Genomic DNA, 248,943 nt, shown 5'->3' on the forward strand with positions numbered 1-248,943 from the left:
TCTTAATATGGCTTCGGTCCAAATTACAGACGTCTACAAGCTTCACGTCTTATTGTTCTATTAATATAAATGCAAGTGAGGGAAGGACAGCCAACCAGGATGTGACCCAGTTCATAGTCAAATCAGCCTGAGACCTGACCGTCACCTTCCCTACCTGCTGCATATTTCATGAGTCTTACATGCACTGTTGTATATTTTATGGCAGGATACAGGGTTTGCTCTATTAGGAGCTTGAAATGGCATGGTAATAGGCTATTGTGTATTTTCTCATGGCATTATGAACAGAATTGCTCATTCCCTTCAATCCCAGGAAGGTTACAATCAGGTCCCAAGTAATCAGGGCTACAAGATGTGTGATGGCCATCCACTCTTTACAAGTGCTAAAAACACCAGAATGGTCAAGCCCAGTATTCTGCCAAACAAGAAACTCTAACATTAAACCGGCAGCAATGAAATGCATTTACATAACAGCTCGAGTTCTCCTCTCCTTGTTGAAGATGGTGATTTAGTGACTTGTTCAAATGCCCTTTTGTTAGATACTGCTGATGGTGTACGCTGCCCAGTGACAGCTAGAGATCTGAAGAGTGGAGATAACACTGAGCCATACTTCATGATGTTTCAGATACCAGGAACAATGCCTTCGCTGTCTGTTAAATGAGCCAAACTAATCACATACCTTCCTAAAGACTAGGGACATATGTAAATAAACAGAATGGCCACTTTTGTACCTTGCCTGCACAATCTCCTATTCAAGATAGCTCACTAGAATATGGATGAGCCTGCAGTTACAGATCAGAAGCTATATACAAGGAAAGAATTCTACACAGTAATCTTAACATTTATGGCCTTCTCCAATTTAAAAGAAAAATTTCACCATCACCCCGAAGATGCTGTCAGTCACCATTTTGGTGGTGCGGAGATGTAGAAATCAGAAGACAACTATTTAACCATATGCACACCAAATAACTCAATTAGTGGGCTGAAATCCAGGCATATTAACTGGACTTCCAACCTAAAGAAATCAAACAACAGCTTCACGCTGACTCCAGAACCTGGTTTACATGACCACTTAAATAATCAGTTAAATGCAGGAATGTGAAGATCGATTATTACTGTGCTTGTAAAAGCCCTCACTGTTGGTATACACTTAAAATGTATCCGTCTCTCTTAAGAGTTCTTTGGTTAGTTCCTATGGGGAAACCTTTTAAGGTTCTATGTGGATCCTTACAACAAGGGGTTTCCCTTCCTTTCAGAAGGAGTTCTAAGCAAAGAACTCACAAGCATTGATCAAACAACCCTTGAACAATTTTGGGGTAATGCTCTTCCCCAGAGAGTTGAACCTGGCACAAACTTTCTTACACCATTCAGGAACAAATTTTTTTTTTGCATCAAACAGTTCCTTGTTGAGACAGTGCAATATAATGGAAGATGTAGGCATGTCCCCTGGAAAAAAATAAATAACATGTAGCTAAGACGATATTTAGGGAAGCACAGTAAATATTAAAAACAGTGTTGCCATCTTAGGTCTCCAGAGTCCCCGGGTTCAATCCTGAGCACATGTTCTCTCCATGTCTGTGTAGGCTTGCTTCGAGATCTCTGGTTTCCTCTTTTCCTTGCCTACGCTGAAGTATGCCTAGGTGTGATTAAGTGTGAGGTGGTGCCCTGCCTGAATGGTGCCCTGTGATAGGCTGGCATGCCATCCTGCCTCATGCCCAGTGTTCCCTGACCAGGATATCATGGTAATTGGAGATGAATGAATTCTTTAAACTGATTAGGAGAAACCACTCTTAAAGGTTTTCCTTGAATGAAGAACTTGAAGGAAACAGATACAGCTAAAATACAGCTAAAAATGCCTTTCCTTTGTTGACTTCCAGAAAGCTACATGGCAATCAAGTTGTTTCTTTGCTTGCTGTAGACAGCTGTGTTCTTTATTTCTCTCTACTGAACTGTAGCAATACATTTCCCAGAGGACAAACAGCAGCTTGTACCCATGAGTTATATTCCGTGTGACTTTCCAGAAGTGCCTAATAAAAGTGAAATGATAATATGGCACAGGCATAAACACAATATTCTCATGCGGAGGTCTCTTCAGAGAGAACGTCAACCCGCTGTCAGTCACCTATTTGTTTAGCACCATAGGGCATATATACAGAGGTGAGATTTTACACGTTGTAAGTATCTTTTCAGAAGTGTCAAACATTGTGAGGAGAATAAACCTCTCACTTTGCTGCCACAACTGATCCGCGACTGGCAGAAAGACAAGGGAACTGGTAGACTGCCCATTCCAAGAGAAAAATGGCATTTTGTCATTTGTCAGTTGTAGTATCTCTGCTCAATCCTGCATATTCTCTTGTAAAAAATTTCAGGCTCACAGGAGTGGCTTGATCAGGATGGTCCCACTTAATGCACTGCTCAAGGTTTTTTTTTTTTTTTTTTTTGCAAAGCTGCAAAATAGCTGCTGTGGAAATCTGAACATGGGGTGGACGGCTTAACCAGATCTACACTGGCTCCTTTTGCTGCACATCAAAACCTTACTGCATTTCATCATCATCTTCTAGTATCTTCTAATCTTTTAGGCACCCTATAGCAATAGCAAAGAATAGTAGGACTACCCAAAGCCCCAATTTAGGAAGGGTGCCCAAACAGCCAGCAATATAATATGTGTGTTCTGATCTGAGGTTTAGGTTTCTAGGTAATTAGAGTTATAAAGTAACGGTTACTGCCAGAATAATTGGCATGTTGACAAATGGAACATTTCACCGATAAAAAAATACTGAAGACCCACTAGGGGCTTATCTCTTCTCGCAGGGAAGAAATGGATCAGTCTGATTTGGACAGACAGCCATTATTTAAATGTATGGATACAAACTGAGAAAGAAGCACCACGCATTATCAACCAAGTACTACAAACAAAGTCACAAAACAAAAAATATATATTTTAAAAAGGAAAGCTGAGCTTGACTACCTAACCTTTTTTAATGGTTCAAGCATTGTATTTCACTAAGCAGTCCAAACAGCTTAGCTTCAATGGTTTGCTATCACAAGACCTCTTTGACAGAAGGAAGAAAAACTAAAAAACAATAGGGAAAGATAAAAAGATGGTAAAATAGAGGAAAGAAAAAGTCAGACAAGGTTCTACCAAAAAAACCTGCATAGATTTTAGTTTGCCCTGTGGTGGAATCCTTAAAGGTTATTCATAGAAATTGTACAACTTTTTCAGAAAATGTTCCAAACAGAAAACCTTTTAGAGAACTAGAACAGTTAACCACTCAGAAAGCCTTTTTCCCCTAAAAGTACACAGTACAAAAAAGTTTTTACTTGAAAACGTGACTGAAAAGTAACTCTCTGTTAGAGGTTTTACAGATAACCTTAAGGTAATGGTGAGCAATGTGGCCTAAATATATAAATGGTATCAATGATACATATCAATCACTACAGATGATGCATATCATGAAATTTAGGTCTGCTAACGAAGTTCCAGCATAACAGTAGTGCCTAAAAAAGGACAAAAAATATGGTTATGACAAACCTCAAAACCTTTTAGTGTGCTAGATGGAACCTTTTTTTCTGACTGTGTTCTTGTACCACAACTAATGCTAATGTTGAATTTTAGTATCATTTCTGCATTCTTTCTTTCAATATATGCAAGTAAATCTGCTCTGATTGCACAGTACAGATGTTGAGCTCCTGGCTAGCATAAACATAAAGCCTGCACAGCGAGACCAGCTGTTCCCTGGACACAGCCACAGAGTCGTGTGTGTTTATTAAAAGATTCAACTCATCATTGAGTTTACATTAAAACCTGCAGCATCCTGTTCAAACATCCTGTCCACCCCACTGATCCACAGCGAGCCGAACCGAGGCCACCTCAGCATCGAGCTGAACGCATAATTCCACTCAGGCGAAGAACACTCAATCCTCAGTACTGTAGCAGCAACGGAGGCAAACAAATGAAATTGAAATATCATTCAATTGGGCCGTCTAGACAAAGGCAGGCACCTCAGCTGGCAGACGAGCAGCTTAATAAGAATGTTTGCCATGAGTGAGACGAAGCGGAGAAGGGCTCGCAGGGCCCAGAGGAAGAGGAGCAGCAGGGAGGCCACAAACATAAGCATTTCTGCATGACAAGAACAGGTTGAGTTGGGGCCATTACCATGGAAACCACGGAAATAAAACGAACATTTGTGGAAAGAACAAGTGTGAATTTGAATTGCAAGCATATTAAGGTCAGAGTTGCAATTGACATGCAAGAATCAATAAAACGAAAGAGAGATGAGTGTTCGCTCTGCTTAGTTGCACACCATTCACTTTCCAAAGTAATGCATTAATGGTAGAGGTGGTATGGAAAAGAGATTTCATTGTTCAACTGCTGTTTTCCCCATAACTGGAAGTATTCAAAAATTGTAAGAGGTGGTGGATCAGCTATTCTATCTATTAAAGCCCGACAGCATGGTTTTAAATGTTAAAATTGAAGCATCACAGGTAGATTTAATGTATGTGTGCTTAACCACAATTCAGTTAAACTTCAATGGTTAAAAAAAATAAATAAAAAAATTCCAATGTTTCACCAGATCAAACTGTGTGGTTGTGTCATGAGAGGGTAAGACGGCGGTTTGTATACACCAAATGACCAAATGCTAGTTAAAAAAAAAAATTAAAAAAAATACTATCTAGATGTGGTTTTGAACAAAGGGTGTAGCTCAAATAGATAATACTCCTAATTCAGATTCGCTCGTGCAATTACTTATCACCTACTACATCATAGTTTCACCCAAACCAAATGGAACAAAAACCAAAGAAAAATGGTGGAAAGGTTCAGAAATGTCTCAACTAAGAAGACCAACATCCATATTTCGTTTGCAGTCAATAATGAGTTCATCAGAGAAGCTATAGATAATAATAAGAATTGGTTGGGGTTTAAAGACATATACACCTTCACATACACATATCTTCACAAAACATCTAAACATTTACAAACAGCAAATATGCTTCCAAGTGCACTGTGCTGCACTGTAGCCACTGACATCTAATATTTATGTGGATAAACATTCAGGCGCTAAACAGAGTTGAGTTTAACAGATTCATGTGCACTTCATCTCTATCACTGGTCCTAAAAACGTGTGTATATGCTTATGTCCCTGAGTGCATCATTCTGTACATTGGGGTGAATGTTGTTTCATTAAAGCCAATCAAGTTAGAGCTTAGACGGTGCTGACTGCACTATCCCAGCACTATATGCCCATTTACATTGTCATCCAGCTGAGGTCATAGTCATGGGATAATACACTGCCACAGAGAGCGGCCGATCTTTCTGCCCAAAGCAGATCAAGGTTTCCCCAAAAGGGGCAAACCAAAGAACATTTCGGGGTGCATACTGGACCCTTATGAATAGTTCCCTCATTTCTTTCTGTACCTCTACTCCACTGTTTCCATCATTGCCTGAAAGTTCAGGCAGTTCTCAACACCCTAATCAAGCTAACTGAGAACAGAAAGGATGTTGGTAGTATGGATATTGGAGAAAAGATAGAGAAGGTCAAATGGAATCACTCTACACCACAAGTCAGAGAGGCATACTCAGATGAAATGTGAAGTCACTGTGAAGATGGAGTACACAAATCCTGGAATGCTCAAACCTCAAACTGATGAGAGGGAGAACTTTCACAGGAGGCCATGTCCTCTACAAAAAACCATATTCCTGCACAAGCATAACTGAACCATACAAGCATGCACGCAAGCCCTATACTCCCTCAATTCCACACACACACACCCTGTACTCTGTCCAGCTGGCAACAGCTATGCATCACTGTCACCATAGCTGACTTGTCCACATCTGGAGGAGGGCGAATTTGAGCTGTAACCCAAGCAAGGGTCTTTGTGGCTCTAAATTGTGCCTCATTCTGCATCTGCTCTATGTTTGGACTACTCCTGGAATGTGGATGTTGGAAAGGGGATCAAAGAGTAACGAATTGCCAAGGGATACAGATTTCACAAGAAATGCCCCAACTCTCTTCACCAGAATTTCCCAAATGAACATATCATGTACTTTGTTGTCAGATCATGAGATCATTTCTGACCCTTCCATAGTACTTCTCACCCAACACATAATCGAATGACAAACATGGCTAGAGATTTTAGCTTCAACAAATTGGTTGAAGAACATGTGAAGATGAGGAACACTCTCGATAGAATGGCCATCCCTGAGAAGTTAGTTGGAGGACCAAATTCAAGGCTGAGAGGGGAGACAAAAGGCAGCAATGGGCCTCCCAGCTGACTGGTGGAGTAAAAAGAAGGGAAGGCCAAGGAGACACAAGGTACAGCCAGGGGTGATAGACATGTCAGAGTAACAGATGGCAACAGCGAAGCAGCTGAGCCGCCAGCTAGCCTTTCTCTTTCGCTTATAATGTGAATAATAATGTTCTTTAGACAGGACACCTGCAAGAGCGCCAAGTGTGAAACAAGTGCGAAAGCCAAACCCTGTGCGAAAGCTGCTACCCCCTTCTCCCTCAGGGCTAGCTGATCTCGAAAGACTTTTGTGTTCCATTAACAAAGCTATTCGTGCAGCGTGTATCATGTATAACCACAGCAATTTCATTCTCATCTGAAACTTTTCCTGAAGTGAATTCCATGCTGTTTTCATGAAAAAAACTTAACCATAAAAAACAGCTCCATGTTAGGTAGAGGCTTTTACCTTATGTCAGCCGCTTAGTGCATGGCGTTGTTTTTACAGTTTTGGTCCTAAGATCCCTCTGACTCAGGGGTCTGAAATATGGTCTGCTACTGCTACTATCACATCTCAGAAGTTTGACCAGATTCCCTAGTGTGAGGTGTGAAATGCTACAGTACCCATAGAGATCACAGAACAGCTCCATTTTGAAAATAATCAACAGCCTGGGTGTCATCTTGCATCTACGGTCCTGGCCCTGATCGCTATCCATTCGCCTGTGGAGCTAACACTTTTGTGAAGAGCTTCAATGACTGCTCCAAGTGAAGATGGGAATGCCTCCAGCCTCCCCAGGGCCCTGGCACAGAGAGTTCAGGCCAGTTCAGCGAAGCAGGGAAACTACTTCGGCTCAGAGCCTTAGCGTAGCCCCTTAAAACCCTCTCATTCTGTTCATTTAGTGCCTTGCAGTGCTCATTCTGGCCAGGACATGCTGGAGAACTCTACAACATGATTTGTTTCATATGGAGAAATAAAAACGGACGTCTGGTTTATTTCTGCCAACTGGCCATCCCCTGTTGCTCTAGAGAGAAAGACAAAAATCCTGTAACGTGGCAACAAAGACTGTCTTGCTATCTTTTATTAGTTTTGACTGACACACAGTCTGGGTCCCAGATTGAGGCTTTCTTTGCAACAATGCAGCAATACAATCGTAAAAAGAGCCTCTTTGCTAAACACTAACAAATGGAACAAACAAGTCCAACTTGAATCCTTTTGACTCACATGACGGCAGAGATGAATCAATAAAGTACAAGCAAAAAAAAAAAAATTGGGTAGCTGAGAAGATACTAGTATGAACCAGATACTGTAATATTAGAGGGGTTGAAAAGCTAACAAGTTCAGTGGAAAAGAGGGTGGGAAAGAGAATAGAAGTCACACCCAGTCACATGCTGCACGGCTATTTGATGCTGCCAGGAAGAACAATGGTCCCGCCTCTTACCTCTGTCCTCTTTTGTGAGAGGTGAAAGCTCAGTCAGGGCAGACTTCAGAATCCAGGCCAACACACCCCCCAAACAGACCAAAACAATATCCGCTAAAGTTTGGAGCATGTCGAAACAAGGTTAAAAGAACACAGACTCTTTCATATGACCTTGACCAGACAAAGGCACGAAGCGAAGGACGTTGTTCTTCTGAAGTGTGGCTCATGTTTCAGCTCTTGCCTTCCGCTCTAATGACATGTGATAAGTCTTTCTTTAGCCTGTAATTTACATGTCATGGCTGTCACCAGACCTGAGCTAAACACATACAGTATTTCATGTGATTAAACTGCTGGCGCTGTACCAGGAGTCATGCACGGATTCTTTGTCCTGAACCTTCTCCTACACCACAACAGATGAGGACTGCTGACAATGTTGTTAGAAACAGAACCATGCGGAACAACCTTTTAACTACCTATTACTACAGTCCATAATTCTTATATGCAAAAAGCAAATCAAAAGTACACGGTCTAAAACGGCATCTAGAATCCATAATTCTCGACGTTGTCTTTAGACTAAATAAGGCTGGATTAGGTTACTTCCTACTCTATAGCAGCCACTATATCCTTCAGCATTCACTCAGTCAATGACAAGCTCGGGGAACTTAGTTAATCTACGATTTCATAATAATACCAATGGAGATCTCTGAATTTTCCTGGCTGTTGAAAGAAAAAAAAAAAAAAAAGATAGCCTTTTTAATTGTCTGTTGCTCGACTGAAATTTGGAATGGCAAATCCTCTCACTCTTAGCTGTGCCTACTTAGCAAACCTTAGCATTTCACCCAACAAGGCAGAAAAACCTCTACCAAGGACTAAGCGGAAGTTTGTTAGCTGCCTATGTAGTTACATTACATAAGAACATCTGGCAATTCCTATTCATGTAGCCTACGTACTTTCTTTGCAATCTGAAAAATGCTTGAAATGCATTCATTTTTGAAAAAAAAATTAAAGAAAATTTCAGAGCCCAGCTGACATCCTTGGAGTCACTTCTGTCATCTCAATTAAAGATTGCTTTGAAGGACATATTTCCCTAGAGAGGAAAGTTAGAGTGTACCTCACAAGTCCAAGATTTCTAAATGAGAGTCTGGCAGTCTGACGATGCATCGCCATGGAAAATAAAAGAGGAAGAAGGTCCTGTTCTTGTGGGAGAGAAACAATATAAATAGCACAGACACGTCCTCTTTGTTATGCAGATCTCTTGCTCCATAAACCCGTACACATGCAAATGCTGGTCGCAGGACGCTGAATCCTGTGAGAGTTAAGTCAAGCTCCGTGCCCGTCAACATAGCAGTCACATCAAGAGGCAAATGGAAAAACTGCTCAGGTAATGTGTGTGTGTGTGTGTGTGTGTGTGTGTGTGTGTGTGTGTGTGTGTCAATAAAATGATTGACTGAAATATTTCCTGAAAACCATCACTCAGCATCCTCAGCCAGAATTTCCAAAGCCTTAGAATAAAAAAAAACTTCCTGCCTCAAGTGGTTCGAAACCATAGAACACAGTACAAAGGTTCTCAATCATGTAATTAATGTGTCTCATTTAATCATTAGCGCAATATTCAGTTGGAAGGGATACAACTGATCATTCAAATGTCGTCTGGGTACAAAATATGTACTCAATAAAACTCAGTAAAACAGTCTCTGCTGTAATTACTCATAGATATATAGGTCACTTTATCACTGTAACATTTTTAATAGCAGTGCCATTGCTAAAGAGAAATCCTGGAACCTTCACAACATTTCCATTTAATGGCTACTGCAACATTAATATTTGCATAAGATACTCATTTGACACATAAGTAAGAAATAAAACACTTATGGACATGTTGTTATGGGAAAATCATCAGCGACAGGGTGCTGTGATGCAGCCTGATGCAAAGAGGGTTACTATTACCACCCTGAATCTGATTTTCCTCTCACAGCATGTTTTATTTCTCTTATACCACAGCAATTTGGCATTTTTTTTCATTAATTAAAGAACAATATTTATATTTTGTACTTTTTAATCACTTTTTTAGTTATGCTTAATGTTGTGGAACGTCTTCGAAACTAGTTAGCTCCCGCTACCACTTACATTATGGTAGCTATAAACAGTTGTTCCTTCACCAGTCTGTCTTCTCTTCTCTATTTTCTCTCTTAAAGGTAATAAAAGAAAAAAATACAGCACTGAGAAACTAGAAAGAGCAAACTTCTCTGTCCTGAAGACTTTCCTATGGTGGAAAACTGACTGTTACAAAGTACTGACACTGGAGACTCCTTCTATAAATGTTAAATAAACGTTTCCTTACAGAAACATCATATTAATAAGTATTATTAAGATATATAACATATTATATAACATATTAATAAGTATATGGTTTTCTTTGTTAAATAATGTTTTTTAACGATTTTGTTGAGAATCTGAAAAAAGTAAACGAGTTCTTACCAATAATGCATTACAACAAGCGCCTTAAATATAAACCTGTGATTTGCCTTGAAGCCAGAACTACTGTTCAAGCTGCTGTTCTAGAAAACCTTCGAGAATTCAAGAGAGCTGTGGTATAATCTTATTCAACGAACTCATAATAAATTGTTCTCATAAAATGTCAAACCAAGCGCATGTTTTAATTCAGCTTTGAATCATTTGAAAGGTTTTCCACACAGAAAAGGGAAGAGAACACAGCAAGAGAACCCAGTGGTTGGCGATGCCTATTTTTGGCCTATGTTCCAAATATTGAATTCTTTTTTCTTTGCCCTAGAAAACAACTATTCACAACTTTATCCTGATCCACATAGTCATTGTCTGCTTTTTAATCTATTAACATGAAGCAGTCACAAATATCAATTTACAAAACATTCTAATCCCAAAGTGCCAAATGCAGGAGAAGTAAAAACCTGTTGCCCCTAGATTAAGATGTTTGAGCTGTTTAAACATCTTACCTTTTTTAAACAGTAGCCATCTACCATGCTTACATTGTCTCTGCAGTAAGAACAGCTATCAAATTTGACAGTGTAGAAGCTACAAATAAAGCTACAAAACCTACAGTTTTGAAGCCAAAGCCACACAATGTACTGAGCATCTCTTCTAGCTCTTTCCAGGACTGAAACAATAAAACTGAGAAAAAAATGCTGCATTTGCTGCATCAAATACATGCAAAGAAAACTGTACTAAGAAATTTATAACATACTGAAACTGGGAAATGTGCTTAGGCTTGCTAATACAAATGGTGCATTTATACTTTTATACGAGAGAAAGCTGGTTTTCCATCACATAATGCTGTCCAAGTGTAGTGCGTGCATCAATCTGTCAAGCCAAAGTATAACAGAAACCCTGCTTTACCCAAACAGCAGGCCTCTGGTTTCTATTCTAAACATTACTGATCTGAGCACGAGATCAAGAGTTTGAGGTTTCACTTATAACGTGCACTCATGACACAAGGCCAAACACGACTCTGTTTATGCATACTGAAGCAGAAACACAGAGAGGCTACGAACTCCAAATTCCCCCAGCAAGCCACACAGCTGAAATGTACAGCACAGGCAGTGGAGCACGTCCAAAGAAAGCCTCAAAATGCTCGCAATCACCGGCCGCTCCAGTCTCGCTGAGGTCAGTGGAATCCTTTATTGGCCGTAATTGACGAACAAGAAAACGCTGTTTTCTGCTCTCGTCCATGGTCTGTGCATTTATAGGGCTGTCTTGTAGACTGTTTGGGTCCTTATGTACTGGTTCAACATATCGTACTGTTTTTTTCTTAAAGCTTTTAGACTGAATGTCTGCATTGTAATGTGTGTGGTGGTCTGGGAAAACCCATCGGAAGTGGCTGAATTCTGGCAAACAGCCAAAAATGATGAAAACTCAGGTCTGTCCATAATATACCTTGACACATTAAGAAACCATATATATAATTTCACCAAAAACAGCATTCAAATGTTTATTTAATCATTTAAGCATTTGTCTAATCTTAACTAGTAACTTTCCTGCAGATATCATATTAGTTATGGAGCCAATTTTAAACAAATGCGGTGGAAGAAAAAAAAAAAAGTCTGTCTTAAGATGTCTAAAACCTTGCTAGCTAAGTGTGATTTCCTCATTTACTGAATATGTCAGGCTTTGATACTGGTTGTTAACGTGTCTGTGATGGTCTTGCACTATAGTCTCCCAGATTTGAGAGCGCTATAACTTTACGACCCAGAATTTCATTGGTTAAGTAGATCATGTGATCTGCATTAAGATGCTGTATTCATGCGGAAAATAATAAAACATTTACAGAGAACTGATTCAGATCTTTGCTGTCTTAAATTGGACAAAAGATGTGTCTCAAGCTAAAGCTCTCCATCAGGCTGAACATCTCATCATAAAGTTAGAACAACAAAGTATATCAAATCTCAGAGTATATTAAAGTATATCAATTGCAGTGTTAAACCTTTGGCAATCTTGTACAAACCTCTGATACAACACTGTAGCTTAAATTGCTTGCTACACTAGAACAATCACAATTTTTTTTTTTTTTCAAATGGCCTGCAAAGAAATCTGACAGCCTTTGGGAATGGCGGTGTTTGAAATTCATAGCGGTTCATGTTGTGTTTGCACTGGACTCTCTGAGTTCAGCTACCGTGGCCGTGTAAAACAGGGGAGGATAAAGAGCTAGCATGTGTGGAAAGCTGCAGTGTGAAATGAAACACTGAGTGATTGACAGAAACGCAGGCAGATTGGGGAACAGCTATGGTCCCTACCCAAGCAAAGGTCATATGCAAGAGAGGGAACTGGAAAAAGGAAAGACTGGGATAAAAATCTGTCACATGTAAATAGTTTTGGTCGGGTGCGTGCAGGGCGAGAGGGTAGTACCATGTACCGCCCCAGGACAGTTTCTACAATATACAACAATAGACTGGTTTATTCTTCCTCCCAAAAGGTTTCTAAATCCTTCAAAAGTTCAGAAAAGTACATTGGAAGTTTGGCAGAAGAGGCAGCCAGGTAGCAAAAGTCACTCTCCAAAACAGAAACATCAGAACGGGCCGCCAACCTTCACAATTAACCAGAAGAGACATACTACATGGCCAACAGTTTATGGACACCTGACCATCACATTCAAATGTGGTTCTTCCCCAAACTGTTGCCACAAAGTTGGAAGCACACAACTGTATAGAATGTCTCTGTATGCTGTAGCTTTAAGATTTCCCTTCACTGGAAGCAAGAGGCCCAAACCTGTTCCAGCATGACAACGCCCCTGTGCACAAAGCTCTATGGCACCAAAATATCAACGGTCCATGCAGTTATAGCAAAATACATCAATGACAGGTTGGAATGTTGCTCCCCTAAATGAAGCGAGTTAGTCTTACCACCCTGATTATTTTCCAATAACAGCACACCCCAAATTTTTTTATTCCCCTTATATCACATCAATTGGCCAACATTTACAATTCTATTAGTTAAAAAAAAACACACCACACAATAATTTGTATCCATTTATAGTTACATTTAATGTAGTGGAACATTAGAGCATCTATAAAAGGTCAATCACTTATTCTTTAAGCTAGTAAGACAAAAATTATGCTGTATGTTACCAAGAAAATGTAAAAAGTGCTCTGTCTTGAAGACTGTTCCATGGCAGAAAACCTACTGACTGTTACAAAGTACTGACACTGAAGACTCCTTCCATAAAAGTAAAAAAAACTGACATACATTTTTCTTCATTATATAATGCTTTTTAACAAGTTTTTTATTATTAGGCTTAGATCATGTAAAGGGTCCGGAATACAAGTTCCTGCATAAGCTGTTACTAGAGAAATGGTAACATTTGAACGAGAGCATTAATATAAAACCTGTGATTTTTATATACTTGCAGCCGGACTTACACTCAGAGAGCTGCTGTTATAGAAATGAAACACCTTCTGACCAAATGATATTGAGAATTAAACAGTGCTGAGGTATAAAACGTACTGACAGCGTGGTGGCATTGATAAATGCTGTTCTTAACATAGCCTCAGTATATATATTTAATCTAAGTTAGGTATACATTTTTGGCTGCTTGGAGCCACTTTTCTCTTTCAAGTTAACTTAAAAACGTATTGTTTATTAAGGGGTTGGCCGTTAAGGATTATTTTTTTCAAATAGCTTCGCTAACTAACTTTGTTTTCGTATTTGTAAATTCGTATATGTATAAACTTCCCCCAGAAACATGCTTCTCTGACTAAATGTGCCACCACATTGTTTGAACAACGAAAAAAAAACCCTGCGTTTTCATCTAATGCTACTTCCTGTTTACTACGCCGTCCGCTACTCTGATAAACAGCCAGCGAAAAGCTAAACACTCCCATTTTGAAACAGCAGGAACATCCCAGGCTAGCACAAGTTTGTTTCTGGCAGCTCGCAAACCCTCTACTAAAGCATCATCTAGGTTTAGGATCATTGGATTTTGTCTCCGATGATGTCGCAGTACTTTTTTCCACAGCTATTCAGCTTGACAATACATCATTGTAAAAAGACACATGACCTTTACACCGTTACTGTGGAGACAGAAAGCGAGAAAGAACAGCTCATAAACTGTGGCACTTGTAATTGCATCTGCGGCCCATTCCGTGCACGAGGACCACAACTGGATTTCCTGTGTTTTAATAAACCTGTGTTTGAAAATGGCCCCCAAAGTATTTCATATATCGTGTGTATTGGACCATAAATATAAGAGGTAAAACAATAGTTCTTTGGTTCCCCAGACTACATATGAAGGGAAAACTATGCCTGAGTCCGCTGACCACAAAAGGGTGACTGCGCTCAAGCTCATCCACGCAGACGTGACCTGCTGAATACGCGCCCTACACCACGCAGAGCAGAGGACACAAATGAAATCATTCGTTTCAGGTGTGTTCTTTTTAGCATTGCGCTCGCAGCCAGCTCTCATTCCCTACACCTTGATCTCTGCGCTATCATCTCGCTCAGATGCTTGGCGAATACAAATAGTCCCTCTTGGCTGAGGATGGGGCTTAATCTATCTCTGAACAGATATGTGCAGAAAGAAGGCTTCAAGTTTCATTATATACACACACACACACACACACACACCACCACTCCTCTTTTTGAAGGATAGGAAGCACTTTATTTTATTTGCAACATATATAAAGTTACATGTTTATGGACTTTTAAGGCGATCGCTGATATAGGGAGAGAAAAGGAAGTAAAAACAAGAAAAAAACAAGCAAATATAAATAATAAAATATTTCATTAATATAAACATTTCTAATCATTTTTATTTGAATTAAATAAAAAAATGAGGAAAGAGAAAAAATATGCATTGACATTACATGCACATTATGTGATTACATTTTTATGGGCTAAAAAAAACGTTTAATGATAATGATAATAGTAATGAAAATAAAATGTTTTAAAACTAAATAAGTAGAGAAGTAAAGAAAAAATTATGCATGTGTACATGTACACAGCAAAACCAGAATAAATAAAAACTGAAAAGAAAAAAAATATATAAAATTTATATAAATATAAATACAAAGCCATGAAAGATACTGAGAAGAAAATTTACAAGAGAGAGATGAGTAGTGGATCTGGAATAGATGTACAGATTCAAAAGTAGTAACTTTTGAGGCAATGATGTGTGCGACATGCTGTGTGGATTCATATAAACTATTACATACATGGCACTGTCTGTGTGTGTGTGTGTGTGTGTGTGTGTATGTGCTACTACACTCATGATAATCCCTCACCTGAACACAGATCATCGCTTCCACTATCAGCAGCACTAACAGTAAGAAGACAACGGCTTGGCCCTTCAGGAACAGGATGTATTAAACTGCACTGCGCATGTCCGAGCTGACAAAGCACTTGATGAATAAATAGCATAAACTCGCTTTGGAAGTCATGATGACAAGCTGTGAAGCGAACTAAATTAAATTTGTATACAACCCACTTTCCTGAGCAAGACTTTGTATGCCTCGGGGTTCTTTATCTCCCATAACACACACAGACACAAAGATGCGTATACACACATACACTCATGCCTAGAAATATACCACCTAGAAAAATCTAGTGAGTATGACGATAGTGATGCAGTGTCAGGCTTGCTTTCAGCCCTGAGTCACCACAGGTCACCTCATTTCCTCTAATCATAAGTAGGGTGAGTCCAGGAACCCAAAGGGTCGCTCGCACATGAGCGCGCACACACGCACACGCGCGCACACACACACACACACACACACACACACATTTGATGGCATGTGCATCAAAGAAAGATCATTGAAAAGAAAATCACAATGCATCAAAGAAATGATTCTTTTTCACAGCCCTAGCGCACCACAGTTCACAAGGTCTATTTTCCAATATTGCACATGTTTATTTCTAATATTACAAGCGCAAGATTGCTGTTGAATCTATATGCAACTCTGGCACATTGTTCACAGAACCCGGGCAGTTGAAGATTGGAAAAACTACTATGACACAGTTCCCTCCAAAAGTATAGGAACGTCTAGGCCAATTCTTTTGTTTTTGCTATACAATGAAGACATTTGTGTCTGAGATCAAAAGATGAATATAGATGAAAATTTCAGCTTTCATTTTCTAATCTAACAGGGCACACCTGGGCAACAAGAAACACCTGTCATTCACATGTTCCAATATTTCTGATCTCTTGTGTGGGTTCAAACAAAAGGTGTCATGTTGTAAGTTGTGTTTTTTTTTTTTTTTAAAACACATCTAGATGTAAATATCAGGAAATGAAATTCTAATCTATCATCTCATATATCATCTCATATTTGATATTTTGATATCAAACCCAAATGTCTTTAGTGTATAATTAAAAACAAAAGACTTGGCCTTTACCGTTAAAAAATTGAAAAATCACATCCTTATATTTTGACTATACTGCTCATGCGTACTTTCTAGTACACTTCACAGGATGCATCAATGAAAGGGCCAACTCAAATATTATACAAGACTTTCTACCAAGTTTGCAGAATGTTTGTATTTCTTCACACTCAACGCTGATCAACTGCAAGAAGCGTATTATGGCGCAACTTCTAGAACCCGTCATTTGCCCCAGGCTTTTCTGGAGCAAGAACTCCAGAGGCCTTGAGCGAAGGGTTGCAGAGGAGGTGGCAGTGCGTCTGCCTGGCCTGCTAAGAATGTGGAAGGGCTTTTGGTGGAACACAAATTGAATTTCAGGCTAAGACCCAAGTCAAACACCTCATAATCCCTGCTGCCTGGCTCTCAGAAACCAAACAAGGTCACTTTTATCCCGCCTCGATGGCCATAATAAAGGCAGCACTGCAGGGCCGAATAAACCCCCTCTGACAACATTTACAATGGAGCTACATGAGAGAGGACACGCCGTCGTGCCTTATTGAACTGCAACCTACGCTGAACAATGATGGCATTGATAAGCTGGGGAAGAACGAAAGCAAATAAATTGACTTTTTTTTTTTTCTTCTCCAAGAGTTTGGACTAAATCCTAATGCAAATGCTCACTTGATTGTCACAGTGATGAGGCTGACACACAAAACCACTTGTCAATACAAGCAACAGAATGACGACAACCCTTAAATCGAATCAATAAAATCTTAATTCAACATGCCTTTTGAGATTTACAGAGCATCTCCTTACCTGCTACGTTGAGTCTGGCGGTGCGGCTACTGATCGTGCCCAGGTTCTCGATGGTAGCCACGCACTGGTAGACGCCCTCGTCGGGTTTGTTGTGTTTGGAGTGCATGATGGAACTGATGAGCAGCGAGCCGTCGGGCAGGACCTGCCTGCGATCGTCTGGGTTGAGCAAAACACCATCTTTCTTCCAGTGCACCCTGGCAGGGAGCTCACTGTAGACGGAGCAGTTGAGTAACGCAGGGGATCCCCTCACCGCCAACGTATCCGAAGGTTCCACAGAGAACCAGAAAGGACTGAAGTGCCTCTTGACAGAGCCTGTAAAAGAGGGGCAGACATATTAAGATCTCCATACTTAGAACAAGTTCTGCAGAATACTTTATTGTTTGTTGATTTGTATTTCGGGAATCAGATCATTTTCTGGTCAGTGTGAATTTTAGGTCTTGCTGAGAAAAGAAAAAAATATATATTATGCATGTGTATATGAACAAATCACAAAATTCTACAGCAGAATAGGAAAGAATATGTGGTAGAAAGGAGATGCAACGAAAAGCAAAAAGAAAAAAATTAAAAGCAATATGCATGTGTGTATGTGAGCATTTAAAAAAACAAAACAAATCCGGCAGCAAAGCGAATACGTGGCAGAAATAAAAAGAAGTAAAAAACACAGAGGGAGAAAATTCTATTGTGAAAGATACAGAGTATGCAAATTACAAAGTAAGAGAAAGAGTATTCATTTGTAAGCCGTTTCATAAAACCTAAATTAGACATCAATCCTCATTTGAATATTTCTGTTTTTTTGTTGAAATGAAAGTTATTTGCAGCATTAATGCAGAAGTCAAAGGACAAGCAATTACTTTGTCCTCATAAATTATTCAAATCTCAGCCCCCAGAGCCATCAAGAAATTGTTTAAATAAATAACTGGAATTATCTGCACTACCAGAACGGGACTGAAGACTGAAATAATGAGCTTCTTAAGGTCGTTTTTACTAACGTGCCAAATAATAAGCTGAATCCTAAATAGAACTGCTAAGCATCTCAGCCACTTGTTTCATTCAGAGGCAAAGCCATGAAGCGACTTCATGACCATGGCTGGCTCTGGAGTTGGTACTTCTGCCATTTAAACTTGGAAAGGATCCTGAAACTCGAGTAACCTTCTGCACCCTCAGATAATGAGGCTTCCCCGATTCCTCTCCACTCACATCGGGCCTCATTTATCAAGCTGGATGTGAATTTATTCATAAATCATTCACACAAGAAATTCATGAAATTCATGGTATTCATGAAAATCCAGTTAGTTCGTGTACTTTAAAAGCTCCTCCTTTTTTATACAGATTATGTTGTCGAGTTTAAATCGCTAATTTTATCAATTCATTTCAGTCCCACACACAAATTTAATGGAAATTTTGTGAGACGCTTTTGAAAGAAAGCACTCCAAAACAAATCCATAATAAAAACTAGCCATTCAATTAGGACAAAAGAAATAGCATCCTATAAAAGGAGAAAGAGTTAGTGTGTGTGTTTGTGGTAGCCGATGTGCTACATTGGCTGAGCTGCATTACTGGAAGATTTAGCACACACTGCATTTAAGAGGCTTTGTTGCACCAGTTAGTCATTATTTTGTTGTTTTCAGCTCTCTCTGAGCTTTGCCTTTTATGGTGTTTTGTTGGAGTCACTACATCAGTAATCAGTTGTGTCACGAACATGCTTGGCAATTTACTAGTGATTGTCATTTATCAACATATGCATACCAGTACAAAGAAAATAAGCATTACCGAAAATCTGGCAGGAATTTTTAGTTTGGTTTTACAATCTATGGAAACATTTACACACAACTTTACTAAAAGATAAATAAGGCCGTTTTTATCCTCATATCCAGCACCACACAGTAGTAACCAAATAAAGGGTATTACAGTGGTGGACGGTAAAAGAGGGCAGTTATTGTCATGGGCAGGCCAATTTCTCCTCCCTCATACTTCCAAACTGGCCCATAATGGACTGTGTGGGATGTTTCGCGAAGGTGGAGGCAGTAATTGTGGTCTGTGCAGTGAGCAGGAGCTATACGCGCTTCTATCTGTGCTGTCTGCTGACGCTTACACTTCTGATTACTTCTGCGACAGCACTGCAGAGCTCTAAAACAGCTGCTTTTGTTGGCCGGACCACTCTGGTGCTTGAGAAGATAATGGTACTCTGTGGTGAACGTTAACCTAAAATATTGCCATGAAGGAGAAGCAGTTCCAGCATAAACACATCTGGATCAGATTATGGCTGGTAAGATGGATGCCGTTATGTGCTGACACAAAGCATCAACAGCCAGTTGACATGAAATGTTTGGCACGTAGTCTTCTCGGAGGGCTTCCACATAAAAGGTATTGTGCTCAAAGAATTGTTTGCAGACTCCAAGCGTTAAAGATAAATAGGTCACTGTGAGGACATGGTGGAAAATTGGTTTAAAACAATGCCACATATGAGCCACAGGAACAGAAGTGGCAGGATAGCAAGAAGGAAGGCAGACAGATGGTAAAGCCTGGCCCGTGGAGGGGAGAGGGAAATTCCACCCTCCTGCAGGCCACCAGTAGAACTGCACGGTTAATCATTAGCATCTTTAGCAGCTCTGGAGCTCCCGGGGAGGCTGGCGGCGTGGCACGCAAAACTCCCTACTAGCCACCAGCCAAAGTGGAGGACCATCTGCCTGCTGTAGACTCAACATCCCTCAGCCCCATGGCATAACCGCATAGATACCGAGCTGTTGTCTCCAGTCACTTACGCCTATCGGCAGCAAAAAAGTGGCCCAAATATTACCAACCAGCAACTGAGCTGATATTGGACCAAATTTGAAATTCTCTCAGCCTTACCTCCACTGCAGATCTAATCAATATTCCTACAGTATGCATCCCTCTGGGTTAAAGTCATTGGCAGAGTCAAATGATGCAGGTGTTTGCACAGAATGAAAGCTGGTTTATTCTTCTACATTAACTGCACTAAGTTGTAAAAGGCTCCTGAAAGCCCAAAGGAATTCCTCCTAAACAAATGCAAATATTTATTCATGGCACAAGATATGAGCAGTAAGCACTTTCTCTCCTCAGAGTCCATAAACGGTTCAGAAAATAGGCAAACTTTCAATGCATGCACCATCATTACTATTTAATGGGCTGAAAGCTGTAAAGGGGAAAAAAGTGCAAATAAGCTATAACTGTTTAAAATCCAGGAAAAACCTGGAGTTAGATTTTAAGTGAGGAAGATATCATTCCTATTAAAAAAAACAAAAAAAAAAACAGGTGGACAAACAATGAATTTATTAGTAAAAGCTCCAGTTTGCTGGCTACACCCATGTCTTGGTTGCCTGGAACCCTAATGGGCTACTTGCAGAAACACTTCCGCATTATAACCAAGACGGCTTTCTGCTTCCGGCTCGTCCACTATAACGGCAATGGTGCTATTTTACACCCGTTGTCTGCACGAGACCCCAAAAATAAACGTCACCGACGTTCATGATATATGTAAGAACACTTGCAAAGCTCCTTTTAGTAAGCTGGAGAAAGGCATGCTTTGTCATACATAAATTCCTATGAAGGTAAGAAAATACCTATTAATAGAAATGATCACCCAAGCTAATATTAGCCCAACACTATCACTTTATTCTAAGACTGGGAAAAAAACAAACAAACAAACAAACAAAAAAAAAAAAGCAGACGTCAGACATTGCTGTCTCGGAGACGTGATATTTTCAAAACGCAAATATGTCGTATCCCTGAGTGCAAGTAGCTCATTGGCTAGGCTAAAAAATGGTAGCTAGCATAATGTAATAAAGTATGGTGAGGTAGTTAGTGAGTTCAGCGCATTAATATGACTAAGTGACACCCATAGTCCTTATCCTATTCTGATGTTGGTTAGCCAAACAGGTCAGAATTCACATATCTCTAATACCTTTTCGGCTCATTTACCACACAAGCAGAAAAAAATTAATAAGTCAGATAGAAGGAGCCTCATACCAACAGCGATGTAACACAATAACGCAGCCGGATGTAATTAGTTTTCATCGAGGGACGGCAATTTCTGGTGACAGCAGGCAAGGACACCATTAGTGATGTGAAGTGGGCGGGGTGTGTTGTGACACAGATGAGCAAAGTTTAACTTTATGCAAATGAGACATTAAACAGTTTGGCGACTACCGAGGGGAGTGAGGGATGGTGATATGTTATGTTTTCTCTCCCCGACAGTGAAACATCTGTTTTTTGGTTCCATACATTTGCTCCTATTCACAGTTCCTAAGCCTGATACTTACTCTGCTGCAACAGGAGTGAAGTGTGTGTGTGATTTATCTGAAAGAAAACACTGCCACTATTTTGCAGTTCTAGTTCAATATATTCAACTGTTTAACCCCATCAAACAGCCAGCAGAAATCCTGAGGACATTGTTTTAGCCACTTTCTGATGCTATAGGCAGTGACGCGCTGTACGGCTGCATTTTATACACAAGCATTACCTTCCAGAGTTTTTATTTTCAATGGGAACATGTCTGATTTGTAGCCAGTTGGGTCATTTTTAACATGTTCTGTAGCTAGCTTGAATGGATATCATTGCTAGCGCACCAGCCTAGTGCCATGGCAGTAAAACCATGGCAGTCAGCAGTAAGCTAAAGCTAGGCAAGCTCACTAGAAACCAACACGGAGCAAACTGAGTGACAAGGTGGGAAAAAAAAAATATAAAATCGCTTACAGTATGAATGTGCAGTTAATGTTAGAAAGCATGTTACAGGTAAAAAAAATGTAAATTTTTCTTCCTTTCATTCCACGCTCCATCTCACCAATCGTGCCTCTGCCTCAGTGAGGCCGGATACAGGGCTGAGAAAATGAGTTTGCCTGCGTTCACCTTTCTTGCCAGTGCCAGTGAAATCCGTTGTATTCCACGGCTGAGATCTTTTTGGAAGCACGGCTCAAGGCAGCACTTGTAGGCATCCAGAGCTAAGCAGACGAAGAGAAAAAACGTGTTTCGGCTGTGTCTCATTCAGCCCTTTCCTAAAGCGTTCGCTTTCTCCTGGGGGAAGTAAAACTTTTCATATGAATAAAGTGTTCAGTTGCTCTGGAGGACACTAGTACTGCTCAGAGGAATGTGCTTTCATGCACTGATGATTAAGTCACACAAGGATAACATGCCCTTGAGATGTGGATCTAATTTATGAAGCTAGGAAGAGATGCCAGCTTTATTCAGACTCTCTCACTCATGCAAGATGCCGTAAGTAACCGATGGCACAACTCCGATGCATTTAGCAACACCTCATATAATTATGTTTTTATTGAGAAAGAGCTAACGTTATCTCAGAAAACATAAAATGGCAAGCATAACACTAGTGAGTGCTTCCTCAACAAGATTAAGTTTACATGCAATGAGTCGAATGAGTCGTGTTCACCCAGCACAGAGACCCCCTGGTCACTTCTCAGCAGGAAGCCACATATTTGAGTGATGTTTGGCTGCTTTGACTCCAGCCCAAAGAGCAACCTGTCCTCAGGACCTCAAGACCACATTTCTTATGACCAAACACCAACTCATAATGAGCAAAGTTGACAGATTGACATCACCGGATCCCTGTCAGGATTTTAAAACCCTTCCTAAGTCATGTGCCTTCGTCAGTGGATGTTCGTGGACGTCCACTACACGGTTGGTCCGCGACACTCCCAGTCTTTTTGAATTTGTTAATAAGTATGGCAAGAGTGCCATGTGTGATGTTCCTCTTAAAGTCCATCGCAGCTCCCCGATCCAGCCATGAGAATGATTTCAATACGTTCTCCTTTTGTCAAACGCAAACGGGGCATCATATCATATCAATATTCAGGTTTGCTTACCAAAAAACGAGGTTAAAAAAGTTACAGTTAAAGTGAATTACAATGAAGTTGGTCAGTGCAGATGTACCAATTATACTTAATATACTCTTAAAAAAATCATATTGTGATGTAATTTATCACGGTTTATACAACAGCACTGCTGAATTCTCAATTCTGATTCGTCAGAAGATGTTCAGCTATAGTGACAGTAGTTCAGCAACACAATCGACAAGTTTATATTAAAGCACTCGTTAGTCTAACACGTTATTGTTTATATGGCAAAAAACAGATTTTTTTAAAAACGTGTCTAACTCCTGATATGGTAACATTTGAAATTCTGTGAGATGACATTTATTTAGCATTTTTGGTAGGAGTCTCCAGTGTCAGCACTTAGTTACAGCTTTACCTCTGACTGTTACAAAGTCTTCAGAAGCAAGGGCTTTGCACTTTACTGCATTTTTTAAAAATCTGTTTCATTAACTTCAACAGAAAGAAAAAAGTGAGGCTGTTGAGGGAGCGACTGTCTACAGCTGCTATAATGTAAGTGATAACAAGAAACAACTTGTTTTGCGGATGTTCCAAAACATTAAGTGTAACTATAAATGGATAAAAAGGATGACGTGTCATTCTTTAATTTATAGAAAAAATGCTAGCGTTGACAAATGCTGCAGTATAAGAGGAAAGAACCACTTCGGCTTCACAATACAACACACCACCACAATGTTGATTATTTCTCTATAACAGCAAAATTCAGTCATATTCCTTTCTTATCATTTGATGAATATCGTATTGTCCTGCCCTAATTGAGTATTTCATAAGAGCATGTGATTAATCAAATAACATTAAAAAAATCAATGCAAAAAACCTAGTGTGAGTTCTGAAATAAAACAGTTTAACTGAAATGTCGAACAAAAGGTGTTATAATCTAACATACCAATTCCACAATATATCACAGTCAGTGCATTATAAATTCCACGCTCGTCCACGTCCCATTATATATTAACTCCCTTTTTTTTGCACAAGAGAAAATGCCCTGTGGCTTTGCTTTATTGAGCAGCAGAAGCATTCCAGCTGTTTGACCTTCAGTTTAATAAAATATGCTGGAAACAATAAGAGTGTAAGGAAAAAAAAAAAAAAAAAAAAACATTTCACCACTTCGGACAATGGCAAATAAATGTGCAATGGGGCTGTCACGAGTAAAGTCTTTATTGATAAGATGGGGATAAATACTTTTCTCTTCCACCACTCTCTCTGGTCTTTGTCACTCCACCCCCGAGCATCAGGACCTCGTTAGGCAGACTGGAAATGCATCTCTCTTTCATGTCTGCCCTCCTCCAGCATGTCTGCTTCTTGCCTTCATCTTCCAGCATCATTCCCCTCCCTCCATCTGTCACCACCAAGCACAATGAGAAATACACCCCATGTCTTCTCACGAAATGGGAGCCTGTCGGCATCTTTGAGAGAATAACCCACAAAGACTGGTCTGTTTTCTGACTTTCCTGTGAAGATGTCACACAGTAAATGAATCTAATAATGCACCTTTTAAAGCTTTGGACTGGGAAATATCTAAGGAATAAAACATGACAGAAAATAATCAACAATGCTGTGGTGAGATTATTTTCCAATAATAACACTGCCCAATGTGTTTTATACCACAACAACTCACTTCCATGTGTGTTATTAAAGAATGCCATACTTTTTTAAAAATCAGTTTATAGTTACATTTAATGTGGTGGAACGTCAACCAAAAACAAGTTATTTTCTGTTACCACTTAAATGATAATAGCTAACAAAAAAAAAAAAAAAAAAAAAAAACAGCTGTTCCCTCACACCTCTCTTGTTTCTCTTCTCTTGAAGGTAATGAGACAAAAAAATGCAGCTTGTCATGTTTTCAAAAAAACCACAAAGTCGTCCATCCCGAAGACTTTCCAATGTCAGAAAACTTAAAGATAGAGCTGCCTCTGACTGTTGGAAACCTGTCCTGACACTGGAGACTCCTTCCACAAATGCTAAATAATCATCTCCTTACAGAAAACAATTACACAGTTCATCATTACATAGACAGAAAAATAGACAAATAGACAATCAGACAGACTTTATTAGCTTTATTAATCCTAGAGGGAAATTCACACAATGTGAATTTATTTGGAGTACTGCCATACAAGTCCCTGTGTAAGGTCTTGCTACGGAAACTATTACGTTTAGATTACACTACATTAGAACAAACACATTAATATAAACCTGTGATTCGTCTTGCTGTAGAAAATTCAACAACACCTAACCAATTAAAATCTGAGGTATACAGAATCATGAAAAACATACTACCATATGGTCTTAGAAAGAAAATCTCACATCTAAGTACTGCATTTCGTAGTGACCTCACTGTTACACAAGTGACTACTGCCATGAACATACCACGTGCCAAGAAATAAAACATTTCGTAGTGACCTCACTGTTATACAAGTGACTATTGCCATGAACATACCATGTGCCATGAAATAAAACATGGGACTTAATGAATGCTTGGTAAATTGACTGACATCATTAAGCCTGACTAAAACACGATAAGGCCTTTGAAGCCTTTCAGAGTTGAGTATTTAAATGTTGACCCTTCTCTCAAGCGCGAGAGAGCTGAAGCGTGGACATAATGCAGGGGCGGAACCAATAACCATTTTTAAAGGTCATTGTCGCCACTGAAGAAAGGAAAGGGGCATGGAGCAGAAGATGCCTTTTGTCATTTGAGCATTTTGCTTCCCTTTCTTTTGTGCTCCACAGCTCCGCCTTGCCCAGTCTAGCTTCCCTTAAGTTGCCAGAGTCGACTTCATGGCTCGCCTCCCCGGTGATCTGGATACTCCGATAGCTCCTTTGCCCTCACAGCGAGGGTCCAAGGTGCAAAGTCTGTACAAAATGATTGGTAGGCCACCGTGCCAGGTTTATTGGCTTGGCACATATACAGCTGGCAAATTAAAGAGGAAAGGATCCAAGTTTTTCAGCTCCAAGCACCTCAAGCTACCCTGTGTTCCTTTGGCAGGGTTTTCCTAGCTGCTTCCAGGGCTAACCCAAGTACACCACCTTCAAGCCAACTCTGACCTCCTGCAACTGTACTCAGCTGAATTATCGAATGTTAAGTGGAACTGGCAATAGTTATCAAAGTAAATATGTGCCAAAATCTGAGTGCCTTAAAGTCAATGAATGAAAATAAAAGCTTGCATAATAAAATGGATACCATTTTCAACAATTAAACTATCCTTTCAATTTCCTGTTAAACATAACATCTGCTGAGAGTTAGTGTTCAATGCGGTTTGGCATCCACAATGAATAAATTCAAAATGTGCAATGGCTTCATTTACAGAGACCAGGGACCTACTTTGGTTAGTCAATTTTCGTGGCACTATCACCCATGAGAAACAAGGGGCATGCCTCAGGTGAAATAAGAAATAGAAGAGCTGCTTCTCTTTTACTGTCAGACAAAACTGAATTCCACACCTCCCGATTAGTAAAATTAGGTTTTCCAGAAAATGCCGCACAGACGGAATTGATCATTCTCCACTACGACATTCAAGCAGGCTACTCTCATTACATTAAATATATTTTAAAAAACGACAATTTATTCCGTGTAAATTATAACTGTGGTTCAGATGTGAATCCCAGTACACCACAAGGGATGATGTGAAACTTTGTAAGAACAGGGGTACATAAGAGAAAGAGTGGTAGCAAAGCAGTAAATGAAAATATTCTGTATCTCTGATGTTGGGCCAACCTGCCAGCTCTAGCAGATACCAAATCCCAGGAGCACTCAGGTAATTTCCCCATCGCTTCACTTGCTGCTGCCCCTCTCACCTCTTCTGGACACAGTAATTAACCACACTGATTGGAACTCCATCTCCTTCAGTCATCAAAGCAAGACTGGCTAGCTTAGGGACTTGTCTATACAGCCACCCATGAAAGCATAGCCACCAAAAAAAGGAATATCCTTTCCAGGGCTCCACCTTTTATTCCTGTTTCCATTGGATGCCATATGGAAGGAAGCGGATTGAAAGAATAAATGCAATTTTGCTTTTGCTACAAATTCTTTACTAGATGTGATTTTGCAGAATGACAAGGTTGTTAACAATGAAACGCGGGGGATATGGTAAAAACGTACTCTAGAATACAGAAATTGGTTGATTACCAAACACCTGCCATGGTTTGTGAACGAAACAAAAACAAGCTTTTTTTTTTTACCCTTGGGACACGTGTTAAGTAGTGGCCTACACCAGTCAGACGAATGAACAACTGCAGACCATTATTTCCCATCAAGGTGGCAAGGCATGATAGAAAAACTCTATTAATAAATAAATAGATTGCTCAAGGCCATGAGAGTCAGACACAGAATCTGGGGGAGGGGGATGAGGGGGTGTGCAGGCTCTGATGGTGAGCAGTGACCCTGGATTCACTTCCTCACCATGGCCACTCTTGGATGTGCTCCTAGCAGATGCTCGGGATTTAAGCCCCATCACTCCCTCACCACGTGGGGTTGCCTCATATTGCTGGATTGCGCTGCGGGATCCCATCCCTGGTCCTTTGTGGAACAGCGGACATATGTGGCCCCCAGTGTTCAGTATATGCCTGAAAGTTCAAAATTGCTGACTGGTATCTCAATAATGCAGGAACAAGAATAATTAAGAACATTTCCACTGGAGAATAAAATGTTTACCAGCTAATGGTCATTTCTTCTAAGAATGTAGAAAAGTACCTTTAGGAAGTGAACACAGTACGGCTGATGAATGATTTAACTACACGTATTAGTTACCTACCCATGAGACGTCCTTCACATTTAATGCCTGAGGTAGACTAGGAAATAATGCAAGCACAGAAGCAACATTTATCTTACTTCTCCAGGAGTGAGGAAAATGAAGTGAACGTAATTATATATACTATAAATTTTTTTAATGAAACACGGTATAGGATTTTCCTTGCTATCTCGCTCACATGCACAAACCAAAATCAATAAACTCCAGCAGAGCTCCGCAAAGTCAGCCACTAAGCAAATTGTCAGCATTGGATTTCAAACGCCAGTTTTCCAGCAATATCGCTTTCTGAGATTCTCTTCTTTCACTGTATTCCATACGTATTTATTCAGTTGTCCATGCTTCCTGTTCTACGTGGCAGTATATCCACCTTCACACACCCCCACCCACATAGCCGTATACCCACCAGCAAGTGCAGTGCGGGTTAATTTCATATTTGGCACCACACACACTTCTTCATTAGCAGGTTGACTTCAACAACAGATCCTGCTCAAGCAATTTTAATTAGCGCATTATTCTAAAACTAACAGCTCGACTCTCTGGAGCACAGTACCTGATCTAATCTGCTATAGCACAGCTATTCAGAAAGTCAATTCCAGAACTAAAGCTGAAAAACGTGCAAGGGGAAACACTATCCTATCTACAGAATCACCGGCTGTTCCGTTCAACCAAAGAAAGAAAGCAGAAAGTCAATCCCATGTTGAAGGAGAAAAATGAATGTGCTGTGGACACTTGGGTCTATAATAGGCTTCAAAGCTTGTGTGAAGAAGGTGTGCTTTGAAGAAAACACACACTGCTAGTTACTGCATGTTCTGTAAGATTTAGAAGGAACCGTTTAACACCATGGCAGAGGGGTGATCAAAAGTTCTTTATATCATGCTACAGAATCCCAAAGTGGATTTCTTTACATGAGTTAGAAAACATTTGCAGTTAAATGCTGCTTTGTAGTTCTGCAAAGATGCACATAAATGTGGGTAAATTATGTGTGGGTGGGTAAGTAAGTGTAGCATGCAGATGCTTACACAGGAGCACCCTCCAGAAGCACACCTCCAGAATCTCAATGAAAGATCGTGATATCTGCAGTGCTGTGCATCAAGAAAACACTGGTTAGATGAGCGGGGAAGAATCTGGATATGTTAGGAGTGTACGAGAACAACACTTCCTCCAAAGAAAAACTAGCACAGGCAAAGTTTGCAGATCACTTTGCAAAAGAGTTGCGATGTTATAAACACTTTTACCACAGCACTTTTGAATTTGTGAATCTGATTAGTCAGAAGGTGTTGATTAATTTTCTATAACAGCAGCTCTGACAATAGTTCTGGCTGCAAGACAAATCCCAGGTTTATATTAATGCACTTGCTCTAATACATCATTTCTACAGAAACAACATACACAGGAGCTTGAACATGCAACATAAACTAAGATTATTCATCAACAGATTAAAATGTTTATTTAAGATTTATGGAAGGAGTACCACCCCATCACTGATTAATTTCCTATGACAGCATGCCTCATCAGGTATTATTCATTCTTATACAGCCCATTTCCAAAACATTACAAGAATAGTGAGGATGAAAACCCATGTGCAAACATCTTGAACAAGAGAATGAAGAATCTCTTGTAAATTTTTTTAATAACCTCCAGGACTTTACTTCTACAGTTTCTTCTTTGTTTTTCCCGTATATTCTTGGTTGGCCCATGCGACGCTGCCCCCTGGGGCACATGTTCACATTAAGTATACTGACAGACACTTGTCTGCAGACAGTGTTCACAGATTTGCAGAAGTTTAAATCAATCCTTAGGCAATCCTTATAGCATTCAAGAAATATAACAAGGTTGGATAATAAGAGCCGTATACTGTACACTGCTCATGAGAAGTGAACTAAATTCTAAAGAACACCTTGTTCCTCAGTTCTAAATCATATACATGACACACAGCAATTAAAAATATATTAACCATCATAAACTTTGGGAACTGCAGCTCTGAAGTAACCTGCTAAGCCAAAAGGCATGTGTGTGTGAAGATCCTAGACTAATCATTTCCAAAACTCAGTTTGAGGTTTGGCAGATTCCTTTCTTCCTGTAAGGGCTAAATGACCAAACATCAAGTAGAGATAAGGCAAGCTGAATCCAAGAGTTGTCATTAGTGGGAGTTATTTGCACTGATGCTATCTCCTCCTCTCCACGGTTCCAATGGCTAAAAGCCTAGCCTGCCGTTCCACTGTGGTGCCCTGGAATGCCGTTCTCTCCTTTCTTCTGTTCCCCATTACTGGTTTTTGTTGCCTTTGTTGTGCCAGAATCCTGGTTAGGGGAGGGAGCTGTTGCTCACTCTAAACTCAGTGCCTGTGTACCTTCCCATGGGGGGAGAAGAGATTAGGAAAGGAAGCCAGTGCATTAACAGGACTGTTGGTTTAGGGACAAGAAGGAGACCCCACACAGACTGGCAGTACTCTCAGAACAAGTAAACCGAACCAAAACCTGAGAATGTGACCTGTTCTTACTAGCCACTACACCACCTGATTGTTTTTTAATTGAGGCTAGATTCGCATTACTGCAGGTGCTTATCTATCTGCTGGCACAAATCCCCCTCCAGCCCTCATTCCGATGCAGCTGCTAATATACTGTAGGTTAATTTTGGTCAGTAGGAGGGGCTCCTTTGGCATAACTTTAAGGAATGGACCACATGGAAGTGCTAACCAAACGGGCTTGCAACCTGGGACGGCCTTTGTGTGGGAGGAGTAGGTTTCAAAGAGCTAACAGTGTTTTCTTTGTTGACATGGAGAATTACCCCACTGTGGTGGTTATCAGTCTTTCACAGATAAGAAGCCAATAACACAAACAACAAAACCACGCAGACACAAACACAGCCTGCTTGTGCGCACGTGTTGGCAGGGGATTTATACAAAGGAATGAGAGATCTGGACCATGGATTCTATTTATCTTCCCTTTCTATCTACGCCCTGACATTCCAGCACCTCTCTCATAAACACAGAGAGGGGTGCGCCAAAGCACTTGACACAAATGTGCACCCCGGCTGATTTCCATCAAACCTGACAAAACACACCTTGTCTTATCTTCAGACCTCTGCACACACAACCCTCAGCTCTGGAGAACATGTCCTTGCCCATATCTGGGTCAACCACACAGAACTTTGCCATATATTATTCTTTTAGACCAAAAAATTAAAAACAACTAAACGACTAAATTACTTCATCCCTTGGTTGTCTCAGCTGACCCTGGAAGTAAAAGCAGTGGAACCAAAGAAGTAAAATCAATACGGAAACAAACAGCACCACTGCCTACATCCTATATTCTAAGTGCTGAATAATTAATAATGCACAGTGGGTCATCATCTGTTCTTTCCACTTCCTTGAGCAACTTTTAATCAAACGTGCTAACAGAAAGACATGAACTGCTCCCTATATGCTGCTCTTAAATATGCTGGTTAAGCATATTAGACATCCAGGAAGGACCCAGGTCCAGTTTACATGGAAATTTACTGGTAAAAGACAGAACTGTTATCCTGAGATGGTTCATGTGAACAAGACTACCAGAAAGAGACCTAGGACAGTTCCTGGGAAGTTATTTGAACAGAAGGAAGGAACATTACATTACAAGGAAAGATATAGTAACTTTAACGATTAAGGAATAGTAGAGCTGTCAAATTGTTGTTTTTTTTTTTTTATTTTAGTTTAGATTTTTGCCCAATTTGCTCCTCATCTTTTTGAACCATAGTAGCTGGGCACACAGAGGAAAGCACTATCTGCCCTCTTCCACATACATAAGCTCAGAGATTTCAAACATTAGCTAGTGTCATTCTGACAGACGGGGAGAGAGTAATGCCATCCCTCCCACCAAAGAGCATGACCAATTTCTGCTCCCTTGGACTCTCACCCACTGATGGATGTGGATGTCAGGAGAACTATCAAGCTTTTTTGCGTTGTCCCATTTTTGACCACTCGTGTCAAGAACGAATTCTTTGTCAAATGAATGGCAGAGTCAGTCTTGGATGTACCATTTATGAGCAAATCACCACCAGACTATGAGAATGCAGGGTTAGCAGAGAGAAAAGTGAAGTGATAAAAGCTAAATTCCTTTGATTAATGTCACATCTTGCATGGCATTCTTTCATGGCAAGTGTAAACAAGCTCATTCCGGTAAAATATCAACTTTCAATCATAGTCTGCATCTGCGACTGATGTTAAGCTTGAACGTTACTGGAAAGAGTATGCTATGTTGATTGTGAAAAGGGCTCAAAGGCTGAAGATTGTCCATCAGCGAACATGAACATGCAGCCTCACTCAATAAACCCATTTGCCACTGAGATCTAAAGCCTTCCTTATCAAAGTGAGCAAGGCTGCTTCATCTCACCTTGAAAAACATCAACAACTAATGGAACTGGGTGTATCAGAGCTGCAAAAAGCTTTTTTGACCATCTATTGCAACCCTTCATCCACTTTCAGAAATGGCCAGTGCAACATACGGACCTTAGCCATTACAAAATACAACCTGCTTTTCTGTATTTCAGGAGAAAAAGACAACCACATTCGCCTCCTTGTGTTTGGGAGCATTTAGCTAGTTTGATGATTTGGCCTTGCAAAAAGCCCTTTCCTGAAGAGCGACCCGGGCTGCAGCGAGCTCCAAACAGGAGGGTACTCTGGCCATGAACCTTTAATCCCCTGTACAAGCCTATTTTTATGCTCCCTGTATCTGCTTTCATGAAGCTCCACTCGTCTCGTGAATGCATAAAAATACGCAAGTAGCTGCCTTCCCTGATTTGTAACTGGAGGAGCTATTTAACACCACTGCTACTAAAAGGCTTTTAACACAAAGCGAGCGCAACTCCTTTATTACAGATGCATTTGTCTGACACAGATTAGTCTTTATATTCCAACAAACCCAAGAGTGGAGGCCATTTTTGTTCGGGTGAAAAAAGGAATTTGGGTTAAGGTGGCGACGTGCTTTAATTCCAAAAAAAAAAAAAAAAAAAATGAAAAGGAAACAAATAGCATGCTGACAGCAGTGTATATTCAAACAAAAACAGGCAGCTAAATGGAATGTCCATTTCAATTCAGGAATTGAAAAAAAAATTATTAACAGCAACAAACAATTTTTATATTTAATGACCAAGGCCCCTCTTCACGGCTGGAGTGCCGTTCCCTAAGCACCGACACACTCTCCATCACAGTGAAAGAGCATGTTTAATTATTCATACAGTTCTGCCAGTTGCAGGTTAGGCACGGCTGTGGAAGTCTACGCTTGTCCTTTGCTTGTTTACATGCGCAGGTCTTGTGATGAAGTGAGGCAGCATGCCTACTTAATGTAATGGCACATAAACACAGAGACACTAAGGCATCACATGCATTAATCCTGTGATCCGTCATGTCAACAAGGGCTGGGGCGTAGTGTCCCAGTAACCATGGCATTGCATGATGATTTAATGTTGTCTCAAGGTATGGTGCCTTCTGGGATTGTTTTCATTTGCATTGTTGTCTCATCTCTCAAATGCACAGCGATCAGTATATGTGCTGTACAAACAGCATCACAGGTTCAACTGGTGTCAGGACCATGAAATGAGTGAATGTTAAGAACATAATCCAAGCCAGGTGAATAATGTTAATCAGTCATGATCAGCATCCAACAGATCGATGAAATCCTGAGGAACATAGTGGCCTTGGGTAATAAAAATACTCTCTCACTTAAAAGAAAAAAAAAAACTCCACCATGAAACACATTATGTTTATATGTTTATACTGAAGTATGTGTGATGTGTTTAGTGCTAATTTGATGGTTGGTGCTGTATTTTTGTTATTCCTGTGACATGCTATCAGTTGTGTGCCATGATGGCGTTACAACATGGCATAAAATGACATTTAATATGAGGGGGGGGAAAAATCAACAATCTCAACCATAAGGGACAACAGTCAAGTTTTCACTGTTAGCTCCTAAAAAAACAAAAGAGAAGAAGCTACTTTTCCCGAACCAATATCCAATGATGTTCAAAGTCATATTTATAAGAAATCCAAAGGAGAACTTGTAGAGACAGTAAATATTAGACTCAGAGCTCCAGAATGCAATGCAGCTAAAGGACGCATTTGCGCTGAGTTACGGCAAAGACTCGGGCCAGCTAGTTAGTGATCTATGGTATGACGAGTGCATTTGCGTTGATGGCGGTACTAGCATTAAAGCTTTGGAAGCTTTGTTTCAGAAGGTGAGAGATGGACTGACTAAGGCACTGCTGCATTGTTCTCTTTAGTTAGAGATTAAGCAAGAGCTAAATCCTACCGGCACCATTGGGGGAATTTTTCCCTTAAGGCAAGTAATTGGAAATAAAACCTTTACAATTTAGAGACAGTTCAGGGTTGAATGTAGTATAATACAAGTCCACAGGGGTTCAAAACCAGCTGTGATATCAGGAGAAGGTCCTGCCTGAAAGTGGCTAGCTCACAAAGACCTCTGTTGGAGCAAGCAAGCAAACAAAAGGCTGCCACACCGATGGCTGAATACAAATCAGAATTCAGGGGAAAAGGGCAAAGGGTGGTGGGGGGGGGCATGTTAAAGGTCTGACAGAGGTAAGTATTCAACTTAAGCTCATCAGTGCATATACAACACATGCTCATTACATTACAGGAATGGTTCTAACCTGTTGACTGCACTGTCATTCATCCTCTGGGGAAATTTGATAACTCACGCTTCCTTTTTCCTTGTATCTCAAAGCTGACCGCAGACCATGATATAACCATACCCTGCCTGACTTCACTCTGGTTTGTGTAACTACAGTGATAAAGGTCGGGGTGCTAATTGGTTTGGATCCTTTGATCTGCAATCAAAAGCTATAAGACACCTTAATCATATTAACAAAACCCATCTCACCCAGACATGGCTGCCATCCATATGCAAATACAAAAATTTTCAACTCTTAGACAGTTTTATAATATATAACATCAAGAGCCACAAATAATCAACACTAGTGCTGTTATTCATGTGATTCTTTCTTTTATACCAACTTCCTGTCATCCAGTGTGACAGAATATGACAGGTCTGCCTTCTGGAGGACAGCTTCTCTTGTTTCTGAAAATCTCTGGAGAGCGTGGCGAGACCGGTCTGTAGGCAGGTGGCAACTCATCAGGTAGTAGTCACCAGCACTGCAAGACCAGGAAGCCAATATGGCACTTCCTGTATATGCCACACCAGCAATATGGCAGATCGGGAACATATGGCCTTTTTACATCGCTGCATCCTCAGCAGTTCTGTCTATTTGACAATCCTCCAGTCACAGAGAACATTTCCACCAGCTGGTTGGAATGATTACACTTCTTTTTCAATGCACTCCATAGTTGGCTACACTTTGTACTATAAAATATTAATGTTTAATTTAAAGTTAAATTAGTGTGTGGATTCTCAACATTTGCCTTTATTAGCTCCGCTGAGTAATTACAGTATTATATGATCATTACTGCCACTGGGACATGTAATAGTAATGTACATAATGATGTGCATAATGCAACTGAATAAAAGATATGACGTGATCCCCATTAGAACATGTCTAGCAAGACCTAGGAAGATTGGCGGGTGTGCTCAGTAGGTCTCACTAATTGCCAGTCAGTTCAGCCAGAAGACCCCCAACCCCCTTGTTCCTGCACCAGAGTAACCAGTGCTAATACTGTTGCTGTCCCAGAATTCAGCCTGTGCCTCATTTACCCACAAGCACATGCACAGAACATGGGCTTCCTCAAACAAATATAAACACACTTTCATTAGCCTGTCTTTATTCTAAGAGGCGTGGCTCAGGTTTAGAATTGGTGCGTCCATCATCGCACAATTGCACTGGAACAATCTAGCTGTCACGATTACTGCTGCCTGCAAAAGCATGTGCAGCATTTACACACACACATGCATACAAATGCATTCAGTCACACCACCACAAGGTAAAGCTTAAAAAGAGTCACTCTATGTATGCCCTGGCCTAGCCACCATTATAGAGCATCCAGAGAAAGAGAGAGTTTCATGTGCTGATTAGGGGAAATGGTAGGGAAGGTAGGGGGAAGGTTCAGCATTGTTGTGGGAATCACATACCACCCGTTACCATGGTGACCCTCTGGCAATGACGGCCTCCTGGCTGTAATGAGCGTGTTGAGTCCCGGTGGGACCCCGTCTCTCTAACCCTGAACCTCCCCCCTCCTTCATCTGTGGCAGACCCATGGCTCTACTACAAACCACTCATCTACCTAGAGTCCATGTTTGCGCTGGTCTAAAGAAACCATCATCCCTGAGCCAACTTGTGGGATAAAATCCTCTCAAAATACATGTGAGCATTCCACCCTGGGCTAGATTTGTCCCGTCCTACATCGGTATTGCATAAGTATTACACAACACTTTGTATTCCAAACTGTACAGAGGGGAAAGCAAGCTGGTAATATGCAAGCCAAGACAGGACACTTTGAAAGCCTGAAGAGAAAAGAGCGTGGCGAGATGCAACAAAGGGTTTCATACACAAAGGATTTCACACACTCACTTCAGATACGTAACCTGAGAGGGATTTCCAGTCAGAGCTGGCTGCTGCAGTGTGCCTGGACACATTCGTCAGCCAGTAAACATCAAATCAGATACTGCTAAGCAGCTCGGTGCTAATCAATATCAGGCATTGGGTGAAAAGGACAAAAAAAAGGACAATCTGGTTTAAGAGTAGCGAAACTATTCATTTGTCTAGGGAACTTGTATCACACGGTAAGGGCGTGCACTGATTTCTACCAACTTCATATTCATTTCCCCTTCCACTGTGATAAATGAATGTAATATGAATTTCATTAGGTATTGATTCAACCTTCAAGTCTGAGCAGAGTCGAAGAGGGAGCATAAAAAATAAAACCAAGATATTCCACAGCATCACTCATTCAGCTGGACTGCTACTATAGAGAGAAATCATTTCACCAGACCAGACTGGTAGTACAATCCATTACGAGTTCTAAGCGAATTATTACGCAGTGCCATAAATAAAAGTAATGCACTTATTCCCCCAGAACGAATTCGAGATTAGGTGATGTAAAAATCAAAGTGAGCAGGCACGGTTAAGAGGTGTATTGTGTCAGACATGTTCTAAATGAACTACAGTGCGAGTGCAGCACACTGGCGTTCCTCCCTCACAAAGACAGATTGCACCTGAAAAACACCTCTAATGGCTGTATTACACTCCAGTGAGCTCTGACTATTTGTGCGTGCTTTTGCCTATTGTGCGTCTCCGGGAGCTGGCCTCCTGCTGATTTGTGTCACGTAAATTGGGGGAATGAATGAGAGCGGGATGTTGTTCAGGCAGGTGCATGTAGCCGAGGCTTTATCTGCTCACTAGAAGACTGTTCAGCGCATGTTTCCTGAGACATACAGTGGGGGAAAAAATAGATCTGCTCAAAGCCTCGCTCCCCCACTAAAAAGCTTTCCGGGGAGAGTCGCATTTCAATTTAATTACAGGTCTCGCATCGGACAGATCCTTCGCCAAAAGCTCTAAATTCGAGTGAGGAGGGTTTTAAATAGGAGAATGCTAGTGTGTGCAAGTCTCTTTACAAAAAAATAAACAATATTTGCTTCTTGGATCATTGAAAATATGTACAACTGTGCATTATTATAGACAGTCTTTCTAAACTGTTTAATCATTTCCAGGAAAAAAAGCAGTGAATGAGACACAACACAAGCCTCTACTGTCCTTGTTTTCTCTAGCGTAATGGATCCTCTTGAAGGAAAACCAACGGTTGTTGGACAACGTGAGCTTGTCTCAAGGAGTGGGCAGAGCGCCCTGTATTTCAAACAAAGGCGATGGTGACGGATGACAGCCCAGTCCCATCTCTCTGCTGGGACTCTCAGCGCCTTTCCGCAAAACATAGATGAATGCACTGCAGGAGCGCTGTCTGATCACAGCCCGCCTCCACCAGACGTCTTCATTTCAGTCAGTTGCCGCCACCAGGCCTGTCCTACTTCATGAGCTGGCCGTTTCCCCAGAGAGGCGACCAAGAAATCAGCAGGCAAGAAGATGCCCCCAGTATTACAGATGCTCTGGGTCAGGCATCAGACCCCAGGGCTCCATACTGCCAGCCTCATTCTACTGATGCTCGTTGACAGTTCTGCTCCAAGACGCCAGGATAATGCATCAAGCAATGGATGCGCTTCACCAATCATACACTCTGGCCTACTTGAAGATGCATGTGTACAAGTAAAACCCTTGCACGCTGACATCATGTTGATATAATGTCATATGCAACTTACCAATTTTCAATCAGTAGGTGGGTTTTCTTTGGTCTTCTTTTTCGCTGTCGGAGGTCAGAAATTCTGAGTTACGAGATACCAGAATAATGTATTAAACTGTGGTTACTCTACACCCATCATACCCTACATGCCCCACTTGTAGACACTTTTCTATATATACACAGGTATATATACAGGCATAAATATATATATCTTCTACTAATCAACCTCAAACAGCACCATTTTATTTTCGTGAAAGTTCTGGTTTGGGGAGTGACGTTTGGGTCTTGTTATATAACCCCAACACTGACACATATTTTCCTGCTTATCCATGTACGTAGTTGCATAGTTGAGATTTTTGAATAGTTGAGATTTTCTCAGCGAAGGTTTGGAAATTTTAGGGAAAGTTGTTATATTATTGCTAATATACCTTGCACAAAGCAAAAACTTTTTTCCTTTTATTTTTACACAGTGTAGTAGTCCCATCTTCTTGCATAAAAGCTATCAATTTGGGAAAGCGAGGAAAGACAAGCTTCCTGCGACCCACATGAAGCCAAACTATCAATTATTTCCAAACTGCCATGCATGAAGCATTGTGGCACGGCTGGATGTGCTTGGAGAAAAGCGCCAGTTGGCATATTTTGTTTATGCTGGCTGTGGTTTTGTTGGGATTCCTACTAGCAAAAATATAAAGAAAAAAAAACATTAGACACCGTATCACTTTTCCCTTATAAAATATGTCAAATCAGTAACCATTTACAATCTAAACTAACGATATGACTGCTAATAATGCTGCACTCGACTGGTAAATACGAAGTCGTCAACCTTCACTTGCTCAAGCTACGAAATGGGGTTTGTGGGGATGTGTTCATCATGCATTATGCACACACATCATGTATTATCTTCTCAAAACAGCATACCATGTGGTCAATTACAGCTTTAACAAATGACTTGATCTAAATATGACTATAATATACAGCACCCTTTTCAAACTACAATTATACATATCTAACAGATCAAATGGTTTTAGAAAAATGAATTTAGACTTTCATCTGAAAATTCAGACTCATTCTTTGACACATTTTGATCATACCACAAGAGCCTGTGAACAAACAGCTAGCCTTGAGCTACAGCACTGCAAATGAAACATGAGATTATAGAAGCAAGCTGGACTGGCTTAAAAATCATCCACTAAATACTGAACATCTAAATCCGAACAAGCCCAACATGGCAAGATGGCAGAAGCGGCAACGATGGAAATTGAATAGAACTGGCCTTTTTCCCTAACGCTGCCTGTTGCTCCCTGCTGAGAGAAATCTATATGTCGGCTGCCTCTTGCCACTCGCAGTCCAGTATTCCCATTGCGCATTCATTTGCATCTTGTTTCCAGATGGGGAGGCAGCGGGGGTTAAAACTCCTGGCATGGAACTGATTACTTCCCGTTGAGTTATTGGAAGTGGAGGGCAATCAGAGATGGCGATGGGCCTCAGCTCAATCCCACAGAGAACCCAATCAGACACAGCCATGACTCATTTAAGACGGGCGCTTGTTACCAACAACAGAAAAACACTAATGTTGCCTAATGTAGAAGGTCCTAAGGAAATAAGATATCGCAAATACCTTGATCATAAACACAGATGTGTGTTAGTAGTGCTATGGGGAATAATGGATTGGGAAAAAGAGGTTAAATGGAGACATTAAGCCTTGGTAGAAAGAGGTTAACCACCAGGAAGAGCAGCGTGTGAAAGACTGAGCAAACACATACACGCCCACACATCTTATCCAAACACTAAGACAAGATACACATATGCCCAACTTTCACATAAAAATCAACTAACCAATATTTACACCCACTCTATTACATTCTTAAAGACTGAGGAGGAAAAAACACCAAAGCAAACTCATTCTTTATGATGAGATTCCATTCTTCATGATTTAAAGTTACAGTGAGTAGGATTTTTGTTTTGTTAAAAAGAAAATGCGTTATTGAGTCAGGGAAGACAGGAATACTTTTAAAACATGATGTTTCAGATCCTGTACTAGCAACTCACAGCAACTGAGTCAGAGCTGTCGGGTTTGAATTGCTGAGAAAAATCTAAAGCGCAAGTCACGAGCAAGCTCAGGTATGACCAACATCACACCTGAAAGTAGTACAGCCACAGACTTGCCCCAAATTTTCAGTACGACTTAACACAGACCCACAGGCAGAGACCTTTTACCCCTTCAACTGTCTCTGAGCCAGATTGCGTGCAGTAATCAGCCTCAGACACACAGAGCCCGGCGGACAGCTTGCAGACGCGCTCCGGAGACCTGCACAGGCAGACTGCTGACGAACTCAGAGAAGCCTTTCTCCTTCAACAAGCCCTTGTGTTTAGCTACTATCACTTTTTGTGTTGTGTTCTGATATCACAAAACAAACACACTTAGACGGCGCTGTGGGATCACAAAAGAGCTGTGGTGGTGAACTAACTAAACAACATTAGCAGTAGCTTGGGTTTGCTCTTTCATCTAGCACTCAGTATCTGCAAGAGTCAAATGCATGTGCCCATAATAGTTTTTATTCTGATAACACTTGGGAGACCATGAAAATGGCGGAAGATATAAATACATGTTCCGGTTTTGAAAGTGTCCCATACCATCTGCTGTGTAAAAAAAATTATAATAAAAAATAATAATAATAATAATAATAATAATAATAATAATAATAAAAGAACAAACCTACATGCAGGTAGTCATCCTGTATAGGTTAAAGGTAAGGAGACCATTTTCTATCTGAGCTCAGCATAAGCCATCACACATCCCTGTAGAGGTGGCAGAATGCAATATTGGACGAAGCACCTATTACTGAGAAAGAGAGCACACTGAAAGGAAAGACCAGGGGTCGTAACAGCACAGGCACTAATTCTCCCAACACTCCTTCCCATTCTCCTTTAGAAATAGAGGCCCTTGCTGCAGCGTCCAAACATAACCAAACAGGAAACAAACAAAAAAAAAACCTGTGGATCTGTGAAAGTCAACATGGGAAAACATCCAGACTAATAAAGTTTTAATGAAATACACACATCCAGAAAGTAAGACTGCATTCCCTTACCTTCTATTACATTAAAATTACTTTAGATTTTTAGAGGCTGTATAGTAAAGCAGAAAATTGGGTGCTTCCTACCTCAGGAGTGTAAAAGTAACGTTTGTATCCACAATAAGTTTTGAATAAGAAAAGGAAATTGTACCTCTACTTTTATTAAACATAGAAATGTTACTTTCTGATCAATGTGTCCTGCACCACAATAATAATCCAAAATAGAAGGATTCAAAAAAAAAAAAGGAAAAAAAAAGAAAAAAAAGGAGAAAAATGAGCAGATAAAATTCCTATGAAGTATTTTGCATTCGTAAAATAAAAGAAGACAGTGTACAAGTTTTACCAAATAAGCAGGGTTGACAAATTAAAGGAAACCCCAGCATAAAGTTTGTTAGTAAGGTGCTGAGCAATGCCAACCTGCCAGAACAGCTTCAATGCGCCTTGGCATCGATTCTACAAGTCTCTGAAGGTATACTGGAAAGATGAACACTGCTCTTCCAAAAGATATTCCCTTAGCTGGTGTTTTGACTGTGATGGTGGACTGTGAAGGTTATAGTATATGATTTTCACACTCATTAAACCTTTCAGCGAGCCCTCAAGCCCTGTAGATGGGAGCAGCAACATCATATTTTATCATAACATAATACAGATCAGTCCTAAGAACTTTGTATTGACGCTTCTTTCAAAGGGGACGAACCCCAACCCATGCCAACACGTCCTTAACGGTTCCATTTTGTCCTAAGGGGATGCAAACCTTTGCACATAGCAGCACTGCTTTCTATTCTTCCTCATTTATTGACACATCCTTTTGTGTTGAGATTGCCTTGTCTCAGCTTGCATTTTCCTACATGATTTGTGGATCTGCAGGTAGTTAATTAAAGTCACCACAATCAGTATCAGTTACTCACTGGCAGGTTCAGACACGAAGAATACTGAACATCAAAAAACAATATTCAAAGCACATCTAAATTTTTTGTGACAGTAATGCCCCTGGTATGAGCTTATAGTAATTCTGTATTCGGTATTTTGTATTTATTTCATTAGTCCACAGTCTGGCTGAGGCATACGAGAGACTTTGTTCTTTGTCTTGACGGTGTAGTTTGATCTCCTCTGGATACTGTAGATTGGTATGAATTTACAGCGAATGGAGATTTTGGATAAGACTTGGGTCTCATGTACTTTGTATTCAAGTGCAACCTTAAGCAGTCAATCCACACATATGAATCCTTGGTGTTTCTTCATGTTTGCTATTCTTAAACCTTTGACATAACAGTTTTTGATGGACCTTCACTGCACTGGTATGCTAATGTAAACCTTTCCGAATGGTTTTTCCATGGAGATATTTTAGAAAGTGCTTTTCATGCAGATGGGATTTTTTATTTATTTATCTTTTTTTGGAAAAATGCAAGGCGTAAAAATCACATTGTTAAAAATGTCTATCATGGTTTAATACTGTTTGGCTTTATAGTATATAGTTTCAGAAGAGCAATGATTTATAATCGCACTATCCGGTGTCACTCAGAAGAAGATGTCTTCCTTTTTGATTGTGGTTCCTTCTCAAGACAGAAGAATAAAATACTTTTATTTTAGTATTTTAATTATTGTACATTTATTCTATTTTTAATACATTCATCATCATCATCTTCATCATTATTGCTATTATTAACATTTTTAATGTAACATTATTATTTTATTGTTTCACTGCTATTATTTAATTCATTATTATAATTTGCGTATTTTACTATTTTATTTGAGATAGCTTTAGCTTTTTTTTTTATTTCTGTTTTTACTTCTTGCCACTGTCGCCTCGGGCTTGTTCATTAGGAATCTACATCTATATTCGAATCTCTGTAAAGCTGCTTTGTGACATTGCCCACTGTTAAAAGCGCTACACAGATAAAATGGAACTGACCCGAACTGTTCAGGTCACTAACAGTGAGAGACAAAAATCAGCCAGCACTCCCTGCTGAATCACTCAAGCGACACTTCATACTCAGCCGTGATGCATTACGCTGGCCGTCTCTCTTTTGTCACGATGCAGAGGGTATAAATAAAACCTCAGCAGCCATCTCTGGGCCTGGGTGGGATCCTCATGGCTGAAGAGGGGAGGAGGCAAACAGACGCCCTCCATTTTTTACAGCTCCCTCTCCGACTATAGGACGGAGGGGTGGGGGGACCCAGCTTGCACGCAGCTGCCTCGTCCTCTGCCAGGGGGAAATCACTTACAGGGTGTAAAATACATGTTGCAGCTATAATAACACCGGCTGCAGCCTAATTGTTTATAGCAGCCTTGGACAGTTCGCAGCCATAATAGGGCAAAGGGTGCAGAAAACAATCAATAAAAGTGGAGTGACATTAATGTCGAAGACACGAGGTTCCTGAGGCAGCATCTGTACGCCGCTCAGCCACAACAGCTTGATGGCTTCCTCAAACAGTCAATTAGGCATATTAATTAACTGTCCAATACATATCATTTAAAATCAATTTGGCCCTCTTTAGCGCCTTTCTCAGGCACAATTTCAAGGCAAATAAACCCATAACAAATGCTGGCATAAATCAAATACTTAAGGAGGAGACTGACGAAACACAACCCTGACTAGGAAAGAAATAAAATAAAGTAAAATAATGAAATGAAATCAATTTTTTTTTTTTTTAAAAAAAAAAGTACAATATAATGAATGAGTAATATTGTGAGTTTGTGAAACAAAAACACACAAAAAATTCAAAATTCACTAAAATTCAATATTTATAATAAACAGTTGAACATGAAACGTATTTGATTTCCTTAAAACAATTAGCGAAAATTGTATCAGCCGATTTGTTATTCAAGCGCATTAAAAAATTCATGAGCCTTAGGTGGGCGATATGAAAACATTATCACATCATGACACTTCAAGACATCTCTATGATACACAATATTTCTCTGAATATGTAGTTTTGCTCACAAGCTGCAAGCAAAACAGTAGTGTTGCATTAAAAAAATGTTTTAGTCAATGTCTAAAAACCAATTCCGAAATTATTATTTTAAATTTATTTAATTAATGTAAGTTATTTGTGTTACATTTATTTATTTATTTATTTAACCTGGAAAAGCAGGTGACCATGAAAATTTCTGTGATTTTAAATATCAGTGCAAAATTTTACCATCAAATCAGCTATGTAGTAAGAGGTCATTTTTTTTAATTAAACTAATTAATACTGATACCCGTGAGATCTGTAATGTATTGTGACAATTTATCTTGATAGATATCATCATATTGCCCAGTACTAATGAGCCTTTATTATTATACTAGCATAGACAAAACAATACGCAATAGCACTTCACAACGCATTGGATAAACGAAGGAAGGAACACTGCGTCGGATTCTAGATAATTCTAGAAAATTATATCATCATACCCAGGGTCTAGGTAAAATCAGTGTATTTAAGCTTCTACAAAACAATGCTGTCACTTTTTTTTTGGATTAGTCGTTCCCATCACTACTAGAAGGCAATGTGGGGAAAAAGACAAACGTAAATGCACAGCCAACATTCTCTGAAACGTTCTTGATCTAATCACATTTTGAACAAGACTTAAAAAGCGAATTCCATTCATCCCAGCCAGTAAATCTGGTATCACATTACACAAGCAGTCTGAACTTGCGTTCAGTCAAACAACATTACCGGCTTAGAAGCAAATCGCTGCCACTGCTTCTGGATTAGAACAGTAGGCCTGTGTTATAGAGCTGGCAGGAGACAGGGAAGCCAAAGTGTTTGTGCAGGGCAGCCGGCGGCACCAGAGGCCTACAACAGACCAAACGAGAGAGAGCGAGAGCGCGAGAGAAAGAGCGAGAGAGCGAGAGCGAGCTGCTTCTTGGCCAAAATAAACAGCAAAGCCTGACATCACTTTGTAAGAAAGCGTCCAGTGGATACTCAGGAGGAAGGAGTAGAGCAGCTTCGCACAAAGCCCCATGCTGCCATCGGTGATGGAAAGGTCATCCATCAGCTACTGCTCCGGTCTACTCTGTCACTCATCCAAACATGTCAGAACAGAGCTGCTAGATAAACTGACAAACCGATAGACAGATAGTAAAGATGACAAAAATATCTACGACACTTAACGTTTTTATGATAAACTAGGTGCATCGCGAGTAAGCAGAAAACAGTAGTGCCAGAAAAGGCTGTGCAATAATGACAATATAACGTCTATATTGTGATCAAATGGCTCAATACACTAATCTGCAGGCGTCTTCATTTTATACAATTATAAACTCTGATTAGAAGCAGTTGAGAAGATGTTTTGTGCTTTAATTTTGTACAGATGTTTTCCGCACATTTCCTCTCACTCCTGTAGATGGTAACATGACAAGATAAAGAAAGAAAAGAAAAGAAAAAAAGAGAGCCTGGTGAGAGAATGATTTTTTATAGCTATTATAACGAAAGTTATAACAGGGACGTAGGTGTTTTGCAGACGTTACACAACAATAAACAACTATAAATGGTTTAAAGTGTGATGTCATTGTTTAATAAATTACATATTTATTGCTGGCAAATTACTGTAGTACAAGAGGAATAACACACTTCGGGATGTGCTGTTATTGCGACGGTCTTTTTCAGGGTGATAACTATGACTCATGTGGTTAATTATTTTCCTATAACAGCACACCACATTGTGTTTTATTCCCTACATGAACAAGTCAGACTACAATTATGTACAGTGATTGTATCAAAATTCTAGCGTGGTAGCTTTGTAGTTTGGGTTCTTCACTGGAATATTAGAAATCCAAGAAAGCCAGTGAATTATATTCTGCATTACTGATCATTTCTTAGGTAAAACTGTCAGATAAATTGTTGTACATTCGATTTCTGAGAAGTGTTATACAGCCTTCACATGGCAGAGCTTTAGTTAGCTTCTGCCTTTTCCTCCGGTTCTCTAAATACTCAGCAATTCAGCATGTACAGTCTCTGCTCCACTGAGCCATGTCTTGTTCTACCCAAAGTCCCTCCTAGGGTCATTTAGCTCCTAGAAGCACTTTTCCAAGTAATGGTCACAGCAAGCTAAGTGACTCACTGACTCAGAAACCTGGTCAGAGGACCTGAATCTAATAGCACTAGCGGATTGAACTGGATTGAAATGGTTGAAAGACTTTACTGTAAGAGTGACTACAGCGCTAGGACATCCTTACAAGATTATGTTTAAACTTTTGGTACACAAATAGTAATTGAGGTCACCTTGATAATGCAGAGCACATCCCACTCTCCTGATTCAAATTCGAGATTAATAATGAATTAATGAATGTTTAAAAAAAAAAAAAAAAGGCAGAGCTTCAAATGAATTCCCCATGACTGGCTGGAAATTGAGTTCTGAGTGCATTTCGAAACGCTGCTCTTTGGAAGAATGCGCTTCGATTGAATTTCTGTACATCCGGGAAACTACAGGACACCGCTGCAAAATGACGGAGGAACCGATTTACTGAAAATAGTACTAAACTTTTCAATATGGGTACTAAATAACAAAAAAGCTGCTGTACACCTGTTCTGGTAAATACTGGCACATAATGGTGCATCACTGCAACACAGAATCTTTAGTGTAAAAATTTACACACACACTACTTCTCACTGAAAAACATTAAACCCTTTGAACTGATGATTTTGGTTCATTTTTTAAATCCACTTTTAATATCTTAACAAACAGCACTAAGCCATTGTTATGCTGTGTGATGATATAGGAAAATCTTTGAAAACTACCACACCTAAACCTACATGTCTTATATGAACTAGATGTCTGTCTTCTTCATTTTGTCCTTCATTTGGGTGTGTAAACTTTCACACTTTGGAGAATAATGCTAAGGGAGTGTAGCTGGTGACGAAAATGTGTCACCAGACATGAGGCTCATTAGCAACAATCTCATCTACTATAATTATATTCAGATCTATTAGGAATGAGTAATGTGTGCATTGGCCAAAAATTTGATATGATAAAACGTATATAGGTTCACGGGATTGGTATACATCACAGGATTGGTGACGTGAATTAAAGGACCTTATTTACTGACAGATTTTTTTTTCATATCGATATAAAGGTATAGACAAACTCCGTACCTTAAAAATGATGACAACAGGAATACTAGATCAATCATCATGCTACTGTTAGTAACCGCATTGCAGTGTAACACTAATATTGGTGTGTGAGTTGTAACTCAGCCACTTCGCTTAGCACTAACTTACACACAGCCGGTATAACCGGCCTCACACATGTAAATATGGTGGTTTTGTTCATGGCTCTGGTATGTTTGAAACCCCATTTACAGCCAACTGAAACATCAAGACTAGGTCTTTAGAAAGTGAAAAATGGGCCTACTGTCAGACAAAAACTATTACTGTTATTAATTTATTTTTTAAAAAAAATTTTATTGACCTTTTTTGACCTTGTTTATTTTCCAGAACAGTATTAAATGCATTGATGACTTAAAACAGTTACAAAAAATAATGATGATGTAATCTTTATTTGGAAATGTTTTATCAGTTAATATGCTTCATCTACATTGTCCTATGTTTTGTGCATGCATTACTTACTGACACACAATATAGATCATGATATACAAGTTTGCTAAAATATCATAAAACTGTCAGCAACATGGTAGCATTGCACCATAACCAAGTTCAGTAATACTGTGAATAGTAACATTTTACAATTTTAAAGATTCAGTGCAAAATTTGAACAGGAAATCAGCTTCCAATCAATTTTAGTTATTAAATAAAAAATATATTCAAAATACATCTTTAAAAAAAAAAATTGATATAAATAAACCTGCAATCTCAGAAAAGCACACTGTAAGATCATTTATAATAATACTGATATTGTAAAGTTAAATTCTCAGCTCTGATTGGTCAATATCGTTTCTATAGTAACAATTAACACAGGAACCTGTACGCTAGACTTCATGTAATCCAAGTTTAATAAAACAGATTTTAAATCTTTTTTTTTTTTTTTTTTTTTTTTTTTAAAGATTTTAATCATGAAGGTTTCTGTAAAGTGAAGTTTATGTAACATTTACGAAAGGAGTCTCCGGTGTCAGTGTTTTGTAACAGTTTCTTAATAACATTTCCATTTTCTTGGTAACATGACAAGCTGTGTTTTTTTGTTTTGTTTTTTTTTTTAATTTCAGGTGACAGAAGAAAAAAAAAGAGATTCTGACTGTTTATAAATGCTACAAATGTAAGTAATAACAGAAACTAACTTGTTTCATGGACATTCCACAACAGTAAACATAACTATAAATGGATAAAAAGTACAACATGTCATTCACTAATAAATGAAAACGTGCAAACATTGCTAAATCGCTGTGGTAGAAGAGGAAGCTCCAATAAGCTGTTATTGGAAAATGATTAATTAATCTTCACTCATTGAACTATTGCTTACTATTTTCTATTTACATTGGCAATTTTTAAAGGAGCAGTTAATGTAGTGCCGGTACTGAGGAATCACAGAAACACTAGTGCGGTTCTGCAAGTTTGAAATTAGCCACAAAGCTCCCCTCCTCCTCAGCAAAGCAAAGCACGCCTGCTAGCTGTGCACCGTCAGTAGAAATACTTCGCATACCTGAGACTGCCACTCGATCCCCAGACAATTACTGAGACGATCTGACACACCAAATAGAACTGATTTTTTAAAAAAAAAAAATCAAATGAAAGCAAAAAGGAAAACCCAGCACAGCTTTTGAAGTGGTTACCTATAAACACCCGCTTGATATGAAAGCACTTAGCTAGATAAATACCAGCAGGGGAACAAGGTTTCTGCAGAGAGACTAGCTGCATGACGAGGTGAGAGGAAAGTGTGCGGCAAAGATCAAGGCTTCTCTGCAGCCAAGGTGTACAGCCATGCTATAAGGAGCGCACACGCGAATACACACTGAAGATTCTCATACATGGCCCCAAGCCTGGACAGTAAAGACCACGAGGTATGAATTCCTAAACAGGGAGCTGGGACTGAGGATGAATTATTTATGGTGACCCTTTGGTTCATGTCAGCGGCTCCACTGGATGAAATGATATTTATGGAGCCCCATGGGCAGGGCGGAGGACGGTTAAAAAGAGGGGAAGGAAGAGTGAGACATGGGCGGGGCCATTCACACACGCAAGGTAGCACTACAGAAAGAGAACAAGCCACAGATTGAGGCATGTCGGAATGACAGAGGGGCCATAAACAACAAGAGGAAAACGAGAGGACCGTACGTTCACCAGTTCAGATGTGCAGCACTGAGCAAACAGGTTCTCAAAACATGTCATGTGATTTTTTTGCAGTTACAGAGATGGAAATTCCAGCCTACTATTAATAAAGTTATATTTATTAAGAAGGATCTATTTTTTTTTTCTTTTTCAAACCGAGTAGAAGTATGAGTACATTGTTTGGGCTTGAATACTGAATTGAGTACTTAGCAATGTTTATGTTGGTTGTTGCCATGCAACTCCTCATGCAAAGTTTTATAGTTTACGTTATTTCGTTTAAACAGCATTTAGTGCAGGGGACGGCCGCAAATAAAAACTGAACTGCATCTTGACTCATGAGCAGAATGAAAAGCAGAGCACGTGTCTCAGTGCTCGCATAAATGAAGTGCTCTCATGAAGTCCAGATTGTTGTCATTTCACGGCGTCTGTTCATTAGCCCAACAACACACACTAGGCTTACGTCACACAGTATCACATGGTTTCGGGGCAATACTGATGATCACAGCACGGGACCGATACCCGATATCAGTACAATTTGACACATTTTTTTTTAAATCATATGAAACTGAAAAGGAAAACCCAGTGAGGCTTTTTAAGTCATCACCTATAAACACCTGCTTTATAATAAAACATGTAGTGATGTAAATACCCGCAGGAGGACAAGTGTTCAGCAGAGAGAAAATCTGCATGAGGAAGTGAGAATGTCTGTGACAAAGATCAAGGCTGCAAAAAGTTTCAGAACCCCTGATCTAATGAGTACCGGTTTGTTTTTCTAGCACAGAAATAATGGACGGTATGTTTTACGAAAGCTGCAAGACAAGCACAAATCTGTTTTCATATTCAGAATTCATTTTCCAGCAGCAAAGACAGCAATATTGCAGGTTACATGGAAAACCTTACTTTCATGAGATGTTCATGATATTCCCATAGCTCAGCAAAAGAAAGGGAGGGAAAAAAAAGAAAGAAATTTAATTACAGCAGTACTTTCACACATCACTGCTTGTTTAGTCCGTTTATGCATTTCAAGGCTTCTTTGCACCACATATTTTGGTAATTTGGGGGAAAAAAAACAACTAGAGCTCATATCTCAACCTCATTGGTACATCCAAAAGCAGCAGATGCCAAACTGCAAAAAAAAAAAGATACATTGAGAGGTATCACATTACATATGTAAAGATATCCCCGACCACAGAGCGCTGATTTAATTAGAGAGCATAAAGCTCCGCACTCCCCAGTGACGTACCTCTTTAAAAGGCATAACATTCCACAGTGATTAAAATTCGGCTAAAAGCGTTACACCTCCTCCAAACCTCTCCCTTTCCAAGAAAAAGGATATAATCATTCCAAAAGAAAAAAATTAATGTAATTTTCATCGAACAGGTAAAGATTTTTTCAAGCCACACTTCGACCCTGTGAGACCGTGCGAAATGCCGTATTCGTAAAGCGTTTCTCGGCAGCTTTCAAGTATTTCCCTCGGGTGGAAATAAACCACACATCTGATGACTACAGCAATATCGGCTGCTTTTTCTTTCTGAGTCAATCTGTAATGATGTTATTTCTGTACACATTTGCATTCAGGAGATGCAAGATGTCATCCCTCATTTGTATGCTGCAATTATTTGTTCATCAGTCATAAATAAAATGAGTAAATGTAATATTAATGACAAAAACTAATACTGCTTTCAAAACATCCTGCTGCAATGTTTTCCACTTTCATATAGTATCCATATATCACACCGTAACTATGAGCTCCACATTAATCCTAACGGCTGACAGTGGGGCTGTTATGTCGCAGTCGGAAGTCACCATTACAACACAGTGATTAATAGCCAGAGAAATTAATCAAGATTCAGGTGGTTCAGGTTTATAGTTTCTCAACGGCTCTAAAACGATTTGATGTTGCATTCAATCTTTTAAAGGAGACTCAATGATATAAAGCCAGAAGGTGAAATTCTTGACTAAAACCTTCTATATAAGGCTGGGTGATATGACAAAAATATCATATCACAATATTTCAAGACATTTCTATAATGCATGATACGTATCACGATATAAACAGGCTTGCTAACGAACTGCTGGCAAAACAGTAGTACAAAGTATAAACAGTAGTACCTTTTTTGGAATAAATAAATAAATAAATAAATAAATAAATAAAATTTATACAACTTTACATTCATACATAATAATAGATAAAAAAAAAAAATAAACACTAAAAACCGGGGAAAAATTAAATCTTTCTGATTCAGTACAGAAATATCATATTAGTGTTTCAAAGTTTTTAACTGTTAGAAAACTATAAACACTATACAGCAAGATATATAACTATACATCAAGATATATATAGTGTGTGTATGTGTGTGTATATATATATATATATATATATATATATATATATATATATATATATATATATATATATATATATATATATATATACACATATATATACGAGATAATCTATGTAAAAAAGTTTTTTTCCCCATAACCTCATGTCACCATGACATTTGCATTCCCAGGAACATCACAATCTCTTTTTTTTTCTTAAACTCCCAAATCACATTAAAGAGAAACACAACAACAACCCAGAATCCTGAGCACATCAGTATCTAAGGTTAAGATAAGAACAGTCTAGACCATGGGTTCTGCGAAGGACCAACACTTCCTTTCTTAGCACTGATGATGAGTCGCTAGATATACAGTTAACTGCTTCATATTTACCACATTCCAGTTCATTTCCAATAACTGCATTAAAAATTCTAACATTGTAGAGGCGAAGAAGTTAGTAAAACTTAAGTTAGTATGTCAAATGTAGTCGAGAGTGAGGTGGTAATCAGAGCTAGACGTTATCAGTCAGTGAGGAGGAACAAAGAGCCACACAAACTTAAGGTTAAGCTCTGAGAGTCAGATTTTAGCATCGATTACAATGATTTTCCACTCAACTGCAGTTGCAATTTGTTAGCCCCCTAAACTCTACTTGTGCTGATATTTCAAACTGTTTCTTCAATTTTTTTCATAAAACTTCTCAAACAGTGTGTGATTCCATGTGGCTTTCTTTCACAGCACTGTTGTTGTTGTTGTAGCAGAAGTAGAGTTACCATGCAAAAGCCACTTCCTGCACCCAGAAGTGTGAAAAAGGCCTACTATAAAGTACTGACTGCATGATTTATTATAAAAAAGAAAAGATACTAAAGCCATATTCATGCATGTTTAGTTATATATTGGAAGGTGGGTTAATGTAATTATTACTGGTATCTCTGGGATTTTACTCCCATTTGCATCAGTCTAGTAAGTCATTGTTACAGACTATGGAAAGATTATATCGTTTACTAACTGTACGCATCACTAGTCCACACCCCACTACCTTCAGAGCACTCTTAACGTAATGGAAAACAGATACATAGTCTCAGCTAGGGTATGGAAATTTCTGCATTTGCATTAGTAAATGTACCAGTTGAACTGGAATAGTGGAAAAACTGCCTGTTTTCTATAGTGCCTGGAAGAAGTCCACATTAAACACCTTATTTTTCATTGATGTAGCATCCTCTGTAGTATGCTGAGACAGCATGAGGTTTTTTTTTTTTTTTTTTCCACACATTATACGGCTAGCATGGGTTGCAGTCTTCAGAGAAAATGATTACATGATACTACGCACGCCACTGCTGCCAGCCTTGATTGCACAGCCTTCAAAATGCATCCATTGAGTTTGACAAGGAGAATGGAGGGAGGAAAAAGAAGCGTGGTGCCCCCTACACAGCAAGACTATGTCCAGAGGCGTTGTTTTCACAGCCCTTAACAAAGGGTGCAGATAAATCATCTTTCTAAGACACCAAATATGACTGGCGCTTTGATACAATGACACTGATTCATTTGGTTTGGTCTAAAAAGAGATGCACGGGCATGGTCTACACACACTGATGCTGGATGAGAACCTGATGGGAACCGAGCAGAGATGTATTGGGGGAAGGGTGGAGAAGCAAACGTTTTGACAGCACGGGATGGGGTAAGAAAGCACTATCAATTATTAATGGGCGTCAACTGCGAAGAGAGACAGATCTAATGTGCTCTGATGGTAGAGCTGCAGCTTAATAGCAAACCAAGATTGGATAGTGCGTCCTTACGTATGGTGGCCTTTTCACGGCCATGCATCTCTGCACTGCACTCATTTTTCATTCTTTGCTTTTTTTTTTTTTTTTTTTTTTTTTTTGTCGCGTAATTGTTTTGAAGCAATATGAGATTTTAGAGGTACGCCATATGGAAGGTAGGCACAAAAACAGCTTGTTTTTGCTGTGAACATAAATTCATAGAACATATACTGTCACATTCTGTAATTTCATCACTCTTTATGGTAAATAGCTAGAAAATATACTAAGTCTGTTGGAGACCACAGACTTTCATAAATAAGAGGCTTCAGGTGTGTGACAAAGCCTAGATCAACGATGGCGCCGCCGTGGCCAGACCAATACAATTCAACACCCTGAGGTTTGGGCCGGTGACACCAGATGATGAAGTGATACAAAAACACAAGATGATAGATGCAAAGCAAAGCACTTAGCAAAGCAGAGAGGAGGAACAGGTAAAATATAGACCGTGCCGGATCCAGTCCGAGACTTGATTCACGATGTAACAAATTGAATGCTAGCCCAGCAGGCAGCGGGTTAAGATGTGCCCCCTGGGACGTCAAGAGCACATAAACGAACCTCAAATGATCCCCTGATTGGTCATGCTGCATATTCCATCCCCCAGTCTCCTTCAGACAAACATAACACATCATCAACAATACAACAAGCACAGATTGAAATTCTGCCCCAGAGGACACACTTTCTGTTACACCTCAGGGAACTTCCCAGGCCAGCACACGTCCCAAAATCACTTAACTGCAATTACACTTACAGCAGTTACTCTAAATTAACGCGTGGTCAGTGGCAGTGACGAAAAACGCACAGGGTTCCGGCCAAAAAAAATTAATGCACCATGATCTATTTCCATTAAATCCCAAAGAATAGAACCTTACCATTTATTCCTGGTCAAGAAAACTAGGCAAAGCTGGAAATTACATTAAGAAATGTTTATCTTGCGTAATTCAATTGCAAGAGCTGATAAACCTCAACTTGAATGGGCTCAAGCGCTCTTGAAAGGTCTGTTCAAAGCAGTTCTTATAAGGAAGAAAAATGAAATGGGTTATACAGTTTCATAGAGCGAGTTCAAATGATATGCCTTCTGTTTCCAAGAAGTTATTAAACGACACACAATGCTGAATGAAAAGAGAAATCCAGCCTAACCCCCGAAGATGGGGCCAAATCGGACGTACCTACCCGAGGCGAACCTACAACTCACTCAAAATACAGGTTAATATTTGGAAACCTTTCCCCAATGGCCAAAACAAAACCAGAGAGACTAGTCCATGTGCTTCCTTTAAATCAATGACAAAAGCCTGACACTCTTCTTTTCCAGTAATTTGATCTGTAGGAGGAAAAAAAGATTGACATCGTCTCCACTGTTCACTCAACAGGACTTTGTTATTTTAGTCCCGAGACAGTCGCCTCTTTGGTAAATGTCAGGCAAAGTCAGTGTGCGGCTTCTGGTCGGCGAGTGCTCATTTCCTGCCGTTATTATCATTACCACTAAGCCCATTCATGCTGGTTAAGAAGGAGTGGAGGGGAGTAGTATTTGCACAGCGGCGAGAGACATGGGGCCGTGGCTTACTAATGGCTTCCTGCTTTTCACACAATTGTCTACCCTTTGGGAAATCTTATCAATATGAGCCACTGCAGCGCTGACCAAAAACCACAAAGAAAAAAAGTCACCAACTTTTAATTAAATACGAGTGAAATGGGTCCTGCTTCCCTTCTCAATACCACTTCATAAAGACTGCATAGAAGATTAAAAGTAATGAACCAAAACTGTAATGGAGCATGAAACTCTTCACTTCTAGATAAACCCCACCATCTATATTTCAACAACAGGAGATATGGTGGATGCAAAATAACTAATTGCGGTGATTACACATGAGGAATAACCAAGAAAATGTCCAAAGAAAGGGCAGGTTCCTTGAAGTCCTGGAAGCTGGAGGTCAAGGCCAGCTACAGAGGACGTGCAGTCTTTGTTTCATTGGAAAGTATTACTGGAGTCAGTATGGACTCACTCACAGTCAGTGTGTCTCTTAGTCTTTCCCCAGGGAAAGCCCTTGAACCCTGACCCCTTTGACTATCCAACCTGGTTGAGAATCATTCAGGTGTGGGCTGATGTGGGCGGCCCTCCTCAACCCTACCCATCTCTACCCATCTCTACCCATCTATCATGTCCTTGGATTGGATTTAAATCCATTATGTATTCTTTTACAATTCAACATAGGAAATTTATAGCTGACACCCTGAACACCAGCTCACAAGGTGCAAGTGCCTGAACTTAAACCATTCCAGGCTTTTCCATCTGGAAGGATGGAAGTTTCTATTCTGCTGCAGCACCAAAATTGCTTTGAATTAAATACTGGAAGCATCAAGCTCTTGGGAGAAATCGCCATTTTGTCACTACATGAATGACTAATTATGTTAATGACGTAGCCATATATAAAAGGCAAATAGTGCTGAGGGTTCTGAAGATCATAGCTTAAAAAATATTGAAAAATACTAAATTTTGCCATAGTGATCCATCAGCTACAACCTAAACAGGAGCTACACTAATAATGCAAATGCTAACAACATTTTCTTTGAACAGCTACACACTGAGAACGAATAGCTAAAATTGATACAAACATGCATCTGTTATGTTGGCAACATTTTGTTTTGCCTTTTTTTAATAAAACAACACTGCATTTCGTTAGTAATAGAAAGCTGAAATATGAAACTATTTTAAAACTATTAAAGGCAACTGTAAGAGAGGAAGAGGAGAAGGAAATAAATAAGAAATAAAATGTAAAGAAAGAAAAGTAGAAGAAAAATTATTTAAAAAATTTAAAATATTTTTAAAGGCAATTTAACTTAAAAAATTTAAAATAAAAAATGTTAAAAAATTTAAAAAATTTAAAACTTTGGACTGTAAAATTTGTAGAACTGCAAAAAGGGGAAAACGGTGTGGCCGATTCTTTAAAAACACTCACCATTTCCCTGGCAGTTGTCAGTGGAAAAGTAGTACTTGTGGTAGGAGAAGAAAGGCAGAGAAAGGTGTGATGGGTATTTTTTTTTAACATATCTCAGGGTCACAACCTTCTGATCTGCCGTATGGAAGTAAAACAGTTTGCACTAAGATCCTATTTGTGCTCTTTTCAATATGGGTTAACTCAAGAAAGATGGTAGTAGATGAAAAGTGAATTTGTGTTGAGATCTTGTACAAAAGAAACTACACCGAGGAAACTGGATAGAATATTTCGCCTCAAAATTTGACACTATTACACCAATCCTTATAATCCAAATCAAGAGAGACATTAAATCACGCTTACTTATTAAATTATTCAAACTCACTCCAAATAATGTTTCACCAATCATAGGAAAATAATAAGAACTGAACATCAGGTGTCATTTCATTCAATCCATTTGTTCAGCATATTAAAAAGAATTCTGTGTAGGCTTCAGGTAGATAAATGCGTGTGCTCGAGTCTCTTTCTGGCAAACTCATTAAGCCTTTACACTCACAGCTGGCTTCCCGCCTTAATGGCATTTCTGCTCATCAAAAACACGTCTCCCTGAGGTCCTGGGACATGTGTCCATGGGTCCAGCGCTGGAATGCCAAGTCCACTCTGTAGGTGTTCGATCTGGCTTTGTCCCCTGCATCCTTACTTTCCTGTGTTTCAAATCTAATCCATCACAGGTCAGAGGTCGAGGTTGTGGGGTCAGATGCTGAGGAGTGAGAGAGAGTACGGACAGCTGCTTTCCATCACGCCTTTGCTTATGCCCTTAAACCAAAGGAAACTCTTTGGCTCTCATTGTGTATGCACAGCAGAAGTATGACCCCCAGCCCACCACAGACACTAAACCAGGCCCCCTTGACGGTCCCATAAACACCAATGAATAATGACTTGGAACACTCTGAACAACCCCCGGGGTCACATATATGCATTTACATACATTGACGAAAGTCATGCCACATAAATGAATTGTGCGACTTGAAATCACAGGGAAGAAAATAAACAATGGAGGGCTTGGCAAATTCCATTATAATTTAATTTTGCTTTGTAAACCTTTTAGTGTTTGCATTTATCCCTAAGTAAGCACTGTGAGAGAGGAGAAATTCCATTACATGACAGCTGTGCATTAAAGAGGCTGTAATGTGCAGTCCCCACACGCTCTCTGACTCCTATTAGCTCCATCAGGATCAGCACCGAGGATCTCTCAGACCTCCCAAACAGCTTTCTATCCACCGCAGCACTTTCAGACTGCAAGTTCACCTTGGACATGGCCACACAGCAAAAAAAAAATGCACACTGGTTTCAAGAGGAAGGACGTTATAGAAGCATGAGCAAACCACAGACCTGAAAATACTCTAAGAGAGGTTAATTAGCCAAGATTATACAAACAGAGACCAAAAAGAGGAATTAAAGAGCAGCTCCAGCAACCCTTTTTTCCTGTTGTTAAACTACCATCTGCCTCACCAGCCGCTGGATGCCCCCTGAGGGGGATCACCCACAGAAAAACGTCCTGGGTTTTTTTTTAATTTGCTAATAGAAGCTATATAGAGGTGTGTATTTTGGTCATTTTCACATCTCAAATGCTGGACAGACAGAATGAGCGAGTCCATTAATTCCCAGGATCTCATCACAAATTCATGAAGCCTGTCACCCCCTTGATTAACCTAAACCTGGCTGGCTTCACGTGTCCCAGAGGAAGCACATGTTAGCCTTCAGCCTCCAGGGTTCTTAGTTGCTGTATGATGGGGAGAGCCGGCTGGTGGGTGAGAATTAACAGGTGACCAAATTGTGGGAAAAATGGGGGGAAAAAACAAAAGAAAAAAATACGCTTGGAATTAAATCAGCCTTCATTTATGCCATGTTAGAGGCTGAGCTTCATCGTCAGTTGGAAAATGTAAGAAATGTGCTTTTTATCAAATTCAAAAAGTTGCGCCATTTGATATTTTAGTTCAAAGCCCAATGTGCTACTTTGCCTCCTTGGATCCCATAAGTGAATAAGAGCAAAGTGTTTGCTTTCGGAGCCAGGCAGTACAGCGGGCCCTTTCTGGACCTCTGAGATAAACCAGCTGCCAGCCTCAGCACAGCGGAGATCTTCACCACGTCTGGAGGTGCCAAGAGCCACAGGCTGAGTTCTGGCAGGCTGGCAGAGTGTTTCAACACACTCACAATTCTTCCTCTGTGATGGACCCTACACCCTACAGCACTTCAAGTGTGGTTTTTTTCCACTGATCTAGAGGGTGGGCCCCTGCAGCGCCCGTCAAAAGCTTCCCAGCACTGTGACTGAATGGGTACACTTAAGTCATTTTCAGTGATCTTAGTTCTTGGATTTGTTGAGCCTTTATACAGAACAGCTGCTCCTGCTGCATGGCTGGGAACGGTAACAGTGCTACGTTCTTCGAACATCGCTTAAGAAATCCAAGATAAAACAATATAAAGCTAGATCTACTCATCGCAATCATTACAAACAGGCTAATTTGACTCTTAGAGCGCACCTGAGAACTGGATTAGTATAGCCAGATTTAGTTGTTCAATTTAGTTGTTTAGTTGCACTGCATTATGCTCTAATCTTCCTCGAAAGGACAGACATATACATCAAGACGCAAAACCATGATCAGCAAGTCAACAACTGGCAGTAATGTAAATGCTACTTGGAGATACCATTAAAAATGTCTTTATTTCACACAGACAAGCACAGTTCTGTTTAATGTGGTAGTTAAAATGACTTAGAGTTCTCTAACTTACAAAACTGTGCCCTTGTTTTGGTTTATTATTGCTAGTCTAATGAAACTGTTTTGATCAGACCAAAAAAAAATAATTTATATGCATAAGAGCCTACAATTATACTGTGGCAGTCAATGGTGAGATCTCTCACATCCCTATGTTAACAATTTTTTAATTAATACAAGGCCTTTCAATAGCAGTTACATGACCTCAATTTAGTAATTATGCAATGCATTTAGTAATGCATCATGCAGGCGAGTTTCTGTTAATAAAACCGTTGTTGTCTTGGTAACAACTCCAACAACACCTTCAAAGAACAGACAAATCCCAGATTATGCAAAATTGTAAACATAAATCAGTAATCCATACAGGAAGAACCAGCCCCAGGACTAAACATTTCAAAGATTTCGCTATGGCCTATTTTGTTTATTTTTATGGTTTACATTTATTTCAATTGCCTCAAGCCTTTTTGGTTGGCCATGAGGCTATGATGTTTTTGGAATTAACTAGGAATGATTTCCTGTGTATGTTGTGGGACTTTAATGCTAGCACCAGTGTGTTGCCAAAGCTACTGACCCATCTAAGCCAATCTTTGAGGACCAAGCTTCGAAGCATTCAATTACTGAACTCATGTCTTGGATACAGAAAACAACCCAAACTCTGAATCCATAAAATGTAGGTTATTTCTTTCTCCTCCAATATGACAAGTACAACAAGCTGAGCACCCAAGAGTTTGTCCCAAGATTAAATACAACTCGGAAAACAGGTCAGAAACAAAATTCCAGTCCTCTTTTCATGAGTGATGATCTAGGAGAAGAGAGGAGGACGGAGAGAGAAAAAAACAATACTAATTAATCTGGTGCATGGCTGTGAGTTGCCAGGCCGCCTTTGCTTGGTGGAAAAGAGATGGGCAGCAAAGCATGCTAGCAAACTGGGTCAGTGTTAAATGGATTCAAACATTTCCCTCCTCTAAACAGGACCTCACAAATGGCTTTCATCTGAGCGAGGTTCAAGTTTACTTTTGTTCTGGTTCGTGTACAGCAAAATAATTATCACCAACTGATAGAAGGTTTTCGCCTGACTAGCCTCTTAAAACTCGGAATGCAAATTCTTGGAATGCATCCAGAGAGACAGATAAAAACAAGATGCTCTGCTGAATAGGATCTACAATGCCAGAAGGCATTGGGAAATCAAATTAGGATGATTTACAGTTTGCCAGGTCCTTATTATTCACTTTAAAAATGCATGAGATTGGGCTATCTGCCAAAAAATGAGCTCACAATATGTTTTTCTGAGAGCTGAATAAAGGTATGTGAGAAACCGGGTAGGGCAGTGTTGAAACTATAGCTTGTTCTTCGTCACATTATGTGGCGCTCCACTGCACCAGAGGGCAAGGCAACATTTAACAGGTTCACCGGGGCTTTGATGAGGTTCCATCACATTCTCTAGTCCAATTTTAACTTAAGGAAAGATTTGCTCAGCACTGTTTCCTCATCTCCAGGGAAGCAGGGAAAATGACCTAAATGTAGTCAGGGCCAGGCTTCGCTCCACCGAGCAGGACTTTTCACAGCTCACGAGCACTGTAATCCGTGCCAGCTGCTGAAAGCTGGCAGGGGACATTGCAGCAGAAGTTCACCCACAGAACAAGTCAGAGTGCTACAATTAACAGCTACAGGGAAGACCATTGATTCGTAGTTGCTGGGGATGGGGGAGGGGTAACAAGCATTTGCTTTGAATTTTAAGCGACAGATTTTCTGTCCACCAATTACGCAGCCTGAGCGTAACTCGTGCAAGTTGCTGAAAATGCAGATGACAACGCCAACATCTGATTGCTGTCTATTCATATTATAATCATTATTTACAAAGCTGCCAAAGTTGGAACCAAACTGCCATAGCTGCGACAAGTTACCTAAATTTTTTTTCATTTTTCTTTGTTTATTCCATTCATTCATTCATTCATCTTCAGTAACCACTTTATCCTGGTCAGGGTTGCGGTGGATCCAGAGCCTACCCCAGAAACACTGGACACGAGATAGGAATACACCCTGGATGGGCGCCAGTCCATCACAGGGCACCCCCCCCACACACACACACACACACACTCGAACAGGGCAATTTAGAATCTCCAATCCACCCACTTGCACATTTTTGGGAGGTGATAGAACATGCAACACAGGAAGAACATCCACATGAACAGTAACCTGAGCTTGAACCGGGGATCCTGAAGCCATGAGGCAGCAGCGCTACCTGCTGCACCAATGTGCAACCCTTGCTTGCTCCAAATGCTCTCAAATTTTACTATCCACCCAGATACTAATTCATGCAAGTATGTCACTCACCAACCATGTGACCATCTCGGCTATTTTTGCTGCACATTAAAAGAGGAAGCTAGATATTGGAATGGGTACACACTGGGTTGAGCTAAATGTAGGACCAATCAAGGAATACATCAGGGCATCCCACTCAAGCAGATCTTCTAGCTTACCATATCAAAGAAAGCATGCTGGGTATCGTTTATAAGCAACACATTCCAAACCATATGTAAGCAGAAATGCCACTGGAACAGTTACTCTGCATGATCAGAGCCTACAATGGAAAAAGAGTTGTTTTCCTTCAAATGCCAAATGCAGGGTCTTTGCAGTGAGAATACGTAGCTGACCTCTGCTTATACCACGAACCTCAGTAATCTCTGAACAATACAGCAGTGGAAGCGTGCGATGGAAGTGCTTAAGATTCTGTGCTAGCAATTGAAAGGTTGTGAGTTCAAACACCAGAGATCCACTACCAGACCCTTGAGGAATGCCCCTAATGCTGAACTGCTTAGCTGTATGCTTTAGCTAAATCAGTATGCCAAAGGAATACATGTAAAAATACCCATTTCCCATATGCAGCTTCAGACAAGTTTTTTGTTTATCCATTAAGCTTCCTTGCACAAGTAAAGAGCATGAGTCTCTTGATATTTAGGCTTACCATGTTGCGAGTCTCTGTGCCAACTCCTGCCCCCCCCCGCCTTCCTCCTAAACTCAGACTGACAGCTCTCGGGGGTAGAGAGCTGTAGATGACCAGCACGTATCTCTTTTCCCCAAGAATGAAACATGGCTTCATGCCAGCGAGTCCTATCGTCCATGGCGACAAAACTCACACACTGTCAATCATGGTTCATTTAAAATTCTTTTTGCAAGCTCTCATTTGCACATTAGGCAATTAGCCAAGAGTCTATTGTCCATCCAAATTAATAAAGCAAACCGAAGGCTGGATATCTCAGCTGGGGGTTATTGTCATGTCTTGCCTCTAGAAAGATTCACTTGCTGACGATTCTGAATTTATTACGCTGATATTGATCTTCATGGTTTTTCTGACATTTGAAAACATACAGCTGGATCAGTTATCATGACTAACGATAACAAGCGTAATAGGCTGATACTGACTCTATTCAACAAACAAGCTGAGGCAATATCAAGACGAAAGCTGAACATCTACTCAGCTGACAGAAACAAGCTCAAAGGGACATGACAGAGGCATAGCAGCCTGTAGCAAACACGGTTATCCTTCACTGTAATCAGGCCCGAACTAACATATTCAGCTGCTCTGTTTAATCACCTCACTGATTCATGACTGAATCTTTGCACACAAGTCATATTTAATTATATATTACAAAATAGACATTTACATAAAAAGGCATAAAAAGCATCCATTCCAAATATCACGCACACATTTATATACAGCATGTAGCAGATATATAAATTATATTATGTGCTACATATTACGACTATGTCTGCATTTGCAATATATTGAAACCCCATTTGAAAGAGCTCATTTGCATTTTGTAGCCTTCTGCATAATCAGTATTGCCAATGGCTAATATTACAATGCTAATAACAAATGATATATTGTGCAGTCCTAACAGGAATATCATGAAAAATAACATCACTAATGGCTGACACTGAAACGGGCCACCAGCAATGGTCTAGGCCGGGGGGCGTGAACTGCTGGACTGAGGTCCGGACGCAGATCCAGGAAAGTATTTCAACAGGCAGAACCAGGTACTTGAAAATATACTGCAGCAGAGCTAATATACATATTAAAAACAATACCTAACCGTCGTTCAGCAAATCTAGCTTTCTAAACATGAACAAGCACAGTCTCTGCAGCAGATCCTCTGCTGCGATTTACCCAATCACATGCATTTATGTAAAGTATTAGCTGAAGGAAGCTCACTGGGCCAGAGTCTAGCTACAGGGCTAGAGATATTATTTAGAAAAGCAGGAAAGCATTTTCACAGATTTTCAGAGATTTTTCATTTTATTTCTCCTCACCAGTCTCACAAATTAGCGAACTGACAACATGACTTGTTTAGTCGACGATGAAAAACAGAACGACCAGAAGTATGTGTTTATTCTCAAATTCAAAACACACGTCTGTTGAATCCGTGTCTGGAGTCAAAAGCGGGAATTTGAGTCATCACTACATAACAAAACATAACCACTTTGACTTGCCGTATCTATAACCATCAACTAATCAAATGGTTAAGCATTAAAGGGTCAATGTAGACGTCATTGTCATGTTAGTTGCTTACCTGAACCTTTGTAAGAAAGAAATTTTAATAGCACTGGACCTTTTTTAACTGAATTTTACCCGAATACGCCGGGTCTAGGCAACAGGAAAAAGATTAGATTGTTATCTTCTGTATTAAGACAAAAGGTTATTACATACTCCAGAACTAAAGATTGATGAAGTCACTGCAGACAAAGTGTTTAAACCCATTATACAATCTCAGGATTAACCCAATAAAACAGAACACAAATACACAAATTTCCATTAGCATGATGGTTGAAAAGGAAACAGTCATGAAACACCAGCAAGACCTGCAAGACCTCCAAAACCTCCAGGGCTATTGTCTCTTCCTTTTAGGTCAAAAAAAAAAAAAAGGTAACAGTGTACAACTAGGTCAACTACATGCAACCTAACCCCTTAAAAAACTACTGCTTATGGTTCACATTAGACCTCAAAGACATGTTTCAAATAAACAGATATTTGCAGACGGGCACCCAACAGTTAGTAATTTGAAACTTGCTGCTCGCACACAGATCCCTGGCCAATTCTCTGGAACCAATCACGACTCCCAAAGGGACTCCCCGTTCCCCCTTAATCTCCCGCTTTTATTACTTCCCAGACACAGTCTACCCGTTCCACCCAGCCCCCCATCCGTCTCTTTTGTACTGATCTGCTGCAAAGCCCTGGATTTCTTTTAACCACGGCACGGCGCTTCTTGTGCAGGAGAGCAGCTTTCATCAGCTCCACACACAAAACGTCCCCGGACTGGATTCGGGCCTCATCTATCAGCTTCACACAAGGCATTTCGGATTATTCATCTTCTGCCAAGCCCAGCAAACAAGCGCACATCAGACGTGCTATCAAAATGCAACAGCCAAGAAACAAACTGCAGGGTTTTTCTCCTCACGTGATTCACGTTTTAAACAAAATTAGAGGAAACAGGGTTTTCATGCTCAGCCATTAATCAGATGTTGCAGGAAAAACTCCTAGCCACAGAATTCCTCAGGCTAAACATGTGTTCTGTGTTTATCAAGGAGAGTTTTGTCATTCATAAGCAATCATCTCAAGAATTTCAACCAAATAAATAGAAATAGAGAGACATTTTATCATGCATATATCTCATGATTCATTGTTCTCTGAACAATCCACTGAAGTAACATGTTCTCGTATGCCTTATACATACACCAACCCAAGAGTGTGCTTTTATAAAGGAAGAACATTAACGTATTAGACAATGTGCCATAATATTAACAAAAGAAAAAAAACAGTTAAGCAGAAATACTTACATAGTAATTTAATAACAACATTTAATATTTTCTTTCCTCTACAAAGCAAAACTGACCTCTCTACTTCCCTACTAATGTGACAGAAAGACATGTTTAGAAAAAATATGAGTATATCCATTAGAATATCTAGGGAGAGTTTATTTCCAAGCACTTAATGCTTATTAGTGAAGCAGAATTTAGTGTGATTTAGTTATTTTTCTGATCCAAATGGATGTGAATTAGTGAATGTAATGTAACATTAGATTAGTTAGGTGTGCATATGCATTGGTGCAAAACAGCACAGCAGATAAGATGCATCTAATTGTAGTTGTTTTGTCAATGTGCAAAAGGAAAAAAATGCACAATTGCAACTTTAACACTGCACATGAAGAAGCACTAAGCACCTCTAGATGTTCAAGGCTAGCAGGAGTGACTGCAGCTCAAATGAAATCAGAGTAGTGTTCAGCTTTTAGCAAGAGAGCCACATTCCAGGACCCTGTGCACTTACACAAATATATCCACAACAAAATAATCCAAAAAAAAAAAAAAAATGTGCAAATGCACGCATTTTCCACGCACTTACCTTTCTGAGCGCGTGCAGGCGCGAGCGAGCACGCAGAGGTGAGGCAGAGGAGAGAGAGGAGCACGCGCGCTCCCCGCTCCGCCATCACTTTCAGCTCAAACAAAAATGTTTGTTTCGTTTCCAACAAACAACACACACACACACATACACACACACAAAACAGAAAAGCTGCCCGGAGTCCGTGCTGAAATCCGGCCCCGAGCCTCTCCCTCACACTTTCCCCAACACACACTTCACCCTGCGCGCCTCCGACACCATCCGCGAGCCGGTCACTTCGGAAAAGTCGCCCCGAGAAACATGGAGCTGGTGGCCGAAGCGAAAACTTGGCGAGGCGGAAAAAAAATCACATCAATCCATACCGGCGGCGGAGCGCTTCACTGCACAGAGCCGCGGGGACGAAACACGAAGCTCAGCGACACCACGAAGTACAGGATCCGAAAAGAAAGACGATCGGAAAGTGTGTGTATGTGTGTGTTTTCTTTTTTTTTCTTCCCCGAGAGCAATCTGAGCAAAATGCCCCGGCTGAGTAGAGCGCAACAGCGGCGTGGAAAGGGCAGACTTCAGCTCGGATTCCCGGAAAACATGCACTGGACTTTTACACCCGGAACATGGATTCACATAGAGAGCTACGAACTGTGGAAATAGCACCACCTAGACTACATGACCAAAAGTCTGTAGACACCTGACCATCACACCCATGTGTAGGTCTTCCCCAAACTGTTCCCACAAAGTTGGAAGCACACAATTGTATAGAATGTCTTTGTATACTGTAGCATTACAATTTTCCTTCACTGGAACCCAAACCTGATCCAGGATGACAATGCCCCTGTGCACAAAGAGAGCTCAGAGATTAATACAGAGATTAGTATAATCATTGCTATAGATTTAACTTAGTGTTGGAAGTTTGTCTCACACCACCAGGGATGGGGGTTCGATTCCCGTCTCCGCCCTCTGTGCGTGGAGCCTACATGTTCTCCCCGTGCTTTGGGGGTTTCCTCTGGGTACTCAGGTTTCCTCCCCTATTCCAAAGACATGCATTGTAGGCTGATTGGCATCTCTAAATTGTGTGCGATTGTACCCTGCAATGGCTTGGCACCCCCTCCAGGGTGTCCCCTGCCTTGTGCCCCAAGTCCCCTGGGATAGGCTCCAGGCTCCCCCGTGAGGGATGGACTGTATCTGTATATTAACTGATCCAAAGCCAATACTGCTATTGCTAATTTATACTTTAACATGGATATACATTATGGAACTGTTGTATAAAAGCGATATCACACTTGCAATCATGTGGTTATACTGAATATTGGCATGGAATATTGGAATATTAGCTACAGCACTCAGCAGGCTCGTGGCTAAGCGGAGTCACAGCCGCGCCAATATTCAGTATAACCACACTCTTGGCTATGCAATGTTGCTTATTTAAAAGTAAAGAAGGGGGACTTTACTCTTTTCACAGTGTGAGAGGCCGTGTCGATTTGACGTCACTCCATAAGCAGGGAAGGAGCTGGTAGTGAAGATTAGCCCAAGTTGAAATTTCAAGTAGAGGGGGCATTTTCCGTGGCTTTTACCAGTTGTTTGCAAAGTTGCACTTTGTGCCGAATGCAGCATAATGCTGAGTGTGTGACAACTGGTGAGTGGTAATTTGCAGGTTGTAATAATGTCATTTCCCAACTCAGGACACTTGATGTGTGAAGTGGAGAAAAAACATGGACGTCTCCATGAAAACATGTCTCTTGTTTGCTCTGTCAGAGTACGTAAAGCTCACAAAAAGCTACTTTAACTGCAATTTTACAGTTACAGGCCTGAATGGCTACTGGTTCTGTTCTACTATAGCGAACTTCAAACATTCATGTAACATTTTGGACTGAACTTTGCAGCACAGCTACAACAGCAGATAATAGCGAGTAGCTTAGCAACATGCTATCCAGGTAACATTAGTGATAACCCTAATATTAATGATTACCTTCTCAACACAGCAATTAGAATGGTCAATGTTGTAGATTTATCCAAGTACTGTGACTGATCTAAAGCCAATACTGCTATAAACTCATTTAAAAGTAGAGAAGAGGAACTTTGTTCACAGTGTGATCAGCCATGTGGATTTGATGTCACTCCACAAACAGGGAATGAACTCGTAGTGGAGAAGATTACCCCAAGCTGAAATCTGTAGTTGAGGGGGCGTTTTCTGGGGCTTTTACCAATTGTAGGCAGGGAATTACAAGTTGTAACGTCGCCTTGAATGCAGCATAAGGCACAGGTTCCCCAAATTAATCCATGCCGGGCTGGTGTGATACGAACAGACAAGAAGCACAGTCTGGAGTGTGTTATTCCACTTACAACACCAGCAATATGCCAATTATTACAATGTTTAATTCATTAATGATAGACACATCATACACTTTTACAGTTTATAGTTAGATTTAATGCCGTGCAACAAGTTAGTTCAAAAAATAAGTTCCTGTTATCACTTATGTTACCATAAACAGTCGTTCCCTCCCCCACCTCTCATTCTCTTTCTTTCTATCTATCTCTCTTTCTGTCTCTGTATCTCTGTGTTAAAAAAAAATCAGCTTGTCATAAACTCCTCTATCCTGAAGACTTTCCTGTGCTGTGAAACTTTAAAATCACATTGACTGTTACAAAGCACTTACCCCTGAGACTTCTTCCAAAAATGTTAATATCCTTACAAAAACTTCATCAATGAAACAACATCAATGTTGTTGTTCTTTCGGTTGCTCCCGTTAGGGGTCGCCACAGCAGATCATTGGTCCGCATGTTTGATTTGTCACAGTTTTGATGTCAGATGCCCTTCCTGACGCAACCCTTCCCAATTTTATCCGGGCTTGAGACTGGCACTGGGAGTGCACTGTCCTGTGCGGGTTGGTTCCCTGGCCAGGAATTGAACCCAGACTGTGCGGTGAGAGCGCCGAGGCCTAACCACTAGTTCTCCAGGGAATCAATGATACAACATCAATGATTATATGTTTTTCCTTATTAAATAACATGTTTTTTAATCCCTGTATTATTAGTCTTAGATTATGTGGACGGTCCACTGCACAAGTCCATGTGTTTGAGATATTACTATAGAAACAATATTGTATTAAAACAAGCGTGGTGATATAAACCTATCATTCATGTTACAGCCGGAGCGACTGTCTGAGCTGTGGTTATACCAAAATGAAACACACCTACTGACCAATTAGATTCAGAATTCATGAAACTGATTAGTCAGAAGGTGTTGATTCATTTTCACTAACGGCAGCTTTGAAAATAGTTCAAATGTGTTGATAGTTAACAAAGAAAAACGTATAATCATTGATATGGTGGGGAGATTTGATGAATTTATTCAACATTTATGAAAGTAGTCTTCACTGCCAGTGCTTTGTAATGGTTAGTAAGTTTTCCACCATGGTAAAATCTCTAGGACAGAGGAGTTTTCCAATTTCTCAGTTACATAACAAGCTAATTTCAGCTGTTTATAGCTGCTATAACATAAGTGATATATAACAGGAACTAACTTGTATCTAGAATATTCCACAACATTAAATCTGAAGCTTAAATTGTATGACATGTTGTTCATTAATAAATTAAAAACTGCAATTGTTGACTAATTGTTTTGGTATGAGAGGTATAAAACATGTTAAGACAACCTGTTGTGCTATTATAGGAAAATAATCAACTTCAGGGTGAATTATTTTTCTATAACAGCGCACCCTGTCATGTTTTATTCCTCACATATAGCTGCTAAGCAACTGTCCTAAGCATATAAAAAGCACTCAAAGAAAAAACATCAGCCAAAGAAATATCAGAATGTCAAACTGAGTTACCTTCAGATTTCGCAGTTCCCTGTTAATGTCCTCAGAGGTGTGATATCTGACTATTAAATTTACTGTTCATCAAATTCCATTTTCCACACTCATCCAACAGATGTGAAGCAGGAGTTTACTATGGCCTCATAGACAATGCCTGAAGCTAAATTTATGCTGCAGGATGGTACTACTGCCAAATAACTAGGGGTTAAATTGGGTGAGGGGCTGAGCTGCCCAGCCACTGATTTATGTGAATAGCAAACCATAATTCGATGGAGATGTAAATCATAGCATAATTGTGATAATAATAATGGTGTAATACAGTTTCACATTGCTGAAATGCCCTCGTTTCCAAGGCAGGATCATTCCATGACAGCTAATAAATATTCTTTTAGGATCATTCATTTTACATGGATCTGTTTTGGGATTTTAGTGTCAGTAGGAATATTTATTAACCAGTTTATATATAATATATGGCCAAACGTTTGTGGACACCTGACCATCTCACCTATTCAGTCAGGTCCATAAGTATTTGGACAGTGAGACAATTTTTACTATTTTGCCTCTGTACACCACCACAATGGATTTAAAATGAAGCAACAAGATCTGATTGAAGTGTAGTCTTTCGGCTTTAATTTAAAGGGTTTAACAAAAATATTGCATTAACCGTTTAGGAATTACAGCCATTTTTTTTTCATAGTCCCTCCATTTTCACAGGCTCAAAAGTAATTGGACAATTGACTGATAAGCAGCTTCACAGCCAGGTGTGGCCTGTTTCCTTGTTATTTCATGACAACTTAAGGAGATAAAAGGTGTGGAGTTGATTCCAGGTGTTGAATTTGCATTTGGTAGCTGGTCATGGGAACTCTCAACATGCGGTCCAAAGAGGTGTCGATGCAAATGAAGAAGGCCATCATGAGGCTGAAAAAAACAAAACAGACCTATCAGAGAGATAGCAGGAGAGATAAAGAAAAGTTTGGGAGTGGCCAAATCAACAATTTGGTACATTCCTAAAAAGAAGGAATGCACTGGGGAGCTCAGCAACGCCAAAAGGCCTCGAAGACCATGGAACACAACTAAATTGGATGATTGCATTCTTACCTTGGTGAAGAAAAACCCTTTCACAACATTTAGCCAAGTCAAGAACACTCTGGAGGAGATAGGCATATCATTGTCAAGAGACACCTTCATGAATGTAAATACAGAGGGTTTACTTCAAGATGCAAACCACTGGTAACACTAAAGAACAGAAAGGACAGATTAGACTTGCTATATAAAAAAAAAAAAAAAAAAAAAAAAAAAAAACTCCAAAAAAGCCTAACCAGTTCTGATGCGAGATTAACTTGTAGCAGAATGATGGAAAGAGAAGAGTATGGAGAAGGAAAGGAAGGGCTCGTGATCCAAAGTATACCACATCATACCGGTGTTTATTGATGATGTGACTGCTGATAAAAGTAGCTGGATGCTATACTATACTATAATATAGAATCTATACTTTCTGCTCAGATTCAGTAAAATGCTGCAAAACTGATAGGACAGTGCTTCACAGTACAGATGAATAATGGCCCAAAGAATACCATGAAAGCAACCCAAGAGCTTCTTAAGGCAAAGAAATGGAATGTTCTTAAATGGCCGAGTCAGTCACCTGACCTCAACCCAACTGAGCATGCCTTTCACTTACTGAAGACAAAACTGAAGGCAGAAAGACCCACAAACAAGCAGCAACTGAAGGCAGCCGGAGTAAAGGCCTGGCAAAGCATCTCAAGGGAGGAAACTCAGCATTTGGTGATGTCCATGGGTTCCAGATTTCAGGCAGTCATTGATTGCAAAGGATTTGCATCCAAGTGTTAAAAATAATCCTAATATTTACTATGTTAGTTTATCCAATTACTTTTGAGCCTGTGAAAATGGAGGGACTCTGTAAAAAAGAAAAATGGCTGTACTTCCTAAATGGTTAAAGCAATATTTTTGTTAAACCCCTTGAATTAAAGCTGAAAGTCTATACATCTTGATTGCTTGGTGTACAGTGGCAAAATTATGAAAATGGTGTCACTGTCCAAATACTTATGGACCTGACTGTATGTGCTTGTTGAACGTCCAATTCCAGATTTAGTTGTTCCTTTGCTGTTATAATCTGCTCATTCAGCTACAAGAGCATTAGTGAGGTCAGGCACTGGGGTTGGGTGAGGAGGCCTGGGGTGCAGTTGATGTTCCAGTTCATAACAAAGGTGTTCAGTGGGGTTGAGGTCAGGGCTCTGTGCAGGACACATGAGTTCTTGCACATCAAGTTCGGCAAACCATGTCTTCATGGACCTCATTTTGTACACAGGGCCATTGTCATGCTGGAACAGGTTTGGGCCGCTTAGTTCCAGTGAAGGGAAATCTACAGCATACAAAGGCGTTCTAGAAAATTGTGTGCTTCGAAGTTTGTGCCAGCAGTTTTGGGAAGGCCCACATATGTGTGTGATGGTTAGGTGTCCACAAACTTTTGGCTATTTAGTGTGTCAGAACTAAGGCAGCAACACTGGCATAATGTTGTATACAAAGACCAAAATAGCCACCCAAAAAAACACATTTGGGCCAGCGTCATTTTGCTACCTGGGATGGTTTTATTTTTATGTTCACCCAGAGAGAACATCTGCAGCAAAATCTACTTAGCTAAATAAATGCTGTTAGCAATTTGCTACCTTAATTCCTTAATTCAGTTCCTTCATGTTCACACAAAAAACTATGTATTCCTATACACAGTTTTAACACTACTGATGGAAGTACCTCAACCTCAAACCAAACCTAAATATATGAAGGAAAGAAGTTAGCAAGGACTACTAACTAGTCATTAACGAGCCATAATATAACAGAAGATACTATGTTATGGTACGGTGATCCCAATAATGGTCCTGGAATACACTATAAACAGCCCATTTTACAGTGTTTCTCTGCTCTAACACACTTCATTCATCTCATTAGCAAATTAAAAAGCCTTTCCAGAGGTAAAATTGGTGTACTGGGAGTAAGATAAACACTATAATGTTCAGGGGAGCGGTATGGAGTAGAAATCACTGTATTAGCACATATTGGTGCTCTTCATTAATTCGTGTCTCATTCACTGATTACAGCTATGCCGCATTAAGAATAAACAGCAGGTTGTTGATAAAATGCAGTTGTTTTTAATGTCATTAGCCTACTTACAAGTGCTGTTTGATTTGCTATGTTTTCTGTGCATTTAATTCAGTCATTTGTGAGCTTATTCTTAGCTTTCAGATTTAAGACATGGCCAGCTACCTTACAGAAACAGACAGAAAATCAATTTTTTATTTAAAATCTATATCAACATGTCCTCCAAATTTGCTCACTTTGAAAGGATGATTTGTCAGCCTTGTTGTAGAATAGTCACCATTTAAGAACGCCATCTGCTGGTAAAGTGGAGCTTTTAGTTGATCTTAGTGCCAAGCTAATTATCTACAGTATCATGGTACGCAATTTAAACATTAGTTATAGTAGTTATCAAATATTAATTCTTTTAAATCAAAGCATGTTACCAAAGACACAATTTTAGATCTTTAAATGTGGTTATATGTCATATCATTAGTCAGTTTGTGTATTTAGAGATTCATTCAGTGGCAAAGTGACCCAGTAGTCTTAGCACTTACCTAAAAGGATTAAAGGAAACCTCTACCCTCCACTAAGGAAACACATTAAATATGTTTATATTGAAATGTTTGTGATATGCTTAGCAGTTCTGGTGCTAATTTGTTGGTTGGTGTTGTATTTTCGTTATTCACATAAGAAGTTAGAGATTGCGTGCCACGCAGATGTCACAGGAGGACATTGCTATCATAGTTACAATGGTGTCTAATAGTTAATAACATCATATAACAACAAGGTATAATGATCATGTTTCACTGTTAGCTCCTAAAAACAAAAGAGCAAGAGCTTGTTTTCTGACTCACTATTTTCCAGTGATGTTCAATGTCATATTAGTGACACGTTGTGGAGGCGTCAATGCAAATGATGGACTCAAAGCTCCAGAACGCAATGCAGCTATTCAACATAGTTGCACTGAGATATGGCAGAGACTCGGCTCGGCTAGTTAGAGATCTATGAGATGGCAGGTGCGTTGGCATTGGCAGTGATATTAGCTGAAAGTTGAAGCTTTGGAAGCTTTGGAAGTGTTGGAGGAGATGAGAGAGCTGGACAGACTAAATGACTAAAGTGCTGCTGCATCGATCTCTTTAGGTAGATATGAATTGAGGGCTAAATCCCACTGGCACCACTATCAGCCAAGGTAGTCAAATAGCATTGAGGGTAATGAAGCAAAAAAATAAAGTCAACTAAGAATTTCAGTGCAAAATAAATACATGGTTGAAGATCACATCTTAATTGTAAAGATTAATATGCAAGTTGTTCAGGATGGATTTTTCCTTTAAAAGGTCTCTTTAAAGCAGAAGTGGTGTCAGTTTAGAAAAACCAAAGAAAAGTGGATGGGTGGCAATAATATTTTTGTCATCAAATATTTAGCTTGAATGCACAGTGGAGATAAAAATTATATTAACTGAGATCATATAGCAAAAATACTGAGAAAAAAGCTGTCTTTATTAAAGCTGACTTTATTGTCCTGTTATATTTGTTTTAAAAGTTATATTTGTGTTAACCATCTTAAATTGCTATCCTTCTTATCATTCAATTAATCATCATAAAGCATATTATTTCAGTGCCTACTATACATTATTCACCATGTACAGTGAAACTAATAGGAAAGGTAAAAGGGAAAGTAAGTTTTGACCTTCAGGAGGATCCTTGGGTTAATCTATGTATCTGTGTTTATGTAAAAATAACTGAATTCACATTTGTGTCCCAAAGCCCATTAAAGTGATATGATCTGTCTATTATTTTGCTGCCAGGTGATAACCAGATAATAAACACAGAAGCCCTATTAAATGCCCTACCTTTAAATACCACAGATGGAATGCAGGCATCCAAGATAGATAGCATTCCATGAGCATTCCATTCTGAGAAATATTCCTTTAGTATGATTCATTCTATATGCATCTGTTTTGAGATTTTAGTGTCAGCATGAATATTTGTTAGCCAGCATACATGTATCCAAACCAAGAAACCAAATTCTGTTAGGTAAAGAATAAAACATGATGAAGCATGGTGTTATAGAAAAATAATCAACGACAGGGTGGTGTGAGGAGGCATAGTTAGAAATTGATTATTTTCCAATAACAGAACATCCCTTAAATGTTTTATTCCTCTTATACCACAGCAATTTTGGAATGGTTACAATTTTTATTTATTAAAGAATGATATACAATTTTTTAAAAATCTATTTATAGTTATGTTTAATGTTGTGGACCATCCACGAAACAAGTTAGTTTCTGTTATCGCTTATGTTATAGCAGCAATGAACAGGCGTTCCCTCCCCAGCCTCACTTGAAGTTAGTAGGACAAAAAAATGCAGCTTCTAATGTTACAGAGAATCCACTCCTCTATCCTGATGACTTTCCCATGTCTGAAAACTTAAAGCAGCATCTTTACCTTCACCTTGAAGGTAACAGTGTTGTAGATTTGATTTTGAATGGATATAATTACAATTTTTACCCCTCAATCTGGAATTAATCACCCATAATGATGATGTGAAAACATATTTTTAGAGATATTTGAAAATTATTTAAAAATCAAAAATGTAATCTCAGACCCTTTGCTGTGGCACTCCAAATTGTGGTCAGGTGTTTCCTGTTTGCTTTAATTATCCTTGAGATATGTCTAGACCTCAATTGTCCACCTGTTGCAATTTGAATTGATTGGACATAGATTGGAAAGGTACACCCCAGGGTCTATAAGGGCCCACAATTTACAGTGCATTGTCAGGACAAAAACCAAGCGACGAAGTCCAAGGAACTGTCTGTGGATCTCCGCAATCAAATTGCAAGGCATAGATCAGGGCAAGGATATAAAACAATTTCTAAGGCTTTGAGTGCTCCAAGGACCACAGTGGCCTCAATAATTTTGAAATGGAAAAGTTCAAATTGGGCAACCAGGAAAGAAGGGCCTTGGTCAGGGAGGTAAGAAAGAACAGTCATTCTAAAAGAGCTCCAGAGTCCTGTGCAGAGATGGGAGAACCTGTTCGAGAACCTGTTGGATGGATAAGCATCTCTGCAGCACTTCATAAATCAGGCCTCCAATGGTAGAGTGGCAAGATGGAAGCTACTGTTGGGTAAAAGCCAAAATCATGTGGAAAAAGCTAGCATCATGTGGAAAAAGATTCTCTAGTCTAATGAGATGAAAATTGAACTCTTTGGGCAGAATAGCAAGGATTATTCTTCAAGCAAACGTCCTTTAAGAAAACCTCCTCCAGAGCACATGCAAACTCAGACTGGGGCAACAGTTCACCTTTCAACACGACAATGACCCTAAGCATACAGCAAAAACATCAATGGAGTAGCTTCGGGGCAAGTCTCTGAATGTCCTTGAGTGGCCCAGCCAAAGCCCAGACTTAAACCCCATCAAACATCTGTGGAGATACCTAAAGATGGCAGTTCACAGATGCTTGCCATCCAATCTGATGGAGCTTGAGAAGATCTGTCAATGAAGAATGGGATAAACTGCCCAATTCCAGGTGTAGAAAGCTTGTAGAGATGCATCAAAGAAGACTTGTAGCTGTAAAAGGGGCTGCCAAAGGGGATTCTACAAAGTATTGAATAAAGGGTCTGAATATTTTTCTGAATAAGAGATTTCAGTTTTTGATTTTTAATTCATTTTCAAAAATCTCTAAAAACTTGTTTTCACTTTGTAATTAGGGGTGATTAAGTGTAGACTGATGGGTAAAAATGGCAATTATATCCATTCAAAATCAAATCCACAAGACAATAAAGTGTGCAACAAGTAAAGGGGTCTGAATACTTTCTGAATCCACTGTACAAAGCACTGACACCGGAGGCTCCTTCAAATAGATTTTTAAAATCTGTTCATGTGGCGCATCTGCCATACAACTCCTTGTGTAAGCTGTTACTATAGAAATGATAACATATTACAATGAGTGCATTAATATAAACCTGCGATTTGGATTACAACCAGAAATCCTGTCAGAGCTGCTGTTATGAAAAATTAACTTTTGACCAACCAGAATAAAAAATTCAACAGTGATGGAGGAAAAAATTATATAAAGATCAAATTTAAGATCATATCACACAACTAGTGTAAGCACAATTCTATTGGCACCAGGCACAAGAGGACTGGCATTGCTTTAAGTATGAGACAGATGAAGGAAAAGACAAATCAGCTCCACTGAGATGAGAGGCTTTTCAGCTGAGCGGTGAAACAGGTGGTCATTATGGAGCCAGAAGCACTAGAACCATTCCAGTATGTTCACTCTCCGTAAAGCAGACACGGATCCCAGAACACGACTTGCATTCTGGACAAAGAGTCTTTCATGAACATGTGAACAAGGGGGCCTCACTCAGTGCCTGGCTTCTGCAAACTGAGACGCTGATGGAGACCCAAATACTGTGACACATACTCTACTGAGAAAGTACACAATAACCTAACAGTGTTACTTTTATTATTTTTCTCACTAGTGGTTGAAGGATTAAAGCATTTGTCTGCCAAAGCAGTGAGGATTATAGGGATCATTACTGCTTTAGAAAACACAGGCGGAATTAATCTGGTCATGGTAAGCGCCAAAACCCTATTAATTTAGGCAAGATTATCTGGTCATGGATGAGGACATCATATGTCACCTGGACAAGAATATGTGTTTAACAGCCAGTATCCTTGCTTGTAAAGTAATCTCTTTCTTTACTCATACATCATTGGCAGTTATGATTTGAAAAACTGCTTATATCTGGTGTATCTGGATTATTTCGCCTGCTTCCTTACATAGCAGAGAGATCTGTCTCCTTGGGTGCCCTTGCTTCTGTCACCATCTGTAATAAACATATGCCACTCACCCTCTTGGACACATAATGATACATAAGCACATTTTTAGTGCCACGACATCAGCAGTTTTTCTTGCTGTTGACTTTTTTTTTCTTACACCTAGGGCTTATGAGCAAAAGTCAAAAGCAGTATGCAAAATGTAATTTATTCCTTCATCTTCAGTACATCCTTTATAATGAACATTGGACAGAAGGGAGAACACAGCCTAGACTGGACACACACTCACACTCAGGGCCAAATTTGACTAGCCAGTCCAACAACCAGTAGGTTTTTAGGAGGTGGGAGGAAACAGGAGAATCCAGAGGAAACCTATGCAGGCACAGGGAGAACAGGAAAACAGTGTGAAGCTCCACACAGGGGATCCTGGAGCTGTGAAGCAGCAACACTCCCCACTCCAACACCATTCCGCCCACTTCTATCTGTCCTACAATCGAATTCAATTCAAATAGCAATGTTTTGATATTTACATTAACATTTGCAGCAATACAAAAGATCTATCAAATCTGATTCATATCCTGATAGACTACAGATTAATGTTGGTTTGTACAGGTGCTAGCACATAGCTAATAATTAAAAAGAAGCTAATGAATTAATACAAAAGAAAATCAATGCAAACATGAATGCTGAGAAAAAATATGACATGTTATCCTAAATATTGTACTTGAACCTTTTTTGATGAAAGAATTGAGCATTCTGAGTCATGGCATTGAAGCTGTGAGAGCTTACATTATGGGCATGCTTCGATCTCACTGAAGGACATGCCACTTACCCTGATTTTGAAGAATTGAGTTAGCATGTTGGCAGAGGTGGTGAAAGTCGCCATATTGTTTACTTAAGTACGTGTAATTAATCTTCTACAGCTTCACATTCCACACTCAAGCTAAAGCAGAAAAGTAGAAACACTTAGATTTACTTAAAGTATGAAACTAAAAGTACAAGAAAAATTCATAAAAGAAAAAGATGTCTGCCCCAAATTCAAAACACACATTGACTTCAGTTTGTCTGATGGCCTCTTTCACAAAGGAACCAAAGAAAACATTGGCTAAGGCTAATTAGCAACAGCTTTATTCATAATCTCTCATGTTAGCTAGCATGCTAATTATACTGATTATACAAACTAGCAGAATGATAATACAAGCTGTCACAATACAAACAAAAAAGTATGTGGACACCTGACCATCACACCCATATGTGGTTCTTCCCCGAGCTGTTGCCACAAAGATTTAAGCACACAATTGTATAGGATGGCTTTGTATGCTGTAGCATTACTATTTCCCTTCACTGGAACTAAGAGACCCAAACCAGGCATGACAATGCCCCTGGGCAGAAAGCAAGCTCCATGAAGACATGGTTTGCCAAGATTGGAGTGGAAAAACTCGAGTGTCCTGCACAGAGCCCTGACCTCAACCCCACTGATCACCTTTGGGATGAACTGGAACCCCGACTGAACCCCAGACCTCCTCACCCAACATCAGTGCCTGAACTCACTAATGCTCTTGTAGCTGAATGAACACAAATCCCCACAGCCGTGCTCCAACATCTAGTGGAGAGCCTTCCCAGGAGAGTGGAGCTTATTATAACAGTAAAAGGGGACTAAATTTGGAATGGGATGATCAATAAGCACATATGGTTGATTTTGATTTTGTTGATGGTGGAGTGGCTGGCTGCTTTATGTTCCAGGGCACCATCATGTCTGTGTTACCTTCTGGTTCTCCCTTTTAGTTATGCTGTCATAGATAGTCTTGTCGGAGTCCCTGCTTACACTCTGCATATAATGTACATTGTCCTTAACCATTGAGTGCCAGTGAGCATACCTAATAATCTATGTTTCTCTCTCTCTCCCTCTCTCTCTGTCAAGCTACACATGCTACTCCTGAGATATCAGTGATCCTGACCTCTTCTGCTCTCCGGACTTGCCTAATCCATCCTGATGCCCTACTTCTGGTTGGAGTCCTGATCACTTGGAAATCACTCGCTACTTCTGAGAAAAACCCCATATGGACAGCCTAATGATACATGAGATTACTGTGGATGGTACCACTTAGAAACCATGAAGATGGTCGTGGACTGTAATTGCTATGGTAGTTTTAGGACTGCAATTTGCCACGAACAGTTTTGCACTCAAGTCAAATCAGTGAACAGTTTAATAACTTCAGCAAAATAGACTTCATGTGAAAACTATGATGAATTTCCTGGTTACAGAATGGGACTTTTTGACTATGTAGTACACAGTTATAGAAGAGAAATTATATATAATTGCATCTGATGTCACAGATAACACGATTATAAATGTCGCTGGTTCCTCTCAACGTGCCTTCCTCATATAATCTCAGGGAGGTTTTCCTTATCACCGTCGCCTGTGGCTTGTTCATTAGAGATAAATTTATACATTAAAATTTCATATTATAGAATTTATATATTTCTGTAAAGCTGCATTGTGACAGTGATTGTTGTTAAAAGTACTATACACATAAAAATTGAATTGAATTGAATATGGGTGTGATGATCACGTGTCCACAAAACTTTGGCAGGAAAACACTACTGTTTTATAAGTTGGCTTATAAATAATGCCAAGCTGGATTTAATGTGTTCAGTTGGAACAGGAATAAAAAGCTCTATAGCACCAATAAAACATTATTGCACACATTCGATTAATGAGCCCAATATTTGAATAGCTGGATTTTGTTCATAAAATAAATCTGTGTTCAGGAGGTTCATGGAATATATTTCACATTAAACTGGTTCTGGGCTGAAAAATGCTTGAGAATCTCTATTCTTGGGGACTTCTATGGATTGTTTACGTTGGTGAGAGTTGGTTATGGCTATATGCTTCGTTATAGCTGTGATGTGTTTGGAAATTTAGAAAGTGAGAATATTAGGAGCTCTGTGAATTTTCACAAGATTTCTATTAACGCAGCACAGTTTATCAGCTTTTTTACAATCGAAATTTACTAGCTAGCAATCATAGGGTAATTACCTTCCAAGCATTAATAGTAGAGAACCAGTTCTGTCTAGTTCTTTTCTCTGATCAGTTTATGTTATTGCATCATCTCTCTCTCTCTTTTTCTCTCTCTCTAGGATAAAGTATACACTTTATGGTCAGAGGTATGTGGGTATCACACCCCTTTATACTTGCAGAACAACCTATTCCAAAACCTTTGCCTTGCTGAAGGCTTTCCACTAGATTTTGGTACATGGCTATAGGGCTTTGTGCCCAATCACCCTCAAGAGCCTTAGTGAGGTTGAGCACTGATGTAAAGCCTGCCTGAGTTTCAGTTCATCCCACATGTGTTCAGTGGGGTTGAGGTCAGAGCACTGTGCAGGCCACTCAACTTCCTCTTAACCAATTTGGAAAACCATGCTTTTATGGAGCTTACTTTATGAACACAGCATTGTCATGCTGGAGCAGGTTTGGGCTCGTCCCCTAGGTTGATTCCAGTGAAGGGGAATCTCAATGCTACAGCAAACAAAGACATTTTAGACAATTGTGTGCTTCTAAATTTATGAGTATAGTTTGGAGAAGGCCTACATACTGATGTAATGGTACTATACATGGGTGCCCTGCGCAAGTATCATCTGTGTATGGAAAACATTGCAATTGTCTAGAACAAAAAGCAACTTTGATGTATTTGGATTATGAAGCATTTTGCTAAAAAGGAATTTCAGAGATACAGAGGATAATGTTAAATCAGCTGGGTGCCATGTCCCTCCTTAGCCTATGAACACCGACTTCTTTCTTTTCACAGCAGGGAAGCCAGACTGAAACCCACTGCCCTCTTCAATATGAGCTCTCCATACTGTGTACATCTTACAAGCCAAAAGTCTGTCCTAGTTGGTCCCTCGAAATTGTTTGTAGCAAAAAGATACCATATAAACAGAGCCTACATTCTTCACCAAACTCTGTTTCACATTATCATATTGATTGCCATGAATATCATGGATTATTGAGGCTGGAGGAACAATGCCACACTTTATATGAATCCAATGACAAAATGATGTAGCTGCATTTCACTGCAATTAAACAACAGCAGATGGAGATGCCATCTGCGCTCTAAAGACTCAACACTCCTCTCGTACAGTGGTTTTCTTTATGCTGAAATGAGTGTGGCCTCCAAAAAGCACACGAGCATCCAACAGCAACAGGCAGACGCGTACAATCAGACATTTACATTCTTCATTTTTCTCATCTTGTAGTTGAGACTAGAAGAGTTAGATATAAACTTCTGAGGTTTATGACAGCTTCTGGAAAAAAAGACAATTCATGTCACAAAATCAGTGTGTAGATTGCCTTGAAACAAATCGTTTATATAAATCAGATGGCTAGCAGGGTTTTGCCTGACAAACACAGAACAGGATGGAGTTTGATAAGAAAAGCCAGTCCCATATCGTATTTATTCTTCTTTCTTCACTGAGGGGATTTTGTTCAGCAGACTGTAATGTTTTATCGATGATACATACTCATGGTGAAATGGCAGTGCAATAAAATTTCTGGTATACAATCACAGTGCTGTACTGTATTGGTTTGAGGGGGACATTGAAAAAGTAAGAGAGAGAGAGAGAGAGAGAGAGAGAGAGAGAGAGAAAGAGGGAGAGAGAGGAACACAGAGTGTTCTGACAGTACAGCCAAATGCTCTGCGCCAAAAAAGCAAAAAATAAATCAATGTACATAAATATTATGATCTCTGTCTTGATCCTGCTGTCACTGCTATTAAAACTGTGACAGCTGAAACTAACGTCACCTCATATAACACACATAAGCAAGACCAGGACTGTTAGCTGAGAAGAACTAGAGTCCAAAAATCTGTTTATCATGTTGTCAGTCTTCATCACCATACAGTTCTAACATGCGTCTTCCACAGGGTCTGAACTGCTTCCTGTTTATGCCGTTAACATGTATCCTAGATCCAGCCCTACACTCCAGTGAAAAAGCATTACGATGTGTTCAAATATATTGGTGCAAGGATAAGTGTACATCGTAGGGCTTGTAGTCTCCTTGTGATACACCCCAAATGAGAAATCTGCTTTTTTGTAATTGCACAACATTGAGGAACGCAAAAATGTCACTTCTTGTGGGGCACTTGCTATAACTCCTGAACTCAAAAATGCATTGTTTTTTGTTTTCTCACCTGTTGTGCTTCTGATTCTGTACATTCTATACAGATTTGTTTAACACAGTCTTAAAATCACAATTTTCTATAAAAAAAGATTCAATTAATAACATCACTAGAGAATTTAGCTACAGAACCTGAGTGGTAAGCTAACTAGCTAACTTATATAATGTTAGATATAAAAGAGTCTTGATTATAATCATATATTCTCATATTCTCAATTATAGGATATTATATATTATGCTATATAAGTTGGACTGCTTTTAAATAAATCACTGTTTTTCTATGTACTGTATGTAATCACATTTCCAAATAGCATATTCATGAATAAAGATGTAGAGAGGTCAGTTTTAGTTTATAAAAACATATTAATTTTATTATTTATTGTTCTAGATAAGTCATTTTAATCGTTTAAGAATAGCTTGCTGTTAAATTCTCGATTCTGATTGGTCAGAAGGTGTTAATTTTGTGGTGGGGGGAAGTGATGGTTAAGGCATTGGGCCACTGACCAGAAGGTCATGAATTCAAATCCCAAGCTGCCAAGCTGCCACTTTTGGGTCCTTGAGAAACACCATTAATCCTCTGATTATTACAACCATTAATACAACTGCTCAATTGTGTCCCGTCTCAGCTGTAAGTCACTTTGGATTCAAAAAGTATCAGCCAAATCAAAGGTTTATATTAATGCACTCGTTCTAACACTATATTGCTTCCATAGTAAGAGCTAATTTAAAAATCTGCGTAATTGTTGATATGGTGATGCGAGGAGATGTTTATTAAACATTTATGGAAGCAGTCTCCAGATTCGGCACATTGTAATATGTTATAGTTGTAAAAACACATGGGATAATATGAAATAACTTGTTTCTCCAATGTTCTACAACATTAAATATAACTATGAATTAATAAAAAGTATTTATAAAAGTTTTTTTAATTAATAAAAAAATAAATTTCTGTGGTGTAAGAGAAATAAAACACTTCAGGACATGTTATAAGAAAATAATCAACTTCAGGTTGTCTATGTGGCATCTGAAGGGAAAGACACTGTTCTTTGAGAGGTTTTACTGAAACACAGCACTAGAACATTTAAGTGCAAAATAAAAGCATTTATTAATGAAAAGCATCTAGTGTCACAGTTTCTCAATGCTCTGTGTCAGTACTCTGCACTGCACACCAACGGGGCAGGCGGGGCCTACTACACTGTACAGCCAATCACAGGCTTCAGTCAATAATTGACCAATTACAATTAAATATCACTTAAACTTACAAATCCCATAAGCTGTCATTAACCTTTCTTTTACCTTAACAGACAATATATTGTATTATAATATATCCAGGACAATTGTAACGCCCCCCCCCCCCCTCCCCCCAACCACCACCACTTTTTTTTTATTTTATTTTTATTTATTTATTTTTTTTTACAAATTCATCTTTTGTGGTGCAAACCTATTCCGAATAGGTTAGATGATGATTCTTCACAGGAACCCTTTCAGTTGTTGATGGCATTGGCATTGCTTCAGGTGCCAGCTCTGCCACTGATTCAGTCTCAACTCTGCCTGTCAAGACAATTGCATTGTCCTTTTCAATTTCATGTCAATTTCACAATAGTCCCACTTTCCTCCCTTGTAAGAAACGATACCACTCAACCATTTCTCCCCTCAACTGTAATTTCTTACCAAAACCTTTTGTCCAACCATAAACATCTTGACTTTACAGGGTTTATTCATTTTAACAGAGCTCTCACAGCTCAGGGCTTGTGAAAAGGGTGGCTTGACAAGAGACAGTTGAGTACGAACTGATCTGTTGTTATGTTCTTTGCAAGTGCTTTTTTAAGATTCTGCACTAGCCGCTCAGCCAACCCATTTGAGGCAGGATGATAAGCAGGAGATTTCGTGTGCTTTACCCCATTCATCAGTAAGAATTGTTCAAATTCTCTGGACGTAAACTGTGGTCCATTATCAGTTACTACTTCCTGTGGAAGACCATCAGAAGCAAATAAATTTCTCAGCGCTTCTATTGTCTTTGCTGAAGTGGTCGTTTTCAGAGGAATAATCTCAGGTCTGACTACCTACATTCTCAGTGTTCACATCAAGAGCAGGCCACCAGAAAAAAAAAAAAACTTCTGGCCAAGGATTTCTTTTTTACCATACCCCAAAGACTGTCATGAAGTTCTGCCTATAGTATGTCATATAATTTTTCAGGTATTACTACACGATACCCCCAAAGAAGGCAACCATTTTCAACAGAATCTTCAAACTTCTGTGAAAAGTATGGCTTAAGTGCTTCTTCTGATACAAGCTTCGGCCAACCGTATATTACACGTTCTTTGACCTTTTGTAGAACAGGGTCAGTATCTGGTTCTTGTGCAATTTCTTTTGCAGTGACAGGAAGTTCCTCAAGATACGACACTGTATACACTGGACTGGACCTGATAGAGTCGTCCTCTTTCAGAGACAACCTCAATAAGTTATCAGCATTATCATGCTGTTCTGATCTTTTGTACTGGATTTCATACTTGCAGACAAAATCAAAGACCATCTCTGCCTCCTAGCTGCAGCGAGGTTAGGTACCCCGTTTTAGGGCCTAGAATTTTCAGTAGTGGCTGATGATCTGTTACTAAGTTATATCTGTCTCCTGAACAAGTAAACATGTAATTTCATTACTCCAAATACCAGTCCTAAAGCCTCTGTTTTGATTTGTGAGTAGTTTCTCTTAGTTTTTGTCAGCATCCTAGAAGCAAAAGCAACAGGGCTTTCACTACCATCACTCATTCTGTGGGCAATTACAGCTCCATCTCCTACAGGAGATGCATCACTCGCTAAGACTAAGGGTAACTCAGCGTTAAAATGAATCAAGACTTGATCTGACATCAAATGCCTTTTTGTATTCTCAAAAGCGGCCTGACATTCCTTTGAGTTCACATCTTTATGCAACAACTCTGTCATGGGCTGTGTGATGGTGGAAAGGTTTGGAATGAATTCGCTATAGTAATTTAGCAGACCTGAGTTCAGTTACATTTGTAGGAACAGCAGCCTTTTCAATCACTTCAGTCTTTTCTTTCATGGGGTGAATACCCTCTACATCAATTACATGCCCTAAGTAAGAGACACTACTCTGAAAAAAGAACATTTATCTCATCTGACTCTGAGATTGTATGCTTGCAGCCTCTTTAGAACTCCTTCTAAAGCTTCCACATGCTTTTCAGTGTCACTTCCTGTGATCAAAATATCATCAAGATAACATATTACACCATCCATGCCTTGTAGTACTTGATGCATGATTTTCTGAAAAATTGCTCGTGCGCTAGCAACCCCATACCTGTTATATGTATATAACCCTTTTGGTGTATTAATGGTCAGGTATCATTTGGAGCTTTCCTCTAGTGGTACTTGTTGATAACAGCGTACTCAGTAACTGTAAATCCACTTTGCATCAGGCTGCATCACACCACTCCATCATTGATTAGTTTCCTATAACAGTATGCTGTATTGTGCTACAATCCTTTTATGTTTAGCAACACTTCAAACCCAAGCTTGTTACTAGATCTTGGGAATTTTTAAGCTATCGAACCGTTTCTAGCAATTTGTCCATTGTAATGTGTATAAGCGTTTAAGGTTGCTAGCTAGCTAAATAGATTCTGTGAATCTAGCAAAATGAAATGGTGTCTCAGAGAGTATGATTCCAACATGCCCAACCAAACAACCTGAAATGGTCTAGAATAGCCAATAAGCAGGATGTGTTTGGACCTGGTTGCTATGTTTCCAAGGTTGACATTATCTACATTCAGAGCCTTGGTTGATTACTGTCCCATTACCACGGAAATGTGAGTGAAATCTAATATTTCAGAGCCTTGGATTCATCATTCCAAAAAAAGCAACAGACTGCCAAAGCCTGAAATAACCGCAATGTTGTTTTAGGCTGTCCATTACAGTCAGCTATGGTGACACATTACAGGAGACAGGGTCAGCTTTCCATTAAGCGAAAATAGTTTAGGAACCATTTGTATCCACAACTCCATGTTGAAGCTATTAAGAAGCTTTTTCCCCCCCAAAGTGTATTTAGAGTTCAAGTCACAGTCTGCCACACAGTCTGTGGTCTGTTGTGTATAAAAATGATCATCTAAAGATACTTCAGCATGTTTGAAAGGCTATAGACAAATGCCACAATGACATTTTACATTAATGTTTGACTAGTTTGAGTAGTCCACTACTGGCTGGTTTATCACTAGTATAATGCAGGGAAAACTCTGAGATTCGGATCTCAGACTCCTGTGCCTGCTCCTTCTGTAAAGCACGGGATTGTAAAAGCAGCACTGCTTCTTTGAAGAACTCGTAACATGCTCATATGTTAACCACCACGCTCAATAAGGCAAAAGATACACACACCGGTTCAAACACAAGAAAGAAAACACTACGACAACACGGAAACGCTGTTGAAAGGCTGATAAATCATACAGAAATAAAGAATGAGAACTGAGAAGCTTTGTGTCCTTTGAGAAACAAGCCTCGGAAAGGTCCGTGTGCCAGATGTGAAGCTCATTTTCTAGGACTGTGGCTAGAAAAACAAAAAACAGAGGACATGGTAGACATCATACATAAAGATGAATTTGTTGTCAGGGTAAATGTATACAGTTCTGCTCTACAGCGATGCAATGGAAAGTTCCAGACAATCGCTCTTGTAGCTGGTTTACGTCAGCATGTCGGGTGATAGCGAGACTAAGCAATTCAAAACGACTAACCTAAATAAATATGCACCAAAAAGAACGTTTTAATATTTGTGTAGTGGTCTGAGAAAACATTGGATGTTGTTGTGGCTGAATTCAGGCAAACAGCCAGAAATGAGTAACTGAAAAATCCAGTTTTGACCAGAATTGAGATTTCTGCAAATAATATACATTGACATCTCTACTTTAAGCAAACATTAATATGCGATATCTACCAAAATGATGTGGAAATTCTTTTAGGAATTTAGGCCACTTTCTAACATTGCTTTGACATCTTTCTGCAAATATGGTACATGTGTGTTTGTGTCTGCCTAAAGATCTAAAAGCTTTATGTTAAGTGTAGTTTCCTCACTCAGTGAATGTCACAGTTATCAGATAGCGAAACGAACATAAGCCTAGTCGATTCAGTTTGTAATCAGATACCAAATGCCAAAATGTCCTTGATGCTCCTGTGTCATCACGTCATCATCAAGACAGAGAAGAGCTCTTACACACAGTTTTTAAATGCTTACCGAACAGAATGAGTGAAAGAATCAGTGATTATTTCCTCACAAGTGTTAACGAGAACAGAGATCATTCTAGTGAAAAGACGATGATGAGGCTTTACAAAATTAGTGTCAAACTACTCAGCAGAGTGTGAATCTCAATAATTAGCAAAAACATGTTGAGGTTTGTAAACAATATGGACGCCACATTCTAATCAATGCTGATATCAGAGTCTAATTTACTTAAACAGCTATACTGGCACAGAACATGAGAGGCGTATACAGGACACGTTCTGAGGAGTCATCAGATTAAGAAACACTCTTTTAAAATGAGTTTGATGTAGTTTTAATATAAATATTTATAACTGAATTATTTTAACAACATATATTTACATATAAATGTACCATATATTATTTAAACTGTAGATAGTACAGTTTAAAATAAAGCTGTATTTTTTTAAAAGGAAAATTAATGTTCTATTGAAAAAAGTGTGAAACATTTAATAAAACACTCTGATTTCAAATCTAGTTGCTGTAGATGATAAATAAAGGAATAATAAAAATGTCATGTAGTACAATTGGATTTACCTGCATAACTCATACAGTTAAATAATATTGATTGTCTTTTCCTTTTTTTGAAAAACAAAAAAGATACGGGAATTTACAGAAGTGATTATGTTCACAATGTAGTTACTGTAGTAGAAGTAATAATAAAATATGATATAGTGCATTCAGTTTTGCACTTAATTTCTACAGTTTAAGGACTTTCTTTTCTTTTTTTTCTTTTTTTTGCAGAAACAAATTTATATGAACAAAACACTCCTTTTCAAAATCTAGTTATTTTAGATAGTAGGAATACAAGAATGTCATGTAGTGCCCTTGGATTATGTAACTCTTACAAGTAAAAAACAATTCTATTCTTTTTTGTGAAAAAAGTTTTGTGAAAAGGATTTTTAAATTAAAATTAAGTTAAACTATTAAAATTTAACAAAACGCTGCTTTTATGCTTTTCTCTAGTTTCTGTATTTTGTAGGAATAATAGACTTAGAGCACTTATAGTAGTTAATAGTTATAATAATAGTTATAGAGCACTTTTGGTTTTGCATGCGTAACTTGTATTAGAAAAAAAATCTTTTTTTTTTTTTTTTGCTTAAAAATAAAGAAAATTGGAAAAAACTTACACAAAACAATATTTTTCAAAAATAAAGCCACAGGTGTGCTCCCAATTAACTCCTATTTTTTACAGTTGCTGAAATCTGCCAGACTATTTATTGAGACAGTCAACTTGGTTTATGTAAACGTCTGACCTCCTGGAATTCTGGTATAGTGAATTAAAGCTGGAATAAATCAGTCTTTAATCAACTGTTTAAAATTACCTCTGATGTGAACAAAGTAGATACCCTCATTTACTTGTACGGGTGATTGTTAAAAACAAAACAAAACTGAGAACTCACAGGTGTGGGTGATCCTTAAACAAAACTGAAAGCAAACAGGTACTGGTTATCTTTAAACAAAACTGAACCCACAGGTACGTGTGGTCTTTGAACACACCTGAACAAACATGTGCAGACACACAGGTACAGGTGATCGTTGGAAAAACGTGCAAACACACACAGGATAAGTAAATGTAAATAAATTCAAATATTATTATTTTGTGTAATATTAGTAAGTCGTTTAGAATTATGACCATCTAATTTTCCACTTCTGCTAATATACATGTAGATATGTAGCAATTTTAATCACTTATTATTGATAAAAATAGTAATAAAATAGTTTTGAACACTGTTTTTTCTTGTTGTTTTTTTTTTAACAAAAATGTTTTCTCAGATTGCTCTGTGAAGGTCTTCAATGTGTGTGTTTTTTTGTCTCTCTTTTGTCAGTTTGTGTGGATAGTCAAATTGCAGCATTCCCCTGTTTACAGGGAAAATAAAGTGAAAATGAAAAATTTCTAACACTAGTTATCATTTCATTTTAAAGTTGCAATCTGCTGTTTGCGGGGTAAACTGCAATCAAAACACAAACCCTTGTAGCCCTCGACATCACTTAGTTACTAGAGAAATAACTAGACAGAAAAAAAATATTATTTGATTTTGTCTAACGTCTTTATTTAGTCTTAATCTGCTTGAGGTGACATCATGTTGTGTTAACAGGAGAGTTATATGAGTTATATTTTTGTCTTATGTGTTTATTTTATAACTTCTGCATTATTGGTTCAGTAGGAACATTAGAGATTTCCAAACATTACTTTTCCAACAAAAATGAAATTTTACAGCAAAATGTTTTTAAGGCAGCATAGAAAGTAACATATTATGTGATATACCACTTTTCCAAACAAAGAAAAAAAAAAGCTAGCAGTCAGGGATTACCTGCAAAAACAGACGCAAGTTTGATGATCCGTGTCTCCAGAAAAACTGTGGAAAATTCTTCAAGATACTTCATGATAACATTACCAGTGTTATGATTACAGTGTTATGATTACTATCATAAAACTGTATGACGGGTACCTGAGACTACTGATCCATTTTTAAATAGCAAAGAATTGTCATACCAAATATTTACACTTGACACTCAGTTACTATTTAAAAAAAACAGACATGCAGCCAAAATCATTTTTCTCCTTCTGTCCCAGAGGTTTACTGTGAAGATGTGGAGACAAGGCAAGCAAACGTCCCTGCACGAGCAGCAGAATGTTATCACATCATGATTACTTAATGTACACAGAGACTGTCTCAGGCTGAGCGAGTGCTGTGATAAATTGAACTAAAGCATATTTGCAAATGTCTACTCCCTCAATCATCAAACTTCCCCTATGAACAAAATGTCATGCCTTTTTGTTGACCTCCATCCATCAAGGTGGTTCCTCACAAAGTCTGTGAGTTTTCTTACAAGATGTGCAGTATGTATTTACAACATGATAAATATACATTCAGTAGCCAATTTATTACTTTTCTGTAGGTGTACAAATACAGACTGAAGCCCATCTGTTGTAATGCACAGTGTGTAACACCCCCCCCCCCCCCCCCCCCCCCCCCAAATCTATCCATCAATGCACCAGGACCACCATTGAGCACATATTATTGGATTGTTGGACCATCAGCATGGTAGTGATAAGTTTATTAGGTATAGCAGTAATATTGGGCTTCTTAAACACTGTGTTAAACAATTACTGCATTGTATTACACACATCTTCCAGGTTGGTCACCTCTGTAGATGTACAGTGCTGTTATCAGAAAATAATCAGCAACAGGATTTTATTTTCCAATAACAGCAATGTTTTACTCCTCTACCAAGCAATTTGCTGATAATTATCATTTTGAAATTAAACAATATGCCATACTTTTTATTGTTTTATTGTTACATTTATTGTGGATTTATCATGTCATGTTACAGAGAAACAGCAAAGCCCTCCATCTTGAAGACTTAAAGTTACAGTTTTACCTCTGACGGTTACAAAGCACTGACACTGAAGACTCCTTCCAAAAATGCTAAACAATTGTTGCTTTACAGAAAACTTTGCCATGTCAAGGATAACACGGTTTTAAAAATCTGTTTGCATGAAGTGTCCACCATATACTAAGCCCCTGTTTATGGGTTGTTACTATAGAAATGATGATGTATTCGATTTGAATTACAGCTGGAACTACTGTCATACCTGCTGTTATGAAAAAATACTCAACACCTTCTGACCAATCACAATTGAGAATTCTCAGTTCTTTTGTGCTTTTGACAGGAGAAGGCTTATGGTTTGTGTGAAGGTGAAGCACTGTTCGCACTACACACATTGTCCATTTTGGAAAAATTCAGACTAAAGCAGCCTCTGATGTCTCCTGAGTGTAAAGAGTTCACCATTCCACACTTCATTTTTCAGCACCTCCAGTACATCAGCAAGGTAATACACACTACGTCTCGCTGGATTTTCCAGCCTGAACACCCAACTTAGATTAAGAATGGACAGTACAGTATGAAAGTACACAATTAGAGACATGTCTTTGATTTTCCATGATGCTGCTACTTGCTGCTACTCTTCTTAGCACCAACACGTGTAGCATGTTACTATTTTTGGTAGTAGCTGTCTGTGGATAATTCCAATCCACACCCATGGCAGAATTTGGCTTCTAGAAAAGTGTGAAAGTAACACTACATGTCATTATCACATGCTTTTTGTCACTGTCTGCGTCAGTAGTAACACCTTATTGAACAGCTTTCTAACGTTCACTTATGTTGTTCTCATGTCTTACTGCACTGCTTCATGAACAGAAAAGGAGCTTGATGTCTATAAGGGTTATTTGAATAGTCCCTCCCTCTGAGGGGAGAACCTTATTGGTTCTACGTAGAATACAACAGAGGGTCTCCCTATACAAGAGGGCTCTTCTATTCAATTCACCTTTTTCTCCCGAAAGCATAAGCTTTTTAAATAATTATAACATTGTAAATGTAACTGTCCAGTGTGGGCATGGAGAATGAGCAGGTAATGAGTGATTGTGTACACGTGTGTGTGTTTTACACATAGCCTACTTATGTGCTGCTTTTCATCCTCAGTAGGTGGCCAGACAAAAGAGAGAGAGATAGAGCTGACCACATCTGCCCTGACCTGGCTGTGCTGAAATTTAGCCAAACAAAAGGACACTGCATATGTTTTTATTTGTGTGTGTGTGTGTGTTTGATAGTGCTGAAAAGCATAGCTCTGAAAAGTGGTAATGAATAAAAACAGCCAGTTTTCTCCATCCCCTGCCTCCCATGTCCTCATTCCTATCGCCATTCCCATCGTGACTGGGGCTGTCACAGTAATACACCTGCACTACGTAAAAAAAAATATGTAAAAATGTATTAAACCTAAGCAGAAGATTTCATCAAGGTAAATCTGGGAAGATCTCTCTGTACACTTAGTATAGTAGTACCTTAGTATTGTAGTAGCTAGTAGCTATGTATTGTAGTAGCTAGTTTTCCTACATCCATTGCTATAAGTACTATAATTACTATAACCTTAAGAATTGCCTAAACACAGCTATAAATGAGACAAAATGTTTTCATAAAAATGTAACAGTATTCCAATAGAAAATACTTTCTTCATCTTAAGAGATCTCTAAAATTTGCTGTGCATGAGAGGGTGCTGTCAGGAACAGTGAGGTGTGTTGAGTTGTAGTATGATTGGCATCTGCGTGGCATATGGGACTCCTCTGGTGAAGACCTTCTCAGTTCCACTGAACAGGTGTAACAGCAATTTACTGGAGGGGACAACTTCAATAATCCGATGAGCACCAACTGGCAGAGCTCCTCGCCATCTCGCCAGGCCTAGGCACACGGTGCCAGATATGTGCCACATTGCCAGCCAAGGCACAGTGCCACAGTGCCACCAAGTATGCCAAACATCTCACAAATTCAGTCGTATACATTCACACACTCACAATTTATTATTAGAAATACAGTTTGTGTGTCTAAGTAGTAGTATAGTTATTATTAAAATACATGAAGTCTGGATTTCTAATATCTGATGGCTAAAACCATGTATTTTAATGACAGTAGGATAAATTTGGAAATCAGATTACAGTTATTTTTTGATGGATTACTTGATTACATTTTTGATGTTAATAAATCACGGCCTGGTAATTTGTAATTTACTGAGTGTACCAGTAAACTGCATCTGAGAAAATTGTAGGAGATGATGATAGGACTGCTGGCTAAACATATAAAATCACATTGACTATGTTTTTGCATTTTTTTTAAATTTATTTGTACCATTATTGTTAGATTTGCAATTGTAATTTGTGTTACTGCTCATCTTCTGCATTGTCTAAGCACTTGAAATTGGTTTGTCATCACCTAGACCATTCTAGCACTTGTACAAACTAACATTTGTCTCTTGTTTCAGGTTAGAAATCCTTGCAGATTTGCTAGACGCTTATATCGTCTATATACGTGGACTTACATTTACAATAATACTTCTGGTACACAAAGTTAAAGAAATGCGATTCCATGAACAAGTTCTGCCATGGATTTTCTGGCATTTTGAATTTTTTTTGCATATTCCCCTACAAATTTTGTCCAATCATCATGTAATGTGGATCACAGCATCGTGAGACCAACCCGAATGAAAATAGTTTTTCAGATTCATCCATAACACATGAACAAATTTAATGGTGAAGTCACCAAATAGAAAGTGAGGCCATTTGCAAATGGCTTGACATATTCCAACCAAATTTAGTCATTTTTTATTTTTAATATTTAATTTAAATTTAGTATCTGTTTGTGTTGATAGTCTCTGTGGCTTCTGGTCTACCTGCCTCAGTAAGCGGTGGGGCCACAAAGTGCTTGGCCCCTTAATCACTGCTTGCAGACATATGTCTTCTCGTTTATTTATTTATTTATTTGTTTGTTTATTTATTTATCTTTACACTTAAGTGTGTTGGGCTTTTTTGTTATCCAGCAGTCTCCTGCAGAAGCAAATGATTTCTCATTCCTTCCTCAGACAGCAGTGGAAACCGGCACTGCTGATTCACAGCTGGTTAAAATTCTATTCTCTCTGAATAAAACAACGCTCAGCTTTGTAATTGCTGTTGAATTTCTCTTCTCACAGGTATATAGAGTGATAGTTTGGAGGTCTTCTAAATAACAAGACCCTCTCCAAAGGTCTCCTCTTGCATTTTCTTTGTCCAATTTATTCTGTGTATGAAGCTTCTGCACGTGTACCACATACGGGAATGAGAAACACTATTAAAGACAGAGACGCTCATATTGCACAGGCTGGGCTGCTGAGTGTGGCTGCAGGAGAGGAGAATCACCATAATGTGTTATTCATCACCTCAGCTAGAGCTCACACACACACACACACACACACACACGCGCAGTCAGAAAAGACACACTTGTACATGTACATGCATGCAGACACATGCATACCAACCAGCAAAAGCAAAAAACCCATGTAGCAAGAATCTTTAAAACTACTGTCAACCAAATAATAAATTCAGGGTTGTTCATTTTAGCAGCCAGGATTAGGCATTCTCAGATTTATGAAGGCTTATAAAATTATTACAAAATGATGTGCGATACCTGAGCTCACTGCCTGAAAACACACTATACCCAGGACTCAAAATATTCACACTTCTCCATAATTTATTCTCCGTCTAGCAAATTCACTCTGCTTTGATACTAGTTGATAAGTCATATAACTGAGAGATGTGAGAAGAATATATAGAATATATAGAATATTTTGACTCAGTGCTTTACTCAGATTAACAGTTTGAACAACCCATAGATTTTAAAAGGAAAATGCACCACTATTTTACTTGTTTTTTTTTTGTTTTTTTTGGTAATTTGGGCTTTAAATGAGAGGTGACTGAAACAAGCAAAATCATCAGAAAAAATATTTTTGACATGATCCTGTTGAGTTCATGAAAGCAGCAAAGATATGAATGTTTATATCACATTTGTAAAGGGGGATTTATTTAATTCTGTTTTTTTAAAGACTAATATGTTAACATACACTATTTGACCATGTTTGGTCAAATATAGAAAGTAATAAAATATTTGATAAGAATAAATATTTTTAGTCATGTTGCTCTACTCAGTTCATCAGTTGATGGCAAAAGTTTGTGCCTCCCATAGTTTTTAATGAAAAAGGAAAATATACCACAGTTTTTAAATAATTCTACAACAAATAGAATTACAAAATGTTGGAAAAAAAATTGTGGGTCAACTGGAACAAACAAAATCAGCAGAATTTTTTTTTTACATGACCCTATTGATTGGAAAAAAAAAAGAAAATGTACCTCAATTTTTCTTTTTTTGGACTTGAAAATGTCAGAATATGGCTCAGTAGGAACAGGTTAAAAACCAAGAGGAAAAAATATCCTGAAATGACCCACAGGCAGCAAAGAATGCAGTGAAGAAGTTTTTATGTCACGTTTGCAAAGGGAGATACATTTTTATAATTTTAATTTTCTTCTTCTTTTTTAAATTTTATTTTTCATTAGTTACTTAACATGCACTATTTGAGATAATGAAGGAACTTTTGAAGGAATACATTTTCGTATACATTTTTAGTACACAAACTTTTGCATTCAAAGCCATTGCTTCTATGCATTTACCTGCAAACTGAAGTGGTTCATTAAACACTATATTCATCTGAGAGCAGATGTGTCCTTTGTGAATGTTTGCTGCATTTTCCACAGGTCATCCTGTCTCTTAATGTAAGTGGAAGAGCTCCAGATGCAAAACAAACCTTCCTCAGGCTCATTATATGAGTAATGAGGTGCACCGCCGCAGCCCTGACCCAGCTCACTGCTCTGTTTTCTACAACATTGCAGACGCACAATCTCACACTCTAGTCTGACACATAGTGCATTATCTGCCAAACAGTGTTCTGCTTATCCAACTGTCTCCACTGCACAGTGTTGTTTCTCAAAGCGGCTGTGACAGAGCAGCGAGTGGATTTCTCGCTGAAACATGATGCCTTGATACCTGCTCTGAGCAGGCACAGTCACTGGATAGATGCGGCTTTAGACAAGAAGACAAAGTGTGCATTTGTAGGACTAATGAGGAATCTTGTCAATGAGAGCAGCATCCTGTCTTATGGACTCTGTATAAACCTAAACACATGAGCATGTACAAAAACAGATTTGGGCAATATTTCGTTTAATGGATGTACTTAAAATTAGACACTAGTCTAGTATAAACAACAAAAAACAATGAATGCCAAAACAATAAATGTAATGTGATGAAGTTTTCTGCACCCACTAACAGCACCCTGTGTCCTGCGTACTATTCAACAACTCCCACTCCTACCCATGAGTCTTCAGGAACAGGACTGGCTAGCTAGCACAGAGCAGATGCCAACAGAACTCCAGGGCATGTTCTCAGAGTTCTCCCCCTTTTACTGTTCTGCAATCGCTCTTCATGTCATTCAGTTGATGGTGTGGTCTCCTCTCATAAACTGAGTGCTTGAGAGATAATGGGGTTGTTTAAGAGCCCAACAATGATATAAGAATAACAATGAGTTGAGATTGGTGGTCGGAAAACACATAGCAAACAACATTGCAAGAGAGCCAATGTTCTGAGAGCTGGTCAGAAAATTTTGATTAAAATCTCAGAGTGTGGGTTTACAAGTGGCACAACAGAAAAGCATTCATCCTATTGTCCAGAGAGTGCAAATTTACTTAATAATCCAGACTACACAGTATACATAGCATTGCTCAGCAACACAGTGACTCTAGCCAATCATGGCCATCTCTCAGCTCATGTATGCAGAAGAGGGTAGATAGCGCTTTCCTCTGAGTGTGCTCTGAGCAGCAGGTTGGCTTGTTTCACATGTCTCTGAGGAAGCACGTGTTAGCCTTCGCCCATCACAAATCTCAGAATGTGACCGCTGCTATGACGCTCATCTAAATGCCACCAATAGGAGGACGCCATAGGATGGCATGAAACTCACAAGACAGCTACAAATACAGTAGTGTCCATAATGAAACATAAACCAAACATGCTAATGGTCAGAAAAATATTCTTATTTCCTCAAGCACAAAAGTCCAGATCACTCTGATGACGCAAACAGAATGCTTATGCTGAAGATCTATAGTTAGAGGATCTTCAGCATGTAATCTGACGTGAAGAACATGTTATAGTATAGTCTGTTACAGAATTCAACCAAGATTTTGTTGCGATCAAGTAATCTTTTAAAAGACTGCTGAAATCGCACAGTGTAAAACTGGCTTAAGGTGGTCATTACTGGTATTTCTATGCACTGAAGTTGCTTCACAATCTTCTTTCAATCCCCTTCTTCTAGTTTCCTCTGTTTCTTGGCTGACCTTACTGAGAGCCTCTCGTTCTTCCATTCACCTGGATTGAGTTACCCAGAATGACTCATTCTAGCGTTCCATCAGCAGTGAGACCCAACAGGAAAAGAGCCTGGAGGCTAACGTTTTAACAGCTAAAATAAATCAAAGCTGCTAACCACTGATAAATGACTGTATTCTAAACTCATTAGGTCATGCATAAGATACAGTGGAGGGCAGCTGCACCAGATTGCATCACTGCAATAACATTTCTGCCTTTAATCACAAGAACCTGCTTAACCTTTTCCTGCTGACTTTGATGAACATCTTAAAACTGGACTCTTTCCGGGACTCTTTGCGTAATGTGATTCAGGTGTAGATAGTTTTCATGTGATTGAAAAAGATGCCTCACACTGTCATGGTTTTTCTAGCAGTTAATCTGCGCTCTATTCATTCAGCATGGAGCGAGAGCAATCCGCAGCAATGCAGGAAAGCTGGCATTCCTCTCTCAGCCACGGGGATTTGGCAGCCGCTTGGAGTGATGGACAGAAAATGATTAATGAGAGAACCACATGCAATTAGGCTGGGATTCCAGCGAGTGTTTTCCCTCTGCTTTCGGAAGGGTTGTCAGAATAGCACGATCCTGCATCTGCATCCCTCCGAGCTCTCGGTCTTTTTCGATCGGCAACAGGTGGCTGATTCAGAGAGATGAATGTCCATAAAGGGGAGGGAGAAAACGGTTGAGCTGAAAAGGTAAATTAATAACAGAGTTGAAAAGTAACCCCACAGTGAGGAGCCCCATGTGCTGAGTGCTGTATTCTCTCCCTTCACGACTTCATCATCCTTCACCGCTAATGACTGCTAATTGCTAATCCTGCTGCTAATTCTGCTGTCTTACCGCCCCCTCAGATGTTTGCACTTCTGCCTCGAGAAATTAGATTCGATATTTTTTTTTTTCTCACATTAGATAATATATTTGCAAATATGTTTACAAATGCAAATGCTATTCATCAGTCTACTTCTAATTAATTATAAAAACAAGAAATAAAGCTGAATTAAAAAGCCTGCCTGAGGTTTGCTTTAGCCTGATCATAATGGCTTCAAATGAGCGAGGCCTCTGTCTAAACTGAGATATCGCCTCCCGTGGCTTTAAACCACATTACCTCAGTAAGAAGCAAATGGCTGAAATCGATGGCTAAGACTAATGACAGGGCAAAATGAGACCTTGATGTCATTATCCGGCAAGCCATTTTCATCTCCTGCTCATTTTATCGTATCCCCAACACTCGATCCGTTTACATTTTAGCCCAACTTTTTCCATTATAAACTAGAGCCTCGAGGCTTTGCCCTTCCAGCAGCTTCACATTTTCAGTTAGTGCTGTACTTTCAATCACTAAGTCCTGTGGCCCTTTTAAACCTCTGGAAACTCTCCAAGCAGGTTTTATTTCAGCAGATAGTATTTCCAGTGTGGCACAAATTTGCACCAACATAGATCTCTTGTCCACTTGATGAACGGTGTATAGCTGTGGTTCTCAAAATGGCTAGTATAGCCAGGGGGTCAGTGATTTTCTCATTTTGTTATAGTGGTGGAAATCACAACCTATTATTATTAAAGTTATTAAGCATATATATAATGTCACCTGGAATCTAATGACATTTTTAATAAGAATGGGTACTATAGGTGGAAATTTCAGAAACTGAAAAAAAAACCTCTCTCACTCCAATAAATAGCCAAAATAAATAAACAGTTAATAAGGTCTCAGACTGTAAAATAAATAAATAAATAAATAAATGAGAACCCCTGGTATACAATGTTGGGTAGCAACAAACTATGTAATCTGAATTATTATAAGTATAACATAATAATTATTAAAAGTATTTATTGTAGCAGTGGGATACTTTGAAATGGGGACATGCTGTTATAGGAAAATAATCAACAACAGGGTGGGAAATGTGGCCTGACAAAAAGCAGATTTAAGGTTACCACCCTGAAGTTGATTAATTTCCCATAACAGCATGTGCCAAAAAAGTGTTTTATTTCTCTAATTTTATTCAGCAATTTTATTCATCTATAGTCACAGTTAATGTTGTGGAACATTCCCAAAAACAAATTAGTTGTTGTTATCGCTTACGTTGTAGTAGATATAAAACGTCATTCCCTCACCAGCCTTTTTTTTTTTTGATGTTATAAAGTTCTCTGACTGTTATAAAGTGCTGACAATGGAGACTCCTTTCAAAAATGTTACATCATCTTACCTCAACATATCAATGAGTGTTTTGTTGTTGTTGTTGTTGTTGTTGTTGTTGTTGTTGGTGGTGGTGGTGGTGGTGGTGTTGGTGGTGGTTTTGATGATGATTTTGCCTCATGTTTTGGATTGTTTTTGTCCCAGGATATGCACATATTTTATTTAATTTCTTTAATTTTGTGTATAAATCATAAAATGCATATAAAGAAGCATTTTATGCTCTTTCGGTATAGATAACAGTTATAATAGAGTTAGAAAGTTCCTCATTAATGGTACTTGTATTAAAATAATACAAGATTATTCTACAGACGTACCTGAAAGTCAGATCAGACGTAATCCAAAGATAGTCAGAAAATATTACACCTTTTGGGTGATCTAAAAAGGTTACCTTAATTATTCACATCTTAATAATGAACAGCCTCAACAAAATTTCTTTCACCTCCTATAGTACTCCACTTAAAAATGATTTTTTTTAAAAAACATTTAGCCACATTGTTGTTGGTGTTGTTGTCGTTGTTGTTGTTGTTGTTGTTGTTTTTAGGTCTATGTGCTTCCAGTACAGCTCAGAGCAGTAGTAACAGTAGTACTCAATGCTGATGGTATTTCCAGTAAAATTCCCAGCCTTTGCAATCACTGCTGAGAAACACTACGCAGTCTCTGTCACTTGTTACTGGTGATTCAGAGCTCCAGAGTCGAGGAAAAGTAAACAGCCCGGGGTGGGGGTGAGGAGGGTAAATAACAGAGGGCCTTCACAAATATAAGTGCATTTACACAAAACACAAATGAAAAAAGAAATACTGTGGTAAATATGTAAATTATGTTCATTTCCTAATTGAGTTAGTATTTGTACCAGTATTACAGTATTTGTACCATGACACAGTAAAACTGTGATATTTTTAGACTAGGTTACTATACTGTAACATTACATTACAAACCATAACTCCCCTAGCAACCACAGCCAGCTCAGCCAATCGATCCCCTCGACAGGTAAGGAACAGCAGTGTATGTATTTGTGTGCTCATTATTCACGTCAGAGGAAAATCAGCTCGACACACAATCAGTGTAGAGAAGGATAGTTATTGATCTTTCTGCTGTGCAATCAGCATCTGATAGCGCTTATGGCACACTGGTTTTGTTTGTCTGTTCAATGTCGTATAAAGGCCAAACCAGGAATCTACCACAGACATGAACAGTAAATTTACAACCAGTCTTTTTATGTTTGATATCAAAGTGCATTTGGGTTTATGAGATAAAAATTCAATTCCAGCTTGCTGTGTGTTTACAAGAATAAACAATCCTATTTAGTGTATTACTAATCGAACATGTGTGGCACTAGATAAGTGTGTGTGTGTGTGTGTGGAGGGGTCGGCGGGGGGTGATCACAAAGAGACCTGAGCTGGCCAGGGATGTTCATGAGCCCCTTTAATCCCACAACTGAGTGTGATTGGTGTAATTGGTCACATGACCACATCCATTTACCTTAAACACCTGAGAAAGAAGATGATTGCGTCAGTCATCTGTAGAAAGAAAGAGGAAAACATGTTAAGACACAGATTATACTTACATACAGATTACATTCTGTAAAAAGATTGTACCATCACATGTATGTTATCCATACAGGAAATAGAAACATTACATTTACATTTGTGGCATATAGCAGAAGCCCTTATGCAGATCGACTTACAGAAGTGCTTTATAGTCTCTATCAACAACATATCCTCATAGTTCACTAGGTCAGGGACTGAGAGCACCATCAGGCTAAAAAATACCTGCTGGTGAGGTTAGTACAGTACGAAAAGAAAACACAAGACAAGGATTTTTTAAATAATAAACAAAGTACTAAGTTAAGTGCTTGGTGAAGAAGTAGGTCTTTAGTCGTTGTTTATAGCACTTTTAAGAGTAGACATCATCACAAAGCAGCTTTACAGAAATCCGGATATAGATTTAGATCCCTAATAAGCACGCTTTCCCTAATGAGCATGCTTTCTGGTTTCTTGGTAACACGGCAAACAGTGGTTTTTTTTTTGTCTCGTTAACTACAAGAGAAGAAAAAGAGAGACTGGTGAGGGAATGACTGTTTATAGATGCTATAATGTAAGTGATACTAGGAATTTGTTTTGTAGGTATTCCACAAAATTAAATGTACATATAAATTGATAAAAAAAGTGCTTTTTCTCTTTTAACATTCTTTAATTAGTTTAAAAACTGTAATCATATGAAGCTTGCTTTGGTATAAGAGAAAAAAAACCTTGTGTGCATCCTATATCACACACTTTCAAAACCTGTGTGCCAAAATCAAGATGTTCCATAAATGGCAGGTAAAAAAAAGACATCTTTACACTCACTAGAAAGGTTTGGTATCTTTTTTGGGATTACCAGGTTCATAAACCACCTGAATCAGTTTGTCAAAAATACACTGCTTTTCAGCTCTTGTTGGTAAATAATCCAGGTGCTTGTGTATGAAATCATTCGTTACAAAGCAACATTTCACACTCGGTCGTGTCGTTTTCATGCATCGTATCTGATATTCGTGATTGTGACAAATACTCTGAAATGATTCCAGATGACCGTGAAGGATTTCTTCACATTCTTCAGCCCATAAATCATTTATCACACAGCCTCGAGTGAAGCGTTCACAGCGTGCTTTCTCCATGTCATCTTCTGTTCATTCCGAGTCTCCTGAGTCAGGTTCTTAATCTAACAAACACCTCAGAAAGCCAGTTTGCTTTGAGTTTATTTATCTTCCTCCCTCTTTATTCCATACGATGGCCAGTAGAGAAAAGCAGCCTTCAAGCAGGATTAAGGTTTTAAGGTCATGACACAGAGAAATGTCTGTTTCATGGTGCCATGTTCTGCTTGGAGGTTTCTTCAGAAATGCACCATATGAGTCATAACAGAGCAAAAAGGTGGCTTGTGGCTGTGTGGTTAGTATTAATCTGGAATATAATTAAATATTAATTAAAAGCCTTTTCAGTGCTACATTAGTGCTCAGGCATATAACTAGTCTCATTACAATGCCAAGTGACTTTAGCTTCAAGCACTGTAATTTTGTAAGATATTTCATTACATTTACATAGGCTGCCCCCAACCTTCATAAAAATGAAGACTACTCTACTATGGTTATGTGTTAAACTGTAATACTCATATGTTTATATGTGTGATGGTCTGAGAAACCCTTCAAATGGGAAATCTTCGACATTTTGTACTGCATACAGTATAGGTCTGAAAGCCACAGACTTTCCTGAACTGAAATATGTTTCTCTTTTGCATGTAGCACTTTTGCAAGTTCTAGCCATTTAAAGTCTGGTGAAAAGTAAAAAGGGAGAAAATTGCATTTAAAGATTCCATTCTGACTGCTGCATAAGGGCATTGCGGACATTTTGGCAGCCTCAGACTTTTTGATTAGACATGTGCACGCCGCAGAAAGGCTGACTGGCCAGCAGCAGCTGTCAATTCAGGAGCTGCATGAGATCAGGGCCAGGAAGCGAGCTGAGAAAATATCCATGGACCAAACACACCCGGGGAACTATCTTTTTCAGAAACTCCCCTCAGGTAAACAGTACTGCTCTATAAGAACCAGTACCACATGACACCTGAACAGTTTTTTTCCCAACAGTGGTTGCTCTTCTCAACAAGCCATCTCCGACAAATAAGCAGAACTGACCCTGCCACCAGGCTGTAATTGCAGTTTTTGTCTTTTATTGATTGTAATATTGTATTGTATGTGGATTGGTTTTGTATTTACTGTTTATTGTACAGTACTTGCGTCTGCACTTTGTTGGTCTGTACATCTGCATATTTACACACCTATTATACATGATTTTTCTTGCCTAGTTAAATTCCTGTGTACTTGTACATTTGGTGAATAAAGTGATTCTGATAAAGTTTTCAGACCGTCATAATATAAAGAAGTGCTTTGAGCATTAAATGTATCCTCTGTATATGTGCCCAATGAAATTTATTGCTAGAAATCCTGAGTGGAGCTTTGTAAATCATAATACGTTCTCTATCTGTATTAATAAGTCTATAAAGGCTGTAAACCAGTGGGAGAGATTAATAAACTGAACTACTGGCTCGCTCCATGTGTAAATGCAAGCCCGGGGTTGTGTGTGTGTATGTGTGTGCGTGATGTATTGGACACGATGTGTAACAGGTGTGAGGGCTTGAGAGGGAAGTGAGCAGTCCAGATGTCCCTGCAGTTTCAGGTCACGTCCTCCCCCATCTGCCATCTCCTGCACCCTCTGTGTCTCAACACCTGAAGTGTGTGTTAGCCAGGCAGTGTCCCCAGCCACGGGTCAGAGGATGTATCCCTCCTCCATCCTCCCTACATCCCTCTTCCACCTGCCCAGAGCGCCTTACTTCTGCTCGCTCCGAGGTGGAGGAAGGAGACGTGCCGCTTAGGAAATAAATCCATGTGGGACACAAATATGTTTAACTGGACAATCAGTAGAACTAAGAACAGCTAAGAAATGTTTATTCTCTGAATATTGTACTGTTTTCACCATATGATCTACACGAGTTCATGAAAAAATTACCAAAAAAATTGATGCAAGCTTTATGAAATGAGAGTACAATCCATTTTGGTGTGGCAGGATGATATTGTAATAACAACAAAGCCTCAAACAAAATAAAGATGAGGCTTGACTTAAGCTATAGGCTACTATCTAGTGAACTTTTAGAACACATTACACATCGTCTTTGTTTGTGGAAATGTATTAGATATAATTCCGATTATTTGCTATAAACAAGAAAATTAAATTTTTGGTGACTCGATCAATTTTCTAATGAAAATTTGAATCTGATTTTGAAGAACTGATTTCGAAATGGATTGAAATTGAACTTCAATTTTCTGCACCTCATTATTATAAAATTGAATTTGAAAGCTTGTACACAACTTTAAGCCATGGAATACAATTTCTATTAGACCTAACTACAGAACCCCACTAAAGGCATGCATATTCAGATTTGTGCATTTTAAATTCAGATTGTAGTGGCACATTTCTCATTCCAGAAAGCTTACATTAAAAAAAAAGATTGCAGTAATTTACTGTTTTCATTAAATTCAGGAGAAAATAGCGTTGCATTCTGAAAGAATCAGATCAAGCTGATCAAAATGTCAAATTTTACAGCAAATAGTAGCACAGGACTTTTTCCACCCTCAATGTGAAATTACAATGTATAAAAACTAAGTGAAAAACAGTCATTTTAAAACATTTTAGGGAAAAATAGGTCCAACAACCTGGTTGCATAAGTGTGCACACCCTTTTATTACTGGGGATGTGGCTATGTTCAACATGCACCAATCACATTCAATCTCATGTTCAAAGGTAATTATCATACAGCTGTCATCAATGAAATTATCCTGATTAACCCCAAATAAAGACCCGCTGTTTCAATACTATTTTCTTCATATCTTCTTGGTTTCATCTGACTGCTGAAAGAGCTGAAAAAGCCTGTACAGGTCCTCACTGTCGAAAGGAATCAATCAGGAGAGGGGTACAAAAAAATTTCCAGAACATTATATGTACCATGGAACACTGTGAAGGCCATCATCAACAAGTGGAGAAAATGGGGCAGCACAGTGACATCACCAAGAACAGGACGTCCCTTCAAAATTTACAAAAGGACAAGACAAAAAATTACCAGTGAAGCTGCAAAGAGACCTAAGTACTGATTACTCTCTGCATGTGACAACAATCTCTCGTATTCTTCACACTTCTGGGCTATGGGATAAGGTGGCTAGACAAAAGCCCTTTCTCACAAAAAACATCCAAGCCCAACTAAATCACCGTAAACCATGTGGAAGAATGTGTTATGGTCTGATGAGACCAATTACAAAAGATATAATAATTCCATAATTCCAAAAGGTATGTTTAGTGCAAAAAAAAGCACACCAACAAAAGAACACCATATTCACAGTGAAGCATGGTGGTGGCAGCATCATGCATTAGGGCTGCTTTTCTTCAGCCAGAACTGTGGATTTTATCAAGGTGGATGGAATCATGAATAGCTACAAATACCAGTCGATTTTAGTGCAAAACCTTCAGGTGTCTGCTAGTAAGCTGAAGATCAAAAGGAATTTCAGCTTTCAGTACGACAGTGACCCAAAGCATACATCCAAATCAACAAAGGAATGGCTTAACCAAAAGAAGATCAATGTTTCTGAATGGCCTAGCCAGAGCCCAGACCTGAATCCAACAAAAATCTGTGGGGTGACCTGAAGCGGGATGTGCACAAGAGATGCCCTCACAGTTTATCTACATCTGTTTGTCAAAATCTAGAATGCTTTTCTTGCCAAGAAAGAGTAGGAAAATATTGCTAAATCAAGATGTACCATGCTGATAGACTCTTACCCAAAAAGACTGAGTGGTGTAAGAAAATCTAAAGGTGCTTTAATAAAGTATTAGTTTAAGGGTGTGCACACTTATGCAACTAGGTTATTGGAAGTTTTTTATTTTTCCTTTTTTCCGTAAAAAAATTCTCTCTATTTGTATACTTTGCAATTTCACATTAAAGGTGTGAAAATTTCTGACATGATTTATCTTAGTTTCATTTCTTTAAAATTACAAAACCTGCCATTTTAAGGGGTGTGTAGACTTTTTATAACCATTGTATAAATGGATAGAAAGTATAAAACGTTTTTAAGTCATAAAATCTTGTAATCATTGATAAATTGCTATAGGATGTGCTGTTATTGGATGATGTCATGATGTTACATATTTATTGTAATTCGCATGTGCAATTTCAGGGCAAAGTGTGTTGAAACACACATTTTTTCCCCCACACATTATCATGTTACTTACATAATCACAAATGTATGCATGGGTAAAATGGGCAAATGTATGCATGGGTAAGCTTTCTTCATTATTAGCTTATTTCATTATTAGAGGTTTGCAGGTACTGTTCATTTGTGTTCTTCCAGCAGTAAAATGAGGTTGCAGTAGGTGGATCAATGCTTCTTGCTGTCTATTCAATAAGATCCAGCAGTGTGAAGACTCACAGCGAGGTGAGATATCTGAAAACAGCACTGAGGCTCAGTATATTAAAAAAGCTGTTTGTACTTGCAACCAAGAATATTCTACCATGCAGGTTTAGTCATAATCCATTACCTAAATATCACAGAAAAAACAATCACTCTGTAAACAACAATAAAGTAAAATATTCCTAATAATCCTGGGATTTTTCTGACAAGAAAATGCACAGTAAGTTTCATTAATAATCTTTTGTTCCCTGAATTACATTCATTATTGTCAGCTAGAGAAGGAGCCGGGGCAAACTGATAAATATTTCATCCGTTTTATCATGCTTCCCTCCGTGTCTGCCACTGCCACGAGCTTAATTCAAATTACACTAGTCTGAAAGAAATCGATCCGGAGAACAAACATAATTTTGGAGTTCACCATCAAGCTCCTCCTAGCAATGTAATTACGCTCTATGGGGCATTTGTTACTTGCTTGTAGATAGGCTCTCTTAAACACGGTAATTGCATTGTCTGGGTTCTGTGGCCAGGCATTTAAAACAGTGCAATGAGTGAACAGGGAGCTATTAGAGTTGGGGCTGCATGTGATGGATAGGTTCTCGCAGTGACCCTCACCACAGCTGTCTCTGTAAAGCCAGCATGCATTACACACTCACCTGCTGTATAATGTATGCCATGTCTTTCAAACTTTAACCAGTAAAGTGGAAATGGCGAGTAGAAAAACTTGCAAAAGTGCAGATTTTCTGCAGGGAAAAAGTACTGAAAAATGACACTTAAGTGGAAGTACTGGGTGAGTCAAAATCATTCATTCATCTTCAGTTAGCGCTTTATCCTGATCTGGGTCACGGTGAATCCAAAGTCTAACCCAGGACCACTGGGCGGGAGATAGGAACACACCTGGATGGAGCGCCAGTCCATTATTGAGTACCATGGACACACACACATTTATTCACACCAGGACCTGGGAGGAAACTGGAGAACCTGGAGGAAACCCACACTAACGTGAGGAGACCATGAGAAACTCCACACCGGCAGAAACCTGGGCTCAGGATCAAACCGGGGATTCTGGAGCTTTGAGGTAGCAAAGCTGCCCACTGTGACACCATGCTATCCTGTCAAAATCACACTCAAGTCACACACTCTTAGAAAATGAGTTCTTCACTTCCTAAATGATGTCTGATTTGATTTCTTTCTCATTATGTAGGGGAAAAAAATAGAACATAATAAGGTTCCCCAGACCAACAACCAAAGAACGCTTAAGGATTCTAGATTACATCTCCTTTTAAGAGTGCACTTAAACTTTATACGCAAATGTCAAAAGCATCTCCTGACCTTATTTTCCCCCTCTACCTTGTGTACCTCTATCCATTCTTCCAGTTAGGCTCCATCTCTTTCATATTCCTCACCTTTCTTTCTTTGAATAATTAAAAAATATTCAAATCCCAAAATTGTGAATTTTTTTGTAATTAATGATAGAGAAGTGATTAATAAAACAATAGGACAAGTACTTGTTAACTATATTCTATAATGTGTGATACAGTGTGGTGTCTATAAGTAAGAAATAAAACACTTCAGGATGTGCTGTTACAGGAAAATAATTCTCGACAAGGTCATGTGATGCAGAGTTACTGTAACCACTCTGAAGTTGGTTATTTTCCTGTAATAGCACATCCTGAAGTGTTTTATTCAATTTGATGATTACAATTTCTTAATAATTAAAGAATGACACGTTATAGTTTTATCCATTTGTAGTATCTTTTAATGTAGAGTAATGTCTGTGAGGTTAGTTCCTGTTATCACTTACTGTTATAGGATTTATAAACAGTCATTCTGTCACCAGCCTTTTTATTTTCTTTATCTTGGAGTTATTAAAACAAAAACGCAGCTTTTCATGTTACTGAACAACTAGAAACTTCTCAGTCCTGAAGACTTTCCCATGTTGGAAAACTTACTCACTATTACAAAGCTCTAACACTGGAGACTCCTTCCATTAATGTTAACTAAACATCTCCTTACAGAAAACCTCACCATATCAGCGATAGTATAAATAACAACATACTTTTAATTCGTTTATTAATAGTATTAGATCATATGGGGTGCCATCTAAGCCATCTAAGCCCCTGTGAATGAGCCGTTACTATAGAAAGGATAACATATTAGAAGGAGAGCATTAATATAAACCTGTGATTTGAATTATAGCCAGCACTCCTGTCAGCTTTATAGAAAATTAATTAACACCAAAATGAGAATTCAACAGCATTGTGGTTTAAAATAGTAGTTAAATGCACACTTACATGACTGAATGAACTGGTAGCTGCATGGAATAAAAAAGGATTTGAGTCATGACCACTGAGATTTGTAATGAGTACTTAGAAAGTCTTATATGCTTTTGAAAATGTAAGAGTACAGGTATTAATAATCACTTATACTCAGGTAATGTATAAATCCTTTAAATGGATTCTTACCATTATTCTTACAGTAATCATGTACAATTACTTAAGTATTTTCCACATTTGTGTATTTATATGGTGTATTTAACAACTGTATTGTTATTATTGTGAGTTTAAAAGATGGCATTGATGGCTAAAGTTGGCTAATTACCTAAAGACATGATCAAACCCACAAAAATTCAAGCAGCATGCTAGCTCAGTGGTTAAGATGTCAGACTACTGTTTGGAAGGTTGTGATTTCCAATCCCAGCACTACCACGCTGCCACTGCTAGGCCCTTGAGAAAGGTCTTTAACCCTCAACTGCTCAGTTATCTAACTGCTCTGGATAAGGGCATCTGCCAAATTCCATAAATGTAGGCATAAAACTTATAACAACAATCACTTGAGCAACAAGATGCAGAAACAGCCTCCGGCACTTTCACTTATTCTATCTTCCTCGCAGAGACCAAGGGACTTGCTTTTGTCTCTCACTATATGCATAATTAAAAACAAGAGATTCCTCCTTCGTGTCCGCTTCAGATTCAGAGCACGAAATGCAATGAAACCTGCCGCACTCCTTGCCTGCTATCCCTCGCGAAGACTAATGTTAAGCCATGCACCGGGTCTGAGTTTGCTGGAACACAGGCAAAGGCTTATTCTTATTCAGACATCGGTAGTGCACACGGGATCCAAGGGCAGCTCCATGCCACACACTTCATCAAGGACAGAAAGCTCTTTCTAAACACCTACCGTGTCTTTGGCATGCCTCGCATAGTGCTGCATTAAATCAGGAGTATAACAATCATTCAGTGAATACTTAATGCACCAGGCACCATAGAAATCTCAAGCACAGTAAGCTGTACGATATTAAAATTGAACTGTGCATGATAAGTGGCTGATTCGTTTGGTTTCAGCCTCAGCTGGGAAGCAGAAGTAACGGTGGGAAATATAGTGTGACGCAGGACATGCAGCACACTCACACATTCAATACTCACTGATAGAATGCTGTGAGACAAACAAGGACAGAGACTCAGAGAGACGGACATGCTTATCAGATTATTCTTCTTCTAGTATTCATATGTGTCTGTGTGTATGTGCTATACATTCCCACCACACTTTCGAGAAAGGGATAATGATTATTCCCTCTCTGTTGGGTTGAGATATGATTTATTCATAGCCATGACTGTTTGTCCAGGTGACACTGCTAATGGAAATGCTGTTTATCACATGAAAATATTTATGGCATCTGTACAGTTCTGTGTAGATTTGTACATACACACTCACCGTCCAAGGTCAAGAGCTTCAGTTAATGTTCACATCAAACAACAGACTGATTTGAACTGACACGAAGGATACAGTAACCACTCTTTACAACCGCGCTGAGCAGAAAAGCATGTCGATTGCACAATGTCACATTCCACAGCTATGTATCTGCTAGCAATTACAATTTATTTTTATTAAAGAATGAAAAGTCATATTTTTAAAAATCTGTTTACATTTAATGTTCTGGACCAACAAGTTAGTGCCTGTTATTGCTTACATTAATAGCTACATTTCGCTGAGACAGCAAACTAGCTGACAAGTTCTTGCGTCTATAATAAGTATTTATTAAAAACATCGCCATTAGTACTTTAGGTAATCTAATCACTAAAAACCTATACTCTAGGATCTGCATTTATTATTTTATGCTAATTTAAAGTCCAAGGATTTACTTCCTTATTAAAATGTAATCTTTATCCTAAATGACTTGTTGACTCAGAAAATGGAGTCCCATGGACATCCACCACACAGACAGGTTACCTTGACATTCACCAAATTCCCATGAGAAGTCATAATTATAAAGGGTCTGTGTTTAAATACGCTGCTAATGTTAGCTAATTTGCTAGCCTGTATATCTATTTTGGTACCTCCCAGTGTCTTTGAGTTTCTCAACGATGTGATTATAAAATGGCCATGATGGAAGGGTAAAGGTCAGGAACAAGTCTGAAGATTGAAGCTCTGATTGTACTTACCATAATTTGGTAGCACATGAATGCAGTACAGTGTCGAGACATTTATTACCTTGAAGAAGGACAAATCAATTTCTAAATACTAGTGATGTCTCATTCACAAGTGAGTCGACTTTTTGAGACAGCTCTTTTAGGTGAACTCTAACTGCTGTAATAGGATCCTCAATGTAAACATGTAACAAACCTTGCTGTTCTCCATCTATTTAAACTGATTTTTATAACAAATGCACTGCAAAATAGAATGCTATTTTGATAATCACGATGCCATTTCATTAAACATTTTAAACAAATAGTCTAAGACCATCAACTCTGACTGGTATTGGGGAAAAGATGGCAATGAGCCTCTTTGGACTCTCACTTTCGACTCTTTCGGGTGAGTTGGGTCGGTTGTTCTGACTCACTGAAAAGTGCTGATGTTCACAGAAACCTAGAAAGTAAGAACGAGAAATCACAATGCCATTTCTCTGTGGCTCACTGTGTTGTAAGCCTTTTAAGACTCCTGAGCTTGTCTTTGTGTTTGATCAGCTTTAAGGTCGCTAAATGCAGGAGGATAGATTGATAGATAATTATAAGGTTAATTAGTTTTTTTGTGCAAGACTTTATCAAATTGAACGGTTTCATGGTTTCCTTCGATGCTTACCATAGCCTATAAGTGAAGCACTAAGCATGAGATTTCTTGAGCAAAAGCTATAATGATTTGAGAGACTTTTGAAAAAAGTGTTTTTGAGTGAGCCAGACATGGTTTAGAAAAGTATGTATCGGTTAAGTAAGGAATAAAACACAACAGGGCATGCTGTTACAGGAAAATAATCAACAATGGGGTGGCATGATACAGACCAATGTAAAGCACAGTTACTGTTACCGCAACAAAGTAGATTATTTTCCTCAAACTGCAGCTCCTAAAGTGTTTTATTCTTCATTAAATTCGTTGTTGTTGGTGTAGAAAACAGTAATACAGTAATGCGCTCCTTCTATCATTTGAATTACAGCCACAGAAAACACTGTCACAGATGCTGTTATAGAAAATAAATCAACACCTTCTGACTAATTAGATTCAAGAATTTAAAAGCTCTGTGGTATATTAATACGCTACATTATTAACTGAGTAAAGCCATTATTAAATAATGACAGGAAATTTATTAAACTTCCCAAACTGTTCACTCTGAGCAGTCTTTTTTAAAAGAGGAAATTAATTTTCATGCAGCATTTTCTTCCTGCACATATTAATATAAAGAAATCCTGGTCTGGCAGTTTGATATCTTTGGGTAATTGACGTTATAGTTTCCCGAGCAGGCTGATCGTAAGTCATGTATAAAGCCTCTCTTTCTTGCTCTCATTTCATAAATAAACAAGTGAATAAATCATAAGAGGCTTGAATAGGTGGGAGACGGCTGACATGAAGACACTAATGGCTACATCTTTCATGGAGGAGGAGCTGTCAGCTTTGTGTTTCTCCCAGGTGAGCTCATGTCTGTCGCTTTGCACAGACAGATAAGATATCTGAGTTCTCAGAGAGAGTGAACATGATGCTCAGACTATAAAACCTTAATCAGCTTTTCAACATTGGCAGTGCATGCAGTAGATCATTTCAGAAATGATACACTATCATATGATGCATCATATGATACCAAATGTATGGTGGATGTGTCAAATAAACAGATGTAAAAAAAAAAAAAAAAGGTATATATTCATTGATATGGTGAAGTTTTTTGTGACGAGACATTTTTGGAAGGAGTCTGCAATGTCAGCTTGTTATAACTGGACAGTTCACATCACCTGGTCTTTCAATCTTCATCTGTCCTGTTTCAGTGAGCCTCAGATTTCTGTTCTTGGCTGACAGGAGTGGAATCCGATATGGTCTTCCACTGTTGTAGCCCATCCTCCTCACTGTTTGATGTGTTGTGTGTTCTGAGATGCTTTTCTTCTCACCATGGGTGTAAAGAGTGGTTATTTGAGTTACCGTGGCCTTCCTGTTCACTCGAACCGGCCTGGCCATTCTTCTCTCACCTTTCTCATCAACAAACCTTTACTGCTCATAGAACTGTCTCTCCCTCGATGCCCTCCCCCGACCATTTTGTGTAAATTCTAGAGACTTTTGTGTGTGAAAATCCAAGGAGATCAGCAGTTTCTGAAATACTCAAACCAGCCCGTCTGGCACTAACAACCACGCGATGGTTAAACTCATGATTTTATGCATTGCACTGCTGCCACATGATTGTGGCATGGCTGATTGGAAATTTGCACGAATGAGCAGGTGTACCTAATAAAGTGTCCAGTGAGTGTATATCAAAAACTGATACTAATCACATTTCCATGACCTCAGAGTCCAGAACATTAATTGACTGTTGCTGTTTCAACACCTCACCTCTTTAATCCAGATTAACTCCTGAACACAGCCACTGTTTGTCTTATCTTCTTGCAAAGAACCAGTGGATAAATGCACAGCCTAGACAATGTGCTTGTCTTACAGATTTTGAATTGGTTATTGTTCTGGAAGTCTGTGTATAGTATTTTAAGAGCAACAGTGCCCACTGCTGGTCAAATACATCATCTCACACTGATGTTAAACAAGGTACTACATGGTATGACAAGAAAAGCATCATAAAATATAAGCCACTTTTATTTTACACCCAATTAATGTGATAAAATATTTCACTACACAATAAACTTCATATCCACATAATCAGAAAAATGATACGATGACTTCAAATAGCTTAAATAATATCTGTACATAAAATATCCCATTCCACACTGGAAACATTAAAATAAAGCACAGACTATATGACTTTGTTCGATAATAATAATAATTTGAGAACACTGAAAAAAGACATTTGTGATCAAAATTGCGCCAAGAATAGAACATCTATAACATGACAGCACAAGGGTAAAATGTAACTAAAGTGGAAAACGAAATCCTGCATTAATGAGATCCGAATGTACATAACCAAAGCAACAGTCTCTCCAGCGTCTGCGTGTGATCTGTGTATCACGGTTTTCAGCGAACTGCATAATAACATAGTGTGTTTCCACTGAGGTGCGAGAAATAGTTTGTATTGCATAGAAGTAGTTTTACCTGCGCTTGCCCTGTTTTATCACTATTTACCTTCACCATACATACACAATGTTTCCATGCATGTATTTCATCAAGAATACCAATGTAGCAGCGACATATTTTAAAAAATTATGCACTTAAAGATTTCTGTAACAGTGCAAAGTTTTGTTCATTTCTGCCATTGCATTTACAAAACAATTTTATCCACTTGAATCATCCTAAAAAATGTATCGTAAGCCCTATTCGGACAGGATTAGTGTCCCTGGATGATGTCTGGAACATTTTTATACAAAACCATCGTTAAATAATCAGTGTGGGTTCCCTGAAGTGACGTAACAGAAAAGCATCAGGAGTGATCACGAGTTTGAATCCCAGCGATGCCACAGCCGTCCGTGGCCAAAAGCCTAGACAGCAAATTAGCCGTGCTCTCTGGGTCGAAGAGAAGGCATACTCTCCCCTGTCAATCACAGCGACACTAGCCAACTATATGCATCTGTGAGCTCATGTATGTAGAAGAGGGCGGACAGCGTTTTCCTCCAAGTGTGTTACGCTGCCATGTGACACTGTATGAGCAGCAGTGTGAAACGATGTGTTTGGCTGGCTGCATGTGTCTCGGAGGAATCACGCACTATTCTTCACCCCCCCCTGCTGGTAGCAGCTGTATGATAGAGGAGAGCTGGCCGGGGGATGGGGATTGGCAGGTGACCAAATTGGGGAGAAAACTGGGGAAAAACATTACTGAGTTTCTACTGGTCTTTTTTCTAAAAACTCGGATGTTTTCTTCACACAGGATCTGATCTAGTGAACTAGCATGAAGATGTGTTTTTGATAAAAACTACTACGTCACTCTGGATAAGGGTGTCTGCTAAATTCCATAAATGTAGATGTGCTGGGGAAAGTGGACAATTGTGTACATTTGATTTTTTTTTGCCTTTACACCACTGGTACTAGGGCTGGACAATACGACGATATAAGATCGTAATAAATTATGTCACAATATGCTTTTCTGAGATATTGTGGATATTGTTAGATCTTTTCATTCATTTCTTGTGATTACAAGTTGACTGGAAGCAGCTTATTTGATGTATCTTGTACTTAATCTTTAAAACTGTTAAAATGTTTACAGATTTTTTCAATTTTCTCATTTTTAGTGTTAAATATTTTGCTTTTTTTTAATGAAAATGAATAAGTATAATTTACTTAAGAAATTAAGTATTCTATACTATTGTTTGGCTAGCGGTTTGTTTGCAAAACTATATATCCTGATGCATATCGTGTTTCGTAGGAATGTCTTTGTGAATCGTGATACGATTTTTCATCATATTATCTACCACTAATTGGTACCACTGGCAGAGGAAAAAAGCTTTAAATCATTTCAAAGGGATAACCAAGAAAACCAAGAAAGTGTTCATGTGCAATAACTAAAAATCAGCATTAATTTAAGAAGAATGATCCGATACAGGTTTTGCTCACTACTGACCTCTACAGTGTCCCTATGGAACGTTCCTTCAATAACCATATCAGTGTGTTCCTTCAGGAACTGAAGCAGACGAGTGTCTTAAACACACAGGAGAGGTGATGTTTTGTGGGATGAGTGATGGACAGGTCAGAATGCACTGTGTTACTGAAAGGCCCCGCGAGCAGCCGAGGTGGCGGCGGTGGCCGCAGCAGTCTGGAACGTTCTGTTGCTCACTACACCCTCAGAGAACTCCTGCTGCGCCTTCTGGAAACTAGCACCTGTTCTCCTGTACTTACCGTGGACCTGTGAGGGGAAATCCAACAGAAATTACAGCTGAGATCTCTCAGTGTGTTTTATGTTTGGATTTGAGATATATATATATCTCTAATCCAAACATATATTTATATGTATATATATATATATATATAAAATATAAATAAATATATAAATATATAAATAAAGGTTTGTGGGAAATTAGTGCAAAAGTTTGTATACCTCAAGGTCAAAAGGAAGATGACCAAAAAACAATGCTCATTACAGCAACAAAACTATGTATATATATGGGTTTAACTGCTGCTCCTTTATTATTACAAGTAAAATTAACAGTTTTAGCCTTCTTTACATCTTTAAATCAGATCTGAAGACTGTGAGGGTCATTTCAAATTGGTGACTTGCTATGTTTGCTATGTTTGCAATATTTCAATCAAATTTTCTGTTGATTTTGTCCATATTTTGGATTTTCCATATTTTTATTATTATTATCCATTATTATTTTCATATTGTCCCTATTTTCTTTTTCCCAAAATGCACCTTTTGATGATAAATGGTTAAATAGAGATATATTTTCCAATTTTGTCATCCTAAAACACTGAGATATAAACTTTAGCACTCGACTGTAGTTTATTTGCCAAAATGATTGTCTTTTTGCATATCCAAATTAGTGCAGCTGAAGGTTAGTGAGTTTGACCTTGTGCTGCGCTAGCACTTACGCTAACACTCCATACCTGATGCTAATCTACAACACAATCTACACCGTGACTGAATTTCACATGACTCACCATTTTCAGTAAGATGACTGCGAGCACTGCGTTGACTGTGAAGAATCCGGCCACAACCATCATGAACACAGCGACTGTGAGATTGCTTCCGAGCATGGCGATGGAGGAGATCCAACCACTAGGATACAGGTAGTACCTCAATTATAAAACAATTATTGATTATGATCTCTCATACCACGACTCTGATTAGTTGGAAGGTGTTGATTCATTTTCTGAAAGACAAATCGCAGGTTTATATTAACACGCTCTTTTTTAATGCAGGATGGACGCTCCATGTGAAATGATTTCAAAATTGTGTAATTGTTGTTTGGATACTTTACACAAGTAAAGTGTTTGTGGGTTCTTAAAGTATTTCATTAATATTGAATTAATGCTCTGAGTTTTTAGGCTTTAGGCTGTTCTTAATCTGGAGATAATTTAATTTTTCATTAATACATTGTTTCTGTTTTGAAGGAATTTGACATCACGTTACACACTCACGTCACAAACATCTACTGACCTGCCTTTTCTAATGTTCCTAACATATCCGAGGTGACTCTGTTAGAAATTTGCAGGTGTGAGAAATTATTGGTTAAAATGTTGTGAACTAGCATACACAATGACACATCAATGAGGAAAATGTCATTTTAATCACAAATGGCTGAACAAGTTATTTTTTCTTGTTATAGAATTAGCATAAAAACGCACTTTTCTTTTTGTGTTTCTTTTCTAATTTGAAGATTTTTTGTGTTTGATATGTTACCACTGCACCAGTGGCAAAAAAACTAAACAAACCTGAGGATATGTAAAGAGACCTTGTTAATCAATACATAGAAATAAACACATACACCCTGAAACATAACGTTAAACAAATTTTTGCCAAATTTTTGCTTCTGAGAGAAGAGTAAAGATTTAAACTATTCAGAGAATTGCAGAACAAACTGACACAGGAGCCACAAGGACGTGGATTTTACAAAGACACTCACGAAATACAGGATAAAGCATTTTCCCAGTTAACAAGCACTGTCTCACACACACACACACACTCTCTCTCTCTCACACACACACACACACACACACACACACTCTCTCTCTCTCTCGCTCTCTATCACACACACACACACTCTCTCTCCCACACAAACTCTCTCTCTCTCTCTCTCACACACACACGAACACACAGACACACACTCTCTCTCACACACTCTCTCTCCCACACACACACGAACATACACGCACACACACACGCACACATGCGCACACACTCTCTCTCTCTCTCTCTCTCACACACACAGCCCAGAGCACTACTCTTATTGAAGTGTAGTCCCTCACCTGTTTCCCCACCTGGGGATGCCGACGCTCTGAATGATGTACACCACCACTTGGAAGGCGAACATGAAGAAGAAAAAGAAGAAACTGAAGGAGCTGTCGGACCTGTGAGGAACACGAGATTACACTCCTTCATTTCTGCTGCACTGGATCAAGTACCAAACACTCCATTTTAAACAGAAATACAATATATATTCGTTCGACACGAAAAACAATGGAAACCAAAACGCAATCTTTAGGTGAAACCAGTGCTGGATGATAACAACAAAAATAATACTGATTATCACAATTATTCAGCTAATTTAGGACCAATTTTATTGCTTGTTATCAAATGTAATTAATAAGAAAATAGATTTTCTTTCAAAGTGTACATAATGTAAGAAATAAGCACTTTGTGTTTTGCTTTTATAGGAAAATAATCAACGATAGGTTGGTGTGATGTGTCCCGACGCAAAGCAGCGTTACTGATACCATCCCAAAGTCGATTATTTTCCTACAACAACCTGACCTGAAGTGTTTTATTCCTCTTATACCACAGCAATTTGCCAATGACTACAGTTTTATTTTATAATGAACATCTGTTTACAGTGACATTTAATGTTGTAGACCAACCTGAAGGCTTTATAAACAGGCCGGTACCAGCATACGAAGGCGGCGGGGCTGAAGACAATAAACCAGAGGATGGACAGGCCGAAGTCAATGCCGTTCTGAGCATTTGCAATGAAGCAGGCCAAACATGCCAGCAGGTTCAAGAAGAGCGTCACACAGTGATCTACAGAGCACCGAGATTCAAGTGTGAAATTTAATTAATCTTCAACTCCAGACTCTTTAGCACCTTTCAACAGAATAGGCAAAAAATGACTGTAAAGAATAAACACAAAATTATTTTAAATTTCACCTTAAACAACTACTTTCCTTTTTTAAAATATATTTTTCACCCATTTTTTTCTCTCCAATTTGTTCTTGGCCAATTCCCATCCGCCAGCAATTTCTCCCCTATTATACAACAGATCTTAACCGGGGAGGGTCAACGCCAACATGTGCTTCCTCTGAGAGATGTAAAGCCAACTACTGGACACTTTTCGAACTGCTGCTGATGCTTCATCACAGCGTAACAAACTCAGAGGAAAATGCTATCTGCCCTCTTCCACATTCTTGATTTCACAGACACCTACAATTAGCTAGTGTCACTGTGATTGACAGGGCAGAGAGAGTATGTCCCTCCCACCCAGAGAGCACAGCCAATTTTGCTCTCTAGACTCCCAGCCATAGATGGATTTAAATTTGTTATTTGCTGACTATAAGGTGAACAAATTTCTGTTGCGCCACTTGGAAACCCACTTCCCTTTCCTTTAACATTGTCATAACTACTTTCTCTCTCTAAAAAAAAAAAAGTGCAAAATCACTGACATCTCTAAAGAATAGTTCAAATTAATGCAAGCAAATTGTTATCCTTAAAAGATATATTTTTAATTCTCTCTCAGTGTTTCTTTGTTTCTGCCTTTGACCATATATAACCTGTATAACCTTTGAGGTTACATACACGTAAAATCTCATCATCCATCATCCTGAGGAACCAAAAAGCTTTCAACACAAACCATACAGACAATTATGAACCTGCGCACGTCACTTAATGGACATTACTAAAACACAAAAAGTTTCAAATGTTATTAAAAAGAATTAGAAGTGTGGAACTGGTGAAAATTTGCATGAAGATGGCACATGAGCAGTCAGCAGGAGCAGTCAGTGTGGCAGAACCCAAAGATCACAGTTTTAGAACCGCACAGTTTCAGCAGTATGTGTAACTGCATGCGGCATTCATTTTTATGCCACATGGGGGTGCCAATAATTCTTGAGCAGACTCTATAACGTTAAACTCATATCCGAGGATATTTCTCTTAGATTATGTACGTTGTGTAACATCATAACCATGCACAGAAAACGTATAAATATGACTTTTTGTAAAGAAGCTGCCAGAATAGTAACACTAGATGAGTGATTTGTGTAGTTATGAGTAGTTATGAGATAGAAAACATGTACATACACATCCAGAGGTAGTACATCATCTTGCAGACCCTTTGGTATTCCCCTGGGATCTCCTCATTAAAATCCTGATAGAAACATGGCTTTATTGGGAAAAACCTCGGCAGTGGAGGCCAGTTGTTTTCTTTACCTGCAATCAAAAAGTTTATTCCCCCCATATATCCATTTTTTCCATAATCAAACATGACAATCGCAGTATGATTGCTATAATGATGTGTGTGTGTGTGTGTGGGTGTCTCACCTCTGCCTGCGTCTCGGTTCTGGAGTTCCTGCTCCTTGCGTTCCAGCTCGGCTGCTTTCTTCTCCAATTCCGCCTGCTGTTTGAGGAGCTCGGCCTGCGCAGCCGCCGCTCTGGCCTGCACAACACACAACCATAACAGCGAGTTATAAATTCTGGATTCTGATTGGTCGGATGGTGTTGAATATTCTTCTATAACAGCAGCTGTGACAGGTTTATATTAATGTGCTAGGTTTAATACGTCATCATTTCTAAAGTAATAACTTACACAGGAACGTGTACGGTGGATGCTCTTCATAAAGACATTACAAAACCTGCATAATTGTTGATATGGTGAAGATGATTATGTTTATTTAACATTTATAGAAGGAGTCTCCATTGTTAGTGCTTTGTAACAGTCAGAGGCAAAGCTGTAACTTTAAGTTTTCTGACATGGGAAAGTTGGAAAGAGAAGCTGGACAGGAAATATAATATAAGTGATAACAGGAACTAACTTGTTTCATGGCCTTTCCATAACATTAAATGTAACGAGAAATGGATAAAATATATGACATTGTTCTTTAATTTTTTTATGGTAATGTTGGCAATTTGCTTAGATATACGAGGAATACAACACTTTGGGACATGCTGTTATAGTAAAATAATCAACTTCAGGGTGGAAACACTAACTTTCCCATCACCTTGTTGATTATTGTCCTATAATGGTACGTTCCCAAGTGTTTTATTCCTCAGATGACATAATGAGTTTTTCAGGAACAACACACTGTGGTGGAAACACTTCAGACGTGAATGATGCAGAAAGTTTCCCAATATCCCTAAAGGTGGGTTTCAGATGAGGAAAAGAGAAATTGCAGAGGACGAACCTGAGGACTGGGCTCCAGTGTGGGCTGCAGAATAGCAGGCTGAGATCCAGCTGAGAAAGGTACGGTAGTTCCATTATCCTTGTGGGGGAGCGGGGAGAGAGAGAGAGAGAGAGAGAGAGAGAGAGAGAGTGTTTAGGGCAATATTCTCTTAGCACAAACAATGTAAGCGAAATGAATTTAACATTCGAGTGTCTCAGTTAGGAAGACAGTCAGTGGATATTGGCCTTTGTTTTAAAAGTGCTTGATCAGAATTGAACAAATCAGCGCTTGATTTTGCAGGTGAGAGCCTCTCCTAACAATTGACACCACTGGTCCATCGGTCACACTGATATATACTTGCAAAAATGTGTGTTGAAAGAGTAAAAAATGTATGGAATACTGTGACCTTACATTAGTCTGTGTGTCTGATTTGAAGAAAAAAAATTTCTGTAATAATACAGATTTCTGTAGTAGTATTAGCTGACTAAAACGTTTACAAGAAAGATTTTTAAACAAATACTTTTGGTTTTCCATATATTTAACTAACTGATGCATCAAAAAAAAAATTAAATAGCAGCCAAAAACTGTTCACCTATTACAGAAAAAAATGGTGCTGACAAACATCTTAGTGTTCGCCAGTAAAATTATTACTGGACTAATTTAAATATTCAATCATTCTATGTCTTATTAATTATGCTGTTTTATTAGTAGACTAGCTAGTAACACTCATATTTTGTACATAAGACACATAAGTCTTCTTAAACATAATAAAATTTTATGAAATGTTTTTAATTCTTTCAGGAGAATTAATTTGAGTGTGCAGATAAGAATAAAAAACTGGAAGCTGAAAAATCCAGGTCTGATTGCATCATAAGACATAAGAGCCAATCAGCTTCCAGTACGCTTTTTATCAGTTCTTTTATCTACTCTAACACACCTTCAGCCACCCACTTCTTCAGAATATGGAAAATGTACTAGGAATGTATACTAGAAACACACTTTTCTATTTTAATATGATATCCATATCAAAGATTTGTAGTAGCCAAGCTGATTCCCTGCAAGTTTTTGGATCAAAGTGATGCAAAATTTCACAGGCGTGAGGCGACATGAATGATAGGTTCATATGAATGCTGTGTGTTCATATGCATGATCTGTGTCTAGGGATGTACTGATCTGACACAGAATATTACTATAAGGACTTGGAAAGGTGGACCGGTATTAGAAAGTATCCTGCATGAATACACGGCATGAATATGCGACTTCGCCACCATCATGTCATGTCATGGATGTTTAACTAAAATTGGCAACCAAGTTTGCAGAGAATATCAGTGTCGAATGAGGCATCAATATCTGTATCAGCCGGGACACTGAGCTCTGACACCGGTACCATACTGAAATGAAAATAGCTGAAGCCCTAGCTGTGTAAGATAGAGGTTCTCAAACTTTTAACTTTAAACTAAAAAAAAAAAAAAAAAAAAAAAAAAAAACCCTCACAACAACATTTCAAATTTTAGGCTCACTATTTAAATGTGCACAATAACATTTTGACTATTTTCTCAGTTAGTAATAACAATAGCCTTTTTCATTTCTAAATTGTCCACCTATAGAACACATTTTTTATTGAAATTGTCATTGGATTCCAGTTGATCTTATTTATAACCATAAAACTTTGATAATGGTGGGCTGTGGTTTCCACCACTGTAACAAAATTACCCCTGGCTATGATTCGGGGATCCCTAGGCATGAGAAGTCATTTTTTCACAGCATAAAACAAGTCAGTACATCATAATGAAAAAAAAAAATTCACAATCCAGTATTATAGGTCAATATCCCTCATAGCGTTCTGTATCTGATCAGTATATCCCTGTACCGATTCTAGAAAATTACATATTGAGATATTCCTTTATTTAAAACTGCCATCTCAATGTCATATGGTTAACACTTTAGTTATATTAATAAACTATGTGTGAATAATAATTATACATGTTTCTTCATGTCCACATTTGGCCTGAGTAGCTGCGTTAACATGTTTCAGAAACCTGTCCAGTGTGAATTACCTGACTGAATTATTTTGAAAAGAATTGAAGTGAATATCCCAAATTATTTTTGAACTATTTGTGTTGGATGATAACGATGATCTAGAACAGATGTGATCTAAAACTGATGTGATCTAGAGCAGATGTGATCCAGAACAGATCATGATCCAGAACAGATGTGATCTAAAACCAATGTGATCCAGAACAGGTTGTGATTTAGAACAGATTTGATCCAGAACCAATGTGATCCAGAACAGATTGTGATTTAGAACAGATGTGATCCAGAACAGATGTGATCTAGAACAGATGTGATCTAGAACCGATTTGATCCAGAACAGATGTGATCCAGAACAGATTGTGATTTAGAACAGATGTGATCAAGAACAGATGTGATCTAAAACAGATTGTGATTTAGAACAGATGTGATCCAGAACCGATGTGATTGAAAACCAATGTTATCTAGAGCAGATGTGATCTAGAACCGATTTGATCCAGAACAGATGTGATCCAGAACAGATTGTGATTTAGAACAGATGTGATCTAGAACAGATGTGATCTAAAACAGATTGTGATTTAGAACAGATGTGATCTAGAAACGATTTGATCCAGAACAGATGTGATCTAGAACAGATGTGATCTAAAACAGATTGTGATCCAGAACAGATGTGATCGAAAACCAATGTGATCTAGAGCAGATGTGATCTAGAACAGATGTGATCCAGATGTGATCTAGAACAGACTGTGATCTAGAACAGATGTGATCTAAAACAGATTGTGATTTAGAACAGATGTGATCTAGAAACGATTTGATCCAGAACAGATGTGATCTAGAACAGATGTGATCTAAAACAGATGTGATCTAGAACCGATTTGACCCAGAACCGATGTGCCATCTTTGATTAATAGAGATCTAACTCTATAGTTACAAGTTGTGCATTTAGAGAGATGTTCCAGTGCTTTTTGACATTAGTGTGTGTGTGTGTGTGTGTGTGTGTGTGTGTGTGTGTGTGTAGTGTGAACCCAGTCAGTCTCACCTGGCTTCTGGCAGAGAAAGGGTTGTACTCGTCTATGCCCTCTCTCCCTGTGCGGGTCACCTGGGTCACTGAGGGATCCTGTCAGGCACAAAAAACAAACATTTTACATTAAAATGCAAAGTTTAAACACAAAAATGCCTGTGCAGGCTTTGGGTCGTTTATCACAGTGTGGTACAAACACCTGAGCTGCATCCTACATATTTCATTGTGCTGTGGAGCAGCGCCTGAATGCAGAATGAAGCAGGAACATTATCACATTCACACTCTGACGCGCTTTACAGGTTTATACAGCCGAAAATCTAAATACACAGATTACAGTTTGTGTACTTTATCACTTACTTAAAAAAAACCCAAACATTTTATATATATTTAAAACAAAAACAAACAAACAATAAACACCACTTCCTAGATACGCCCCCAGCACGCCACAGGGTTAGAGTCATCGTACTCGAAGGTGATTGGTCGAATGGCTGTCAATCACAGCAGGTCGCAAACAACCAACCAAACAGGTTCCACTCGGGAAGAGTTTCAGGTTCAGAAATAAACAGCTCTGATCAAATTACAGCCATTTTAAACACGTTGCGGCTCTTTACCTGGAAAGGATTCACCTCCACAGGATCGGCGAAAGGATTGCTGTCGAAGCCCGACATGTTTTTTTTAATTTATTTATTTTTAATTTATTTCTTCTTCAGGTACAAACAGGTGCGCGCGCCCGACGGTGTCCCACACCCGCCTTCGCGATGTCCTTGGCAACGTAGTGCGCATGCGCGCTGCAGTCTGTGGTGACGGAATCCCACGGCGACGTGACTGTCTCCTGTCCGGTCTCTCAGGTTAGACAAGGGAGGGACAAAAACCTCCTCACCTCACAGTTTACTCTCTGACACCTGCGTCATTATATTACTGTCATATTAACCAGCCACCAGAAATGCTTTTTATTAAATAATAACTGTCATTATGTGTTCTTGCCCTCAGCTATGGCAGAGGCTGTGAATAAAAACACAAGAAATAGACCAGAGATATAAATATAGGTACAATTTAAAGGTGCAATAGTCGATTTTTCTCTTTACTTATACAAATAACCTGGAAGATATGTAGAACATGATTTCCCCATCAAAAAAAAAAAAAAAAAAAAGGTATATCTGTGGTCTAAAGTTCTTTAAGTCACTGAGGTTCGAAAAACTTGTTTGTGTTTGGATGCGCGTCCTGTCAGTCATCTTATAAGCACTTATAAATACTCCTGTGAACATGGGCAGGGATGGACGTTTTATAATAATAATAATAATAATGATAATTCAAATGTCAAACCCACCTAACCATTAGAGACCTAATCTAGAAAAAAAAGACTAATCTTACCTATTGCACCTTTAAAATGTTGTTCTGTTACATTAATGTAGATTACATTCATACATAAAAAAAAAATGTATGCATAAATTCTATATATTCTTGTTTAAGTACATTGTAACTAACACTGCTACTACTATTACTAATAAATAAAATGTAAAATAATTTTTAAAGGACTGAATAATAAATTCACGGTGACTGTAAAAAAGTACACCTCTCAGATATCTTTTACAGCTTTCGTTTTAATGAGCTGGGAAAAACCACTGACATCATTTTCTGGTGTAGTAAGAAACAGTTCTTTAAATGCACTTTATATACACACACACACACACACACGAGCACGCGCACACACACACACACACAAGCACACACACACCTGCATAACAGAACCAGAACCCAGTGCTGAGGCAGGACTGTGCACTGCACTCAGTGCGACCCACAGCGAGAGATCAGAAGTTCAAACACTGTATGAGATAATACGCTTTAACACAATGGGATGTTTTTCACCTGTGTGTAAATGTGAAAAACAGACTTTCTTCAGTAAACAGCATGTGGGCCTTTTGCCTGAATACCACAATGTCATATACCAAACCGCTGGAAATGTTCAGGTAGGTGAGGAAAATAAAAAAAATAAAAAAAAAAAACCCAAAGAACAGTGAGCAGAGCTGTTTCTCTGCCAGTGGGGTTTAGCAGACAACGCCTTCGATTGCATGGACTTACTCCAATCGAGTTGTGTGTCATGTTAATAATATGATAGTTACACGGTAACAGATTGTAATCAGAATTTTACAGCTGGCATTTGATAAAGACAGCAGATTCTTCGAGGACAATACTGCAATACTGCAAATATAATCAAAATCTGTAACATTGGTGTGCATCACCTACTGGGGTGAGCATAAGTTTGTCTTCATATAGGGGACTAAACAGTGTGGGTTAATGAGAGAGAACAGTGTGTGTGTGTGTGTGAGTACTGGCCGGCTTCGGCAAACGCTGCACAGGCAACTTTAGTAACATGATCAGTGATTTGAGCAAACAGTCACATGCTGTCTGTGTACTAAATGCTTTAGTCAACAATCAGATGACGCGGATGTAAAAAGGAAAACAGAGGGACAACAGAACGGATGGATGGCTGTTAGGAGGTTACTGATACAGTAGGCTGTGAGTTTTAAACAGTCTTCATCCAGCCAGGATCCTCTGGCTTTAAAACACTAGCAGACTTGGTCCCTTCGTAGCCGAGATTCCCATCCAATCAAAAACAAAAAGCAGCGAAAAACTTCAAAAATGTCAAAGTGGTTTTCACATAATTATACACACACACACACATCCACATCCACACACACACACACACAGCCGCTGTCCCACGTTACTTTCCCAAGTGTTCATAACAGGCAGAAAGATAAATATAAGGATTTAACAACCCAGAAAATCACTGGTGTTCCAGCTTTGTACATTTTATATCACACAATATATTTATAGAGAGATTTATATATATATTTATATATACCATGTAATTAAAATTTATTAAATAGGCCGGGGAGTGAAATACATACACATAATTATAGAGCACGCTGCTTAACATGGTTATAAAGTGTAAACTTCAAAAGCAGCCAATGGTTTAGCTTGAGTTCATGGAGTCTGCACTATGAATGGCCTTGTCTCCTGGCTGAGGAAAGCCGCCTGCAGCCGAGCAAACTTTTTTTTTTTTTCCACCCATCACATTATCTTTCCCCGTCCTCCTTCTGACTGTGTTCATCTCTAATCTGTGACTCAAAAACAGAAAAGATCAGTCTGGGATCGGACTTTTTGCCAGGTGAGTTTCTCCAACACGCTTCTTCTGCCTCTTTATGTCCATGGCACTTAGGGGCTGTTCTGGTGGCGCCGAGGAGGTAGCCTGGGGAGCTGAGGAATGAGCTAATAAGGGAAGACAAGCAGCTTCTTCACACCATGAACTCATTGGTGCCGTATAACACTAGCTGCTGTGCCTGAAGGTCCGGGTCTCTGTTGTGCCCCTGGTCCTCTGGGGGTCTCTGGGGAGAGTACTTGGCATTGCGCAGCTTCTGCTTGCTTTTCTCAGGATTGAAGGTGCCTCGGCTGCTGTAGTGGAGCCTCTCATCGCCGTCCTGCTCGGCTGTGTCCTGGCTGGACGGAGGCAATTTGGATCGGAGCCGGAAGCGGCGGGACGGAGCAGAAGGCTGCGGGCAGGATGAGGAGACGGAGGACACGGTGGAGCTGGAATCCACAGAGTCGAGCGAGTCAGGTTGTCTCTGTAGTGTCCGCCTGCTTTTCCCCTGGGATTTCTTGGGCCGAGTGGCAGCTGACGTGGGGCCTTTTTCTGAAGGGAAGAGGAGCATAATGTGGTCAGGGATGAATAAATAAATAAATAAATAAATAAATACATACATACATACATACATACATACATCAGTCACACCAGGGCTGTTTGTAAACTGGAAAAGTGTTCAAGGCTCAAGCCAGTCCCACTTCCTATATATTATACATTCTCACTACATAGAATATAAGGTAATGGTATTGTAGAACTTCCATGCTGCACTATATGCCCTATAATAGAATACACTGTTAACAACTTACACACCGATTTATTTAGACACAATACAATATACTGTACTGTGCAAAAGTCTTAGGCACTCTGTTTTTTTAGTACAAACTTTGTTCTACATTTTTATTTTATGACTTCTACATTATGGAGTCAGTACAAAAACATTTTAGATTTCCAAACACTAGTTTTCCAGCACAAAATTAAATGTTAGAGAAAAATGTTTGAATGTCAGTAAAGAAAGCAGCATTTTACATAAGAGACACTTTTCAGACAAAAAAAAAAACATAATGAAGGCTGCTGAGTTTTACTGCAAACATAAGAAGCAAGTGTGACAGTCAGAGTCTCCAGAAGAACTGTGGCTGCTTCTGCAAGATGTTCAGTAAAACTTACAGCTCATTTCCTCATAAAACTGCACACATTGTACCTGAGACTGCTTTTAAAAAAAAAAAAAAAAAAGGTAGAGTCGTCACACCACATATTGACTTTGTTTCATTTATTACTGTTTACTGCTCTTTATAGTATTTTTTTTAATTTAGAAACATTTATTTTAATTATTTCTGAAGGCATCTTTGCTCTACAGCATTTCTTTGCATGTGCAAGACTTTGCACAGTACTGTATATAATTATATATAAATATATAATTAAAAATCATATGACTATAAATGATGCCATAAATGACATTTATTTAGAGCTGTTTTCATGTTTCATAGGAAGCATGATTTCTGTTCAGAAAAATACACACATTTCACACGGTTTCCACCAACCACCAACGAAATGTGAAAAGTCTTTTTAGTACAAAAATATAAGGACCAAGGGATTTAAAAAACACATACTGAAACATACCTGAGAAATCAGAGATGGCACCTTCAGAGTCTATGTTCAGGTTCTCGGAGCTGTCAGCAGTCCCTATAGACGCCTCAGACTCCAAGGTCTCGTCGTCAGATGCTCGAGGCTCCAGGGACAGTATCTCGTACGTCAGCTCCTCTCTACAGACACAGAAACATTTCACATTTTCAAATATACCATTTAAACAATTATCATATCCTCTCGACTGCACACTCACTTCTCTTTCTGCAGATTCTCGATCTGTTCGGTCAGCACTCTTTCTTCTTGCTGCATGGCGACATGCTGCTGCTCCGTCACCTCGGCGTCTCTCATGTTGTCCTCGTCTCCGCTCTCCTCCATAATCTCGGGGGCAGAGGGAGAGCGAGGACTCACCGGAGGAGATGGTGAGTGATAGTCAAGCTTACGTGGTCGCCCCTTACCCTGGTGAGCACAAAACACACTCTTGTTAGTTGTCTAGGAGGTATTCAGTCATCTGAGTCATTTCAAGTGTCTAGTAGCAGTAAGTGTAGGTCGCTGAAATTGTGGTTTCAGATTTTTTTTTTTTTTTTTACTGTACTGCACTATCTATGAGGAATATAAGTACATGATTAATGAATCCCAGAGATTAATTCGAATATATGAGTAAAAAATAACATTAACACAATTCTCCACTTATCCCGAATGTAGTTGATTGGCCAAGAGCTACAAAGCTAATGTAAGTATCAAGCAATGGAAATCTCTCTCACCCAATAATCCCAAATCTTTATATTCTAGCTTACAAATACAAATAAACCCTTCACTTTTGACATTTTCTACTATATATAGTTCTGAAAACGATATATATTCTGAAATATGTTTCTCTTTTGCACAAGTTCTAGTTTTTTAAATCCTGTATATCCCTAATAGTGAAAAGTGACAAAATTACATTTGAAGGTTTCATTCTGACTATTCTGACTGCAGTGAAGGAGCATCACGGACATTTTGAGAGCTGATACCTGATTACAGAACTGATTTGGTTCATGTCCGTTTCAGTACCCAACAACTTAATCAAATAGTGATATTCACATAGCTAGCAACGTGTTCGACGTCTTTAGGCAGACTGCCACTGCATTTGTTAAACTGGCTCCTCACCCAACATGATCTTTGCAAAAAGGCTATACAAGAAAAAAGGTCAATAAAAACCTTTTCACACTTTCTGTCTGGTGCAACGTATTTATTTATTTTTAAAGTAGAGCTATGAAAGTATGTTATAAGCAGAAAATAGTCATTTTCATAGTCCATCACAAAGTACAAGTTCAAAGATGGTTGTTCATATTTATAGGTCAGGTTAAGTCACACTATGTCCTATATCACATAACAAAAGAACACATTTTATATGAACATATTTTTAATTTTCGTTTCTCGTTAGCTATATTAGTCAACTAGCTCCAGGAAACTAAAACTAAAATGTCAGACAGGCAAAAACAGGCAAAATGTTCTGGCCAATATTTTTTTTTTTTAACTTTTTGGTAAGCGAAAATGTGTATAATTTTAGCTTTTTTTTTCCCCTACTGAGCTATTAAAGTTTTGTTTTTTTTAATGTGTCACTGAAAGCACTCGCACATTGTGACTACAGAACACAAACATGCACACATTTTAGGTTACCTTTCTTGCTGCACTGGACTGCATGTTGTCAGATTAAAAAAAGGAAAAGGAGACCAGTGTAAAACATTAGCTAATAAAATAAAGTAAATAAAGCACTCAACAGGACAGAGAACAATAAGATGAAGCAGGCCTAGGGACGAATGCCCACCCGTGAAGTGAATACATTGCCGCTACGTGACTGTGTGAAAAGTGCCAGTGGAAGTGATCTGACTGAGTGGGACACAGATGCACTGAAGTGGTGTGATGGTGACAGAGAGACCACACAGTGCTGGGACTTGACCAATGAGTTGTGCTACAGGATGGCTAGTGTGAGGCATACAGAGTGAGTACGTACCACCGCTGCACTGCGGGTTATGCTCATAAACCTAACCGCAATTACTACGGGCTTCTGGATTAGAGAGCAGAGGGGATATGAGAGAATGGGGTTAGAGGGACATGACAGAGCAAATTCAGGGTTAAAATGTAGATGTGCGTTGGAGTGTTGGGTCACATGGTGCCATCTGCTGTGTTTCTCTTTTACTCACCATAGACCTGCGAATGAGCGTCAGACGGCTCTTTGCTTTACTCTCAGCAAACTCCAGTGTGTTGATGTCCTTTAGCCGGGCTTTGTACTTGTTCATCTGCTCGCAAATGATCAGTTCTACACATCTGTAATACACACACACACGATAATTGCATTCGGAATATGTTTCAATGATAGTGACATAATTTATAAAACAAGCAATATGGCTGAAAAGTATATCGGAGTTTGCTGTACATGTAAACAGTTCACTCAGAAATATGCAGTTGGATAAAGGAGTAGTGAAACAATAGAGTTCAGCAAACAAATCTGCTAGCGCTAATGAGAGCCAGTAGAATGTCATAACATACGCTGTGGTTTTGCTGATGTCCTGAACACTCTGCAGGGGGTCAATCGTGTCGGGGCACCGCAAGATACAGGGAGCAAAGACAATAGCCAGTGCGTTGGCGGACATCCGGTTGGTCTCTTCTTGCTGAGCAATCCTGTAATATACCCATGAACTGATGTGAAGGTTCATAAACTGTACATGTGCATACGCTGGATTTTCATAAACTGTAAATGTTCATATGCTGGCTGTCCTTACACTGCACATGTGCATATGCTGGACGTTCATAAACTGCACATGTTCATGCGCTGGGCGTTTGTAAACTGTACCTGTTCATACACGGATGTTCATAAACTGCTGTGATGATGCTATGAATTTACACGAGAACAGGATTAAGGAGTCTCTCACCTGACCAAGTGGAAGATGAGCCTTTCCAGCGTGTTCAGGTGAGTTCTGCTGAGCTGATCGATAACAGAGTACACCCCTCGTACCACCTCCTTTTTGTCTTGAAGGCCTGAGCAAAGGTACAAACATTCATTCTTGTGCTGCCTACTAGAACTATGCGTGGGACGTTTTTTAATTTTTTATTTATTTATTTTTTTTTAAATTCAACTCATCTGTTCAACTCATCTGCCAGCCTAATCACTTACCCATGGCTCTTAAAAATTCCTCATACAGTTCAAAGGTCATAAGGGGATTGGGCAAATCACGCAGCCACTGCTTGAAAACGCTGGCGATGACATGGATGTTGTAGTCGTCCAAGTTTGTACTGCTCACATCTGTACAACAACAGTGAAAAGATAAAACAGACCATGTTATTCATTAGGAATGATAGTGATCACTGCTGGCTGATTCTGATGATTGCTCGGTTCTCTTGTTTAAGTACCCTACCTGTGTCTAGACCCTGTTTCAGTTCCTTGATTTTATTGGCGGAGCCAGATTTCCTGTAGATGCCTTCTGTGTAGAGGCCATGCATCTCGATATAGTTAATGAGTTTCTCTACTACCAGAGGTACCGAGCGGTCATCGTGGGTCAAACGGGAGACATCCACACCAAACTGCCTTGATGATAGCTCAGGATCATACTACCCATACACACACACACACACACACGTGTAGCATTCAACAATTAAAACATAAAAAGTACAGAAAAATCCACCCTGAACAACTTGGATATTAATCTTTTTAAATTAACAACTGTGCAAGATTTCTTTTGTAATGACATGTTGGTCTATTTTCACTTTGGCTAATGGTTTCCTACATTACCCACAATGCCATCTGACTACCTCCTGATAGTGGTCTCTACTTAAAGAAAACGATTCAGTGCGCTTTAGTCCTTTAGTCCGATCAGCTTCCTCACTTCCTCATCTGTATAGATCAGCTTCCAAAGCTTCAACTTTCAAGCTAATAGCGCCCTCAGTGGCATCATGCTCGTCATGCTGTAGATCCTTTACTAGCCAAGCAGAGTCTCTGTTATAACTCAGCGCAACTGTGTCAGGCAGCTACTGCCCTCTTTGAGTCCAAATCTTGCTGTGCCCAATAATTATATAATTCAATATAAATATATGTAATGTGTTTCAGGGTGGCGTTTTCCTTTAGGTCTTATGACAGAACAATCTCTATGACAGTCCAAGTAACAAATTAAACGTGATAATTCCTTACCTTCTTGCTACACTTGCTGATTGTCTTCAGACAGCATTTTCTGTGGCAAGCATATCGGCACACTACAGACGAAACAGACATATTAATGAGTCTCATATTTCACCTAAAATCATGTCTCATGTACATCTCAAACAAAGGTCACACAGTGTAGGAAGCAGCTCTTAAGCTGAAGCCAGCATTGCTTTACATGCACCAACACATCCTGTGTGACAAAACCAGACTATTCAGAAACTGGCCAGAAAGGCCTTACAGAAGACATGAGCTTGGCTGTAAACAATTTTATTTTATTATTAGTGATTATAGTGAACTGGGGTCATGGCAGTGTTAGTGAGGAGTCTCGAGGCAGAGGATACAAACTCACATTTGCAAACACACGCTCTGTCCATCATCCAGATGAGGGAAGAGCAATACTCGCAGTAGGTTGGGATGCTGTACTGAGTGGACTTGAAGATGTGGCCATTATGTTCCTCTACCTGTTAAAATAAAAAAAATAAATAAGAGGTGAGCAAAAAATTAAAACATAACATTTTCTGTTTAATAGTTTACTGAGAAGCCAGTAATGTACAGGCTGTGATCATACTCACAATGTCAGTGTCCTTCTTCCTCCTCTTCTTTCGATCTGGCTTGATGACCTGGAATCAATTCAAAATCTTTTCTTTATAACATTTAATTATAAATATGATTGCAATGACTAGTCAATAAAATTGATAAAATTTGACAATAATAATAGGCAACAAATATTATATTACACAAGTAGTGAAGCTATCTGAATCAATTAGCTTAAAGGAGGTTAAAGTATTTTTTGTAGATAGGCTACATCATTTTTTTAATGTGATTAGTCAGAATTGTAGTAGTGTTAGCTGATTGAAATGCTGTAAAGAAATATCTTTATATAAATATTTTTTGGTATTATTTCTAAAATAATCGATTAATTGGACTCGTGACAATGAGCAGTACCTTGTTCATGCTGCTGTCCAGCGGCTTGTACTCAGTCATGAACTCATCTAAGAACACTTTGAAGGTGTTCACCCAAACTCGAACAGGCGACTCGCTCCAGTCTCTCTGCTCCTGACGCATGGTCTTCTCCAAGATCTGCTCGAACAGTGCGTGCAGGTCTTTATAGCGGATACTCTTCCCATCATCCATCTGCACAAAACAATGAACCAAAGAGATCAGGCACAGAAACCAACACTGGCCTAAAAGATGTATACTGGTTAGGTAAGGAAACTCTAGAATTATTAGCACCCTTTGAAAGAATGGGCAAAAAATTATTTTATTGTATAAACCTTGCACATAATGATTTACATTTTCCACTCTGAAAATTGGAGAGACTACTCATCATTCCAAGTAATTTCTCTCAAAACGCAAGTCACCATGGCTAATTTACATCAGCCTGAAAAGTGTTACAAGACAACCTTATGTTAACAAAAATCTACAATTACATCCAAAGGTTTGTATACCCTTAGGACAAAACAAAATGTGTTAAAAAATCTACAACTGAGTGCAGAATTTGTGTACCATAAGGAAACAAAAAGAAATACAAGATATTTAATGTGTTGAGTTTTAAAGATGTTCCTTCATTACAAGAAAGAAAAATGGCCAAATAGTGCAAGTTATAAATAATGAGAAAATCAAAATGATGGCTGGTTGCACTTCCCCTTTTTACGGGGGATGCAAACTTTTGCACTTCAGTGTATATCACCTGACTAAGGTGTCAAGTCAACTTGACCTCAAACCTATCATTTTAAATGTTTATATAATTTTAATGTCAGTTATTAGGAAGAGTTTATGCACAATATCCTTAAGTGGTATGGACATTCTGTAACATTTTGTTAAATTGCATATGAACTGTTTATTTAATTAATCTTGGATTTATGGCAACGGACATATGCAAGTTCTTTGCACTGAAATTTGACAGCTGCATCATTGTGTAATCGAGTAAGAAGAGAAAAGTGGCACAAATGTGATAGATCTTACTTAAACACAGTATGATTCACTGCTTAACAGAGGCGTGTTAAATTACTCACGGCCAAAGCGGTGGAATAGGAGTCGAAAATGTTCATGCGGAATTCCTTCAGTGCCTTTTTAAACACAACATCCACCATTGTGTCTTTCTTACTGTCCTCAGTGTCTAGATCACCAATCTGTGAAACATTAGGTACTTAGTATTAATTCTGTATTTTCTACAATGAGTTTGAGTAACTTTAATTCAAGAAAGAGTCTGTAGACTAGTGCTAACTATAGCAGTACCTTCTTCATGAGGAACTCGTTCATACTCCTGTAGTCATTGGCGCATGTGAGGATCTGCAGTGCGTCGTTCTGCCACTGGGCGGGCTCTAGAGCCACGCTGCTGATCTTCACGCTGCGGCGCCGCTTCATTTTGGGCGAGGGCTCCTTGTTCTCCTTGAACTCTGGCAGGGAGCTGAAGTCAGGGCTGTGAGGAGGGGACAAGCACTCCCCTGCACACACACCAAAAAATTCTTTAAGACAGGAATCTATATATTAAAAACTTTTTTGAAATGTAACATTTAAATTACCATCATCTCACCTTCAGCCATGAGGAGTGCGGTATCAGGATAGTCCCCGTCTAGAGACTCACCGGTATACATCAGTCTATCTCTGGATGATTTCTTCTCTCCCTGCTTTGTCTTTCCCCAGAACCGCATCTTGCCCCGAACCCTGAGCGCAAAAAAAAAAAAAAAGAAAAACAAAAAAAAACAACGTTCATTTTGATACTTGCACAGGAAAATAGCTGTTTAAAAAAATAAGAGAAGCTCAGATTTTGACCTTCCATCTCCGTGTGAAATCTTTCTCAGGGAGTCACTCTTGCCAAGGTCCCCAGAAGACATAACTTTATACATCAACCGCTTTTGCTCTTCATTGGATGTGGACGGCTGAGAAATGACAAAGCAGTTCGTTTAAACAGATAAGAGAGTGTTGTTATTTGCAATTTTGGGCCATGCTAAAAAGTCTTGCAATAAATATCATAAATGTTATTTTATCATAAATACATTAACTCTTCTCATACAATATTGTACATGGTGGAATTCAATCCTATTTCAACAAACGTTCCTTTACCACTATAATTAACAGATCATCACTATCTTTTATTAATATACAGTACTAACACACAGACCTATCTAACAACCAAATCTCTATCTACTGCATCTGTAGTGTATGTATGATTACCACAGACAGGAATTTCAACGTGTCTAAGGACAGCTGCTAATTCAGTTAATAAATGTTTAAATACATGACCACATAATGCAAAATCAAAACTCATAGGATGAGACATAAGACAAAGTCTTATCAATGCTGTTCTTAAGTACTTTTAGCTTATAATGAAGTAAAAAGCAATTCTGGATACTGGAAATGGAGGAATGTCCATGTTAACTGTATTGATTAGATTTAGAGCTTCATATACAAATAGCTTTGAGTAAAAATTGTAGGAACGCATTCTACAAGAACAGATTTCAGTGACATCTAAAATCAGCGAAGCAAAGATGACTGCTGCCCCCTTACACAGAAATGTAGACTGGATGTAGGGATTCAAAAACGCACTGATTTTTTTTCCTTCCTGATCAGAAGTAATGTACAACCAAAGTAATGAACGAGCTAACAAAGTAATGAACTATCTAACAAACTAAATATCTAAATAACTATCTAACAAACCATCTAACAAAGTAATAATCAATTGTGCTTAGAACTGTCAGCAAGTTTGGAATAAACTGGTCTTTTCTGTCTTGTAATAAATAACCTACATACACCACAGAAGAGATTCAAACATTTACGGCATTTGGCAGATGCCCTTATCCAGAGCGACTTAAAACATTGGCGTATTCTGTTACACACAACATAAACAATGAACACACAAAGAACTTACATAAATACAATGAGAGAAACATTTGCTACAAAAAGTGCAAGAGCAATGTAAGACAAGATACAAGATAAGAGGTGAGAGGCTATGATTATATCTACAGGGTAAAGAAAGGGCAGAGGAGACACCAGAGACGTCCTGCTCCTGGCGCTTAAAGGAAACTACCGGTGAAGACAAAGAAAGAGCCGGTGCCTAAAGAGCATGCAGTGATCATTATTCTGGGTGCTGAGACAATGAGAACCTCTGGACAACGCAGATCGTAGGCAACGCAGTGCTACAATGACTGTTACTGTCTAATCTAGTGCAATAATCAGAATGCGAAGCATAGTGTGGGTTAAAACGTGGAACGTGTTTTTAAAGTCAGAAGCAGAAACACACTTGGTTTTATCCACATCTGTGTTGCTGAGATTTACAACAAAAAAAGGAGTTTCAGTGTCTGGAGAACTAATAAATGATGTGAGAAAACATTTGGTTTGACAGCCATATTAATGCAGATAATGTAAAAATAAAAATTCTGCCATCACAGATGAGGATGCTTTTCAAGACATGTTTCCCAGATTACAGTAAACACCATGAAAGCCACAGTGCTGCAGCTCTTTAAGTGGTGAGTACAGAGGTCTATGAGATTCTGCAGGTTAGCTGTAGAGAGAAACCACGCTGTCAGGTCTGGCACCGTAAGAGGGCCTGTTTTGGGAAGCGTGGACCGTTTAATTACCATTTCAGAGTCACTGTGACATGCGTCTAGTGTCCCCCCCTCTGAGTCCTGCTTGGGGAGGGGTGGGCCAAGAGACAGAGGGGTCTCCTCATACTCTTCCTCCTCTGACTCCCCCTCCCCTGGAGGATTTGAACCGCGGGTCAGGAAGTCTGAGCGTGTCCGCGCCATGCGGGCTTTTTTATGGCCTGGTCTGGCAACCTGATCAACCAAACAATAACAACACAAGTAAAAAATGCTCCTGTGACAACCCCACTGTGCAAGCAGGTGCTCCTGTGATCCAAGATGGTCTCTCCTTAACAGTTCTTACATTACATACAAAAGTACAAAGGTGAGTAATAATAATACAAATTCCTGAGGATTTGAAAGGCTATGCCAAGCTGATGGTGTCAAATGTAACATTCATTTGCTTATGATTTATTTTTTTCCCCTCACCTCACGACCTTTCAGAGGCTTCAAGGATTTGATATCTGAGGTTCTGGCCTCCTTCTGAACTCCCGCCAACTTCCCTCTACCGGTAAATTCCTTTTCAAACCTGCAACACAGTCAGTCATTAAGTTTCTGCTAAATTAGTTTCTACCATTTCGGAAGGCCAGCATGTTATTTAAGAGAGTCCAACACTTACTTTGAGAAGGAAACCTTGTCCTTGGGTGAGAAAAAAATATCTCCATGTCGCTCAGTCATGTTAATGTTGACACTTGAGGTAGGTGGTTTCTTACGGGCTTCTTTGGCAGCACCTTCTTGAGAGTCTAAGGTGAGTTTTGGGGACCATCCATCTGACACATTCTGTATGTCCTTTGGTCTTTCTCCTGTTTTGGATGGCGTACCCTGTTTGTCTTGGGTTGGTAGCGAGGAGATGAGATCGGGCTCTGGCTGTGCTATAGGAGGACTTCTGTCTGTGGCCTTTCCGCATCTTTCTTGCCTACTTTGCTCAATCCTCTGCAGGGCCTCGCCTCTCTGCTTCTCAAACATCTCTCTCTCAAACTGGGCAAAGTGCTTGCGTTGTTTCTCCAGGATCTCTGTCTGCTGCCGGATCTGCTCCATCATCTCCTTCTCATTCTGCTGCTGCTGGTGCTTCTGCCGCTCCTGTTTGGCCTCATTGAGCTTCTCGAGCCTTTCCAGCATGGACCGGGTGGTGATTTCACCCTGCGCCAGGCTGGGAGGCTCACTGGTCTGAGCAGAACTGTCTCTCACTTCTGGGGGCTTCAAATCTGTGGCATCAAGCAAGGTTTCCTTCTGCATGCTAATCACAACCACTACTGGTCTGCGGGAAGACTTTACTGGCTTTTCTGGACTCTGTGAGGTGGACAAATCTATACTGGACTTTGCAAATATAGAGCTGCTCTCTACTGGAGGAATGTAGAAAGTAGGAAGAGAGTTCTCCAGTTTGGGCAAAGCAGGAAGCTTGTCTGGTTCATCTTTGGGACTGTTAGATAGAACAGCAGGTGCATGAGGTTCAGGAGGAAATGTAAGCTTGGGGCTGCTGGGAAGAACTTCATGCTGGGGTGGTACTGAAAATGAAGAGTTAAGGTCTCCAGCCTCATCAGATGGCACTTTTTCTTTAGCATAGTCATCCATACTAACCAGCTCAAAGCTTCCTTTAGAGCTTTGGCTATCTGGAGTGCCTTGAGGCGAGAGGGCACCATCATTGGCAAACTCCACTGACCAGCGCCTGTCCTCAGAAGGAGATGTTCCTCCGGTGGCACGCACCTTAAGCAGCTCCAGGCTAAACTTGGCCTGCTCTAACTCCCGGATACGCCGGCTCTCCCTCTTGGCCCGTGTTTTCAGGTTGGGGTCGTCAAATGGGCGTGGTCTCTCTCTGATCACCACTTGAGCTTGCAGTTGTGCATCTGCCTCTTCTCCTTGCATCTGTTTATCCTTCTGATGCAGCTCCTCCTGAGGAGCCTCGACCTCACAGAGGCGCTGGAAGCTCCTCTCCCGCTCCTCGTAAGAACGGTCCTCCCACATGCTCACATCCAGACCCATGATTTTCAGTTTTCCTTCCTCTGGAGATGGGCTTGTTTGTCCATTCAGCAGCTGCATGTCCTTCAACTTCTGCTCTCTCAGTTCTCGGAACCTATATATTTGAAAGATACCAAAAAGACTGCTGACAGCTCCTGATGATGTTACACTCAAAAAATTATACTTACCCTATTGAAAAAAAACATGGATGAAATTCAGAAAATACATATTTACCCAACTGAAACAGGACAAAAACAACTTTACACTTCTCCCAACAAACTGCTCCTGCTTATTCCTGGAGTGTTTATGTAAATCAGGAGATTTCTGCTTGGCTGACTACCAGTAAGATCTGGGCATGAACAAGCTTAAACCATGGATTGGACTGATCCAGGATATTTTATCCTGTTTTTATCCTGTATTATTAAGCAACATGCCTAAACACAGCCACTCTCTCTCTGTAGTAAGGGATGTCACTTACCTCTGCCTTGCCAAATAGCCTCGACATGCTACTTGGAAGAGAATGATGATGTTGCGTTGGTGGATATACTGCTCTCTGGCCTTGTAGCATCTCCAGGCAGCCTGGATCACGACAGCAGCTTGAACGCGTCTATAGCAGCACAGTCTCCAGTTCCTTTGGATTACCAGTGCTGCTTCCTTCCATAGCAGGAATCTGCGGCGCTCTTGGAAACCTCTCCAAGCTGACTGAATGCAGATTGCCGCTCCCTGTCTGACATTATTGTCATACTTCAGCTGCTCATTTCTTTGCTTGGCCTGGCAGCTCCGCCACCAGTTCTGTACATAAGAGAAGTACAGTCTGTGAGGTCTGGTGAGTGAAACTGTGCAGCAAGTCTTAGGCTGCTTTCAAATATACAGCGCTTAGTCCATTTGAATCGAGCCCCGGTGCAGTTTGTTTAAGCAGGCGAGAATACAAATCACATTCAGCGATGGACCAAAATAACAGCTCTGCGACCGTCTGAGTGAGGTGGTCTCATTCCAGTTCCAAGTGAACTCTAGACTAATTCAATTGCAGAGGGAAGGTATTTCAACTCTGAATCAGCCTGACTGCAGGAAGTGAACCAAATATGCCATGTGTTTTGGGTTTCGGGCTGCATTTTTCTGTAGATGCGAGCTGAGATGCGCAAACTAAGCCGAAGCACTGTAGAAATGCGACATGTTCTGGATGTTTGGACAGACGAGCCAAAAGAGAAAATAAAATGGTGGATGCAAAATAATATGTCAGACTATTTCTTTACTTATCCAGTAATTTATGTAGTGCCGACCCCATGTTCTCCATGCTCAGGTGATTTTTCTGATTTCAAAGATTTGTCAATTACCGTATTTCTGACCAATGAATGAATGTTTTATGAAGATATTTCAGCCCTATACGCCCCTCTGCTAACATTTTTTTTGCTTTTTGGTTCACTTAATTTTGTGCAGTGTGAAACAAAACAAAACCAAGTAACCAAAAAAAAAAAAAGACATAAATTTACACTCAGGCTCCTCAAACAGGCTAATTGATGTGAACGCACCATTTCATTGGAGTTGCACAAACATCTGGTTATATAATTATTATTATTTATAGAAAGATATTATAGATATCATATTTGTGTTTAAATAAATCTCCTCAGGCATTCTTCCAGCAGTTTGTTAGAGACTGTAATTTTAAAAAAGAAATTGAATTAAATGCATTAGTGTCTGAATGAAATATGAGTGAAATGTTTAAAATGATTTGATTTCTCAAAGGATTGACATTATAACATCACTCTGAAAAGGTTTTCATTGCCAGTACAATATTTACATTTCCATAGATCTTTTCCCGACTTTAGATTGCTACACTGAACTTGTTTATTTTTGTTCCATCAAGCAAAGCTGCACCACATGTTCTCTTAAATGAGCTAATGAGGTACTGAGCTACTGAAAAGCTAAACAGCACAGAGTTACCAAAAATGTTTTTTCGGTATTACGCAGACACAAAGAGCCAATGAATCAGTCAGCCAAATTCCTGAATAAACACAAGAGTTGTTTTATAGAGTAGGAGAGTATAGAAAATATATAATCATGCCTACAGAGCTGGAGAAACCTTTGCTGAAGAAGTGAAGACGACAATTTTTTTCTAGAGATGTGAGCAGTACCTGTATGAGGCAGGTGGCGTGTTTCATCCTGAGAAAAGTCTTCCTCTCTCGCACGGCTCGGAAACGGCGCTGAAGATTGACGATCCTCCGCAGCACCTCCTGATGGAGCAGATCCTGCAGCCTCTGGCGTGCCACCTCACGCATGAACACCTGACCCACACACACACACACACACACACACACACACACACACACACACACACACACACACAGAGATCATGTTAGTGATTACACACCGCATACAACACATTCTCTAAGAATGTGACTAATAAAAGTGGGTAGTGTGTGTCATGCTACAAGTATGGATTGTTGTCATTTGGATGCCTGATTCACTTAAATTAAATTCCACTACAATAATGGATTCATTGCATTCATCAAATGCTGAAAGGTGGAGTCATACCATTGTGCGGCCCACTTGAAAGCCATCAGGAGCGAGGTCCACTTGGCAGAGGTAGTGTCTGATGTCCTCCTGCGTGGCCTGTAGGTCCTCGGGTAGCATCACGTGAAAGTGCCGGACAAACTCCTGATGGAAGAGAAAATGAACCTCATTAGACATTTTATCTGCTCATGAGACATTGTGTGCGACATACAGCTGTTCAAGACTCTGCAGTGAATATTAGACATATTCACAGCAGTTCAGATGATTAGAAAAACATTTATCTTATCGCTGAAGGAACACAAGCCTCCTTCTCTGTAGGCTACAGGGGGTGGGCAGCATGGAAAACAGATGCTCTGTGTATGTAATTATTGTAACCCACATTCATAACGAACAATAGAGAGGCTGTGGAGGAGGTCAAACTGCCAAGGTGAGCACACTGTCCAGACATTCGGCAATAAAGGCTGCACATCACTCCTGTGCCAGGGGACTTACTGCGGATAACAACAGTTTAATTCAGTCATTAAGGACTTGCATGGGCACACAGCTCTGGGGCTTTCTAAAAGGGAAATATATTACCCAAAAAGCAAACTATATTAGCCAAAAGTTTAAATTTAATTTGAAATAATGGCAAATTAATAGCATGTGGCAGAAAAATTAATTCAAATATACAATCTCTGCTACTTTAATAGGAACACATGTACCTCTGCTCATTCTTGCAATTATTCATACGGCAGTGGCACAATGCAGTAATCATACAGATACAGGTCAAAAGCATCATTTAATGCTCACATCAAATATCAGAATGAGAAAAAAAAAATGTGATCTCAGTGACTTTGACCTTGGCATGGTTGTTTGAGTACTTTGGAAATTGCTGAAAAATCTTTATATTAACTCAAATAACCACTCTTTACAAACGTGGTGAGCAGAAAAGCATGTCAGAATGCACAGCATGTTGAAGCTTGAAGCGGATGAGCTACAGCAGAAGCCCACACTGGGTTCCACACCCGTCGGCCAACAGGAATCTGAGGTTACAGTGGGCACAGGGTCAAAGAAACTGGACAGTTAAAAATTGGAAAAAGGCCAGGCGATTTGATGAATGACCAGCTGGACCATATGAATGAATGAATGAATTACACTATATCCCTCCACAATATCTGCAGATACTGGAACCTTATATTTCTGTAGTGTAGAAGTTATTAGTCATACGTTAGTTACAGTGCTGTTGGTTGCAGGGATCTCAGCTACACCTGCCCTGATGTTAGTTAGCAGAGGCATGAACAAAATATAAACAGCCTGCAGCTGCCACCAGGTGGGGAACTACAGACAATGTATTCAGCAATTTGGGGCAGACCTGGAATTCAATCTTCCGATCACGAGCTCACAATTCCAACCACTGAGCCACCATGGCTGTCCATGTAATGGAGAATGTATGTTTGTTTGTTTGCACAACATTTCTAAACAAACCTACTAAAAACTTAAACCTATTAAAAACATTACAGGAAAAATAAAACAAAACAAAACAGAAAATGTATTATTTTGTTGTATTTAGATTTCAATGTACTTATATCCATGTTTTATTTTAGTTCTATTGTGTTGTCTTGATGCCTTGTAGGAACATCCTGAAAATGTTCTTTAGAAAACAAAAAAAACCAAAAAAAACTCTAAATCGATTACATTTTTGACCTTCTGGTACATGGTGTGAAACAATGCCAACAATAATAACTCATGCTCACTGACCACACCTAGGCACAGAAGACGACAAACTGGAAAGAGTGATTTCAGCCTTGGATACCACGGCTATGACCAAGCACAGGAAATGATCTAAACCTTATACACCCCTCAACAGAGGAAGAAAAGTCCATTCCAACTTCCAGAGGTTGTTCTGAGAAGGTTTTATGGACTGTGTGTATGTGTGTGTGTGTATACCTGAAAGGTATATTTGATGCTGTAGCCTGATTGTCTGATGCGCACAGTCTCCAGCATGCCTGTGTAGCGAAGCTGCCTCAGCACCAGAGTGTCGTTAAATCTCAAGGGCAGCTTATAGGAAGAAAAAGAAAGAAAATGAACACCTTCCTGTTTTCACAACATCTAGTGGTACTAGTGGTACTGTGCGAATATACCTTCTCTGCATTTGATCGGATGCACTTCACAAAGTAGGGCTCGGACTGGCCAAGAGTCTCCATCAGCTTATTAAGAGATGCCTTGAGAAAGAGGGAGAGAGAGAACATAAAACAAATCATTTACGACTCTGACGTCATTCATTTTAAATCCTGTGACAGGCTTCATTTAAAGTGCGAGAGCATCTCATATGTAACATATTTCGAGCCAGTTTTTGATCTAGATTCTGTTGATGGTTTTATGACATGCGCATGTGCTTTATTTTAAAGTAACGAATGAGAGCGGTGTAAAGCAAGCTATCGGCGTGGGCTGGTGTGATTTACTTCCTCCGAGTTGAGACAGAGTTCATCTTGGAAGACAAAGGAACTGAAGCGACATCACTCACAGCCAGGCCCCACCTCAGCCCTTTGCGTGTGTGTGTATGTGTGTGTGTGCATGTGCGCAAGCGCATGTGCGCGCCAGTGTCTGAACTGATGGGAGGAAGGAAAAGCATCTATTTTGGTGGTCAGGAATTCACTTTCTCTTCTTCCAAAGAGAGAGTAATCAGACCCACAACAGGATGTGGGAAGTGAGGTCATCCACACATTTGTGCAGACCTGTTGCCAGAGGCTTTGTGACTACACACAGCAACGGGTGTTTACGGCTTTCCGATGCGTTCTCGCTGAGAATCATTAGAATGAGAAATCAGCATCCCACATATTCTCAAACACCACACCTCAGATCAGGGCTCATAGCAGATTGTGCTGTTTTTCCTGATTTTTCACTGATCATATACTAAATAAACATAAATATTGTAAAGAATAACTGAGTAAAACAGACTGTAAAAATGTTATTGAATGGGGAAAAAACCCCAGACATGATGTAATTATTTTTGTTGAGGTTCATAAATATGGGTGGGGGAGGACAACGGTGGTCAGCCAAGTGCAGTGCTGAGAATAACAAGGTGGGTGGAGCGAGAGAGAGAGGGGGAGAGAGAGAGAGATAGAGAGGACCATACTAACCTGAAACTGGGCACTAATACTTGGAGGTTTCTTCTTCTTGTGGAGGTGCAGCAGGGATTTGGTGATGCGATCATGCAGTGTCAGGTTGCTCAGGTACTTTAGGGACTTCACGTCCAGCAGGTGCTGTAGCACACACCACCAAAACCAACACCAACATCAACATGAACAGGATATTCTCACAACTATAATTAAAGAATAAGTCAGTACTTCTGTAATATTCACCTTTGGAAGACTGGGTTTCATTTTGTAGTTTTTGTTCCTCCTGCACACAGAAAGGAAAAGGTTATAATTGACTGTAGACCAGACCGTGGTCACACTGCAGAGTTACTTAAAGTACTACAGAACTAAAAATGAGTTCTGGGATTGCTGGTTTTGTTTATAAAGTTTGGTGTTGGGCTCAAATTTGTTACCACACAGCACTTTTCTTTCTTGAAAAAGGCTGTCTTGGGGAATGTGACAAATGAGGACAGAAGTTCTTACATCAGAATGCCATGGGCTCTCTCTAGGAGCTTGCTGCTGGTAGAGTTGATGAAGATCCCATCTTCATCGGCGATTGAGCCGCTGGAAGACAGTCGACTTTGTCTCCCAGAGCGTCCGTTCCTGCCATCCCTAATAGCCAAAATTAACACACGTGAACACTCAAACTGAAGCGCACACATTCTCAAAAGTATCTAACAGTTTCAAAATTGCATGCACATGGGCACATCGTTAATGAAACACATAGTACTGTTGCTGAAAATCTTGACTACAGATGTTAGTGCTTTTGCTAAGTGTTCTTTTGGCATTTGGATTTACTTTATCGCTCCCATAATTCATTCATTCAACTTCAGGAAGCACGGCTCAGGGTCACCATGGATCTAAAGCCTCCCAGCGGACACCGGGCAGGAAGTTGCCGACTACATGCTTTTGAGAGGAATAAGGAAACCGGATAACCCGGAGGAAACCCACATGGTCACACAGAGAACACGCAAACCTACACACAGACACTAACCTGAAATCTGGAGCTGTGAGGCGGCAACGCTACCTGCCATGATCCCACAACCAAAACTGTATTTTCTTTTCCTAACAATGACCAGATAAGGAACAACGCAGCCTATGGTAATAGTAATTGTGAGTTTTACTCATAGGCACAACACCATTCTGATTATATTCTAACATAGACTTAGAACACTCTTGGTATGTCTCTGAGGCCGTTCATGCTGATATGGAGCACAGGAATCCAGAGATGGAATTCCCAAGACCAACACTAGGTCATATTCTGTGATCCTGTAACATCATTTTAAAAGGTATAATCAGCAGTTTTGGAGGAAGTTAGCTGAAGCTAACAAACAATCCAGCCCCTCTTTACCAGGATGGACATTCTGAACTCATTTACAGGCAGGTAGAGACACGTCCTTGTTTTATATTTTTGGATATTGGTGGTCCATCCAGTTTCTCCTCAAATATTACAAAAAAAATGCATTGACTATATCTGTAACCATGTGTATATTGTGGTTTAGTGGATGCTCACTATAGCTGACATGCCAGTTAACAATGTATGACTGTAAAAATGGTTAATATTTTTCATTTGGGTTTGAGCTTTGAGAGACGAATGTTCTTTTGAATTACTGTCTTTCCACAGCTTTGTATATCTAAAGGAAATGACATGACACCTCTTATCAGCATGGATTGATTACTAGCACTCTAGTATGAGTCAAATCCCTGTGAGAGCTTTGGCCCTGCAAGGTAAAGCCGCTCCTGCTTCCCAGGCTGAACAAACAGAAGCTCTTGTAGCTTTTAAGCGGTCGGGACGGTTAACCCTAATCCCAGTGAAAACCATTTAACACAAACCACTTAGGCACGGACTAAGGAGGAAAAAAAAAGACAATCCGCTCCAAGTCTTTGTAGTGTCCAGGGAAAGAAAAGCTACAGCACATTCATCTCGAGGGGCAGCAGGAGGGCTGTGGCTGCCGAGAGGTTTATTTTGCAGCTGTGTGTGTGAATTAAACCTGCTCCAGTGGCTTTACCACACACAGAGACAGCACAAGGCCTGGGTCCGACATTTCAGTTTCACGCACAGTAAAAGCAAGTCGTGGGGAACAAGCAGAAAATTCCATTGAAGGTGGGGATGTTTTGGGGTTAGTGATTATTTTTGCAAAACAAAATTATGGTTGTCCGAGCATTCCACATATTTTTTGGGTAATGTATCCGACACATTTGGCTCACGTGTGAGCGGATATGAAAGATCCGAGCACTAAATCAGAGTAGGATTATGCATCATGTCATTTAACATCTACCAAACAGGATGATATATCACTAAAAAACAGACAGGAACGATTTGTTAACAGTGAAACTCAAATGTTTAAAGAGTTCACTTTGGCTTGGAAGGCTACAAAAGGGTTTTCTTAATATTCAGCAAAGCTATAGTCTAGATTCTGGAGAACACTTTGTGCTTTCCGTGGAGTTACATCCAACATGCTTAAGAAAAAAAATCAGAGCCCAAAGGTCCAGGCCCAGATGCATTATGACACCAATAATAGTCAGTCCAGTACCTCTGGTTGATTTAAACCTCTGACATGCATGGACATGCTGCACACAGGGACTGTAAATAATGCTGCTTCCATAAAATCATATGAACCAAACTTCCTTGAATAAATAAATTAGCTTGCAGTCTGGATCTATAAATACTCAAAAGACAGACCACTCCTGCTAATGGCTACAAAAAAAAATCTCCAGAAACTAACAGCATTTCTTAAGTTCAAATTTCATGCATGATAATACCACAAAAAGAAGGGTGTATGCTCATGCTTCTGAAAGCATCAAGTTTTCAGTCTAGCTGCCTGTCGAATCAATCATTCAATCCAGTGCTTAAAACTAAGACAAACATCTTTATATTGTGTGCAAAAAAAGTTAAATCATCTAAATAGTTTCAGGCTCCGTAAACCTGGACTCCTTCGCTGCTGTTTATCAGAAGCAGATGCTGCATGGGGCCCGTTCGAGAGCGAATCCTGCTGTAAAGTCAGAGTCAGTGTGAGGCTGGGAGTAATTCAGACGCTGTGGACTGTAGGTGGTGGTGGGGGATGATTCAGTGGTGAGTGTGTATCCTCTCAGCTCTGTCCTCTGAGCGAATGCAGAGCTGTGCTTTAACACTACAGGAAGCAGCTGCGTGGAGTTTAGTGCTCACTTTGTAACCTAGCCAGCGTGTGCACTTGCAAATCACATTGAGGGAAAACAAAGGAGCTGTTGTGAGCCACTGGCAGAAGACACGGGGGCTAATCCCAATACCATGGAGTCATTTAGGAGGTATGAAGCGGAGGAGGCATCCCCGTGGTCGCAGCATGCTTATCTGTCCTCCTTAAAGGCCAGAAGAGAGTTGTATGCATATAAACTGAATAATATATTGGGACATTGTATTGTTTTATTTTAACTTTCTCTATCTCCCCCTCTCTGTCAGTGCCTCTGCAGTCAAACTTGGTGTTTCAAAGTTTTTGGTACCTGTCCCTCACGGACACAAATACGATACTGTATCTACAAAAAACCTCCACAACATAATTTTGGAGATATTCTCACTTTAAATTTAAATATTTTTGATGGTTCATCCTGTACTAGTCTTGTGTTCTTTTAGTTAAATGCTCTCTAGAACATATAGGACCCACTCCAGGGGACAGGTCTTTTTCCCCAGTAATGCCTTTTTTTTTCCTGTGCAACCCAGGAACCCAGGTTACATAATTATCAACAACACTACGATTAATATATTTGGTGAAGCCTCATCTGGATAGAACACCGAGCCTCTTCCTGTAATGTCTTAGGTTTAGACATAGTTTGTAGAGAACAAGACAACAACATATATACATATTATATATACATATTATATATATATATATATATATATATATATATATATATATATATATATATATATATATATATATATATAGACATGTGAGCAAGGATTTTATATAACATTGAATGCCTGGCAGTTTTTTAACCCAACCTTCTGCTCACTTGACCAGTTCTAGATCATGTAAAAATTTTAATTTAAATTAAAAAAATGTTGGTTGTGAATAGTGCTAAAGTCAAAAGGGGAAGGACAGGGTGTGTTTCTGGGACTCTGCCCTGAGCTCTTACCGGTTAGAGCGCTCGTTGTTGCTGCCCTGCAGGTCGGAGAGTGGCGTGCGAGGAGTCCTCCTGCTCACACCTGAAACAAAAAACACAGCACAACTGTTACACGTGCCGAGTGTTTCTCTCACTGAACTGACTTTACACAAGCACACCAGGCAGATGAGTACGAGTGCTCTTGTCTGTGATTATGCATTAACAATGATTATGAATGAGTGGATTGGAAATGACGGCCCTTTGTGCTGATGAGACAATTTCACAAAACATGCCTTGAAGATGAGCGGAAGAGAAATGCACATTCACACAGATCTGGTCTGCTGTAAAAGGGCAGAAAAAAAATGAAGCAAACTCAGATCTTAAAACACAGAATAAAAACTATTTAAAAAAATTAATCCTTAATAAGCAGGCTGAATTATTCAACACTTACATTATTCAAACGGCCTTTTCTTACTGAAAAAAATGTTTATTGAAATTCTTTTCCCTCCCATTTATGGTGTTTATTTCACACAACTGTGTATACTGGGAATTACACAGAGTGTAAACATTATACAAAACATATAAGAAAGAAACCTACCAAAAAATATTTTATATAAAATCTGCTTGTCAAAAAGATTTTATAACAATTTTTACCAGTCATATCTGGAAGAAGTAAAACACTTATAGGTGGGTGTTACAGGAAAAATAATCAACAACAGGGTGGTGTGCTGCAGCCTGACATAAAGCAGGGTTACTGTTGCTACCCGGACGTTGATTATTTTTCCTTAAACAGCACGCCCTGAAGTGTTTTATTTCTCTTATACTACAGCAGTTAAAGAACAGTACTTTGTACTTTTTATCCATTTAGAGTCACAATAAATGCTGTATAACGTCCCTGAAACAAGCTATTTCCCTGTTATCAGTTACACAATCTCTCTTCCTCTAGAAGTTAATAAGACAGAAAAATGTAGCTTGTTACCGAGAAATTACAAAGATTAAAATCCTCTGTCCTGAAGACTTTACCATGTCGCAAAACTTACAGCTTTACTTCTGACTGTTACAAAGCTCTGATACTGGAGAATCCTTCCAAAATGAAAAATAAATGTCTCCTTCAAAAAAACAAAAAAAACAAAACAAAACAAATTAACCAAGCCAAATGGTTTATACATTTTTTTTCCCCAAATCTTCCCCATTTCTCTCCTTAATATGGTCTTGTCCAATTCCCACCCAGCCAGCTCTCTCCTATCACTCGACAGTTACCAACTGGGACGAGTGACTGCCAACACATGATATCTCAGACATGTGAAGCCACCCAACTGCATGTTTTTCAAACTGCTGCTTATTCTCCATCACAGGGCAGCGTAAAACACTCAGAGGTAAGTGCTATCCACTGTTTTTAGCACGCATGACCTCACAGATGCCTACGACTGGCTAGTGTCATTGTGATTGAAAGGGTAAATTTTGCTCTCTTGGACTTATCTGGATGCGAACGCACGATCTGCGGATGATAGAGTGAACTTGGGAGCCAGCAAAGATTATTCATCATCACATAAATCATTTTGTAAATACATTTATTATTAGTCTTAGATTTTGTGGAGCGTCTGCTGTACAAGTCTCTGTGAATGAGCTGTTATTTCATTTATTGTTGTCAAATCTACCTTATAACATCTGGTGAATATACATGGAACATGAAAAAAAAGCCATAATTATAATATACCAATTATAATATACAGGTTAAAAAACAATGCAAATGAATGTGCTGTTATCATGCATTAATGAAAGTGGCTGAAACTGTGCCAAGTATGAGAGCAGGCCTGCTCCGAGCCCATCGGGCATGAAGCAGGAGATGAGCTCGTACTTTGCCTTGGAGCTGCAGAGGTTAGCGAGGTGCCATTGGAGAAGTTTGCAGGCCATGCTGAACCCGTACCCACACACACACACACACACACACACACACACACACACACACACACACACAAGGACGGCTGTTAGTGAGAGAGACACATGCTGGCACGGATGCGTCATCTGACATCATGCAAGAATGTGCACTGACACAAAGACAGGTGCAGAACCAAAGGGCTTAGACACGTAGGGGAAGACCAGCCGGATGAGAAACTTAACGGACTGGCGCTTGCTGTTTCGCTCACATCAGTGCACACAGAAAATAACACCGCTGAATGCTTGACTGTGTTCAAATTAAATGCTTTTGCAAAACTTATTTATTTATTTTATAAAGGTCTAGTAATAGTAGTAGTAGTAGTAGTAGTAGGTCAGGGAAGCTGAGTGATGAAACAACATCCTTTTGCGTTGTCTTACTTCAATACTTTCAAAATGACCCTCACAATTTGACATCTTTCAGTTTGGCTTAGTTTTAGCTGGTGCCCCTTGAACGCCTTGGCCCCCGGGTGCATGGAGTGAGGAGACGGAATAGTGGAAAGGCAGCCTTACTGTACTTCTCCTCCTTGCACCTCTGCAGGATCTCTAAGCTTCTCTGATGCACAGGGTGATGCAGAAAGCTAAAACTATCCACACTTTTCAAAACTGCACATGGAGTGGCAGCATCATGCCCTTGGAAAGCACAAAAAAGAGAGAGAGGAGAGATGGAGAGATACAGAAGAGACAGATTAAACAGGGAGAAAATAGATGCGCAATTTACTAGAGACTCATCTTCAAAGCTTCAAACAGAGAGAGAGAGAGAGAGAGAGAGAGAGAGAGAGAGAGAGAGAGAGAGAGACAGGCACATAAACTGCAGATACCTAAGCATTCAGGCATTGAGTGTCTTCTCACTGGTGCACTCACCGTCCTCTTTCCTGAGTGTCCTCTTAACCTAACTGCTATTTCAGTGAGAATGATGTCACCTGTAATTATCTCTCTTTCCTCCGCCCCCGCTCTCCTCCGGGAAGATGAAATATTGTCTTTGAAAGTAGTTTCATTAAATTAAATTAAATGAAGAGCAGCTTTTTTCTGCATGAGTAATATCGGACCATTTATCTTTGGAGAAACACACAACTCATTTATAAAGCAGTGATGGTGGAGGAGTCGTGTATATATAGTCTAAGGTGAAAAGGTTGGGTCTAATTGGGGCATCTAAGAGGCAGCAGTGGGGTGAGAAGCATTACTCAGTTAAACTAAAGCCTGATGACTTCTGCAGTCAAACAAACGGCCTCTCTCACCTCTACCACTCAGCTAAGTACAAGATACATCTCAGTGAAGTAACAGGATCAAAGCTGACTGCACTATAAGCTTATACGTGCAGTATAGTAAAAGGGAAAAGATGCTAAAGAAACTCTAAAAATAGAAGAAAAACATTAAAGATGCTACGCAGGACCACTGAGCAAGTGCAGAAGCTGAGCTGGCTTGCAAAAACACACACACATACACACACACGCGACAAAGAATCACAGCATATACATAACCGAACCACAGATAACATCATAGCTAACATACTGAGGGCTCATGTGGAATTATAAATATTACAAGCTTTGTTATTATACAATAAACCCAAAGATCCAGATTAATACATTAATAATCTAAACCTAAATACAAACTATGTTGTGTTTTTAGTCAAATAAAGTTTATATATATATATATATATATATATATATATATATATATATATATATATATATATATATATATATATATATATATTCAAGCTAGGCAATATAGACAAACTTTTTATCACAATATTTTTAATACTAAGGTTTGCAAACTATTATAGTTGATGTTTTGGATACAAAAATTTCTGTAACAATTTTTATTTATTAAATAACAAGGTTCTTCCTTCGTATTTTAACAGTCCTGAAAATTTTAATGAAACAACTCAGAGAACAAAAACAAGCACAAAGCATGAGACAGCTGTGCAAAAGTAGCCAATGATACATAGATCCATATACCTCACTCCAAGACAATGATTTCCCTTCAGCTTTACTGATCTTTATGTTATTTATGTTAATCTAAGCGACTCAGCCACTTTGCTGTTAAGCCACTTTGTTTTTTGTTGGTTTGCACTTTTGCTTAGATTAAAAAAAATTGCCTTTGAACAGGGTCTCATTAATCCTACTCTTCCACACATCACTAATTCTAGAGTGAAAAGGTGTTAGGGTATCACTCACTCACTGAATACTGTGTGACTGCTATAAATCTACTGTTCGTACCTGCTCACATTGTGTCCTCTGAAACAGAAAACTCACCACTCTTCTTCTCTGTGTGTCTCCTCCCCGCCTCCCTGAAGGCCACCACGGCTCTGCAGTAAGCGCGCAGCACGGCCCAGCGGAACGTAGCCACCGGGTCAATGCCGATCAGGCCACCGATGAAGGCGTTTCTGCTGCTCTTCAGCAGAGCTACGATGTCTGGCCGCATGTGGTCCGTGTTCTTCTCCCTGAAGTCCTGAGAGTGGAGGAAGAGAGATACTTGCTGAATTAACCCTTTATTGAAGCTTAACAAAAGCGAAAGTGATTTCTTCTCCTATATGAAAATTTATGGCACAGTTTCTCTAATAAATGTAAAATGTTATGTGTTTATAAATATTCTATATACTATATTTCTGTAAATAGTAACATTTAGGGCATTCATCTCTCAATAGAACCGTGAAGACTGTGAGACTACTGAATGTGCCATCTGTGACAAAAGTAGCAAACATGTTTATGAAAAATAATAATAATAATAATACTAAAGCTAGATAACTCAGCTCTTTGAATCTAATGACATGGTTTAACGGAGATGAAACGGTACCCAAACCATTCCATTACCAAAAACTAATTCATCACGCTGTTCAGCACAAACATCTCAACAGCATGGACTCTAATCTCTCTACTGAGATCTATTCAGTTTTAATGATGTTTCTTTTTCACAATACAACAGACTAAACAAAAACAGACGAGAACGCTCTCAATGTTTAAGCGAGTCATCATTAATGACTGCACCCACTAAAGACCAGAATGTCTGCATGTGTGCATTAAGACCAAATCATGATTTTAATTAATAAGACACGTTCCAGCGGTGTGATTAAGCTCCCTGAACAGGGACGGGCCATTTATCTTCGGGTTAAAGAAAAATGACTACAGCTTTCCCAGACTAGCTATTGGCTGCCCATTTGTTTTCAAATGTGTGATTTGTGAGTAAGCATAAAAATGACTTCCCATAGGCTCCAACAACTAAGAGCATGGGACAACAAAATTGCTTACAGAAACGCTAACATACACTCTAATGCAATGACGTATTATTTTCCAGCAGTGCTTATTATTTCCACCTTATGGTAAGATCTGGGTAAAGAATAAAAACACGTGTGATCTCGTTACACGTCTGGGATTACTTTACTGCTTTGAGCTCTTTTGAATGTTATGAACGGTTGCGATATGCTGTGCATACTCTTTGAAATTCTTATAATTATTTCCTTAAGTCCATCACGAATATAAGTACATCGTTGTGCATCTTTAACACGTCCTTTCTTTCAGGTGAAGGAACAATGGTAATTAAAGTTGGTTGTCCAGAACATTATATAGCAAGCTGTTAAGGCTGGATTATATTTGCTTTTAACTATGCGTACACAAGATGGCTGCCCACGTATCCTGAGGTCGTTTGGAAAGTCGCTTGTGCACGTATTCAGAAATTAACGCAATGCACCCATGTGGTGCAATACCAACATAAATACTAGGGGCAGTTCTGACTAAACAAATTAGTGTTGTGTTTCAAATTCCATCCTTATGTAAAGTTCTGGATAGTTATTGAGTACTACCACAAACTGTTTTTCCCATTATGATTAAAGTTTGAATTTTAAAAACCTCTCACATAGTCTTCCTACTGAAAAATCTGTTTTGCGTACCAGTCCTCCGGGTTTTCTAGATTAGTAAATAGTTTTGAATGTAAGGTTAGAGTTTTCGATTTGAGATGCAGCTCATGACAACAATCACATCGACAGGGGAAAGTTTTAACAAAAGCGTCAACGTGGCTGTGCATAAAATCGCATCGAGTTCATCTTGGAAACCAGACAGAGATGTTTTGAATCCGATGTCCCATCTAGTGGATGTCACATTTAATCCTCCATATGCACATAAGAGATGCAGGCGAGCGTGTGAACAACGCCACTGCTTCTGCATGCACACGCAAATTTACGCGTCAAGTCAAATTTACGCGCCTTTAGAATCCATTCTTTGCCATATGGATGCCAGCTTTAATTTACTTTATAAGCATGATTTTAAAAAGGGTTTTATCACAGCAGTATAGCTCCTGGTGTTAATGAGTGCAGCTCTCACCTTCACACCGTACTTGACCTTTCCAGCGTAGTGTCTGATGATGAAGGCCGGCTCCATGACGGCAGGAAACTCGATGTAGCTGTTTCCCTCATGCTGCCGCTTGAACTTGTCCAGCAGCGTCTGGTTGGTGGCCTGTGGGAAGCTGTGATGGACAGAAAGAATTTTAGCTTTTAAGCCAAATAAGCAGAAATTCCAAATTTCTTTCATGTGGGCAATTTTTTCTAGAGCAGGACAACAATAGGAAAATAACACAAAGTGCAAACACAAGATGCAGCATTGAGTACTGGGATTGAAAAGTACCAGTCTGGGATTATGTGAATCAGTTGCTTGTGAATGATAACATATTAGAATGAGCACATTAATACAAACCTGCCTTACAGCTGGAACTACAGTCAGAGCTGCTGTTACAGAAAATTAATCAACACCCTTTCACTAATCATCGCTCTGGTATGAACAGAAATGAAGCAACACTGTCAGGGATATCAGGATGGCAATTAGTTACGCAATATAAAACCTATTAATCATTTGTAATGTATAAAATATTGATCCAAAAACTGGAACCCACAGGGACACTGGTGCCACGCTGCACATTTTATAATTGTATAATTTTTTTTTTCAAAGACAGGGTCCATAAAAAATCGTGGAACTTCAGAAGGAAATAAAACTAACTATGAATGTGATCAGCAGCCTGAAAGCAAAACTAAGCCTTAATTTGGTCTTTCAAATCCAAACATATTTTGACTGGACCACTATGTCATTGCTGAAACAATCAACTCCTGCAATGAACTTCACCACATCATTGCCAGAGATCCACTAGTCAACTAGTACAACTTGAGTACAGCTTCTTCTCAAACCGAGAAGATGAATCTGCCTTTTAAACTCCAAAAAAAAAAAAAAAAAAAAAAAAAAAAAAAAACACAGAGGAAAACAGAGTAATACAGCAGAAAAACAACGCTGCAAGAGATTACATTTAAAAAGCTCGGCGCCCTGAACATTATGTAAGGAATGAAATGCAAGTAGCAACATCAGCCAAAGTTTTAAAAGAATATGGCTGTGCTAAATGTTATATCATTGATTATTAGTAACTTTTTGTGTCATTTACACAATGACGCTAATCGTGAAAGGAGACTGAAGGTCAGGGAGAGAAAGACAGAAACAAGTGGAGAGAGAAAGCAAGGGAATGAGATGCAGGAATATGATTAACATGCCCAGTTCCTTTAGCCTTGAGGGGAACGAGAGCTGCTGCCAATACTTCAACAGAAAAGCAACAGCTACAGGAAGAGGAAGAATGTGCCATGAGAGTTGAACTATGAAAACCACCGCGTCAGATTTCAAGCTATTTTAAGAGCTTTCCTTGATGGTGGAACAATAAAAATAGTGGCGCAAAAATGACAGTTTCTTTTCTTAACAGTGAACAAAATGTCAGCTCAGGTTTCAAAATCTAGTTGAAGTGAACCAGGAGCATGGCAGGTCTTTTTTTTACTCAGGCCTGATGTGTGTCATGGACCACCCTTGCTCAGTGAAGAAGCTCTTTCCGTCACTCACTTGCACTCCTCGTCCAGTAGGTGGAGCAGCGCTGTGGGTTTCTTGCTGATGAGGTTGATGCAGCCCGTGTTGTCGATGTAATCTATGTTATGCCAGGTGATACCCTCTGCCCTGTACTCTTCCTGAGGGGAGAAACACAATAACATTAGCACGCCTTTTAAACACACACACATTTAATGTGAGACACTGAACTGAAGCGAGTTTGTAGAGTTTTGATTGTGAGTTCACGCTGAAAACAAAGCAATAGTGCACGATTAATATATGCACAAATCATGTTGCGCTGTCCCACTAGGTGATTTCATTCTTCACATAAACAGATTATTTCATACAAATGAACAGTTATGTTGTTTTTATTACAATGTGTTATGCTTCCACATAACTCCACCCTAGCCGAGGAATTTCTTTCATCTCTGGACAGCAGCCAGAGCAACAAAACAACAGGCCACCAAAGTGTTTTCAAGTGTTTTCATGACCACGACTGAAGAAATGTTCCCCGGGTCTGACTGTGCTCTCTGCGGTTTAATAATATGAAAGGCATGCTTAACATTTCGCAGGTTTTTTTTTTTTTTTTTTTTCGCCATTTCCGTGGATTTCAGAGAATGTAAAAGTCTACGAGGGTATCCGGGCGGGTTTCATAAAAATCAGTAGCATCTTTCAGCCTTGTTAAAGGCAAAAGCAGAAAATTAGATGAACAAACTAGAAAAATACCTGGTTATTTAACCAGCATGGCAAAATCCCTGCTCATGTAGGGTTATACCAGAACTAAGAATCAAAACAAATGGACAATAACTATAATTCTTTCCAATGAAATATGTTAAGAAAATATACTACAGAATACCATGACTAATGATACTCTTACATAAATATATCAATAACACAGTCACTAATGAACTAGTGCAACCCAAGCCAAGCAGCGCTTTTCTTTTTTCTCGCTTTTTTTTGGCTGACGAGAGGAATGAGCCCAAATGGCTTCCAAATGAAAGCAAATAAAACCCCATTTACGACATGCCCATAAATGGGGCAGTGAAAAAAGGAGGAAAAAACTGCCATTAATGGTATAATGAGAGCGTGTGCGGCGTGTCCGCCTTTCCAAGAGCCACTCCAGTGTGTTTGGATTTATGGGCGGCAGATGGCATGCATGCCAGGCGTAGTTGAGGAACAGGCAGGGTATCCCAGAGCCAAGCCCGAGGGCCCGCTAGTCAGCCAGCACACAGCAGTATGATTACTACTAATACTACTGACACGTCTATTAAACCACTGCTGCTACTACTCTTGCTACTACGTCTAATATTTCACAAACGATACAAACGGTACAAAAAAGCGCATCAGTAATCATCTAGGCATGCCACATCCTGACGTGAAAGTATGATGGCGTGTTTAAACTTCTGAAATGGAAAGTGCTCATAACCCTTTGAGTTCATCACACACTCAGACGCCAACTCATTCCCGACACTTGAATCCACTATTTTTCATGTTTTAGAGCAATTAAAGTGTGGGACTTGGCAGAGAATGTCACATGCCCAAGTGTTTGTCTAGGAACAAATGGGTGGTGCGCCATGAGGTACTTTTCCCCTTCCAAGGACATTCAAATAAACTTGTCCTAAACTGGCCATGAATGCAAGAACTCATGAATGAGATAATAATAACAACTGACACTTGTTTAATACCAAATCTATCCAAAATAATTGTAGAATAATATAGTTTATATAAAGAATGCTTAGGGATACTTATTTAGGGCGTGCTTTTGCACAGAATAATGACCATCTGAGGTTTACTTTGGTGAGCTCAAGTGTAGGCCAGACTGGGCAGCGAGTAATGTGATTGTAAGACAGTAATGTGATTGGCTGAACTTGTCACGTTACTTCCTCCTGTTTCACAATGGAGTGCAGAGGCATGTTGTGGTCTTTAGATAAAAACCAAAGACGTTCTAGATAAACAAAGGAAAGAAATCTTAAAAATCCGAGAAGACTCAGCCTCAAAAAAGGAGTGGTGGCCTGGAAAAACCCTACAAATGGTCAGTTTTTTTCTACTATGTATACACACTATATGGCCAAAGGTTTGTGGACACCAGACCATCCCACCCATATGTGCTTGTTGAACATCCCATTATAGATTTCGACCCCGTTTGCTGTGATAATAACTGCCAATAATCTTAACGCTTCAGTGTACAAAGACATTCTACGCATTCTGTGCTTCCAACTTTGTGGCAACAGTTCACATATGGGTGTGAAGGTCAGGTGTCCACATACTTTTGGTCATATAGTATATATGTGAAAATGACATGTTCGTGAAGTATGTTTCCCTTTTGCATGAATCGCAACTACAAGTAAAGTTCTAACATTTTAAATCGACTTTATTCCTAAAAGTGAAAAAGGAGAAAGATGCCCTGCCTACTTCTAGTTATAAACTAATCGACTGATTGAAAAAACCCTTGATGCCAAATTTTAAAGAATTTTTAAGTTTGCAATGGGAAAATGAGTTCTTGCTTTGATTACCAGCATCATCCACAACAGTCTGCCTCATCCCCTGAGGTAAAAATCACTCGCAGCATTTAAACACGACCCTCATTGTAGTCTCTTTACTGATATCTGTTCATGCTGACATTAGTGAGGATCACTGATTCTTTCAGTCAGTTCTATTGACTAAATTTCATGTCTTGTCTTTTTAATTAGGTCTTTCCTGATTGTACAGTGTGTGTAAGCACTCATTTTTGTTTTGATGATAATGTGAAGCAGAAGTAAGCAAGTAACAACCAAAGAATACACTAATTAGACAAACATTAATCAGAATAATAAATGGATATTATCTTTCATTTTGCAAAGATTTTTCACACAGCACACATAGTGTAAAAACTGTTTAAATCAATCTAAGAATCTGTCTGTGTGAAAACAAACAAACTTGCAATGATGACGCTCTCTCCCCAAAATTAACCCTGAGCAAATCGTGCCAAGTATGAAACCAGCCTTAGTCTCATTAGCCTACAAATAGACTAAATTTGTGCTTTTTCTGGGAAAACACACCTTTAATGTAATGTGATATGCAATTGCCAAGTCCTAAATGTGTCTTTGTATTAGAACTGTAAAAGCAGTGCATTAGTGTAATCTAATCTAATCGCAGTCAGATGCCGTCTGTGGCTTGTAATAAGATGGCACCTTGCATAAGAGAGCTGCTCTTTTGTGGACTGCCAGCGGCGATTTCTGCTGCCTGATCAAATAATGGAAGCAATCAGTGAGGCGAAGCGAATCTGATCTGGCACTTAAACGAGCACAACGCACTTCAGATGCCTAAAAGATGCACTCCACTGTCTCCAGAGCAGCAGTGCGAGACTCAACATTACTTTAGTCCAAAATGAAGGGCGCATTAGTAGTGAAGTACACTTAAAGATGAACATATTTAAACAGCTTTACTAAAAGATTATCTACACAAACACTTTTCTGTTGTGCAACTCGGGAGCCCTGAACTCTTTCTTCTTTTAAATACAACACTACTGCACTCCTTTTCTCTCTGTTTCTTAGCAAACCTAAATATCAAGTATCGAGGAAATGTTGTAATGTTTTATTTTTTTTTCACCCACCCCTTCAGGCTTTCAGGCTCATGTTTAATTAAAAGGTATAGAGTCTTTCCTGGTTAAATATCAGCTTCTGTGAGAAATGTTACGGAAACTGCATAGGGAATATTGTTCCTATAAACTGATTCATCCTTTGTTCTCGGGAGTTTCACTGGGGATTGTGTTCACCTTCCGTATTATCACTAAATACTCAATTGCATGTGTCACAGTGGCTAAATGCATACATAATAAATTACACGTTACAAATCACTAAAGTAATATCTTCATAAGCATTGTATACAGTGCATTCAGAAAGTATTCAGACCCCTTCATTTTTTTTCCACATTTGATGTTGCAGCTTTATGCTAAAAAAAGAAAAACTGGAATCTCACATTATATCACATCCCATTTCTCTGGATCATCTTTGAGATTTTTCTACACTCTGATTGGAGTCCACCAGTGGCAAATTCACTTGATTGGACATGATTTGGAAAGGCACACACCTGTCTATATAAGGTCTAACAGCTGAAACTGCATATCAGAGCAAAAACCAAGCTATGAAGTCAAAGGAACTGCCAGCAGAGCTCAGCGAAAGGATTGTGTCAAAGCACAGATCTGGGGAAGGCTACACAAATTTTTCTGCTGCATTGAAGATTCCCAAGAGCACACTGGCCTCCATAATTCATAAATGGAAGAAGATTGGTACAACCAGGACTCTTCCTATAGCTGGCCGCCTGGCCAAACTGAGCATTCGGGGGAGAAGGGCTTTGGTCAGAGAGATGACCAAGTCCCCTGATGGTCACTCTGATTGAGCTCCAGGAATTTGCAAACAATCACCTAAAGAACTCTCAGACTGTGAGAAACAAGATTCTCTGGTCTGATGAAACAAAATTTTAACTGTTTGGCCTCAATTCCAAGCGTCATGTCTGAAGGAAACCTGGCACCACTCATCACCTGCGCAATACCATCCCAACGGTGAAGCATGGTGGTGGTAGCATCTTGCTGTGGGGGTGTTTTTCAGCAGCAGGGACTGGGGCACTGCTCAGGGTAGAATGAAAGCTGTAATCACTGCCAAAGGTGCGTCAACTAAGTACCGAGTTAGGGGTCTGAATACTAATGTGATGTTTCAGTTTTTTCTTTTTAATAAATTTGCAAAGTTCTCAGAAATCTTTGTTTTGTCATTATGGGGGTATGGCGTATAGATTGATGTGAAAAAAAATTATTTAAAGCATTTTAGCATAAGGCTGCAAGATTACAAGATGTGAAGGGGTCGATTACAAAACGAAGGGGTCTGAATACTTTCTGAATGTATTGTATATAATCTTAAATGAAGAATAGATATAATATATAGAATACAAAACGAAATTTAAATATCTGTTCATTGCAGTTCAGGATATTTGTTCATAAAAATCTGTAGTGCACTAATATCTCCATTTGTGAGCAAACCTTCTCTCCACTTCTCGAGAGCAAACCAATGTGCGGAAGTGCTATCAGGTTGTGACAGTAATGTGTGTCCTCTCTGGGTCTAAATAAAAGCTTGAACCTAACACAGGCTTTAAAAGCTGAGTCACAAAGGCACCACTCTGACAGCTGGTGATTACAACGATGAGTTGTGGGGGCTGTAGTTACCTCAGGCAAACACTGAGCAAATGAATCATGATACAGGCAGCTACAATAGAGCTTTTCTTTTTTTTTTTTTTTTTAAAGTGTCTTTGTGGGAGACTTGTTTATTTAGTCATCTCACTAAAGTCCGTTTATTTACCGTAACAAGCCCTGTAATAAAGACAAACCACCATGTAAACCATTCAGCACATACGAGATGTGGTGAAAAGTAATTTGACATAGCACTTAAAGTAGTACTTCAGCGTTTTCTCACCTAATCACCATCCAGAGCATCTGAGTGATTACTGCATACAAGAAACAACATATTTATATGTTCTGAGAAAAGAACAGAAATCCTGTTTCCTTAAAACTCACCTACAATTGAGGCTTATACAGTGCTTTGCATAAGTATTCTTATTTTTTAAGAAAAATTATAGCTGCTATCCAGACTCTATTATCTTTGTGTGTGATGTGAGGACAAAACATCACAGCTCATAACCAAAAGCTGGCCAATGACTTGCTGCCTATTTGTTGAGGGTGCAAATACGAAGTGCTCTAAAAGGGGTTAAAGACTAACCCAGGATAAATAATGACAGGCTAAAGACAAACACGCTAACTAGCTCACCATACTTTATTACAGGGTGTCCCAGTAGTCTCCATAAATATGGGAAATTAACATTTTTTAGCAAAATTTTTCATACGTAGTGTATATTATATATATGTATTATTTTGAGAAGAACGTATCGAAATCATTCTCATAGCAAGGTTGCGATGGACATGCATAACACCAGATGTGGTAATACGAGTTTATCACGAGTGGGAGAGACTAAGTACTAAGACTCTGCTGCTGTTTAAGAAGAAACGGCAATCATGTAGAGGATGTTTTGTAAATAAAGTTACGTTTTTCTTAAAAAAAAAAAAAAAAAAAAAAAAAAAAAAAAGTGTTCATTTCCCCTATGCATGGAGACTATTGGGACACCCTGTATATTATGTTAGCTACCATTTTTACACTAGCGAGTTCGGATTCTAGACAACCAAAACATAGGACTGGGCAGCACACTACAGCATTCACTTGCCTGGTGGGCTAGCTAATAAATTTATCATTTGTCCGTGTCTGTAAATATCCACAATAATATGAACTTCAATTATAAGCGAGTTCTGTTCTTTTCTCGGTAGAGGAAACGTTGAAATTCTTGTACGGTGTCGTGTGAAAGTATACACACACTTGGTGTTTTTCCTGTTTTGTTGCATTACAACCTGGAATTAAAATTGATGTTTTGGGGGATTGTACCACTTGATTTACACAACATGCCTACCATTTTATTTATTTACAAAATATTTTTTATTGTGACAAACAATAATTAAGACCAAAAAAAAAGAACTCCAAACGTGTTTTCTTATATTTTTCTTTAAGCAATGACTTTTATCTGGCCACTCTTCCATAAAGCCCCACTCTCTGGAGTGTAGAGCTTAAAGTGGTCCTATGTACTGATACCATCGCTGCTGTGGATCTTTGCAGCTCCTCCAGTGTTATCTTGTAATCTCAGGTTTGTAGTGGTGCCATATTCTTTCAAATAATAATATAAATAATAATAATATACAATAATAATAATCAAATAATTAAGTTAATTGGTTGGACCAGATCTTATTTAGGGGTTTCATAGCAAAGGGGGTGAATACATACGTACTCTCAAAATTTTCAGTTTTTACATTTTTTTTTTTTTTTTTTTTAAACAAGGTATTTATTTTTTTATTCAACTCCAAAAATGAGGAGTATTTTGTTAGGTCCATTACATAAAACCCAAATAAAGAGCCATTTTAATTCTTGGTTGTAATGCAACAAAACAGGAAAAACACCAAGGGAGGGGGTGAATACTTTTGCAAGGCACTGTATATAGTATTTATTAAGTGCACGTATGCTATAACTACATTGAAAAATTGAGCATTCCTTTAAATCTGAATTTTTACTGATTTAATTATAAGTGAGAATGTGTTATAAATCCTGAATGAGAAGTTATTCCCTCTTTACAAGATGTTGTAGCAGTAAAATATTTTATTAAAATGATTTAGACTTATGCAAGCCGGAGTTTGTGCTATTAACTCGAGTAGGGCTGTAAGCCGTTATTTTCAATCTGTGTGCAGTCAAAACAACTCGAGCTGTAATTACTGGCAATAAATCTGTTATTAGTCTGTAATGTTGAGCTGTGTGCGGGTAGAGGAGATGACGAGACAGACTGCAGTTTAGATCTTAGCTTTCACCTGCTCCAGCTTAAAGATGTGCTGGTTGAAATAATGCTGAAGTCTCTCGTTGGCGAAGTTGATGCAAAACTGTTCAAAGCTGTTGTTCTCGTAGTCTTCGAAGCCAAAGATGTCGAGGACGCCAATGGATAAAATCTGAGAAGAAAGTGAGTAGGTCAGAGTGTTTAGCTTTTCCCTGAAATATCTGTGAGAGTAGATCTTATTGATGTATTGTCAACATTTTATTTGAGGTGGGGGAGGTGGGTTGGGTTAGACAACAGCCTGGGTACTCTGTGCCGGAATATATCCATTACATAATGCCTGCATCTATAATTTACAGACTGAACCAGCACTCTCCAGCAGAGAGAACCACAAAATGACACAGCAAATCTCCATCAGATGAATCCAGATCATAATCCATTAGAGCTGGAACATGCCTGACAGAGCTCCCAGTCATTCCTCTACATTCTCTCCCTCCATCATCGTAAATGAAATCTCTCACCTTGGCCGACTCCTCCAGCTCTCGGTTGTTGAGCAGAGCGTGATTGATTCTGAACACGATCCAGTCGAACAGAGCGCTGTACAGAGATTTAGCCATGGAGTCACGCACAGTTCCGGCCTGAAACACAACAGCAGACGTGAGGTTAAAAACCTGACAGCAAAAGTGTGTGTGATGATGTCTGCCTCATCCTGGGCTGGAGACACTGCAGTAAACAAAACTGTAGTAAAACATTCATACTAAGCACACATTCCCAAGGACTTTATCATTCGTCAGAAAACACACTGATGGAGGCTGCTGGTTTGCTGTAGGTCAAATTTAGATGAAATGTATTTTGGGATCTAACCTGATAGACCTGTGTTCACACTGACAGCGTCTCACTGAAAGATATCTGGTCCCACTTTACCTTAAAGGAAACCTTCTATCCTGAAGCACATTAAATATGTTTATAGTGAAATATTTGTGATGTGCTTAATGAGTCTGGTGCCAATGTCTCATTTGGTAATGTGTTTTCGTCTGTATTTCCGTGAGAAGTTAGCCACAGTGATCACAGGTGGATATTGTTATTGCTAGAGCACTTAACTTTCACCACGTGTATGTGTGCACGCACGGCAGCTACCCGAGTGGTAGTGTACGCATATTCGCTTACGTATCTATTTAATCTGGAGGATTATATGTGACGTCCAACACGATACACATCAGAGCCAAAACATCTCCGTCCATCTGGTTTCCAAGTCGAACTGAAATGTTTAGTGATTTCATGCACGGTAGCATTACACAGAACAATGAGCAGTGAGCATGATTGTTGTCATTGGTCTGTGTCTCAGATTGAAAACTTGGACCTTACATTTAAAAGTATTTAATAATTTAGAGGATCCAGAATACCAATCCTCAAAACAGACCTTTCAATAGGTTTAAGAGGTTTTTCAATTCAAAAATTCAATCACTAACTGTAACTTAGTATTCGATAACAGTCTGGAATTGTACGTAAGTATGCCATTTCAGGCATGATGTTACTTTGTTCAGTCAACTGTTGACACAGTGTCACATGGTGCCATACTGGCTCCACTATTTATGTTGGCATTGCACCACACGGACACGTTACGCTAATTTTTGAGGATGCGCATAAGCGATGTGCCAAATGATTGCAGGACACTCGCATATCTCAAACACAAGAGATAATGCTCAGGTATTGCTGTAAGTGCCAAAAAAACACCAAAAAACAGTGCAGTGACATTCACCATCATATTAATGAGAAATCCAACATTCAGTTAATGGAGACGTTGAAGCAAACACTGGACTCGAAGCTGCAGCTACACAACACAGTTGCGCTGAGTTACAGCAGAGACTTGACTCAGCAAGTTGCAATCTACAAGATGACGAGTACGATGGTGTTGACAGTGATATTAGCAGGAAAGTTGAAGCGTTGGAAGCTGATCTGTTTGCACAGTGTGTACAGAGGAGGAAGTGAAAGAGCTCTGCTGCACTGCTCTCTTTAAGTAGAGACGAAACAAAGACTAAATCTCACTGCACCACTATCAGCAGGTAGTTCAATAGCAAAAAACATTTAGAGTGACACGTCAATTAAAGAAACTTAAACTAAAAAAAGTCAACTCGCTTCAAAATAAATCTTGGGCACCATTCAAGATCACAAGTTAATTATAAAGATTAATATGTAAATTGTTCAGGGTGAAATTTTCCTTTAAGCACCTGTAATGACACTATAGTTACATAAAGTATACAGGCAGATATGCTGGAACTAGTGAGAATGTCCGGCTTGTGTATGTACAGTATCTTGACATTTTAAAGTCTAACCTTTATACAGTTCCATGTAGCATATTTTGTGGGGTAAGATGCTAAGCAAACAAAATCAGATGGATAATGACCAACCAAGAGACATTATCTACATAGTAACTAAAATCTAGTTTTAAAGTCCCACATCTCTAATTTGCTGATGTGTGAACTCAAAAGAGCATGTTGGCGCGCATGTGTGTGTGTGTGTGTGTGTGTGTGTGTGTGTGTGTGTGTGCGCATGTTGTCTGTCAATGTTCTGTTCTCAGAGTAATCAAAGGTGAGCCTTTCTGAAGAAGTGAACACAGCCTTAAAAATAAAGGCAGCCATATGACAGAGAAGGAGAAACATAATTAACACTCTTATTAATGCTGACTTTATTTTGTCTTGGAATTACTCTTAACTTTAACTAAACTGGTCATACTAATGAAGAGTGAAAAAAAGGAGATTGCACAAATATGTAGGTCACTGTGAAGAGGTTAATGTAAAGTAGGAATTGGGTGTGATCCATCATGTCTGTGCACTTCCCTGAGGCATGATTAACATCATTAGGCGCTTTAATGCTCTTCAACATGACACAGCTTCTACCAATCCAATCTGCTGTGAGCACACAGCCATGGCAGTCAGGGATCTGATTTGTGTAAACTACTTATTTCACACCGTCGACCCGTGCTCATTTCCCTGAAGATGAGTCAATGCAAAAACTGTGGCTTTAGTCAACGGTCACTACAGCAGCAACACTGAGGCCTGCTAAATCTGTCCATGTTCCAAAAAAAAAAACAAAAAAAAAAAACATAAGAACCAGATAAAACTCACAAAAGATTAACAGGGTCTATGAAAAACTGTCACTTTCAAATGAGCATTAAAAAAAATCTGTTTTGCTTATTTGCTTTAATGAATACGCAATTGGGGACGTTAGATGAAATTACATGCAAATGAATTCATTTAACACCTGCAACATGATTCACTGCAACCTAAAAGTCACTTCTGGCACAGCGATTGTGTGTGCAAATTAATACAACTGAAGGGCAGGGATTATATTTGGTTAAACCCATTCATGCTTATTATTTTACCATGGTAAACTTCAGCATATTAGATATTCACCACACATTAAAAACCTCTCATTCATTGGGTCTGACAGTGATTGAACAGTAACAAAGAAAGTAATTTTGTAAAGAATAAACATCTGTCATCTTTGTCAAATCTGAGAAGCAGACTTTGAACAGGAATTTGAAGAAGAGACCTGGAGTGTTTTCATCCATTTGGATAAAAACATTTCCTAAATATACGTCCGTTGGCACACAGGAACTTAAATTCAACTTCATTAATAGGATCTACCTTACACCAGTACAACTGCATCTATGTTTTAAATGTCACACAAGGGCATGTTTTTTCATTTTTGGAAAAAAGAGTTCATTCTATTATCCAAGAAATCTTTAACAGACAATTCGAATTTTGTCCTCAACTATATTCAGTTAATAGCCAACTGGATGATAATTTGTGATCTTCCCCTAGTTCGTATGTTTATTGTGCTACTTTTAATTTTTATCTATTTTACTTTTATGGTCATTTCCTCAGACTTCATCGATAAACCTATGGCTTTCCCAAACTGCCACCTTTTTCCCGCTTAAGAAATTAACTTACGACAGAGATAAAAAATCAGATGTATTTTAGCAAATATGGACTCCTCTTTGGGATTATATTAAGGAAATTGCTTTTGTCTCACCTCCCTTTAATCGACTTTATACTAGACAAGTAATTATCCATAAATGTGGCAAGAAACATTTAAAACCTCATTTAAGTATCGTTTGCATTTGACATCATTTACACATGCACTCTTGGTCAATCACCCACAACATGCCCACTTAGTGCATGCAAAATTTATTACAATATATTACACTGCACAAACAACTCTTATTAAATCAGGGATATTTCAGTTATTATTGCTTACTGTTAAACACAATCCCCAACCATGAGATACACTGCTATTAAGAGAAAGCTCTTATTAGAAGAGCTGGTTTAGGAGCTGAGGTAAAAAGAGGCCTGTGTCGATTACAGAGTGTTTAATAGCCCTGTCAGGTTCCTGATGGAAAGTGTGCATCAGGCGGGAAGTCAGCCATCTGTGATCCTGCGAGTGTGTGTGTGTGTGTGTGTGTGTGTGTGTGTGTGTGTGTGTGTGGGTCTACATCAGCTGGAATGTCACTAGGAGCTGTGCCTTTTGTTTATTTTTAAAAGCAGGATTATGAAAATGATTTGAATCTGTTCTAAGCTAATCTCAGTTCCGAAGCTAAAGCCAAATGCAACTTTGAGGTTATCCAAATCATTCTGCTGCAGAGTATCTTAAGAAATAAAGCACTTGGGCGTACAGTGTTGTAATAAAATAAATCAATGACAGAGTGGTGTGATGCAGCCTGATGCAAAGCACATTTACAGTTACCACTCTCAAGTTGATTATTTTCCTATAACAGCCCATCCTGAAGTGTTTTATTCCTTATATACCACAGCAATTTGCCAAAGATTATGATTCTTTTTTTAAATTTATCACATTATGCATTTATGGCAGTTTCTTGTTTCTTGCTAATCGATGGAGAGTCTCTCCATTTTTTTACCTTACAGCAAAGACTTAATCAACTGTTATTCCAAAAACCTCAGAAAAGGTAAGAAAATAAAAGAAGGCCCACAGGATAGGATTACACGGGACCAAAAAAAAAAAGCTTCTGTAAAGAACATCTCTACAACTCCATCCGTTAATTTATGTGGTTGATCACTACAATTTACAGCAAAACATCCGACTTGTGTACACAGAGATTGTATTTAAGTTTATTGCCATACTAGCTTCAATGGCTATTTCATTGCAAATACAGATATTAATCAAACATTCAATAAAATTAGCTTATATAAAAAAAAAAAAAAAAAAAAAAAAAAAAAAAAAAAAAAAAAAAAATTCTGTGCAGCAAGATAACTCTATAAAAGATTAAATTTACTTGTGATAAAAATTGTCAAAATTTTCCTGGGTCCATCTTACAAAACGGTGTGCGTACACTGAGAAGTCGACGTGGCTAAACAGTGGGAAGTTGGACCTTTTACACAATTTTACTCAATTCCATTCTTTGCTTATTATTCATTTGTATAGAAAGCTGTCCTTACATAAGCATTCCTTGATCTCTGTATACATTCGAAGCATTAGAGCTGCGTCACACCTCAAGGAGGTTATTGTTGCACATCACGCAGACATCTTCATAATTACGCACTTCTCTTTAAGTTCATACTGTCAGTCTCATCTAGTGTTTTTAACCAAGCAATGCATGGAGCTGATAAACAGGCTGTCAGATATCAGGAATAATTGCTGTTCTCTTGGAATAATAGTTTAAATAACTGTGCAGCTGTTACACTTTAAAACCATTTCAGCAGTTGTGTGTAAAAGTCACGGTCACAGAGTTTCATAATGAAATGGAGAGAAGGGAGAATTCCTAAATAAGGAATGAGATCTGTATTTGGCACACACTGCAACATCTGATTCTGATGCTAACAGACTGTGAATCTGAGCTTGGCTGTGCTACGGATGAAAAAAGAGCTGTAAAAACCGCCAAGTGTAGAATTTTCTATCACCGCTGAGGACAGATGAAGAATTCAGGAGTGTGAATAATTTTTTTTTTTTTTTTTAAAAAGTCTGCGCTTGTTTGGTCCTCACCTCGGCCAGTTTGTAGGGCACGATGAGTTTTTCTCCCACCGTCACTGTCTTCCGCGTCGTCAGGGCTTCGAATAACATCTCCTCTTTCACCTGGAATGCAGAGCATGAAGATTATCCCTGTGTAATTCAGTTAATTCACCATGAGAGTTTGTTTAGAACTCATAAATTCACTGCAGAACCTGTGAAAAAATCAAGATGCTGTATTTTTATTTGGATGTGTGGCAGAGAGTTTGCTTCCTAACAAACTAGGCAATAATTTCACTGTACACTGAGCCTGTTTATGTGACAATAAAGGTCTTCTTGTTGAAAGTAAAAATGTAAGTGACTGCTAGTGACATACAGTGCAGCTGAACAACTCAACATTCTGGTCGCTTTAAATGCTGAGCTACTGCTTTCATGAAAGAGGTCAGTATTGATCTATCAGTACACACAATAAGGGCTTGTACATCTTTTCAAAAGTAAAATCCAAGCACTTTAATAATCAGACTTTTTTCCCCAGCAGAACAACAGATCAACATTTTATCTCAATAACATTACAAGGCTTGGTGAAATGCTGCTAATGTTGCGCTGGCTAGCGGTTTGCAATTTGCATCTGAAGTCTTGTTCCTTTCTGCAGAACCGGCAGTAAACACCACGTCCTGTATCCTTCATTTTCGAGCCAATTCATGTTAAACTGGCAGCCAGCCATTAGGTAATATGAACAAGCGGGTAATTATCTTGAACCTGTAAACGCCTTTACACTCAGACACAAAGGTCAGCCTGTTGACCTCACACATGTAGTGAGACAGCGGACAAGAGAATTTCCTTCGACAATTTTACTAGCTATATTGAAATATATTCTACAGTGAGAAATAAGATGCACAAGCTGCTAGTTAGCACATTTTTGGAACTAAATTTTATGAACTCGTGTTTAATTATCACATCACCGGTCCCAAACGCACCCTTTTGTTGACTTCCAAAAGCACTATAACCTCCCTAAAGGCCCAAGAATTTGAATTTGAATGTCAGCGAGGTTATTTGAACCCAGTAGTGTTCTGAATTTCTGCTTCAACAGCTCCAAAAATGTGATCTGATTTCCATCTGTTACAAAACTACATAAAGGCAGTTTTAAAGAGTCCAGGTGTTTTCAGCCTTATCTTTACAGAGTGCATTTGTAGTGTACGGGCCAAAAAACTGACAAGAATTGACATGTTTCTGAACTGAGAAAGAACAGAAACAGTTTTACAGTGGAAGCTTAATAATAGGTGTTAAGTCAATAAATATGTGAACTGTACCATTTTCCAAGAAGTTTCAATAATTCTATAAAGAGGTTTGGATAAATTAAGCTCTAAATCCGTATTATTTTATAGTCTGCTTTGTGATTATGCGTTGCCCTGTTTTCAACTTGATGGAGGATGAAAACCACAAAACTACATGGAAAATGTAAGCAATTAATTTCTGCTTGCAGGGCCATTTCTGTCTTTGGGGGCCCTAAGTGACAACTTACCCAGGGCCCACCATCCACACCAATTATATTACTTAATATGTAAGAAAGAACAGAATTAATACATTATTTCTAACTTTGTCAGACCTAGCAGTATTGAGCTATCAATTTTTTTTTTAAAGCTAGATACTAGCTAGTAAATCAGCCACTAAGCTTTTCCACATCACTTATATCAACAAGTGTAAGCAAGACAGCAGACAAACTAAATCTGATATATTGGCATTAATTTCTTTCCGGTGTTTTAGGTCCGTTTCTTCTTTTTTGGTGTGCATTGTCTAGCACCAGATAGACATGCATATGTAATCTTCTTTAGAGTTTGTTACCAAATTTAGCTTGACAGATTTTCATCAAATGATAGTAAAGTCTGCTTTTTTTTCTGCTCATTTCGAATATCATGGGGCCCCCTGGTGGTCCGGAGGCCTTAATTTACTGCTTATGTCGCTTATAGCAAGAAACGGCCCTGTCTGTTTTCAATAATGCGCCAGGGCTTTGATTTATCATAATGAAAAACAAAGAGCTAGGTTAACATTCAGTATCTCCTCTTCAAAAAATGATCAAAGATTACTAGATTTTGATCTTATTAAGGAACTTTTCCTCCAATGGATATATCTGCAGTATTTGTGTTTAGGACAAAGATTTATACTTTCGGTAATGTTTAAAAGCTTTTCCAGACCATAATAATCTTGTTTTGGAAAAAAACAAAAAGATTCACAATATTGCCATGCAATGAATCTGGCCAGGTTCTTCAGTTAGAGTTGACCAGATCAATAATCTGATCAAGAACATAATACATTTGTGATTTATTGTGAATTCATTTACTTCCAGTTCTCATCCTTCACAGCTTTTTTCAGACACTCCTCCCATCACCATGATTCCTGAAAGCATTTCGAATAAAATTTTTTTCCACTATACTGCCAGTTCTCTTTGCAGAACAGACAATCCTCGCTGTCCACATCAACCCAGCCAACTCTCCCTTATTTCTCTGTTTTATTCCTTCCATACAAAATAGTGACAAATCACATCACATGATAACTATGTGTTTCTTTTCATGAGAAAGGGAGATTTTGGAGATCAGGCGTGCTGCTACGAGGATCTCTCCAGGTGAAAATTTAGTTTTTAATAGCGGGTGAGCAACGTCTGATTGCTCATGCAGTGTGCACACCCCTACGTTCCCTAACAACTGATCACGAGTGATTAAAGTCGTGTAGCGTGAATGCTTCAGCGATTCTGAAAGCTGTGCAGTGTGCACTCAGCTTATTGTGAATCATTGCAGAGTCTGACTCGAGAGCCAATAATTCTGGGAAGCCTGAAAGACAGTCAGCTTTGACTTCATCCTGAAATAAGCACGATTGAGTGTGTGTGTAATAGCTCTCCATTTCTGTGTCAGCTTTAATGAAACTTTAGAGCCAGCACAGCACTGACGGAGTGCGAGCGTGTGTTTCTATGGGCAGAAATGAGAAAGTGCAGTGATAAATGGCGTGTCCCACCAAGTCTCACCCTGGCTTCATTGGAAAATTTCACCTGGATACTGTAAAACTGCAAATATATGAATAAAACTGACTCTAGAAACACGTCTACATATACAATACACAAGCAAAGGTGGCCAGTCTTTATACCTCCAGCAGCTCTGAGACGATGGGCAGAACGTCGGGATTGCAGATATCGATGGAGTCATCCCGGTACGTCTTCTTCTTATATCGGATGTTGCCTAAATGAAGGATGGCTGACAGCAGAGAAAAGATTCTGCAAGGAAAAGAAAAAAAGAAAAGGAAAACCAGTTCAGGTAAAATCTGTACATGAATCAAAAATTGTTCAGGGTGGTTAATATAGCTAGTGCGATTGTAGGAAAGACTCAAAAACAGTTAAATGACATTTATACAGCTAAAGTTAAACAAAAAGCTTTAGTTATTATAGAGGATTCACTACTTCTGCACTGTCAGTTTCAGTTGTTGCCATCAAGGCGACGTTTTAGACAACCTCGGGCAAGTGAAAATGTCTATCAGATATCATTTGTGCCAACTGCAGTTAGAATTTTAAATGCTGAGACATGAATATTAATATGTATGCAGATATATGTACATGTGGGAACGTATATATGTGTATGCTAAAGTGAAATGTTGAGTCAGTTGTATTGTATGGTATTTTATTCTATCTTATCTTTTAGAGTTGTTGTGTAAGTGTCTTTTATTGTATTGGTCTTGTTATAATGTGTTGTGAAGTCAAAGACAAATTTCCATTTGTGGACAATAAAGGAAAGTAAGTAAGTAAGTAAGTAAGTAAGTAAGTAAATGTTGACAATTGTGAGTAGGAATGTGAGATGTGAGCAACTCACTGTTTTCGTGTGGCCGGCAGGAACCCCACCATCTCCATGGCCAGCTGCAGACGCTCAAAGTCATGCTTCAGATCCTCTCCTTCCACTGTGAAGCAGTCCTGCTGGTTTCAAGAAGCAACGAGAAACCGGCCATTAAACTCTTCACCACAATGTGCGGTCTCCCCGAAGGTGCAGTTATGCGTCGCACCTTCATTTCACTACACACTGCTGCATTCCGGCTCAAGCATGCACAACGTGTACGCTGCGTTCGCGTGTCCAGCAGGGCCTCCCACGCCAACACGCAAAGTGTTTCCATCCAAATGTTTTTACAAATGTCTGGCGCTTTAGATTTGCTGTAAAGTCCACAAGTGTGAATGTTTCCATCCACTATGGTTTCCAGAATATTATTAAGAGATGAAATGAAATGATGTCACACAATCTTGGAGAGACTGGAATACGCTTCTGTATCATTTATTCAATTTTCATTCCTTTTTCAAATTTACCCTAATCCTAATACCAAAAATCAAGTCTCTGCGTTTAGCCAGGCTCTCTATGAACATGGGAGGTGCAGGCAGCATCGCTAATACTGAGTTTAAAAATCACTGCTACTTTTTAAAGTTTGAAATTAGTTAATCAGAATATCACTAATGAACTAGTTTCATTTTGTTTCCATACACGATCTATATTTAGAATCCCTTGTGTTAAGTAAAAAAAAAAAGAAAAGAAAATCTTTGTAATGTACATGCATATATGAATAAATGCTGCCTTCCTGTCTTCACATCAGTTAAAATGAGAACTATTCATAATTAGGAGGAGAGATTCTAACAACTGTGGCTGTCGCTTTAATGTAGTTAAGCTATATTTAATATCTAGCTTGATCTAAATACAATAAACAAAAAAGAAATTGAAGAATATTCATTTGTTATCTTTGTTTTTGCCTCATCTTTATTTTTCAAGAAGCAAGAAATCACCATCTTCCTAAAAACAGATATAAACCTCAGATTAAGAATATGAGCTATAGAATATGAGCTATAACATTTTATTATATTATTTTATTGCATGCATACTATTATTAACAGTCTTAAAATTACTGTTATCATCATATATCTTTACTCACTGCTATTACCAGATTTTTCAGTTTAATTTACTATTCTAGTATTTATTAATTTTATTTATTATATACACACACAACATAATTGTACCTCTGTATTTATTTTGTATTTTTCTATTTTACCTTTTTATGTTTCTTCTGTATTTACTTATTTACTTATTTTATGCAACCTGTTTTTTTTCCCCCATTTACCTTTACTTATTCTTATTTAACTGACTTTTTTTTTCCCACTTGGAGCACTGCAAGTTAAGGATTTTACTCACGTTATACTTTTTCATCAGCTAATATTGGATAAATACACTCTAAGAAGAAGTAAAGACTACTTCTCCAGATTATAAATGGTTCACACAGCACATTGCGAGAGCAATCATTTTTATGCAAGATTACTTGTGTGTGCACAAACTTCTGTTCATGAGAATTTAGGTTAAACGCATCCATTAAATTTAGAGTTAGGTTAAATGCATCGTTTTGGTAGTTGGAAGCCATTTCTAATGCATACTAATACAATTTTTGGCAGGGAACATATTACTCAATAAAGAAAAAGGATACTGGTGACTGTAATGGCATCCCGCTCAGTCAGGAGATAAAAACAGATGGATGGAAACTCCACTACTGATATAAACCACCCAGTGATGAACAGTAATAATCACACGTGTGAATGCGAAGCTGCTTGACGTCTTTCTCGGCACTTACACGGAGTTAAGCCGAGTGACTCGAAACACCAGGTCATTATGAAATTTGGTTAAACCAGGCATTTTCCGGGTTGGAAATAAGGGGCCTGGTGAATAGTAGCATACGTATGTTCTGCCCATGCAGTGGAAAATTTAGAGTGCTTTAGCGGGAAATCTGGCACATGTGCAAAGGCAATAAGGGTAGCAGCAATTTATTATTTAATACACTGAATGAAATGAAGCTGAGCAGCGGCATGATACATGCTGGGCCTACAGCAAAGGAGCAGGTAATCTAAATAAGAAAAGAGTATAAATTCAGGGCCATTTAGAAGTAGCACATGTTTAACAGCGTTTGAAATGTAATGGCTCTGAGCCCAGACATAGCAGAAATTCAAGTTCGTAGGAGTCACTTAATGGAGATTGGTGCTGTCTTTTAAACTTGTTAGGCTTGGATTAATCATAAAGATACACCTCATTTTGGATGTCTGTTAGTGCTCCCTTTCCTCCCGGTCTTGATAGTAAACGGTGTGGGAGGTATTGAGACTCAGAGGGAGAGAGTGTGCATGAGGAAAACTGTCACTGACAGCAGAATTCTTGAGCTGGCATTGCGAGAATCTACCTGCTCATGAAAACACAAGCGCATTTACACAACGTCCGCCCTGTAATGAGACAGCGTCTCCTTCATCTCCCACCTCGGCCATTGATCCACAAATTACGGCATACCAGAGCAATGGAAATGCAAATAGCTCTGAAACATAATCAGTGCCACGCTTAGACCAGGACCCTGCCTGTTAGCGTTCATGTTTCCTGTGTAGGAACTGTAGAAGGGGCAATTTCTCATCTTAACTGTCACCAGGCTTTCCAAGCACAACAAACTCATGGATACAGGAAGGTGTTTTAGGGTTTAAGCTCGAAGTGGCATGACAGCTATTACAGAATTGCTTGCATTCAGAGGATTAATATTTTGGCACGGAGCTGAAATTCACCAGGGTCCTTATTTCCACTGATATTCCACATTCCATACTCGCTGAAGGACACGCAGCGAGCTTTCGCAAGACTGTAAATGAAACTTGGAGAGGTAGGAGGGTGATGGAATCACTTACCTTTTGGTCAAAATTTGATTAAAATAAGCATATTGTGTTTGCATTCACAAGTGTGGAATTACTGCATGACTAAAAACAGGCAAACTCGCACCAACACAAAGCTTTTTGGTCACTGATTTTCTGCATGAGAACTTAACAGAATAAGCTCCAGACCCTGTGGTCTCATTATTACAGAAAGCTTTCATGCAGTTCACAGTTTAACCCTTAATGCACAAGATACTCATTCTGAGGTCAGAGGTCAAGTTCACAGGAGCAGCTCAACTCTATCAGGATGGTTCAGAGGGCTGGCAAAGTGGCTACTGTGAGGCTAAGTCAACAAGTGGAGCTGGCTAAAAACCACTCCCAATGCAAATAAGAGTGTGTTTGCACTCTTACTTATCAACCCCTTGTTCAATCTTGTCAGTGTTTGCAACCAGATAGCCTAAGAACTGACCCAGAGTGAACACACTACAAATATTCAGGTGAGAGGTTTACACACTAGGTGTACTGTGTATACTTGTTTTGGGCTCTGCATGTGTCCAGTTTAAGAGGATCTACAAAACACAGTGACCAAAAAGAAACAGCTATTTAAAAAAAAAAAAAAAAAAAAAAAAAAAAAAAAAAAAAAAAAAAAAAAAAAGAGAGAGACACCCAAATCACATCCCAGTCAAACACACACACACACACACACACACACACACACAGCATGAGGGCGGTCTCTTGTGTAAAGTGAGAGCTATGGAAAAAGAGGGTGAGGAAGCCAGCGATCCGCATCCCTACAGCACCAACACACACGCTGTTTAACACACAAATACTGACCAGTTCGCTCTCATAGTAATTTTCCCAGTGCAGTTTCTGTGGTTTCTTTGTCATCTGGAAGTAAGGTACATGAGGTTAGGCAACATTCAGAGATTCCACACTCTCTACATGCGGTATTAGTGAGGCATAAAGGCACATTTAACTTAGTTGCATGCACGACACAGGATTATACAAATAACTACATCTGTTAAGAAGCTGAGTCATCTATAGCAATCATTCATTTTAATGAGGAGTAGACACATACACACGCACACACACAAGAATATGCAGGAGTGGAAAAAGAAGAGGAAGAATGTTAAAAGCACCAATGCATCAATACCATTTTTTTCCAGACCAAGCACGAGTACAAGTATGAGTTTTCTGGTACTCATTGATGGCGATACCGAAATAAGTAACCTACTTACTAATCAGTCAGGGACGTCACTGAACATTAAATTTAGCTCTGTTTCCCGGGTTTAAACAGTGCATGTTAGGCACACATGCAGTTTCATACACTTACACTACTAAGCTAGTTGATTTTAATCATTAGCTAGCTACGACAGTGACCTTGGATGGAGCAGAGTTGTACTGGAGAAGAGCTGATCACTGTAACTGTGTGTCGTCTGTTCATTAGCACGTATAGTATAGAAGTATCACGTGGTCTCCGAGCATGTTTACAAGCATGAGGAAATGAACACGGTGCCAGAATGATACCCAATACCAATAGTCAAAATCCTAATCAAAATGGAGGTAGCAGGTCAAAATTATATTATATTATATTATATATTATATTCTGTATGAAATGTTACGAAGTTTGGTTGGCAAACCAAATGTAATGTTTCTTATAACTTCCTTCACATGTAATCAAACCAAATCCAAGCGCATCACTCAGTTTGTTTGAATTCCTATATTCTGATCGCAAAATCTGCTTCTTTTTATTTATTAAAATATCTGAGATAATTAAGTTATTTAATGAAGTGAATCTTGTTGCACTTGTACAATAAATTCATACAGTTCATATCCGTACTGCGATTGAAATTAGTAGACAATCCTTCTGCAAAATGATGATTGTTTGGTATCTTTACAAATTGAGAATACAAATATAGATTTGAGTCAATGTTTTAAATATTGCTAATAAATAAAGTTCAGATCGATTAATAGCCAGGGAAACGTAAATCATTTGCATCATCATCTCTGATATTTGTAAAGAGTACTTGAAAAATGTAATGAGTAAAAAGTTGGAAATGTATTGAAATAAGGGCACAAATATTTATTTACACTCAGGTAAAGTATAAATCTGCTACAATGTCAAGTACACTAACAGTACAATTGGAGAAGTATTTAAGAAACGTATGTCTATGTTTTTCCCCACTTGTTGCTTAAATTCCACAGGGATGCATTCAGATAATACATTCTGATGTTCTTTATGCTATGAACTTGTGTGTTGGACAGATGTCACACACTTGTCACTTACATACCTAGTGTGAATTCTCTGTAAAGTTCAGACTGAGTTCAGTGAAGTGGCTTAACAAATAACTCTCAGATGTTTTTAAAAACTGAGATACCTATCCTTTAAATAAACAGAAACTGACACAACTCGTCCAGGTTGGAGTGAGTGCGTGGAATTCTAGGCATAATTCATAAAATTCTCAACATTTCTGCCTGTTCCTGGGAGTGTCATTTTATCTGAAAGTTGAGAAAGAGTGGAACTGTGACAGCACTCAGGAAAAATGTCTGGAATTCGCCACTAACACTCACTGGCTACTTTGAGGACAGCTGGTAATCTCTGACATAAATCTTTTGTGATTTTCCACATATAACCTCGAGAGCAAAAACATATTTACAGGAGCAGTATGAAAGCCAACATTCTGTCTGAATGGGAATGAAAAGCAGAGAAACGGGTGAGTGGGGCATGAAAAGATGGCCTGTTAGTGGAGTTCACACCCAAGCTTTTGGGGCTGCCAAGTGACAATCACATGGTTGTGTAAGACGTGTGTGTGTGTGTGTGTGTGTGTGTGTGTTAGTAGGTTTCTGAGTACATGTTCAGTGTATAAACTAAAGTTTGTCACTGCACTAACAAGAGAAAGCATATTTTGAATACTTTTTATTAACTATTTGTCATTCTAATCTTGTTTTAAACTGCATCATAAATGAATTTAAAGCAGCCACCCTTTACAAATTTTATAGTTTGCCAGTCCCCACCCTTCAGCCAGCTCTCTGATATCACACAACAACTACTAAACAGGGTGTTTGAGGCGACTGCATCTTTCCAATGCTCAAGCGACAGGGCAGCTGAACACTCAGAGGAAAGCTTTATCTGCCCTTTTCCACCTACATGAGCTCACAGATGCACGCGATTGGCTAGTGTCACTGTGATTGACAGAGGAGAGAGAGTAGCACCATCCCTCCCACCCAGACCATGACTAGTTTTGTTCTTTCAGACTCCCGGCTGTAGCAATCCTAATGATTCCACTCAACAGCCTATTATTATGCAGTAATAAATCACTAGCTCATTTGATGGATTTGATACAGAAACTGTGTTTAGTTAGACACATGCAGTGCATAGTTAAAAAGCTGAGGAAATGTAGATGAGGAAATCAAATTTATAGCCTCAAATTATATTAACTTGTCTTTGGCTTAAACATTAGTTACTGAGTTTGGCCTGTTAGGCAGTTTGCTATACATACACTGATATTTACACTACATGGCCAAAAGTATGTGGACACTTGACCATCACACCTTTATGTGGTTCTTCCCCAAACTGTTGCCATTTGCCATCATTTTCCTTCACTGGAACTAAGGGACCCACGCCCTGGTGGGCATTGTTATGCTTGAACAGTCAAATATATCTAGTATTTCCTATTATAAGATTATCATAAACCTATTTCTGGACTTAGGTTTATAAGAAATAAGTTTAATAGTCTGTTATTTAGTTTATTGTAATCTCGTAATATAAAATTCTAGACATATTTGACAATATGATAGAGTCACTGGCGTCTTATGTTAATCATTTTCAGAGGAACTGTCATAAGGGCATACTTAACGCTGTTAATAAAAGATCAGTTGTGGGTAAATCATACCTTAAATGATTAAATAATTGCGTGCGCCATCATTGATCCTACTGCTGGCTGGCATCCACCTGAAATGCCTGAGAGTGTCAGGCTTATCAGTTTAACTGTATAGATGATGCAGTTTTTTATTCAGCATATTTCCTCATTCTCCATTGAAATTAATTCCTGGTTACGCCACTGCTCTTAACTAAGATACAGCGTCGACCCTAAGGATTACAACAGGGTTTTTATTTATTTATTTATTTATTTTTGAGTGTTGCAGTGTTCTATCATCCTTGTTGAACAGACTTGGCCCTGTTGGCCTTGGATTTCTGTAAAGCTGCTCTGTGACAACATCTATTGTTAAAAATCACTATGTAAATAAAACTCAATGATGAACTGAATATTGTACAATAAGGTGCTGATTTTGATGGATTGTGGATTTATTGTCTGGGAAGCTTATTTTAACAGTTTGTTTGATTTTTTTTTTTTTTTTTTTTTTTTTTTTTAAAAAGTGTTATATGTTACATACTTGGTCTGAATGCTATTTATGGTAGCTATTGTGCTGTGTTCTTGGCCAGGGTTCACTTGTAATACTGAGCAACCTGGTTAAATAAATCAATTTATTTAGATGGTAATAAAAACTCGGCTTCCTTTATAGACTGTTCAAAAGGTCATTCAATAATGGAGTGGGAAGTTACGCCTCCTTTTCAAAAAGCCTTGGCATTGTCTCGTATGTTGCATCGTGATCTCGGCGGAATGATATTTCCACCCAGTGTGGAGGTGTATATGGATAGAAAGAGAGAAAAGGAAGACATGACAGGAGTGTGGCCAAGAAAACGAACTGCCAGATGCACAAATTATGTAGCAAATTATGAGCTATACACATACATACGCACTGTTTAAAGCACACAGTAGTATAAGTAAACATGGGACACATGGGACACAGCAACAACACACACCACATGCAAGGAAGAGAGAAAGTGGTGTGTTAGGGAAATGACAGCATGGGTTACGAGCTGCTTTTCTGTGAGAGATTAGCTTTTCTATGTGAGGCTACACCAGGAACAATGGAACGAGTTTCCTCTGCACATGGTTTTCCCTTCCATCCGGTTTGGGCCTCGGTGAGCAGTACACTGATGCATGCACAAACACACACACACACACACACACCACACAGAGTTGTTCACACTTCAGAGATAATCAGATGTTCAGGGCTTCGGTGAGAGTGTGGTTACCTGACTGAGGTAATGGTATTCTTCAGGCTTGAGGAGGTGGAACGCCGTCCTCTCCTCCTCGCTCGCGCCTGCCAGCAGGTAGTAAAACACATGGTAGTTCCTGTAAGGAAAAAACGCAGCTGGAGTCAGGAGCAACAAACGCAACACTTTTTCCACTGGTACAGACATACAGCAGTGATGGAGAGAGAGAAAGAGAGGGTGCGTCACGTCCCCCAGCAGAGGGTCAGTGAGCAGGGCATGCTGCTGGAGGTCAAGGGTCACAGAGCAGCTGGAGCTGGAGGGAGCCCCTCGCTAAGCAGTGGGAGAGTGTGGTCAGCAATCTGTCTCAATAAGCGACCACGACAAAATTAATGCATATTCAAACACACACAGACACACACACGCACAATCTTTCTCACACCTAGTGTGCATCCATGCATTAGTGTCGACCCCCACACACCCACACACACCCACACACACCCACACACCCACACACACACACACATACACACACATACACACACACACACACACATACACACACATACACACACACACACACACATACACACACATACACACACACACACACACACACATACACACACATACACACACATACACACACATACACACACATACACACACATACACACACATACACACACGCCTTATTGACCAGTAAACTGAAAAACAAGCCATATGGAACAAAAAAAACTACAGAAAATATACTACACATGAAAAAAGTCCACGAGGAGTTTGTGAAAAAGTTTTCTGTCACAGGAAAGTCTTCAGTACAGAGGAATTTGCACTTTCCAGTTTCTCGGTAACACGACAAGATTTCTTTTTTGGTCTTGTTAACATTAAAAGATGAAAAAACGAGGCTTGTGAGCATTTATAGCTGGTATAACGTAAGTGATAACAAGGACTAATGTCTCGTGGCTGTTCCACACCATTAGATGTAACCATAAACATTTAAAATGTACGGCGTGTCATTAATTAACAAACAGCACTCGCTGGAAATTGATGAACTGAAAGAACCACAAAAAAAAAAAAAAAAAAAAGTTCGGATGTTTTTTTTTTTTTTTTTAAGTTATATTAGCTGTGTATAGCCGTGTGCTATTTCTGATCACTGAGGTCTCTTCTTGTGTCATATCACATCTGATACAAAACCAAATGACTGCCTTCATTGGTGGAGCTGAAACCCCACACCGTCAGGAAATGATGGTCTGGTGCTCAGAAACCGCTGTTTCCTTCACATGCCTTCAATGTTAAAACCAGAGAGATTAGATTTTCCAATCACTGTGGGCTGCTTGGAGGGCGAGTTCTGTACGTGTGACTGGGAGGCTGTTGTACGTGGCTTAGGCAGTGCAGCCTGTGTGGCGCAATCGTTCCCACATGTGACCTTTTCAACACAAAAGTGGATTTATTCACACTGCTGCCACTGTGTCAGAGCTGAAGCCAAACACCGGATTTATTTTGTGTGACAAAGGCTAATCAACAGCGACTCAACAAGCATTGTGGTCACACACTATCACACACGGAAGACATCAAATAAATAAATAAATAAATAAATAATATTTAAAGAAAAGAAAAAAAAAAAGGTTCCTACCTTTCGTTGTGCTCCTGATAGACAAGCCGAGACTTCTCTAGCAGGTACTTTTCCACATAGGCGCTGGAATAGAGGTGATAAAAATAACTTAAAAATAATAAAGGTGACTAAATCTTTACGTCCAATTTTAAAATAGTTTTAAGAAACAATTGTTAGTTAAAAATGATTAAACACCTGCAGTTAGTTTTTTTTTTTTTTTTACAGTTTATAACTGTCGAATTCTCAAATCTGATTGGTCAAATCAGAATGCGCTTGTTCTAATATGTTATGGTTTCTATGATAAGAGCCCACATACAGGAGCTTGAGACATCTGACATTTTAAATTTATGGAAGGAGTCTCCAATGTCAGACCTTTGCAACAGTCATGACAGAATGACAGACTTTGCACTTGTGAGTGTGTGTGTGTGTGTGTGTAAAATATATATATATATATATATATATATATATATATATATATATATATATATATATATATATATACACACACACATATACATATACATATATATATACATATACACACACACACACACACACATATATACAGTTGAGGTCAAAAGTTTACATCCCCCTTTCATAATCTGCAAAATGTTTATTATATTACCAAAATTAGAGGAATCATACAAAATGCATGTTATTGTTTATTTAGTGCAGACCTGAATAAGATATTTCACATAAAAGATGTTTACATATAGTCCACAAGAGAAAATAATAGTTGAATTTATAAAAATGACCCCGTTCAAAAGTTTACATCCCCTTGATTCTTAATACTGCGTTGTTACCTGAATGATCCACAGCTGTGTTTTTTTGTTTAGTGATAGTTGTTCCTGAGTCCCTTGTTTGTCCTGAACAGTTAAGCTGCCTGCTGTTCTTCAGAAAAATCCTTCAGGTCCCACAAATTCTTTGGTTTTCCAGCATTTTTGTGTATTTGAACCCTTTCCAACAATGACTGTATGATTTTGAGATCCATCTTTTCACACTGAGGACAACTGAGGGACTCGTATGCAACTATTACAGAAGGTTCAAACGCTCACTGATACTCCAGAAGGAAAAAACATGCATTAAGGGGGGGTGAAAACTTTTTGAATTTGAAGATCAGGGTAAATATAACTTCTTTTGTCTTCTGGGAAACATGTAACTATCTTCTGTAGCCTCTGAAGGGCAGTACTAAATGAAAAAATATGATATTTAGGCAAAATACAAAAAATGTACACATCTCCATTCTGTTCAAAAGTTTTCACCCCCCACCTCTTAATACATGGTTTTTCCTTCTGGAGTATCAGTGAGCGTTTGAACCTTCTGTAATAGTTGCATACAAGTCCCTCAGTTGTCCTCAGTGTGAAAAGATGGATCTCAAAATCATATAGTCATTGTTGGAAAGGGTTCAAATACACAAAAAATGCTGGAAAACCAAAGAATTTGTGGGACCTGAAGGATTTTTCTGAAAAACAGCAGGCAGCTTAACTGTTCAGGACAAACAAAGGACTCTTGAACAACTATCACTAAACAAAAAAACACAGCTGTGGATCATTCAGGTAACAACACAGTATTAAGAATCAAGGGGATGTAAACTTTTGAATGGGGTCATTTTTATAAATTCAACTATTATTTTCTCTTGTGGACTATATGTAAACATCTTTTATGTGAAATATCTTATTCAGGTCTGCACTAAATAAACAATAACATGCATTTTGTATGATCCCTCTTCTTTTGGTAAAATAATAAACATTTTGCAGATTATGAATGGGGATTGTAAACTTTTGACCTCAACTGTATGTATATATATATATATATATATATATATATATATATATATATATATATATATATATATATATATATATATATATATGTATGTGTGTGTGTGTGTGTGTGTGTGTGTGTGTGTGTGTGTGTGTGTGTGTGTACATACACACACACACACACACAGAATCACCATATATAAATACTATAAAGAGCAGTAAACAGTAATAAATGAAACAAAATTGATACTTGGTGTGATGACCCTTTACTTAAAAAAATAAATAAATAAATAGTAGTCTCAGGTACAATTAGTGCAGTTTTATGAGGAAATCAGCTGTAAGTTTTACTGAGCGTCTTGCAGAAACAGCCACAGTTCTTCGGGAGACTTTGTCACACTTGCTTCTTCTTTTTGCAGCGAAACTCAGCAGCCTTTATTATGTTTTGGTCTGAAAAATGGTCTCTTGCATAATATGCTGCTTTCTTTACTAAAAAACAAACTTTTTTCTGCAACATTTAATTTTGTGCTGGAAAACTAATGCTTGGAAATCTAACATGTTTTTGTACTGACTCCATAATGTAGATGTTATAAAATAAAAATCATAAACAAAGGTTGTACTAAAAAAATAGACTTTTGCACAGTACTGTATGTTATTTTGTGGTTGTAATGTCATTGTTGTAAATACATTTACATTTACATGGAGCTACTGACGTCAGGTGGAAACACAGCTACACACTCTGCTCTTCCTGTCTATTGGGAGGCGAATCAAAGGATCCAGACATCAAAAGCAGTTGCTGATGTCTTTTTTTATCTCAGCATAATTCAGCACAAAAACAACTGCTGCTGGTGTATGAACTCTGATTAGGATGCGGTTTTATCTGGGCTGCAGGCTAATGCGTGCGCTAGCTGGATACTCCCTTTGCTAATGTATCAATAATGGTAGCATAGGGATGTTTTGTGTCTACAGATGTGTAAAACTTTCATAGTTTTAATGTCGTTTTAACAGAAGTTTTTCGACATGATGTGAAGAGCTCAGCCAATCAGAGCAGACGTGATTTACACACTTCAGCCTCAAAGTGCTTCAAATTTCTTCTTAGAGTATTTCCGTAAAAAAACCAACAACAACAGGAAGTCAGAGTGACATCGTGTTGAAGTGCTTGACTGACTGACACAACAGCCACATTTAACAGCCAAATCTAACCAAAGCTTTGCGAACTATCTGAATACAAAGAGGCGAAGAGTTTATCAACAGCTTTTTTTTCCCAACTGGGGAGGATTTCTCATCGCTGCCTTCACCCACACTTGTCCACTTTTTAACGATATCCTAGATGACAACGAGACGTCGTGTGTTTCTGAAGTTACCGCTGGCGTTTGAGCTGAGGTCAAGCGTCAGCAGTGTCGGTGACCGAGAGCCACAGGGTCATCACCAGGAGGTATCTGATGCGTGAGTGATAGGCTTATAGCTAAATAAGTATAATTTGGATATATTTTTCATCTACATTGTTACATAGTGTATGGCAAGACCTGCCACGGGGGGCAGGATGTATATGGTTCTCGAGAGCATTTAATTGGACAATCATTATTTTCCCGCCACAGATATATTACAGTATTAATGTTCACTGAAGCACAGGTACAAAAAGCTCTCAAACACCCATTTCGATTTCAGGAGCACATAAAGACATAGACAAATGACATAGGAGCACAAAAATTGCATATCTAATTAAAAATGAGTCATTGAGGCTGGAAAATGGTCATAAAACGAATCTTCAGGGAAAAAATATGAACAACATGGGCCATGTAAAACCTTTACAGTGCAGATTAGATCATTCTGACCAGAGAGTAACAAGGTGAAACAGTGTTTTTATAAATATGAAACAAGGGTCACTCTCCTCCTATTTCTTATTTACACTGTCACCTGTGCCTGTGCCTATCAGGAGAAAACCTGAGCGTTAGAATCGGCTTTGTGTGTCTATACCTGTTAATATTCTTGACACGACTAATAAATGCGCAGGGTATTTTATTCGAATATTCTTCTATAAAATGAAAATCCTAGATCAGTGCGACAGACCACATTGGATGCTGTTCAACAGCAGCACAAAAGTGCTCTCTTACCCTCTGACAGTGCCGCTCTCTTGATAGTTGACTTGGATGAACTTGCCGAAGCGGCTCGAGTTGTTATTGTGGGCCGTCTTCGCGTTGCCAAAGGCCTGGGAAGAGAAGAACAGGAGGCGATTGTTGTAAATGGAGCAGCGACTTCAATTTGCAAGAATAACGACATACAATAACAACAACCGCATGTACAGAAAACGGGGCCAAATGCTGGGCAAACAATAACAGTTTGAAGAGACAAGGACACTGCATTTCCTGTGTGTGGCTAAAAATAATACATCCAGTATAATATATGGAAGGGAGACGAGCAAAAATGTCATCAGCTTCAGCTAAAACCATTTGTTCTTACTGGAAGATAACGAGCAGTACTTTCTTCACTGCAGTAACAGACTTCTGTCTTCTTGTCTTCTGTGGAGCATCAGTTCGGCTATTTTTTTTAAAACTGAACTCTTGTGAGTGCAAGCTCATGTTTTTTCTGGCCTGTTGTTGGAAATTTAAGGTATTTTTTGCATCTTGGCCCTTACAGGTATACGCCACATCACACACTTGTTTGTTTTCGCTCGAATAAAAGACAGATAGTCATATGAAGGACACTCATCTGAAATGGCTTAGACTGTGGACAACTTGAGTTTAGAACCAAAGCGTTATATAACTTTGTGTAATATTTTCACCTTGCATTAACAAGCGGTCCGTTTTCTGAAATGAATGCACCCTTATACCTTGTATTTACACTATATGACCAAAGGTTGGTGGACACTTCATCACACCCGTATGTGGTTCTTCCCCAAACTGTTGCCATAAAGTTGGAAGCAGACAATTGTATAGAAAGTCTCTGTATGCTGTAACATTACAATTTCCCTCCACTGGAGCTAAGAGGCTCAAACCTGTTCCAGCATGACAATGCGCCTGTGCACAAAGTGAGGTCCATGAAGACATGGTTTACCAAGTTTGGGCTGGAAGAACTCGAATGTCCTGCACAGAGCCCTGACCCCAACCCCACTGAACACATTAAGGATGAACAAAATGTTTGCACAAAATGTTCTGAAAATCAGTCAGGCAGTACAGTAAAAAAAGTTACCTGCTGTATATTCAAACATGAAAATTCTACAGGCAGAGAGAAATCAAAAACAGGATTTTACCATAGAAACACCTCCATGCGAACAACATAAATCGTAAACAACACGTTCTGCTCTGCGCTTTTGTCAGACAGCAGACCACAGACCACTGCTATAGTAACGCTACAGCTTTACAGAGTTTTATATTTTATTTTATTTTATGATGTTTACAAGCACTGGTCAAACGTTTCTAGGGGAATTTCAGCCTGAAATCCATTTAATTTAAAAAAAAAAAAAAAAAAACACCTGTGGTCAAATGCCATCTGATGATGACTGGACCACCGAAATATAATCTGCGACTCCACCACGCCTTCCTCTTTAGCCTGTTTGCATTGTACAGCTGCCTGGAATGGGAAGCAGTCCTTCGGTGTATAAACTCCACAGTTATTTGTAGCTGCACCACAAGTAAACAAATTCCTCCGTGGGTCGCTTTGGGCTGCCTCTGTCCGTCTGGAGAATGGCCGGTCCACTCCCTTCCCTCCCACCAACCAGGCGATCATACACTCGCTGATGCAATGGATCGCACACAAGGGATTTCCACCACCCAGTTCTGGTTCCAGATCCAGGGTTTTGTGGCTTGCCAACGCAGACACGCTCTCTCTCTCTCCACACACAGTGTGACACATCTGAAAAAAAGTGGAGTTAAGTCATCTCCTCCAGCAGAGGAGAGATGTCCAGAAAAGGTTACGTCAAACACAGAGATTATAGTACAGATGGCTGCCGGATTTAGCCTGACAAACTAAATATATAGCTCTCTCTTTGGAAAGGACTGAAGAAGCCAAACATAAAGTGGATGTTGCACAGCTCTGTGCGTGTGTGACATATTAATAGAGGCTTGAAGACTTTGTCATGCTGGACACAGCTTGGCAAACACCTTCAGGGGGAAATGGGTCACACGGACGGCCAATTCAGCAATTAAGATGTCAACCTCAGTGTGTTTAAGCAGGCAGAAGACAGTGATGTGCTTTCTGTCTGTTAATGTCCTGATTGAAAATGCAGAGCGGTTTGGGGCTTAAAAAGAAATGATCACTGGATCATTCAAGGTGCTTTTTGGTTCAACAGTAATCAATTTTCTTGTGGCAGCCATTGAAATATTGTCTGCACATCCACCTGGAGTATGTAAACTCATCCTAGGCTGGAACAGACACTTTTTTTATTATTATTATTACAGGGACCTACACATGCAGACAGCTTTGGCTTGGCTGGCTTCATATCTGTGTTCGTAAATCTAAATCACATCACATCACAGTGCTAGAGCAGCTGCAGTTTTTGTCCAGAGTAAAAGGTTTGAAGAAGGCGGCGAAGCAGTGAGTCCATCAGTTCTGCAAGTACAATGTGACAGGGTGGGCCTGGGCAGGGGCCGGCACACGTGAAATGATTAAATGCAGAAATATGACGGTCATAAGTCTTCTAATCGCTGAACATGAGGGAATGTTTAGTAGAGTAAAAGCAGAAGGCCTTTTCATGGCAAGGAGAGCAGAGAACTGGCCATCACTCCCACGGGCCCAATAATCTGCAACAGCTCACCAGAGGTACAAAAAACAGCCCTGTGCTGACCGCATAATCATCGTCACGTGTGATGAGTGTGTCACTGAAATCCCCACACAAAGTGTCCTGATCTGGCCTCGTTGTCCTGGCGTCGTTTTGGGAACATGGCTGAAAGTTAATTATCAGCGTCACCGTCCTGCCTGCCACAGTGAAGCTCCATTCATCTACTGACAGCATCTCGGATGCGAGTAGTTCAGAAGGGAAGAAGAGCTATAGGCGTGTGAGCCACGGGGGAGGACTGCATTCCCACAGTACTTTACCATTACTCACAGAGTGCTCCTATAAATGGCCTCTGAAATTATGGAAGTGCTTTTCTTGGATTTGTGTCAACATACCTTCAGGCCAAGTTAAAGCAGTGCTCGAGTCTGAACCTGGCTTAATACCAAAAAGGGATTATGACAGTTACTTTAACCTGTACAGAATATGAACAGCAATCGTACGCAAAACAGAGGGGGCACTATCCCACTGGGAACGCTGGTGGGAATACACCCTGTCCATCACAGGGCGCCATGAATATACATGCATTCACATTTAGGTGCAATTAAGCACAGCCATTCCACCCAATGGCATGTTTTTGGGAGGTGGGAGGAAACCGGAGAACCCTGAGGAAATCCAGGAGAACAGGTGAAACCCCAAATTAGACAGTAACCTGAGATCAGAATCTGTGCAGACAGAAATGTTAATCGCTTCACCGCTGAGGCATACACTATAGTATTGTTGAATCTACATAATGTTATACCCCATGTAGGGAGCACATATAGTGAACAGGAAGCCATATTGACCTAACTATCTATTAAACAGGGCATTAAAACTGGGATATTTTTATTTATATATTCCAGCATGACTATGTCAGGGGTTGCATTACAGTAAATTATTACACTGATAGAGTTGTAAAAATTGCATCAAAGTCTATTTTTATCTGTCTTTCTTTCTTTCTTTCTTTCTCCCCCCCTTTTTTAAACATTTGCCAATTGAACAACTGAGGCCTTTCTGACAATGACTGCGCCATCATATCGAATAGGAATGTTCCCATTGCCACTTTGAACATTGTTTAGGTACTGAAATGCATGAGTGACAGAGAATCTGAACAGTCTATTAATGGTATATTCCCAATTATGGTAAGCAGTAAATAGCTCGCTACATTTTTCACACTTGGCTGGCTATCTAGTTCGTTTGAGCTATCCTGGCGAATAGCACAATATCATTTCTTTCTCACGAGCACATCGGTAGAAAAATCAGTGAAAGCTCAAGTATGGATATTTGCTTGAATTATTTGTGCATTTAGGGACTCTGCAGTGATTGCAAACGATTTGCTCCCATCATTCACTATTTCAGCAGAAGTTCTAAACGCTACTACATATGCTTCTGTGTTCATAAACCGCTAGTGAATGAGCACATGCAAAGGGCCTTTTAGCCATTAGAACAGTTAGAACTGCCTTCAAAATCTTCCGTCAATGCTTTTAAGATTCTGCAAGTGATGGAAAATTCTTGGTTAACACAAACCCTGGTCAAGTCGTGTGAGAAATTAGTCATATTTTCTTTGCTTATGAAAGAGATGCCATTTCCATTTCAAGTGATATTTTGTAGGACTACAGTTAATGTTCTCGTTGTCTGGGGACATATAAAATTATTGGCTTATTAACATAACTCATTTAAAAAAAAAAAATGAAATAAATACATTCAACAACTCTAACATGCGTCCATTACATAGATAATTAAATGTATTGCAAAACTTCCTGGCAATATATACATTGTTCTTTTATGTGAACTCCAAGTATGATTAAACACCAAGTCCATCCTCATCCAAATATTTAAAGAGAGATTGTAAGCTGAAACATTAATAGAAAGTAAGAAAGGTGGAAAGTATAAATCTTTAAAACAGCAGCACAAACAGCATCCACAACTGCTGTGTAATTAAACAAATTAAATAAAGGAAAGAAAGCTCCCAGCTTTAGCACCAGCCTCTGGATGCAATTAAACCTCCGCCTGGAATAAAACGTTACACTTCCGATATAGTTCGACGCTAACTATTTATCCGAGGCTCTTTGCACGCAAACACATCTGGGGCCAAAACAAATTTCCATAGTACTGACCAACGCCAGAAGCATTGGATGCGGCCTAATCAGAATTTATCTGGCGCAAGAATATCCAACAATGTCCAATTAAAACAAGAAAGTTTAATTAATTATTTCAGCTCCACATTAGGGTCAACTAATAACTACTGACCTAACGAGCAAAGAGCTAGAACAGAAAGATTAAATGATGTGAGGCAGAGGGAACGGAGAGAGAAACAGCTTCAGGGTCTTGAAAGTGCAGACTCGAGTTAGAACAGAGCTCCATGTTTAAGCTGCGGTGCCTCAGAGCAATTAGTAACAGATCCAAAAAGGAAAGTCAGTCTCAGGGAAAGTAATTATTTGCCATGTAAACTGTCTAGATGAGCTGGATATGCGAGGCATGTTTCATTTCATGCTAGCCTTTAGGTATTAAAGCAGACAGGGCGGAAAGTCAAACTGCTGTCAGCAAGAAAGAGTGAATCACTCAGATGATAGTAATTGGAACAGGATCAAATGTGGAATAGGAAATTATTTTCAGCAACTTTATACATGCTTTAATCTTAAAATCTGTTGCAAATATTTAAGGTCATGTAAGGGTTAAAACTGTTTTCTTGCTTCTTGTTCCTATGAATCTCTAACAGCTTCTTAGAATGATTTTGGCTACCAAGCCACCAGCTCCATCTCTGGACAAAACGCTTGGCGTAACTGTGATTAAAAGAGCACAGGATGGCACTTCAGTAAAGCTGACTGCATCAGGAAACGTCCTCTATCTCGGCCTATTCCAGTTCCTTATCGGTCCTGGTTTCCTTCAAAAAGCTGTACATGTGGTGAGGAAGCCTACGGTATTGAGTCAGTGCTTGGGCCCACCCCACCGTCCATGACATATCCTTCCTGTCCATCATTTCATTCATTCTCTCTTCCTCTGACTCAAGTATTCAAACATTCCCGGCATCTCACCCATACACTTCATGCAAACACAAGACCTGTCATCGTATTCAGAGCCAACGTTCTCGTCTGACCTTACACTGTAAGAATATTCCTGTCCATGTCTGAGGAAAGAGATGATAATATAACAGACAAGACTGTATTAAAATTTTATTATTTTTTTATGTGCATGAGTAGGGAGGATTTAATACCGACACACATCATGTGCATATCAGTATAGAGATGTAAATACAGACTTAAGCGCTATTCAGAAGTCATTTGATTTGCAAACTCAAGGCAAAGGCGTGTCTCAGTTGCATGCGATTCTGACCGTGGACTTAATCCCATTTTTCTTGCATGATATCAGCTGGAGAGTATAAAGTCCCATGCCACAGTCTAACAGTTTGATGTAACCACAATATAATGTGATGCTGAAATTTATGTTTTATATATATATATACATATATATATATATATATATATATATATATACACACACACACACACACACATACATACACACATACATACATATACATACACACACACATACACACATACAAAACATTATTCAAGGCCAATATTAATTAATTAAATAATTTATATATTAAAATATTAAATAATTGATGAATTTAACGGTACTGTCCCTTTAAAAGGCACTTTTTCCGTACACACATTATTTCATGACCTCAGTTTAGTATCTCATTGCTTCATACAAAAAAAAAAAAAAAAATTCAAAATAATAGGATAAGCTAAATTAAGCGCTATTTTACAAGCTGCTGAATAATGAGAGACATTAACAAAAGAGTAACAGCAAAAAACAAACAGATTTTTCTGAAACAAATGGATCAAAATTATGAAAAAAATTGGATGGAAACATGTATTAGTTGTCAGGAAAAAGAAAATCAGGGATTTATGTTGTACAGACGCATTCGTCTTTCTTACAAAACCAGGACATTTCATAAGGCAAAAAAGAAAATCTGTCCTGGAAATCATCCAAGGAGACGGAAAGCCATTTGCTTTTCTTTACATGCTAATATACGTATACTGTAGTAACCACTTGACCTGTATATGTGTATGATTTGATCATTTTAATAGTATTTCAAGCTAAAACCTTGAAGCACTTGGAAGAGAAGACTGGACATATTTTTTTTTTAAATAGAATAACAGACTAATATATTCTTATACACATATATATATATATATATATATATATATAGGATTGGGGTTATGTCAGTGCAAATTATATTACATCTAATTAATTTAATTTATTTTACTTTTTAATTCCAGGTTTAAACAATCTGGGGATTTTTCTTATTATTAGTCATGTCAAGCTTGTCATGGGTCAGTATCTCTGTTTATACCACAATGCTGGTGAATTCTTAAATCTGATTGGTCAGAGGGTGTTGATTCATTTTCAACAGCAGCTCTGGCAGTAGTTATATGGTGACACGGTGATACTTAACACGGTGACATTTCTGTAAGAAGACGTGTATTTAACATTTATGGAAAGGAGTCTGCCGTGTCATCGCTTTCTAACAGTTTTCCTTGACAAGAAAGTCTTCAGGATAGTCTTTGTAACATGTAAAGACGAGTTCTTCATCTTACTGTCTCAAGAGCCCAGATATGATATGAAATCTGCTTGGTCCAGGCACCAGGTTAGTGATGTATCCACGATGGTGAGCAAGATCATCTATACCGTACACTATACGGCCGACAGTTCACAGACACCTGATCATCACACCTTTATGTGGTTCTTCCTCAAACAGTTGCCACAAAGTTTGAAGTGCACAATTCTATAGAACGTCTTTGTATACTGTAGCATTAAGAATTCCCCTTTCACTGGAACTAAGAGGCCCAAACCTGTTCCAGCGTGACAATGCCCCTGTGTACAAAACGAGCTCCATGAAGACATGGTTTGCCAAGGTTGGAGTGGAAGAACTCGAGTGGCCTTCCCAAAGCCCTGACCTCAACGCCACTGAACAATTTTGGGATGAACTGGAACACCAAATGCATGCCAGCCTCTCTCATCCCACATCAGTGCCTGATCTCACTAATGTTCTTGGGGCTGAATGGGCAAATCCCTACAGAGACATGCCAAAATCTAGTGGAAAGCCGTTCAACAAGCACGAGTGTGACTGGTTGTGGCTGTATAGTGTATACTCATCGACATTAATTCATTATTGAGTGTTGATGTTCTTTTATGAAGTCACATTTGAGTCAGGGGGTTAGAAGTTTTAAGACAGGATGTTTTTAAAATTCTGGCACCACAGCTCTACTGGTGAGCCTCTTTGTGTGTGAAGCCACACGCAGGGAGAGCGGAGACACAAATCATATTGTCAACAGCCCAGTACAGGTGACATTTCCAGTCTCAGTGGCTTATCTAATTCAGAATGCTTTCCAGTCGCAGGTCAAGCTGTCAGAATGGTTTAGTTTCACTTTAACTAGAAAGACTTTCCAGTTTTCTAACTATACAATGATTTGTTTGCAGGCTCCGGTTACAAAGTTTCACCTGACCCATGTGACCGAGAACAAAACAAAAGTCTTTGATGCAGGCGTGAACTCTTGACTCTTGTTATGTAAAGTAATTAAGAGTGTTAAATGAATGAGAGGCGTCATTTACAGGAGTCATTAGAGCAGCAGAATTTCAACTCTCCTAATCCTACACACAGTCTATATAAAGTTCGACAAAGCAGATCAAGCTTGACAGTATGAAGAGTGAGGGAATAATAAACAATGATGGAGTCAAATCAAGCAGAGGCTCATTTTTTTGGGCCCAAAGTTGCAAGTGCATTCCACAGCACACAATGGCGTAGTGTTTCCTCGAGGCACTGTAACTGGAGCAAACTTAGGGGCTTCTCTTTCCTCTGGAGAGAGCTACAGAGAGCAGAGGAAGAACAGCTTATGCAAGCCCACTCAGAGGAACAGACTGGTCTTCTCTGCTCAATCCAAATATCTAAACCTATGCATTCATTTTTTTAATCTACTGTTTTACTGAAGAAACAGTTTTACTATTGGTATGCTCTGATTTTTGAAAACGATTTAATAAAAAAGAAGCAATTTTAACTTATGATTATAGTAATGAACTAATGCACTGTATATTCACTAAGAATTACATCTCTGATTTAAAAATGCCTGCCTCATGTACAGCAACACAGCTAAAGATGGCTACCAAGAAAATTCAAGTCAATTCATGCAGACGAAGGTCACACGTGATACTCTAACAGTTTACTGACTGACTAGCGAGGGTGAAACAGACAGATTGGCACATTTTTTTCATAAGCAGTAATTCATTAAAGAACTACAAGAAGACACGAAATCTTTCAGAAATCACATGGACTGTTTGGAGAACTGTAGAAACCCAAAGCTCCATCTTGATCCAGTTGCTTCATTAAGAAGACTGACCATTACTGCTGGGAAGATGAGACACACAAGACAAATCAAGTAAATGACTGTCTGTCTGTCTGTCTGTCTGACAGACAGACAGTAATGCACTGTGTGTTCTGACGCCTTTCTATCATAGCCAGCATTAACTTTTTCAGCAATTTGTGCTACAGTAGCTCTTCTGTGGAATCGGACCAGATGGGCTAGCCTTCACTCCCCACGCGCATCAATGAGCCTTGACCCTGTCGCCAGTTCACCAGTTGTCCTTCCTTGGACCAATTTTGGTAGGTACTAACTACTGCATACCGGGAACATCCCATAAGACCTGCCGTTTTGGAGATGCTCTGACCTAGTCGTCTAGCCATCACAATTTGGCCCTTGTCAAAGTCACTCAGATCCGTATGATTGCCCATTTTTCCTGCTTCCAACACGTCAACTTTGAGATCTGGCTGTTCAACTTGCCATATATATATTAGTCCTTTTATGTGAATTTTTTAAAATATGAATATTTAAAACATTTTTGGAGTTTTAGTCCATCAATAAAACAAGATTTTAAGAAGTCGGGCTGTAAGACTCGTATTGACTTGGACTTGTCTCAGATTATTCACATTTGTACTTGTCTCAGTCTTGGGGATTAGTCTCAGTAAATATGGTCTTGGTCTCAAACAAGAGTTTGTAAAAATAATGTTTGTGTTTTCATATGAACACGGTTTAACAAGAAGTAATTCCTCAGTAATTAGTAATTTATTAGTAAGAAGTAATTTCTAGCAAATATTGGCATAATGCACAAATGAAGCCAACTAGCCAGAGTAAAGCCTTGGCCCTCCATCCTCACTCAATCTCGTGTCCATTTGGGCTCAATCTTGATTTGGGCCTCATCACTTCAAACATCAGCGTGACGCTGACCAGGATAAAGCAGATATTCAAGATGAATACATCAGTGTCAAAGTTCTCCATTATGCTGATGTTTTGGCACCCTTTTCTTTCCATACACAGGTGACAAACAGCCATGCACTCCTGGTCATTTTTTATCCCTAATCACTTTTACATTAGTTTCTGGATTTTCAAATGACCAAAGCTGATGGAAACAGGTTCACTCATTATCTTTTGCAGAAATGTTGATAGGAAACCCAGGTCTTGTTTGTGAGACAAGTTTAGACCAGTTTACTGACATGTCTTGAAGGTCTTCATATGGCACTTGGGGGAGGAAAAAAAAAAAAAAAAAAAAGAGGCCTACACTTTTGGTGTGCGAAGTTTGGCAGCTCTGTCCAGCCCATAAATTCCCAGTCCACCCATAGTAATGTGCATCGTCCACAGTTGTCCTGCGCAGTTACATTATACAGCTGTGGTGCAGCTGTTGGACATTACGTCTGGAATATCGAGAGAGACTTATACACACACAGATGCGATCGACACATGCAGCAGTGCAGCAGGAAGTGGGAGTGGAGGACATAGCTGAATAGTGATCTAGCACTTTCTCTGCTCTGAGAGTCATAAAGAGCTGAGAAGAATGAAGCCCATTCAGATGATTCATGAGTCTCCCAGCTAATGAGACCCTCCACACGCTTTCATACACACCATCCTGCCCAACACACACAAAAAAACAAAACAAAAAGAGCATTGTGTGACACGACAGCCGCAGCAGCTCTTCTTTGGAAAAAAAGCGGTGTGGAACGCGGAGAGGGTACCAACGCTGGAGAGAATCTCTGAGGCATCTCAGAGTCATCGCTTCGTCATGCTGAGAGCAGCCGCAAGATATTTCTTTATTATTAATTCCAGCACTGTGCCTTTTTTGGACCTCAGTGTGGTAAAGATCGACCTGTTCCTTGAATTACAAGATGTGAAATGAGATATCTGACATGCAAATCTTGAATGTTGGTTCTGGAGACATTTCTCCACACTATATAGGTCTAATATGAAAATAATTGGCAGGAAATGAAAATAATCAGCGTAATCACCCAGGGGCCAGAGGAAAAAGTAAAATAATTGTCAGTTTATATTTCTTCACTGATAGAGTGTGCGTTCTATGTATTTAGACACATGATCAAACCTATAGTGTTAGAGTTTGAACACTGGACATTAAAATCTATTATTTTGGTATCCATTTTCCACATAATTTGGTATAAATTTCTGTAAATGTTGGATAAAAGATTATTTTTCAACATTATGGCTCAACTATTTTGATGCAATAGCATGAAAGCAAACTAAACGCATCATACTTACAAAGCATTAAAATATATATCCTTGCCATATCACCGAAAATGACACCAAATGAAAAAAAAAAAAAGACAGAAAAAAGACAGACAACAGCTTCTCTAGTGTTGTGTTGCAGTACAGCTGTCCTTAGGAAATGCTTTTTTAAATCATTTTTTCATTACATTCTTTATAAATACAAACAAACAAACAAACAAAAAAAAACCCTCCTCTGATTGACTATTAATACCATTACTATGCTCCATTTAATCATGTGTTACGTATCTGAAGGAAATGTACAGCACATTAGCGTAACAATTTAAACCGATGACGCTAATGATGATTCAATTTCAATAGCTTCAGCTCTCAATGTTTGCTCAGGATGCAAAAATAAAGTGCTTGTACAGTTACTTTGTGGACATTTTATGGTCCTGAGCTCAGGTTACTGTCAGTGTGGAATTTTGCATGTTCTCCCTACTGAATGGAAATGAGAAGCCCAGACCTGCGAGTTGTAGGAAAATGAGCTCCATGTGCACGCACAGTACGGACACAGCGACACAGATGAGTGTGCTGACGGACTGCAGGCATGATGATGGTGCTGCAGAGAAGCATTTTAAAGAGTCCAGAAAGGCCAGGAGTTCTTTTTCTTCTGTACTATTATCTTAGATCATAATTTATTTTTCTTGTGACCTCAAGATAAGAAAATTTGTTTTTCCAAGATCATGTAGCAGCACCATACTAGCATTACATCGTTTTGGCCAGTGGCACACTTCCATATATTGCTATTATGGCGAATCGGCAGTAATTGCTATTTCTGAAGATTCGGATGATGGTAAAAAATGTCCCATGAGCTGCACAACATTTATGCAGCATCTCTCAAACACCAAATGATAGCCAGGGAGACGTTCCTTGGTTCCTCAGCTTTGCCGTCAATGAAACTGCTCACATGTTCAGGATAACTATACACGACTGTATAGTCACAGATTTCTGAGTCGCATGCCCAAATGACAGACACTGATTTGGAAACTGTCTAGCACTCATAAACAAACAGATATTTCCTCTTGTGTCAGTCCTTGATTAAAGTAAAAACAAACGCACTCATTCATGATGTACAGCATGTCTGCCTAATCATGCATTTCAACATCATGAGAAAAAAAATCTAATATTTAGAAAACAACCTTTGTTAATGTGAGATCACAAGGAAAAAGAAGTCTTGATATCAAGACAAGACACAAAAATGATCAAAAATTAAAATTAATAACTCTTGGCCTTTCTGGCCTTCCAAAGATCTTGGATTGTCCCTGTCTTTTTTCCAATTTCAATAAAAACAAACGTTCTCCAGGCAGCACTTTTCCATGCAAAAACACTACTATCACTATCAGTTCTTTTCCCTTCATGCAGAATGGCTGATTATCGCTTGTCAAACCTCAGCATCAGGTCATGAGTCAATTAACCATCATCATAACCGATATCTGATTACGGCCCAGGTTCCTGGGATAGACTCTGGATCCACAGCGACCCTAACCAGGAGATAAATGATGAACCTCTAATAATATTTTTCTGAATGTTATCACTGTGTGCATTCCTACTACTTTTTATTTTCAGTCATTTTACACTGATCTGGACGTAAGCAGTGCTTTGCAGTTGGCAGGACATCGACCTGAATCTCACACACAGTCACGGCTGCCCTCCATCACACACCATCCATTACGTTGATGATGAAGCTGCGCAACATAGACGGTGACAAAACACTGGTCCGTGCCAGGATAAATTGGTGGGAGCTGCAAACCGGTATATCAGATTTGCTATGAACTCCATAAAAAATATGTCAGTGTTCTCTGGAAGATTTTAGATGAAATCATTCCAGCTCTCTTCCTGTGAGAGCGAGGCTCCAGACTGGGTTTATCAGAGTCCAGGTGTGCGTGTGAGTGTGTGTGTCAGTGTTAGGGAAAGTTGTCTTAGGGCAGGCTTGGCCCAGTGACAGGGCAAGGTTAAACCCATTGAACCTATAACACACTGCACGTTTACAGCAGCCATTGTGTTCACGCTTAACACACGTGTTAACACACACACACACACACACACACACACACACACACACACACACACACACACACACACACACAGAGTAAGAGGGCAGCTGACACAGAGCTACGTCACCTTTTCTGTTTAAGTACCAAACTGTAAAATGGTTCTGAAAACAGCACCTCATGATGGAACACCTGCTAGCCTGATGGATGTGAGGTTTGCTCATTGAGTCTCAATGAAAGCAGGAAAAAATACTGCTGGGTCAAAGGTCAACCTCAGAAAAGGCTCTTTTTTGCTAAAAATGACACAAAGACAATCAACACACCAATAAATACACTATGAGACGTAATAATCCCCCGTTTCTTTCAGTCAGGCATGATTATATAAAGAGCAACAGCAGCCTGGATTCACTCAGGAGTTTCTGTGGAAGTGGAGGTAAGAAAGTTCATACTACTCCCATCCTCTGTGTGTGTGTGTGTGTGTGTGTGTGTGTGTAATGGCTTGCATTTTTAGTGCTGCTCTGTTGCTCATCCTTTAGTCAGCAGAGCTTCACTCAATGAGTCGTGCTATTGAAAACAAGCCATTAATGGAAGCTCACACCGACGCACACATGGGGACAAACAGACAGAGACACACACAGACACGAAAAAAAGGTGCACACAGACACGCAAAAAAAAAAATCATACTCTTCCTGCACTTAGCCCAGACATTGGTGTTTTCTGTGTGTTTTTTTTTATGCGCATGTGCACATTTGCATGTCTTGTATTTTGTCTTTGCTAGTTTTACTTCTGTGATATCTGCAAAATGGGTTTGAATTAAATGAATAACAACAATAATGATGACGATGATAATGATGATGATTATTATTATGAATAATAATTATTTATTATTATTATTATTATTATTGTTATTATTATTAACCCAGCAGCTATTTCTGAACACCAGGCGTGTGTGAGAAGCCGTGTATTTGGGCCGTTCACCACAGGAAGGCAGGAAGAGGAAAACAAGGCCAGACGTGGGAGGAAGCAGGCGGTGCAGAGTGAGGTGTCCCAAACCCATGCAGGAATGAGACACAGCCCCTGAAACGTGGGAGACAACAGCAGCAAGCGCTGCTCTAGATAACCCATTCTGAGCGTTACCACACTGATGCTAGACTGGACTTGAGCTGTAAACTGAGATTTGAGGAAAAAAAACTTGAATACATGATGATGTTCAAACCTACAACTCGGCTCAAGATCAACATCACTCAAGCTCTAAAGTGGCTCTGTTTCTTTTGAGAAACACGCAAATTGTGCAAAATCCGCAAAAACATGGCTGACTGTCTTACTGGTCACAGCCTTGTTTCTATATGGCATGCTAAACAAGATGCTAATCTGCCCATGCAAAAAAAACAAAAAAAACAAACCCACACACACACCATTGTGAAACAATGAGGAAAAAAAAGGTTAAATTACTCTTCCCCGTTTTAACAGTGTGATAATTTGAGACAGAGAGAATGCTACACAACAAGTCTGTGCTCTGCCTGGAGAAGACAGTCACATACCAGAGCTGTTGGAGATCGGACGAGTCGAGAAAACAGATGTCTGATAATGCCTGATTGTTGTCGACATGCTGAAGTGCTCCGGAGTGAAGAGCTAAAACTACTAAAGTAAACACATCTCAAACCCTACAACAACTGTACCTGGTTTCTGTCAGAACCACAAAATCATCTGTGGTTTCAACGGTGTCTGGAGAACCAAAGAATGAATTGGGGTAAAAACAACAGAGAAGAGGGAGAGTCCTCAATGTAAACCTCGCTCTCGGCGTGTATTTGTAAGGCCAAGAGTCTCGCTGAGGAAACAGTGCAGCAATATTGATCGTTATTATTATTGTAGATCAGTGTGTGTTGATTTGACTGGCGTTCCCACACTGGCTCTGTATCCTGACAGAGAGAATGCTGAGCTCCCCGCAGTCTGCCGAGGGCGAGGGGATGAAGTTACACACACACACACACACACACACACACACACACACACACACACACACACACACACACAAAACAGTATCAGTGCAAACAGAGGCCTCGATCAGAATCATACTGAAAATACAAAAGGGACAAAAAGGAATTAGCATTAGTTTTACATGGAGAGGCGGGGTAATGGAATCATGCTGCATTGAACTTGCCTTGGAAGTGGGAAGTCGAATCTTGGAATTACGCCATTTCTGACCTTTGTGCATTTGAGCTACAAAGTGGGAAAACACCATGGACACCTCTGTGTGAAAGTGCTACTTTGTTTACTGTTGTTTCTGTGAGCAGCCATTTTGATTTGACATCATTTGCTGAACTTGGGGTTGAGGAGACCGTCCAGAGCTCCCTGAGTACGAGTTGAGGGGGTGATTTTTTTATTTATTTATTTTTTAAATTACGAGTTATGGACTTCAGTTGAACGCAGCATTAATGCCGGAGTATCTCTTGGATTTTAGTCTTGCCCTAATCAGTGATTTCAGTCATTTTTAGAGACTGTGTGCACGTGTCTGGGAAGATTACGGCATATTTTACCTTCTACAAATCACCAGAAAGTAATATATACATCCTGTCCAAACTGACATGTTGGTAAAGATTCCATTATATCCTGTGGGAAAAGAGGTTTTGTGCTTTTTTGTCAGTATAATGCTGCATTCACACTCACTTATAATTTGTCTCAACACACAATTTTCTACAGTATAATAAAAATGTGTTTCAAATGAATTCTAATATTTTTAATAAAGTTTTTAATAAATAATATATTTATTTATTAAGTTTTTAATAAATAATAAATATTTTTCAATAAAGAAAAGTGTGAAAACGGGGCCGTTGATGTATGTAACGTGCCAGGCTTCGTAATCACGATCAGCAGATTAGGGGTGCAATCTAACTGCAAACACCCATGATCTCGGATACTTCCGTCCAAGCTTTATTTTTCTTTGTAACGTCTCTGTACAATTTGATGAGAAATCGCTCACGACAGGATGAGATGAAAGCATGGTTAAAAGTTTATGAGCAGGAACTAATTAAAGGTAGAATCTAAAGCTGGAAGAGAGGGAATTACAATAAATGTGCCACGCGAGGCATAGGATTGGTTTGGGGAATCAATCGAGTCAGTGGTTTGAATTGGTCACTGTACCACATCATACCTAATTTACATGAAGCAGAGAAAACTCATAAGTCGTCTTTTCCAAACTAAATTGCATCAGCTTACTGTGTATGCTTGCCAACTGGTTTAGTCCTTGAGAATCTGAGATTTTTTTTTTGCTCACGAGGAAAGTATTTGGGCATCGCTGCCAAATCTGGTGCACTTTACACTTTATCTGCCCACATAATTCTCGAGACTTGTGCGCAACAGCTGCTGAAATTAGGAGGCTCGTCTCGGCTACTTGACTTTATCAGCTATAACTTATCTTCATTCATCCTTAATAATGCATTAAGAAGTCAGAATGAGATGAGGTAATGTATCATGATGAAGGCTTGGACCTGTTATGACTAAAATGATTTGAGATCTCTCAGACTAGCCGCTTTACGATGGATCTCAGACATCTATGCTATCTCTTGTCCATCATGCACGCAGCTTGGTTTACTCTGGAACGTGTCCTGTGCATATCCCAACCCTACAATTTTACCAGCATTCCTAGGAGGTGGGCAGAAGCTAATCTATGGCCAAACCATAAATATTTCACAACACCAGTCATTTCCATCTTTCATAAACAGTGCAAGCTGCCAGAATAGGCTTCTGCAATGCAAAAAAAGTCGACTACTATTATTGGTGTAGAAAGGAATGTGTGTGTTGCTGAGCACTTGACTACAGTTATTGACCAACACTTGTAAAGAAAGTGAGATAACAGGTGTTTGGAAGGACGGCGAGCCGTATTCGGTAGTCACATGCCAGGCATTAACTGTCTAAACAGCGTGGGGGAGATGGACTACGCTGAAAAATGTCCCACCTGGAGCTCTTAGAAAAGGAGGCCAATCTGATTAGCTCAGTGACAAAAAGACAAACACAGGGATTCCCTCCCCTCCCTCTCATCTCCTGCTGAGCGCTCTAGATACTCACCCACTGCACTTTTGACCTAGAGCTGAAAAAAGGCAAGGACGCAAGCCATATAGCGGCACATCACATGACCCACGAACTGTCCTGCAAAGGAATATTTTAATATATATAGTATAAGCAGGTGACAAATTAAAGGAAAACGCCGACATAGTGTGTGTTAGGAAGGTGTTGGGATACAACAAGCCACCAGAACACCTTCAAATGCTCTTTTGCATAGATTCTGGAAGTGCCCTGTTGCAAGGAAACGCCGATCTTCCAAAAATCTTCCTTCAGGTGGTGTTTTTATGGAAAGTGCAGTCTAAGAAATCTCTCATAGGCTCTCAAAAGGGTTGTGATCTGTTAAACAAAGGCAACAGTGTATGACTGACATCATATTCATCCTCATCAAAACCATTCAATGAGCTGTTATGCCCTGAGGGTGGAGGCGGAGTCATCCTGGAAGAGACCACACCCATCAAATGATAAAGGTGATTAAGTAGAAGAACGTTGTATTGCTCTGCAGCGCAAACCATGCACAACATCTCCATTCGCTATATGTCTCCACTCATTTATTCGTTTAATTTAGCCTGTTACATAAACAGTTTCATCACACACCACAGTTTAACGCCACAGTCCCCTAACAGGAAGTTCACGGTTCACCACCTGGAAGTAATACAGTAACGAAAGCCACAGATTCCATAAAGGCTCTAGTGCTCTAGGGAGGAGCAAATCTAAGCAGCGATCGCATCGCCTTCCTTTCAGCTTTTTGTTGTGTACAGTTCATAAGTCATTTACTATGCCACAGGCAACATTCCAGAGAGACAAGAGTTTTATTCTTAGTGTGGCTGCTCGTCTTTCAGGCCCAGTATCCGAGTGCAGTTCAAACACACGCATGCCAGAGTGAGGCAGGGACGGATGTCAGGGTTAGGAGTGAGGCTCAGGGGTTGAGTGTCAGCGCAGAAATCAAACTGCACAAAATAACGAGCTAAGGGCAAAAAATATATATCAGTGACTACATGAGGTGACAAATACTCACCTCATACTATTTGTCCACTTATCTAGCAATCAGTCAATCAATCTCTCTCTCACTCTATTAATCTATCAACCAATCAATCTATCAATTATCCATCCAGCTGACAACTGTCTACAGTGAATATAAAAAGTTTACACACCCCTATTAAATTGCAGTTTATTGTGATGTAAAAAATTAAACTAAGATAAATCAGTCATGTCAAATCTTTTTCCACCTTTAACGTGATACAGCAACCAACAAAATTCCAGAGCGAAACATGTAGAAATGTTTTAGGGAAAAAAAGAAAAAACTTGCACAATAATCTGCTGATTTTAGCGAATGACATGAAAAACACTGTAGCACAGCCATTCAGTGTGTGGGGGGGAAAATGGCTATAGTTCATTTCTAAACATGAACCAGCATTGCTTTTAGTGGAAGGAAGCTCATTAGACCATTTCACTCTCTGGTCTGATTAGTGAAGTAACGAGATTCAAAAGAAGAACAACAAGAAAGAAAAGTCAATCGTGAAACAAGTATGTGTTTATATTCTGTTTCAAATTCAAAATCGATGCATTTCATCTGTCCAGTGTCTGTGGCACTGGTCAAAAGTGATACAGTGAAACGCCAGTGCGAAAGAAAACTTAACACTTCAAATTGAACTAATCAATAACCGAAGAGTTAAGCTTTAAAAGATAACTGCTGCTGCCATTCAGTCATGTTAGATCTTATCAGGACTTTATGAAACTGCTCCCTCACCAATTTTAGTGTCTGTGATAAGGCTGCCCTTTAGTCTATAATGCAACTTACCAACCAAAACAAAACCGAGAAGAACATCTGACTGAGCAGAAAACTGCCCAGAGCTTAGATTAGTGCTTGAATATACTGCAATATCCTTTAAAAACAACACCAGGAAACTAACAGACCACTTGAGAGCAAACACATATTGAAAGAATTTGGAGCAAAATTTATATTCAAAAAACAAGATCACGTGTGTTCATTCAGTCATTCATTCTTTCTTCTGTCAATAATCCACTATAGATTAAAATCAAAAGCACACCTTATTCCCTCAGCACATCATGAGTAATGTCCCTGTTACATCATCTGCACACTATCTGCTGCTCTGTACTGGGAGTTGTGGTTTCATTTCCCTTAATCACGCTTTCAGACATGATGACAGAACTCTGAACTCCCAGAAACACACAGCTCCTTTCGAGCTCTATAAAGGGATTGTTTAGGGTGGAGGGGTTTGCACGTGGACTAAAAAGTCTGCAAATCTCTTCTTAAGATGAGAAGAGCATCCGTCATAACAGCTGTGATAAACGCTAATTACAGCGTTATCGCTACAATATACATAAAACACAGCAATAAAACACACGCTAATCTTAGGCTTATCTTAAATAAAAAAAACAACAGGATGCAACTGAATCCAATCAAATCCACAACAGCAGAGCAAATCCAAGATTAGGAAGTGAAAAGATCAAACTAGCAGCAGACAGACAATAAACCAGATCTAAAGGAGCTGATTGTAAACTTGCAATTAATGTATTTAAGTCTTTGCTTGAATACACATCAGATGTGGCACAGCAGACACGATCCTGAATCAGATTCACACTGTGCTAGAGGTGAGACATGAAACAAACAGCAGTTCTTCTTACTGTTATTCCTCCATGTTTGTTTAATTTGATACTCATTAACATTTGAAATTTCTTCTGTTGATATCTCAACATCTGGACATTCGTAATGGGGAAATGAAAATAAACTTATCGTTTAACTGCTCGTTCAGTTTAAAGCTTTCCTTCTGTTTACAGCGCTGTTGCTGTAGTTTATATTACAGTGCTGTTGAATTCTCAAATCTGATTGGTCAGAAGATGCTGACAAACATCCAGCTGTAACTCAGATCACAGGTTTATATTCAAATGTGTTATAGATTCTAGAGAAACAGCTTGCACAGGGACTTGTACAGCAGAGGCTCCACATAAACTGATAAATATATGTGCAATCATTCAGTCATGAAGCTTATGAAGCTGAGAAGTTTTCTGTGAGGAGAAGTTTATTTATGGAAGGAGTCTCCAGTGTCAGCACTTTCACTGTCAAAGATAAAACTGTAACGGGAGGCTGAGGGAATGAATGTTTATTGCTGCTATAATGTAAGTGAGAACAGGAACGAACTTGTTCTGTTGTTTTAAATTTGTAAGAAATAAAGATCTTTCTTTCTTTCTAATAAACCAGCTCCCACGTGTTGCGACAGAAAAGTGTATTGTCCTGAGTGTATCATCCACCCTTACCCTAGGGATGGCAGACTCTCTCCCCTGTCAATCACACTGACACTAGCCAATCATGTGTGTCTGTGAGGTCATGTATGTGGAAGAGGGTAGATAGCGCTTTCCTCAGCGTTTTACGCTGCCCTCTGACACGACAGTTAGAAAAGGTACAGTTCCCTGGCTTTATGTGCTTTGGCAGAATCATCTATTACCTCTCTCCCGAGTTTACGCTTCATTCATGCACTTTTGCTAAAAAAGCTGTGCAAGACAGAAGAGGTTGTGTGTAGATAAACATAAGAGTCATTGTGGAATTAATGTGTCTAAACACAGTACTTCATATACACTCTATTACACACTACAAGCACCACCCGAGACATCCTCCTGTTAGCCCAGCATCAGACTTCATCTCAGTCCCCTTGCGCTTGCCTCACAGCATGCGAGATAAGATGTTCCAAGAAAAGAGAACAAGATTTACTTTGTAATGCTGCTGCGAGCTGAACAGCACGATTCATAAGAACCCAATGCTGTGCACAAAAGCATCCACTCCTTACCCTGGAGAATCCTGTGAACGGTTATACAGTTAGCCCTATTATTAATACGATTTTGAAAAGCCACACTAACAAACAAAGAATCTTGTGACCCGGCCATTTACCAAATCATGTGAGAGTCACAATGCTCTGTGTAAATGTCTAACTTGTTCTATGGTTTTTAAACGGTTCAATGATGCTCACCAGCTTCTCCTGTGTTCTCTATACACAGTGCTGTGTGTATAGTGTGTGGTCTTTTTTTTGGAAAAAAAAATTATCCAGAGAAAAGATCTGACTGGAGCCACACCAAGAACACAAGGAATTCAGCCTGGATGAGGAGGACACTGTGAACTCTACTGACCAGATAAAAGCTCCTCTAATGAGTCTGCAAAGTGAACGCCACAGCAAGCAGTGATAACTTACTTAAAAAAAAAAATAAGAGTGGACTACTAAGTATACTACCACTGGTTGTACAAGTATGATGTTAACTATGCATCAAGGCTGAGGATTTTTCATAAATGATAACATTAATAGACTGTTATTGTCTAGTGTCTCGAGTTCCTCCTAATATAGTGCTGCGATTAAACACAGCAGCACTACTGATTTTGTTTTCCTCCACTCCCTAGGTCAGATGATACTCATGAATCTTTCGGCATCGACTGATTCCAAGCCAACCCTCTTTCCATTTACAGCAAATCCTCCAATCCATGCTGCCCCGCCCAGCACTGGCAGTAATTCCCAATAATTCCGCTAGAGCATTAAAACCCAGGACAGGCAGTGTTAAGACTTTATGTCGAGCCGCGGAGCCACACTGTGACCCCACCTGACCCTCGGATGGATCTGGATGGAACCTCCCAGGCGCTATGCCTATAACTGAAGCAGAGCGATACGATAATGCAACTTTTTTCAGATATAAGTGACATCCGTTATTTTATAAGACACACAGACTTGAGTAGATGTTTGAGTATTAAAATATAAGCATTTCATAGATCCTCATTTCCATGTTAAGTAAGAAATACAACAATTGTCGGCATGCTTTTATAGAAAAATAAATCAACAACTCAATTAGAACTGAGAAAGTTTATCAGTGAAATCATTTATCACTTTCGAGTGACAACAGGTGAGATCAACGCACATGCTCCATTACATAAAGGTTCACTCACACATAATAAATACAAGCCAACGTTCCTTTCAGGAAATATTTTCACTACTTACTCACTTCTTTATCAGTTACAACACGGTTATGAGTGAGTGGTATGAGAAATGAAACCTTCCACCGCATAAATACACTCCAAATACTGAATCACACAAAAGACTTCAGGTAATTGTGTAAGACTCAGGGCCTATTATTCATCACCGTGACTCACTAAAGTGCATAAAAGTCAGAATTATCACAGCTACTGAACAGGCACAGGTCCAGGAAAGACTTTGGAAATAAGAACAAAAAAGTGTTAAAGAAACCAACAGCATTTCCTCAGCACACACACACACGCACACGGTTGGACAAGTTATTTGCTGTAGCTTGCCATTGTTATGTTCCTTTAATAGCAGGGTTGTCCGGATACGACAAAGTGCTTGAATTAAAGGCTTTACTGTTTGTGCAACCAAAAAAAAAAAAAAAAAAAAAAAAAAAAAAAAAAAAAAAAAAAAAAAAAAGAAGCATAATACAACTGCTCCACCTATAAACGTATAAACAAAGCAGTGTTAGAGAAGGTAACTACTCAGCAGTGAGATGACTATCACCTCTGAACAGGTCATATTAGATGTTTAACTGAGTCCTTGAAAAAAAAAAAAAAAATTCCGTAGCTGAGTCGATAAATGTATGAAACACAATGGTCGCAGTTCAGTGACTCAAACACAAACAGCGCAGATTCTGTAACACAGGGGCTCCCAAGTGACCTTAAACGACAACTTAATTTATTTTTTGTTCCAGATTTATAACTAATGACTACAAATACACTACACGCCCAGACATCCTTGGACACCTGACCATCACACCCATATGTGGCTCTTCCTCTCACTGCTGGCACAAAGTTGGAAGCACACAATTGTATAGAAAGCCTCTGTGGGCTGTAGCTTAACAATTTCCTTTCACTGGAACTAAGAGGCCCAAAAGAGGCCCAAACCTGTTCCAGCATGACAATGCCCCTGTGCACAAAGCGAGCTCCATGGTTTGCCGAGACATGGTTTGCCAAGTTTGGAGTTGAAAAACTCGAGTGTCCTGCCCCGACCTCAACCTGATCACTTCTGGGATGAACTGGAACGCCATCTGCACCCCAGACCTCCTCGTCCGTGCTTGACCTCACTAATGCTCTTGTGGCTGAATGGATACCATTCCCCATAGCCACGCTCCAAAATCTAGTGGAAAGACTTCCCAGAAGAGTAGAGGTTATTACAACAGCAAAAGGGAAATAAATCTGAAATAGGATGTTCAACAAGGACATGTGAGTGTGATGGCCTGGTGTCCACAAATGTTTGGCCATATAGCCTATATCTGGAAATCATATCCAGTCCAAATAATCCTTTAGAAGAGTATAAAAACCTGGTCCTTCTTTAGCCTAACAGATTAAAAGTGCACACCTGAGAATGACTTGCTTCTGACTGGTCTTTGTTAGTCGGTCCTGCACTATGAGCTAATCAGCATGGGCTGTAGACTTTGGCAGGGCGGAGTGACTAATCAGTCACCTGCTGTGTGAGTGAAAAGAGAGAGAGCTACCTGTGAAACTGCAGCCTCTGTGTTACACTCCTCCACATGCCGCATTAATTGGTAAAGCACAGATACGCAATCTCACTGTGCAAACAATTAAAGCCAGCGCTCTGCACTTGAAAAGCACTCGACAGCGCCGGGGAGTTAGTTATTAACCTCGGATATTAAACATTAGCTTTCTGACAAAGCAGGTTAATCGCTGGAGGAGTTCCAACACTCAGGCTTCACGCTGTGTGGTTCCAGATTTAAACCGGTGCTGTGTCATTTGTTAGTGATGTTCTTTTCACAAAGTCCAATTACTGGCGCGAGTTAAGGGTGGAGGGAAAAAAAATAAATAAATAAACTGTCTTTTACAAAATCAACCATAAGAAACGTTCCTGATGAAAATTAAATTCATTTCACTATTAATTTGCATGTTGTACTGCCGCAAATATCATTATTCTTCCAACGTCAGGTGAGAAAATCACAGATGTGTGTATCCGGTTGAGAGGAAGAAGAAAAAACACAGACATGGCCGATCTGGATAGAAATAAAATCACAGAGTAGCACCTGTAAAGTAGAAAAATACCCCACAAACCCCTGTAAATTTATTTCCATCCGGATACAGCTAATGACAGCTCCATTTTTGAAACTGATTCTTTGGTGCTGGATTTTAATCAATGTAAAATGTATCTGAAAAAAAAAAAAAGATCAATCATTGCTATCGAATGCAAGTACTTAATCCCATTCATAATACACACCAAGTATGATTAATGTACTGCCCTTAACTCATACTAATTAAATGTAAACGTTTACTCATGTATAACAACGTCAGCACAGTAAACACACAGCTGAACTGTGAGACTCTGGAATACGTGAACATGACAAAAGACAGCTACGTCACACACATCCTGCTCTTACCTCCAGCACTGGCCCAGCTCCAAGAATGATCTGCTCCACCCCGCTAGCGAACCCCTTCTGACTGAGAGCGGTCAGATGATGGATGAGGAAGTTGGTGCTCTGTGTCTTTCCTGAGCCGCTCTCTCCGGAGATGACGATGCACTGGTTGCGCTTCCGTTTCAGCATGGCGTGGTAGGCCACATCGGCCACGGCGTAGATGTGCGGCTCCAGCTTCCCAAGCTGGTGGTTGTCGTACATCTTGACGTATTTGGGGTTGTAGACGGGCAGGAACTTGAAGGGGTTGATGGCGACGAGGATGCTGCCCACGTACGTATAGATCTTCTCCTGCCTGAAGCGGGCGCGCAGGTTCTCCAGCAGCGTCTTCTCACTCAGGTCAGGCAGCTTGCAGAGATCGTCGTGGTCCTGGAGCTGCGGTGGAGGCAGCAGCCCACGCTCCACCATGCGCCGACGCTCCTCCGTCAACTGCAGCCACATGGCCACGTTGCCGTAGTGGATGGAACCGTCAACGTTCTTCTCGCGCAGCAGGAAGCGGTAGTCCTCGCTTCCCGAGCGGTTCTCCAGCGCAGCGCGGGGCCACAGCATCATGCGCTGAGCGGGACAGTCGCTCGGGTTCAGGATCCATTCCTCGCCGCCGAACTCCTTCACCTCGGCCAGCACATAGCATTTGGTGCGGTCCAGCCGCAGCCGAGCGATCACCTGCTCGATGACCTCTGCGGCTGTAGTTCTCTTGCGGGCCAAGATGGGGCAGTAGATGGTGCCCACGGCGATTGCCCCGGGGTAGACACGCAGCGAGAGTTCGGCATCCTCGAAGCAGCGGCGCCGCCCGCCAACATCGCGAATGCTCATGTTGGAGCCGCTCGGCCCATCAGCTCTCAGCGCGTGTGTGTGCTTCAGAAAAGGCCCAGGGAATGCTTCAAGACATCACAACTGCTAAAAGAAAAAAAAAAAAACAAAACAAAAGAAAAAACAAAGACTTATTATGATTTACAGAAAGTTTATTGCGAAACAGCAATAAACACAGGACTGAAACAGATCTTACGGCACCAATACAGAAACTACTGGCTGATATTAATAATACAGTTACGCACACTTACACCACAGCAGGCTTGTGCAATATAGTATTATCATTCCTGCACGTTGCCATGATATCTTACGACAGATTATTCTATTAGCAGACCTGCCAACCTTGGAGAATGCTAGCGTTAGAGACTAAAGGGCTGATGTTTAGGTGAACCGCTTTATGCGTATTGTGGTATGGGGTGTGGCTTGAGGCTGTGAGTGTGAGTGAGCCTCTCTCTTTTTTTTTGTCCACTAGCCTGTATATTTTTCTTTTGTTTTTGCCTGTAGAAGTAAACCGACTGGAAATAGTGGAAATGCTTTCTGTCTTTTTTTTTTTTTTTTTTTTTTTTTTTTATGTTAGTGGTTCTGGGCGATTAAATCGTTTATCACAATATTTTCAAATGGAAATGATATTTTCAAAATCATGATATGGGAAGAACCAATATCGCACAAGCCTACACTACACTAACAAGGTTAAACGTTTATTTTTCATACAGACAAACACAGTTCTCCAGCTGAACTTGCATTCCTAGTATTTATAAATCTTTGGACAGAGCAGAAAAAATAAATGAAAATGAAAGTCATATTTTTTTATTTCCCTTAAATTTAGAATAATTTCAATTTCAAATTAATCCCAAAAGACAAAGTGTATGCTTTGTTTAAAGTAAAAGATGAATTAATTTAAAATTATTTCCATTATATATCTTATCTTATTAAAATTGCTATTCTTACAGCGTCAAATAAATATTGTAAAAATTGCAGACTGTCTGGAAGCTGTAGTTTATACTCGTAAATTTATTTTTAATAATTATCTGCTGGAAAATGTCATTTTTACAGAGGTTAACATACAAATCTACTTTATTAAACTGAAAGCAACATAGTCTACTTTGTCTGTATTCTGAACAGCTGGACACAATTAACTTCTCATCACGCTTCCTCTCCACAGCGAGTGCTGAAACAGATCCACGCTGCACATGTTATGCTTAGCGCATGATGGCCTCAAGCATCATGGAATCTTTTTGTCTTTTGACTGACGTCAAGCAACCAGCATTGACCATCCAACCATTTCTGAACACTCATCCGGTCTGATCCATGAGCAAATGATTTTACAGGAGTAAAGTGGCCTAAAGGTCGAGTTTCACCTTCTCGACTACGCCACTTCACGTTAATCATTCAACCAATTCCTACTTCAGGTTTGATTCATAACAGTATTGATAAGGTAATAATTATAAACTGGCAGGCTTTGTAAGAGATTAAAATAAACTTGTAAAACAGATTATATCAACACACACACACACACACACACACACACACACACACACACACACACACATACAAAATGGACAGATCCTGGCTTTAAGCACACACTGGCTTACTATCTGCTCTGAATATAACAGCAAATCAGCTGGCTGCCAAGATAAGCAGCTGCCTTCTTCTTCTTCAAGACACACACACACACACACACACACACAATAAACTAATTCACAGCCGTGCCTGTTAATAAAGGCTGAACCGGCTCCACGGGTTACTGTTCGCTACAAAATGAAACAGTGTGTACAATGATAATACCACAAACTCCTAAATCCCTCAATAACTCATAATCCACAAAGAAATGAATTAATTTGGTTTACGGAAACAATAAACACAAGGCGAGAAGCACAGAAACTGATATTCCATTTTGTCATTTTGAAGTATGCGCCTGCAAACATGGAGATAAGCTCCTTTTCAAACAACGGCTCAATGGGGAAAAATAAATTGGCTGCGTAACACAAATGGTGCTCTAATAGAGCGCCTCACTCATGCCTCTGGAGTGCCGAGCTCTGTTTATTTACTCTCGTGAGGTCAGCATGGCTGTGTGCGTGTGTGTGTGCGTGTGTGTGCATGTGTGCGTGTGTGTGTGTGTGTGTGTGTGTTGTCGTCTGTCTCTCATCACAGGAAAGATGGTGCTGCAGCTGAGCTGGAGTCAAGCCAAAGGGTTCAGGTGTACAAAGCACAGATGAGTGTGTGTGTGTGTGTGTGTGTGTGTGTGTGTGTGTTCGTGTAACACTCGCCTAAACACCAACTTCAAAGCTATTTCAGAGACACAGTATGCCCTCATTGCTGATATTTTATGTATCACTTGTTCAAACAGTTAAGAAATTAAACAAAATATTAAAGTTTACGGATCATTTATACAAATTGGCATGAAGAGAGAACCGGATGCAGATAGTACAGATAGTTCCACAAAATTAAATGCAACTATAAATGGTGTCATCCTGTAATTATAAGAAAAGTGTAATAGTTGGCAAATCGCTGTGGTAGATGAGGAATAGAACACCTAAAGATGTGCTGTTATAGGAAGCAATCCTATTTGTAGTGTTATATTATGTATATATATATATATATATATATATATATATATAAATAAAATCATGTTTTATGCCTTACTTATTACTTATCTTTCATGCCATAAAATCATTAGCGAGGAAAGGAGCAGCACCCAAAGTGATCTAAAATCAATAACAGGAAATGACACCAAAGAACACTAACAGATCAGAGGCCAGTTAAGGTCTGATACTACGCTGCATCCTGGATCCCTTCCCTCCTGCTAGGACGTCTCTCACTGCCACAGCACACAACGAACCACAAATGCACAAAGATGGCTGCAGACAGCCGTGTTTTTATTATATCAGTGACTGCACAGTGATACGACTAAGCAGACTGTACACCGAGTATTAGCGCTGAACTCTCAGAGGATTTGGACACCTCCAAGCTGAGCAGATGGTCTGCGTTCTGCTTAAAGCTTAATTGCACGAGATTTAGAGGATGGTGCTTGCAAGGAGTGGAATGGTTCAGGAGAAAAAAAAAAAAAAAAAAAAAAAAAAAAAAAAAAAAAAAACAGTGTTATAACTGTAGAACCCAAAATCACAGAAACAGATTAAATTAAACAAATGATTACATGATGAAATCATCAGTCATTTCTGGCTGCTTCGTCAATTCACACAGAATTAAAAATAATGATTTTGTCATGGTATCGTCTTTATCTGTACGGCATGCTGCTACTCTTTCAACACAACGCCACAGAACAATTGAAGAATGAGGAAGACTCAATAAGTAAATACCTTCAGGCAGGCAACAAACACCTTCACAAAGGTACAAAGGTACAAAACACCGTCACTCAGGTACGGAATAACTTCACTCAGGTACAAAGGTGCAAAATACCTTCAGGCTGGTCCAAACTAAAAACTAAAAACTCGAGTAAACAAAAACGGAGTTTACTGAAACGTCTGCTGAATGCAAAGCCTGAGGAGATTCTTTTCCGCCTGCTCACCAGGGCAAGTACAGAATAACCTGAAATAATTTCATTAAACACAACATTATTATCTATTAACCCTTAAAGTCTGGCAAATTTTAAAATCAGCACACACCTTCTGGACATGTGTGTTTATCTGCAGCACTGTATTACAGGAGTTACCATTATCTGGCAGAAGGACAAAAACCCCATTAGCAGTGCATCCTTTAAGGAGAGAGGAGTGGGTGCGTGATGATGTCATGGTGCCAGCTGTGTCTCTTGAGACGCTGATAAAACACTGACCAACTGCGCTGGACCCGGAGTAAAACTCCCAGCAGCCTCCCTCTGGACTGCTGATACTGACTCATTTACTCCACAGTGAGAGACAGAGGGGCATTCAAACACCACTGCTACATCTCATCTGTGGCAGCAGGGGTGTAAAACTGTGAGTCAATCTCAGAAACAGGGTCATTGTTGAGATATCCAACTGCCATTCACCCCAGTGTACTCTTCTGAGCAGCTCTGTCTAATTATACACACGTCACATTGTTGGAAAACTGGAGTTCATTCTCTATCGTACAACTGAAAGCTAGTCAGAAGAGGAGTGTGATACCATGTATATACAGTTAACATATAGAGCTTAACAAGGATTCAATAGTGCTGGTGCTGTAAACATGATGTAAAATGGCTGACTAGCATGATGTTTTGCGTCTTCACGGGGTGCCAAGTTGGAACACCATTTCTTGTTCAACTTAGTTCACTGTATGTATACTTGAAATGTAACTCTTCAGCACACCAATGGCCTGCCCAAAATTACCTTGAGGGATTAAACTGAGGGATTCTGGCTAATACTGAACCTGGTGTTGGAGAGAAAGTCTTTAAATTACTGTTTTTAAAAAAAACCATTACAAATTTTGTATTTGTAATAATTTGTATATTGCTACATGTTGAAGTATTATTGATATTCAAAAAATACAACATTTCTAAGAATAAAATCCTAGCAGGCAGAGAGAAAAGAAAATAATTTTAACACAAAAACCAAAGCATTATGTCAGTGGACTATATGGTTTGGTTTCTACTGAATCACAACATTGAGGCCTGAGAATTTAGAGTTGTTTCATTTTCTGTATCCTTTCTCCTTTAGTCAATTCATTTTTTTTTTGGGCTGGTCGATTTTGTTTGTGTTTGGTCTGACTGAAAAAGTAGAAAAGCACAGTTTTCAGGTATATCTTCGTAGTAAGGGATGAAAAATCGTAAACGCTACGGCATCTCTGATTTTTCCATTTCAGAACAAAAATGGAATGTTCAGGAATGGTTTGAGGAACATGACGAAGCATTCAAGGTGTTGATCGCTTCCGATCAATAAGTCCGATCCGCAGAATCACCACCTTGCAACTTACAGGACTTAAAGGATCTGCAGCTAACGTCAGCGCCAGATGCCACAGAGCACCTTCAGGGGTCTTCTAAAGCTGACGTCTCGCTGAGCCAAAGCTGTTTTGGTGGCATGCAGAGGACCACCAGCATATTAGGCAGGTGGTTATAATGTCTTGGCTTACTGGTGTATGCTGACTGAAATTTTGGTACGTCCTTAAATAATATTTCACCCACAGCTCTTTTGAACTCTCTAATTCAAAGATTTACAGTGCAGACAAAATTACACAATCAGCTCTAATGGTCACGACACCCAGTACGTTAAAAGTCTAAAGCTTTTGAGAGATGCAGGCGTGATGGTCGGGGTCTGGGAGAGCAGCGGCGCTGAAGCCCAGCCTGGCTCTGAGATAAAGCAGGCCCGCGGGAGCAGATAATTACACAGATAATGAGCTCTCTGGCAGCTGGGCCTCTGATTGATTTCAGAGGTGGAGGGGTACAAGAGGGCCGGGAGAACATACCAGATCAGGCTCCAACATGCCCCCGTTGTGAAGGGTCGTCTAATTACAGCGCAGACCAGACCCAACCGTCACTCACTCACACTGACACAGGGACAACGATTTCATGATGGAAGAGTGAAACTGGTCGGGAAAAGCATCAGTGTGTATTTTGGTCTGTAGCACTAGTTACTGGACTAATGGTTTATAGTCCCAGCACAAGGTTGACTGCTGCCTGTAGCTTTGGTGGTGTGTACCATGGTGTTGGCTCTGCTTGGCCCTGACTTGTGCTTCAGTACATCAGAACAGAACTTCGGGTGCATCTGAAGGGTTTTGGAGCAACCGAGGGTTTCAGAGCATTGTCAGGTAGAGATGAGTGGATGAATGAGGGGTGGAAACCGGCAGAAACTCCTCCTTAAATGCATTTATTATAGCCAATGTATCAGTTCAACTACACTACACTATAATTGTTCCTTTTGAACCAAATGAAATGATTTTATTGAGCAAGTACCAGAGATAAAGTTGCATGGTTTCATTCTCTTACTGTATTTTATGCTTGTATGAACCAATGAATAAACACAAAAATTAAATGACGTAGTATTTATCTCCGCTACTCTGTCAGTAACATAGTTTGACAAGTTGGTGCCACTTTTGCTGCATTGTACTAAATGGCGTAACCTCTGACTAGGAAAGCCCAAAGAAAACGCCCTGTCAACTCAGACACTTGAAAGGAGGTTGAATTCCAATTTAAGTTTAAATCAGAATATCACACCTTGCTGTTTCTTGTCTGCCCCCTTGTTTGATGGACAGCTAAGCTCCTCCTACTGGTCAGAAAGACTACGAAACAGAGCATGCTAAATTGAGGGCTCTGATTGGCTGCCTGATCACGCAAATTTGTGAAACATAAGAAATGAAAATCAGCAAAGGATGTAGATTTTTGATTTTTTTTTTTTTTTTTTCATTTTCTCCTCTATGCAATATTTCTCATACTGTAGATAGCTATATTTTTGCACCAAATTAGCCGAGCTGGTATAAAAAAAGCTAGCAAACAATAGACAGGCTTGTGAGTTACCTAAAATATCACTAAAGCACTGATTCTGGTAGAGGGTGTGCCATTTTGAAATAAAGCCATAAAGTATAAGGAGATTTAGGGGTTTTTTTTTTCAGCGATACAGAATCTTCTGGTTTTCTGGTTTCGTCTGTAGCGAAGAGATCCTGGTATGGTCAGCCATTTCCTTATACATTCAGAATACGTAGAAATTATGTTGAGGAGGAACTTTTTCACTGAACACGAAATGATCATCAAAAGGACTCGGTTCTTCTGCGTCAGCTTAAAACAGAGATTAATACAATGACTTCATCTGCTCAACAGACTGCGGCACAGGCCAGAAGATGTCTGTACAAATGGCGGTGATGATTCTATCAGCGCAATTCCTCTGAAAATGCACGCGTGTTCTGTCCACTGTGCAAGTCAACACAGAGCCTGTTCATGCTTTATGATGGTGGAAAGGATTGAAATCGTATCAGATAACTTCAGCCCGGATATCTGTACGTGGCTATACAGACAAAAGAAAAAAAAGCCTAGATAGTTGACATTTCAAGAGAATGAAAATATGATCGTGTGAACGTACACAACACCAAGAAGTATATTTCTCTCCTTTCAAAAACGTCCTAAAAAGTTAACAGAGAGAAAAATCAACAAGTAACTGATTATTAGTTAAAATGTAGTTCTGTATTAACTGTTTAATTTCCCAATCTTTTTTTACTGTTTCATATTATTTTTCATGATATGCTGCTGTTGTTTTGTTGGCACTTTGCTGGCAAAAATGAATGATAATCAGGATATATTTTTACCAGAGTCTCATTGCTGCTTTGGTTGATCCGATAAGCAACTTTCAAGTATTGTGTTTCACCTCACAGAAAAAAACCTCAAAAACCCAAAAAACTCTGACCTGTATGCACCTGTAATGGATGCACCATTAGCATTACATTTTCATTTTTTAATAAGTGTATCAGTTATTTTCAATACATCATCTCTGTTAAACCAGAAACGGGCGTCGGCTTTGTCACACACACACCTAAAGAATGTCGTCTAGTCAGTCATGCAGAAGCTTCGAGGCTCATTAGTGGCGACTTCATGAGTGTAAATAAAATTGTGTGACACTGTAATTCATCTTCGAGGCCATCTCATCTCAGGGTTCATTCGTGACATGATATTTAACAGTGCATGAGGTGTAGGAATTTAGCCACCATCGCTAGGATCAGTGCTAACTTACATACAGCTGCTAAGAAGTAGCAGATTTGTTTTCATTCTAAAGCGAGAGCCAAACAAGACGTCAAAACATTCGGAGAAACTGAAAAAGCTGAGTGATGTCAGCCACGTTGAGGGCAGAGCAGTAGTGTACAGTAACAACTGTGATGCTTCAGGATGTCAGTAATTTTATATGAACTGGAAACACTGATTCAGGGATCAGTCCTGACAATATACACACGAAACAAGCATCATAAATCTCACACAAATATTACAAACAAGGAAACGAAGGGAGCACAATCACAGGTAACAATATGTATTGTTCTCGCTATATCAGCACTACAGTCATTAATGGGGTCAAACATTCCTTACAGAGAAACTGTGAAATACAAACTCCTCGGAAAACTTACTGACTGCTAGAAAGCACTGACACTGGAGACTCCTTCCATAACCTTCATTATATCAACAATTACATGTCTTTGTTAAATGAAGTTTACATCCGTTTATTATTAGGCTTATTATTAGGATTATGTGGAGCATCTGCCATACACGTCCCTGTTTAAACAGGTTGTTACTATGGAAACAATCATGTCAGAGGACTGTTGTTATCGCTGCTGTCATAGAAAAAAACACCTTCTGACCAATCAGAACTGAGAATTTAACAGTGTTAAATGGTACAAACTTGGTATAATATGATAAATGATAAAAAAACAAAACAAAACACAGAAGCCTAATTACATATGAAGCAGCAACAATAGAATAAAAATCTATAATCATATAAGAAAATATATAATCTATAGAGCAATACTTTCCCAAAGTGTGAAAAAAAAATCAACTCTTTTTTTAAATTAGTTGTCTTTTTTATTTACATATATTAAATAAGACATTCTATTGTTTTTTTATATTTTTTATATATATTTTTTTATATCTTGAATTTTTACATTTATTTCTGCAATTTGTGATTTATGACAGCAGTTCCTCTAAAGTCATATACTCCGGAGTATGTAGCTAACAGTCTTACTCTTGTGATATGCTAGACGACATTTTACTAATTCAGAGAAATTCACAATCGCTCAGATCACACCGGTGCCATCGTGTCGAGCTCTGATTAAACAGAGATGCACAGAACGCCTGGAAAACAGAACATCTGTCCAGCAGACCATTAAAACAAATAAACCCCATAACCTGACCTACATGGTGTGTGTGTGTGTGTGTGTGTGAGTGTGTGTGAGATCACAGAAGGGATAGTATTTCGGAAAGTCTTGAGGGCGAGGGATTGTTAATTAAGAACTTGTTTCTTGTTACTGAAAATTAAAAACAAAACCTCAGTTCCGTGAGACTCGCGTTCTGCATGTTACACATTCCTCTGCTTTATCTCTGCAAACTTAACCTTTGACCTAAAATGCAAAAGCACCAGAGTAAAGCACTTACAGAGGATTGCTCTAATATGCTCCAATATTACATTCTCACCTCACAATAACTGCTGAGTCTCTTATTACAGTTCATTAGATCACAGAAATGACTGTTTATCTCTACATGACAATTTCCTTTTCAGGTAGAACACTAACACCTTTCAGCGTCGTCATACACCACTATTGTTCACTAGCAATGGTATGCTAGCTTCTCAATATTAAACCAACCTTTTAGTGCTAAATGGTTGACATTAAATACTATACAAGTCTGATGGCTAGCAGCTTAATTATACATTAATTATATATAAAACATACTAGATCTCTCTCTCTCTATTTCTCTCTCTCTCTCTCTCTCTCACACACACACACACACACACACACACACACACACACACACACACACACACACACATATATATATACACACACACACACTAAAACCAGCCACTAAACCCCCAGGCATCACCCAAACCTCAGGTCTAACATCAATCTAAACCTGGTTTGTTTCTGGCCTGTAGGAACCACAGGACAACACACAGATAAGACACTTCCACAACAGGAACCTTATCAGGAACTCTTGACCTAAAGCTGCATTTCCATCAAAGCAACCAAATCCATTTTTGTCCTGCATACAACTTACCTCGGAAGTGGGAAGTCAGAACTGTCATTTTCAAACTCTGTGCATTTCAGTTACAAAGCTACAAAGTGGGCGGAAAAAACATGGACGCCTCCATGTTCATCTTTTCTTTGCCACAAGCTAGCCAGCTAACTGTGACGAGTGATGCATATTTATCTCCGCAAAACAGCGAACCTTACAGTCAGTGTTACACATTTAATAAGCGATTATGTTTGTATGATGATTGATCTAAAGCAAATTCTAGCTAATATATACATTAGCTAGAACTCATTTAAATATAAGAAATGCTACATTGTTTACCGTTCACGCTGTGAGCGGCCATTTTGATTTGACGGCACTTGCTGAACTCAGAGTTAACTCGACGAGTAGGAACTCCGAGGTGAGGGGGCGTTTTCTTGGACGGAGCTCGGAGTTTTAGTCAAATGCAGCATTATCTCCGGCTGTAGTCATGGGAAGCTTTTTTAGTTCCAGCTCCAGGGAAAGTTTTCCTCGACAAACCAGGAATCTTACAGTGGAGCTAACTTGAGCTTCACAGAATGACCAACCAAGAATACTTTTTTCTGGAATGCGCACCTCAGCTGAATTCATCCAAGAGATTTCTCCAACTGTAATGAAGTTCACTTTATTTTTAATCAATGCAAAGAGCTCGGAGTAGAAAGACAAATGTTACACACGCAAGACGTTCACTTAGCGCAGTGATTTTACTGCAGTCTGTTTTGGTGACAGTTCACTTTACTCAGACCCCCATAGCCCCTTGCTCCTGAGGTCCATTATGAGGGCAAGGCAGAGAGACTCATCAACCAGGGATTCATCAATACCATTTTTTTCAGACTGATACTGATACCGAAATGAGCAGCGCAGCCTATGAAGTTTAATCAGTCAGAGGCATCATGGAACATTTCATTTACCTCTGGTTTAAATAGAGGTCAGAAGAAGGACACACATGCATGTTCATGTTCAAACACTTGCCTTGTTCTTTATAACAATTTTAGCTACATTAGCTACCTTGGCTCGAGTAAGCAAAGTTTTCACATTTCACTGTTTCGAAATTCCTCGTTGTCAATAAACTGATCATCAAGAACAACATACCGAGTAAGAGCATTGTGTGTAGACATTTTTTCCTCACCTAGCAATAAACTCATTGGTCTCAGTTTTATATTTAAGATGTTTTAGCAGGTTACTTGTATTAAGATGTATGAAGATGCTGTAGTTCCTGCTCCTCCACTTTCTTTTGCTTTGACTGTTATCATTAATGGTGAAATACGTCCAGGTCGTGGTCATTTCATTAGCATGTCAATGTACACTAGTCTCAAGTCATACAGCATCACATGGTATTGGATGTTCACATCAGAGCACTTCTTATGAGAATGAGCATTGTGCTGATGAATCTGTAGTCTGGACGCACAAAGAAGCGAACATGTAGGCGGGGCTTGGTATTTCAAGGGGGAGGCTAAAGAATCTTGAAGGAGAGAGATCACTTCCTAAAATCAAAAGAAAGGAAAGAAGGAGAGTGAAAGAAAAAAAAAAAAAGAGAGAGAGAGAGAGAGGGAGGTAGGTGGAGTGTGTGTGAGAGAGAGAGAGAGAGAGAGAGAGAGAGAGAGAGACATGGAATTCAAGATCTGTCTTGGGTCAGTCAGCAGCCTGTCGAGGACTGAGTGGTCAGCGTGTGCGCACACACACACACGCACGCACACACACACACACACGGAGTAATGACATCACTCACCAGAGCTACTCCTTTCACTACCACGCTGATTTGCAAATCGGCTCTCTGATTCAGACGGACCTGATTCAGCTGGTGCTCATGAAAAGCCCTTTGTGGGATTTTCTTTACCCCAAGCCCTGGAGTTCACCCAGCTCTCCTCATCAGCCTGGTGCTCCAGGACCAATACAGAACAAAAAATATATAGTCTTTATAAGTAACATCAAAAATACACACTCACTATAATAGTGCTGAGCGATATACTGATATTATATCAAGACCATGATAAAATCTGTCACAGTACACTTTTGAGATGATATGAGTAATCCTAAAAATCCTTTTATCCTTTTTAAAATTTTTATATGATTTTAAAATTGTATGATAAATAAATTTTGATTCTGTCTAAATATCAAATATTAAAAAGTAAATGGATTGTCCATAAGTAAAAAAAAGGCTAAAACAGTATGCCTGAAAGGAGCATTTAAAAAACACTAGTTTATAAAAAGGAGAAAAAAAACAACAACTTTAAGTTGTTCAGTTGAATCTGACACAAAAACATTACTTTTTTTGTCATTTATTTTTTATGTTATGTCTTTTAAGTAAGTACAGATTGAGAAAAGCTAGAGAGCTACAGAAGTTTAGCTTAATTTACATTAGTGCTCTCGAGTGATTTGGAGGTGCTCTACATCTTATATTTTCCTAAAATATTAAAAAGGAGACTTAAACTGACTTGTCCTTAAGTGTGGATGCTAAGCATTAAAAAAAAAAAAAAAAAAAAAAGCAACACTACTGTTAGCAAGCCTAAAAATCGTGATACATATTGTGTATTTCAGAAACGTCTTCAAGTATCTTGATACGATATTTTTATCTTATCCCCCAACCTTTCTCTATAAGTAACATAAAAAATATATTACATATATATCACAAAGTTGAAATATATATATTAAATATATATCTCAAAGTTACTTGTCCTGATAATGCTTTAATCTGATCTACGAGGTTTGATAGCACACTATAAAATTCACTCTTTAATATAATATCTTGGTTTACTGACATCTCAAATCACTGAAATAATGAAATACCTTTTGGGAAGCACATTTCCGTGATTGCACTATTGGCTTTATTTTCTAAAAACCTCATCTCTTTCAATCCGCATGAGAAGATTACAGAGCTACAAACCTGCCTGCTTCATTTTTAGCACATTTTATGATGAGTGTGTATTAGCATTTCAAACGATCGAGCGTAGACATCAGACATCTGAGAATGTGCTATTCTCTATCCCATCACATCACACGGCGTTCAGAGAGCGAGCTGCTCTTAGAAGCTCGGCTACATTAAAGAACACAATCTTAGTCATTTACAAACGGACAATGAGGCTATAAATACACACGGAGGTTAAACATGGACTTTACACATAGATGTAATTGTCTGACCGGAGATAAAAGACAAAAGTGTTAGGTTTCTCAAGCATACCCTTGAACATGTAATGAATATGTAGAACAAAAAAAATTGCTGTACAAAAAAAAAATTGCTTAAAAAACAGCCTATGAATATCTCTACACCTTTTACTAAAAAATTCACTATAAATTAATAAGCATGAAATACAAATAGGAAATGCCATCTTGTGCTCCTGCAATCCCAAATCCCCTAATATCAATCATCTCACCTTAGCCAGCTAGTTAACTTCATGCTTCACACTAGCTCATATTTGTCACAAATAAACATAAGTGTGATTTTGATTAGAAATCTCAATTTTCATCTTTTCAAAAAGCTATGGATCAGTACTCGAACCTGTCAAAATATATATCAGGAAGGTGTTCAGGTTTTCTAGCCAATATTGCTGTAGAACTTATTACTGAAAAAACGCACACATAGCCCCGCCCCCACACCCGTTTACAGCCTCGTCTCGAGTGCAGGGATATTTTAAAGGTGCAAAAGGTAAGACCTGTAGGGAAAAAAAAGACTAACGGTTAAACAGGTGGAGTCGAATAACACTGGAATGATTTTTTTTTTTTTTACTTATTGAGCCTTCTCCCATTTCCACCCATGTACACAAAGCTCCAAAACTCCAACCCCCAAATCTTATAGAGGTTAAACTAGCGTTAGCATTAGCAATGACTGTCATGACATCACTTTCAAGCGCACTCAGAGCTTCAGCTGCTTGAAAGCCAAGTTACAACGAAACATGCACCTTTTCCTCAATGATTTATGAGGATGTGAAGGGGCGTTGGGGGCGTGTCTATAAAATGACTGACAAGAGGCCAGTCCAAATACAAACATACATTCTGGACCGGAAGGCAGGTTTCCAAACTTTTTTTTTTTTTTCTCCCAGCTTCATAGTACACTTGTTCTGAGAAAATGCCTTCAATTATTATTATTTTTTAATCATTTCTATATAATTTTCACCATTATTCGGTATAGTAAGAAATAAAAAATATTGACTGTTGCACCTTTAAAGACAGAAGGTCTACATTCACAGTGGCACAAAACCCTTCTTAAAAAAAAAAGAAAAAAAAAAAAAAGTGTGACCCAACAAAATTCCAAACCGACAGCAAACCAACAGGCTTGGGAAAGGAAAAAAAAAAAAAAAGAAAACGTTCCGACCAAGAGAACGCCATCTCAGCACCGACCGCAGACTGGCCGGAAGCCTCCCTGGACTTCTCCACTCATCATTAGACTGAAAGCACCCCTGGGTATATATATATAAAAAAAATTTAAAAAAAAAAGAAAGAAAAAACAGTGAACACAAGTGATTGTTACTTATTGATCACGTTATGAAACATAGATGTGGAAAAGCCAATATCCACAGCACAAAGACCACAGCAACGCCCATCCTGCTTTAAGCTTCTTTATCACTGCAGAGATGCTTTGTAATTAATTAAAGAAATGAAAGCCATCTGTTTTGGAGAAATTCTGGAAGGTTGTGTAAAAAAATAAATAAATAAATAAAAAGACTTGGCTATCGATTGGATTGGCTCTGAGCACGCTCCAGCATCGCTCATAAAAGCTGCACAAAGCATTTTTATTTTATTACACGACACCAGACTCCATGCCGAGGACGAGAATCAGACTCAAGAGGGGAAGAGATGAGTCATCCTCCAACAAGCTCTAAAACAGCTTTCGCTATTCCTCATACTGTAATACAGCCCACATCACAGCAGTGCACAGAACAGGATCGGTTTGATCAGAGAGATTTTAGCTACACAGCCAAACAGATCAACAATCTATGCAAAACATCTACAACACACAAGGCCTGAAAGCAACTTTGTATTTAATCAGAACTTTCTGTGCCTGTCTATTAGTTTATCAGACACCAACACGATACGAAATCATCAGAAATGTTTGAGGATTCATATCTAGAGAAAACTTTGTGAATTAAATGCTCTCTAGATGCGTATATGCCCCGCCCCCAGAGGCGGGTCTTGCTCTATAATAGTAGCTAGCAGCAATCACGGCTCATCTGGGTGTTTTTGCCGTGCCGAGCGTCTCCCTGCACAATGTTCCCTTTCTCAATCATCGCTTGGTTGAGAGGAATTGTACGAGGTCACATATGACAGGTGCTTCTCTGAGGTGATTGTAACTCTTCTCATCAGTGTTCTCTGTCATAAGAACATAATTCCCACCTTATACACCATCGGGGCTTCTACGTCAGTAAGAGTCATCAGTAAAAACCTGTCATTTAACTCTGCAATGTTCTCCATGTAGCTCTCTCACTGAGCTACTGTCAGGTTTGTTAGATTTGGTGAGAAGTACGGCAAATCTCAGACGCTATTGGCTGTTGTGTACATTAGTCGAGCACTTCAACGAGAGGCCACTTTGACTGCATGTTTTGGAAGGAAACACAACAACATACAGAATCAAATCACAACTGGAGTGTCTCTAGAGGTGGACAAATCACTAGATCTTGCACCCAAGTGTGCAGACTACCAGTTTGAGTATTTGCCATTTTTTTGCGGTTGACTGAGCTGGTATGCAGGTGCACCAGTGAGTTTTTTTACTCCTGTCCATCAACCAAAGACAAAAAATGCTCTCTACTGGATTTCGTTTAACACGCTGTGCCGTGACATACACCACATGGCCAAAAGTTTGTGGACACCTGACCATCACACCCATATGTGTTTCTTCCCCAAACTGTTGGCACACAATGATATACAAGTATCTTTGTATGCTGTAGCTTAGAGATTTCCCTTCACTGGAACTAAGAAGCCCAAACCTTCATGAACACATTGTTTGCTAAAGCTGGTGTGGAAGAACTCAAGTGTTCTGCGCAGAGCCCTGACCTCAACCCCACTGAACACCTTCGGGATGAAATAATGCTCTTGTGGCTGAATGGAAAAATCCCCACACCCACGCTCCAAAATCTAGCAGAAAGCCTTCCCAGAGGAGTGGAAGCTCTTACATATGCACCAGTATTGGCTTTTTATGCTATATACAAAGACAAAAAAGCAGAAACGTGCAGCAACAAAAGCAGAAACACTTTTTGTATCACTCCTTTAACTGCAAAATAAATTCCAGGATTCTCCTGAGTACAGCTTTATTTCATGAACATTATTTAAAATGTGTACAATCATATTTATTATAAAGCCATAGAGCTTTCCATTCCTGAACTTCTCCACTGACACATCAGATTCAGATCAAGCAGAAATTATTTATAACTTGTTTTTGAGGTATTGAGGTTTGGAGTCATTTAATTCCAGTCAATTCCTGGGATCAGCCAAACTGTAAGAACTTAATAATATAATAATTTCCACTGCTGTAACTTAAATAAATAAATAAATAAATAAATAAAGTCACAGACCCCTGATCACCACTTTGAGAACCACTGCTTTAAAATACCCTACAAAAAAGCTAGTGTAGTTTTTCATCATGTTTACTCCAGAGTGTTTGGGTTTTGATAATGAAAATGTGAAGCTTTAAGCAGACAACATGATGTCCTGTGAAATTTGACCTGTCAACATACCAGAAATGTTTTTGTTATCACAGCACCACTAGAATGTGACAGCAGTGTTTTCCTGAACCTGTGGGATGTCCTAGAGGCGGGCAGCATGTCGGAGCGACGCTGAAGGGCAGATGCGCTGCTCTGTGCCGCACTGCAGTCCTGCGCCGGAGGCTCGGCTGACTTCCCTGCGCGTGCTTGAGCCTGGCAGCGATCCAGCCTCGGCTCAGCTTCAATCTCGCACCCCTTAATTAAAGAGGGCTGCAGGGCCACAGGCAGGCTTCACACACACACACACAGCACGTAAATAATCACAGTTCGGCATCCTGAACAAAGCCTAAATGCAGCACACACTCCCTCCACGTTCCCTGCTATAAGGGGAAGGTGTCCGCGTCGTGCTAAACGCCGACAGGTGGGAGCGACAAATGTGTACGCAAACATGCCTCGCTCAAGACAGAGTATGCTAGCATCTGTGAAAGAGGAGTAAGAAAATTAGCTGCCTACATGGTTTAACCCAGATATCTAGTCCAGAACTTTCTCCAAGCTTAATGTTTTATCGCACATGACATTGACAAATAACCTTCACGTTCGCTCGTTTTTAGTAAGACTACTGACGAGAGAGAAAAAAAAATTCTCCAGTACAAAAAATATTATGAGTCTGGAAAACACTAAACAATACAAGCCTCCAAAGAACCGTTTGAGTAAATGAGAGGAAACAGAGAGAGATCACTGTATTGCCATCGTGTATACAGCATTCTCGAGAAAGGGGAAAAAAAGCTTTCATGAAAAACATCACAGAAACAGATCTACCACTTTTACAGCCTCATAAAAGACTGTGTCTAAGAGAGACATCCGGGACTTTTCACGAAGACAAGTCACGACAGACTGCTGAGAGAGAATGTGAGAACAGACTGATGCACTGACGACTCAGCGTTATATTACACTAAATAGAGTCCAAAAAAACACAGCAGAGCGCTGGCCCTGAGCTCAGACGCTGTTATTATTAGCACACGGCCTGCCCAGAGAGCGTGGTGGAGACAGGGCAGGATCAGCCATCGCCCCTCGGTCCTGTTTTTGGCGGGAGATTTTTCTCCACCCGCTGTCTGGACAATGACCCTGACGTGGGCCAAAGAGGAAACGCTTTTCCACAACACATATAATATAGAACTCTTGAATAGCTGAGTTTATTTAGAGAAGCCTGATTGTTTTGCAAAAGACAAACTGTACACTTGAGCGGGACATGAGGTAAATAAACAGCTGAACACATCATTTAATATTATAATACTGTTTCATCTGCATCAGATATTAAGTCCTAACATCATACATACTTTTTAAAGGTATAAACCAGTACAATGTTAAATTAAGGGTCCAATCTTTTCAGCAAAGAGCATCTTTCCAACCCATCAGGAGCCACATCTGATAGTCCGATTGTAGGCCAAGATCAGTGGATTAAACACATGGAATCAGATGTGGCTCTGATTTGGCTAGAATGAAAATCAGGTGTTGCACCAAGCCAAGCACCAAAACTGGAGACTAGCTAAAGTTTTAGAAATCAAAATCAGACAAATATAGCCCATCCCTTCAACGTTCCTTCCGTTGTCAACCGAAGAAAACATCTAAAAAGAAAAAAATAAAATAAAATTCACCAACGAAAACTAAACAATACATTGCCTCAAACAAATAAACTAACAAAAGCAGATGGGAATCAATTTACATACATTCTTCTCTAAAGATTAAACAGAGAACAGTTTCACAATTTTAAATATATTTTATTTATATAATATATAAAAGCTATATACGAATATCTATAACTGCTACACTAAAACTAAAACAAATTTCAAACTGATATAAAATTAAAACTGAAAACAAGTCTAGAACATGAGAAATCTAGCTAGCTGAAGTTACTGGTAACGTGATGGACAGACAAGCAGAGGTGTCTCCTTGTTCTGATTGCATGGCCGCTGGTGGTGCTTGGCATTTTTATTTTTTTCTCTTGTTTACAGAGCCTGGGATGGCACAGAGCTCAGAGTTTCTTCACTGTGCATACGTTTTACTAGCCCGAAAGCAAGAAAGAATGACTATGCCAAATATTACAAAACCTAAAACCACTGACCACATCTTTAAGTCCTACAAAAATACAAACACATGGCTCTTGATGACCCAAGCTGTTCTTACCAACTAAGAACCATAACCAGGCATAGAATTAAATAAAAGCATGAGAGAGTCCGAGATACGAGGAGGCCGGAGCTTGTGATAATTACACCATTTCCCTGTCACAATCCCAGCCATTAGGACGAACCACTACACCTAACAGTCCTGAGGGCATAAAGCGAACAGAAGACGGACACGAACAACCAAACAAACGAACATCTTCGTACCCCACATGCTGGATCTCAGAGAGCATATCCCAGGATATGCGCATGCTGGCAATCTGTTATACGATATTGTTTCGCGCGGTGTTTCGCGCGGTGTTTCGCGCTCCCAAAATTAAGGCTGTCCCATTCATGAAGCAGCTGTCTTCTGAAGTCCCTTATTTTCACCACAACTGAAGGCAGCGTCACATGTATCCTTCTTAGAGAAGGCAAACCCGTAATTTTCTTTACTAGATCGAATCCCATTAAAAGGCTGAACACATCCTTAGTGCACACTATGGAGTGTTTCTTCAATAGGGTAGTATTTTTTATACATTAATAATAATAATAATAATAGAAATAAAAGAATGTGATAAATATTTGGGCAGTTATGTAAATAATGAAAATTTTCTAGATATATTTGTTTCTAGGGTGAAAACAGCACATAAAAAAACTCGGCTGTTTAGCCTTGCTTAGCTCACGAGGTCAGGCCACAACGCTGTCTACAATATGGGCTCAAATCCAACAGAAATACATAACAGTCATATCTTACATAAAACATGCCAAAGTAAGAGCTTGAATAAGAAAGGAGTTAAAAGCTCCTTAGAGTCCTCATTTAGGTTCTAAGTCCATAAACACTACCACCTGCTGAAAGAAACGACGCTCCAGTTGATCAGGAAAACAATGCCAGATGTAATGCGTGTGATGTCATTATTATTGCAACAATATTTATAAAATCCAAAACTTCTGGCCACATGCGCAGTTCAAAAATACACCACGGCACTCAGAAATAAGTTCTCTGAACCCTCCCTGAGAGCGTTATGAAACCGCTCCATGTCTGACTTCAATAAATAAAATGATTGGCTTGGCTTGGCAATTAAGACGACGTCTCTGGTAATGGATGAAAAATCTGTAAGCAGAAACATCCAACACGTGTTCTTGAGTGTTCAAGGATGTTGTAAATCCAGGTAGCTCAAATTCCACAGCTCAGCAAATCACAAGCTGACCTTAAGAGCTCTTCAAGCTTCCAAAGACCTGTCTTGTTATCTCGAGTCTCCTGTCTGTAGACCCCACAGCGTACGTGCAAGATTTGAAACAAGATATGACCATAATTTTCAAAATCTCTTTTAAAAAAAAAAAAAAAAAAAAAAGAAGAAAGAAATGAAAATAAAATACTGGCACTGTTTCCTGACAGTGAAACGATATTGCAGATTTTTCAGACAAGGCTGAAACTATTGTGTCTGAAACTCCAGAGGACAGAGCGCCGAGGAGAGGACGGGTCAGCTTATTTCAGGCACCTGCGCTCGTTCTCACTGACAGAAGAAGGTCACGGGACTCCAGATTTCCTTGTTATGTTCCTGTATTTTTAGTCTGATGCCCTAAATTAACAGCACACCTTCATTAGGGCACCTAGATTGAAAACAAAAACCACAATACGTTGATGTGCTCACATTTCAGATAGACCATGATCAATTTAACCATCGCAGAGACTACTGACCAGCAACTGTGCATTACTTCAGTATATGAGTTCCACTAATTACGCTTACAATTGAAATTTAAAGATGTCAAAAGATTTCAACACTTTTTAACAGATCTCACGGTGCTCATACTTTCACACTGGACCTCATTTATCAGTCTACAGACAGTGCCCTAGCTTTCCTTAGGAGGTTCTTTCTCACTTGGTAATTTACACGTGAGTGGCATTTATCATGATATGCATGCAGGTACGAAGAAAATTTAACAAACTTTTATAAATCTCTCAATGTTTAGTTTGGTTTCTGCCATTTACACAAAACTTCACTGAAAAATTGATGAATGAGGCCCATTATACATCAACCAACATGTCCCCTAGACTAGCAGCTAAAAAGCAGGACGAATGGCAAATATCTTCCCAAACGACACGTCCCTGGGGAATAAAACAGACATCGGGGCAGACGGTCGTCTGAGGCAAAGGCAGACGGGGGTGAGAAGGAAAAAAGAAAAAAAAAAAAAAAAAAAAAAAAAAAAAAAAGACACTAATGGCTTTACCAGGTCTCTTGTCTTATTGACAATACAATCCAAGAGCACCATGAAGAACCAAACGCATTCAGGAAAAAAAAAAAAAAAACAGGAATGCCCAAGGGAGCAGTCTTCAAAGACTCTGTGTGTTATATTATAGTGTGAAGGTATTACACACTTTAACAAGTCAGAGCCGGGGCATAACAATGCATGTCAAAAAAACCTTACTCATTTGAGGTGGAGTGAATCATAAAACTTTTTCAAACATTTCAAACAAGCACAGCCTTCTGAAGGTCATAAGGAAAGCTCGTTTGCATACAATGACTCGTCTTTAAGATGGGATATGTGAAATTCTCGCCTCTGTGCGCAAATGTAGGCCATCTCCAGCGGGAAACGGAAATTTACCTGGAATGATCTCAAACAATGGACTGGAACGTGCATATAAAGTCACGCAAGGGAACGATTACAAGAAATGATGGCAAACGTGTCCACTGACTCATATAGTCACATATGATGTATGATGCGTAAATCTTCACCATCACATACTATAATATAGCAAAGATCAAAAAAAAACCTGCAAGTTAATTCATTAGATTCAGTTATAATATAACTGAAGCAACAATTCCAACTTTTATTTGACTGGTTGAAAAGGCGTTTCACACTTTTAACAGTAGATCGTGAATAGTTTGGTCTGTAAATACGTTTCTGAGATCAAAGTAAAAACAGCAGTGTCTAAAAATAGCAGTAAATCAATGTCACTAATATTGTTATCTTTGGATGCAAAAAAAAAAAAACAAAAACAAAAAAGCATCCCAAAATGCACATTATCAGACTTTATCTGAAATATGACTCAAGTATAAATCACTGTTTCCAGTTAAAGGCTCAGTGTACATCTCGCCTCAGCACATTTTAGCTACAAGATCTACAAGGTCACATTCTGTTTTCAGATACAAAAGTCACTCATTGGGTGATGATTAAACAATAAAACTACAGAGCGTCGGTCCAGTTAACACGATGTGTGCAGTAAACCGACTGATTGAGACCTACACTACTTAAATGTTGTACTGGAGACAGAAAACAGCTGATTCCCAGCTCTTCTTCTGATTCCAACCAAGCTCCTTCTCTTCTTAGTAAACATAAACATTTAGTCTACGGCCACTTGCACTCATACAAAACAAAGAGTGAAATAACATTCCAGACAGAACGCTTTTTCAGATTTGGGCCAAAACCGCATATTACTGCACTACACATCTGTCAAAACTGCGTTAGAGGATTTTGACTGACTCTGGCTACTGAGTTGTTAAACATTAAATCATAATAACACGTTTCCAAATGGCCTTAATTTTATTTTAATATTTAAAAGGTTACACACAACATTTTTTAGAGAATTCATCCATCATTAATGTTACAGCATTTTGTAAACTAGTTTGCATTTTGGATGTTGATTTTAAGGGAGGATAAAGCATATTAAAAAATAAAACTTTTTCAACCATCACTGATTATTACTGGAGTGCAAAAAATAAAACTAAATAAATAAAATCACTCCTCCACTGCCAAAAGGTTCCTCTACAGATATTTGGTGAGGCAGCAACTTTTATTTCTGGTCTAGGTTAATATTTAATGGTCACTTTACACTCAAAGTCAAGTTGTTCCCTAAAAACACTTCACTTTCAGACAAACCTTTTACTTTAACAGACACTGTGGATTAGAAACTGACTGCTGTTTAGACCCCCATAGACACAACAGCATTTAAATTCTCTATGGCTTAAAACCTGGACATAAATGTCACAAACGTGACGCAGACCTACCTCGATTCTGCTGCTGTCCTTATTTGGACCGTCATCTGGCCTAGTTAAAGCTTCATTAGGTGAGAATAAATAAAAACCATACAGAGACAAGCTTTGAGATAAATCAGAGGTAGACCAGTCGATCTGAGTGAGAGTCGGAGATGCTGAAGGAGATGAAAATGCAGAAAACTAGCAGCCATGATGGATGAGAAACTTATTTCAAGGCCTGTTAGTAATGCACTACATTAGAAAACATACCTCTAACTATCACTGCCTGAATACGTCCCTGTTCTAGATAAACACAAGGCTGGAAAGTGCAAGCGCTGTTAGTAATAAGTATACGTCGGGATGCACATGGGGCATTTTGTCATTTCTCGGGTGTCGGATATCAGGTTGGGGCAGTTGTCCTCTGCTTGCCCTCCGAGTCCACTCAAACAGCTGAGACAGACCCTGAGCATTCCTCTGGACGCAGTCTGATCACCTGTGCCTGTGATCAGGACTGGCACAGGACAGGTGCTTCCTTCTTCCTCTATGTACCATACAATCAGTCAAAAAAACTCAACTCTGCTTTCTCTCTACATATAGATAAGTGTAACGTGGGACATAGCCTCCTGGTCATCATAGTTCTTCAGAAAAACAGGAGCTACACAGCAAATAACACAACAGTGATATGATCAATAAATATAAACCTCTGTCCTGTATGTCGTACTGCACTAATGTGCCAAATGTGCAGAGTTGAACACTAAAAGTAAGGAATGAAACATGCCTCGAAGTGTTTTATTCCTCTTATACAAACAATTTTTTCAACAATAACAATTTTAATGTGTTCAACAGCATTCCAGTAACTCAAAAAAACCACTCTTTACAACCGTGGTGAGCAGAAAAGCACCTCAGGACGCACAACACGTCAAACCTTGAGGCAATTGAGCTACAACGGCAGGAAAACCAAATCAAGTTCCATTTTTATTTATTTTATTCCCCTTATACTACAGCAATTTGCCAATGACTGCATTCTTATTAATTAAAGAAAAAAAGAGTCATAACTTTTATCCGTTTATAGTTACATTTTAAAAACAATGGGGGCGCAACTCTTTCTTTAAAGGTACAGCTTTAGACTCCGATTTGATTAGTATTACAGCTGGCACTACTGTCAGAGCTGCTGGTATAGAAAATTAATCAACTGCGCTATAGTCTAAGGGCTGATGAGCCAGGATTACTGCGCACATTCGCTCAGTAAATGACGTAATGGTCAGCCATTTATACACACACACACATTTCACCACACACACACACACACACACACACACACGGCATGAAAGTCTCCATAACATGAACATGTGCTGGAACAGAAAGCCTACATTTGTCCCTGTCATGCAGTCTTGTCCCAAATAAAGTAAAAACCTGCCCTAGAGGCCTGGGATTAAAACAGAACCCAAGTCATTTAGAGCAACATGCACTTTTATACAACTAACACTCACATGAAGCAAAAAACAATTGCTCAAATTTTAAATGACTTTAACTGCATGACTAGGGACACTTTGGAACAACTTTTTAGAGCAAATCTTTCTGGATAATACATCACTATCATCATCATCATCATCATCTCTGCCTTATCCTGCGTTCACACGGGTGAACTCGTGTCTCTTGTGGGCGTGGCCTGTTCAACGTTTTGTAGTAGTAGCTATATAAAGCTAACTAGTTAAACACAGACTAAATAACGCTCAATTCAGTGTGAAAACTGGATGTTCGATTTATACTTCGTACTAGCTTCATCGCTCGATTATCAAAGCGATCTAACTGTGCTAGCTGCGTACACTCACCAGAGACACCGACGATCTCTGTTACTGCTTCCGACCTTTATTTTTTCTTTGTAACTTGTCTATACACAGTTATATGACTGGATAAGGTGAAATCACGGTTATAAGTTTTTCTTCCATTTTCCAACTAATCGCACGCAGGAACTAATGAGCTGGGAACTGAAGAAACGTCGGACGGTGCGCGTCGTAGGATTGGTCCGAGAAGTCATTCCAGCCAATCATTTGGATTTGTCGCTTTACGGCGTCGCACCACATTTGCATGACATTGAGAAGTATGTTGAAAATGTACTGTGGAGGCAGGGATGGAAAAAACTGGGACAAGTTTACTCAAAAGGTGTGAGTAGGGCTGCTAAAGCCGGGCGCTCCTCAGGGGCGTGGCCATGTAGGTGGCATGGGGTGGCAACCACGACTCTGACTTCATTCACATCTCTAGGAGGGATATGAATTATTCATCCTGAAAGTCACGCAGATTTAATGAATCAAATCCATCACACTCATCCTGATTTTAAAGGGTTAAAATGTTAAAGTTAATCAAAACTCCTTAGCATTAGGAAGTCATTACAGTAATGTCAGGACATGGCCATTCATTTTAAAGCTGTACATTCTGCTAATTTAAGCTTAGGTGGCATATTAAGTGGTATATTAATTAAGTGATGCCATGTCTGTGCCCACCCTGGCCACCCCAATGTCCTCTAACATTCAGCAGAGCCTGACACATTTCACAACACAGTCAAGACTCGTTACACCCTTCAAACTACAGCTCACTAATAAAACACTCTCAGCAGCCTGACTAATTGTTCAGCACCATTATGTCTATAACATTTTCTTTAAAATATTAATAATAAATAAAAAGAGAAAGGCAAAACAACCAGAAGGAGAGTTGAGCGCCACAGGGATGAATGAAAAAGCTCCACAGCGTCACGACAAATATCCCTAGCAACTACTGAGGAAAAAAATTAATCAACTTCTTTCCAGTCAAAAGGACGAGAGGAACATTTTTTCCAACACAATTTAAAACGAACTCACCTTCCCGAAGTGAAAAATGTGAATAAAATCCTGTTTTTATTCCGCGTAGTAGGTAGCAGCAGCGTCCTCCTCCTCGGTGAGCTGAGAGTGAAATCAGCAGCGCTCGCGACTCCCCTGTTTAAATATCCCAACGAATTTTTTTTTTTTCCTCACAAATTTTCCCTCGCGCGAACTTCCAACTGACAAAACAGCCCATGACACAGAGCCATTTTTAATTCAACACAAAACACCATTATCACTTCTTCTTCTTCTTCTTCTTGTCACTTAGCATATTAACATGACGAGCTTCTTTCCTTCTTTCCTCTCCAGCGTCCTGTGTTTCTTTTTTTTTTTTTTTTTTTTTTTCTCCTCCCCGACTAATCACTGCTGCGCCTCATCTTTACCGTGGTCGCGCGCGGTGCGCGGTTTGCGCGTGCCCGCCGCTTAAAACGCGTTTTCTTCTCTTTTCCCACCCACATTCCTACAAATCCAGCCTCCTGCACCAGGATTGCAAGCAAGCAAGCAATTCCTCGCTTATGATTGGTTACTCTCCGACGTACAGCGAATCATAGCGAGGGAGAGGCGGGATTTTTTTTTATAATACAGGTGGAGGAAAAAAACACAAGAGGCGGGGTCTATTGAAATTGCCCAAAGATGATTGGCTGTCACGAAAACGTCATCACAAGGCCAGCGAATCGTTGCGGTAATCATTATGGGGCGTGGGGCAAATCTGTTCTGTCCCGCATTACTGTCGTAAAACAGGATTTTTTTACGACAGTTATTTCTTCTGGTCGCTTCCGTCTGTTAGTGGTGCACTGGTAGCAAAGGTTGCTGATATGACACTATATTTTATTGAATGTTTCGTCTATAAGGTAAAATGTTTTAATAATTATTGTTTGGAATATACTTTATGGGGGTATTCTGTGCGGAATAAAGTTACTGTCCTTTAAAATAAAGCCTTAGCTGCATTACTAACTAAGGCTTCCTTGCTAGCAGCGTATTGCAGAGGAAGAGATCTGTTCAGGAGCTTTAGGCTAATTCATATTTTTTCATCTTAGCTGTTGATCTTAAGAAAATAATGCTATACAGTAGCACATGTGTGGTAATTAAGGAATGCAAAGATCTCAATCATCTTTGGCAGCTGTATGTAGAGTCCCTAGTTTGGAAAAGGACAGACTTCCTGTGATGCATTCAGTGAAATTCAGTGTAATTTGCATCTTTATTCACTTGGCAGATCTATACAATACAATACAATACAATACAGTATTACCATAGACATGGGTGATTGAGGTTTAATGGCTCTCTGAGATGTGTGTGTTGTGTTCATTCATTCATTCATTCATTCATTCATTCATCTTCAGTAAGCGCTTTATCCTGGTCAGGGTCACCGTAGATCTGGAGTCTATCCTGGGAACACCGGGTGCCAGGTGGGAATACATCCTGGACAGGACACCAGGGCACCATGCAAACACTCGCACTCACACTCATTCACACCTGGGGTAATTTAGAGTGACCAGTTTACCTAGAGAACCCAAAAGAAACCCACACAGATATAAGACAACCTGTGAAACTCCACCCAGAACGGAACCCGAGCTCAAACTTTGGAGCTGTGAGGTGGCAACGCTTCCCCCACTCACCACCGTACTGTCCCAATGTGTTTTATGTTGTAAACTGTATTTAAAAACAGTCATATTACTACTTTTAGATTTTAGCTCTGGAAAACTTTCAGTATTTGTTGTACCTTCCAGTCTATCTGTGAGAGAGCGCTGGAGCTACACACTCACACCAAGAGCTCGCACAGCTCTCTCGCAACTCACAGAACAACAAATCAAAGCCAGCAATCATGTGTAGGTCTACAGAAACCTTTAGAGACCAAAAGATACAATGTAATGCACAGTGGTCAGCCTTAGCCTTCTGGTCACTGATGTAAAACCTCATATTCTCCTTCTCATACTGTTTTCCAGTAAGCCCGCCTTCCTGGTGTCACGTCCTCGGAGATGGACCCGGTTGTGCTGAGTTATCAGGACAGCTTGCTGAGGCGCTCGGACGTTTCCCTGCTGGAAGGCCCCCACTGGCTCAACGACCAGGTCATCGGCTTTGCCTTCGAGTACTTTGCTGTGGAGCGCTTTAAGAGCCTGGGTGACTCTGTGTGCTTCATCAGCCCTGAGGTTACCCAGTTCATCAAGTGCGCGTCATGCCAGGAAGAGCTGGCTGTCTTCTTAGAGCCACTGAGTCTAATGTCGCGTCGCTGGGTCTTTCTAGCGGTCAACGATAACTCCAACCAGGCGGCCGGCGGCTCCCACTGGAGCCTGCTGCTTTACCAGCGTGACTCTGGTCATTTCTCCCACTACGACTCACAGAGCGGAGGCAATGCCACACACGCTCGGCGCATCGCCGCCAAGCTCCAGGCTTTCCTGGGCGCTGGGACTGAAGTGCCCTTCGTGGAAGAGCCGTGTCCCTCGCAGCAGAACAGCTACGACTGCGGCATGTACGTCATCTGTAACGCTGAGGCGCTGTGCGAAAGCGCTCGAGTCGGAGGCTGCGCTCGGCTTCCGACGAACACCATCACGCCCACGTACATCACCAGGAAGCGGACAGAATGGCACTCTCTGATTCGAAGACTCGCAAAGGACTAGAATGAGATACATCCTCACACACGTTGCTAATAAATAAAGTTAGTACTTACAGCAATCATACTTCAGCTCAACAAGAGTCAGTAGTTGGAGATTTAATCAGCATGCGTTACTAATTAGAAGACACTCAACTACGCATGTGCTACGCTAATTCTCTGACCATTTATCAGAGTTTATTATCATTTATGTAAGGAACAAAACACTTTGAGTTGGGCTGTTATAGGAAAATAATCAACTTTGGGATGGTAACAGTAACTCCGCTTCACATTGAGCCGCATCACACAACCCCATTGTTGATTATTTTCCCATAACAGCACATTCTGAAGCGTTTTCTTCCTCTTATTCCACAGCAATTTGCCAACGATTGAAATTTGTTATTAATTAAAGGATGACATGTCATACCTTTTTATCCATTTATAGATACAATGTGGAACATCTGTGAAACAAGTTCCTGTCATCACTTACATTATAGCAGCTTATACCACAGTGGGGTTGAGTTCTCTGATCAGAAGCTGTTGATTAATTTTCTATAACAGCGGCTCTGACAGTAGTTCCAGCTGTAACATAAAAGACAGGTTTATAAGAATGCACTCTTTCTGATACGTTATTGTTTCCGTAGTAACAGCTAATAGACCGGGACTTGTACAGTGGACGCTCAACATAACCTAAGCCAATAATAAGCGGATTTAAAAGAAAAAAAAAAAGTTTAAGAAATAGGTTTTTGATCTGGTGACACTTTTTTGTAAGAAGCGCAAGTCTCAGTAAGTCTTCGCTTTCCCGTTTCTCAGTCACATGACAAGTTGTGTTTTTTTAAACTTCAAGAGAGAGAACATAGAAGAGGCTGGTGAAGGAATGAGTGTTTATAGCTGCTATAACTTAAGCGATAACAGGAACTAGCTTGTTTCCCAGTTATTCCACAACACTAAATGTAGCTATAAACATTAAAAAGCATGCTGCCTTGTTCATTAATTAGTTACTAATTGTAATCATTTACAAATTGCTGTGGTATGTGCAGAACAACACACTCCGGGCCATGCTGTTATAGGAAAAGTATCATCTTTAAGGTGGAAACAGCGTGGATTATTTTCACGTCTTATGTGTTATTCTGTACTTAAAACCTACGTTATGACGGCTATAAACATTCACACCCTCATCAGCTTCTCTCACCACGTTCTTCAAAAGTTCATAGAGGGGTTCTGCTAGGAATTCTTCCTCACCGGGAAACCCTGTATTGTTATTATTATTATTTTATTTTTTTACAGTAGAACGTAGGCTGCACACGTGACGATTGTTTACTGACAAACACTCGCTAGTATTTCAGTTTAGACAAATGGGACATGAAGGTGCTAATGTTTGTTTAACAATCCACAATAACTCTAATGTGTGTAAAGTGTAATCATCAGATCACACACACACACACACACACAGACACACGCCGTTTTTAATTCACACGACGGAGGAAACTTGAAATAAATTCAGCACAAGTGAATGTAGATGAATGAGATGAATGAGACGAGACTTGTTTACAAGACTTTTCGCTCAGGGTTATTTTAAGCTGAAAATAAACGAGAAAGAATGTGAACTGTGTTGATTTACTGTTTGAGAAGAATGTGCATTCATTCCTTGTGCTAGTTTCTTTACAGGGGGGAAAAACTGTTCTCATTTTTAAAGCAGTTCCCTGCTGTAATTACGTGTGCGTGTGTGTTGTGGATGTTGTCCGAGCGCGAGTGTATTCATGTTCAGAGCAGGCACAACGCTTTCTGACCTCACACCAGCCGATGCATGACGTTTGGACTTTCTCATGATTCTTATTTGAATGAGGTGAATAAGGATCTGCTTATCGAACTCATACAATAAAGCATCTTTTGCATGTAAAGAAAGATCTCTGTACTTCTGGAGTTTTATATGACATTATTTTCCTGTCTAAAGTCAATCATGTCTGAGTGAGATTCTACATTTTTTTTAACAAATTATTAGTCAGACATTCTCTTTGTACTTTACACTTTACACTCTCAATTTATAGGCTTATGGGCAGAATTTTGGTTTGTAGCTGCAGCTCTACACAAACATCCACTTTGGTTATGCCTCTTCAACTGTTCCACTTGAAACTGTACAGATTGTCTGCAGCTATTTAATAAAATTTCAGTTTGGAAGTATATATTTTTTAAAAATGATACTTAAGGAGTGCATTCATATTTGCAGCAGTTAGACTTTGAAAATGTTTAAAAATGTGAAAGCTTTCCTCCTCACAGCAAAGAACAACCAAGGAGTGGGGTTTAAGAGCCATCTCATGATGATGATGATGATGATAATAATAATAATAATAATAATAGTAATAATAATAGTTTAATATAGCACCTTTCTCATACTCAAGGTCGCCACTGGCCCTGGCAGCTGAGTTTTGAATAAGCCGCAGTTTATTAATGTTTTTTTCCAGCTATAACAATGCAGAGGGAATTACAGTAATCTAGATGTGAGGTAATGAAAGCACGGACCAGGGTTTCAGCATCTTTCTGACAGAGAAGGGGTCAAAGTCGGGCTAAATTACTGCACTGAAGAAAAGCTATTTTAGTTAGTGACCTAATATGGGGTTCAAAGGAAAGGGTGGAGATTAAAATAACACAGCGGTTGCGAACGCTGGTTGAGGATGTCATCAACAGTGATGTTATCAGTGTCCATGGAGAATTCAGGAACTCTAGTTAGAAGGGCTTTGGTACTGACAAGTAAGATCTCCGTTTTATCTGGATTTAACTTAAGAAAGTTAGCGTCCATCTATGTTTTCAGATCCTGGATACATGCGGTTAATGATGTAGAGGGCAGATCTGTGGTGGACCTAGTGCTGCTGTAAAGCTGTGCATCATCTGCGTAACGATGGAGGTTTAACCCATGGTGCACTTGGACACATCATCAGTGATGTTTCCAACATTAGACACTCTCAGCCTGGGGTGATCAGGCCCCGACTCATGTCCAAGTAGCTTATTTCCTATGGATTACTCCGCTCTTCCTTCAGCCTCGTAAACATGCCTAATGCAACCAAAACCATACTGGCCTTCCCAGTGACCAAGGCTGTAGCGAGCCCCAGCTCAGTGCCACTGGTTCTGTAAAGATTTGCCACATAACTGGGTCTAGCTAACACAACCAGAACTGTACATGCACGTGACACCAGCACTCATCTCACCGTATCTAAGTAGCACATGACCACGGATCACTCCTTTTCATCCACAGCCATCTGGAGAAATTATATTTAAGTGAAAGTACAGAAAATCTTACTTTCACTTAAAAAGTATGAAGTACTGAAGTGAAAGTCAAACCGTTGCTACTTTTAAATGTACTAAATATATTACAAGGTAAATGTTTTAACTGATAAAAGGAAGCTAGTGTCAGGTTTTCATGTGAAAAGTAACTTTTCTTACTTTTGTTTCATTCTTAGAAGATATGTTATGTTTAAAAGCAACTGCGCCGTTTGACTGAAAACCTGCTGTTAGCAACCTAGCGTAGAAAACAGGCTAATTTAAGGTAAATATAGACAGTTAATGTTAGCAAAATTAGCTAAACCTACTTTCAATATGCTTTTTTCAACTTAGATGGAGATGCCTTTTAGGGAGATAAAGGAGATTTTATACGGGTCTTTGTTTACTCCAGAATATTGAAACATTTTACTGAGGTAGGGCCAGGGCGATTTTTAGTGGGATGTCTACACATACGAGATTTGTTTACACACCTCAACACCTTTTTTTTTTTTTTTTCAAATGAAGAAGTATCAATTTTGCTCTGATTCAGATTTGGCCTAATCTGGTGTCACTTTTTTGCAGTTGAATTAGATTTTGAAAAACATTTGACATTAGGGCTGAACTATATGATGACACAATATCAATATCATGATACATTCTGTATCAGTATGTTTTTCTGAGGTATCACAGGTATCCTGATATCATTTTCTAACAGTTAAAAATTTACATTTAAACTGACAGGAAGCAGCTCATTTGATGTTAAAAGTTTGGTCTGAACCTTAAAAAATGTCAAATGGATTTTATATTTATAATCAGAATTTATTTAAATGTATCTATTATTTTAAAGTAATTTATCTGTAGACATTGTAGACAAATGCTTTTAGTATTTTTTTAAATGCAACACTGCTGTTTTGCTGGCAGTTGATTACTGTTATACATATTCTGTATCGTGGAAATGTCTTTAAGTATTGTTATTTTTAGTGTACATCCTTGCATATATCTGATTATTTTTGCCAGTAAAATAACATCATATTTAGATTATTATGTTCAATACCAGCAATTAAGTTTAACACTGACTTCGATTGTAAATGTAAAAAAGAAACCTTCTGAAAGAACCAGCTTAGTAACGCTGATGGATTTGAAACAAATCAGCGTTCATGAGAAGGAAGCTATTCTGTTACAGAATGTGAAGGTCAGTGGAAGCAGGGATTTTTCCATCAGGCCTGACCTTCAGGAGATTAGTGTGTCAGAAAAAATGCCTTAAGTGAAGTAAAGGCAACATTGTACAGATTCTTCACACTTAAAAGCGCTGAAACAGTGGAGCAGTATTTCCTAAACCATAAATCACCACATCATGTCCTGTACATGGTAATCAGGAATGAATTAACAAAATAATTAATGGAAAATTCCACTCTGAAACAAATAATAAAGTATTTATTTATTTATTTATTTATTTTTTTACTGATTCTGGTGCTATTTGTTGGTTGGTTGGTGCTGTATTTTCTTTATTCCTGTGAGAAGTTAGCGGTTGTGTGCTACACTGATGTCACGTGGAGAGATTGTTATTGCTAGCGCAGTTACAATGGCGATTAATCGGAGAAAAAAATCCAACAATGTCATACATAAAGGATAACATTCAGATTTCACTGTTAGCTCCTAAAAACAAAAGAGCAAAAGCTTCTTTTCTCACTCACCTACATTTAATGTCATATTAATTAGAATTAATATTATATTAATGTATTAATAAATTAATACTTATATCAATATTATTAATATAGTAATATTAATTAGTGGAGAAGTTGGTGCAAACACTGAACTCCCAGAATGCAATGCAGCCAAACGACATGAAACTTGGCATGGCTCGTTAGCGATATACGAGATGATGAGCGTGATGGTGAAAGTTGAAGTTTGAGGCTGATTTGTTCGTGTAAGGATGAGGAGGTGAGAGAGCTGGATAGACTAAAGGATTGAAGTGCTGCTGCATCGTTCTCTTTAAGTAGACATAAAGTGAAGGGCTAAATCCCACTGCACCACTATCAGCAGCGTTATGGGTAATGTAGGAAACCACTAACCAAAAAAATAGACAGAAGAAGTTTAAACTAAAAAAAAGTCTTAGTCGCCATTGAAGATCAGGTGTTAATTCTAAAGATTAATATGCAAGTCGTTCGGGGTGGAGTTTTCCTTTACGAATGGGTAAACAAGAAAGTAAAGAATTCATGCATGACACATTTGCCATCACGGTGCATTTACATTCCCAGGTACATTGCAGAGATAGATGTGAGCTGAGAGAAATCCTCCCTAAAGGAGAAGAAGAACCCCAGAGGCTCCTCAGGTGTTTCACATTATCCCTTTTGAAGGAGCATTAACCCTGTTTCTCGGCTGTCAAACTAAACCACCCTGCTTTTAACACGTCCTCCTAAGCTGCACTGTAATATGCTGCAGGTTCCTCCGAAGTGCAAACATATTTACGGCCTCTGTCTCTAACTACAGCCCTCCAGCAAGCTCTCCACGCCGCTGATTTATCTCATGGCCATGTCATGCACATCTGAAACCCACTACGTCCATTTTGCAACCATTTCCAGTCTATTTACTATACAAGAAGTAACAATAATGAATGTAACTGGAACACTCTTGCTGAAAGACGCCATAACTCTTTCACCCTGGTTCGATGACAAAAGAAATGTGAAAATGCGTCTTTGTAACACACACCCTGATAATGCAGCATTACAGTACGAGGTGTGTAATGTGAGACCGTGTTTTTGAGCTGCTCAGGGTGAAGACGCTTTTGAACATTGTCCTCTCTCTCCCTTTGTGGTGGCATAAAAATGCCCGTCACTCACGTAATCGCCTTTGATATGAGGCAGAGAGTGTAAAAGGGTCATGTGATGTGGCTATGGGGGATAGATTAACATTTTTTTTAGTAGATCAGCAAACTGCATAGCCACATTAACACTCTCTTGTGGTTCACGTCCTCAGGCGTGAGTGAATACAGAAGGGCTGGAAAGAATGACTCCAAATGCTCTTCCTCTATAAACACTTGCCCCTACGTGTAAATATGGTGGAAGTATGTTTATTTAGCATTAGATAACAAGAAATAGATCAGTTTCCAATTTTTATTATGCCAGTGCAAGTTAATTTTTTTTATTCCTTTACCAGCATATCATCTAAAATTTTAATGTTGAGTTGATGCTATAGATTTAGACTACAAATCATTATGTTAGCAAGTTAAAATATCTTAAATAAAGGAAAGTTATATAATATTTCTCATTATGAGATTATTATATAACCATTAAGCCTATATCTAGACATATTTACTAATTTCAAGCTTAAAAACGTCTTACTCTTTTGACATATTATTTTGTGTTTTTCTAGAAATAGCCTAAATGCTTGAAATGAGCAAATGATCTGCCAATAGAATAAAACAATTACAAGCTTATATTAAGTAAATATATCTAAAAAAAAAGAAAAAAAAAAGTTTAAAAAATTCTTATAGTTGTTTAAAAGCAATCTAATAAAGAGAAATGTCAGTTGAATTTGCCTATATTCAAGATATTCTATTTTTTACTTTTTTTTTTTTTTTTTTGAAAGGTTTTTTTTTTAGGTATTTGAGGTTGAAATTTGCTGTTCACCAACCGTCTCCATCCAGTGTGACAGAGCTTTAAAAAATCTTGCCAAGAAGAATGGACAAAAATAACAGGATTAAGCTGTAATTACAACCAAAGTGGTTATACCAAGTACTGACCCAAGGAAGGGATGAATACTTATGCAACCAACAAATGTCTGCTTTGTTGTTTAATTAACCTTTGTACCATGGTTAAAAAAAATGGCAACATCAAATGTTAGAGATATTGTGTAAATCAAAGAGAAAAAGCTCAATTGTGTTCCAGGTTGTAACACTACACAATGTGAAAAAGTTCAAGGGGGGTGAATACTTATGCAAAGCACTGTATGACATGACGTAATAGCTGTGGTGGAGCTAAACCTTTTTCAACACTGCAAACTTTTCAAATAATTAGACACATTTGGATAGGAACTAAACCTAGGCATTTTTATTAGTACAGTGTAAGAAAGGGAACTTTAAAGTTGTCATATAGAAGCACAGAGCTTCAATTTATTTCATTTTTGTCTCATTCTATGATGGGTGTGTAAATACACTATATGGCTAAAGGTTTGTGGACACCTGACCATCAGACCCATGTGTGCTTGTTGAACATCGCATTCCGGATTTATAACTTTTTGCTGTTATAATAACCTCCATTCTTCTGGGAAGGCTTTCCACTAGATTTTGGAGTGTGGCTGTGGGGATTTGTGTTCATTCAGCCACAAGAGTATTAGTGAGGTCAGGCACTGATGTTGGGTGAGGAGGTCTGGGGTTCAGTCGGCATTCCATTTCATCTAAAAGGTGTTCAGTGGGGTTGAGGTCAGGGCTCTGTGTAGGACACTCGAGTTCTTCCACTTCCACAACCTTCACACACCATGTCTTCATGGAGCTCATTTTGTGCACAGGGGCATTGTCATGCTGGATCAGGTTTGGACCTCTTAGTTCCAGTGAAGGGAAATTGTAATGCTACAGCATTCACAGACGTTCAAAGACGTTCTATACAATTGTGTGC

General features: G+C 39.2%; 4 protein-coding genes across 24 annotated transcripts in view; 1 reads left to right on the forward strand and 3 right to left on the reverse strand.

Moving 5' to 3' along the window:
* neo1a (neogenin 1a) overlaps nucleotides 1–66,227 on the reverse strand; it is a 126,480-nt gene extending 60,253 nt beyond the window's left edge. For 7 of the 10 annotated variants that reach the window (XM_053238057.1, XM_053238056.1, XM_053238055.1 and 4 more), the window contains exons 1-2: nucleotides 65,643–66,226; nucleotides 17,277–17,588 (exon numbers count right to left, since the gene is read on the reverse strand). In XM_053238057.1, the coding sequence (XP_053094032.1) occupies nucleotides 17,277–17,588; nucleotides 65,643–65,727 (397 nt within the window). In that variant the 5' untranslated portion in view covers nucleotides 65,728–66,226. Of the gene's footprint in view, nucleotides 1–17,276; nucleotides 17,589–65,642 lie in introns of all 10 variants that reach the window. The other 3 variants (XM_053238061.1, XM_053238060.1, XM_053238058.1) reach the window with 2 other exon arrangements.
* A 47,251-nt stretch (nucleotides 66,228–113,478) lies between these two features.
* Nucleotides 113,479–125,333, reverse strand: scamp2l (secretory carrier membrane protein 2, like). Its single transcript, XM_026930860.3, has 9 exons — nucleotides 124,794–125,333; nucleotides 124,201–124,278; nucleotides 121,152–121,229; nucleotides 120,292–120,406; nucleotides 120,052–120,180; nucleotides 118,620–118,779; nucleotides 118,011–118,112; nucleotides 116,703–116,820; nucleotides 113,479–115,947 (listed from the first exon to the last, which is right to left on the reverse strand). Exons 1-9 carry the CDS (start codon nucleotides 124,848–124,850, stop codon nucleotides 115,807–115,809), a joined length of 978 nt encoding a protein of 325 aa, XP_026786661.1. The 5' UTR covers nucleotides 124,851–125,333; the 3' UTR covers nucleotides 113,479–115,806.
* Nucleotides 125,334–125,765: 432 nt separating this feature from the next.
* myo9aa (myosin IXAa) lies at nucleotides 125,766–238,885 on the reverse strand. 12 transcript variants are annotated; one of them, XM_034308991.2, is made up of 45 exons: nucleotides 238,489–238,885; nucleotides 212,377–213,303; nucleotides 187,684–187,778; nucleotides 183,831–183,893; nucleotides 182,240–182,339; nucleotides 177,973–178,026; nucleotides 174,311–174,411; nucleotides 173,595–173,721; nucleotides 170,496–170,585; nucleotides 165,017–165,133; nucleotides 164,536–164,670; nucleotides 157,128–157,249; nucleotides 155,583–155,724; nucleotides 153,522–153,717; nucleotides 151,777–151,896; nucleotides 149,362–149,431; nucleotides 145,735–145,863; nucleotides 145,477–145,516; nucleotides 145,255–145,377; nucleotides 144,256–144,336; nucleotides 144,062–144,172; nucleotides 142,157–142,279; nucleotides 141,757–141,906; nucleotides 140,103–140,416; nucleotides 138,288–139,739; nucleotides 138,098–138,197; nucleotides 137,666–137,863; nucleotides 135,861–135,967; nucleotides 135,622–135,752; nucleotides 135,324–135,532; nucleotides 135,101–135,217; nucleotides 134,031–134,219; nucleotides 133,658–133,705; nucleotides 133,435–133,546; nucleotides 133,074–133,135; nucleotides 132,304–132,496; nucleotides 132,063–132,191; nucleotides 131,821–131,926; nucleotides 131,438–131,569; nucleotides 131,092–131,215; nucleotides 130,902–130,955; nucleotides 130,568–130,585; nucleotides 129,162–129,364; nucleotides 128,942–129,084; nucleotides 125,766–127,873 (listed from the first exon to the last, which is right to left on the reverse strand). In XM_034308991.2, exons 2-45 carry the CDS (start codon nucleotides 213,220–213,222, stop codon nucleotides 127,479–127,481), a joined length of 7,671 nt encoding a protein of 2,556 aa, XP_034164882.2. In that variant the 5' UTR covers nucleotides 213,223–213,303; nucleotides 238,489–238,885; the 3' UTR covers nucleotides 125,766–127,478. The 12 variants fall into 12 exon arrangements, with proteins under 12 accessions (XP_034164882.2, XP_034164883.2, XP_034164881.2 ...); XM_034308992.2 differs by having other exon boundaries at nucleotides 174,311–174,408; nucleotides 212,377–213,306; XM_034308990.2 differs by having other exon boundaries at nucleotides 212,377–213,306.
* Nucleotides 238,886–239,221: 336 nt separating this feature from the next.
* Nucleotides 239,222–243,274, forward strand: senp8 (SUMO peptidase family member, NEDD8 specific). Its single transcript, XM_026930338.3, has 2 exons — nucleotides 239,222–239,339; nucleotides 240,432–243,274. Exon 2 carries the CDS (start codon nucleotides 240,465–240,467, stop codon nucleotides 241,101–241,103), a length of 639 nt encoding a protein of 212 aa, XP_026786139.1. The 5' UTR covers nucleotides 239,222–239,339; nucleotides 240,432–240,464; the 3' UTR covers nucleotides 241,104–243,274.
* Nucleotides 243,275–248,943: the final 5,669 nt, after the last annotated feature.

Source organism: Pangasianodon hypophthalmus, chromosome 11 (genome assembly GCF_027358585.1).
Source record: "Pangasianodon hypophthalmus isolate fPanHyp1 chromosome 11, fPanHyp1.pri, whole genome shotgun sequence".
Taxonomy (NCBI): Eukaryota; Metazoa; Chordata; class Actinopteri; order Siluriformes; family Pangasiidae; genus Pangasianodon; species Pangasianodon hypophthalmus.

Coding starts and splice junctions, on each gene's coding strand:
- scamp2l (XM_026930860.3), bottom strand. CDS start 124,850: ATGTCGGGCTTCGACAGCAATCCTTTCGCCGATCCTGTGGAGGTGAAT. Junction 124,279..124,793: donor TGGAGGTGAATCCTTTCCAG/GTAAAGAGCCGC, acceptor TGTGCCTGACAG/GATCCCTCAGTGACCCAGGT. Junction 120,407..121,151: donor CACTGGAGCCCAGTCCTCAG/GTTCGTCCTCTG, acceptor TGTGTTGTGCAG/GCCAGAGCGGCGGCTGCGCA.
- myo9aa (XM_034308991.2), bottom strand. CDS start 213,222: ATGAGCATTCGCGATGTTGGCGGGCGGCGCCGCTGCTTCGAGGATGCC. Junction 138,198..138,287: donor GACAAGGTTTCCTTCTCAAA/GTAAGTGTTGGA, acceptor ACTGTGTTGCAG/GTTTGAAAAGGAATTTACCG. Junction 133,547..133,657: donor GGAAGAAGGACACTGACATT/GTGAGTATGATC, acceptor TTATTTTAACAG/GTAGAGGAACATAATGGCCA.
- senp8 (XM_026930338.3), top strand. CDS start 240,465: ATGGACCCGGTTGTGCTGAGTTATCAGGACAGCTTGCTGAGGCGCTCG.